Below are 269,894 nucleotides of genomic sequence, written 5' to 3' on the forward strand. Positions count from 1 at the left end.
TGTATTTTTCTTTTACCATCAAGACATTCTGCATAACACCTTGTAATTAATCTTAATTATGATTGAATGTCATATACGCAATATTGTGATTCTTTATGCAGTTCTGATTGTTTTAGTGTAGGATCATTGCAAAAATATAAAATAGCAAAAATATTAATGGGTTTTGTAAATATGAGTCAGGAGGTAGGATTAGCTAGACATGGCCTATAATGTGTAATGATAATAAGGCTTTTCTTAGGACTTAAGTCCAATGTCCTATGCATATTTAATTAAAGTCCCATTAATTTAGGGTTGTTTTTACCTCATTGCCAGTTTATCAGAGAAAACCAATTTGGTTTGTTATTACAATTTTTATTCAAGAGCACTAATAACTACAAAGTTAAAAAATGTCTTGTACTTCCCCAAATTATTAAACAATGTGATCATTATTACTGATATTACAATATAAACTGAGTTAGTCCAATCAAGGAGTTAACAATAATGCAACTTAAAACTGGGAATTATAAAGAGAACAACTTAAGACCAACAAATGCTGAAGTTATTGCATGAACACAACCAGTAATCAAATCACAAAGTTAACCTAACACAAATGATTAAATGACTTATTTAATCTTCCAATATCTATGCAGTTTATACTTTTCCTTGTGGAAAGGATAGGTTAAGTTTAAAATCTTTATGTATCCCAAATGACTCTTAGAGACCTATGATAAGATTTGCTTTGAACCTATGCCAGTGAATACCCAATGGTAGTTTACACTATGGGCTTATATGCACATACGATTACTATTAATGGTCGTGTCATAACTATAAAGGGAAGGGTAACAGCCCTCCTGTGTACAGTACTATAAAATCTCTCCTGGCCAGAGACTCCAAAATCCTTTTCCCTGTAAAGGGTTAAGAAGCTCAGGTAACCTGGCTGACACCTGACCCAAAGGACCAATAAGGGGACAAGATACTTTCAAATCTTGGTGGGGGGAAGGCTTTTGTTTGAGCTCTTTGTTTTGGGGGGAGTTTGCTCTTGGGATTAAGAGGGACGAGACATCAATCCATGCTCTCCAAATCTTTCTGAACAAGTCTCTCATATTTCAAGCTTGTAAGTACAGCCAGGCAAGGCGTGTTAGTTTTATCTTTGTTTTCTCAACTTGTAAATGTACCTTTTGCTAGGTGTTTACCTCTGTTTGCTGCATCTTTGAACCTAAGGCTAGAGGGGGTTCCTCTGGACTCTTTAAGTTTGATTACCCTGTAAAATTATTTTCCATCCTGATTTTGCAGAGATGATTTTTACCTTTTTCTTTAATTAAAAGCCTTCTTTTTAAGAACCTAATTGATTTTTTCCTTGTTCTAAGATCCAAGGGGATTGATCTGGACTCACCAGGAATTGGTGGGGGGAAAGGGAATGGGGGGGGGGATGATTAATTCCTCTTTGTTTTAAGATCCAAGGGGTTTTGGATCAGTGTTCACCAGGGAGTTGGTGGAAGAGTCTCTCAAGGCTACCTAGGGAAGGGAGTTAGCCCATTGGGAGTGGTGGCAGCGGACCAGATCTAAGCTGGTAGTTAAGCTTAGAAGTTTTCATATAGGCCCCCACATCTGTACCCTAAAGTTCAGAGTGGGGAAGGAGCCTTGACAGGCTGCCTGCCCCCTCTCCCCTAAAAGGCTAGGACAGGAGTCTCCTGGTAGGTGTCACTGCATAGGTGTGTTCTATTAAGGACACAAAAAGAATAAAGTTATTTAGAAAAAGTATCTGCTCTTTAGCTTGCTTGTCTTGTAGAGTGTCAAAGTCAGTCAGTAACTGGTTTGGAGAACTAGGCAAAGTCTTCGGGCTTAGATACCATCACGCTAATGGGCCCATCATTCTTGGGTCAGCTGGCTGATCTGTGATATCTTTGTCTCTACTCCCCTTGGCAGAGGAAGGAATATCAGCCAAGTTGTCATTGTGGTGACACTTCTTCCTCATTTACCTGGTCTTGTATGGGTGAAACGCAGGCTGGTATCATCCCACAAGACCTCCCCATAATCTTCTGATAGAATCAGGAGATCACAAGTTTCTCACCCCAACTGCTTTGTCCAGTCCTGGTGGTGTCATTCTGACTCTTGGTCCTCTTTTGGGGTTCTCCTTTTACAGTACTACTTCTTAGTCACCTTCACCACTCTGTTCCAAATAAGCAACACTGAGGGAATAATAGAAGGTGATGATTGTTACTATCCCGTGCTTTAAGGTGAACTACTGAGACTCTTCAATCGCTTCTTGACTATTGAACCTGTTGTCTTCCTGGTCATAACTTATGACCCATTGCCCTTTGAATTACAAAACAACAAAAATACAAAAGTAGTTCCTTACCACTCACACATCTCATGCTTTACTTCCTCAAGATGGAGTGGGGCTCATAGATAAAATAAGAATTGGCAGAACTGTCACCACATCTGGGAGATTCGGTGAAAGTTCAACTCACTCTATCAAGGCTCAAAGTTAGTCTGCTTCAAAGCTACTTATTAAATCCATTAACATACAGTTATTAAAATATAACAAATTAAAGTTTATACTCAGTGTCTACATGACTATAGGCCTATATATCTTGCAAATGGCTAATAGAAGGGACCTCTAAGGGGGACTTGAACAGAAAGTGCAAAAGATATTGAAAACAAAAAGATACTTAATGACTATTTAAACAATTAATGGGATAATTCATTATCACTTCTTCTTTGTCTTTTGAGGCATGAGCCAAAGTCAGTTGAGGTCAATGAAAATATTTCCATTGACTTCAGTGGGATTTGGGTCAGTCCCTTGGTGAAGAGCACGTATCAGCTCCTAAGAGAAGATATCAGTTTAATTGCTTTCAAATCTCATCTATTTCCTAAACTTTCAAGGGATGGATTTGACAATATGATATAACTTTTCTAGCTCTAATGTCATTGATCCTAATTAAGAAGCACAATGGATTCCTGGCATATCAGATATGATTTGTACAGTACGGACTGTATTAATATTGGTCAATTTCATTCTTCGTGTCCTAGAATTATGCTTCATGACAGATATATTTCTGTATTCTGGATTAGGATCTCCAGAAGCTAAGAGCAGGTATCAATTTAATAGCAGATATCTACAATCTATAATCTAAGATTTCAAGGGACAGATTTGACAATCTCATATACCTTTTTGTAGCGGGTCAGTCTAATAGCCAGCTGGCCTAGTGGTCAGGCAGAGGCTCCAAAAGTTCTTTCCGGCCTGGTTATTGTAGAGGAGACTCCGACTGGATCATATGTAGCAGGACTCAATCCATCCTTTAGCTTTTTTCTTAGTGATAACATGTACTGTATTAAGTTGGTGGTTCTCGAATCCTGTCCCTCCTGCATTTGGCAGATCAAGTCTAATATCCCACTGGGCTGTCTCCTATATAGAAATTCAAATGGGGAAAATCCCATGGAGGATTGAGGAACTTCCCGGACAGCGAACAGCTGAGATGGTAGGAGCTGGTCCCAGTAATGAGGCCCCAAATTTCTTTAACATCCCTCTTAAGGTTTTATTAAAATGTTCCACCAACCCATTGTTCTGTGGGTCATAGGCATATGTTCTTAGAGCTTGCACCTTAGTAAGCTGAACCTCTCCGTCATGAATTATGACAAAATTGGTTACTTGGTCAGTGATTATTTCTTTAAGGATCCCTACCTGGGCAAATATTTTCATTAGCTCTGCAGCAATGACTGCTACCTTTGTGGACTGGAGGTATCACCTCAGGCTAGCATTGGGCATAGTTCATGATCACCAAGGGTACGTCTATACTTACCTCCGGATCCGGCGGTAAGCAATCGATCTTCTGGGATCGATCCCGGAAGTGCTCGCCGTCGATGCCGGTACTCCTGCTCAGCGAGAGGAGTACGCGGAGTTGCCTTGGGAGCCTGCCTGCCATGTGTGGACCCGCGGTAAGTTCGAACTAAGATAGTTCGACTTCAGCTACTTGAATAACATAGCTGAAGTTGCGTATCTTAGTTCGAAGTGGGGGGTTAGTGTGGACCAGCCCCAAGATATATTGGTGTCCTGCCATGTTCATTTCCAGTGGGCCTATTAAATCTATTCGTGCCCCTTCAAATGGGGTCCCCACCACAGGGAGGGGCACAAGAGGAGCCTTCGGGATCTTCCTCGGGCTTGTCCATGGACATTCAGGGCATGAATTGCAATAATCCTGCACCAGGTCACACTTTCAAGCATTTTTTGCTGCTTGAGGTATCCTCCACAGGGTGTCGCATGGGCCAGCTTCAGCACCTCCCTTCAGAATGCTTGGGACAAGGAGTTGCATCCTGACCTCCCGTCAATGTTTGGTGTATCTCTTCCCCTTGTAATTTGAAGCGTGGCCATTGTTTTAATAGCTGCGGTTCTTTTACTTCATCACTGATCTGGATGAATTGCTCATAGGCTCAGCTCACTGTCAAATCATTTAATTGTTCCTCAGTGAAGTCAACTTGATTCGACAGCAGATCTATGTTGGGAGGTCTGGTATGCAGGTTTCTAGCTTGAATCCCTGTGGGCCCAGGACATCAGTAAAACCATTAAGTGGGGATGCAGAAGTCTCTTCCTCTGGGTCATTGTTATTGGTGTTGAGATCATTAACTGGGGATGCAGACATTCCATCCCCTTGGTCATCATTCCCCACCCCATCCCCAGCCAGACCATCTCCTCAGGGTCTTCTATTGTTTTGTCCTCAGCCTCCTCCTCTTCTTCCTCTGAGGACACCCATCTCCCTGCTTCTATCACTCTTGGAGAAGTTCCAGTCCTGCCCAATTATCATAGGCTAGGCTAGGTTTAGGGCCACTCCCATACGGGCTGTGTCCAACTGGACTCATCCCCGTGAATGCTCTGAAGGAACAGGGTACCTGAAGGCTCTCCCTTGACCCTTGCCACGTAGTCTCTGACTATCATCTGACTACACAATGAGCCTATTAAGCCTTGGACCCTGACCCCATTAACCTGTACTGAAACCATCAACTTTTCCAGGCCCTTCTTGTGGGCTCTGGATTCTGCTACCCAGACCTGACCCTAATTGGAGTCCACCTACGGGCAATCCCATCAGAAGTGGCACAGTTGCCTGCAAGGGAAGCAGTTGCCAGCAGCTGTTTGTACTCTTTTTTTTTTTTTGTTGCCATGTTTGATGTGGGGAACCATCTTCCTCCTGTCCCATCTCTCAGGGGGCGGGGGGGGGAGGAAATCCTGAGGTCAATCTCTGCTTGATTGGCCACTTTGGATTGGGCAGCCAGCTTCCTTTAGTCCCTCCCTTTCTTGCTCCTCCTTTAGTTGTCTGAGTTGGGCTGGGTTCCCTCTTGGTATTTATCAAAAAGGCCTGGTGGTCAGCATGTAGTTGTTGGTCACTGCTTCTGACAGAGTTCCTAGTTGATATCATATCACCAACTCACAAACTTCAGGCAGGAGGATCTGGAGGAATTATTTCAACTATACCTTCTCTGCCACCTGTATTCCTGTCCTTTTTTCAGTATGGAGCAACTGCAATCAATATTTCTTTAGGACCTGGGCCACCACCCGTAGTTGGAGCTTTGGTTGAAAATCTCTCTCCCTGCAACATGTGACAGGTGAGTCTGGTCAGAGATGCCAAAAGCACCCAAGATGGCCACCTTGAGTAAGGAATAGACCTGTGAGTCTGTCACATCAAGGCTTTGACATATAGCCAGTCATGTGGGGGATGATTAAGATCACCCAGCTCTCTAACCACTGCCAACAGGTCACTGTGGTGGCCCTCTCAAATGTCACCAGGTATGCTTTAGGCTCATTTTCTGGTCCTACTTTTGTCAGTTTCAGGGAGAGGTTTGGAACTGGGTTGGATGGCATGTTTTGGGGTTGCAGCAGTATCACCACCTGTTGCACTAGCTGTTGCTGCTGCTCGCGACGCTGTGTTATGTAGTCAGCGCCCTAATAAGCTGCTGTTGCTACAGAGCTTGTTGTTGCTGTTGTGTCATCAGTTGCTGCAGTAACTGGTTCTGTTGTTGTTGTTGCTGTTAATTCTCCATGAACCATTCTAACAACCTGTTGAGATCCATCTCTATGACCCTCTTCATTATTTTTTTTAAATACCTCCAGTTTCCTTTAGGCCCGAGTGCCTGCTTCCCACACTCTCCTCCAATTTTTGGAGTCAGTCAGTCTGATAGCCAGCTGGCCTAGTGGTCAGGCAGTGGCTCCACTGTTCTTTCCAACCTGGTCATTTTAGAGGGAGCCCTGGTTGGGTCATATGCAGTGGGCCTCAATCCTTCCAGAATGTCGTTTGCAGGGTTCTGTCATGGCAGAGGAGTGGGAGAGCAATGTAGGGGGACATGAGCCAACCCACGTCACTGGGTCCCAACGCAGGGCCTTAGAGGAGTGTTGGTATCCAGACCACTCATTAGTCCAGCCCAAGTTATACTGCCCCTTTGGTTGCTTCCTACCAGGCTGTAGCTTCTCTGTTTTATGCATGGTAGCAGACCTAGGAGTAGCCACTTAGTCTGCCAGTGGGACCATGTCCCATTCTTTGTAGTCTCTTGGGAGTTTCTGACTCGCAAGGTGGTAGGGGGAAGGAGGAGGGAAATCTAGGTCACTGCTCCCAGAGGATCCTTAACAATGCTGTAGCCACTCGTCTCACAGGTCCAGGTAACAGCGTCACTTCCTGGTACAGACTATAGCTTCTTGCCCCCTTTCCCTGGGCTACCTGTGCCTTTTTAAACTATCCCTCCATCTGGAGCACACACTGCAGCTGCTGAGGGATAGGGCCTCCCTAGCCCAGTACTGCTCTATGACTTGCCCTGGTTATCATGGGGTCTTTGGTCCTAATTAAGGAGCATGGTGGATAATATCTAACCTATCAGATATTAACTGTACACTACCTTGTGTAATAATATTGGTCAGTTTCATTCTTACTATTCTAGCTTCATGACAGATGTATTTTGATATCCTGCATTAGGATACCCAAAGGTTCTCTTTCTGTTTGCATGGTAATGAAGCAATGACAAAAGATGTTGAAAACAGTCAATGGGACTGATGAGATTATATGCAAACCACCTACATCAATATGCTGCTCACATTCCACAAGTGAAAGTGCATATTGGGAGTGACAATATCCTTTATATTAAATACACACCATAATCAATATGACCAGCTTCATTAGTTTAGTTTGCCTCCACTCAGTTGCAGAATGGATATAACAGAATGCAGGAGCGTTGTCTGGTCCCTGGTGAAATAGATGATAACTCCAGCTTCACTTTCCCCACTCCTTATGCAGGTGCTTTGAAGAAGGTGTGAGCCAGGGAGAAAGGGCACAGGGGTGCATATGGGTCACAGGGATCTCTGGGGTCTGGTATCTGTTATTCCTTCACCCTCTCCCTTCCTTGGTCCTTCTTGCATGAACAGAGCGCAACACTACTTGAAGACCGAAGGTGCAAACAGTTTGATGTTTATTGGGGTGAACTTCCAGCAAGCTTAAATCCAAGTTCCTTTTTCCTTATTTTCAAATCCCAATTTACTTCCTGTTTGCCTCTAATTTATATAGTAATATTCTCAGCTATACCTTAACCAATCATTTTACTGAAATCTATCTAACCAATCCTAACATATTGTAATATAATTCTCTAACCAATTATATCCCACTAGCCTAATTAACTTACACCTAGCAAAATTAATTGTACAGCAGACAGAAACAATTAGAGAACCAGACAGATTAACAATAGAAAAGTGGGGACCATAAAGATAAAACATACAGAAATGCGGGTTTCACAACCACAACTATTGAGAAGTGATTTCTTGGCAGACAGGATGCTATCAAACTAAATTTTCTTTAACCATCTTTATCTGGTGGTGTTAGGTATTATCAGGACAGGATTGTATTCCCAATAGCACCTTATTTCAGTGTGACTGGTTTGCAATGCAAGGATGTGACCGTACGCTTCCCAGCTTATGGCTGCCCCAGCTGCTTAGTCAAAGGCCTTAGCGTAAGAACAAGGCCTCAGACTATCCTAGTGCGAGAAGGCCCATACACAGGTGGACAGTGATTTTGATTCTTTTATACCTCTATAACTAGCTAAATGATAAACATATACCTACATTCTTAAAGTATAGGCCTTTACAGGCAGGCCTGAATATCTATATCCTAACAGTATCTACACACTGTTCATCAAAGAGTGTTATGTAAGGTCTCTACTGAAAGTCTGTGTCACACTGGTCCTTGTAATCACTGTGAAATGTATGTAAGGAGCTATGTATATATACTGAAAATTATATTCTTAAGGTCTATTACTTGGGGCTTGTCACCAAAGGGTGAGAAGCACATTTCTTTTAGGCAAGCAGTGTTTATCTATCTGCCTGGCTACAGGTAAACTGAGTATTGTATGGTTCACAATGAACACCCATTTACAGTCTGAGCTGAATGCTAATGAAGGGATTATGAGAATGTCCAGAGAGGGAAGAGAATTTACAAGAAGAAGTATACCAGCGGGAGGGAGTTCTGTTTACAAGGGAAAATAATGGCCTTTTGGACTATAACTGTAGATACAGAGCAACACTCAGGAACCTTTATGGAAGAGAAAAGCTGAGAGCGTGGCTTGTTTCATGAAAAAAGGACCACAGCCTACCTCGCTGAAAAACACTGATGAGAAATACTAGATGCTAGAATGAATGTTTATTTTATATGTAACCCTTTGTTTTCAATACTTCCATCTTCTTGCTTCTTCTTGAGTCTCTGTTCTTTGTTAAATAAACTTCTTCTTGTGTTGACTATCAACATATCTAAGTGCCGAGCGTTGAGTGGGGCAGTGATCCTGAGGTGTAACTGATAAGCGGGGCTGTACTATTCCTCTGCAAGTTGAGAATCTGAATTATGTGAGTGTCCAATCTAACAGGGCCTGGAAACTCTGGGGGATGCTTGGAGTGCTCAGAGCTTGGAGTGTGCTTATTGCCAACTGGTAGACAGAGTGGGGCCTGCAGAGGCCTGGAGGGGTATGTTTATATTGCCAGAGGCGGGTGTTGAGAAACTGACCCATGGCAGGTGCAGATAAGGCTTCCTCACACCAAGGGTAGGTGGTAGAAAGGTGCCTCACAAGCCCGAGTACCCCCAGCATGCCTCACAGAAGGGTTATAAACGTGGCTGCCTGTGAGGCAGAGGGAAGAATACTTTTGAAAAGACAGTGTGAAGGGGTTACCTCACCACTGGCACCTCCTTGTGGCCGGGCATGATGTGGCAGCTTTCTCTCCACTGGGGTCTGCTGCCACTGGCTGCTCCACCTCTGCAATGGCCTCACTGTTCCTGTGACTTGGCTCACCAGCCAGATCACTTCATAGCCTCTCCCCTTCCAGGGTAATCTGTCAACAAAAAGCAAAGGGAGTTAACACAAACAAACTGAGTTAGTAGGAGAGGGAGGGGAACACTTCCCTCTCAGGGAGTATCAGGCTCGGGCAATCCCTTCCCTATGGGAGAGTTTTCCAGGCAGCTGTCATCAGGGAAGTTCCTGGGCCTTGGCCTGCCCTCAGGAGCTGAGGGTTACAGGTCTGTTCTCTTCCCTGCTCTGCCCACAGGTGAGTTGTTCTGCTTCCCTTTTTACTCCTTCTCCAGCCTATGCATGTCTTACCGATGTGACGGAGTGGAGCTGGCTGAGCTCAGAGCAACTCCTTAACCCCTGCTTGTCCAGTTTGGGTTTTGTATATCTCATCACAACAGGGGGTCACAGGAATGACCTGAACCCCAAGCTGGGTTGTTTCTCTGGTTAGTTTTGCAGTCTTCCTCCTACCCCAGCCTTGTGCTGCATCCCTTTCCTATGAGAAGTATTGCAAAGGATGAGCTAAGCAGTGAAGCCCTCTGCACCAGTGTGTTAATTGGAACTGGAAATATTTGCTATTATAACCAAGGAGAACTGAGTGGGAAAGCGACCAAGCCAGAACAAACAAAGGAAGAACACAGTGGAACAGATTTTGGGAGGGAACAGAGAGAGGAAGAACATCCCTTATGGCAATGGAGAAAACTTGTGGCCATGCTGATTCCTTTAGATCTGCCAGCTGGTGTTCTTAACATGCCTGCAGACCATTAAGAGGTCTGGATGGAGTTGCTTGAATGACTCTGTGCCTTCCTCTCTGAAAGGTCTTAAAGGGCAGTACTGAGCAATTGCTTTGCTGCGCTGAGATGTCTCTCATGCAGGATGCCCTATGTGCAAAGGTGACCAGCAGGAATTTAGGGAAGGGGCAGGAGCTGGTGAGGGATGTGCATTGTCCCACAACTCATGGCAAATCTGATGAAGAGTTCACATAGCCTCAAGGCATAATAACTTAAATGAGTCCCCTTTGTGCTGGGGAATTCCCCTACAAGAAGGATTGCAGGGGTATCTGTGGGGAGAGGATTCCTTGGCAATGTGAGTTTGAGCAATGCTGCCCAGAAGCCATTCAGAGGGCCTCTGATCCAATGAGGAAGATCAGGTCCTACACACACAGAAGGCTTTAATCTCCTGCAGATCCCCTGGCATCGGCACAGATTAGCAGTGATTTGTGAGTTTCTGGGGAAGAACCCATGTTGGTTGATCTTGGGAAAACTCCACAATGGGAATCTCTCTGTTTTCCTCCATATCCAGGGCCCTTTCCCCAGGGGTTTTCCTACAGGAAGGTATAATCTGGCCCTCTGCAACCTAAGGAAGCATAAGTAAGTCTGTTCCCTCAGTTTGGCCACTGGGGCACCTTAAGGAGGCTAGGAGGGAAGTGTGTCCATGACAGAGCAGGACAGTTATAAAGGAAGGTGCAGACTGCCTAATCCCACTCTGTACTGCAATGCTCCAGGAAGGGCATGGAAGCCCTTCCCCATTCCATATGTCAGCAGTAGTGCTGGAAAGGTCAGCCCTACTCCTAGACCCCTGATTGGTTAGGGCATGGGCACAGAGGAGAAGCTTGACTAGCCGCTCCCTCACAAAGGTTGTGCTACTCTGAGACACACCTCCCTTTCCAAGATTCCCATAGTGGAATACAGCTGTGCTTCACATCTGATGTGATCCACTGGCTAACCACTGGCCCATACTATAGATTAAGGTATCTGTTTAACAGTCTGATTAGTAACCAGCATTACTTCTCTGGTTCATAGTGACCTGGATGCATGCTCCCAAAGTTCATAACCATTTTATTCAAAATTCTGCAGCCCTAATGCAAACCAAACATTGCTGCCTACAGAATGTCCAAAATGCTGCATCTCATGCCTTACTTCTTAAGCAAAAAAAAAAAAAAAAAAAAAAAAAAAAAAGGTAAAACATGAAATGCAGAGTAGTTTTGGATTTTAAAAATAATTAAATGTTGAAAATCATTCATCTGACATGGAGATAATAAAAGATATGAAGAATTTCTAATAAAAATACAATCCCTATAGGATTTGAACTCATTATTTTGGCAATATAAGCTAGACACTTCAGCCATTGTGCTGCCCAGGACTTGCCAATAGAAAGACAGGCATTAAATTAGCCATAGGAGACTTCTCCTAATGTTTCCTGCAATCATTAGAAACCAGTTCAGAATAAAAAAACCCTCCCCCAGAATAAAAAGCTACTAAGTTGAAACAAAGGAACAGCCCATGCTGCTCTTAAGGAGGAAGAGGCCCAAAGCCTGTTCCCAGTTCATGCCATGGTCTATATGCCTTCAGCATTTCATACAAGTTACAGTAGAGTTAATTTGCTAACTATTTTTGCTGGAAGTCATTGCCTATGTACAATATAAAATGACCTGATTTTCAGATGCAGCCGATTGAGCACCTGCAGTTTCCATTGAAGCCATGGGCCTTAAGAATTTCACACTCAGAGCCCAATCCTGGAAGTATTCCTTGCATGGAACTGTCACTGGGCTCCTGAATCAATAATAAGTAAAACTTTAATCAGGAGCTGCAGACACTCAACCAATTGGTTTGAAATTATCTTGAAGCACTTTTTTAGTTTTAATTGTATTTAAACCCACCCTCATTAGATGCACTAGTTTTTAGGCAGGATAAAGGCCCAAGTGCAGCAAAGTACATCTGCATGATCTTGCATCCAACAGTGGGACGTAAGCATGTGTTTAATCACATGCATGAGAACTTTGCTGAATCAAGGCCTAACAGCACAAAAAGATTGAACTGATAAAGCTACCTTTAAATAGTACAGCTACCTTTACCACTTATTTTCTTAAGTGTTTGGTAGGTTAAATCATGATAGTACTATACTGTGCAACACTAATTTTCTCACATCAACTTCAGGTACTGCAAAGGTCAAAAGTATAGCTAGGCTTGGCAGAATTAGATTTTTTTTAAATAATTTTGACAGATAATATCAATGTTTATTTAAAGCACTTTATTTGCATCCGTTTAAATTTTCACAGTTGCAGGAAACTATTGGTGGGTCAGACAATTATTTAATGACAATGGACATTGAGATTTAAAAAGTTTAAAGCTTTTTAACCATGAAAAAGCAAATTGTCAACATCCCATGTCAAAATATACAAGTAACGGTCCTTAATTCAAACTCTAATAACTTCTCAGGCAGCATTTTACTTACTGTGCCTATCTGTAAGTTTTGATTTTTATCAGTGGAAATACTTTTTCGTTGCTTTGCGTGTGTGCAGTAAAATTGACATTAAACTTTTATCAGGAAATGTTGGTTAATCCTTCCAAGCCTGCTTATATAGGAAGCACAGACAATTCAGCTACTAAAAGGCACTTCCATTGTCAGTGGTAGCAATTCACATAAAAAACCCCCCAAACCATAATTAAAACATGTCTCGTTTGTGGAAAGCAATAGAATATCAATTCCAATTGTTACGGAAAGCTCAAGTTTGATCAGGCTAGCTGTGCTGTTACATTTCAGACTAATAACTGTTTCTTGGTGTTTCCTGTCATGGCCGGTTCCAGCTGTTTTGCCGCCCCAAGCAGCGAAGAAAAAACAAAACTAAAAAAACATAAAGCTGATCGGAGGCATTTCGGTGGCAGCTCAACCGCACCGCTTCATCCTTCATTCCCAATCTTCCACTTCGGCGGCAGCTCAAAGAGGAAGAGAAGGACTGAGGGACCCACTGCGGAATTGCCGCCGAAGACCCGGACGTGCCGCCCCTTTTCATTGGCCGCCCCAAGCACCTGCTTCCTTCACTGATGCCTGGAGCCGGCCCTGTTTCCTGTTTAGTTAGGCAGGCTTAAATTCAAGTATATCTGTAAATCTCAGTTAGCTAAGGATGGAATGGCAACATGTTGGATCGTAATTGGCAGGCACATTGCTGAGTGATTTAGATGTTAGCACACAGCCTGCAAACTAAGACTGCAGAGTCTTATTTCTGATTCTGACCCCCAATTCTGCAGCAGTTACTCATGCAGACAGGGCCAGCTCTACCATTTTTGCCACCCCAAGCAAAAAAAAAAAAAAAATAAGCCGCCCGGACTGTGCCACCCCAAGAATGGACGGAATGCCACCCCTTAGCATATGCCGCCCCAGGCACAATGGACGGAATGCCACCCCTTAGCATATGCCGCCCCAGGCACGTGCTTCCTCCACTAGTGCCTGGAGCCAGCCCTGCATGCAGACTAGTGGTAACTCCAGCATGTATTTCTATTTTAGTTAATTGTTGATGGTCATTTGCACTACATGTCTCACTTCCACATCACACTTGTGCATGCTGCCTTTTTAGGCTCTGCAAAAGGGTATTTACCAGTAAGAGCTACAGCAAATCTGCAACTGAAGAGACAGGAGGCAGATATGGACACAGAAAAGAAGAGGAATGGGAGAAAGGTATGGCCTGAACCATATTATTATTGCTTTCTAACCTACCTTTATAAACTAACCATGGCCCCAGAAAAAAAAAGTATTTAAAAATATTTCAGGATGTACTATATAAACAGTCCTGTCAGATAACTGAAATATTTTAAATTGGTCAGCTTAAAAAATAAATAAATAAAATAAAGTTGACAGTGTCTCTTTAAGTTCCAAGACAATATATACTATTTCAGAGCTCTTATCTGCTTTAGCACTCTAGGTATCTTATAACATGGGAGTTGACAGCCATAATTCTAATAGATTTTGATTAATCACAATTAACTCACATGATTAACTAAAACAATTAATCATGATTAATTGCAGTTTTAATCACTCTGTTAAACAATACCAATTGAAATTTATTAAATTTTGAATGTTTTTCTACATTTTCATATATATTGTATTCTGTGTTGTAATTGAAATCAAAGAAGTAGGACTGAGTGGACTTGCAACCTCTAAAATTTTACATTGTTTTATTTTTGAGAGCAGGTTTTTTTGTACATAATTCTGCATTTGTAAGTTGCACCTTCATGACAAAGAGATTGCACTACAGTACTCCTATGAAGTGAATTGAAAAATACTATTTGTCTTTTTACAGTGCAAATACTTGTAATAAAAAATAAATATTAAGTGAGCACTGTACACTTTGTATTCTGTGTTGTAATTGAAATCAATATATTTGAAAATGTAGAAAACATCCAAAAGTATTTAAATAAATGGTATTTTATTATTGCTTAACAGTGCAATTAATCACAATTAATTTTTTAATCGCTTGACAGCCCTAATTAGAATGTATAACAAAATATACACACCTTACCTAAATACTGGTAAAACTTCTGAAAGATATTTCTCTCATTCTGCCATAGCTGTTTTCTACAGTACATACAACTGGTGTCTTCCAGATACATAGAATCATGTTGATTATTTTAATGTCGCTGGTATATAATCCTAATTCTACAGTTCAATCAGTTTTACACGTTATCATGCCATCAAATAAAACCCCCTATTGATTTCAATGGTGAGTTTTGCTTAAAAATAGAGGGCACAATTGATTGGGACCTCTAGGCCGTCCTGAAATACAAATAAATAATAATAAATCCCAGATTTTATCACGGGGTTGAGGTCTCCCCTTTTACTCATTATTTAAATCCGACAACTAAATGAAGTATATTGTCTATTGTGCAAAAGATTTATTTCCAGAGCTCTTTATTAATAAAATAATAGCAGGTACCAGCTTGCCCCTTATGATTCAGCAAAATGGAAGTCTCAAAAGAATCTTTCCATGGCTCTGCCTGGCTGCAGTGTTAGATTAACGTAGTACCATAGCAGCATACCCCATTTGGTTTTATTCATGGACATACTTACACTGTAACAGCTTATTGGGCATGATTCCCCACGCGCTTTCGTTTGCTGTGATAAAATATCAACTAGATTTCCTTTTACATAAGAGGATCTATCTTACCTTATTTCAAGGCATTGTTCAGCCTTATTAATTAATAGCCAGGACAAGTTTACTCAAATTAGAGGCTCTGTCTCCAGCTGAGAAATACAACTCGAACACATTGGTTTTAGAAATCATTCCCATAGTCCCATTTCCGTTATTTCTCATTCTGAGCACGGAGATGGGGTACTGCTTACAGTTGATTTCTGGGAGATTTTGCGTGATAGCATGAGCTACAACACTGTGTGTTGCTGAAATTGTAGTTCATAAGAGAAAATGAAACTCATAGCTACTGTCAGGGGGTTGAAGTCCAAACCTGGCAGCACCGCCTAGTGCTGGTGATCTGGGTGACATTGTTCCGTGGCAAGAGCCAGTGGTAGGGAAACCTGGCTCTCTCTATTCCACTGGGTTCCAATCCAGGACCCTGTGAATAATAGCTCAGATATGTGGCCTAGGGGCAGGCACCTTTATGCCTGTTCCCTGGGCCACTTCCTACCCTGGCTTTGGTTCCTCTGTCAGTGCCACTGGTTTGGTTTCTGCATTCCCCCTGGATCGCACTTCAGCGGGGCAGGGTGTCTTCCTCTATTAGCCATGGACCATCGTTCTCAGCCTTCATGGGGTGAAGGGTCTGTGGTGGCTTGGCCATGCGGCATGGCCTGGCCGGCATAGAGACCCGGTGGCTTCTCTGCAGGAGCTTGCAGCACATGGCTGCTCCTCTAGTCTGTCCACCCAGACTGAGCTGAGATGCTCCCTTTTGAGCCCAGCCTCCTGAAAGTATGTCCAGCAGATGTGACTGGGTGGGGCCTTCTGGTCTCAGAGTGGTTCTTTAACACTTAGTTCACCAATGTGGGGCTCATACACCCCATCACAGCAACTTAATAAAATCAGGGTCCTGCTATCTAGGGGGAATCTTGCCCTGTCACCTATCCTGCCCAACAACCTGTCAGGTGTTTGGGTTTTCTTGGGGCTTACCCAGTATGGGCCACCCCCACCCTTGGATAGTTGGTCAGTTTCCTTTTCCAGTGTATATGGAGTGGGTACTTCTGCATCAGAGGGCCCCCAGATGACTTGAGGAGCCATGTAGTCCTCTAAGGTAAGAGGCGTCTACTAGGGTTACCAGTTGGTGTCTGGAAACCCAGTCTTGACCTTGTCAGTGTGGAAGAATCTGTACAAAACTATTCTAGAAGAATGGATCCTGCTATCTGGGGTCCTGTTCGAGACACTGGCTTTAACCAGCACCTGCAGAAGTCCTTTAGCCTTTGGATAATCACTTGTGGCTGTGCTTTGGGGTTAGAACTTGTGGTAGAAATGCTGATGGTAGGTTTTGTCATCTGGTCCTAGCCAGCCTTCACCTATTTACAGTATTTGGCTGCTCAAGTCCCTGGCATGATGAGTGGGCTTTTCCAGTGAGGAGTGGAGTGAACTGGAAGACCCACTGGGATGGGGGACATTGAGAGGCTGTGGCAACCCTTTCAAAAGTTACCAGGAATTACTCTGGGTCATCATCTATCATTATCTTGGGACAGCAGGTTGGAGTAGTTCCCTGAAGTGTCGGGGAACCATTTCCTGTAGTTTTGGGCTCCAGAAAAGTAGCAGCCGGTACCAGGTCCAACATCTATTGTAACAACTGTTGCTTGTGCGATGCCATGTGTTCAAACAGTTGCTGCTGTGCTTGCAAGTCAGCCAGCCATTGCAGGTGCTGATTCACCTCTGTAGCTCTTTTGCATATATATATATATATATATATATATATATATATATATAATGCCTGTAAACTCTTTGGAGTTTGGACTTTTCATTATATGTATGTTCAATGCATAGCACAAGAGAGTCCTGATTGGAAACTAAGTGCTACTGTAATACAAATAATACAAATTGTAACAGGGTCCACTCACCACTGTGGCACCTCCTGCTGGTCATCTTGGGAATTAGCTCTGCATGGTAATGCGCCCTCTTCAGGTGATGCCTCACCACCATCACTCCTGCGGTAGGATCCATGTCTCTCCAAGGACTGCAGCATCCTCTTAAGCGACACATTCCGCCAGCCATGCCACACTCTATGTCCCCCCTTTCCAGGGGACCTGCAGTCCATTGTTCAGCCACTTCCCTTAATTGCTATTGCAGCGAATTGTCCGGCCATTTCCTCATGGCCCCAGCATCCTCTTTGCCCTTGCCTCAGGGTCTAAGTCTGCAAACCCCAGCAGCCAGCCAGGAGCTGTCTCTCGCGCCCCCGGATCCTGCTCATAGCACTGCTCTGTCCAGGGTGCTGGCAGTTCTCTCAGCCCTCCAGAGACACAGTCCTTCCTCCTTGACCCCCCAGCAGAGAACTGCCTTCCTCTGCCTAGCAGCTCCCTTTTTATATGGCCCTGATTGGCTGCTCCCTTCAGCCCTTCTCTGATTGGCTGCCTTTGGCACAGCTTCCCTAGGGCTCCTTTTAACCCCTTTTCTGCCAGTGAGGGACAGCCTCCCCATCACAAAAATTAATAATAATTGTGCCTATTGTTTTTTAGGTGGTAAAATCTAGGGGTGAAATCTTGGCCCCTTGAAGTTAATGGGAGTTTTGCCACTGATTTCACAGGATTTCACCCTAACAAATACATTCTAAATAGCCTGGGACCTACCTCTCTGAGAGACCATACTTCTCCCCATGCAATATTACTGCTGTAGCTGTAGAGAACAGCAGCACTTGAGCTGGAATTCCCTCAGTATAATAGAAAGGGAACCACCAGCAGAACATTCTCCACAAGATTCCCTTTGTTCATCCCACAACATCCCCAATCTGTTGACTTTCCAATCATACTGCAAAAGCCATCGCTTCTCCCTGGAGTTTGAGAGGGTGAAGTCTCAGGATGGTGAGTAGCTGTAATGGTAGGAATTTGGAAGTGTTTTTTAAAAATATGCATGGTCTCTTTTTTGTTGCCAGGGCTATTGTAGGCTATTAAGGGTAAAAGTTAGTCATTTTAGGACAGTATATTTAAAAATTTATCAGGAGTGCCTAGGGGCCTGGGATAGGTGCTCCTTTTTATTGGTTGTATATATCAAGCAAAATAATAAATGATGAAATTATTATGAGATCCGTAAATCAGCAACTGTATTGGATAAAATGTTAATGGACTCTAAAATTTAGGACACACCAAACTTGTGAAGAAAGAATTGTTTTCCATTTCCCTGTTGTGGAGAACATAAGAACAGCCATACTAGATCAGACCAAAGATCCATCTAGCCCAGTATCCTGTCTTCCGACAGTGACCAGTGCCATGTACCCCAGAGGGAATGAACAGAACAGGTAATCATCAAGTGATCCATCCCATCATCCATTCCCAGCTTCTGGCAAGCAGAGGCTAGGGACACCATCCCTGCCCATCCTGGCTAATAGCCATTGATGGACCTATCCTCCAGGAATTTATCTAGTTCTTTTTTGAACCCTGTTAGAGTCTTTGCCTTTGCAGTGTCCTATGGCAAAGAATTCCACAGGTTGACTGTGCGTTGTGTGAAGAAATACTTCCTTTTTTGTATTAAACTTGCTGATGATTAATTTCATTTGGTGACCCCCAGTTCTTTTGTTATGAGAAGGAGTAACTTCTTTACATTCTCCACACCAGTCATATCCCCCCTTAGTTGTCTCCTTTCCACGCTTAAAAGTCCCAACACTGAAGCATAAATTCATTCAAGAAATTAAACACTTCCATGTTTCATACTGAAGATCTAGTTTAAGTGGGACTGAAAAAGTCTCCTCAAGTCCAATTCTTTTTTATACAGAAGAGCTTTTGATGGCAAAAATACTTCTTTCATAAAGCATTCTTCCTGTAAAGCTCCATAAACATTGAGGGTGAGCTCTAGGCACTGCCCCACATGTTCTGTTAAAAAAAAAAAAACAGAGTTGTTATGCCCTTAAATCCAGACTTTGCCTAATTGTTCTCTTCTGTCATATAACATGCAGTAATATTGTGCTTACAATAGTCACGCTTAGAAGGAAGGGACTGCGGTCTTTGTTCCCCAGAAAAGTTCTAAAAGATATACATAATGTAACTTCATTTCCGCATTTGTTAAATTAAATCAATATTTTAAATATCCTGAGTACAAAACACTTTGTTTCTCTCTATTATTACAAAGCCTGAAGGAAAAAGCCGGACGCTGTCCTTATTTCCTTAGAATAATCAGGTGTGATTTATAATACCATGCCTCCCAACAGCTGTCTCTAGGCAACAAACTGAAAACTGAAAAGCCAACTGTTGTACGCACAGTATGTAGATGTGGTTGAAGAAAGGCAGGTGGCATCAAACTGGAAACAAAAAATCTAAATAACCAAGAGATGAAAATGAAATAATTCAGATAGTATAAACACCTCAGTTTAGTCTGCCAAATGTTCCACCTCTGAAGAAAAAGGCACTCAAAATCAACCAGTCAGGATTTAGTTGACACACACAGATCCGAGTTCCTACTTTCCTAGGCTCTGTCCTAGTTCACCAAGTGAATACTTCTGAACAGTAATTTAGAACATTCATATGAAAAAGGGGAATAGTGTCACATCAGAAAATAATTTCAGTAATGGGTCACCATTAAAAAGTCAGCATTTACCAAGAGTTGCCATACTGCATACTTGAGATATCACAGTTATTTCCAATTCTAAGTGTAGAGTGTTACTTTTGCATCTCATATATCACAGTGTTGCAAATGTTGGTGAATGTTGGGTTTCTAACGGCAACTGTAACATTATTGAGAGTTTCCAGATGGTGCTATTCCAGGTAGTACTAGAATTTTGTTTAAAGGACAGCACAGACAACTAGTTATTGGAGAAATGTTCACTGTTAGTTGTGTTGCAATTCACTTTAGAAGCTGAGCATATCAATGGTTAAGTCTATTCTTTCTGCTTTAGTCTCTCTAAGAGCTTGGCTAAATGGACATTTAGTTCACGGCATGCTGGGGTGTAAATCTATGTGCACTATCATACCACACACTAAGTACTGTATCCATGTGGACTCAGCTACTGCATTTAGTGCACTTTGATCTACCCTGCTTTGAAATGGGAATAGATTAAAGTACATGAGGGAATTTAATTGTGCACCAGAAGGGTCCACATGTACACTTTATGTTCAGCATGCTATGTGAGTTAGCTTTACATCCCAGTTTGCCCTGAACTAAGCATTCATTTAGATATGTCCTAACAGAATCATTTTTAGGTAACGAGCTGCTGCCTGCAGATTATACCAACACAAGCAAACAAAACATTACATGGTGTCAAAATATTACAGGCAACACTAACTTACCCCAGATTCACAAAAGGAATTTAAGTGTTGCAACACTGAGCATTGCAATGTGTAACTTTCAGGCACCCAGAAAAATCACTAGAACAATGGTGAGATCCACCAAGCCTGAATTAGGCACCTAGGCTCCCTATACAATGAATGGACCTTCACTGTCTCTGCCTGATGGCCAGGCTGGTCCAAGAACCAAATACGCATTCCTTTGTCTAGGGCAGACCTGTTTGCCAACTCTCCCTGTTATGCCTGGTTTAAACACACTTCAGTTATTATTCAAGCATACATCCATAACTCTTAATACACTCCATGTAATAATATTAATGATCAGTGAGATATTCATTTTCAAGTGATACCTCCTCACAAAGTATATTTTGAGTTGTAAGATGTGGGGACACAAGGACCTTTGCTCCACTTGGTCCCTCCCTCCCAAGATGTTGGGAGGATTGCTCTCTCCTTTCACCTGTACAGACAGAAATAACCCAGTGGGGTGCAGGAGAGAAGAGGCAGGATCCCATGCTGTCCACATTCCCCAGCCCATGGAGCAGGCCAAGTGCTCTGCAAGGAGCAGGCAGCACCATCCTAAAGGATGGTGTAGTGCTAGGGAGCTCCAGGAGGAAACTCCAGTGTCTACATATCAGAGGGGTAGCCGTGTTAGTCTGGATCTGTAAAATGCAACAAAGAGTCCTGTGGCACCTTATAGACTAACAGACATATTGGAGCATAAGCTTTCATGGGTGAATACCCACTTCATTAGAGGCATGTCCCATGCATCTGACGAAGTGGGTATTCACCCATGAAAGCTTATGCTCCAGTACGTCTGTTAGTCTATAAGGTGCCACAAGACTCTTTGTTGCTTTTTACAGTGTCTACATGGTTCTGTCTGGCTCTGAATGAACTTGCACTACGTGAAACGAATAGTTTGGGGAAGTGTTCTCTCAGCAGCAGCATCACCACACCAAACATATCAATTATTATGGCAGAGTGACTTAAAGCAATTTACCTCAATAATGGGAATTATATTAGTCCAGTATATTCTCTCCCTGTCCTACTGGGATCTTTGCTGCTGAAGTGTCATTTTTAATTTGCAGAATATTTTTCTTTAAGTTCATTGTATTTCAAAGCCAGTAATTTTGAACATTAAAGAGTTGATTGCAGGAGACTTTGACCTTCCTTCTGAAGTATTTCTGCTCTGACAATGCTTCATGTCTGGAGGAAACTTGTCAGCAGCCAGTAGTCACGATGAAACCATTTTTTTAGAACACATAAAAAAAAAAGACAGGGTTCAGTCTATTGTTTAAAGTCAAAGATTCTTTGTCAGAATCTTTATTCAAAATGTGCAAGTCAGAATACATCATTTACCTTAGCTGTCAAATCATTCTTTCCTTCTTTAGACTATTCTTTCCTTTAAGTGGGGATTGGTCTGTGATTTTACTGCAATGCCAATTTAGGTTTTTTGGAGGTCTGCAAAAAGCCAGGTAATTAGAATTACATTTATATCACTGATCCATCTGGCATCTGTCATGGCTTTATTCCATCCCAGCTAACCACTGTACATTTTTGTTAGCACAGCTGTGTTTACCATCACTTTCAAGCTTTCAACTTTTCACTACTATGGGTTCTATTTAAACGGCTTAACTATACAGTGGCGCTTTCTTCGTGGAATATGTCTTTAAATAAATTTGCACAACAGCAGGGCTGTCTCCTCCCACTTCTTTGCAAAGATTTTCAAATCGCTTGGATCTTGTTCTCTTGCTGAGTGGTTGTCCACCTCCGCACCCACTGCAACATCACTGCAGGGTTAGTCCTTGGAAAAATGTATCACTGGGTGCTGATTGGGAAAAATGTCTTGTTTTATTGTGTATTCTCCCTTAAAACGTTTATCACTGTGGGTTTTACCCTAATGAATGTCTCTCATTGCTTCTTTTCTGAGAGAGCCTTCTCATTAAAAAATTTGTAATTCTGCTGCTGGGATTCTCATCCTTTTGATAGCCAACACTTGTTTTTTTTAAAAAACTATTGAAGATGATCCTGAAAGTTTTTTTCACTGTGGTACTTATTTATACATCTCTCTCTTTTTTTTGAAGGGAAAAAAAAACAAGCACAGGGTTGATCCAAAATATTGGAACCAAATACTCCAGATCCAAATTTTTGCAAATGGCCCCTGCCATCTCTGTACTGGGCTGAAACAAAACCTAGAATTTGACATCCCTGAACCATGGGATGTTTGAAGACCAGATTCAGACTCTGAAGCTTGGATCTGAGCATTTGTGAATATCTGAAAGGAAAAGACATCTCCAGAAGTGGTCACCTTACAACTTTTGGCACAAATACAGGGCCTACTGTTGGCTTATTTTCCAAACAAGATTACACACAGAGTTAGGTCCAAACCCAATACCAGATTCTAATCTCTCAAACTCGGAGTATGTTCAGATCTAAGGCCCTGATACAGCAAAGCATCAGTTTCAGTGGGCTTTAAGTATGGGATCAGTTTCGGTAGGCTTTGGATCAGGCCCTATATGTATAACTTTAAGGATGTGAACAGTTCCCTTAAGGTCAGTGGGACTACTTATTTGCTTAAACTTACATCCTTGCTTATGTACCTTGCTAATTCTGAATTCTGATCTGCACTTTGTGACTTGGGCCTGTCTTCAAATACCTGTAGCGATGTATGTTACTTACTGAAGACGGTGTCACAAAGAATTATAATAAAGAAGATAATAAAGGATCACCAGTGCCTTCCTCTACAAGTGAGGGAAATTTTACATGTGCCCACCTGATATTAATGGATGATTGCTGCTTAGCACTTCATGGGAAGTGTTGCAGGGCAGGTACACCTGTCACCCTTTCGGAAGGGCATTATAGCCCTGCAGCTGAGTCCAAATGATTGCCCTTAGCTTCAGGGCTGCATGGCCTAGTGGCCAGAGTCAATATAGTTGTCATCCCTTGCAGGGTTGCATGGTCAATATGGCTGCCTTCCCTTGTAGGGCTGTATGGCCTAGTGGCCAGGGGGGAAATGGCCCTCCCTACCCCATTGGGTCCAGCCCAGGGCCCTGTCAGCAGTGAATGGGTTCGCCAATAGGTCAGCGGGGATCCGTCCAAAACATGCTGCCTTTGTCCCAGTTCTGCAACCAGGTCAATGTCTAGTTTCCCTGGGTGACTGTTTTCCAGTGCTGCCGTCAGCAGGTCTCCTGGGCTCGGGGTCATTAGCAGGTGAAACTCCTGATGGTTCCATCTCCTCTTGGGCTTCCGCGGGAAGCTGGGTATCAGCCTGGGTCTCAGCGCGCCTGGCCTCTGGGGTCTGCAACTCCAGCAGCTCCCAGAAGGGAGCCTGCAGTATGTGTCCTCCTTCCTCAGCAGTCAGGGCAGACTGAGCAAGGCTGCTCCCTTTTATACTGAGGCTCCAGTTAGAGCATGCCCAGCAGTGGTGAGGGGGTGTGGCTTCCTCAGCCCACAATATGAGATTAACCACTTCTTGTCCAGTGTGGGGCAGGTATACCCTGTCACAGGAATATAAAAAAAACAGACTTTTTTTCACCCTTACACCAATGTAGATCAGGATAACTCCACTGAACCAATGGGATAAGAGGGATGGTCTTCTCATGGATTAGTAACTAATTAAAACAGTGGTTCTCAACCAGGGGTACACGGAGTGTACGCAGCGGTCTTCCATGGGGTACCTCAACTCATCTAGCTATTTGCCTAGTTTTACAACAGGCTACATTAAAAAGCACTAGTGAAATCAGTACAAACTAAAATTTCATACAAAGACTTGTTTATACTGCTCTATAAACCACACACTGAAATGTAAGTACAACATTTATATTCCAATTGATTTATTTTATAATTATATGGTTAAAATGAGAAAATAAGCAATTTTTCAGTAATCGTGTACTGTGACACGTTTATATTTTTATGTCTGATTTTGAAAGCAAGTAGTTTTTAAGTGCGGTGAAACTTGGAGGTACATAAGACAAATCAGACTCCTGAAAGAGGTACAGTAGTCTGGAAAGATTAAGAGCCACTGGGTTAAAAGATAGGAAAGAAAGGGTAGGACTAAAAGGTCACTTTTCACAGAGGAGAGAGGTCCACCAAAGATCTGTGCTGGGATCAGTGCTGTTCAACATATTCATAAATGATCTGGAAACAGGGGTAAATAGTGAGGTGGTGAAGTTTTCAGATGCTACACAATTACTCAAAAACAACTAGGAGTCCGGTGGCACCTTGAAGACTAACTAACTGCAGCCAATGGGAGCTGCGGGGGTGGCGCCTGCGGGCAACGGTGCACAGAGACCCCCTGCTCCCCCAGGAACCGCTGCCAGAGGGGTGTGTGTGCCGGTCGTTTTGGGAGCCGTGCTGCCCAAGGCAAGCGCTGCCCACCCTGCACCCCAACCCCATGTCCCAGCCCAGAGCCCGCACCCTGTACCCAAACTCCCTTCCAGAGCCCGACCTCCTCCTGTACCCAAACACCCTGCCTCAATCAAGGTACCTCACTTTATTTTCCTTTATTTCCCATTACTTACAATATAGAAGGAGCATGAAGAAAAAGGAATGAAAAACGGGGGCGGTGGGGTTAAGAGAGAATGTTCTTTTTCTTGGCTGGGTCCTGAGGTGGGGTGGAGGGTGAAAATGAAGCTGCGAACAGGGCCCCACTAACTCTAAATCCGCCACTGACTGTATAAATCCATGGTATGCCCACAGTTTGAATATTGCATGAAGTTCTGGTTGCCAAACCTTAAAAGAGAGATATTAGAATTGGAAAAGATATAAAGAAGGGCAACAAACATGATTAAGGGTTTGGAACAGCTTCCATATGAGGAGAAACTAGAACAGAGGTTCTCAAACTGGGGGTTGGGACCTCTCAGGGTCCCAAGGTCATTACATGGGGGGATTGCAAGCTGTCAATCTACACCCCAAATCCCACTTGCCTCCAGCATTTATAATGTTGTTAAATATATTCAAAAGTGTGTTTAATTTATTAGGGGAGGTCACACTCAGAGGCTTGTGATATGAAAGGGGTCGCCAGTAAAAAAGTTTGAGACCCACTGGACTGGGACTGTTCAGTTTGGAAAAGAGATGACTAAGGGGGGATATGACAGTGTTCTATAAAAACATGAATGGTGTGGAGAAAAAGTGTTATTTACCCCTTCACATAATACATAATACAGGGGTCACCCGGTGAAATTAATAGGCAGCAGGTTTAAAACAAACATAAGGAAGTTCTTTATACAACACACAATCAAGATGTGGCACTCATTGCCTGGGAATGTTATGAAGGCCAAAAGTATAACTGGATTAAAAAAATTAGGTAATTTCATGGAGGATCAGTCCATCAATGGCTATTAGCCAGGATGGTCAGGGACACAACCTCATGCTCTGGATGTCCTTTAGCCTCTGACTGTGAGATGTTGGAACTGGATGACAGGGGATGGATCACTCAATAATTGCCCTGTTCTGTTCATTCCCTCTGAAGCATATGGCCTTGGCCACTGTCAGAAGACAGGATACCAAACTAGATGGACCATTGGTCTGATCCAGTATGGCCATTCTTATGTTTTTATGAGTTGCACTGGTGTAAAACCAATTTAAGAGGAAAATCCGACCCTAGTCACAACTAACAGAAGTAAAGAGTTAATTCTTTCATTGTTTCCTTCAATATTCAGCTCTCCCTGTGAGCAAGTTAGCTTTGTTTTGTCTTAGAGAGAAACATGAGCAGACTTTAACATCTCAAGAGTTATCACCTAAAAGCGGCGCTCTTTTTCTCAATAAGGACTTTTAATAGCATCTAAAGAATTGCCATGCAGAATAAGAGAAAATGTTAAAATGAAGCTTTACTTATAAAGTTTCAAATGCTTTATCTGTTGCCTTCTTTTTGATATATATATTTAATAAAAGGTTCAGATAGTGGTCATTGACAATGGGAATAAGCCAGTGTAATTTATGGAACCCCTGAACCACACTGTTTAGGTCTGGAATAGTAAAATAAGACTTCTAAAACATCTTAACTCTCTCTGGGCCCAAACCCCTTCATTACGATGTTCTCTTCCTTACTGCCTGCATTGAAATTCTTTCATGAAGGTGTTATAAAAAGTATAAAGTGCCATTATATTACTTGGCACAAGTCCCCCCTTTGTTAACAGTATTTCTACAACATAGAGCAAATGTTGCATTTCACTGTGGGGTTTGTGATGAAAAGGGAATAATTTATCCTTTTCCCCCCCAGGGAAATATTGCATGTTATTGTGCTCCATGTAAAGGACAATAATCACTTTCCAAGCATCTCTAGGATTGTGATTTGCATTTTAAACTACTCTACAATGAATTATGTAAATAAAAATAAAATAAAAATCACAACATTCCTTGTCAGGAAAATATACAGTCAGCTTGTGACTGCTTGGGGGTATCACACATGGGAACAACATGTACAAGTTCTTTTTGGAAATGCAGCATGATCTCCTTCACCCCACCAGCACCAGGCTTAGATGGCCAGTCAGTATATGGCAGCAGTGGTGTGTATGTGGGGTGTGTGTGTGTGAGGGAAATAGCCCTGGACTGGATGGGAGACTCCCACTTTTTGTGCCACTCCCAGCCAGGAGCTTTGGTCTCCTGCTTTGGAGCCAAATGGAAAAGCTCCTTTGACTTCAATGGGCTTTGGGTAAGGTCCAGAGGGTGCTGTGGAGTGATGGATAAGTGCTCTAGGTCTCTATGGTTCAGATTTGCTATAGGTAGGTTCTCTGAGATTGGAATCCTCCAGGACCATAGAACAGAGTATATGGCCAAACAATTGTAGATAGGGCAGCAATGGGCAATATGACGTAGGACAATATAATTAGATTTCTGTGGCCCTGGGCTGGTTGGGAACTACTCTCTACATGGGGTCTTAGCACCTCCAGGATACTTATCATAGAGAAGTGGCATAGAGAGGGCCTCCTGCCCAAAGTTGCTGAGCTCCAACAGATCACTAAGGTGAGGGAGATGCTCTCCAGAGTCACTGGGTGGCAGGGCACTTCCCCCAGGCAGGTCAGAATTTAATAGGAGCTGGGTGGTGAAGGCCATAGCTTCAGACTGAAGTGTGAGGCTGCTCTGGGGCCAGGCTCAGAGTATGGGGAACTGGTGGCATAATGTCTCCTTTGGCCCATTGAGTGCAGCCAGCAGTCCACTGCACAGCATGTCCAATGGCTGCACTAGGGAAACAAATCTGCTTGCGGATAATGTTAATGTGCTCCTAATGGAGGCCAACCCTCAGAGTGCCTGTGCTGCTGAGGGGTAAGGGGAGTGGAAGGCCTGAATACCATTAGTGCCCTTAAGCGGTCAGACAGCAGGTGTGTTCTGTCATTTAAAATCTGATATTTAATTGTATGCCAGCTTTCAAAAGAGAAGAGGACAAAATTATGTGCATTGGCAGGACCAAAAAAAATCAACCAATCCAGCAACCGTGCTCCAAAAGGGTCCCAAAGTTTACAGTTCTGCCACATTCCCAACTAGAAATCCACAACTGGGAGGGGAGGGGAGCTCAATAATTAATAGAGCTGAGGTACATTTTTTCATCTGTCCATGAGTATGTTTTAGAACGCTTATTCCTCAGTTAAACCCAGTGTAAAAAGAGCTTAAAAAGCTTGAATTCATTTCACAAATACTGCATATATGATTGCTCCAGATGCTGGGGTTTTTTTTTGTAAACAAAACTTTTTAGCTATAAGTTCTGAAATTAATGTAACTGACCCAACTGTAGTATGTTGCTGCAAGTGGTGTGATACCAGTCCTAATAGTGTCAACCCCCTGCATTCAAAAATCCTGAGTCAAACCCCAAAAGAATCATGACATTGGTTTAAAAATCATATGGTTTTTTTTAAGAATACATTTTTAGATTTTTTGGGGGGCCTCAGGTTGGTGAGCCTTTAGGGTGCACTAACATCATAGTCATGAGTTTTTCTCTGCACACATGATGGCTAGAATCATTCCCTCTCCCTCCCCCCCAAAAAAAGAAAGCTGAAATTCTCAAATAATCAGTTGACTCCTGGAACTGGGACACAGATATCGTGAGACGCATGGTAAAATCCTGAGACTGACAAATCTGCAATCCCTTCGGATAGCTGATAGTGTTTCTCAGCATACCATATGCCCAAAGCCACATGCTGTAGGTGCTCTAGGCACTAGGTACATACACCCCTCTGGCAGTGGCTCCTAGGCGGGGGACAGGGAAGGCAGGGGGTCTCCATGTGCCACTGTCAGCAGCTCCCATTGGCTACAGTTCCCGGCCAATGGGAGCTGCGGAATCAGCGCTTGGGGCGGGGGCAATGCGCGGAGACATTCCCAACCCCATGGGCTTCCAGGAGCGGCATGGAGGGAGGGAGGCAGAGTGGGCAGGGAGCCACCTTAGCCCTCCTGCTGGCACATCTCTGCATGCCACTTTGGGGGACAGGGGCAGCAGGTCTCCGTGCGTTGCCCAGGACGGCGGCTTCCTGGGAGTTTCTGGGAGCCTGCCTGCCTGCCTGAGCCCTGCTGCACCACTGGCCGAGACTCAGGGGCAGGTTGTCAGATGAGATTTGTCCTGCATTTGGAGGGTAGGGGGGCCCTGTCGTTGCGGGCCCCGTGCCACTGCATGGTTTGTTTCATGGTAAATCCACTGCTGGTAGTGAGCTAATGCTTATTAACGCTTTATTTTAAGGGACATTTCCCTTAGTATATCATGTATTTTTCTCTTAAGTGTACATTTCTACTGCTCTCAAGTATACAATGTAATTATCATAAGCTTCATTTTAATGTTTACAAGGGTACTTATGATCAGTTTTAATACATTTCAAGACATCTGAAAATAAAGGGTAAATCAATGAAATAAGGAGCGGTTCCTTAAAACCAGGGATGGGTGGTCACCCTATGATAAACACACTTCAAATAGGAAAAACGATTTCTTTGCCAGGGCTGCCAGAAACAGTGTAAATAGCCTAGGCACAATTTTTGTAAGGTATAAAGGTCAATACAGTCATCCTCCTAAGGGCAGGGGTATGACAGTCAGAATCCCCCTCCATGCCCATGCTCTTGCCGGCTGCTCTGTATCCTCTGGTGCTGCTGACCTCTGTCAGCAATGGCATGTGAGTCAATGCTTGCCAAAAACAGCCATAAGAAAATAGCATAACACCCTGTCCAAAGCTTCAGTTCCCCTCTACAGGATGTGACTACACTGGAGGAGGAAGAGGAGAGAAACAGGAGCTACCAATGGGACCGCAACTGCCAGCGGGAGAGGCCAATAGCTGTTGAAGAGAAAGCTCCTGGTGAGCAGCAGAAAAGAAGGAACTCAGGGGGACTAGCCACTAGCCAGCATTTCCTGGGGAACAGACCAGATGAGAAACAAGCCGCCAAGGAGCAAGTGCAGGGACCAAGTGGTAAGGAACTAGGCAGTGGAAAGGAAGAAGCAGCAGCAGGGGGAGAGGAGGAGGAGGCAGGTGGCCGGGAAGAATGTGATGCAGATCGGGGGACAGAGAGTGGAACAGGACAGATGGGAGGGGGAGATGAAAGGAAGAGCTAGATGAGACAGCATGGTTGGCTTTTTTCCCCCCCCAAAGTAGAAAACACTCCATTGAAGACAGCTTAAAATACAAATAGTGGATTCATTTCCCTGCTCAACACCCATAATACTCCTACAACCAGAATGAACTATTTAAGGGCACCCACTGTATTTTTCATGTAAGCAGCTACTGCAGTTGCCATGGGGATGATGTGCTATCACAAAGGGGACAATACTTGGGAGGGAAGCTCCCTCATGGGAAAGACCCACAGAATGTAAGAAAAAAGTGAGAATCTTTAAGTCATTTTTAAACTATCTTGTAGAATTTAATAGAAGATCATAATTGAATCTAGAGGATAGTTTAAAAAACTCATAGAAAGAATGGATTTCAGAGTACTTTCCATAGAACCTGTTGCTTTCACTTGTACTAAGTTCTATTTGACTTTTTTGTAAGGGGCAGATACATGAAATGGTCCCTCTATTAAGAGGTGATCCACACTATGACCAAGTTTGAGATTCACTGACTTAGTGCTGCATATCAGTTTAAAGCAATGCAATAGAAATACACAAATGAATGAGTCAGCTTGACCCTATCTCTTGGGGTTATGTACATGGCCTCTGTATGCCTGTTTTTGTCCTATGTAGACTTTGCTAGTTTCACTGATGACATCGTTTTCTTTAGATTGTGAGTTCATTCAACCTGAAGACAAACATAACTTCTTGGAGAGAAACATGGGCCAATACGTAGACACTGTGATATCTCCTCCCTCGCTTCTTTAACCTTTTCGAATCTGAGGGATGGGGAAATACCTGATAGAATACATTAGGGTGACCAGACAGCAAATGTGAAAAATTGGGATGGGGGTGTGTGGGGGGTAATAGGACCCTATATAAGAAAAAGACCCCAAAATTGGGACTGTCCCTATAAAATGGCTACGCAGGTGGTGTCGGAGAGAAGGCTTTGGATTCTTTGACCATGGGATGGTGTTCCAAGAAAGAGGAGTGCTAGGCAGAGACAGGCTCCACCTAATGAAGAGAGGGAAGAGCAGCTTCACCAGCAGGCTGGCTAACCTAGTGAGGAGGGCTTTAAACTAGGTTCACCGGGGGAAGGAGACCAAAGCCCTGAGGTAAGTGGGGAAATGAGATCCTGGGAGGAAGCACAAGCAGGAGAGCGCAAGAGGGGAGGACTCCTGTCTCATGCTGAGAAAGAGGGACGATCGATGAGTTATCTTAAGTGCCTATACACAAATGCAAGAAGCCTGGGAAACAAGCAGGGAGAACTGGAAGTCCTGGCACAGTCAGGGAACTATGATGCGATTGGAATAACAGAGACTTGGTGGGATAACTCACATGAGTGGAGTACTGTCATGGATGGATATAAATTGTTCAGGAAGGACAGGCAGGGCAGAAAAGGTGGGGGAGTTGCGTTGTATGTAAGAGAGGAGTATGACTGCTCAGAGCTCCGGTATGAAACTGCAGAAAAACCTGAGAGTCTCTGGATAAAGTTGAGAAGTGTGAGCAACAAGGGTGATGTCATGGTTGGAGTCTGCTATAGACCACCAGACCAGGGGGATGAGGTGGACGAGGCTTTCTTCTGGCAACTAGCAGAAGTTGCTAGATCGCAGGCCCTGGTTCTCATGGGAGACTTTAATCACCCTGATATCTGCTGGGAGAGCAATACAGCGGTGCACAGACAATCCAGGAAGTTTTTGGAAAGTGTAGGGGACAATTTCCTGGTGCAAGTGCTGGAGGAACCAACTAGGGGCAGAGCTTTTCTTGACCTGCTGCTCACAAACAGGGAAGAATTAGTAGGGGAAGCAAAAGTGGATGGGAACCTGGGAGGCAGTGACCATGAGATGGTCGAGTTCAGGATCCTGACACAAGGAAGAAAGGAGAACAGCAGAATACGGACCCTGGACTTCAGAAAAGCAGACTTTGACTCCCTCAGGGAACAGATGGGCAGGATCCCCTGGGAGAACAACATGAAGGGCAAAGGGGTCCAGGAGAGCTGGCTGTATTTTAAAGAATCCTTATTGTGGTTGCAGGAACAAACCATCCCGATGTGTAGAAAGAATAGTAAATATGGCAGGCGACCAGCTTGGCTAAACAGTGAAATCCTTGCTGATCTTAAACGCAAAAAAGAAGCTTACAAGAAGTGGAAGATTGGACAAATGACCAGGGAGGAGTATAAAAATATTGCTCAGGCATGCAGGAGTGAAATCAGGAAGGCCAAATCACACTTGGAGTTGCAGTTAGCAAGAGATGTTAAGAGTAACAAAAAGGGTTTCTTCAGGTATGTTAGCAACAAGAAGAAAATCAAGGAAAGTGTGGGCCCCTTACTGAATGAGGGAGGCAACCTAGTGACCGAGGATGTGGAAAAAGCTAATGTACTCAATGATTTTTTTGCCTCTGTCTTCATGAACAAGGTCAGCTCCCAGATTGCTGCACTGGGCAGTACAGTATGGGGAGGAGGTGACCAGCCCTCTGTGGAGAAAGAAGTGGTTCAGGACTATTTAGAAAAACTGGACGTGCACAAGTCCATGGGGCCGGATGCGCTGCATCCAAGGGTGCTAAAGGAGTTGGCGGGTGAGATTGCAGAGCCATTAGCCATTATTTTTGAAAACTCATGGCGATCGGGGGAGGTCCCGGATGACTGGAAAAAGGCTAATGTAGTGCCCATCTTTAAAAAAGGGAAGAAGGAGGATCCGGGGAACTACAGGCCAGTCAGCCTCACCTCAGTCCCTGGAAAAATCATGGAGCAGGCCCTCAAGAAATCAATTATGAAACACTTAGAGGAAAGGAAAGTGATCAGGAACAGTCAGCATGGATTCACGAAGGGGAAGTCGTGCCTGACTAACCTAATTGCCTTCTATGATGAGATAACTGGCTCTGTGGATGAGGGGAAAGCAGTGGATGTGTTATTCCTTGACTTTAGCAAAGCTTTTGATACGGTCTCCCACAGTATTCTTGCCGCCAACTTAAAGAAGTATGGGCTGGATGAATGGACTGTAAGGTGGATAGTAAGCTGGCTAGATCGTCGGGCTCAACGGGTAGTTATCAATGGCTCCATGTCTAGTTGGCAGCCGGTTTCAAGCGGAGTGCCCCAAGGGTCGGTCCTGGGGCCGGTTTTGTTTAATATCTTTATTAATGATCTGGAGGATGGTGTGGACTGCACTCTCAGCAAGTTTGCAGATGACACTAAACTAGGAGGCGTGGTAGATACACTAGAGGGTAGGGATCGGATACAGAGGGACCTAGACAAATTAGAGGATTGGGCCAAAAAAAACCTGACGAGGTTCAACAAGGACAAGTGCAGAGTCCTGCACTTAGGACAGAAGAATCCCATGCACTGCTACAGACTAGGGACCGAATGGCTAAGTAGCAGTTCTGCAGAAAAGGACCTAGGAGTCACAGTGGACGAGAAGCTGGATATGAGTCAACAGTGTGCTCTTGTTGCCAAGAAGGCTAACGGCATTTTGGGCTGTATAAGTAGGGGCATTGCCAGCAGATCGAGGAACGTGATCGTTCCCCTTTATTTGACATTGGTGAGGCCTCATCTGGAATACTGTGTCCAGTTTTGTGCCCCACACTACAAGAAGGATGTGGAAAAATTGGAAAGAGTCCAACGGAGGGCAACAAAAATGATTAGGGGTCTGGAGCACATGACTTATGAGGAGAGGCTGAGGGAACTGGGATTGTTTAGTCTCCAGAAGAGAAGAATGAGGGGGGATTTGACAGCAGCCTTCAACTACCTGAAGGGGGGTTCCAAAGAGGATGGAGCTCGGCTGTTCTCAGTGGTGGCAGATGACAGAACAAGGAGCAATGGTCTCAAGTTGCAGTGGGGGAGGTCCAGGTTGGATATTAGGAAAAACTATTTCACTAGGAGGGTGGTGAAACACTGGAATGCGTTACCTAGGGAGGTGGTGGAGTCTCCTTCCTTGGAGGTTTTTAAGGCCCGGCTTGACAAAGCCCTGGCTGGGATGATTTAGTTGGGAATTGGTCCTGCTTTGAGCAGGGGTTGGACTAGATGACCTCTTGAGGTCCCTTCCAACCCTGATATTCTATGATTCTATGAAAATCGGGATATCTGGTCACCCTAGAATACATTCTGTAATACACAACATGACTCAGGATCGAATGGATCTTGCATGCCAAGGTGGCAGTTTGTGTGCAGAGTTGTCTCATGAAGGAAACAAGAACAGGATAGCTAAGCAGAAAAATTGCAGGAATCAGTTAAAGTGTAATATTTTGCATGCTAAAATCAAGATCAAGATGCTGTTATGTTTGTAACAATCTACTGCTATAATCTACCCCCTGAAGCACACCACACATCACTGCATAATTTAGAATTAGCAATACTGCACTTGTGTCTTGCATCACAGATTAGCATTTGGTTCTAGAAATCAAAGGACCATGTGGACTGTTTAATGTAAGAGATGCCAGGAAATGCAAAAGATATCTGAACCCATGAGTCATAGCTCTTATTTACTAACCCAATCTTTAGCCATTTTCACTTCAAGGCTCTCTAATATCCCTGGAGGATATTCTGTTTGTAGCTACACCAGTGTGACTTGAGAACCACTGCAGTGAATTCAGTAGAGTTATTCCAGGCAGACATCAGTGAAACTGAGCAGAACCTGGCCCATCATGCTAATTGATAGATTCACAGATTTTGTAAGGCCAGAAGATAGCATTAGATCTTCTAGTCTGACCTGTACAACACAGGCTATGGCCTGTTATTTTTATTCCTGTACTGAGCCCAGCACCTTGTGTCCGACTGGAAGCCAGAGTTGATCTGAAGACGTCAAGAAATGGAAAATCCATCACTTCCTTTGGCAGCTTGTTCAGTGTTTAGAAATGCTCCTCAACTTTGTCTGCATCTTACTGATACACTTGACTGTTACAGTTTTTGTTTTACTGTGGAGAGAGGGATTCATTTATATTATGAAGATTAGGTGGAACACTCCAAGTGAAATATTTTGTCTGGTTTTTTTTTATTGTCAGTTTTCCAAGTTTTGATGCATATCCCTGGTTCTGGTTTGTTTTTTGACTTGCATACATTTTTTTTAAAATGCAGGTCAGTGGGAACAAAGGGGGGGCAGCATTAGGAGAAAGTCATTCTGATTTGTATATAGCATTTCACAGCATCCAGAGGCATGCTGGTTGCTTCACAGAGACAAAGAAAGACACAGTCTCTTCCCTGAAGAGCATACAGGATAAATACTAGTTGTTGCATGATATGTGAAGGTGAAGAACACTAAAGAGATGAAGGGAGACAGGCTAAGGGCTACAACAGCAGGATTCTTCACTTAGATAGAAAAGACCTGTCAGATCAGAGAATTTAAGCTTTATCATTTGGAAATCATCAGTGTGGTTACTTGGCTAAGTAGCCTCTTAATTCTCCATACTTGGTTCAACTGCAGCCTCTTTATGCACCATTCAAGAGTTCGTAAAGCCAGCTGGCATATGGCTCTATGCTACCCCACCCTCATGGATCACCAAGAAAGGTGTGTGTTGGGGGTGGGGCCAAGGGAGGGCATAGCTGGGTGCTAAACTCCAGCTATTATTGGGTGCAAGATTAGCACCATGCGGACATTGCAGTCACTCATTGCTCTAGCTTCATCAGGGGCCCTGCAGGTCCCAGGCAGGGCCAAGAAAACATAAAGATGGCCCCAGTGTTCCTCTGCTGCATGAATCTGGCCCTACCAATTCAACATGCTCACAGTCTAAGATATGATGGTCAGGTATGACGTCTAGGTCTAACGTATGGTGATCAGGACTACACACTGTAGAAGGTCTAACCATCCTCTCATTTCATTAGGATTTAAGTCTTTGCATATATAGAGACTCCAGGCCAAATGTTGAATCCTTATCCTTACTTTTTAACTTAGTCCTTACTCAATCAACCCTCACTTCCCAGTCTCTATAAATGAATAAGGGCTTCACATTTTGGCAAAGCAATCTGAGAACTCCAGCTTACTTGAGTGTGATGAAAAGCATTTAGATCTTATAACTCACAAATATCCCTACAGCACCTCTCTATTTAAAAGTTCATTTCTCTTTTTTTATCCTTCTCTCTGGGATTTACTTTATACATGCACGCTGCTTTTCTTAAATTAATTGTATATTTTATTTATTTGAAAAGCCCCATCTCTTGCTGCCATTCGCTGTCAGTTGTTTAATACGTCTTGCTAGTGCCTTAAGCCCTAGTATTAACCTCATTGCTAAGTAGTAGCTAATCTTTTTGCAACAAAAGAGTTAGCAGAACTTGTCATATGGTAAATCATATTCTACATGACACACTTCAATCTGAAATTTGCATCTTAAAGAAGTAGTTACTCAAACTATTGTATATTTGATTTTTTGGTCCCCAGCTCTAAGTGATCAGACTAAATGGTACTGAATTAACTGTAAGCAACCTTAAAATGGAGAGGATGTATTTTAAAATTTTGGTGTATATGGGTGATGCGGGAAGCCTGTTCACCAGATAGCTGATATCCTCAGGGGCCTCCATGGATGGTTCCCACCCAAATCCTGGGGTGGGGCAGCAGGGTTTTGTATCCTCAAAGTCTGAACTGTACAGTTCAAGAGAAAGAGATAGAAGGGAAATCAGCTAGTCCTCTTCCTTCTGGTGCTGCTTGTAGACACTTCATAGGCCCCCACCTTCTCTTTAATTTCTTTTATGAGTATTATGCTTAAATCAGCTGTTACACTGGATTTACATCATTGTAACTGAGAACAGAATTTGGCCCTTTGTCTTCTCAAGATTCCACAGTACAATGTGGCTCAAGGTATGTCAGGTGGACACAACATCTGTCAGTCTTAAGTACCTATAAAATGTCAATCACTCTGCAGGCACCCCTTTTTAGATGTACATGAGACCCTAACCTTACCTTCCAGTTTTGCAGGCACTCAGATATCATGGTGATGAATATGGTAAGAAGACCTAGATAAGGGTAGCATAGAAATGTATTGCAAAGCTTTTCGTGTGTGAACTTCCAGTACACATACAATAGCGCAGCTGCAAGGGACATTTCTGCTTACCAGAGTTCTATGCAACTTTAATAGGATTTTTAGTTTTAAAGAGTTAAGACAATATTATAACCTCAAGTTCATCCTCCTTTGTACTTTAATACCACATTAATACTTTGGCATTTTCTTGATTTGAAAATGCAAGTGGCGACCTTCCATTTGTGCTTGATACTTGCAAGAGACTCTCAGTGCCAACACACAAATTAAAAAGCTGGATATTCTTAATCACACAGAGAGGGAGTTTAAGACTTCCCAGCAATTCTGTCCATTGACAGTGACAAATGAAGGAGGACTCCACATTCGAATAGACTGTATTACAACAACTGAGCTGGAAAGCAGTTAGCATCAAGAAAGGAAGTGGAGTGTTTTTGTTATCTAGTGTTACTTCGTACTATCAAGCCATGGCCTTTTAAATTCCTGCAAATAGGAAAAAATACAGTTCAGTTCAAACATGTGTAGCGTGCTGTTTTCCATTTGTTTATTTTTTTCTTCTTTTCTTATTTTTTGTTCTGGTTCTGTGAGCATAAATGGTACTGTCGCTATTTTCTTCATTTCTGTTTGTTCAACTCATACTATTCTAATGCACATGCTTCTGAGGGTCACTATGGCAGCTGGGGTTCAGGGGTCATGTCTGGCACATGCTACAACTCCTTTGCACAGCTCCACAAAGGGCATAGAGGTGCCCTAACTAGGCTGAGGGCTTCCCTGGAGTAGGAGAATAGTTTGATGGTGTAAAAGCAGCATTAATCATAGAAATGTAGGGCTGAAAGGGACTTGGAGAGTGTGACGGGTTGGACCCCCCTTCTGGGATGCCACCTGATGTACTGGGATTTCACTGAGCCTCTCCAGCTCAATCAACCTGAGTTCCCTCTCTCTGCTTTTCTGAATTAGGCTCTTCGGCGTCTTGCAGCACACACACACAGGTAGGGTCACACACCCCTGCAGGCACAGACTGACGTCAGCTCTTTGTGAGAGGACCCTTCCAGCATTCACGTGCACACGCCTCTTGGGAGATAAACCCAAAACAATACTGTTGTGCATTGTATAGAAATATCTGCACAGCGCAAACTCAAAAAAATCCACCCTCTTTCTCAATGTGAAGAGAGATGTGCATGACTTCTTGCTCCCTTCCCCCAGTTAGAAATTATATAAACTGGGTTTAATAATAAACAAGAAATAAGTTTATTAGCTACAAAGGGTAGATTTTAAGTGGTTAAAGGGATAGCAAATGAAACAAAGAAGATTACCTTAGTAAATAAACAAAAACCATAAACTGAGTTTAACACACTAGATAGGTAGGATTCAAATTAGCAAATTCTGACCCTGAGTGATAAACAGGCTGGCAGATTCTTGATTAGAAGACATCAAGAGATGGAGAACCCACCACTGTCAGTGGTAGTTTGTTCCAATGGTTAATCACCCTCACTATTAACGTGTGCCTTATTTCCTATTTGAATTTGGCTGGCTTCAGCTTCCTGCCATTGGTTTTTTTTCATCCTTTCTCCACTAGATTAAAAAGCCCTTTAGTACCCAGTATTTTCTCCCCATGAAGGTACTTACGCATTATAATCAGGTATCCTCCTAATCTTCTTTTTGTTAAGATAGAGATTGAGCTCTTTTAGTGTCTCACTGTAAGGCATTTTCTCCAGCCCTTAATTTTTGTGGCTCTTTTCTGCACCACCCTCCAATTTTTCCAACATTCTTTTAAAAATGTAGACACCCGAACTAGATGCAACATTCCACTAGCAGTCTTACCCAATGCCACATACAGAGGTAAAATCCACTTCCCTACCTCTACTCCCCCATTTATACATCCAAGCATTGCATTAGCCCTTTTAGCCACAGCATCACACTGGGAAGTCACGTTGAGTTGATTGTCCACTATGACCTCTACCTACATCTTTTTCAGAGTCACTGCTTGCCTGGATACAGTCCCCCTTTCTGTAGGTACGGCCTGCATTCCTCCTTCCTAAATGTATAACTTTGCATTTGTTATATTAAAAATACATTTTGTTTGAAAGGGTCCCGCTTACCAAGCAATCCAGATTGCTGTGTGTGACTGCCTTGGCCTCCTCATTATTTACTACTGTGTGTGTCATTTGTACATTTTAGCCACAGTGATTTTATAATTACTTCCTGATCACTGATGAAAATGTTGAATAGCACTGGGCCTTGTACCAATCCCTGCAGAACCCCACTAGAAACACCGCTGTTAGACGAGTCCACATTCTGTTTAGGGGTGGCTCTATACCTGGTATCAGATATGGACGACAAAGGAACAAGTGTTGTGATCTCCCTTGGATTTGTTATGTTTCCCTTTTTGCTTGAAGAGAGAGATTTCTAGTATATGAAATAATCTATTCTATAGTCATTGATAACTCAACCATGAGATCTTGAATACATATGTTAGAAAGAACAGAATGAGTTAATTATGCCCTAACCACCTGTTTCAGTAATGTGTAGAAAGAAAAATTGTGTAGTTATGGAGCACTTCAGTTTAGAAGACATATGCTGGAAGTCTCATGGAGTCAGTAGTAAAACATCATTAGAGTTTTAAAAATTATAGCTGATACTAACACAAAAAGGTATTGCACCCAACACAAAATGGTTGCCTAGGGAATCAGTAATCATGAACTAATTACATTCAATACAGGGAAACAGGACAGTCCTGGCCAATAATATATATACACACTTGGTGCTCCAAAAAGGCTAGTTTCCCAAAACTGAGGAAAATTATGAGAGAAATTGATTGGAAGGAAAAATTTAGAAAGAAAAATGTGGACAGTTTATTAGATTGCCAAAAAGCCATGATCCCACACTCAATAAAGTGGACAACTTAGGCTAAAAGCCCATTCTGGTTCAGTGGTGATGTGAAGGCAGTAATTAGAAATAAAAAAGCAAATATATAACAAAAGAAAAAAGAAAAATAGACAGTAATTAGTATAAATTAGAAGTTGTGAAGTGTAGAAATCAATAAGTGATGCCAAATCCATCTGAGGAAAGTCCATGGCTGACATAACTAAAGACAATAAGGAGTTTTTAAAGTATTAGGAAAAAAGACATCCTAGCAATGATATAGTCCCATTACTAGATAGTGATGATAAAATTGTTGATACAGAAAAAGTGGAAGTGTTCTATCAATATTTCCATTCTATCCTGTATTTGGAAAGAAGCAGGATGATATATTTGTATCAAATGAGGATGATGCAGAAGTACTTTTCACTCCATTAGTAACTAGGGGGGTGTAAAAACATCATATATTGGGGATAAACATTGAATCAGGAGACCTGGGTAATTTGTATGCAAGAGTTCTAAAAGAATTGGCTGAGATCTCTGGCCCTGATCTTAACTGTTGTTAGTTCTTTAATAAAATCTTGGAATTCCATGGAAATTCCAGAAGACTGGAAGAGTGTTAATATTGTGCAAATATTCAAAAAGGGCAAGTGAAATTATATGGATAACTATAGGCCTGACATCAGTCGTGGGCAAAATAATGGAAAAACTGGTATCGGATTCAGTTGATAAAGAGTAGGAAAATAAATGATAGTCACCACAGTTTTATGAAAAATAAGTCTTGTCAAACAAACCTGATTTTATTCTTTCAGGACGTTACAACTTTAGTAGACATAATATAAAAGAGAGACAAGGTGTGTGAGGTAGTAACTTCTATTGGATTGAAGGGATAAGCTTTTGAGCTTTCCAGAGCTTGTCTTCAGGTCTGGGAAACTTAACCAGAGTACCTGAGTACATTACAAGCATAAGCACAGGCTGTAGGAGACCACTTTAAATTAAGTGGGCAATTAAGGATTAGCAAGCAGTGTCTTGTGCTACAAATTGTTGAAATGAGCCATAAAACCAGTGTCTCTGTTGAGTCCATGGTTTCTGGTGTCAAGCAGAGTTATGAATTTAAGTTCCTAGGCTTGATTTTTGAAGCTGTTGTGAGGTCAAATATGAGTGATCGCTTTGTGAAAAGTGATATGGTATTATTGTCTTATTTTTCTATGAGAGTTCATTGGAGAGCATAGTGATTGTCTGGTTTCACCCACATAATAGTTGGGGCATTTGATGCACTTGATGAGGTACACAACATGTTGTGGTAGACATGTGTAGAACCCATTAATCTTAAAAGGAGTGCTGTGGGGGGTATTGATGGTTATAAAAATTGAAATTTGTCTTCAGGTTTTGCACCTGTTATGGCAGGGTCTGGTGCAACTTTGAGTTGGTGTCTCCTAATCTGTGGGGAGCTTGCTTCTGATTATGAGCTTGGCAAGATGCAGGGGAGGTTGTTTGAAGGCCAGGAAAGGGTGTTTGGGAAAGATTTCTTTCAGGATGTAGTCTCCATCAAATATGGCTTGTAATTGTTTGATGATACCCCTGTATGGGTTCCACTGTGGGGTGGTAGGTGCAAACAGCTATCAATATAATATACTTAGTACTGTAGGACATGGATTAAGAACTGGCTCACTGAGTGATCTAAAAAAATCAGCTGTCTATGAGGAATGATTATAGAATGGGGGTGTGTTTCTAGTGGAGGTGTTTCAGGGATCAGTATTAGGCCTGATGCTTGATTCTAGCTGGAGATACCGCCACAGGGGTCAGATTATAGTAGGAGAAAGTGGTGGTATTTTCCTACATTTCACCCACAATACCAAACTCCATCACAATACCTAGGCAGCAGAATGTTTCTGCTCAGATAATAAGCAGTGAAATAGTTTCCCTAAGCATTACAAAAGCAACATCGACTATGGCTCCCAGAGAGCCTATGCACATCAGATTGCTCAAAACCTCAACAATCAGATGTGAAAAGAATTCCATTATGCATAGCACAGAGGTAGTGGCAGCTGATGACATCAGCAGAAGCATGTATACAGACAGACATTATGCATGTGGGAGACTAGCAGATAGCAGAAATGCATTGCAGAGTTCTCAGAGACAGAACCAAAAATATTTGAGTTGATTCTGTCATATGAGAAAAAATGCTCACCTGACAGCTGCAAACATGAATATACATGGTTTAAGTGTACCAGTTCTGCATATCCAGTATCAATTCTGTTGTACCTATGCATGCCAATCAACTCTCAAATATTACTCAAGTTGAAACACCTGGATACAAGAAAGAGACTTGTTGGATAAACACAACTTTATAAGAAAACAGCAATGATATATATATATATATATATATATATATATATATATATATATTTTAAAGAGACTGACTAGCTATAAACAAGACAAGAAGCTGTTCATACCTCTTAAATTATAGGAGAAATCTAATTTTTACACTTCAGTAAGAACAGATGACAACTTACCACTATTTTAGATGAACATAGATGAAGAAAAGGTATATGAGCCTGAATCTACACCTCTGAATGGGAGTCTTGCCATTGACTTCAATGAGAGCAAGACCAAGGTGCAAAACCCAGCCCTCAGAGAAAAACATTTCTGTTATACTTAGTCTATGATATTGCTGATCATATAGCTTGTTTAATGCATTTAATTACCATATTGACAGGCTTGAGCGATTGCATTCCTAGATTGTGGTCTCTAAAAGAGAGAAAGCAATGTTAATATTACAAAGTAGCCTTGGATTGAATGATTCCTTTAAAATCTTATATTTACACTTGACGTCACATTCAAATTGATATTCTGGACAAGGAATATTGAAATTGTGAGTAAGTCTCAAAATGGTGTCTTCCCTGATAAAAAACAGTAAAGAGCCCACACTCCGGTCTGAATGCAGGGCTTTCATATTCTTGCTATATGACTTGTTTCAGTTAAAATAGCTTGGAAGGTTTAAAGCTGCTGGTTGAAATCTTGGTGCCAGTGAAATAATAGGATTTTTACCATTGACTGCAATGGGCCAGGATTTAATATTGAAAATGTTTAAAAATACAATAATTTAATATCTTAATATTTGTTATATGATTCAATATTGTTTGGGGGTTTTTTTTGTAAAAAAAGTTAGGCTCTAGTTCAAACAGGAGTTAATGCAGGGAAGTTCTATGGCCTGTGTCATACAGGAGATCAGACTAAATGATCACTATGGTAACTTCTGGCCTTGGAATTTATGTAGCTACCTCATTGATTAACTGCTTTATTACTAAGCCTAACTTAATGTTAAAGCCTCCATTGGCAGCTGGCAAAATGTGATGCTGTGGTGTAATTTAGTCTTGAGACTAGTGTAAATTGTGCTTTGGGGCTGGTCTGATTGCCAGTAAGCCCAGGATTAGGGAGCTGCAAAGGTGTCTTAAACCCAACTTTGTGCCTACTTCCCGGCTCCATCCTCCCACACAGCCATGCTGGGCTGGTATCAAAGATAAAATTTTAGGCAGATTAAGAAGTTAGGAGAAAAACCTATGGGCTGATACCCCTCATAACATACTATTACAGTGTGGTAAAGGAACCATATCAACTCTATGTTAAGGTGGAAATTGCTGGAAATCAGAATACCTGGAAGAAATCACTAGAATATACAAGTAATTTATAGGCCAGTTCTGCACTGCAGTGGTGCCCTTGACTACCATTGAGCTCAGTATCAGCACCCAAACCTAAACTCATCCTTCAGGAAGGGTGAAGGTACAAGTGATCTATTGGATAGCTTGAATGAACAGCACTTCTCAGGTCTATAACTGGAGCTTTCTAACAGTGGGAGAGACTGGAGGGATGCAGAGAGCTGGCCAGATTTCAGATAATAATCTCAAAATGGAAACAAATCCTTACGTTTATAAATTGTATATTTTTATCAGTTGATGGGGTTATAGTTTTTACAGTAAAGAGAATTAATGCTGTGTGTATCAGATTGCTTGGGTATAATCCCTGAACATTCCATTCATTTGATAATTACAGTAGGTTTACTCCCAGTGATGTGACTCTTATTTTGATTTTATAGTCCACCTGCTATTTGTGATGATTTGTAAACACTTGCCTGGAGTTATAACATGTACATTAATATCCAAAACAGTGAAACTTTTGACCAAATTGACTTCCAAACAAATCACAAAAGTTACAATGAATCTGAATTTGAGAAGGAATTGGTTTTATTCCCTTCCTCTGACCAAAAGGGTTGGTTCTCACATAGGTTACATCTACATTGCAAGTGAAGGTGTGATTGTAGCACAGGTAGGTATTCCAGTGCTAGGTTTAATCTAGCTAGAATGGGTAACAATAGTGGGGTAGATGTGGCAACAAGGATTTTAGCACCAGTTGCCACCACATCTACACTACTATTGTTACTAGGGCTGTCAAACGATTAAAAAATTAATCGTGCAATTAAAAAAATTAATCATGATTAAAAAATTAATCATGATTAATCGCACTGTTAAAGAATAATAGAATGCCATTTATTTAAATATTTTTGGAAGTTTTCTACATTTTCAAATATATTGATTTCAATTAGCACACAGAATACAAAGTGTATAGTGCTCACTTTATATTATTGTTTATTACAAATATTTGCACAGTAAAAAAGAAATGCACCTCTACCCTGATATAATGCCGTCCTCCAGAGCCAAAAAATCTTACTGCACTATAGGTGAGACCGCATTATATCGAACTTGCTTTGACCCCCTGCTCCTTGTCCCCTGACCGCCCCCTCCAGAGACCCCCGTCCCTAATCACCCCCAGGAACCCACCCCCTACCCAACCCCCCAGCTCCCTGTCCCCTGACTGCCCTGACCCCTATCCACACACCCCGCTCCCTGACAGGCATTCACTGGCAGTGGCGGGAAGCGGAGCAGCTCGGCCCCAGCCCGCTCAACTCCACCAGCTCCTAGCCGTGGCGCTCCGCTTCCCGTTGCCAGTGAGCACAGGGAACATCCTTTCCCCAACCTCCCCGCACTCACTGGCGGCCAGAAGTGGAGCGCCGCAGTTGGGAGCTGATACGCTGATGCACCAGAGCGCTGCTTTACCGCGTTGTATATGAACCCGTGTTATATCAGGCCACGTTATATTGGGGTAGAGGTGTAGTATTTTTCAATTCACCTAATACAAATAATGTAGTGCAATCTCTTTATCATGAAAGTTGAACTTACAAATGTAGAATTATGTACAAAAATAATTGCACTCAAAAATAAAACAGTGTAAAACTTTAGAGTCTAGAAGTCCACTCAGTCCTACTTCTTGTTCAGCCAATCGCTCAGACAAACAAGTTTGTTTACATTTGCAGGAGATAGTCCTGCCCACTTCTTGTTTACAATGTCACCTGAAAGTGAGAACAGGTGTTGGCATGGCACTGTTATAGCCAGCGTCGCAAGATATTTATGTGCCAGATACACTAAAGATTCATATGTCCCTTCATGTTTTGGCCACCATGTATTCTGCAGACTGAGCAAGAGCTGGCATTGGGCCTGCCAGCGTCAGAAGAGACATACCCAATATGTTCATGTTTTAGCAGCATTTTGTCAGTCAGATCATTTTCCAGGACATAGGAAAGTATATGAGAGATGCACCATTAAAATTACAGCTCGGATAAATAATTTCTTCTGGCATGGGTTGGATAGGAGGGGGAAAAGTTAAACATTCCCCATATTCAAATGATACTGCCAAGGCTGGTAGGCATAAAATTAGACCTAGCAGCTTTGTTTTGGTTCACAGTTATCTGTGTGCAGCCTGATGCAACCGCCCTTGGCTCGGATTCCCTTTTTCATTCCTATGAGTAAGCAAGGTCTGTGTGGGAAAGACCCCCCCTCCCTCAAGTAGTATCCTTGAACATTATTTCAAATACAGTCACAGTTTAAGGCTAGAAGGGACTACCAGATAATCTCTTTGGATTGTCACAGGCCATCAACACTATTCAGCACCCACACACTAAACCCACAAGCAAAATTAGACCAAAGTTTTATAGCTCACAAGAGATTAGACTATTATGTGCCACTGGCAAATGCTCCACAAATGCTGCCTGCTCTGAAGAACTGAGCACTGGAGGGAGGGTACAGTGAGCGTAAGTGTCCCTCTGGTTCAGTCTTATAGTCCTCTCCTCCAAGGTACTAGTTTTGCGGCTCCTCGGCTTCTTTGCACACACCAGGCTATACTCCAAACTGTCCTTATGGTTCCTTTCCTAACGTGGGAGTTTCCCCCAGCTCGCTTCCTGGAGCTCAGGTTATGGTTTGGACCACTAATAACCCTTTCTTTTGGTCACATGTTCCCCTAGTCCTCCTTCACAGAGCTGGGGATGAGGTTCAAGCTGGCAGTGTTGCCTTCCTTTAACTAGGAGTCTCCCTAGCTCTCTTCCATCGAGGTAGGGTTATGGTTCAAGCCAACTGAAGGGCTTTAGTCAGCTTCACCATCAGCTAGGCATCTTTTCCCAATTAGTCCTCAAGCTTAGGGGGTGCAGCAGGCCAGCCTCCTCTTGCTGATATCTATCTTGCTATGAGGGAGGAGAAAGCATACATGTTAGTTGGGAAGACAGCTCAACCCAATTGGTTGGGAGACAGGAGCTTTGCCCCACCCACCCTTCAAGGCTCCAGGTCCATGGCCCCCAAAAGCTACAGTAACAGATTTTTTCCCAAGCACTATTTATTCCTGGGACCATTTCCTCTCTCCCCATATCTCCTTGGACTTTGTACATCAGACCACCCCAACTTTTACTCCGCATCCCGTCCTGAGGTGAGGTGTACCCAGTCAATATGGAGATAGTTGAAATCCCCCATTATTACTGAGTTTTTTATTTTTATAGCCTTTCTAATCTCCCTGAGCATTTCACAGTCACTATCACCATCCTGGTCAGGTGATCGGTAGTATATCCTTATTGCTATATTCTTATTATTCAAGCATGGAATTACTATCCATAGAGATTCTATGGTACAGTTCGGTTAATTTAAGAATTAAGGTCAGGTTAGCTACAGCAGTGCAGGCCTAGTGCTAATAATCTCCCTCAACCTCCTCCCCCCAAGAAACTTTCATCTTTCCTTCTCTTTTTATTCTTGGGACCACTTTTTTCCCCTCAAGACACAGCAGATAGAAGTTTTATTCTTCCATTCTTTTGTGGTTGAGGATTTCATGCTCCATGACTGAAAATTAAATGCAGCATGAAATTTACTTTTCACCCTGACGTTGAACTTGATTAGATAGAAACAATATAGAAATTGCTTTTATTGCGAGCAGGGCTCCCTTTGGTTTTAAAAAAAAATCACAGCTGTACTTTGCTCCCAAGGATTTTATTTCCATCTGATTTAATACAGATATAATATTACCAAAGGATTGCCATATCAGAAATACACATTATGAAAAAAAATTCTTCCACTAATGTATTGCTTAAATCCTGCCTCAGGTGACTCAATAAAAAGAAACTTTGTCTGTGCAGCAGCTGTTTGACTAAGACATTGACTATATTTACAGGAAGTGAGACATAGGTATTATTTTGTTTTCAAGAACAGTGTTCAGAGTCTCACTTAGATAAGAGGCCTTAAGAAAAAGAGGTCATTAATTTTGTTTTCCTTAAAAAAAAAAAAAAATCCATCCCTAAAATATGCCAGGAGGGGGTGAGAAAAGGCTGGGAGGAAACCAGAAGAGAGATTTATTCTGATCTCACAGTAGTTGTCATAACTATAAAGGGAAGGGTAACAACTCTCCTGTACACAATACTATAAAATCCCTCCTGGACAGAGACACCAACATCCTTTTACCTGTAAAGGGTTAAGAAGCTCAGGTAACTTTCAAATCTTGGGGGGAAGGAGAAGCCTTTTGTTTGTGCTCTTTGTTTTGGTGGGGTTCGCTCTTGGGACTAAGAGGGACCGGACATCAATCCATGTTCTCCAGATCTTTCTGAACAAGTCTCTCATATTTCAAACTTGTAAGTAACAACCAGGCAAGGTGTATTAGTTTATCTTTGTTTTCTCAACTTGTGAATTTTACCTTTGCTAGAGGGAAGTTTATCCCTGTTTTGTTGTAACTTTGAAACTAAGGCTAGAGGAGGTTCCTCTGGGCTCTTTGAATCTGATTACTCTGTAAAGTTATTTTCCATCCTGATTTTACAGAGATGATTTTTATATTTTCTTTTTAATAAAATCCTTCTTTTAAGAACCGGACTGATTTTTCCATTGTCCAAAGACCCAGGGGTTTGGGTCTTTGATCACTTTGTAACCAATTGGTTAGGATATTAATCTCAAACCTCCCCAGGAAAGGGGATGTAAGGGCTTGGAGGGATATTTTGGGAGAAGAGGAACTCCAAGTGGTCCTTTCTCTGTTTCTTGTTAAATCACTTGGTGGTGACAGCATACCAGGTTTTAACCTAAGCTGGTAGAAATAAGCTTAGGGGGCTTTCATGCAGGTCCCCACATCTGTACCCTGGAGTTCAGAGTGGGGAAGGAACCCTGACAATAGTGTAAATCAAGGTAACTCCACTGAAGTCAGTGGGGTTACAGCAATGTAAAAATAGTGTGTGAACAGAATCTAGCTCAGTTGATTCAAAGGCAGACATTTTTGGGAGGTAGAGGAGTTAGGGTGTGGCCATGCTGAGAAGAACTTTCCTCTAGGGCCTAGAGGTTCTCAAACTGTGGTCCCCAGACCACCAGTGGTCCGCAAGCACCGTTCAGGTGGTCCGTGATAGTTCCCTCTAAGGTGCATGCCTGGGAGGCCGCAGATGAGAGAATGAAGGGCCACCCACTTAATTAGTGGAGCTGCGCAGGCGTGGCTCCACTAATAAGGTGCCTGGACCCTGGAGAAAACACACATGTAAGGAGAGGTGGTGGCCTTAAGGGGAATAGAGGGTAGATGGTAGAGGGCAGTGGGGTGAGAAGAAGGGGTGGGGAGAATTTGGGATGTGCAGGGCTGCAGCGGCCAGAGAAAGAGGCGACTTTTCCCAGCTCCAGAGCTGCGGCTGCTGGGAAGAGACGGCCCTCCTTCCCAGCCTCAGCTCTGTGGCAGGGGAGAGACCCCACCTCCTTCCCAGCCCCAGCTCGGGGGCTTCCGTGGCGGGGGGGAGAGGGCACATCCATTGCATTAGAAAGGTAAGACTACTGATATTAAAATATGAGTTGTGTGCTTTTATTTGTAGAACAAAAAACTTTAATTATTATTAAGGTTTTTTTTACATAACGCTTTTATCCAAAGCACTTTACAATAGTTAGCTAACAGTACAAACAACATTGGGAAAGATCACTAAATGGCCCGCCGAGACCCTCAGCAATTTTCAAGTGGTCCACAAAAAAAAAAGGTTGAGAACCACTGCTAGACCATATACAGCACCAGGCAGCATGGAGACAACCAAAAACAGAGCAATAGGCAAGTTGAAAGGGAGTGCAGAGTGCTGAAACAAGGCCCAGAGGAGATTGGGTCACAAAGTTACTTCTTGCAGTGTGGAGTGAATGCTATGAATGTTGTTTAACATGTTTGTTTGTAATGAAACCAGTAGCCATACTACCTCAGGACACAATCTCGTCACATCCAAAAAACTGTGAACAGAGCAGCAGAGGAGTGGAGAGGCGAAGGGTCAGAGTGGTACCCAGATCTGACCAAAGTTACTCATTACACTTAGTGTCCTGGGTGAAATGAACTCTCATGTCAGCATGGTTAACAGGTGTCGCTGGCCCATAAGACCATCCTCATAGTAGACAATAATTGGCACTAACTGACACACTCATGGCAATCTGAGCAGAGATTACTGTCCTGTTACAAACCAGTGGTCTCTGCTTGCTAAGGTACATTGCCTGATGGCTAAGTGGGAAGCTTGCACTACTCCTGCCTACATTGTACCAACAGAAGAACTTCGATTTCGAATGCTATCATCTGGTGCATCTTAAAAACTATTCATGTACAAACAAACTGCCATGACATACTGTCAGACTGTCACAATTGTAGTAAATAAATGACTGATTTGTAATTAACATAAAGCAGAAGGATAAAACAATGGAAAGTGAGGCCTTCCACAAAGCATAATGAATCACGTCTGATGCAGTGCTATAGAGGATATAAAAAATTGGCTGTATGCCAGAATAACGCGAAGATGACTTGAACAGCAAGTGGCAAGAGCTTCTTTATGAAGATATATCTACATTTTAATTTAAAAGTGATTCCCATAGAAAATAAAGATTTAGGCTGAGAAAACGTTATTTATTCTCCAACCATCTTGTCTGAAACCATAACAGTTGAAGGACCAATCCTGAAACATTTGTACATTTTTGCACTTCACTTTTCACGTGTGAGCAGTCCTATTGAAGTCAATGGGATGATTCACATGTATAAAGTTACGCATGTGGGTGATTCTTTAGAGAATCAGCGCCCGAATGAGTAATGCTGCTATTATTTGGATGAAAGAGGAATAAAAATGTCACTGGAATATTGTTCCAGAAATCATAACCTAAAGAATACTACTGCTAGCTTTGGGACATCTATGTAAAAAACAAAATAAAAAAAACAGCTGTTCAGTGTTATGCACCAACAAGTGATAGAAACAGTCTGATCTGCTTGTTACTATGAAACATTGTAGCATGTCCTTAGCAAGATCAGTAAATATGACTTTATCCTCCTGGGAGATCTAGATGCCCAGGCTGGGGATAACACTGGATGTGAAAACACTGAAGGCACATGTGCTATCCCAGGATAGACTGATAATGGCGAATGTTCTGCTTAGGCTGCAAAGTTCAGCAATCTTCGCATTGCGGGAACACTATTTCCATACAAGGAAGGACATAAACTGAAATGGAGATCAAATGATGGCTTCACCCCAAAATGGCTAGATTTTATTCCCACTAGTAGGTGCTGGAGAAGATTGTTGGTGTTATTGGGACAATCAAATCAAACTAAAGAAGGTAACAGAATGCAAGGCAGAGGGTATGTATGATGCTAGAAAGTTAATAGATCCAGCAGTGAAGGCACATTTTAAGTTTCAACTTAGCAACTGTCAAAGTTAGACTCAGGACTCATAGTTTGTCAGACCACTCTGTTTTATTAGCACAGCGCTCTGCTAATACATTCAGATAATGTGAGCCTCCATGCAAGATTCAAACAGTCTTATTTATACAGATAAAAGGGTGTAAACTAAACAAAGGGACAGAGAGAGCAAAATTGTAAAATATGCATGGAGCACAATATGCATAACCTGCTTCCTTGTTAACTCTTACTTATCGATCTAAGACTAATGCTTCACCAATTGCCCTTTAGTGGCAAGTTAAGCAGTTAATGTCTGCTTTCCTGCCCCCCTGGCTTGCAGCATTTCTCATTTCTACTTAAAGGTACATACAGCATTCTTTAATTCATTCTATTTCTTTAATATAATTCATTTCACTTTCACAATCCCTCCTTTTGGTCAAGCTTACACAAAGACCAACAATTACTGGGTTCCACATATTAATAGTTCTTTATCTCTTCGTTCATCAGTGATATTTAACACCATCATATTAGCACTCTGTTTTGGGGCAGTCACCTGGGTGGCATACCTTACACAATTCTGGATACAACAGGAGATTAACCGAAAACATACAAAAATCATTAGGATTCCACACAGGATAGTCAGGGCTCCCTGAAACAACCAGTTTCCTATGCCAGAGAAATTGAATAGGTTACTTAGCCACTTCCATAAAAAACTTGGCTCTTCATGGGGAAGATATGCAATTTGTTCTAAGTGACTAGCACGATCTATTACCTCATTGGTGTCGTCAGGTATGAACACACAACATTCTTTTCCAATGAGAGCACTGGTCCCTCCTTTGGCCGCCAGCACTATGTCCAATGCCTGACGGTTTTGGAGGGCCATCTGTCGGATCGCCCCTGTTTCTTTGGCCAGGGTCTTTAAACTCTCTCCAGTTTCATTTGCCATTATTTCAACTACTGCTTGTAACCTTAGGAGCCTTTTTGTATGGTGTATTACTCCCCCAAGTGGGATAAGGGAACCGCCAATGGCCTCTTCCCAGGTCAAGGGGCTTATGTTATTTACATACCATTGGGCATCTGAAAAGTCCCTTCTTCTTTGCCTGAAATTACGAAGGCGTTCTCATGGGAAGGACCCTAGCACTCGGAATGGGAAGAGTCAGGCAGGATAACAGATACCTGACCAGTTAGCTGGTAACACAGTATAAGCTTTGGTCCCACAAACCCAATGATGGCCTATTAAGGCTGGGAAGGGTCGGTTGCACCCATTTGTCACATAGGTGCCTACAAAGGAGGAGTAATATCCTCCAAAGGGCACAGGGTAATTCTCCTTACGAGGAGTGGTGTTATTTGCATGGCATTGAAAGATTGTATTGTTTTCACTAAGGTTACTGTAGGAGGAACATGAGATTGATTTTTCTGTTTGATCCCAGGTCGAGAAAAAATTCATATCCCCATACCCGGCCCACCACTCTTTAGTTTTGTTCGAATAATCCCATACACCATTGGCCACAATATGCTGAAGGCAATGACTTTTTCCCAGATCCAGCCCTGTCCCATTACACACCCAACACCAATGACCTTTTCCCTCCACCACTCTTATCCATTTAGATACATTTATTCCCACTGCTTCCCAAGTGTCATTATTGTTCCATGTTTTGTTAAACAGATGAAGTCCTCCAGTGAGGTCTGGGGAATTGAATAGGATTGCCAGGACAGGAACACCAGCTTGAGAGTGAGCTGGGATGTGGCTGCAGACCCAGCAATTAGAAATATTGAGAGTCTGAGCTATCCACACTTGCTGCTGGATAAAAGAATTGTCATTGTGGACTCCCCAGACCTTAAGACACCAGCAGCCAAGGAACAGGCGCCACCAGAGGCTCATGTTGGAGGCAAGGCCCTTCGGTTCTGACAACCTCAACTGAGGGAACCGCAGTCACGGTTTTACATCCACCAGGCAGCAGGCGCTAGGCTCACTACTGCTTCTTTTTGGGCCTTGCTTTAGGTCCTCGTCTGTTTCTGGCAACCCTTACGAGAGCATAGATGGTAAGGTATTGCAGGCTGTTCCTCTACGTCTTCTTCTGGAGTCAAAATTGACTCTGCGTGGTCCTGAGGTGATTGGTTTGCTGGGGGGTGCCTTCTTACACTGCGAAGCATGTATGCACGCTGTGATGCCAGACAGTTTAACAGCCATCTGGATAGTAAGCAGTACCTGATGATTCTTTGATGTCCTTTAAGTCTCTTTACTTCTTCTTCCTTGACTCTGGCTATAACAATGACCTTCACACCTTATCTTTTCCTGATGCATACATTCCTTATTCACACAGATTGAGAATACAAACAGTAATATTTTATATGGAGCAAAAAGGCATTGCAAATTAAACCTTGCTAAGTTTTACAATCAATAACCAAGACAATTTACATTGAGACCCAGGCCTTCAATGTTCCTCTAATCTACTTAACATAGACACACTAGAGAATCCTGTTTCTTACTTACTAAACCTTAAAACAAAGCAATGTATATTTAACTAGAGGCCTACTCTGTAATACATATAGGAAACCATAGTAGACATTATAACTTATTCTAAAACAAAAGGGTGACCATAATCAGTCATAAGGATTGTTCTGGTCTGTCATTCCTTTCTGCTATTCAAAAAGGGTGGCTGACAGGGATGAAATCAAATCATACATTAATTCTTATGGGACATTATAAAATCCTGCTCCTACATATCCCCCTTTTGACACTAAGATTATTAATCGCCAGTGTCACTTCTTATTTAGTCCACGTAATAGAAAATACTGGGAGGTGATTTGGGCCTGTGGGTCTAGCTTTGCATACATTTGTTTTATCCAACAGCACATTTTAAATGTTACAATTAAACACATACAATTTAAAATCAAAAACAATTAGGGTTAGTAACATTAGTACGCCAGTAGTTGTGGGAGACCATTCAGAAAATATATTATACCAATGGTAAGCTGTTATGTCTTTCTGCAGTGGCAATTCTTAACATGTTGCCATTTGCATGTATAATATGAATGGTTCGGTTTCCCACATTGCCCTTTTGTTTGTTTTAGGAACTATGTTACCTTTTTACCTTTTGTAAACACATTACATTACATTTACATTTGTCTATTGGAAGGTTGCTAACACTTCCATTCTTTTAAAACACTTTTCTCCCCAAGAATTAACACATACACATAGCCCATTATACAGTACTTTGGTCTCATTATTCATTTTATCCCATATACAGGATCCTAGGGAGATGTCTTCACTACAGGGCTTTGGAGCAACAGGCATGGATAAGCATACCCACTTTTATTTGTTTGTTATTAGGTTGTCCTGTAGCTGATATTAGCTTTTTCTGAAAGACAAAAATAACATTTTTCTACCCCTTTTGGGGTGGCATTTATTATTGCTTAAAATATTCCTTTCTTTTACAAATACCCTTGCTGATTGCAGGCAAAACAAGAGGAATTACCTCCATATTTTCCTGTGTTTTTGTTCTATAGGCAGGCCAGGTTTTAATGGCTTCTATCTTTTAAGAGTTATGGGGAAATTATCCCACTGTTCAGTCATTAAATCCATGAGGTGGTGTACCTCAGTGTTCCCTTTACAGCAGACCAAGGTTACAATGTCTTTCCTGCTGTATTAATCTTTAAGTTTGTTCACAGGTAACAGCTGAAAAGCATCATTACCATAAAGGATTTTTTTTTCCCCAAAAATCATACACACTATACATTGTTACAGGGGTACTTATTAACATTAAATTTATTTTAATTAAAGGTATCTTGTTATACCATGCCTTTTATTTAGACAATTTGTTTGCTGACCAGGTATGTTCTTTATCTGCAACTTCTTTGTGCTGGCAGTTCTCTCACTTCCTTTATCAGTTAGATAATTTGCATCCACACAGGCTTGGCTTTTGGATTCAAAACCATTAGCAGAGCTCAGAGACTCTGTCTTAAAAGGAACACAATTAACTTTTACCAGAGTTTTGATTACTTTTAACTCTTGCTTCCAAAACACACACAGATCTGAAAAAGAAAACAGTCTATTGTGGCTCCTTTGGAGCCCTAATAGGATTTTAATTAAGTAGCATGTTTTGTTTGCAATTTTTTACCCCCTCTATAATATACACTGCACACGTCTGCACATTCCTTCTATACTTTTAAAACATTAGCCATATTAATTTTTACATAAGGTGTAACTGTTTCTTTTGTTCTTACAGAGTTTTATGTACCCTTATCAAAGTGACAGTCTGATTACACAGAGCCATTTTAAGGCTCAGTGTTTCTAACATTTCTTCTTTTTGTTTTGTGCACCTCACCCCTGCTTCAGAGGGCCACTGTCTTTATTCTTTTCCTACAGCTTTCATTTGCTATTTTGTTACAAAAACAAACAAACAAACAGAATCCAGAATCTCTCCCTATTTTTCTGATTTTGACTGTCCTGCTGCAGTCATGACTTGGTCTTTATTTGAAAACATTTAAATTTTGTAAAGAATCAAGTTACCCCTTAAGGGTTAAATACCAAATCTCAAAGTCAACCAACACTGATTATCTGTGTCTGGCAAAAAGGTCTGTCAGTTTTGCAACTTTGAATTAAAGAGTCAAATGGATTTTTAGTGGCATTATAAACAAAACCAAACCAATTTATCTTAAACTTACAAAACAGGAGTTTTACAAACCTCACATATTCCCACAGACAGACAGATACATACACATTTTCTCTCCCTTAACATCCCTCTTACACTGCTTTGTTTTTACATAGCTGTACATAGATTACATTACCTTTATACATTTGGGGCAGTTAAGTTCCAATAGAACCCCCCCTATGTTCTTTTAGCAAATTTGACTCAATTGTCCATAGTCAAATGATTTTAATTAGATAGTCTCTTTACCTGGATTATTTACAGACATTCCTCTGGAAAAGGGCCCATTTTTCCTTTAGAATGGCTGCAAAGAAACCAAGAATTCTTTTAACAAGATCCTTTTTAACATTTTCACAAAGTTTAACTGTTTAATTCTCTCCAGCCTCTGTAGAGTTAACTTTTCACTCTCTTTCCTTAAATAACTTGTTTATTTCCCAAAATGACAGCTTTATCAACTAAGATTTCACCATTTTAAGTATTGTTCCAGGGGTTCATACTTGCACTTACTCCTGACACTATGCCCTTAGGGCTTCCAACCTGTTTTTTTTTTTTAGTTTCTTTATCTGTTGCTTGCCTGTGCCCAATCCTGCTTTTTCCAATGAACCATTTTTGTGAGTGATATTGTGGTCATTTCACAATTTTGAAAGAAATGCTTAAGGAAAGGGACCAGGAAGGGTGGGGGCTAGTTAAGGAGCCCACCCTCCTTGCTGAATTGGTAATGGAACACTAAAGAATCAGTTTCTGAGGCAGACAACGAAGGGAAACAGAACAAGGGGCATTTTATCCTTTTTACAATGAGAGGGGAGTATGAAGGGAGTTGGGATCGATCCGGGGTTGTTGTTTTTTGTCAGAGAACAGGGTGAAGGGGAGCGCTCAGACTGGTGGTGGGAGAGGAGGCTTTTAATAAAGCTTTTAATTTATTATTTGAATATTTGAGAGAGGTGAGTTTTGATTTTGTCCACCTACGATTTGCCTCTTCCCACCACTGCATGAAACAATTAACCTCTCCTTTAGCTAATTTAGTTTTAGGCTGGCCGAGTTTGTTTTTTTTTAAGATGTCCACTCGGTCCTTGTTCCAAGGTTTTAACAGTGGCCACTGAGTTTTGGGATCTCCCTGAGTTAGCCTAGACCATTTTTCCAGAAATTTACAGGAGTCCGGACCCTTCCTAAAACTGAGCCGGCATTCCTTTAGGGAACTGTCCCGACTTAGACGTCTGGTTACCAATACAGGAGGACTTTACACACACCAATCACACAAGAAGGAAATTCGGGTTCGTCAGAGCGATGCCCAGTGCAACACACAAAAGGAGCCCACAGGCTACTGACTCAATCACCCTTGCTTTCACACCCAGGGTTTTACCCAAGGTGTGGTGCGGCTGCGATTATGCAGATTTCACTCACTCAGACCGCGGGGACAGGAACCCCTTGGTCGGCCGATCCCCGGATGGAGATGGCACCCAGACTCAAACACTCCACAGGAGGACGGATAGACACAGAGACAGGACAGTCCTCAGTCCGGACAAAACACAGAAATAATTACCTGACCAGATTCCTGATGTCAGATCCCGGGATCCCTACCAGAACAGAGTGGGAACCAACAGGTTCGATGGCGTAGACCTCACTGTGGTCGTGCACCCTTCCGTTCAGGAGGAGGACCGCTCGGGCCAAATGCCCAGGTGCCGGCTACCACGGTCATCCTACAAAAACGGTCAGGAATCACACAGCCCCAGTGAAGACGGTTGCCATCTCGGTGGAACCTCCAAATTGTCAAAGTTAGACTCAGGACTCATAGTTTGTCAGACCACTCTGTTTTATTAGCACAGTCAACTTGTGGAACTCCTTACCTGAGGAGGTTGTGAAGGCTAGGACTATAACAGCGTTTAAAAGAGAACAGCGTTTAAAAGAGAACAGGATAAATTCATGGTGGTTAAGTCCATTAACCCAGGATGGGTAAGGAATGGTGTCCTTAGCCTCTGTTTGTCAGAGGATGGAGATGGTCCACTCCCTCTGGGGCACTTGGCATTGGCCACTGTCGGTAGACAGGATACTGGGCTAGATGGACCTTTGGTCTGACCCGGTACGGCCATTCTTATCATAGAATCATAGAATATCAGGGTTGGAAGGGACCTCAAGAGGTCGTCTAGTCCAACCCCCTGCTCAAAGCAGGACCAATTCCCAACTAAATCATCCCAGCCAGGGCTTTGTCAAGCCGGGCCTTAAAAACCTCCAAGGAAGGAGATTCCACCACCTCCCTAGGTAATGCATTCACCACCCTCTTAGTGAAATAGTATTTCCTAATATTCCTTATGTTCTTATGTAATTAACCCCTTACTAAAACATCTACTAATCACTAACCTTATAAATGGCTTGTAAATAGAACCTTAATATAAAGTGTCACCAAATCAGTTTAAGCTGTACTTTCCCCGTTAAAAATCCTTTCCTGCAGAAAGATTAAGATATCAATAGAAAACAGTATTCCAAACAAGTTGCCACTATTATTCTCCACACACACATTTTATAATATGTTTCAGGCTTTAGAATAATGCAGCTGCCCAAAGGCTGTAGTTCATGGGTTTGTTTCCTTGATATAATAGTTATGGCTCCCTTCAGCTCTGGCCCAGCTGGCATTTCCCAAAAGGCTTCGCTGGCAGCTGGACAAATTTGATCTTTCATCATCTATTAAAAAACACAGATCACTAGTGTTTAATCCTTCCAATTTATCTTTTTTAAATAGAAGCTGAAAGATCTAAGTGGCCCAGCTGCCAGAGAAGCCATGGCAGCCAGGTTGACTGGCTGATAAGATGTTGAATGAGCACTCACAATGCCAAGTTTGCTCACAGCCTGGGCATTTTTGATCTTTCTGCTTTTGTTAAAAAGAGATTGATTGGGAGTACCCAGAACGCCTGGTATATGATGAAAGACCTAAGTGGGCCACGTTGGAAGGAAGCATCACATCTTTCTACATGTGGAAGAGGAGGGTCCCAAAGGGAATTCACTGAGCACATGGAATGGCAGGGTAAGAGGTAAGAAAAAGGATATGCCACTAGATTTAGGTTTCTTCACAGTCTCCAAGATGGTCTTTGCAAACGGAGCAAGATTTGGCTCTCAGTTACACCAGTGTAAATCTGGAGTGACTTCCCTAACAACATTAAGATGAAATTTTGAAATCAAAAAGTAAAATAAAAACCAATGTTATTTTTCCTTGACATGACACAAGGCAGAATAACGTGGCTTTTTACAATAGGTCTCACTATTGGATCACCTTGCATTAGTGCTCTTTCAGGGCCTGATTTTCCACCAATTTGCATCTTCTGTAGTCGTTTTCAACTGTGCAAAATAAGTATAAAATGCTACTTCAATCAGATTTCTCCACTCACAACAGCCGTAGCACTTTATATCTACTTTACACTCTATTGCACACTTTTAAAATGCTTGCAATCTTTTACATTAGACTCCAATATTTAATACCACCTGGGGCCTGACTCAGCTGACAATGGGTACTATGATTTGCAATGGGAGAAGGAACAGTCCCATGATGACTTTTTTTCAAAGTAAGATGGGCACATTTTTTATGTTCAGAAAATGATACAATAAGTCATTTATTTTCAAGCACATGTCACAATTCCCTCCTGATGAAAAGTGCTTCTTATCTTTCAGGCTTCTAGAGTACTGAGCTGAGAAAAAAGTGTGTGCCATTTTCTTTAAGGGTTGCTCTGAGTGGGACAAATTTTTTCCCTCATTTTAATACAATGGTCTTGTGATTTCATATATTAGTGCTTCAGAATAAATATATACAAGCCCCTGAGGATGTATTTAGTCTTGAACCCACTTCACCTAGGACAAACGGATCCAAGTTTTACTTTGCAACCTGAACTAGAATTTTGCATACCAGGAGAGAGAGTACCTTCAGCGCAGGGCATAATACACATGGTACATATGGGAGTGGTGTTTATCTTTAAATAAACACAACTACCAGATGTGCTAAGGAGAGAAAACATAGTGCCAAGAGGACTTCAGCAATAACAATTAATACACGAAGGTACCTGACCTGAAGCTTTTAGCTGGAGAAAATAATTATTTTCATGAATTTATTGTGTTCTACTCCTCTACTCCTGTGCCCCACAAGGAAGGGTTAACGAATGATAGTCCAAAATACATTTTAAAAAATCCCAACAAAAATTGTGTTGTGAACAGAACACATGCACAACAAACCCTAAATAAAAAATAGACAAGGAAAGAGTGGTAGGGAACAATGAAAGTAAGTGGTGATGCTAAGCATGGGTCCTGTTTACAACATGACTTTTCTTGGATATTTTTCATTTCATGCTCTTTCCTTTCCATTTTGTTCAATTCCATGTTTATGGTTTATAGGCTATTGTTAATCAACTCTTCCCTACAGAGAATGGGAGTCAGGGGTTAAAGGCTTTTTGGGAGAGGTACCCAGGAAGCACAGTACACAGTTTTTGTCCAAGTACCATCATGAAAACAGGACATGAAGTATCCTCTTTATTAGTACAAATGTATTCATTGTAGAATTATTACATTCCACAGGGACATATAAATTCAGAAAAATAATTACTTTCTCCAGCTAAAAGCTCCAGGTCAGGTATCTTCATGTATTAATTGTTAGTGCTGAAGTTCTCCTGGTAGTACGTTCTTTCCCTTTTGCACATCTGCTAATATCCCAAGGGATGACTCATGTTAATAGGCACTGCAACCAGTATTAAGTATTTACCCCTAGATTGTAGACCCTTTGTGGCAGAAGAGGTAGGGCCAGATCCTTCACCCCACCTCTGCCCCTTTGCTTATGGAGACAGAAATGAACGGTAAGGCTGGTGGATCAGGCCCCTGGTGGATCAAACCTACCACCCTGTAGTCCCCCAGTGCCAGGAAGTGTGGCCAGGACATTCCTGGTGATCCTGGTTACTGGAAGGGCCTTTGGGAACTAATGATAGTAGACAATGCACAGCAGCCTCAGGGCTTAATGTTCGCTATTCTTCCATATCCCAAACCAGGAATTTTCTTTCCTGGGCTAAGAACATGTTTCAAGCCATTAAAGTGGTTCAGTACTAAAGCCACAGAATACATATCCTCATGTATTGTAGTGCATATATGGGACCTGAACCTGCAAGACTTCTGCCTGCCTAGATCCTACTGAATTCAACAGGAGGGGTATGTGCAAAGGGCTGGGAAGACTGGACCTAAAGACAGCTTTTGATGGAAAAGGAAGCAGTCCCTAATGAAGACACAGTAGAACTGGTTGGGGAAATATAAATATTTCATTCCCTGTGGAAAAATTTCAGCTGTTCATAAAAAAAACAGAAAATTTGCTGAAAACTCAGAATTTTACAAAGAAAACAGATGCTTTTTGTGCAGATGTATTTATCTGAAAATCCAATTTGCCATCCAAAAGTAGTTTTGACAGACTCTTGACTAGCCCTAACAAACATCAAGGTCCCAAGGATCTCTGTGGAAAATCCCCATTTTGTGTTGTTTGATTTACTACTAGGACTATCCAGAAATTTGTCAACAAAACCAGGTAAATTCACCTGGTTTCAGAGTTCTTCACAAACACAAAATTTAGCCCATGCTCTTAAGTTCCTAAACCACACTTCTACGATCTATTGTAAACCTGCGACAAACTCCCCTTTCCCATGGTTGTTAGAGAGGTTTTGGGTGAAACCCATGCAGGGCTCAGTATTTTATGGTTTTGGCCTGGAACCAGGTAAATCTTAATGACGTCAAGTGAATTTCACTTTGAGGTTGGGGGTTAATCAATCACAAAATCAAACTAAAACTTAGGGACGGAAACCAAAATAAAGAAAACAAGTCACCAATCATCTGTCTGTGAACTGAAAGTGCCACATTTCTCAGAGCTTTCCACACTCGCTAGATTTTAAAGGAAGAACCATAGGAGAAACACAGTTGATCCATGATATGTGCTGTACTGTTCTAGCACTGATGAGGCACTTTTTCACTTCTGTCACTTTTACAAGCATAAATCCTCAGCCTGGAAATATCAAAATGCCATATTTGTGAACCTAACCTCTTTCTTTTCTGCGGCAGTTTTCCTGTGGGAAAACACACAGCTCATACAATACTGCTGGATGACCCAGTCATTTTCTACAATGTGTAATTAAGATTTCAAATGATAGAAAAGAATGACAGATCACTTCTTTCTTTGAGCAACTTCATCATGAAATGCCTTTGTTGTTTCACTACAATACCACTAGCAAAAGGGAAGGATTTTTCAGTCTCTTAACACCATTGCACTGGGATTAGTCTTTAGACATGCAGATATCACAGCACCTTAGTATGAAACTCCACAGTTTTCAGGGAAAGCAACCGGGGAACCAGATTTAATGCACACATTTAGGGAGTATCCCTTTAGTGCAAATATTTACTATCAACACTCATAAAGGGGAAGCATAAAGGTGGCATGAAGCCACCTCCCTACTGAGCTAAACAAAGCATTCACAAATGAAGATCTGGGGCTTAAACTGGAAAATAAATTGTTATTATTAGCTATTATTTGTATTATGGTAGCACACAGAGGCCCCATTGTGTTAGGCACTGTACTCACATATAATGAAAAGATGACCTCTGCTCTACAGAGCTTATGCTCTAAATGTATGACCAGAGACAACAAGCAGATGCGGGGAGTGCAAAACTAATAGTTTTAAGGGCAGAAGAGACTATTGTGGTCAATTACTTTGACCTCCTACAGGAGGGAGGCCATAGAATTTCACCCTGTAATTCCTTCAAGGTACCAGCGAGAGGATTATGATCAGAGTAATAAACAGCATATCACAGGGTTCCCTGCTCACCGCTGTGGTGCCTTTTGAGGGCCCATCTGGTGATTGTGCACAGCCAATCTGACACCCCCTCCTTCAGGTCTCACCCCAGGGTCTTGCACTCTCTCTGGAGTTAGGTTACTCCTGCTTAATGGCTTGGCCCTCCAGCTAGGTTAATATGGTTTTCCCTTTCCAGGGCAGTATCAAAATCCTACTGGACAGACCATCTCAGGCAATCTTCTGCTCCACTGCCCAAGCTGTGCCACTTTGTCAGTGGCTGGTAGGAGAATCCTGGACTGCCCACTACTCCACGTTCCAGCCAATGGACCCTATGCTCAGCAACCCTGATCTGCTCAAACTCTGATGTAGTTGCTGTTTTCTTGGGGTCTTTCCTACCTATCTTCTGCCCTCCCTCTCTGGGTTACCCCAGGAGCTTCCTCTGCTCCCTATGGCTATTTCCCCCCATCAAGTTCTTGCCAGAGTCTGAATGCTAACCCCCCTCCTCTCTAGAGAGGGACTGTAGAATTAATTCCTCCCTACAACCCTCTCCTAACCTCTCTTAATGCCTCACCCAGCTCTTCGCACAGCTGGGCTTCATCAGCCTTAGCCCTGACTCTCCTCCAGATGCAGCCTGTCATAGGCTTAATTGGCCCTTTTCACCTAGTTAAACCTTGCATGGGGTAGAGACCCCATGTACAGGGGGTCATAACATACCAAATGCCTATGCTTTGTCAAGAGCATTGTAACAGGGGTGAGTTTTAAGGGTGGATTTGAAGGAGAACTATGTAATGTACTATCATATCTACTATTTTCTACATACTATATCTTGATACAGCCTAAAAAGCCTATTAACACAAATAAATCTTTTACTATAAAATTTTGCTGTAACGTAACTTCTTAATGATGCTTCAAATGAACTAAATATAAGTCAGAAATAAGAAGAGTGAAGGGGGGAAAAAAACCCCAAACCCTAACCTCCTTCCAAATTGTAAGAAAAAAAAACATTTAAAATTATGGTTGTGATTAAATACTGTCATTGCTGTCTGGAGCGGCTCACAACTTTGAGTGCCTACCTCAGGGCAGACTGTCAGAAAACAAGGGCAGACACTTCAAACTGCTGGTATGTTCTTTAATTTGATTTCACCAAGCCAGTAACAAATGTGAACTCCTGAATCATGCCAGTCTTACCGTGAAGTCTTACCGTGGAATCACAGACAGTCTCCTTTAACACCCAAGTCTATCTTGCCATCCAGATAAACTGAACTTTTTGATCAGGTTTCTCCCAGTCCCAAGAGACCAGTCACTTACCCCAGATCAATTGATACTCCAGATCTTACACCAAAGACAATGCTGGCAGCCAATTTTATAGTAAACTGACTTAGGTTTATTAGCTAAGAAAAGGAAATGAGAGTTATTGAGAGGCTAAAGCAGGTAAAATATATGAACAGTTTGTAAGTCCAAATGGTGGCAGTGATGTAATAAACTGCCAGTCTCCCAACAGTCTTTTCTGGGTACCCAGAATAACTCCGCTTTGCATTTGATACACTTCCCTCTAAGAGTCCAAACAGCCAGAGATAAAGGATCTTTGAATCCATATGTAGAGTATCTTCACACAGAAAGCAAGCTGACAATCTCTCTACCAAGTAGTGAAGTGACCTGAATACAGTCTAGCATGACCTGGCCAACCAGTGTCACAAATGTGTTATATAGGGGACGCAGCAGTGACACCTATAATTAATTTTACTTAACACTTTGCATTATGAAGCCCTGTTTGCACTTGCTTATAACTTGTCAAACTTTAACCACTGGGGCTGACATTTTCCCTGCTGGATATCTGCTTCAGGCTTAAATGTTTGGGGGCAAATTTCCATTTTTGAGGTTGTATAAAAATACATTGTTTTGGCCATGTAAACTTTTTTTTTTTATAACAGTTTCATTGAGAAGCCTGCATGTTTTGGCGTAAGAATTTGAAGTTTGGCAGGGGTTTTTCCTGGTATCAGGAATGTGCTGTTTGCTCTTCCCATGAAAGAATGCTCCAATTTGGCCAAATTATAAGCTTCTGATAAATCTGATTCCTAGCACCATTGCTGTTTACTGAGCAGAGAGAGAGAGCACAGGAGAATACAGATCATACAAAACAACAAACATCTGAAACTGCAAATATCCCAAATTTTCTAGCTCACCCTTCCTGTGTGAATCTTTGGGGAACAATCTGGGTCTTAAGGCAGGCAGGCACATGCTGAGTGGTCTCTCTCTCATGAACCAAAGAAAATGGGCCCCTGAGTTGACCATCTTCTTCCCTTTTAAAACCTTCAGCCCCATGTCAGATGACACCTTTGCCAGCTTCCCTAGAGGAGCACAAACCTCTGCCAGGTGACTTGGGTTCCAAAGGCAACATTTCCCCTGCTAAATCAGTTCTTCTCGGCAGGGACCAGTCTTTTGTCTAGAGTGAACAGACTGTCAATGATTGTGGCCTTAAGAGTCAACTACCCTCTCTTGTTATTCTTTTGCCACCAGGCTTTGGAATTTTCAACCCCACATGGAAGCAATCAGACCACAGAGAAGGCAAAAGGTTGCAGGTTCACACTGTAGTTTGCAGCCTGTCACAAGCACAGACACATCTCACACAGAATCCATAACTTGTACAGGCATACTTCCAATTCATCACATTGGTGCTGTACAAACGTAGGATCGAGAGAGAGTCGCTGCCCCCAAAAGCTGACTCCTTATATCCTTATAAGGCTATGACACGGAGTTGAGAGGTTTGATTCTGCTCAGTAGAGAGCAGTGGTACACATAAATAGGAGCTTACTCAGAATATTGCTAGAGAGCAATGTCCACTCACCTGCACAAGAACTCTTTACACAGATGGTAACATTTGCACCTACACCAATCATTTGGTATAATGAAAATATCATTTGTGTCACTTGAATGCTTACTTTCTATGAATGTTTTGGCATTTATATACTGCCAAGAGACATTATCTTATGTCAAAATTCTGTTCCTGTGACATTATCTGTTCTAATTAAATCTGTTCCTACCTTCAATCACGTACTAATGGAACAATGAGCTCATTTAATTCCTGAGTGACGAGAACATAAGAATGGCCCTACTGGGTCAGATCAATGATCTATGTAGCCCAGTATCCTGTCTCTGATAGTGGCGCTTCAGGGGAAGTGTAGGGAACAGAACTATTTTGGAGCGATCCACCCCACCTTTCCCTCCTGTCTTCTTAAAACTTCCTTTTAAGTTGTAACAATTAAGGAGGCAAGAACAGCCATACCAGAACAGACTAGGGGTCCCTGTAGTCCAGTATCCTGTCTCAAAGAGAGGCCAATGTCAGATGCTTCAGAGGATGGTGAAAAGCCCTCGTAGCTTGTATAACACTTCGAAGAGCTGTGAATGGGTTAGCATTGAGAACTGCTTTAATTTGTAATTTAGCTGTTCTATGTCTGCTTTGTGGACTAGCTACCATACTGAAGTCCCTTCCAGCCCTACATTTATATGATTCTACTACAAACAAAAAATCCACATTCAAAGAACATTAAGCCTGCAAAGTCAAGCACTCAAAAGCTGGGAAATGCCAGAATTAAAGGTGTCTTTGCATTTTTAATTCAGCTCCCTTGCACAGGCAACCTCAATTGCCGGAAGCTGGGAATGGACGACAGGGGATGGATCACTTGATGATGACCTGTTCTGTTCTCTGGGGCACCTGGCATATGTTCTGGCATTTCCTAACTTTTGACTGCTTGACTTCACCACCTTAATTTTTGTTTAACACAGGTTTTTTTATGTGATATCTTTAGCTGTCTAAAAACTTAACAGAAAAAACAGAAACTGGTCCCGCACATGGGTCATTTGCAGAGCTGGGACCTTTAGATCTACCTGTATATATACAGCTATCACACGTCACACCTTTGGGGTGGAGTTCTGGGAGAGGGGTGTGTTTAAGCGCCAGGGAGTCAGAAGGGCCAATCCTGCACCTAGAGTGGCGAGGTGACTGAACAACTGGTTCCAGCCCTCAAAGGGGGGATGCCAAATAGAAAGTGTGCACCCCGAGAATGTGCCTAGGGACACAGAGCTTGTAGCAGTGGCTCCAGGAGCTTGCAACACCCCATGGATCTAGATCAATTGAGGATTGGATTCCCCTCACTGCCATTCTAGTGAGTGGTCAGGAGGGGGTGCTCACTAAGATTTGTGACAACCTAGTACAATGGAGCCTCGGCCATGACTGGGGCTCCTAGGTAATACAGATAATAAAATGTTTTATACACACTGTAAATCCAATAAATCCCATATTTAAAGGAATGGAGGATACACATTTTTTTCAATCATAAAACTATTCATCTTAATAGAGCTAAAACAAATTAATGCAATGTTGATGATGGCAACAGAAATGTTTAAATATACCTATAAGAAAACAAAGGCTCCACATTCCTCAGGCTCAGTTCATCTGAGGCTCATCTGAAAAGCAAACAATCCACCAAAGCATCCAGTTTAAGTGATACATGAGTGATTAAAAACATGGTTTTCATTTGTGAAATGGCAGATTAGTCTGGAACACATCATGTCATTTAGAAGTTTTAAAACAGACTCTGAAAGACAGTCAACCGTTCTCTTTCCTTTTAGACATTAATGACATTCATTCCTCTAGCAAAACAATATTTCCAGCAGTGCCTCACACGGTGTGGTAAGTGTACAGCGCATGCATCTATTTTAACAAAGGGATTTAATCGAAGCATAAAAGCAAAACTTAGCTCAGTTGATAGGCATCTCTGCTCTCTAAGAGAGCCAAGGACAATTTTGCTGCCCTGCCAAATTTTAATATTTTGAAAACTGTCTGATACAACACTCTTCAAATAGTACAGCCAGAATTTGGGGTTTTAATACCCTAAAAATAATTGAGTTTTTTTCTGTCCCTCTGCGGTGTTTATATGGGTCTTTTGAGCAGACCAAAGGGCAGCAATGCCATCCCTTTTATCCCCTCCGATGCCACTTTTTCTTTTGGTTCAGACCTACTTCTGTAGGTTCAGCTTTGCTGGGTGTTGTAAACACCTTCTTGCAGTGCCTGAGAATGCGCAGGCCTGAGAGTTCCTCCAGAGTGAGGAATGCAAATGACCATCAATGAAACAGTGAAACTGACTAAACACCAGCAGCTTTCCAATGGACAACTTACATTGGCAAAACAGAGAGAAGTATTTGTTTGTTTCCTGTCTCTTTCAGTTCTAGTAACCACAGAAGTTATCTGTAAACTTTAGGTACAAAATTCTCAGAGGAAAATGTGATTTTTTTTTTTCAAGTTGACCATATCCTTTCAAGCTGATCACAGGAAGACATTCTCATAACATTAAAGAATATGAAGGCCCATGTTTTGATGATGTAGTCATCAGTCCATGTAGGAACTAGACAGACCATCCCAGGGTCATGTGAGGAATTGGCCAACGGGACAATGGGTAAATTAGCTGCATGGGAAAAGGCTTGTCTTCAATAGTTGTCTGTAGGAAGGGGATCAATTTGCTGGAAGTAAGAGATCAATTCATGGAAAATTTTATTTTCAGGTGAGGGAAGAAGAGATGTAGGAGGTAAAAAGAAACCTAAGGATCATATAAGACCCCAGAGCTTTTCAGACCTAATAATTGTTGGTTTCCCTAACCTAAATATTTTGCACTTTCTTGTTTGGCTACATACTGGAAGGTTTACCTCCATGTCTACATTTTAACATTGCTTTTGGCATCTTGGTAAAAAAGGCTAGGTTTGCCAGCTTATCATGTTCTCAATCAAATATATCCCTCAGTAATTTGACTTGCAAAGAAGAGAAAACAAAGCATTTGAAATAAAGGATTTTTCATTACAGCTAATTACTAATTTCTCCAACATGGAAATTCACTGCCTACAGAAGGCAGTTTGTACTCCTAACTAGCCATGTTGAAAATGTATCTTTCTGTTACATTTCAGATTTCTCTGACATTTATATGTAGGTGCACAATAGTTTTGAGGTGTTTACCTTCCCTTGTAAAGTGCCTTGAGATCTGCTGATAAATAGTATTATGGAGGGGAGGAATAGTTCAGTGGTTTAAGCATTGGCCTGCTAAACCCAGGGTTGTGAGTTCAATCCTTGACTGGGCCACTTAGGGATCTGGGACAAAATCAGTACTTGGTCTTGCTAGTGAAGGCAGGGGGCTGGACTCAATGAACTTTCAAGGTCCGTTCTAGGAGATAGGACATCTCCATTAATTTATTTATTTTATTATTATGCTTGAATGAAAACATTCCAGTGCACTCAAGATTGTGTGCACAAGGTCTTATCTTGTGCTAAGCACTCAGAGGTGTCTTTTTGTAAATTTAACCCGGTGTGTTCAGCAAACCAACTCACAGAGACATAAAAAAATATTGATCAGGACATGCTAGTTGTTCCCTAACTCTTTTCAAAGAGTGCCATGGAATCTAACTCCCATCTATGTAGTTACCACAGACAGAAAGAAGAGAGCATATTTTAATGTCCTATCCAAAGGACATACATTAGGCTGATGTCCATTGGCTGGCACTACAGTGAAATACTTAGAACACGATATCCTGAAATGCTACAAACCAAAGTCCAGGGGTCCAATTCTGCCAAATGGCATTTGATCCAAGGCAAATGAGGGAGAAATTTAGAACCTTAAGTTTGAAACTTAAAGCCATAAACTTTTGGTTCTTTACCGAGACGAAGCTGCGGACTCAACCCGGACGCCGGTCATCACAAAGCTCAATCCAGTCTGCCTCTCAACGCCTCACTCCATCCCTAAGCTGACACTGCCAACCAGAGCTGTGCTGTGCACTCCTTTCCCAATCATTCATACCAAAGGATACCAAATCAGCTTTGCAAGCATCCTGAAATCTGCGCAGTAGTCTGCCACTCTTTCCAGATCCTTTGTGAACTTCAGAGTAGAACACACTCTTCAAGATCCTGTAATCCAGCATTCGCTTGACGTGTCCAAGCCACCTGAGTCTTTTCTTACTAATCAACATTCCCATGAATGATGTACCAGCACGATTTAACACTTCCACATTTGTAAATCTATCTTGCCATCTTAGTCAAACAATTTTATGCAAGCATCTGAGATGAAAACTGTTTAGTCATTTGGTATGTTTGGTATAAGTCATTCATGTTTCTGAGCCAGATAGAACAGTGGATAAAATACATGTCTCATTAATACGGATTTTCACTTTAGTTGACAAATTTGTTGTTGTTCCAGGCTCTGTCTTGCAAAAGATTGAAGTTCCTGGCTGCTTTGCCAATTCTACCTGTAAGCTCAGCATCAAGATCTACATTGCTGATAAGAGTAGAGCCAAGGTAGCAAAATTGTTCAACAGCATCTAGATGAATACCATCTAAGGTAATATCTGGAACTGGTTCTGAAGAGTCCTGGTGCATGATAACAGTCTTCTTCAAGCTTATTGCTAGCCTAAAGATTTTGCATGAATCAGAAAACTTGATAAGATATTGTAGGGCATCAACTCTGAGAGCCACAAGGGCTGCATCATCTGCAAAAGAATACAGGTTAAGATTTTTCCCGCAATCTTAAGAAGAGATATACCTCTGTGGTTATTACAATCACTTCTGTCTCCTTTGGTTTTTTAGTGTTGGATGAAATGAGCATCTTTAAAATCTTGCAGAACAGTTTCTTCCTTTGAACAGAGTAGCAATACCTCATGCAATCTTTGCAGCAAGTCTTCATTCGCACATTTGTAGGTTTCAGCAGGTGAACAGTCAGATCATGAAGCTTTGTTGTTGGGAATCTTTTTTATGCTTTTTTTCAAGTTCCTCTAGTGTAGGTTTGGCATCCAGCGAAGTCATAACTTCAAACCCAGGCAATTTGTCTAACACACATTGGTCTTCTACAGACGCCCTTGAGTATATCATTCCATAATGCTGAATCCACCTCTCCAGTTGTTTCCCTTTATCAGTTATAATAATGCCATCCAGAGCTTTCAGTGGAGCTGTCTTGTTCTTTATCAGCCCAATGGCCTTTCTAATACCCTCATACAACCACCTACTGTCACCTGCATTAGCCACCTGTTAGATGTTATCACAGAGACCCAGTCAAAATTCTTGAGCATACCTCCTGAAAGCTATTTGAACAACGTTACAAGCTTCTTTATGTTATTGAGTGAATCAGTAGTAGGAGTAGACCTGTAGGTGATCATTCGGAGATATTGCTGCCACTCATTGAGAGGAAAAAGATCTCCCCTGGTCTATGAACCAGTCAACATTTTTCTTAGTACTCTTTCCAAAACTCTTGATTGCCACATTGTACATACTTGTCTTCAGGACTTCCCATGCATCTGAAGCAGTTTAATTTCTTCCAACTGTCTTTGCTACTTCTTCATTAAAAAGCCATTTCTTGACAAATCATTGATTCAGCACAAGTCAATATAAGGATGTACGGCAATTTTATTACAGTGGATCTTCTTAGCTTGAAATTTCACTTTGCAGCAGACAAGAGTGGCCTATGTCACAGACTGTGCTTTGGAAGAATCATGTATGTAAGATATCTTTCATATATGAATGTCTTGTCAGAACTAAGTCCACCTAGTGTCAGTGCTTAGACCCCGGGTATCTCCACAGTGCTCTTTTTTTCTGATGTTACCAGCAAAGAAGGTGTTGGTCACTGATAAGCCTTGACTGGCACAGAGCTCAAGAGCTCTCCGACCATTGTCATTCATACATCCAATGCCATGCCTACGGAGATCTCAGCATTGGATCCAATTGGCTCTTGCATTGAAGTCTCCAAGTACTAGGATGGGTTCCTTCTGTGAAATCCTGCCAATCAATTCTTCTAACTGTTGGTAAAAGCTATCCTTTTCCTCACCACTAGCCTGCAGAGTTGGAGCATACACACTGATGAGGTTGATGAATCCCTTCTGTAAACTAACTCGAAGTGTCATGATATGTAAGAACACTGCAATCGGAGCTTCACTTGATGACTAAGTTCATTTCTCTCCTTACTCCTTCAGGTTTGCTATGCCAATAAATGGCGGAGTCCTTCTCCCTTCTGAAGCCTGCATCTGAGAGCCAAGTTTCTGAAAGAGCTGCAATATCAATTCTGAAACATGCAAGTTCATTACTCCACACCGCCGTTTTCCTTAAATCCGAATTCAGATCAAAGTCATATCCAGGGGTCAAAGTCCAAATATTCCAGAAAGCAATTCTGTTTATAAAAACAATTGAGCCACGATGTAAAGAATGAGGCAGGGCTTGTTTGACCCACCTTTTCTAGAGCCACCATCAGATAAAGCAAGCAGGCCATCCCAAAACAGGGCTGCTTGGAAATCTTGGAAGCTGTGCCAAGGCCCTTATGCTGCTCTTGGATCTCTGCAACCATCTTGCCAAGACCTTCAGTGCATACGCCTAGGCAAAGTTACTATCTACCATTTTAAAACCGCCTGGTACCTGGTACACACCTACACTGAAGTTATAGCCTGAATATCACTGAGCAGACCCAAAAGGGTTTCTGACTTGATACCTCTGACCTTTCTCTCATCACACCTAATGGACGTCCATGGATAGGTGACTGTCCATTTACAGAATTACAGTTACTGGTTCATAGGTTTGAGCTAAGACCCTGACAGTTATGTGGGTGAAGTCTCAATGTCATGACTGTCAAAGAAAAGTCATTAAATATATGGATTTCCCTAACACTTTGGCTTTGTTTCTCACCATGGGTTGAGTTCAGCAGGGGCGATCTGAGTACAGCAATTCTGTTTTGATGCAACTTTTGAAATTTGTTTTCATTCCATATTTGGAATGAAAACAAAACCTTTTATTATTTTCTGAACTCCCAAAGCCATTAGTTCACTGGCAATTACATTGCATTTGAAGTTCAGAAGCTCACCTACATTATTTAGTGCAATCCCCATAGCAACCACCTCTCTCTAATTTCTAAGGATTATCACTATTGAAAAAATGCAGGTGCTTTGGTTGTTTAGTTGCATAGATCACAGGCTAAAAAACCCAACCCCATTAAAAATGTGCATAACATTTTAATCTGAATTCATTAGAAATTAAAGGATGCTCAATAAAAGCACATTCTCTGTGTTAATACAGTTCTGCGTGTTTGTTCTTGTAGTTTTAGCTTTTGTAACCTAGCCCCCCCCCATCCTCCAAAAATGCAGACATTAAAGTACTTTTAAAGCCCAGCCTATAATTGAGGTTCTATGTTTTTTATCCCTTTTATCAGATAAATGTTTCTTCCCATATTGTGGCTGCAGTAGCTGTACTCATAAGAGATTTACATTCCCCAAAGCACTTTCTGAATTCCTCTTACAGAGTTGCATGCTTAGCAGGAGAAGCCTTGACACATTTTTGTTAAAAACAACAAAAAACTTTCAACAACATGCAATAATCTATAAAAGTCTTGTCCAATTACTAGTCCTGCTGTCGGCCGCTTCTTCCGGTTCTTTTAATTATTGTATCTAGATTTGGAACCTTGTGTCCCAGAAATTTGAAGAGAAATACCAGTCCCACTATCTATGAATGAACTGAGCAATGCAATCCTCTTCTGTCTAAACCTAGCAAAGAAAAAAGAGGGGAATCGTTCAAATCAAACGAGCATCTTTCAGAAAATAGAAATCCAATCCTAGTGAAACCACTAGAAAGAAATGGGTAAACTGTAAAATGGACATTTGGGGGCGGGATTTGAATAGTAGAGCCAAAACAAACAGAAAATCATACAATAAAATTATTTAATTATATTAGAAGCAGGAAACTTACAAGAGAATCTATGGATCCATTGGATTGCCAGACAATAAAGGGCACAATTAAGGAAGATAAGGACATTGCATAGATGCTTCAATGACTTCTTTGCAACAGACTATTACCCTGGACTTATTCTTTTCAGATAGCAAAGTTGAGGTACTGTCAGCTAAGGAGGAAAAAGCTGGAACAAGCAGATACATTAAAGAGTAGTGAGTCACCAGTAGCAGATGGTATTGCAAATTACAGCCAACTAAGCCTTACTTTAGTACCAGGTAAATGGGTTCAAATAATAACTAAAGAATTGCAAAACTAGATTCATTTGATATGATCAAGACTTCAGTAAAGGAAAATCATGCCTCTCTAATCTATTAGAATTCTTTGAGCATGCGAACAAAACCATGGAAAAGGGGGAACAGGGTTGCGATAATTTATTTGCACTTTCAAAAAGTCCTTTGAAAAATTCCCTCAGACTCTATTTGAGCTAAATTACCACCAGAATTTAGAAACTGGCTAAGAGAAAATAAGGAGCAGGACAGAATGGTTAATTATCAATATGATGAATCAGAAACGTGTCCCAAAGCTCTTTAGGACAAGTGTTTAATAACGTTATGAAAGATCCAGAGAAGGGGTGAATAGGGAGGTGGCAAAATTTGCAGATAACACAAAATCATTAATGTACTCTAGATTGGAGAAGGCTGTGAGGAATACCAGAGGTTGTTACAAAGATAGGTGAATAGACAGCTGGAGGGGGGCAGATAAAATTGACTGTTGACATATGCAAGATAACGCACATTGGAAAACATAATTTAAAGTACTCATGCACATAAGCATTCAGAAAAAAGCCCTGATCATCCATATGGGCAGCTCAATGAAAATCTTTGGTCTGTTTGCTGGATAATTTTTAGAAAGGTATATACAATCCTCATGCTTCAGCTTAGAAATAAAAAATGAATGGAGGGAATTAGAAAGTAATTTTCTCTCTAGAACAGGTTATTCTATAATTGTCCCCATGCAAAATTACACAGATTTAAATAAAATCATTTTAGTAACCAATTTTGTTTGGTGCAAAGTCCCCAGACTGCACACTTAAATTGATTTAAAGGTGTCAAATTGATTTAGCTTAAATTGATTCTTTACCAAACAAGAAGTTATAGGCCTGATGCAGGAGTCACTGAAGGCAATGCTATGGTATTTGTTCTGTAGGAGGCCAGACTAGATGACCATAATGGTCTCTTCTGGCATTGAAATCCATGACTCTATTAAGTTGGTATAAGACATTTTAAAACAAGTGCCCACACGGGATGTTGAACCTTTAAATAAAACTGTTTAAAAACACATTTAGTTAAATTTGTACAAGTTTGAATGTAGGCAAGACTAAAGAATCTTGTGACTCCCCCAGAAGCACCTGGTGCTGGCCACTGTCAGAGACAGGATACCAGATTAGATGGACCATGGGTCTGAGCCAATCTGGCAATTCCTATTTTCAGATGACAAAAACAAATGAATGTTTTTAGTTCAATAAATATTTGTGAATACTGTTTTGCAGCACTCATCCGTTCTAATACTACAGTATGTTCAAAAAATTTCAAAACAATAACATTGCAACCATCTCACGAGTATGAAATCTGGTGATTGCTTTGTCACTGCAGAAGTGAATGCCACCATGCTATCTCATCAAAGCACACACTTTCCTATTTTGGCTCTATTACCCCAAATCACAAAAGCTAAAAATTATGGGGGAAGGTTTAAGGAATGTCACCTTTTCAAGTTGCATGTCAGATGACTCAGAGCAACTACTGTATAATCTTCAGAAACATAGCATTTTAAGAAATGGGCTGAAACTGCAATATTCAGATCCTGATTTCGCAGGCCCCTAAATGTGGGAAAGTTCTGAGCAGGGTTTTAGTTTGCATCTCTGAACATTTTTCACTCCCTTTTAGAAACGATTAAGATCTTCCAAATGGTGGCTGAATAATCTAGTGTGGGGATCTGTCTAGTTAAAAGTTGCTATACGAGTGTAATGTATTATTATTTATTATACCTTATCTTTAGTTAACAATGGGCAGGAACGCTCTGACCTCTTGTTACCCGCGTGAGTTGTTACCACTTTCTAATCAATTGGCTACAGTTGCTACCAGCTGTTTTGTAAAACCCAGCTCTCCCAGGTTATATCACAGATGATAGATAAATCAACATCTTTTAATTTTACCTGGAATGGCTTTCGGTTAGGTTTAGCAGATTAGCAAAATGATGTTAACTTTTGTGTACTTTTAAAATGCTATCCAAATAGTATTGCACCTAGTATACAGTGCTGTAGCTAAACTTCAAGGACCAGATGCTCTGTTGGTGTAAATAAGTATTGCTTCATTGACTTGAATACGCTAAACGAAGTTATAGCATCTGAGGATCTAGCCCCTAATAACTAGCTGAAAAATGCATCCTTCATGTGCACTGAAAATTTGCCCCAATGTGCAATTATTAATTTATTATTATTAATCATATACATTACATTAGCGCTCAAAGACCCATCTCATGTTTGAAGTCCCAGTGTGCTAGGTGCTGAGCAAACACAAATACAGAGACAAAGCAGTCCAACTAATGGACTTTTGTGGACTAAGGGGCCAGTTCTGTCACTGGTTATACAGGCACACTGCGTTGGAGTTGTATATGCATGACTGAGCTCAGAATTCAGCTCTTAACATTTCCATGCCACATCCTCAGTATACAAATGAGCATAATTGTACTTAACCAAAAGCATCGTTTTCCTATACTGAACAAAGCCACTACTCCTTTCTGATGAAAATTCAGTTGCCAAACTTCATCTTCCAAACTTCAGCTGTTATGGAACCATGTATAATAAGCCCAACAGGTGGCTTGAATGTTCATAAATGGAGAAAAAGGACTTTTTCTACCTTAGCAGATGGAGAGGTTTTAACAATCTTTTGAAAAGAAAAGAAAAGAAAAGAAAAGAAAAGAAAAGAAAAGAAAAGAAAAGAAAAGAAAAGAAAAAAAGAAGAAATCAGCTATGAATTCAAATCAAGTACAGAAAGTTTCATCTGAAAAGGTAAATTTTTTGGCAGGGACAGCTTGGGCATTTTTGGGTGAATCTGAAACGATTTTTTCTAGCCACTGCCTCCTTTCCATTTTACAGCCTTGAGCAGAGAAGGGGAATACAAAAAATAAAAGCCAACAACAGTAACCTTTCACTATTAAAAAGGGGAACTACATAAGAATGAGGAGGCTTATTAGATGGAAATTAAAAGGTGCTGTCATAGGGATTAACCGCCTGCAAGCAGTATGACGACTTTATAAAGCTTGGTGTTTTTAAACATCATAATAGAGGCTCAGAATAAATGTATGCCCCAAATCAGTAAAGACAATAAGAGGACCAAAAGAATGCCACCATGGCTAAACAGCAGATTAGCAGAGGCTGTTAGAGGCAAAAAGACATCCCTTACAATTTGGAAGTCAAATCTGAATGAAGATAATATGAGGGGTCATGGGATGTCATGATGGCCAAAAGCACAACTGACTTCAGAAAAGAACTAGATAAGTTCAGGGAGGATAGGTCCATCAACAGCTGTTAGCCAAGATAGTTAGGGATGCCATGCTCAGAGTGACCATAAACTACTGATTGCCAGAAACCGGGAGGGGAATATAGAGGTGGATCGTTCCAACTGCCCTATTCTGTATGTTCCCCTGAAGCTTTGGTACTGGCCACTGTCAGAGGCAGGATAAAGGGCTAGATGTACCATTGGTGTGACCCAATTTGGCAGTTTTTATGTTCTTATGAAATTAAGGTTGAGATAATGAACTTTAAATTAAATTATTCTGTCCTATGAGGAAAGGGAAAACGTCTGGCCTTAGCCAAGAAAACATCTTACACCTCAGATGATGCTCAGGTTTTCTGTAAAGCATTTCTTAAAAGACTGTTTTCTGGAGATGACAATTCCACAGAGAACAAGCAACCTTCTCTTTAGAGAAGCTGGGAAATAGTGAACAGACTTGTCTGGATATATTAGATTTGGATTTTAAAATGAATGCATTTCCACTGTACTCAGGTCCTATTTGCGGTGACTTGCCACTACCTCCAAGCTCCCAAGATCCTCAGTTCTTTCAGCTCTCCTAGAGGCAGAGCAAGAATTATGCAGATTATTCTAGACTGTTTGCTTGATTGTTTTAATTAAAATTTCCTTTACTACATGCGAGAGTACTGGCTGCAAAGTGACTTCACTCTTGCTCCTTTTCTTTGTTGACAGCCTGATTGAGTTACTTAGGCTGGGGATTGGGGGAATGCTTGAGGGGAAAAGGAGACTGAATACATTAATAAGATCAGGTTGTTCCTAATTGTCCCTTGTATTAGATCTACTTTTTTAATTTCTTCTTTCAGGAAAGTATATTTTCATCCCAAGTAGCCCAGAGGAAGAAACTTACATCTGAGTTACTGAAATCAGATTTTGTTTTGCTAGGTACTGCAGTTAGAAGACTTCACGCTGCTCCATCAGTTTTAGAGTTGTCTGGAATAGTAATGGGCAACTTTTGTACATTTTGATGATATACAGAACCTTTAGACTCTAAGGTCTGAATGTTTGCCTGCAATTATTTGTGCTCTCATTTTAGGTCACATACATTTAAGTACCCGATTTGCAGACAGCATTGTGTCCATAGATGTCCATGTGATACTACTGGACCCCCAAATAATTGATGGTATAAAATTACACCCATCATTGGTTTGTGGCTACAAAAATGTAAATATCTGGTCACAATTTGATCCCTGGTCTGCTTCCGGGGCAGCACTACTATACCTCTTATTCAGGACTTGTGTTAATGCAATGATCTAGTCCAACAGTTTTTTAATCACTTAAAAACAATGACATTCCTAGTCCCAAAACTTAATATCATTGAGCGGAATGTGACTGACTGCCATTCTATTTATCTCATACATGGCCTTTATCAGTGTATTTTCCAAGTGTCTCCGAAGTAATTCAAAGGGAAAAAAAACAACAAACAAGCAAAAAACAAAAAAACCACCCAACCCTTCATTAGCTATAGGAGAAAAGTTGAAGAGAGAGTTGTTATTTGTTTTATTTCTTGAGCATGGGTGAAGGATTAAGTGTATGTGTGTTAACAGCTAGTGAGGAAAAGTTAAGTCAAAACTAAATCCTCATTGCTGGTTTCTAGGCATCTTGAAATTGAGAGGGTTTGTTTTTTATTTGAAACTATGTTCAATCAATTGGTGTCTTTTATAAAAAATAAAGAGTCCTGTGCTTTGAATAGCATCCCCATCATCGCTTCATTTTATGTTTAAATTCCCCGTACTAGAACACTGATGTTCTATATTTCACTACATTATCATATAGCGTTAAAAAAAAAAATCGATGGCTGCCTTGGATATCCTCATTGTCATGACGCTGAGCGCCATGGTCACTTGGAACTTCACAGCAAGGGGGCAATAAAACTCCGATGCTTGTGTTCCAGAAAGTTAGACACCTTCTACTTGAGCTACAGGAAAGTGTCCATTAGTGGCTGGCAGCATAAGGCCCATGGCATGGTTTGATTCCTCTAGTACAGGGCAATGATGCACACTGCAATATGATGCAGCCTGTTGAGGGATAGTAATTTAAAAAATATATACAGTTTCTTCCTACAATTTTGACAAAGCAGTTGTAGCTAAGCTTAAATATGTGGGCTCACAGATCATGAGTACAATATTATCATAACATGGTGATGCTGAAACCCCAAACTCCTTGGTGCAAAACATACTGCAAACACAGGCCCTGTAGAAACGCGACTCACGTCTCAAAGGAAATCCATACACCAACATCCCTGAGGAGACGCTCAGAATCTTGTCAGCCTCCAGGCAGGGTGGTGGTGAGGACTCCGCTTTTACAAGTTGTGAAAGATGGAGCATAAGCAAACAAACATAGGACCCAGAGGATTCAGGGGGTCTGGGGCAAAGCGGGGGAGTGGACATAAAAAAAGGTGCCACCCGCTGCGGCGCTTGTACTCACCGGGCGGCGCTCTGAGTCTGCGGCAGCGGGTCCTTCACTCGCTCCGCGTCTTTGGCAGCACTGAAGGACCCGCTGCCGAAATGCCGCTGAAGACCCAGAGTGACTGAAGGGCCCTCCATTGCCGAAGTGCCGCTGAAGACCTGGACCGCCGCTGGCTGAGTAGCTAGGGAAGGGATTCTTGGCCTGTGGGGCCCGGGGAAAATTGCCCCACTTCCCTCCTACCCCCCTCAGGCAGCCCTGAACAAACAGGCGCTTTTCCAAGCTCACAATACTCAAGGGGGCAGAATGGTTTTTTGGGTAATATTCTGGACTGGGACTCAAGAGATTGGCACTAACACAGACTCTTGGTGGGTACGTCTACGGTGCAGCTGGGCATAAGCCTCCTACAGTCCAGGTAAACAGACTTGTGCTAGTGCGCTAAAAATAGCTGTGTAGACGTGGTGGCTCTGGCTGCGACTCCGGCTAGCTACCCAAGCTCAAGCCCACCCAACTCCCTCTGCTTGAGCTCAAATGGTGGAGCCACAACAGCCACACAACTATTTTTAGCGTGCTTGCATGAGTCTGTCTACCTGGGTTGGGAGGCTCACTGCCAGCTGCCCTGTAGATGTACCCTGTGTCAGCTCAGGTAAGTCACAATCACTCTGTGTCTCAATTCCCCTTCTTCAAAATGGGGATAAGAAGTCTCCCTCTCTCCCACCCTTTGTCTTGTCTATTTAGAGCGTCAAATTTGCAGGCAGAAGTTATCCCTTATGTGTATGTGAATGACACAATAATTTGGCTTATTGAGTAATCAGTTCCAGTAAGCTTTGCTGTTTACCCAGACTGCTTGTATTATTATTGTATAGTGCCTTGCACAAAGGGGTCTGATCTCACTTGGGACCACTGGGCTCTGCTAGAATACACATAATAAAAATAATTTCATAAGCAGAATGGGTAAACAGTAGAGACTATTAGAACTGATTTACTCAGCAAACCAAGTTATCTTGTAATTCTCCACCTTACAGGTTCAATATAGCTAATGAAAATCAAACCGTATTCATTTCTGCCTTCTATAGCTTCAACAGCAATTAACATTTTAGAATCAGAACTTGTTTTCCATTATCTGGCTCTTGGTAATTATGCAGATGAGAGAATGCTACTATATTTGATTTGCTTGAGCTCTGTAGAATTCTCAAGCACTGGTGAGAAGCTATAAACTGTACTGAATAAGATACAAAAAGCTCAAGGTGAAGTCACTTTCTCCTTATATGTTTACTTTATAAGAAGTTTGCAATTAAACCTAGGTATCTGGTCATTTTAATTTTGTTTTAGCACAACCTGTCCTTGCCCACAAACACACAGTATTAAAGACATTTTGCTGTCCCATGTGTAAATATGTTGATGATCATCTAGTGTCACATGATGTTACAATGCATAAGTGGTGGGCAAAAAATATTCAGAACTGTGTTTCAGAAAAATCAATCTTCTTACTTTTGAGCAAACCCCTCAGCTATTTCTCACATTTAAAATTTTCTTTCATTAGAACATCTATTTGCATCAAAAACTAATACATGTCATACCCCAAAACAGGTGAAACTCAACATCTCATTGAACTTTAATGAAAAAAATGTAATTGCAGGTTATGAAATGGCCTAAAAGAAAATGATAACAATTTCAAATGTTTATCATTTTCTCACAGTTCTACACAGCATCAATTATATGTTGACATGATGATCTACAGCACAGAAATGACTGCACCTTTAGCATTATTGTTTGACAACTATTTCTCATGGAACAGCTTCTTTATTTTTTCAATCTAGAGTTAGTGCTCTACATTAAAAGGAGTTGCAAAACTTGCAAACAAGGGCTGTTCATTCCCCAGATTCTGATTGGCCATAACTATCAATTGCCATGAGTTTGCCCTCTTGATCTGGACTTGTTTATTCACATTGAGTGAAATCCTGGCCCTCTTATAGTCAATGGCAACACTCCCATTGACTTCAGTGGTGTCAGGATTCCATGGATTTGCCTCCATTTTGGGGGCACATTTCACAGATAGCACATTTTTCAAAATGGCACTTTGTACGTGTTTCATCTGGACATCTCTGAGTAGTTTATTGCTTGATAACAGAAGCCATGTGGCTAGAACAGACTTCGTGGCTTCTCAGCATTTCCCCAGTTAAAAACACATGGCAGAGCTGGCTTTAGTATTTTTTCCTGAAGCCTGGGAAACATTTTGCCACGAGGGGTGCTGGAACAATTTGTATAGTGGGGGTGCTGAGAGTCATTGAACCAAACTGTAAACCATGTATATGATGGAAACCACTTCAAGCCACAGGTTGCAGCAGCATCCCCACCATACCTAGTTCCAGCACCTATGTTTGCCACCATTTCCACCTTCCTATTTCCTCCTGACCTCGCCATTTTCCTAAAAGTCTAAGGGTACGTCTTCACTTACCGGAGGGTCCGGTGGCAGGCAATTGAAGTTCTGGGATCGATTTATCGCGTCTGGTTAAGACGCGAGAAATCGATCCCAGATTGATCCCGGAAGTGCTCGCCGTCGATGCTGGTACTCCAGCTCGCCGAGAGGAGTACGCGGCATCGACGGGGGAGCCTCCCTGCCGCGTCTGGACCCGCGGTAAGTTTGGACTAAGGTACTTCGAATTCAGCTACGTTATTAACGTAGCTGAATTTGCGTACCTTAGTCCGAAGTGGGGGCTTAGTGGGGACCAGGCCTATCTCATACCCACATCATCCCCTGCCAAAAAAAAAAAAAAAAAGGTGACTGATCCCACAGTCTTCCCATCTTCAAAATGAGTCAACTCTTGCCCATCATCATTGTGACACCGGCAGACCAGGTGCCAGGTCATGCCAAGACCCCAGGCCTCACTGGACACTGAACTAGTCTGGCTTACCTGTGGGTTAGTGTAGTTAAAATAGATATTAGTGTTACAAGCATTCCATAAAGTCTTATAAGCTGCTGCATGCATTAATCTCATTTATTACCTCTATATCAGGAGTTCTCAAACTGGGGGTTGGGACCCCTCAGGTGGTCACAAGGTTATTACATGCGGGGGTCACAAGCTGCCAGCCTCCAACCCAAACCCTGCTTTGCATCCAGAATTTATAATGGTGTTAAATATATAAAAATGTGTTTTTAATTTATAAGGGGGGCCAGACTCAGGGACTTGCTATGTGAAAGGGGTCACCAGAACAAAAGTTTGAGAATCATAGAAGATTAGAGTTGGAAGAGACCTCAAGGAGGTCATCTAGTCCAACCCCTGCTTAAAGCAGGACCAACTCCAATGAAATCATCCCAGCCAGGGCTTTGTCAAGCCGGGCCTTAGAAACCTCTAAGGATGGAGATTCCATCAGCTCCTGAGGTAACCCATTCCAGATAATATCCAACCTAGACCTCCCCCACTGCAACTTGAGACCATTGCTCCTTGTTCTGTCATCTGCCACCACTGAGAACAGCCAAGCTCCATCCTCTTTGGAACCCGCCTTCAGATAGTTGAAGGCTGCTATCAAATCCCCCCTCACTCTTCTCTTCTTCAGACTAAATAACTCCAATTCCCTCAGCCTCTCCTCGTAAGTCATGTGCCCCAGCCCCTAATCATTTTCATTGCTCTCCACTGGACTCTCTCCAATTTGTCCACATCCTTTCTGTAATGGGCCAAAACTGGACGCAATACTCCAGAGGTGGCCTCACCAGTGCCAAATAGAGGGGAATAATCACTTACCTCGATCTGCTGGCAATGCTCCTACTAATGCAGCCCAATATGCTGTTAGCCTTCTTGGAAACAAGGCCCACTGTTGACTCACATCCAGCTTCTCATCCACTGTAATCGCCAGGTCCTTTACTGCAAAACTGCCGCTTTGTCAGTCCGTCCCCAGCCTGTATCAGTGCATGGGATTCTTCCGTCCTAAGTGCAGGACTCTGCACTTGTCCTTGTTGAACCTCAACATAGAATCATAGAATATTAGGGTTGGAAGAGACCTCAGGAGGTCATCTAGTCCAATCCCCTGCTGAAAGCAGGACCAACACCAACTAAATCATCCCAGCCAGATTTCTTTTGGCCCAATCCTCCAATTTGTCTAGGTCACTCTGGACCTTATCCCTACCCTCTAGCATATCTACCTCTCCCTCCAGCTTAGTGTCATCTGCATACTTGCTGAGGGTGAAATCCATCCCATCATCCAGATCATTAATAAAGATGTTGAACAAAACCAGCCCAGGATCGACCCCTGGGCCACTCTGCTTGATACCGGCTGCCAACTAGACATTGTTGATCAATACGGTTGAGCCTGATGATCTAGCCAACTTTCTATCCATCTTATAGTCCATTCATCCAATCCATACTTCTTGAACTTGCTGGCAAGAATACTGTGGGAGACCATGTCAAAAGCTTTAAATCCCCTGCTATAAGTTAATGCTTAATTTTTTTTCTGTTTTACTGTAAAATGTTTGGTTCTGAATCTATGTCACTCACCAAACCAGAAACAAAAAGCCACATCTAATGCTAGATTTTGGATTCCTACAGAAGGTGCTATCTCCTGCCCATCAGGAAGGACTATTGAATCCAAATGGACCATTGTGGAACAAAGATTTTTTTGATTGCTTCCACCACTGTCCTGAAGAGGTGCCCAAGCCCTCGTCCCATCACAGCTTGAATGCTGGAGGAAGGGAATAAAAATGCCCATTAAGGAGAACTTCCTTTTCTGCTTGAAGGCTTTCTTAGGCTATGTCTACACTACAGAGCTTACAGCAGCAGAGCAGTACTGCTGCAGTGGTGCCACTGTAAGGGCTCCCATGTAGCCTCTCTATGCTGATGGAAGAGAGCTCTCCTATTGGCATAATTAACACCCCCAATGAGCAGTGGTAGCTATATTGGTGAGAGAGCATCTTATGGCCAATGTTTTCAGATTTGGGAGTGGATTAAAGGTATGCATTGAAACTTGTATTTAGAATAGGAAGATTAGTACTTAGAACTATAATCACAGCATCAAGGCACATATTGAGTTTTTCCAACAGAATTTACTGTCCTTACTGGCTTGCCTTAGGGTAGCCAGTTTTAACCACCATCTAAAGGAGCTCTCATATCTGAGTGTGTCGTTGAGGTTGGCTTTAGATTGTACAGTGAGAGAAAACATGGGGATTCCTTAGCTTAGCTGCCAGCTGTAAAATCCCTTCCATGATGCAGCATCTGAAGACAGGAGAAGTGCAGGATTGTCTATTACAGGGTCTACCCTGTGGTCATTACTCTCCAACACCTTTGCTCTTCCTTATGCTACAACTGACTTTCACTGTGCCCAACCATTGCTTGCAAAGAGCACTCTTACCTGAAGGTGCTATGGACTCAACCAGGTCACCCTCTGGAAGGGCACTTGGAGTTGCTCTGGGCTACACTCCTCTCCAGCTCCTGGTCCCTCCTTCATCTCCCTGTCAGCTCTACTGTAGCCAGTGGCTGAAGAGTGTTAGCTTACCAGGGATCAGATCACAGGAATTTTTAACTTAAGACAAATAAAATCTGCCCCAGTTCAATAAGCACATGCTTAAATCCATCTCTATTCAGGAAAGCACTGAAGCACATGCTCAAGTCCCACTAACTTCACAGGGGTTTAAACATATGTTTAAGTCAAATGTGTGCTTAAATGCTTTCCTGAATCAATGATGAGTATAAATGATGTCCCCTTAATGTCATGGTAAGATCCCTTCCTCCCCTCCCTGCAACAGCAATAAAAGAATAGTTTCTCTTTATTTTTACTTAATTGTTCTTAGACTTAATTCAGGACGAGTTAACCTTGTTAGTTGATGTTATGAATACCTTTGTTGCTAGGAGTTAATTCAGAGATCTTTCTGTCTCATTACCTTGATGCTGCACACATTTCCAGATATACAAACTCCTTTTTCTACATCCCTCTGATGTACATGTATTTGGAGGACAGTCACTCATTCAGATGATTTTTCCATTGTGTATCTATTTTGTAATTGCAAGGGTGCTTTGTTGTTTGTATCCACATGTCAAAATCACTCAATACCAGGAGCTATTGAACCCAACCAGTAGCTTTTATGCAGCCTGGAACCTTGTGTCTGTGGTTCTCTGCTGATCATCTGCACACGGTGCTTTCCCTTTTAACACACTACAGTTTTTATGCTCATGGTTCTCTCTCTATTTTATACCTCTTTTTTAAAAAAATAGGTGAGCTAGTTGAAGAAAAAGAAGATGATTACTTTTTGAGTACTGCAGTACTTTTCAAAATGGACCCATTTAAACATTCCTCAGAACTTCTGTATCTTTTTTTAAAACTGGAGTTTCTAAAATGAAATGTTTTTATTTTGAAGTAAAAAAATGCTTGTTTTCAAGAAATCTTATAATGTAACTAAACCAACCAATCAAACTTGGCAATTGAAAACAAACACCCAAATCCAAGAAAACTGAAAATGATAAAGCAAAATATTAATTGAAGTGTAGAGAATTCAGAGAAAAATCTAAATATATTCATTAACATTTTCTTTCTTTTAAAAAAAAGTAAGGCTAAATTACCTTTAAAAAATGAGTTTGACAATTCCAACAAGCTTTCAGAATGAATGGGGTTTTCTGTGAAGAAGGAATTTTGATGCCGTCTTAAAGCAATGTTACCAACTAGAACAAAAATGGAGATTTTATGCTTCGGGAATGCAGGAGCAGTAAGCACACACTTAACTTTAAACAGTGTTTAAATTCCATTATAGTCAATGGATTTTAGCATGTGCTGAAGTGCCCTGTTGAAGAGGAACAGGCTGTTTAATCAGGGATTTAATCATTTGTTTAAAATAAGATATTAATCCCTGTAACAGGACTGCTACTTACTGAGTGCCCCTTCCTGGCCTGGGGTATCTCTGCAGGCTCCCCACCTCTGCTTTTCCTCTCTTCTTGTCCCTTTAAAAACCTCACAGAGGCTTTCTCTGGTTAACAATACCCCTGCTGGGGGCTAGCTGAATACCAGAACCAGCTTCCAACTACCCAGAGACCCAAACTAAAGTCCATTCTAACAACACAAAGAAAAAGTCCCTACTTAGCTCTGGCATTTTCTCTGAACCCCAGGGCTTTTTCTTCTCTCCCAACCAGTCCTCCCAGTTCTCCCTCAGTGGGGCTCAGACATCCAGTCACAAACACAGGCAAGGTAGCCCCTCCTCAGTGGCCTTTGCCCTCCAAGCTCCCTGATATCATGGTCCTACAGGAGCCTTTCACCCCCACACCCTATACTGTCTATCAGCATAGCTATAGTTGCAACTCCCTGCACTCCCCGCACCTTCTGCTCTTAACAGGGAATTGTCTGACTCCACGTAGGTGGGATTCATTCACAGAATCATAGAATATCAGGGTTGGAAGGGACCTCAGGAGGTCATCTAGTCCAACCCCCTGCTCAAAGCAGGACCAATTCCCAACTAAATCATCCCAGCCAGGGCTTTGTCAAGCCGGGCCTTAAAACCCTCTAAGGAAGGAGATTCCACCACCTCCCTAGGTAACACATTCCAGTGCTTCACCACCCTCCTAGTGAAATAGTGTTTCCTAATATCCAACCTAGACCTCCCCCACTGCAACTTGAGACCATTGCTCCTTGTTCTGTCATCTGCCACCACTGAGAACAGCCGAGCTCCATCCTCTTTGGAACCCCCCTTCAGGTAGTTGAAGGCTGCTATCAAATCTCCCCTCATTCTTCTCTTCTGGAGACTAAACAATCCCAGTTCCCTCAGCCTCTCCTCATAAGTCATGTGCTCCAGCCCCCTAATCCTTTTTGTTGCCCTCCGCTGGACTCTTTCCAATTTTTCCACATCCTTCTTGTAGTGTGGGGCCCAAAACTGGACACAGTACTCCAGATGAGGCCTCACCAATGTCGAATGAAGGGGAACGATCATGTTCCTCGATCTGCTGGCAGTGCCCCTACTTATACAGCCCAAAATGCTGTTAACCTTCTTGGCAACAAGAGCACACTGTTGACTCATATCCAGCTTCTCGTCCACTGTGAACCCTAGCTCCTTTTCTGCAGAACTGCTACCTAGACATTCGGTCCCTAGTCTGTAGCTGTGCATGGGATTCTTCCATCCTAAGTGCAGGACTCTGCACTTGTCCTTGTTGAACCTCGTCAGGTTTTTTTTTGCCCAATCCTCTAATTTGTCTAGGTCCCTCTGTATCAGATCCCTACCCTCAGTGTATCTACCACGCCTCCCAGTTTAGTGTCATCTGCAAACTTGCTGAGAGTACAGTCCACACCATCCTCCAGATCATTAATAAAGATATTAAACAAAACCGGCCCCAGGACCGACCCCTGGGGCACTCCGCTCAAAACCAGCTGCCAACTAGACATGGAGCCATTGATTATTACCCGTTGAGCCCGACGATCTAGCCAGCTTTCTATCCACCTTACAGTCCATTCATCCAGCCCATACTTCTTTAACTTGGCGGCAAGAATACTGTGGGAGACCGTATCAAAAGCTCTGCTAAAGTCAAGGAATAACACATCCATTGCTTTCCCCTCATCCACAGAGCCAGTTATCTCATCATAGAAGGCAATTAGGTTAGTCAGGCACGACTTCCCCTTGGTGAATCCATGCTGACTGTTCCTGATCACTTTCCTCTCCTCTAAGTGTTTCATAATTGATTCCTTGAGGGCCTGCTCCATGATTTTTCCAGGGACTGAGGTTAGGCTGACTAGCCTGTAGTTGCCTGGATCCTCCTTCTTCCCTTTTTTAAAGATGGGCACTACATTAGCCTTTTTCCAGTCATCTGGGACCTCCCCCGATCGCCATGAGTTTTCAAAAATAATGGCTAATGGCTCTGCAATCTCATCCGCCAACTCCTTTAGCACCCTCGGATGCAGCGCATCCGGCCCCATGGACTTGTGCACGTCCAGTTTTTCTAAATAGTCCCACCACTTCTTTCTCCACAGAGGGCTGGTCACCTTCGCCCCATACTGTGCTGCCCAGTGCAGCAGTCTGGGAGCTGACCTTGTTCGTGAAGACAGAGGCAAAAAATCATTGAATACATTAGCTTTTTCCACATCCTCGGTCACTAGGTTGCCTCCCTCATTCAGTAAGGGGCCCACACTTTCCTTGACTTTCTTCTTGTTGCTAACATACCTGAAGAAACCCTTCTTGTTACTCTTAACATCTCTTGCTAGCTGCAACTCCAAGTGTGATTTGGCCTTCCTGATTTCACTCCTGCATGCCTGAGCAATATTTTTATACTCCTCCCTGGTCATTTGTCCAATCTTCCACTTCTTGTAAGCTTCTTTTTTGCGTTTAAGATCAGCAGGGATTTCACTGTTTAGCCAAGCTGGTCGCCTGCCATATTTACTATTCTTTCTACACATCGGGATGGTTGGTTCCTGCAACCGCAATAAGGATTCTTTAAAATACAGCCAGCTCTCCTGGACCCCTTTGCCCTTCAATGTTATTCCCAGGGGATCCTGCCCATCTGTTCCCTGAGGGAGTCAAAGTCTGCTTTTCTGAAGTCCAGGGTCCGTATTCTGCAGCTCTCCTTTCTTCCTTGTGTCAGGATCCTAAACTCGACCATCTCATAGTCACTGCCTCCCAGGTTCCCATCCACTTTTGCTTCCCCTACTAATTCTTCCCTGTTTGTGAGCAGCAGGTCAAGAAAAGCTCTGCCCCTAGTTGGTTCCTCCAGCACTTGCACCAGGAAATTGTCCCCAAAAACTTCCTGGATTGTCTGTGCACTGCTGTATTGCTCTCCCAGCAGATATCAGGGTGATTAAAGTCTCCCATGAGAACCAGGGCCTGCGATCTAGCAACTTCTGCTAGTTGCCAGAAGAAAGCCTCGTCCACCTCATCCCCCTGGTCTGGTGGTCTATAGCAGACTCCGACCACAACATCACCCTTGTTGCTCACACTTCTCAACTTTATCCAGAGACTCTCAGGTTTTTCTGCAGTTTCATACCGGAGCTCTGAGCAGTCATACTCCTCTCTTACATACAATGCAACTCACCACCTTTTCTGCCCTGCCTGTACTTCCTGAACAGTTTATATCCATCCATGACAGTACTCCAGTCATGTCAGTTATCCCACCAAGTCTCTGTTATTCCAATCGCATCATAGTTCCCTGACTGTGCCAGGACTTCCAGTTCTTCCTGCTTGTTTCCCAGGCTTCTTGCATTTGTGTATAGGCACTTAAGATAACTCATCGATCGTCCCTCTTTCTCAGTATGAGACAGGAATCCTCCGCTCTTGTGCTCTCCTGCTTGTGCTTCCTCCCAGGATCCCACTTCCCCACTTACCTCAGGCCTTTGGTCTCCTTCCCCCGGTGAACCTAGTTTAAAGCTCTCCTCACTAGGTTAGCCAGCCTGCTTGCGAAGATACTCTTTCCTCTCTTTGTTAGGTGGAGCCCGTCTCTGCCTAGCACTCCTCCTTCTTGGAACACCATCCCATGGTCGAAGAATCCAAAGCCTTCTCTCGGACACCACCTGCGTAGCCATTCGTTGACTTCCATGATTCGACGGTCTCTACCCAGGCCTTTTCCTTGCACAGGGAGGATGGACGAGAACACCACTTGCGCCTCAAGCTCATTTATCCTTCTTCCCAGAGCCACGTAGTCTGCAGTGATCTGCTCAAGGTCATTCTTGGCAGTATCATTGATGCCCACGTGGAGAAGCAGGAAGGGGCAGCGATCCGAAGGCTTGATGAGTCTCGGTAATCTCTCCGTCACATCGTGTATCCTAGCTCCTGGCAAGCAGCAGACCTCTCGGTTTTCCCGGTCAGGGCGGCAGATAGATGACTCAATCCCCCTGAGGAGGGAGTCCCCGACCACCACCACCCTCCTCCCCCTCTTGGGAGTGAGGGTCGTGGAACCCCCATCCCTAGGACAGTGCATCTTTTGTCTTCCAATTGGTGGAGTCTCCTTCTGCTCCCTTCCCTCAGATGGGTCATCTAGTCCACTCTCCGCATTAGTACCTGTAGAGAGAACATGGAAATGATTGCTCACCTGTATCTCCATTGCTGGTAAATGGACGCTCCTTTTTCTCCTTCTGGAGGTAACATACTGCCAAACTTCTTCACCATCCTTCTGTCCCTGCTGCGCCTGCTCTGAATCTTCAGAACATTGTGGCCGTAGAAGCATCTCCTGACGTCTGTCCAGGAAATCTTCATTTTCCCTTATGCAACGCAGACTCGATACTCGTTTCTCCAGACCTCGAACCTTCTCTTCCAATATGGAGACCAGCTTGCACTTTGTACAGACAAAGTCGCTTCTGTCCTGTGGAAGAAAGACAAACATGGCACAACCTGTGCAGGTTACAACAGCTGATCACTCACCTTCCTCTTAAGAGCTTCCTCAGCTGTTGCAGGAACTGCTTAGAGAAACTTGCAGATGGAAGCCTCAGTGAGCTCTCCCCAGGTGAACTCCCACGCAAACTCCTCTGTTAGCCTCTGCTGTTCGCCGCTCAGCTGGTTCGCTGCTGACTGCCCTTATATACCAGTCAGGCCCATTCTGCAATCACAATTGGTTTAACCCCAGGCTCTCCAGCCCACAGGACATGACACCTGTTACAAGTCAATATCCCTCATAAATGCTGAAAAAAGAATGTTTTTTTGCAACCGATGATGATCCTGTGTCATTTGAACTTTGGGTCATGTCTCTATATTGAAATATAATTTCTTGTATTAATTTTCTATTTTTTAAGCCTTTGATTCTGGCTGGCACCAACACTACTGCATACATTAGAAATGTGGAGACCATGAAAAATTCTAGAGGTGGCTTTCCTGGGAGCAAGTCTCTTTCTGGTGTAATAATGTCCAGAAAGAGGGAAGGTGGAGCCGTCAGTCACCTACCTGCCATTTTCCAATGTACCCCTTTGTTCAAAGGCCTCATTCTTTGTGTTGCCTACATTAGCTGTTTTCCGATCATTGAATGATTCTATCATCTCAGAGCAGGCATTAAAATGAACTGCTGAGCAATTAAAATCCCCATAGAAACAAGATCTCTGGGTGATAGTGCATGTCTTCTCAAATTGGTTATTTTGTAAAGAATCAAATAACTTGTTAGCTAAAGGTTTATAAAGCTGATGATTCAGACAATTGTTAGAGTCACCACCTTTTGCAATTTTGAAATAAACACACTGATGATTCCCCGAAGTGTCTACCCAGCACTGTTCAACTGAAGATATTACAGATAATTGCCAGAATTATCTCCTCCTCAACATGTAAAGATTTTCCAAATCAGATTATTTTTGCAGCTATCCACCCAAATCAGTTTGCAGTATTTTCTTCCAAGCTGCTGACCTGGATGTGTATGGTCATTACTGCAGGGGGAGTGCGTTGCAAATTATAAATTGGATTTTGCAAGTCCCTGTTGTTTTTAAATGGATCTGCAACCTCTTTCCCTCATAACAGCAGTTAATGTGTCCTAAAGATGTTGAATTGCCCCTTAACGAGGACTGTGATATGCTGTTGCAGACGGATTTCACCATCTTTCTGTTTTATTGCTAGTGGATTTATGGGGCTGGCTTTTAGTTTCAGGCTGTGGGAGGAGGAGAAGGGTCTAAAAATGTCAGTATTAATCGAAATGGGAGCAAAGAAATCATCGAATATCATTCTAAGAGGGAAACATTAGAAGTATCTTTCCATAGAGCCAAAATCTTAGCAAAGTACCCCCTCCCCCCGCACCCGGGATGTGGCACTTTCACCACAATTTGAGATATTGAATTTCAAAGACAGCCATTTTATGTTCCAGGAATTCTGAGCCAACCTGAAACAAAACCTGATGGTAACAGGGTGCAGCTCTTGCTGCGTTCTGTAGCAGCCTTAGTGCGAGACCACTTACCGATCTTCCTGAGGCACACCCAGGATTTGAGGGGAACAGTGACCCCATCTGATGGCCCTGGCCACACACACCAGAGGAGATGAGATTCTGTCCTTCAGATACCTTGCAGAGTATGGGGGAGCAGGTCTCCAGGCCTTCCCTGTGAGATGAGACCATCACATAGTGATAGTATTTCCATTTTTCAAACAGGTGCAGCTCCAAAATGACCAGCTTCTAACTGAAAATCAAAATCAAGGGGGAGAAAAAAGCACCCACCTTCTCTGGCAGGAGAAGAGCTGGACTGTGAGCTCATTTGCGGAAGTGTGGGCCTTAGAACAGAAAGTTCATCAGTGCTGCAGAACCAGCATTTCTACTCAGGGTTGTGAGCATGGATCTAATGCAATACAATAGTGGCCCACAACCAGGACTTAGAGGGCCCAGCCCATACTGTGTAAGCAGGGCTCTCCTGTAGGTGCCTGAGCCACTAGTGGCTGCTTCTTGTGCTATCCCTTGTAGCTCTCTCCCCCTTGGGCACAAACTATTCCCCTCCTCCTCCTCCTCTCTGCCCTTGTGTTGTGGCTACTCACTGACCCAGGCAGTCAAACACACTCTCACTGACCTTCCTGCCTTTTTCTGAACCCAGGGAGGCAGGAGACTATTGAAGTTTGGAGGAGCCTGAAGCCTGTTGCGTAAGAAGGGGAACTGTCCACCTCCCTACTCTCACAGGGACATCAGGCCAGAAGAGGTGCTATTTCACTGAGTGGGCAATGGGGGAAAGGAGCAGACATGTTTGATGGGTTTTGTTCTAAAGAACGCAAGAAGATTAACCTAGACAGGAATGACTGACAAGCTGAACTGCTTCGTTTTTACTCTAAAGTTTGTATTTTTTAAGGATGTCTATTGACTTGCTTGCTGAGCTTTTCATTATTCTTGGACAGATTTGTGAGAATGTGCTAATTGCCCATAATTGAAGATTGCTTTTAGATTATCCAAGTGTTTCTGCAGCACAAGGACAATGCAAAACAAATTAAAGTCTTGATTCACTCACCATCTAAACAGTACAGGCACAGTTTACCCCTCGCTGTACAAAGCTTTTGATAGAGTCTCCCACAGTATTCTTGCCAGCAAGTTAAAGAAGTATGGATTGGATGAATGGACTATAAGGTGGATAGAAAGCTGGCTAGATTGTCAGGCTCAATGGGTAGTGATCAACAGCTCGATGTCTAGTTGGCAGCCGGTATCAAGTGGAGTGCCCCAGAGGTCGGTTCTGGGGCCGGTTTTCTTCAACATTATTAATGATCTGGATGATGGGATGAATTGCACCCTCAGCAAGTTCACAGATGACACTAAGCTGGGAGGGAAGAGGTAAATACGCTGGAGGGTAGGGATAGGGTCCAGAGTGACCTAGACAAATTGGAGGATTGGGCCAAAAGAAATCTGATGAGGTTCAACAAGGAGGGTAGTGAACCACTGGAATGGGTTACCTAGGGAGGTGATAGAATCTCTATCCTTAGAGGTTTTTAAGGCCTGGCTTGACAAAGCCCTTGCTGGATGATTTAGTTGGCGTTGGTCCTGCTTTGAGCAGGGGATTGGACCAGTTGACCTCCTAAGGTCTCTTCCAACCCTAATATTCTATAATTCTCAGAGTAGGTGAATATATCCCACTACTTCCGTGTGTAACTTATTTGTTCCTTCTGTGATTTGCTCTAACCTAATTGCTTTATCTTGTTGGGCAACATCTGATTTTGCTTTCCATGGTGTTTATACTTCGCTTATTTAAATGTGGGATAGAAGACACTGGGTTTATCACACTTATCAATTTCCTGTTATTCCAAGGACACTGGGCATTGGTGCACCGTGGCTTCAGTGTGTAGTTGGTTGGATGGCGTTGGTGGCCTGTAATATACAAGAGGTTGCAAACTGGATGATCTGATGGTCCCTTTGGCCTTAAACTCTATGATTCTATGAAATGTTCCCATTCTCTTTGTCACAGTCCAGGGCAACTGAACCTGTGGTCCCCCTCTGTGGTCCAGCAAAGGCTCCCACTCAAGGTTCCCGAGCCATTACCTCTCTTGGGTGGAGACCTGTGTCTTACTTGCTCCTGACTGGGGTTTTTCCAGGCTGCACTGTGAGTTCCCCAGCAAGTCAGACTGCCTAAACAGACCTTCTTTGCTTTCTCCTCTGAGGCTATAAACGCCACCCTTATAAGTTACCACATAGCCCTTTCTAAGCAAGCAATGTTTTAAGGTAAACACATTATGGAATAAACATATTGAAGAAAAAAAACAACAACCCTACACTCACAGTAATAAGGTTAGCAGAGATCTCCTGGATTCCATCCGGGTGCTGGTCAGTGTCAATCCACCAAGTTTTTCCCTGAGGTCACAAGTTCACAATAGTCATTCCTTTATACATTTTGAGTCTTTGATTTGGGACCCTGGGAACAGGTAATCAGCAGACTAAGGCTGAAGTCTTGCATAACTGGAGGGGGAACTTTACATACCTCTCCCCCCTAGAGATTTAATGGGAAACACACCTAACTTTGTTTGCCCCATAAGTTCATTCTTGTCTGGCACATTGTTTCAAATAGTCCTTTGAAGCTCATAACACTTCTGTTTTCCCAACTCTAGAAGTTATATACAATTCCACAATAGTACATAAATGTTGCATTTTTAATACAATGGACTCCAAAGCTACTTCATGGATATTGCATGAAATTGCTACATATGTCGCACTCCTCTTGAGCCGATGCTTTGTGCTTCTTAGGGTGGCTTTTGTTTCCTTATATTCTGATTACATTTTTTCCTCCATTTTTCTATCAACCTAGAATCATTCTACTAATAGAGCCAAATTTTCTAAGATGTATTCATGATCTCCATTTTTAGAGCCGTGTACAGGCATCCAAGGGCAGAATTTAGCCTGTTACCAAATCTCACATTAATTTTTCACTGAATACTTTTTCACCAGCTCCAACACCTCATCTCCCATCTTCAACAGGAAAATACATTCAGCCAAATTGTCAAAATGAGACATCTCCCGCCCCATTTGGGCACATGCCACTTTGCATATACAAGACTTGGGTGCACATTTGCTGAGCACTACAGCTTCCATGCTCAGGTGATAGCTTCACAAGCACAGAGATTGAGTTTTGTGCATTTCAATTCTATTACTTGCACACATAAGTGATCTTCTACCATTTGTATTTCACAATGCTCATAATGCACAAAAATGTATGCACCAATGGTTTTATGTGCTGGAGGGCCTTTTGAAAGTTTGGCCTACTTAGTGCACTTGAGAACGGATACCAAAGCTTATAGGATCACATTTTTCTACCGCATTAATAAAGTATGTGAACCAATCTGACACAGTAATCTTCTATTTGGCAAAAACAATCACTAAGTCCTGAAGCCTCAGAATTCCATTTGAACCATAGGTATTCAGGAAGGGATCCTCCCCCACAAGCCCAGCCCTTGTATGCAGGCTAGGGGACTAAAATAGCCCATTAGCCAGCTGGTTGAGAATTCCCTAGTAGAGGCACTGCATCAGACTACCATAGCTGCCTTGCACAGGACCTATCAAGTACCAAGGTACGAGGCATGTTGGGAGGTGAGGCCTTGGGCTAGAGAAACATGTCAAAGATGGGAGTGGGTGGGGCTAGAGCTCATAGTATTGAGGAAGTTCAAAGAGGTGCTGCAGTCCATAGAAGCCATATGGTGCTTACCCTTCAGGAGCTCTGTAAGATATGCTGGGGGCACAAAGGTGCCAGGAATAGCCAAGAATCAGGAGGATTAAAGGTGGTTTAAAGCCATTTAGCCCTTTGTCCCCTGGGCTGTGCCTGTATGCACACAACTGCACCTTCCCTGCCACACTCAATGAAAGTTACCCTGTAGGACAGGTAGATTTTCAGGGTCTAAGACTGTAGCCTACTTGCATATTTCTGATACCTAACCTTTACCTCAATTCATGGACAGGAAGAGGGAATGCTGGAGCATGGACATGCACAGAAATTGTTGCGGGCTCTTATTTCTGAGCCAAACATCCCTTTTGCGCAAAGTCCGAGCATTTTTCTTCCTGTTTTTCATCCAGCTTTTTTGCTGTGGTGGTTGCGATACTGAGGTAAAAGGACACGCTGACATATATGCCTACGAATGACGTTTAAAAGTCTATCATATACAGGCAGCATTTCCATCATTTCAGCAATCACCATGATTGATCATTCACCAGGCAGACACTAGAATTTAACTTCCTAGGCAGGAATGATGCCTTAAAACATTTTCAGGCTACAGATGCACATTAATACCGGAGCTTCAGTCCTTGTATTACTAAATATAAAAAGCTTGTCTCCCACCTTTTGTGCAATAGTCTTCATTCTAGCGGGACAAATCATTCCACTAAGGTGTCCAGCTCACACAAAGTGACTACTGATACATTGCTACATGTAGGTGGGCTCATGGTCTCCTCCCTCCCTGGCATCTCCTTTTCCTTATACTCACATTTGACCAGTGTGAACTGCAAGTCACTTGAAAAACGCATTTACTGTGGATGCTTTTATGAGCTGTCATTCAGACTGGCCAAACATGCAATGCAAATAAGAGGAGATACCATGGAAAGCACTATGACCAATTAGTTGGGCTCAGTTGTTGCTCTCCGATTTTCCATTCCTGTTTATCAAGTTCCTCCATCTCCATCTAATATCACATACATTTTGTGTAATAAGGTGCACTGTCATTATTACAGCACATTCAATATGCCAACACAAAGTCTGCTGATTCTAGTATGTTTCTAACAGACCATTCTTAGGATGCTTCATTATAAAGAGCACTAGCAATATACATGATCAGCTCTTTTAAAATCTTTTAATTTTTATTGATTGTTTTGCAAGTACACGTAAAGGACTTTGACATATAGTTTATAGTACAATAGCCATTTATATCACCTTTTCACATTTTGCTTCTCTAAGGGACAAAATCATGTATTCATTTAAATAATTAGAGAAATAAGTCATAGTGATACGACAGAATCACCACCTTCTTCAACTCAAGGGCATTATGTTATCTCTGTCTTGTGAAGTGCTGCCAGCCAGGTAATGATCTCACTGATATCCCATTGGACCTTCATCATGCTTCCTGGCCTTCATGTTGCCATGGAGGAGAGAAAGGAGAACCTGTCATCACAACTACTACCTAGTTTGTACATTTCAACTATGAACCAGACCTGCTTCTGCTCTTCAACAGGAAAGCTGTCTGGCTGACTAACAAGAATGGCTTTGGCTGCTATGAAAATCAAGTTTATACATTTGCACTCATCATAATACAAGTCTTTCCAAAACATGACCATAGAATTAATACAGTTGGCTTATGGGGGGGGGGGGGTCAATTGACATTTGTCTAAGAATATAAATACCCTATCATAGTATCAAGTTACTGAGGCAAATACAGATAGCATGGTAGTCAGATATTTACACGATAGTTGTATGTTGATAAGTCCTGATTCAACTCCTATCTCCGCTCACTAGTGTAACTCTATTGACTTGAATTCTGCTGAGTGACACTCATACAAGCGTGAGGAGAATCAAGTCCAAAACATTCATCACATGTGGCAGACCTGAAATGCTCTTTTATACTCTTGATCAAGTTTTGAATTTTCACTTAAGGAAAAATATTACTTGCTGTACAGACTTTAGCTAATTAATCCACACAAGGTAAATCTTTCTTTTCAGTTAGGGAAACTGAAGCAGAGCATGTGTGTGTCTTTTCCAAGGCCACAAGTGAACAATCAGAAAAGCGAAGATTATAACTTAAGAGTTCTTGGCTTCCAGTCCTTTACTTAGGGTTTTGAGATATTGAACTTCTAATTACTTAGACCATTCCTCTCTTTCGAACATCAAGTCTAATGATAATCAGAGACTATAAGCGCGTCTGAATGAAGGATTTTAGGGGGAGAAGTAATATATATTTGCTGCTGCTCTCTCGCACCTATCAGATACCACAGTTGTGGTAAATATACTCTGAGGAAAACTTTAGACAGTCTCCACCAAATTAATTGCTATTGAGCTTAATTTAATATGGTTAATCCAATTAGATAACATTCAATTCTCTAGATTTTCTTAAAGATTTCCCTCCTTTATTTAAACATACAGTTTTCTTTATAGACAAATTAAAAGTATTAAAGGAGTGGCAAATCCCCTCCTTACATAATATTCCCTTTGAAAAACAATATACACACTGAGTGTTCTTTAGTAAATCCAAGAGTAATTGCTAGCAGGAACTCATTTATGATCCCATCCATTCCATCAAATGTGGCTCTTAACTGATCCTCAGTAACAGAGATAATGATATGCACTTTTTACTTTCTACATCACCAGGACACTATACTCTCTCAACAGCAAACAGTATCCGTGAAGGGTCTTTGTGGATTAGCTCAGGTTACTTAGCTGCTCCATCATCAACCCCAAATTGTTTTATACAAACCCACAGTGCATTAGTTTCCATTATAGCAGAGCCATTACTGAGCAATCCCATAGAAATCTAGCTATACAAAACCCCTGGGAATAACTTCTTCAATCTGATTTTTTTGGTTTTACTTCAAATGGGTGGAAATGGTCAAACCGTTAATTGACATCTTTTCCCAGAGCTTAGAATATAGGAAACCTCCTGATCTTAGAGCTGGTTGGAAACGAGGGCCAGTGCAGGATTTTTGCTTGCAGCTATTCTGGAGTGCTTTTGCCAGTGTCACTTCAAATCTTTCAAACAAATAAATATCAGACAAAACTCTCTTTGTATGAAACCCGACCTTAACACTACCACTTATGCAACAGCCTTCTTCTTCAAATATTCATTTGTAGGCCTTGGCTACACCCCCAAATTATATACGGGTATAGTTAAAGGAGTACAACCCCCCCAGTATGCACACAGTTATACTGGTGTACAGGTGCTTATGCTAGTATAGCTTATTACTTTAGGGAAAGGAGGAGATGCTATTCTGGTATAATGCACATTTATACAGGTATAACTGCATCCACAGTAGGGGTTGTACCAGTATAGCAATACACATTCACACCCTTAATCAAATTAGTTATATCAGTACAAATGTGTGTGGAGATCAGGCCTACTTTTACAAGAACCCTGTGAAGGAGTATTATTCCCCATTAAAGGGAGGGAAATGAAGGAGGGAAGCCCAAGGATACTGAGGAGCTAGGACATTGGAGGACTATTTCTGGCCCCCAGTGCTGTGTTCAGAACATCCCCCTGCTCTTCCCACAACATGAAGCAAATAGCACTTTATGAAGTGGGAGACTCCCTCATCTGTCTCAAGTTCAGTTTTTTCTTTTCCCTCTGCCTGGGTTGCTTATATTATGTATCGTTTTCTTTTGCATGGCTTCCTGGCATACAGCTGACTCTTACTGCCGAAGTCACATGTATGACAGGACTTCATTTAACCAAAGCATTTTGGGAACTTCTAAATATTTAGAAGAATTGGGAAGGAAGCCATTGCATCTGGAGCTAGTACTAGACTTTGGTTAACATGGACTTTTGTGAATTGGCGTCCCATGTAATGGAGTTACTCTGTACTAGCCTGCGAAGGAAGGACCTGTGTTGTCAGAGTTATACTACATAGAAAAACAATAGTTCTCTTTGTAACTGAGTGGGAAAGGGAAAAGCCTTATCAAGTGGGGAGGGTAGGAAACCTGGGGAAAGGAAACTGCATTTCATCTTGACTGTGGCTTCTATGCATGCGGGTCCTGAAACACTACTGGCTTGCTGGATCAGCAAGAGCTGGGGAAAGAGCTGATAAACAGGGAGCCTATCACTTTAAAACTGTCCTCAATCCGAATTTGAACAGTTGATAACATGTCAGTTCAAAAAAGGAGCTCCTTTCCCTGACTCTTCACAGTCACTAAACCCTTCTCCCCACAGCCCATGCACCTTTCCTCTCTGTGACCCAGGCCCATATCCCTTTGCAAGGCCATCAACTTGTCTGTTTGAGGGAAGAGACCCTTTGTGTTTCCCTCCCAAAGTAGCCCCTTTCTGAGTTACATATTTATGGGTTTCATCATTCAAATAGAAGGGACCAGAGTCATACTCTAGAAGGTGTCCCCTCTCCTCATTAAACACCAGTACATAGCACCATGGGAAATGATCATACATTCAAGGTTAAGGGCCCAATTACTCCCATTGATTTCAATGAGTTTTGCCATTGACTTATTGGTAACAGGTTGAGGACCCAAGTTTTCACAAAAGAGAAGTGGCAGCCAATGTGTCAGATGTACATCTGCGGTTCTACATGTTTGCTACAAGCTCAGCAATCATCCCCCAGAAGAAAATCAACAAGTGCCTCGCCATGCATTAGAATTACCATGACATTTGCAGTATTTCCACTTCCAGTGGTTAACTTGTTGATAAAACTTCAGCAAATGCACAGGCAGTTGGAAGTTGGCATGCACATTGTCTGTTTGCACAATAGGTCTGTACTTTTTAAAAAATGTAGTCCTCAGCAATAAGACTACTTCTACAAGGCATTTCGTTGGGCCAATGCTTATTAACAGTCATGGTTGTAGTATGATGTTATCAAAAAATTAGGTATTAAAACTGGACTGCAATGTCATGTGAGAAACAGCTATACACAGCTATCACAGCCTGAGTCTAACTACTAGGAAACTACTTTAAAAGCCCTTTAAAAAAATATAATTGCAAAACAGACACTGATTTCCCTTCACTGAGCTCCTGTTTGGAAACAAGAACTCTGGCAAGTCCAGACCAGCCTGCTTTTCAGGTTGAAATCTGCCTCATCGGTATGAGATTTGGTGAAACCTAGAAAAAAGGAGAGAGAAAAAAAATAAGTTGGCAAACACACGCAACAGTGCAAACTAGGTTATTGTAAGCATGTCCCCGACCCTTGATTTCCAACTATGAAACATTGCAGCAGCAGAAATCCCATTACCAACTTGCTTTTAATATATAAACATAGTTGAGATTTTCCAATGGTTATTGCACTGCCATTACAATATTAACACAAGACTGCCAAGGAATCCTTAGCTAATAAACCTCATTAACCTAAAATAGCTCCGCTTGTCCATCAATCTGCCTCAAACACCTGACAAAACAGAAGTGTCCTGTCGTGATGGGCCCATGTAGAACAATTCAAAGATTGGGTTTAACAAAAATGATATCCGTGGCTGTGCAGCCAGTTTGAATGGGATGTAGTCAGGAAAGACCGAGTATTTTCAGCTAGCATTAATACAGTGCACGGTTATTTACACTTTCTTACCCTCCACCTCCCAACTTATTCTGTCACAAGGATATTTTTATTTGATTGTTTTCTAAGTCATTCATTCCCAGCATATATGGTACTGTATAAAATTAAAAACCAATTAGTAATATAGACCGAGACAGAGCAGCCATCCTAGCAAAATAGAACGGGCAACAGAAAAATAACCCAAAAGGGAGAGCTGATGAAAAAAAGAATGCATGTGTGGGATGTGAACAGGGGCGGGGGGGAAATTTGCTGGGGGTGGAGAGCTGAAACAGTGCACAAATGACCGATCAAATTAATAAGGCTATAACTAAGCTCTGAGTACAGAGACAGAGGGGCACTGCTGGATAGCCCCAGGAAGGGATCGACCTTCTGCTCCCAGCCCCATGAAGAGCAAAGACAACCTGGATGACATCAGCTGCCTAGGATGACAGAGAATACCTCCAGTACCTCAGGTCTATATGATTAATCAGTCTCCATAAAATCTCACCCACTGCATTTCTTCTGCCTCCTTATCCCACCCATTTCACATTGCTGAACATGCTCACACATTATGTCTTTGCAACCATTAGTGGCCTGTTGCTTTTAGAGGTGCAGATCTTTATTTCCTACAGATAATGCCCAGTTTAATTTCTTGAATTATTCTTCCTTGAACCACAATAAATCATCATTTACATGCAGTCTCTTGTGGAAGTAGCAGCTGATAAACCGGGCTTGGTTCATGCAGAGTGTATTTATTGTGCTGAATGTTAATGAAACATCTTGGTGGAATGAGACACTGTACATTGATTTTTCAAAGCTCACTGTAAAGTGGGATAATAAATCGCTACAAGTGTGTACATTAAGCAGTGGGAGAAACTCCCTCAGTGTATGGACACCTTGGGACTGGTTCCAGGAGGCTTACATTTTCACGCTTAAAATGCATATGCACCGTATTTAGCATGGGGCAATTCTGCCAGCCTTGAGCTGTACTTCACTCCATGAGTGGTTCCACCTAAATAAATAAAAATACTTGAGGAGTAAGGCGCTATTGAAGGTGAGTGAGAATGGCAGACTCTATTCCTGTATTTTCTGACAACAGTGACAAAATCCAATTACAGTAAGTGGATATTGTTTGTCTGTTGTCATGGTTTTCAGTACCGTGTGGCTTGGAGTGTTTTACATTTGAATGAGCACATTATGTTAAATCTCACATTTGTCTCATTTTTATTTGCACATCTGACATTACAGCTGTCCCTTGTGTGCCCAGCATTCGCTCCCTTCAAGGGTCTGATCCACTGAAAGTCAATGGGGTTGCACATTCTTAGCACTCTTCAGAATCAGGCCTAAATATAACTGCTTGCTATGAATAAATAAAATTAAATAAGCAGAAAAATGCTTGAGCAGCCCAAGGATGGTTTATGGTTTAAAATCAGGGAATCATCAAGTTTACAATGCATAGGCTCCTCATGGGTCTAAATCCCAACGGGATCCACTCAGTTCTATAGCCCTTTGAGGCAGATAAATACCTAGGTTACAGAGTGAGTCTTTCTATCTGTGGCGTGTCTCAGAGGTCTGCTCTGCTTGGACATCAAAAATCCCAGGGAATTTTGGCTGAGGCCCTTGTGTCCTCAGCCAAAACTTTCTCCTTCCCACCTCCAAGGGTGTGATGTGAGTTGATTCTATGGTTGGGCATGTGGCTTATATGCCTAAAAAGTCACTATATCATGCTACCTGGAAATTATTTTACTTGCAGATAAAGGCATTAGTTAAAGAGCATACTCTAGCCTCTTTGTACAAAACTCCCTTTGTCAATGTAAGTTCCACGGTGGGAGAGGGGTGACAAGGAGAGAAAACAGGCTTTGCATTTAAAACATTCTCCATCATATAAACAAGCCATTGTTTTTATAAAAAGGAAAGACATCTCTATGAAATAAAACCACAGAGAAGTTGATATCCCATACTTTGTATTATTTTTCATTCATTGGCTTGAACTTTGGTTAAAAAGAAACCGAACTGTCTAACAGTTGCTTGATAGTCAAACATAGGTTGTTTCTCTTGGGCTGAAAGCCACTGTTTTGAGCTCCATGTTAGCTTTTAATGTTTTTTTGTATCCCTGATCTAGAATTGAGCTTTCACAGGAAAAAACAAGAAGATGAATCTTTATGTAGACAGACTTGCCTTATCTATTTTTATAATGAAATACATCTACGAAAGAATTTTTCCTTATTCTGTTCTCTCATGGTCTCATCAAAGCTATAAACTAGTACAAGCCAAAAGAGATTACTCTGCCAAGCTGATCTACAAGCCAGGCGGTAGCAGATGTGATTTAAGTGTACAAGATAAGCCAATACTTTGTCTTCACAGCCTTGTGAAATCCAGGGTGAATTGTTTATTTTTGATACAATGCCAGGTTCCTAATAAAGATTGGTGACTCTAAATCACTTGTCCCTTGGCATGTAGCTGCTGTGGATGTCTTCTAGGAGTGGCTTTTTCAAGCACATAAACTGGCTGTGAAAATAACAATGTACAGCCAAATCTTTCTCAAAGAAACCATAATATTTCTAAATGGCTTTCCTTGTATATTTTTCTTACAAGAAGCAGTATGGAGCCAAAAGCATCTGCATTATGGACAGCACCCTGTATGGCTCAGTATAAAATTAAGTACAAATTGTGCAGTCATGCATTAAACCTTAAATTGTAACAAACCCAAAAGACAGTTATTTTAGCTAACGTTTTCTAAAGCCATTGAAAAATACTATCAACAGGAATGTTCAACTCCATAATCTATTTTCCTTAGTTCTATTCAAAATTGTATTCCTTCACAGGCAAAAATATAAGATGAGAGAATTCTGCTTTTCATTTCTATCTGCACAACGTCATTAAAGTCATTAAAAAACAACAACAAGGAGTCCTCGTGGCACCTTAGAGACTAACACATTTATTAGGGTATAAGCTTTTGTGGGCTAGAACCCACTTCATCAGATGCATGGAGTGGAAAACACAGTAGCAGGTGTTGGACATGAAAAGATGGGAGTTGCCTTACCAAGTCGGGGGTCAGTCTAACGAGACAATTCAATTAACAGTAGAATACCAAGGGAGTAAAATCATTGTTATTGCTCTGGTGTAAACAGCAGCATTTTGGTGTATGAGGAAAAGCATTCACATCACAGCTCTTCAGGTATTATTCTACCACAGAGTTCAGGGCTTGAGCTAGGTGAAATGTTTTTGATAAATAAACTATTCGCTGAAAAACGCAGTTTCAGTCAACCGGAAACTATTCACAAATTTGTGTAAAGTTCTCCAAATAGTTTTGACTGAACCCCAAAACCCGAAATGTTTCAGTAGCATTGAAATGAAAATGCTTCATTTTGACCCAACCCAATACTTTGTTTCAATATTGGACATTTTGACAAAAGTGGACTAAGTTTACAAAACACTGGGTTGAGAGGAGGGAGGCAAGACCCCTCCATTATAACCTTTAGGCCAGTGGTTAGGACATTCACCTAGGATATGGGAGACCCAAGGTTCAAGTCCCTCCTCTGCCTGATGAGAAAGGTCTCCCAAGTTGAAGACAATGCCCCAAGCCACGGGGCTATGGAATATTCTGGGGTGACTCTCTCTCAATCTCTCCTCTTGAAGCTGTTCCAGTTTGTATAAACTATTAAATAGGCTGTATCAACATTGCAAAACAACAACCACCATCACCACCAACCATGGCTGCGAGTTTCTCAGCCCAGGTCAATTGATTTGGGCTCAAATTATGGGTCTAAAAATAGCAATATTGATGTTTCCACCCAGGCTGGAGCCCCCCTCAGAGCCTAGACTCTAGCCTGCGTGGGAATATCTACATTGCTATTTTTAGCCCCACAGCATGATTCCTGTGAGCACGAGTGAGTTGACCCAGGCTCTCTCTGCCATACTTTGGGGTGTTTTTTTTTTTGTTTTTTTTTGCGCACAGTGTTTATGTATCATAGTCATTGGAGTGGGTCTTAAATGTGGGTCTACCCTAATGAGTACCCTAGCCACCAGGCTATCCAGTCACTCTCTTCCCCTGGCCCAATGACTATCAGTGGTCATTATGAATGACTGCCACATGTGCTACTACAGAAGCTTCAGCCATTAGCTCTTTAAATGCCTATCACAAATGGCCCATAAAAATATATTAAATACTTTGTGGCTTAACCCCCTTTTTAAACTTGCAAGATTAAAGCAGAGTGGGTATTGAATGCAAAAAAAGATGAATCTAAAAGGTCAATTTTCATATGCTTTAGCATTGACTTTACTGATTGCATGAGAGGCTCTCTGTGACTGGAGAAGAATAAATTCGGACATTATCAAAGTATGCAAAAAATCAATCCCTTTCCTTAAATCATTACTGGAAGGATGATCAAAACCAGTTCTTTTGTGTAAAGTACTGCTGAATACAGAGGGTTGTTTCAAAAGAGAAATTTTAAAACACAAGGTTAATAAAGTAACTTCAGTAAGGTGTTATGTGGACAATGAATTATGCAGCCAAGTTGTTTTTATAGCAATGTGTTATACTCTGCCAGTTGCAGGTCATTTCAACATTAAAAATAGCTTCAGCTAATTGGGAGGAATTCTATTTTTAGAAGTGACCTGACTATCTGCTTTAAAAAAAATGCAGAACAATAAAACTAACACACAATACTTTGGCGCTGTTTAGCAAAACGTATTCCTACAGATGCAAATGCTGAAGCTTATGAAGTAAAAATATCTGGCCTGCGATCTTACAATTCTCAGCTCTACCTGTCAAGGACTCCACAAGGAGTTGTTGTCCCCATTAGTGTATCCCACTGTAGCACTGGAGTCATTTTTTCTTTATTATTTTGTATTTTACAGAATGCACAGTGTACTAGGTAGCACCTCACCTGAAGGACAGCATCTGTCCTCACTTTCCCTGCCCCGAAAGGTTTTACCAAGTAAGAGGACAAGCACCATATTGTGGATGTGGAAGGAGGATAGTGGCAGGGTGCTTCCCCAGAGCACCCCCGGATGGCACAGCAATGTCCTGTAGGCACACTTTCCTCAGCTCCCTTTAGTGGGGTTCAGAAATCAATTACTTGCCTCCACAGTCTTTAAACAATATTTCCCTTCCCCTGGGATCTAATTCAGGGATTCTCAGACTGGGAGTTGTGAGGTTATTACATGGGGGGGTCGTGAGCTGTCAGCCTCTACCCCAAACTCCACTTTGCCTCTAGCATTTATAATGGTGCTAAATATATAAAAAAGTCTTTTTAATTTATAAAGGGGGGTGTTCACACTCAGAGGCTTGCTCTGTGAAAGGGATCACCAGTACAAAAGTTTGAGAACCACTGATCTAATTTATTTAGCTTATACAACTTCCCTCAAAGAGCTCCCCTTTACGTTCAGGAGGCCTTACCAGCCCTCTCTCTTGGGGACTTGATATTTTTAGTCCTGGTCTATAGATTCTTCCCTTATGTTCAGGGGTCTTCCTAGCCTTCCTCTTTGGAGTGTGGGAGTGGGGGGGGGGGACTTTCTGTCAAACTTCTCCCTCCTTGGCACAGAAGGCCCTTGTTGCACTCTGATCTTTACTTCAGGTCAACTGTGGCTTTCAATCAGCTTCTCCGCCAGTAGACCCCGTTGTCCCTTTTCTACCTGGACTGGGAGAGGTCAGCAAGTATCAACCTTCCACTGCTGGTGTGTCTTGGCTCGGAGAGAAGAGACAGCACATACACAGCCCTCTTTCCCAGAGCCAGTGAGGGTTGGTTGGGAGAGAAGGGAGCCCTGTCCCACCCTCTCTACAAAAGCTCTTGGTCTTGTCCCTTAAGGAAGAGCAGCCCAGGTTGTCCCCAGACACAGACTGTTCCCTAGACCGCTTCTCTCTTCCCATATCTGCCTTTGTCATTTTTCTAGATCCTTGAGTACCCAACCATAAAGGGGCCACAGCATGGCACAGGGGTGGAAGGACGTGTAGGCCCTACTACTACTAAGCGGACAGATTACCTTTGTCCCAAGAATACATTCAAAATATGTACAATCATTTTATGCACAATATACGGCATCTGTTTTATTAAATATTCATCACACATGGGGCAATTTTAAACTGTGTGTTGGAAAATGTAGTAAGAAAAATCAGTACACAAAAGGGGGCTGGGTGAGCTAATTTTTACACCATTGAACAGGCTCAAGTATTCACCCACTATCCTAGTGAAGCTGGCCTATCCCCTTCAATGCATTAGCTCAATTTCACTCCCGAATTGTCCTTGCCAATCCAGTCCCCCTCTCCAGTTCTTCTACTGCTCCCATCCAGTCCCCAATCCCAGGCCTAACACCGTCACTCTCTCTCACCTTAGTCAACCTACAACTTCCCTCCCTGCTCTCATGGCAAGCATCCACGCAATCTAAACTTCAGTACCACCCTCTGCCCCGACACAGTCACCCACACACACTTTGAAAGGTGAAAGCTATTGGATTACAAAAAAAAAAGGTTTATGTGCTTTTCTTATCTGTTAAGATGGCTAGGTCTGGAACATGACGACTACATTTGTTCATACAATGACTTACTGTAAAGTCACAGCCAGTGCTTTTCTTGATTTCATCCACCGACAGTCCTTCCCAGATTTCAATCAAGGTCAGTCCTTTTTTCTTGTCCACATCAAACACAGCCTGTCAGATTCAAATAAAATATGAGTCATTTTTAGTATAAGAAGAGATAATAAGGAAATGACTATTCATATAATAAAAAATGGTGAGCTGAAATATGTACATTTCCAATGGTAACAAATTATGCTATCTACATGTGTCAATTTTCTTACATATAACTGTCCAGTAAATATCAGTGTAATATTCATTAGTACTTGAAAGAATAAAAACAAACAGGGTAGTTTCATACTTTCACAATATTATCTCTTTTTCTTTGCATGAATTCAGCCCTCTTAGACAAATTGGTAGGGATGGGACCTACATCTTACTGGGCAATTCCGGTTGGATTTTATGCTTGCCTGGGAGGTGACAATTGGTGGTGGAAGAAGGGATTGCTTGCTTTCTTTGTTTTTTAGGTTAAGGTCAGAAGTGAAATACATTTGATTGTTTGAAGGGTCCATGGGTGATTTTCTTCTCTGTCAATTGCACCATCCAATTTTGTCCAATTTGATTATTTTGAGTCCAGGGCTGCCAATGAAGCAGAGGGTTTTTTTTGTTTTTAAACCCAGAACACCTGGGATAAAGTGGCAAAGCCTGTGTAAGTGAGCAAGGACAGCACCTTTGGAAGCTTTTTCTGGCACTCTGGCTACTGCTTTGCGCTTCAACAGCTCACAGCACATTTAATAAATAAATAAATAAATAAATAAATAAAGGCTGTTTCTGTATTTCCACAAATGCAAAACACAGGTAATGTGGGATTGAATGGGTGCCTACCAGACAGAGTTATACTGGTTGCATGCTAGTAGCCAATAAAACTCATAATATATCTAGACATTTTCCCAGAGAAAGTCAGTTGAAAAAGGTGAAGGTTTAACCTGGAATCAAAGGGAAGTCACAGATTTGACACAGGAGTGGACTGAAGCTCAGACTGAACGCTTAATTATCCTTCCCTGGGACATATCAGGCTATAAATTTGATTTACGAGATTACAAAGGGATTTACATCCCTAAATCTGAAAACAGAAACTGGGGGTAAGAAACACCTACTTTAGGATGTTGGTTTGGGGATCGTTAGAGTTTCCAATTGAATTTAAGTGATATTCTGGTGTATACATAAGAGCCATTTCTTATAGGAATATATGATAGGTGCATATATGTACATAGGAGGATCTGACCAGGGCTGGTTTTTATAAAAATTTCTATAGGTTACTTGCTTTTTTCCCAATCTTTGTTCAACTTTCCTTTTCAACTAAACATTTGTATATAGCCTGTTACTAGAGTCCGACTATAAATAAGTTTCACCTTTCATTTGTTTTCCTCTACCTTGTGGAGAAAGATTTATTTAAGATAACAGTAATATGCTACTGGGGGAAAATGGCATCTAACATGACTGCCTTTGAAGCACACTACTTGGTAATCTCTGTGGGAGCCCTCTTATCATACTTTTAGCCCTCAAAATGTAAGCACTTATAATAAAATAAAGGTGGTTGCAGCAATAACTTAATTTCCTCAACCTTTATTGGAAAGGTCCACTGAACTACTTTGTGCAGCAAACTGACTGTTTGGGGCTCAGTTCTGCCTCCCTTACTCACACTGAGTAGTAATTTACTTCACAAATAGTCCCATGAGAGGCTGACAGCAGATACTATTCATAATTCTATCACAGGCATTTGAAACCAGAATGTGTTTGAAAACGTGGCCCAGTATGTTTGGGTGCTAAAGGATCACATTTTTCAAAGAAAAACTGGGACCCACCCAAACGCTTGAATCCACCTCCAACGGGATCTATCCTTTTCATTGTTAAGTGATGCTGCATATCATTCATGCTTGCACTAAAGTAAATTTAAATATGATTTGGTGGCACTTTCTAGGGAGAAAAAATGACTGGAAAAGGACTAAAGAAATGTACTTTACCTTCTCCGTAATGATACGGTTTACACATTGTTTCCCAGTAAGTGGCAAATTACATTTTTCCATAATTTTGTGGACGTTGCCCTGCATTTAACAATAGACAGACAAACATTAGCTTTCAAGAACCAATACTTCGTGTTCAGAATTCAGATAAGGATGAGAAAATAAGACTCTCAGACTCAAAGGTCAGAGTCATGATCCAAGACACTTAAAACATCACAGGCATAAGCACCTTGCATGCATGAAACACACACTGTACTCAGACTTCTAACGCTGGAGTCTTTTCCTATGGCAGATTACATCTGATTCCAAACACTTTGTGTTTGTGCTAGAGCATGTCTTGGATCATGCAGAGGAGTAAAAGGGAATAAGAACTTCTTTACATCCTTGTGTGGGCTACACAGACTCTGTGCCCAGTGTATTTCTACTTACTGTTTCCCGCCTCCTGGAGCACATGGGTGGGGAATTGGTGGAGTCTTAGCCAATTAATGCAGCTGAGCTGGTCTGGGGCTGTCATAATTGGCTGCTGGAGTAAGGGGAAGGCAGGAGGGAACTATGCCTCAAAGAAATCTCTCTGGAGAACCATGCCTCCTGGGATGGTGCAATTCATAGAGCTTGTCTTGCTTGGGTCTGTGCCTAAAAGCACAATCTAGCTCTTTATTATTCAGGTGAAAGCCCAAATAGTGGTTACTCACTTGGGAGTTCACGGAAACTGTAGGGAACCTTCCATACCCATTCCTTTGTACACGTTGCAGGGAACCAGCTCACTGACTCATTTTTGAGAGCTCAGACCACCACAAATATGAAACCCAGGCTCAGCAAGCCTCTTAGCTGCAGCTCTTTATTTCTACAGTCTCTGTTTTATTGGAAGGATGAAAGTTTGCAAGTATATCCACCAGTTATGGAGAAATTCTTAGTTCCCATTTCACCCTCCCAGTGATTCAGAGGACTCTATAGTAATGTGACCGTACATCCCCATTTACTCAGGATTTGGCAGTGATCCCCAGACTAAACCAACCAGGGATGCATGAAGTTTCTTTGTGAAAGTGTCATTCTGCCATGTACTTCTGCTGTGGCATTTTTCACCCCAACTCGTAAGGGCAAACCAAAGAGAAATTCCCATCTCCCTCCCATCCTGTTGGCTTCCAGAATCAGCCCTATTGTGGAAAATAATTAAAGAAGGTCATTGAGGGCGTGATATTTCTCTGACATGCTTATCTATGCACAGTACTTATAGAGTCTGATGCACACACGACTGAGTCCAGACCCTAGGAGGCTATACCCACAGCCAAGAATAGCTATTCATATTACCAAGTTCAGCCCCTCTACCCAACAGAGACTTCATGCTCACCTAGCACCCACCCCTTTCCCTGGGGCTACACACAGCAAAGTCAAGAAATGATACTAGCTGGACACAACTGTATCATCCAAAAGCCACATGGTTTCTCTCTTAGACAGAGCATCAGCCTGTAAATATTATCAAAAGGAATCTATTTAATTTCCTTCAGGGACACTATGTGTCAGCTGAACTATGAGACTTCCTGTTAAATGAATGTAGGCAGAAACTGCTCTGAATGAACATAAAATGGACAGATCATTGCCCTTTGATTACTAGTTGTAAGTATTTTACAGATATAGCAGTAAGCATACACTCTGGTAATATACTCTTGCCATTTTATGTCTAATTATCAGTTTACTTTTATAAATTTCAAAGAAGATCTGGAGTGTGGCAAGTCTAAATTAATGAGCTGACCTCTCTGATGAATTTTCTGAGTTTTACCACTGTCAGTTCTCTTTAAGTCTAGTATAGCTTGAGCAGCCATACCTCAGCAAAGTCAATTCCTGGATGCTGACAAAATGAGCAATCTGAGTTGTGAAAGAAATTTTTTCTGTGAGGAACTATTGCTTCATTCTAATTATATCAGCAAGATCCACATCTGGTATCAAGGCAACTACTCAGATAAAACTGACTCAGTCTTAATGAAAATAATGACATGAGACAGACAGCATTACTTTCAAATAATCAACTTAGGTCGTACCTTTCTCAAGGACCTTCTGGCATTCTGTTCTCATAACAGCCAAGATTGATCTGGATTATTTTAAAAGTTTTCAGTAACACAGCAAGTATACCTTTAAGGTCATGTAATATCTCCTCTTGGTATCCTGTGGAGACTGAAATGTACGGGCTTGCAGTAGTGATAGCTTGAAGAGAGCCTCAGTGACCCTGAGAGCAGATGCATTTCAGCTTCTTGAAAAGTTCAGCTGAAGATTACTTTATTGCTGCTTATTATCTGAGCTGGCTTTTGGCTCCCACACACCTCCACCCATATCTGCAGGACCACACCAGATTGAGAACGCAAATGGGACTGTGGGATCGGTTACCGTCTGTGTTTAAGAGGTGTTCATTGGGTAAAAGAGGAGCATAAGTGTGTGTGGGGGGGAAGGGGGACAAAATCCTAAATGTGGTTCAACCTGTGCTAAAAATTGTTTTGTTGAGTAACACATTTTGTTATTTGAGAGTGAAAACATCATTAATCTACCACGATGCATCAAAATTGGAACTGTTCACAACAGGGGAGCAGATCACACAGGGTAATTGGATGAGCTTTTCAGCTCTCGATCACCTGTGTCAGTTCAACCCCCAGCCAAAGGTGGTTGAGATCAGTTACGATCTCTTTGTTCAGTGGTCTGCACTAGAGGTCTCCATCCAACTCTAACTTCACAAAGGCACCATTACAACACTGCTATATACATTTTTTTACCGTTCTTAGCAAAAAAAAGTCCTCATATCCATTCAGTTGTTAACCTAACTTGATTTTTATTACTCCTGGGCAGGGGTAGTGCATGTTTCGCCAAACTGCCTAACGCTGCATGTTCTGTGCCTGTTTGGCGGATAAAAAAAACATCACTCTTTAGCAGTATTGCCTTCCTCGTTTTTACAAGCAAAAAACTCACTTGGAAAAAAAAAGATAAAAGAATTGCTGACAGCAGTTACTACCTAATCCAGGGGAGGGCAAACTACGGCCCGCAGGCCAGATCCAGCCCATCAGGGCTTTCAATCTGGCCCGCAGGATTGCCAGCCCCATGGCGCAGTGGGGCTAAAGCAGGCTCCCTGATTGCCCTGGCCCCACGTCGCTCCTGGAAGTGGCCAGCACCACGTCTCTGCGGCCCCTGGGGGAGGGGCAGAGGGCTCCGTGCGCTGCCCTCGCTTGCAGGCACTGCCCCCCGCAGCTCCCATTGGCTGGGAACAGGGAACAGCGGCCCATGGGAGCTTTGGGGGTGGTACCCACAGGTGAGGGTAGCGTGCGGCAGAGCCGACTGCCCCACCCCACCCCCAGGAGCCACTGCCGGACATGCTGGCCACTTCCGGGAGTGGTGCAGGGCCAGGGCAGGCAGGGAATCTGCCTTAGCCCTGCTGCGCGCTGCTGCCACCCTGGTGCCACTCAAGGTAAGCGGTGCCGGGCCAGAGCCTGCAACCTGAACCCCTCCTGCACCCTGCATCCCAACCCCCTGCCCTGACCCTCTGCCTTGAGCCCATGCCGCACCCCTCCTGCACCCCAATCCCCTGCCCTGAGCCCCGTGATGCACTCCGCACCCCCCCTGCACTCCAACCCCCGCCCTGAGCCCTCTCCCGCACGTTGCACCCCCTCCTTCACCCCAACCCCCTGCCCTGAGCCCCCTTGCACGCCCCGCACCCCAACCCTCTGCTCCAGCCCTACATTCATGATCCCATTTCCCCACCCAGATGTGGCCCTCAGGCCAAAAAGTTTGCCCACCCGTGACCTAATGAAACAACAGTAAAAGAATGTTCTCGGTTTTTTTAATATATACTCTGATACTGTAAATCAGAGCCCATGAGTAGAAAACCCCTAGCATTCAAGCACTTCTCAAAGTTTAAAGGAAGATGCACAAATAAACAATGGAAGTGCTGGTTGCAACTTCATAATTAACATCGAGTTCTATCTTGCACTTAGTGCAGGGATTCAACCTCTTTGTATGAAAAATACAACATATTGTCTTCAAAAGTACAGCACTTACTCTTGAGTACAGAACAAATTTTCTGAGAATTTACAAGTGTATCATAACAACCTGGAAGTTTTGTGAGTCATCACTGTAGCTGAAGATGTAAAAAAAAATTTAAACTGGTTATAAGATGAAAAAGTTTCAAGAGTGGGCTAAATTCATTATCAGGGCTATCTAATGTATCAACCATAAAACATACCTGGTGACTCTGCTTGCAACAGATATTAGCATGGTAATGATGAGCCACCACCACCACACTACATCTAAATCCCCTTGAATTTTGGGAAAGTTCAGACCCAGATGTGAACTCTTGGGCTGATCTCCAGTATTAAATGTTTGCCACTTCTTCTTTCAAATAGAAATAGAAGAGACTATAGAACGAAAAACGATAGCTTCAACTGAAAAATAACTGGATCATCCTGACTCATACCACAATATAAAATGATGGTTTCCCAAATCTCCAGAATAAGTGGTGTGGAAGAACCGAGGTGACGTCCTATTCATCCTAAACTTGCACTTATCACAGAGAGTGCAAACAGCACAGAAGTTATGGTACAGGTAAGTGTGAAGAAAACTACTTTGGTGTTTACAAAGACTGACAATGCCCAAATTCAATAGTCTTTGCCCATGCTGAAGTTACATTGACAATTCTTGACATTGCAGTGAGCTTGGTTGGTATCTAGTTCCTTCACCCTCTAGCTTTTCCCACACATAATATTTCTTCTGTTTTTTCCTCCACTACTGGCATTCACAGACATTTCAGAAGCCTTGGAGGATCTGATGTCAATCATTCCTTTTTGCTGCAGCTAAATGTCATTCCTCTCTCCTCTGTAGCCTCTCACTACACTTCAATGTCTTACATCTTGATTTCTGTTAATCCATCATCAGATCCTAACCCTGTCAGTGAATTATCTTATTACTGTTTATTTGCAGAGCAACAAGTAAGATAAAGCGATATCTGCTCTGAAGATGCTGCAATCTAAACAGATAACATACAAACCAGCGATGTCTTTGGCTGTCTCTAAGGGTACGTCTTCACTACCTGCCGGATCGGCGGGTAGTAATCGATCTATCAGGGATCGATTTATCGTGTCTTGTCTAGACGTGATAAATCAATCCCCGAACGCGCTCCCCGTCAACTCCGGAACTCCACCAGAGTGAGAGGCAGTAGCGGAGTCGACGGGGGAGCCGCGGCCATCGATCCCACGCCGTGAGGACCCAAGGTAAATCGATCTAAGATACTTCGACTTCAGCTACGCTATTCACGTAGCTGAAGTTGCGTATCTTAGATTGATCCCCCACCCCACCCCCAGTATAGACCAGCCCTTAACCATCGACTTCTTATCAGTGCAGGTTGTAATAAAATCCTCTTTTCCAAGAGGATGGCTAATGTGTATTCATATATTTGTTTCAGTTGGCAGAAATGTTGGGTTCTGAGGGGGATGAAGGAGCACTTCTCTGACGAGTTTGAAGTACTTCTTAGATGCAGATGAAACAACAATTTGCTCTCTGAGAGAAACTCTTTTGGGTATAGGAATAAGTAGGATTGAACAGGAAATCTGCTCTGGCAGAAATAGCTATCCCAAGGGAATGCTACTTGCTTCAGAAGTGGTGTTACTGGTGAGGGTTGTGTGCGTTTTTGGCTTTTGACAGAGCATCTAAAAATCATAACAGCAGCTTTCTATTTTTGAGTTTTAGATTTATATATTTGCAATTTCTTCACTCTTGGAGCAGCAAGAGCAAGCAGTATTGAGAACCAAAAGAGAGGGACAAGCTTCTAAAACGTAAGCTCTCCAGGGAGAGCAAAATTCTCAATTTAAAAATAAATTAGTTTGTGGGAATGCCATTATTCCTGCCAGTCTCAAAAAATGACAAGTAGATAACCACACAGTATATTATATGAGCTGCACATCTACCATACATTCCGATTATACAGTACAATAAACCATTCAAAGAGGAGATGATAATTATAGACAACAATCAATGGAAATAAATGTTTTTGGTATCAGTCTTAATGTTTTTTTTCTCAGAGAAGATAAAGAAAGATCTGGAATGGTAGCCCACAAACATCAGCCTCTGAGACCACATATTTGCTGAAAAATGAAGAACGTACTTCCCACAGAAAGCAGAAACTAAATTAATAATTCAGAGATTTCCAAAACAGGCTCCCCAAAAGAAATGCACATAAGGCATTTCTTGTACCTAAAAGCCCAAATTATACATACATGCACCAGGGCCAGCCTTAGGGAAAATGGTGCCCTGGGGGAGCTTGCTGCCTGCCCCCTACAGGAAGCCCTCTATGACACCTTCCCTGAGGAAGAGCTTGTTCTCCGGGTAGGGCAGATCGGCGAAGAGAGCCCAGGTGGCCTGTTCCCTGCCCAGGCTTCTCGAACAGCAGGTGACCATTCAGCAGGCAGAGCTGCAGCAGGTGGAGGGGCAGTGGCACTGCAGGTTCCGTGCTGCCGGGAGGGCGGAGAGGGGTCGTGTGTGAGCACCTGGCTCCCACCCCACACCCCCTTTATCCCCTCTCCCTGCCTCCTGAGTGGGCTTGGCTAATAATCATTACTTAGGAGCTCAGTGTCCTTCTGCAGTTTCTTGACCATGGTGTGCCCCATGACTACGGCGCCCTGGGCGGTCGCCTATGTCACTAACCCATCAGATCAGCACTGCATGCACCCAAGAATGAATAAATAAAACCCCACAATTCATAATAGCACAATTCTTGTGTTTTCATTCTCCTCAGATTTCAGCACTCCCATTGGCTAAAGCAGCATACAAGTCAGCCCCAAGAATTTTACAAAAGGAGATCTTGCTTATACTATTTTAAATAGATAAACAGTGCATGGATGAGTTGTGTATGTAACGTCAGCCTGAGTTGAATTTCCTGACTTCTGGAGGTTAGGTATAAGTGTTCAGGGCCAGTATTTGCACTTCTTTGAGTATCTGTACATGTGGAGCCCACTCTTGGTGTGCGTGCTCTGGAGAGCAGAATCTTTTTCAGCAGTGTCCACTGGGGCCACGCATGCATCTTGCATGCTTTTGTGTCTCCCTGTTCCTGAGGGAGGAGTGACCCCAGCTGCCACTCAGTTCCTTCTTGCTGTCCATGGCAGTGAGACAGAACAACTTCCGTGTTTTCCCCACACTGTAGTGTCTCTATTGTTACATAGTTGTTAGTGAGGTTACTGTACTTGGTTTTTCCTAATTTTTCCAAATACATGTATTTGTTGTTAGCCCACTGGCAACATAATACTAATAATGTAGTTAGAGTGAGACTTTTGTTACTTAGCTGCCTCAGAATCTGGGGCTATCAGGCCTATGGCGGAATGAAAATCTCAAGGTTTAAAAACCTGCCCATTCTGCGATATAGCAATTCCACTGAATGAGGGACAGAGTAAGTGCCTTTTTTGCCTCTGGTAGGGCCTTATCTGTGCAGAGTGTGTGGTCTGCAAGTCTTTTTCAAAATGCACCCTGATAGGAATGATCAGTGAGAGGGGCATTGGACTCTGGAGTCTTCTCAAGGGAAGAACATTTTGCTTTTATATTTAGACTTTAAAAAATATTTTTGCTTATTAATAGTAATAGTGTTATGGTAGTTCCCTGAAGGCCCAGCCAAGACTGATATGCTAAGCAACATATAAACACATAGTAAGAGACTGTCCTGTTCTGAAGAGTTTATACTCTAAGGGCTTGATTCTGCAAGTTTCTGAGTGCTCCAATCAGATCTGTACCTTCAACTGTTTTCAATTTAAACACGTGAAGAGAAGTCTTCTCAGGCAGCCTTGAAGTATCACAAGGAAATGCATGAAGGCAAGTACCAAACTGAGTCTGAGTATGACTACCCTCTATTAATGATCAGGGCTGCCCAGAGGATTGATGGAAGTGCTGGACCCAGACTAAAGGGATTTCTAGCCTGTGTATGTAACACCTGGGGATTCCAAGCTGGAAAGCAAGTGCAGCTTGCCCTTACGAATCTGCAGCCTGCTTGTATCATCTCTTAGGGTGAGAATCTGCTAATTCATATCCAATCTATCTAGTATATTAAGCTTTGTTTGCATTTTTTGTTTATTTGCTGGGTTTACTTGCTTTGTATATTTGCTAGATAACCTGCTTTGATCTGTTTGCCATCCCTTATAATCACTTAAAATCTATCTTTTGTAGTTAATAAACTTGTTTTTGTTTTAATCTAAACCAGTGAGCTTTGACTGGAGTGCTTGGCGAAAATCTCTGCTTGGTTATCACAAGTGTGTATGTTCTCTTCACATTGAGGGAGAGGCAGACTGGGTATTAAACCCATATACTGGCCAGATTTGACCAGCGCAGGACAGTACTGCTCTGGGGTCCCATGCTGGGAAGCTGGTGGTTAGAGAGCCTGTGTGTAACTGCAGCTGGGAGCGTCTCTACCTGTATAAATGCTGGTGAAAGTGCAGGCTGGAGGTCTTTACAGCTTGTCACAGCAGTACAATGCGAGAGGGAGCCCAGGCTGGTGGGTCAGGTGGCTCAGTGATACCCAATTTCAGGTGGCACCCCAGGGGGAACCCGTCACACATGCTACCAATATAAGGTTCAATATTACAAACACTCCCAGCACAGAATGCTCATATGTGAAGTGTTAACAGGTAAAAGCAACTGGGAGAGTTTGGCCCAAATTTTCTGCCGGTATAAATTAACACAGCTCTATTGACTTCAAGGGAGGGGCACCAATTTATACCAGCAGAAAATTTTGTCTTTTATCCCCTGTGACTTGAATAGAGATAATTATCTTAGCATATGTGCAACATGCCTCAGGTGGCACAGGACCAGGATTCATCGCCAAATTTGGTCCACTGGTTGGATCATTAGCTTCCCCAGCCAAGGCTAGGTACTGACAGGGAGCGTGATGTGAATGCTGATCCACCATTCAGCTGCTTATTTTATACTATAATGCCTTTAGAGCTCATATAATAACCCTGTAAAGCTTGCAGGGTTTGATACAATTTATATTTCTTTTAATTAGTGCTTGAGGTGCCAGATTGTCAACTCTATCCTTTATGCAAAGAACAGAGGCAACGTGGGCAATGGCTGTAAACTTCCCCCACAATGCTTCAGCAATCTGCTTCAACCATCTTCTGAGGAACAACCCCTAGTGATGGAGTGAGCGCACCAATTCATTTCACAGAGACCCCGGAACGGCTATGTGGGGGTCATGGTGGTTTTCATTTACTACTGTCCTTTATCACGTATGAACCCGGTGAAAGATTCTGTAAACCATTTTCCAGTGCCTTGTTGGTTTTCATTAAAACTACCATTGTTATTTTGTCATAGAGTTTAATGCCTGAAGGGTATGTGCCATTGGCAGATAGTAGGAGGGACCAAGGTGCACTGGGGCCCAAGGTCACTGCAATGGAAAGGAAATGATTAAGTGAGATATACCCAGATAGTCCTGGCAAGTGACCTGCACTCACACAACTGCAAAGGAAGGTGAAAAACCCCCAAGGTCACTGCGAATCTAACTTGGGAAAAATTCTTTTCTGACTTTGCATATGATGATCAGTTAGCATCTGAGCAAGAACTATCCAGGAAAGCACCTGAGTGAGAGAATGCTCAATGCCACCTCAGAACCTTGGCCAAGACTGTCCAATGCCCCGTCTCCAGCCATCCCTGATGCTTCTGACGAAGGAGATAAAGAAAACCCTTCCAGAATACATTAGAGGATGGGGAGAAATCCCTTTGTTTTACCATACTTTGTTTTTTGTTTTTTTCTTTCTATATTCTACCAGCATCTACAAGTTTAGTTCAACTGTGAATTTAAAAAAGGTAGTTTTTTAGTATTTTAGCAGTTAAAAAACAACACACAACTCTTCTATGCAATCAAAGTGTCCAATCAATATTGTAATGTTTCTCAAAGTGCAGGGGTTGCCACTTAGACCCCTGGATTGTTTACTCTAGCGTCTCAGCATTCATTGTTTACCAAAAATGAAAGTCTCTAACTTTGTATTTCTGTTGTAGCAATATAAAACAGACTGTATGAAATCATGCAGATAAGGTTTCTTTCATTGAGCTGTCACTATTAAATTGGACAGCAATTTCAATGGCAAATTTCTTTTCCTCACAGTGAAACAAATGCCCATGGAAAACTTCATTTTTCCAGTTGGCTGTAAGGTGAAGAACAAGTACCATCGATAGCATCTGCTGTAGATCCAGCACTTTGCATACACATTAAAATTACATAAAATCACTCAAGAATGTGTGTGATTTAAAACACACATCTACTCCGATATAACGCAACATGATATAACATGGAAGAGGAGAAGGACCTAGGGGTTCTTGTAGACCGGAGGATGACTATGAGTCGACAATGTGACGTGGCGGTGAAAAAAGCCAATGCGGTCTTGGGATGCATTAGGCAAGGGATATCTAGTAGGGATAAGGAGGTGCTGCTTCCGTTGTATAAGGCGCTGGTGAGACCTCATTTGGAGTACTGTGTGCAGTTCTGGTCTCCCATGTTTAAAAAAGATGAACTCAAATTGGAACGGGTGCAGAGAAGGGCCACTAGGATGATCAGAGGAATGGAAAACCTGTCGTATGAAAAGAGACTAGAGGAGCTCGGGTTGTTTAGTCTGATGAAACGAAGGCTGAGGGGGGATATGATTGCTCTCTTTAAATATATCAGAGGGATAAATACAAGGGAGGGAGAGGAATTATTCCAGCTTAGTACTAATGTGGACACGAGAACGAATGGATATAAACTGGCCGTGGGGAAGTTTAGGCTTGAAATTAGACGAAGGTTTCTGACCGTCAGAGGGGTGAAATATTGGAACGGCCTTCCGAGGGAAACGGTGAGGGCGAGGGACCTGTCTGGTTTTAAGATTAAGTTAGATAAGTTTATGGAGGGAATGGTTTAATGGTAAAACATATTAGCTGAGGAATACAGAGTTATGGAAGGTAAATAGTATAATGGCTAACAAGGGTCAGGCTGGTGACTCTTGCCTACATGCTCGGGGTCTTGCTGATCGCCATATTTGGGGTCGGGAAGGAATTTTCCTCCAGGGTAGATTGGCTGAGGCCCTGGAGGTTTTTCGCCTTCCTCCGCAGCATGGGGCAGGGATCGCTAGCAGGAGGGTTCTCTGCCAATTGAAGTCACTAAAACACAGGATTTGGGGACTTCATCAGCAGAATCAAGGGAAGGGTAGGGACGGTTTTGTGGCCTGCAGCATGCAGGGGGTCACACCAGATGATCATAATGGTCCCTTCTGACCTTAAAGTCTATGAGTCTATGAATTCGGATATAACGTGGTAAAGCAGTGCTCCAGGGGGGCGGGGCTGCGCACTCCGGCGGATCAAAGCAAGTTCGATATAACACAGTAAGATTTTTTTGGCTTCCGAGGACAGCGTTACATTGGAGTAGAGGTGTACTAAATTTTTTTAAGTCAAAAGATTTGTACCCAAGAAAGAAATAAGTGTCCTAAACACCCGTTAAGTACTTCTATTGCAACTAACAACAACATTCTCAAGAATCTCCACAGGGAAGATAAAGTAACTTTTTGTTACAGTGCAAAATATTGGCTTAGAGCTGAACAGCTAGAAGGAAGAGAGAAAGCTTTACCTTGGCAGAGTGCTCCATGGTGACGACCACTTTGGTTTGTGCACTAGACACCAAGTCCATAGCACCACCCATTCCTTTCACCATCTTACCCTAAAACAGAATTTGGAAAAGGAGAGTCAAATGTCTTGATATATTTACTACAAAAGGAACCAGTTTAAAATTAGACGAACATTTTGCTGCACTGAGATGAAATCATTTCAGAAACACAAGTTTTCTATGCAAGAAAAAAAAAAAAAAAAACGCACCGTATATCGTTATCATTGCCATTGAACAAGGTTGTAAAGAAACATGCAGCCAGTTATATTCTGCTGCCCCATGCTAAGAATCAACTGCACTAATCTAATGTGGTTAGGAAGAAAATCATGAATCAGAACACACGGTCAATGTCATCTTTGGTGTAACTCAACTGAAGACAAAGGAGATGGGCTCCAATTCAGCAAAGGACTTAAGCCAGTGGTGAGCAACCTGCGTCCCATCAGGATAAGCTGATTGCAGGCCGCGAGACATTTTGCGGACGTTGACCATCCACAGGAACAGCCCCCCACAGCTCCCAGTGGCTGCGGTTCACCGTTCCCAGCCAATGGGAGCTGCAGGAAGTGGGGGGCTGCAGGGACGTGCTAGAAGTTTCTTTTTCTTTTGGCAGAAGAAAATTTTGTTGGCTAAAAATTAGCAACAAGAAGATCTGTGCTTGTGCTGATTTGAAAACCATGGGTTTAGCACCATGCCAGCTCAAGCTGCTGTCTCTATTTCACACCAGAACTCTTGTTATGTTGTTTTGGAAATAGGTAAATAAATAAATATGGATCAATATTGATTTCTCTTTGTTCCTCAGCCATGCAATGTTTCCTACTTTTATGATCTGCATTATTCCTTTTAAAGTGTAACAAATTCATAGGCCAGAAGAGACCATGGTGATCATCTAGTCTGTGACTCAGGCCAAAATAATTCCTAGATGGTATCTTTTAGAAAAACAGCCAATCTTGATCTAAAAATTGTCAGTGATGGAGAATCAACCACAACCCTCGGTAAATTGTTCCAATGGTTTATTACTTTCACTATTAAAAATTTACATTCCCAGTCTGAATTTGTCTAGCTTCACCTTGCAGCCATTGGATCATGATATACCTTCCCTGATAGATTGTAGAACCCATTATTAAATATTTGTTCCCCATGTAGATACTTATAAACTGTAATCAAGTCACCCCTTAATCGTCTCTTTCTTGTGCTAAATACATTGAGCTCCTAGAGTTATCATTAAAAGGCATGTTTTCTAATCCTTTAATCGTTCTCACGGCTCTTCTCTGAATCCTCTCCAATTAACCAACATCCTTCTTGAACTGTGGGCACTAGAACTGGACACAGTATTCCAGCAGTGGTCGTACCAGTGCCAAATACAGAGGTAAAATATCTTCTTTACTCCTACTCAAGATTCACGTTTATGCATTCCAGGGTCACATTAGCTCTTTTGTCACAGCAACATACTGGGAGCTCATGTTCAGCTGATTACCCACCAGGACCCCTAATCTTTTTCAGAATCACTCTTTTCCAGAATAGAGTCCCTCTTCCTGTAAGAATGGCCTACATTCTTTGTTCCTAAATGTATACATTTAACCACATTAAAACATACATTGTTTACTTTTTCCCAGTTAACCAAGGGATTCAGATTGCTCTGAATCAGTGACCTGTCCTCTTCATTATTTACAACACCCCCAATTTGTGTGTCACTTGCAAACTTTATCAGAGATGATTTTATGTTTTCTTCCAAATCATTGACAAAAACGGTAAATAGCCCAGGGCAAAGAACCAATTTGTGTAGGACCCCACTGGAAACAGACCCACTTGATTATGACTCTCCATTTGCAATTACATTGTTAGCTGGTTTTTAATCCATTTAAAACTGTGCCATGTTAATTTCATATTGTTCTAGCTTTTAAAAATCAAAATGTTGTGCAGTACCAAGTCAAACACCTTCCAGAAGTCTTAATATATTACGTCAACACTATTACCTTCATCAACGAAACTTGTAATCTCAAAAAAAAAAAAAAAAAAAAAAAAAAGATTTCAAATTTGTTTGACAGGATCTAGTTTTCCATAAATCCATGCTGATTTGCATGAATTCCTTTACCCTCCTTTAGTTCTTTATTAATCGAGTCCCATATCAGCAGCTCCGTTATCTTAGAATCATAGAATATAAGGGTTGGAAGGGACCTCAGGAGGTCATCTAGTCCAACCCCCTGCTCAAAGCAAGACCAATTCCCAACTAAATCATCCCAGCCAGGGCTTTGTCAAGCCGGGCCTTAAAAACCTCCAAGGAAGGAGATTCCACCACCTCCCTAGGTAAAGCATTCCAGTGCTTCACCACCCTCCTAGTGAAATAGTGTTTCCTAATATCCAACCTAGACCTCCCTCATTGCAACTTGAGACCATTGCTCCTTGTTCTGTCATCTGCCACAACTGAGAACAGCCGAGCTCCATCCTCTTTGGAACCCCCCTTCAGGTAGTTGAAAGCTGCTATCAAATCCCCCCCTCATTCTTCTCTTCTGGAGACTAAACAATCCCAGTTCCCTCAGCCTCTCCTCATAAGTCATGTGCTCCAGACCCCTAATCATTTTTGATGCCCTCCGCTGGATTCTTTCCAATATTTCCACATCCTTCTTGTAGTGTGGGGCCCAAAACTGGACACAGTACTCCAGATGAGGCCTCACCAGTGACGCATAAAGGGGAACGATCACATCCCACGATCTGCTGGCAATACCCCTACGTATACAGCCCAAAATGCCATTAGCCTTCTTGGCAACAAGAGCACACTGTTGACTCATATCCAGCTTCTCATCCACTGTGACCCCTAGGTCCTTTTCTGCAGAATTGCTTCCTAGCCATTCGGTCCCTAGTCTGTAGCAGTGCATAGGTTTCTTCCGTCCTAAGTGCAGGACTCTGCACTTGTCCTTGTTGAACCTCATCAGGTTTCTTTTGGCCCAATCCTCCAATTTGTCTAGGTCCCTCTGTATCTGATCCCTACCCTCCAGCGTATCTACCATGCCTCCCAGTTTAGTGTTATCTGCCAACTTGCTGAGAGTGCAGTCCACACCATCCTCCAGATCATTAATAAAGATATTAAACAAAACCGGCCCCAGGACCGACCCTTGGGGCACTCCGCTTGAAACCGGCTGCCAACTAGACATGGAGCCATTGATCACTACCCGTTGAGCCCGATGATCTAGCCAGCTTTCTATCCACCTTACAGTCCATTCATCCAGCCCATACTTCTTTAACTTGGCGGCAAGAATACTGTGGGAGACCGTATCAAAAGCCCAGGATCTATGTCATGTTGACAAACCTATAATTAACACGGTCATTCCATTTACCCTTTCTAAAAACTGGTACATTCGCTTTCTTCCAGTCTTCTGGAACTTCCCCAGTGCTCCAAGACTTCTTGAAAATCAACATTACTGTTCCAGCAAGCTCCTGAACAAGCTCTTTTAGACCTCTCAGATGAAAGTTATCTGGAGCTGCTGATTTTAAAATGTCTAACTTTAGAGGCTTCTGTTTACATTGTCCTGAGATACTAGTGGAAGAAAAGATTATTACCATCACCATATGATGAGCCTATATAATCTGTTTTCCCCCAAATATATAACTGCACACAATGCTGTATTGGATATAAAGTGCTTGTGGAGTATATTTAGCTATGGTTTTCTGTGTGCTGCATCATTAAATTAAATGGCTTGTCAATTTCTGCCTACCTGAGTGCTGTGGGTAAGACTGTCAGGCAAGTTGAAAGTAAGGGTCTAATGAAGTGAGAAGAGACTGCTTTCTGTCATGAAGGTTTTATCATTGTTCTTCCTTTGATTGGCTGTTTTCTTTAATCGAAAATAAGTAATCCTTACTGAAATACATGTTTTTCTTTTTGTATATAGAAAACATAACAGTGTTAGGCCAAGCAACCTGGAAAGAGACATACATATGGGGAACTTCCAAGTGTAAAACTTTTCCTTGATAATTCTTTCTTTTCCATTTATTTCCTGCTGTCCCATATTTCAATAAGGCAACACAGTGCATAACTATGATCCATGACATAAAGCATACAATGTATCAGATCATACCAAAAAAATTCCATCATCAATTTGGCCAGCAACTTCAGTGGAAATTTCTTTACCACAGAGAAACAAATATCCATGGAAAATGGCATTTTCCTGCTTTTTTTCCCAAGGTGAAAAACAACTGCCAACTGTCAAAGCTCTTTCTTCCTACATTAAATCACTTAAAATATGTTCATTGGCCATATTAATAATTTGTAATAAATCAAGAGATTTCCATTCAAATGTAAATAACTTACTAGCACTTGATTATGATTAGCATCTTTAGTAATTATAAGAAACATTTTGAACCCTCTCCAAAATAAAGATAAAAAAATAACTTGGGAGACTTTGCTTTAATGAGTATCAACGTTTACCTTGGGTGAGCACTTCTCTGTGTCAGCCACTCAGATTTGTGCACTGGACACTGACTGACAGCACTACACAAACTTTTCCTTGGAAACCCGGAAATACAGAGTTCTGCAGAGGCTGAACTGTCTTCTCAGCAACCTTGCACGACTCTTATCTAGGGCATGGTGTAGGGATAGCTAAAGATGTGGCATTATTTCCTCATTAACCCTGGTTGAGTTATCATGGATTATGCCAACCTAGTCATTAACATGCTCCCAGGATGATCTTGAGGCCCTCTTATAGGGGCCCTGGGTGGTTTTGCTTCCTTTATCAGAGGGGTAGCCATGTTAGTCTTAAAGGTGTCACAGGACTCTCTGTTGCTTTTTACGGATCCAGACTAACAGATTTATTGGAGCATAAACTTTCGTGCATGCATCCGACGAAGTGGGCATTCACTCACGAAAGTTTATGCTCCAATACATCTGTTAGTCTTAAAGGTGCCACAGGACTCTCTCTTGCTTTTTGCTTCCTTTAGTTATCTGGAGAGCCATGTAGACTAGGACTCAGTCTGTAGACTAGGACTCAGTGAGAAAGGGTGCTGATGGTGCACTATGGCAAGTCTGCAGCTGAAGATATTCTCCTTTATGGCCCGGCAGGAGGATATTGCATCCCTCCATGTAAGCTTTTGGCCCCTTGCATCAAGTCTTCACTGCTAATGGGATGCTCTATTTTATCAATGGTGCATCTGGGGATTTCTTTCCTTGCCTTCATTCACCAGTTTAAGGGCTTGATCCAGCTTAATGTTTAAATTGCATTTTGAGAAGCATATGTTGCCTAAGGACCATATACTGCCCTCGATCCATGTGCAGAACTCCTATTGAGTGGCTTTTCCCCACACATTAGTCATGTGGGAAGGGGAAGAGCAATTGTATTCTAAAGAGGCGGAATAGAAACTGGTTGAAAAAATCATCATACAGCTATTTGAAGTTGGTATGTGCTCTACAAGGGAAATAACTTCATATTACTAAAATTGAGCATCGCTACTTGGGCCAGAAAAATGTTGCTGCCAATAGGAGTGTGGAAATCAAGTTGTGAATTTCCTCTCTCTGTGGTCCCTACTAGTGTCAGATGGCGTCATGCCAGTCTGTATGTGCAAAGTAGGGTTAAGGGCTCCCAAAACCATGATTTCTCAGAAAGTCACTTTTGTTCCTTTATGCTGAAAATGGGCCCTCAGACCAAAGGCCAACAAGCAAATCTTGGTCTGTTCTAAATGAAAACAGAGCTCTAGGTCCCCAGTTATACCTCCTACTATCAGTGCACATTTACAAGGGATTTCTGTTACTTTTAAAGCTCAATGCTAGATTTAATTGCAGTCAACATATACCAGATTGTTCGTTAAATGATTTGAGTGCCTTGTGCGCAAAATGAAGCCTGTCTTAAAAATAAATATTTACTCTTCCTGGAAACTGCCTGCAACAGCAGCCAACAGTTACATGAAATTTCTGCTAAAAGCTAATTAGCTGATAGCAGTGGGCATGGAAGGAGGCATTGGGTTGAGAGGCAGAACTACACTGTTTCACTTAACAGAAGTTAGAATTAATTTCTATCTAATTTTCTCTTAAATAGGATAAAATGCAGTACATACAATAGGTCACTCTCTGCAACTTGATTAAACACTCTTAATAGAAACGTTGTAATTAAATAACCTGGTCTCGTACGTAGAGAGACCAACTGCTTTAGTCAACTCCTTGGAAAAACCAAAATTATTTTAAAATTGGCAACAGATAGAAATACACCCTAAAGGTTATTATACCCCCCCTCCCCTACAAGCTTGTACAGGATTCAGGGTTTGTACTTTTTTGGGTGCTGTTTTTCTTTAAATGAGCATTGTAAGCTTCTAAGTACATTAATGGAACTTGTTTGGGAATCCAGAGAAAAGATTCATTTTAGTGCACTGGTTCAAATTCTCCCTAACCCCATGCATTATAATAAGAACACTATCAATCAGAGTTGGGATTAGGAGGAAAGTTTTTCAAATCAGCTCTGCGCCTTCCCTAAACTAGGAATACTTACAAAAGTTGGGGTAGGAAGAGGCTTACTGTTGCTTTGCTTCTCCTTTGTGCCAGCATAACTGCTACAAAAAGTGCACAGGGATGGAATGAATTCTCCCTTCCTCCTGCCACCTTTTCAGCAGTTCAGGCTGAATTCAAAGATACCTTGGGAAGACACGGACACTGTACAGATACTGTAAAGATGCCCTGCATTTTTTGCTCCCTCTGAGGTTCACGGTGGCTTGCAGCTACCCAAAGAGGCTTTCTAAGAACACCCGCATGGTGCAGAGCAGAATCCTGTGCCAGTCATAGGAATAAAGAATACTCCAGAGGGATCCAATGGAAAGACCTGGGGTAAAGGGGTTATTAAGCAAATGAAGGAAAAGCTTTAATAATTCCCTGTGTGATCAAGAAATGAGGGTTTAAGTGAACACACACCATAAGAGGAAACTGAGACCAATTCCTTAGTCCAGGCTCACTGCTAGTCATATGCCTCAAGTTTAAGCACATTGTAAGTGGTTTATCACCATAGGTGCTGGAACTAGGAACGCTGGGCGTGCGCTTGCATCCCCTGGTTTTGGTTTGAAGTGGTTTCCATCATTTACAGTGTTTACAGTTTAGTTTAATGGCTGTCAGCACCCCCATATAAAAATTGTTCCAGCACCTCTGCTTATCACATCAGTCAGCAGGACACTATCAGGGTATATTAAATCGATATGAGTCTGCCTTTCCTTCGTCAACTAGTGATGAGAAACCGTATGCTTCACTCTGTCTTCTGGATTAATAAAAGGGTTGCTTCAGAAACTCTTCCACGCCGTTATGAATGCTGTTACTTTGAAGCCGTATCAGCTAAACCACAGTGTTCACACCATCTCCACATAATGATGCATGTAGCTATCAAATAACCAGAGTGACTGATTTAACTACTTAGTAGTGTCTACAGTTCAAGTTGACCTTTTAAGTGACTGTCTGGAAAGATCTTGAACAAATGGCCTAGGATGGGGAAAGAAATGGGAATTGGGCATTAATGCAGATTAATTTCCAAGAGTCAGATGTTTCCTTCGCCTTCATGGCATGGAGCTAAGGAAAACCTCATAAAACCAACCAGATGGAGAGGAGAAGAGTCAGCATGACTCCCCTATCTTCCTGAAGGAAGGAGATCCTGGTTTGGACTCAGCTGGCCTAGTGGGACATGTTGGATGGGACAGGGGAGGGGCAGAAATGGGAATCAGTTGTTATTTCCAGCCTCCTTGCTAAACAAAGGGGTTAGATCTTGCAGAAAATTGTGAATGAGGGTAATGGTGATTGGACTAACATAACTCCACTATGGTGCTCTCTCTGCTGGGAGGCTCGGGGCCACAAGGAATGAGGCTTGTGGCGCACTCAAAAGGTGAACTTGAAACCTGTGCGGAGAGTTTTCTGCTCTGCCTGTCTACTCAGTGAGCCTCAGTGGTACTCATAAATCACCAACCTACATTAGCCCTGGAGGCCCCTACATCTTCCATAAAGCTGCTATCACGACTCGTGTATGCGAAGGATTCAAGTGAGACGCACAGCATGTGTAAAGAGATAATCTGAGCCGAATACAACAAGGAACAATAAGAAAATATAATCTGCATTACATGTTTTTGTAGGATTTGAAAAAAAAAAAATCAGTATATCAGCAAACTCCAGGGAAGCCCTGAATTACAATTATAAAGAAAAGATCTCAGAGGATCCAGAATGTTTTGTAAAGAAAATAAGTATGTGCCTATATAAATAGTGTAAGTATAACATTACACATCAATATACTCTGCTCACAAGGGAAACTATGCTTACAGTAGCTTACTTCCAAAAAGGAAAGTCACTCTTCTTCCAGTATTTTATTTTCCATTTCTCCAATGGAGAACAGATTTTACTGGATAGAGCTTGAAGATGAATTGCTCTAGAATATACTTGCTCTCATTTTTTTCAGTGACTGCAGGGCCTCAAATGGCACAATTACAGAATTATTGTAATTATATTGCCATCTCTGACAGCTAGATTAGATTTTACTCAGAGAGACTAACTGAAGGAACATTAGCAAGGAATACTAGGAAGTCATTAATGGTATTTTTGTGGCAGTTGAGTGGGTGAAAGAAATAATGCAGAAGCAAACAGTTAAAGTCCTTAAATGCAATAATTGTATATGTACTATTAGATATACACATGGCAAAGATTTTTTAAAAAGCTGAGGTCTAAATTCAATTTCTAGATACATATTTAGCCATTGAATAGGTGGCCTGATTTTCAAAAATGCTAAACACCGTTTCCCACTGAACTTCCACGACAAAACATGGAATTAAAAGACAATGGATATAATTTTCAAAAGAGCCTTTCAATGGGATTTAGACACTTCTGAAAATGGGATTTAGGCTCCTAAGTAATTTATGAACTTTTGAAAATTTCACCAAATATCTTTTTCCTAAAATTTAGTATGCTTAAAAATTACTGTGCTGGGGATGTTAAATATTTATTTTCTAGAACAGAGAAGTAATTTAAAATATGATATATGCCTAAAGGAAAGTTAGTCAATGTTTATGAAGTTATTTTTCCATAAAACTAATTCAAAATGACTGTTGGCACTGAATTAAAACTGCAAAGTGAAATTCAAATGAATGCACTGAAAGTGCATCTCAAGAGCTACAGTACTTAAACCAATCTCTGAAAAGCTGTGCAGCACTCAAATGCACACACTCTATGAAGATGTAAATTACTATGATAGGGCTAGAGAGCATCAAGTTAAGCTTTCCATTTAGCTGTACATGGCCCTACCAAAATGTAGTGCATGTTGTGCAGTGATTATTAAATGTTAATTCCAAGAACTGCATACATAACGTTCATGCTCACCCAGTGATTATGGCTCCACAGTTAAGGTTGCAAGTGCCATTCCATTCTAGGACTAACCCAGGGATCAAGGATTTTTTGACATATCTTCTGGTCTTTGAAATAGGCAGTGAATATTTTTAGTCTGAAAAAGCTGCCCATTGTAGGAAGCTGTGCAAGTCAGATTTCTCATTTTCCCCAATAAAAAAGTCTAGGAGAGCACCCATAACTATCCCGTTTATGAGCCCTATACTCCCTCTACACTATGAGGTGTGGAGAAGAGCAAATCAAAATAAAATAGGACAGAAAAGCCTCACATGCAGTGGAAAGAGAAATGGAGCTAACGCAACATGCTCTACTCTTCCTTTCACCCTGCAGTAGCCACTTTATGGCAGTAATTATGCGCTATAAGGGCTCTGCAGGATTTCCAGGTGTGTATTTGTTGGGAGTGAGGCAGATGGAACTAGAAAGCTGATCTATATTACATGCTTCACTTAGAAAGCAGATGTCTGCAAGTAAGTTAATGCTGTTGCCTATAATTTAAATAATGTCATCACTTGGAAAATGTATAACTCAGATAAGCGTGAGAATCCAGGTAACTGCAGGTTCCCCAGTCTTGAGTTAACAGATCTACTACCCCCAACATATTTTCTACTACATGCCTAATTTGTTTCCATGCAATCTGGGGTAGCTGCTCAAAATGCACTGGGAATTAGCAGCACAGCTCCCATGGACATTCAGAGATGTACAAATCCAATAAATTTACTTAGCGTGAATATTTTCTGTTTATATAGCACTTAGTTGCTTAATTTGCAGCAGTAGGCAATCATTCCATTACCTACAATAATGATGAAAAAAGAAGTATGCTTCTCATAGAATGTCTTGCATCTTAATGTATAATTTGGAAGCAAGAAATAAATGTGCAATGTTTGATATTCACAGACGGTGGTGGTTAAGATCGGTATAACTATGGATTTTTCACACCCCTGAGTGATGTAGTTATACCAACATAGGTCTGTATTTTAGACCTGGCCTAAGTAACTGTATGATGACTTTTCTTGTATGCTCGTAGTGGTATGGACACATATTGAAAATGAAGTCAGTTCCTGCACTGGAAGCTTACAATCTAAGCTCCTGATCCTACAAAGATCTGAGCAGTCCTGGTAAAGGCAGTGGGACTACATACATGCTTAAAGTGAAGCATGTGCATAAGTCATTGCACGTTCAGGACCTAAGAGACAAACATGGAGAAACTACAACCTACTGGGAAATCCAAAGGAGGGATTCCCTTTATATTATTTTTTTCTATTGTTTACTATTAGTGTATCAGCTCACTCAAGGTCTCATCCAAAGCCCACTGAAATAAATAGGAGTCTCTCCACTGACTTGAGTTAGCTTTGGGTCAGGTGCAAACGTAACAGCTATGTTGTTTTTCTAACGCACTGAAGACCAGATTTTCAACTGGTCTCAAAAAAGGATCCTCACTGAAAGCTGTTCACAAATGTTATTTAAGACTGGGTGAAAAATTACCACTTAACGTATAGCATTACTTTCCTAATGTCCTAGGTTATACTGACCTCTACAGATAGCCAATTAAAATAAAATGTTATTAAATTGGAACTGACCTTCTTCCTAGCTTCCCTGCAAAGTTAATCTTCGGTAAGGGTCAATACTTTTGTACTCTGGTTTTCTTTTCATTAGATGGATTTCATTATTAACCCTTTCATCCGGTCATTCCTGAGGCTGCTCCAAGTTAGATCTGGGATTCGACGTACAGCATTAAGATTTTAGGCTGATATTTCTAAAATTCCAAGCCAATTTTTTCCAAGCGTGACTCATTTTTAGGTGCCTTAGCTGTTGGGTGCCCAACTTGAAACCCCATTGACAAGCCTGATTTTCAAAATGTGCACTCAGCTTTCTGAAAATCAGGCTCCTTTCCGGTGTCTCAAGTTGGAAACCTAAAAATGGAGGCATCCAAAATCGCTAGTCACTTTTGAAAACTTCAATCCAAATATTTCAGATTAAAATCAGTTTTTAAAAAATGAAAGTGACTTTTGATATTGTTCTGATTTTTATTACAACCCCAACCTGCCTTGTCAACTACATCAACGCTGTCACAAGCAGGAGGGGACAGGGACAAGAAGCTCTGCAACATTCTTTGCTATTGCTCCATAAAAAGGAGCAATGTGCATTCCCCCACAGCATCTGTGTCTGAGGGCAGCATGTGTCTAAGACGCCGAAGGTCCGACCCACCACTAAGATGGCTGAGCATGCCACCTTAGAGCCATGGAGGGTCCCTGGGTGCATTAGTCAGGCCTCCTCCCTAGTGCTCAAGGGAGTACAAGGTTTGTATCTTGGCCTGCTTTTGTGCAGGGGGAGTCCAGAGAATAAAAGGTTCTTTATGCCTTTTCCCTACCACGTACACCTGCACAAGATAGCTTGGAATTGCCTACAGCTTGTGAAGCACTTTTGGATCTTTGGGAGTGAAAGGTGCTATGAGCACAATTGAAAATGAATAGCTATTGTGTATGTTTTTGTGTGTGGTAATGTGTTCATTTACATGAGCCTTGTCCTCCTAACCCAGAACCCTAACTGAACAACTACCACAACATCAGACTTTGATTACGGCAGAAGAATATGCAGAGAGAGAGTTAATTCTCTTTGTCATGAGTTGTAATTGTTTGAAGTTGACTATAGGGAAGACAGCTGCACATACAAATATCTTTGATGGTTAGTACACCTAGTGTTCTATCTCCAGAACTTGTGTGATGCTACACAAAAGGAGACACACCACTTTTTAAATGCATTGCATCTAATTATTTGCATTCTTACTTAAAGTACCAGTTGATAAGGTGTACAACTGGGACGCAATATTCTGCATATTTATTAGCCATATTCTGTTGTTCTTATGTAGTACAGATCTTCCAAAAAGGTATTTTATTAAATCAGAACCATTATGTAAGACAGAGCATATTCCCTTCACATTAGTGATGGTAATACAGCAGGAAAAAGTTTGGAGGAAATTTTTATCTATTGACATGGAACCCACAGAAGTTTTACAAAATTTACTCTTTGATATTCATGAACCTTTAGCCACAGGGCATCTCTGTCACTGGTTCAATGGTTTATTTGCTGTTACACCAAATAGGCAGCACCAGTATTTATTATATTAATATTAATGAATCCCTTGGAGGCATTATCCATCACTTTTAATCTTTTTTTTCCTCTCCTCTCTTAAAGCTTGATGTTTAATGGCTTGGGGCTATTTTAGCAATGCAAAAGCATCATTAGTCAAAGAAACCCCACTGGTAGGCAATATCAGATCCCCTGCTACTTTTGTGTGAAAGGTGCTATAGCTTACTCCAAAACTTCACTTCACTATATAGGGAACTTAGAAAAATAGAGAATTAGAGATACTGCAGAAATGTAATGTGTCATTATTTTTAAACATTCGACCGTGGTCTTTAATAAAAAAGTCAATATTTAACAACTATTATCCCACGAAAGCTTATGCTCAAACAAATTTGTTAGTCTCTAAGGTGCCACAAGTACTCCTGTTCTTTTTGCGGATACAGACTAACACGGCTACTCTGAAACAAATAGCATAGCATTACAACTATTGGTAAATGTCAACTTTTAATTTACACCTCTATATATCTCCATTATCTACAACAGTGGTCTCCAAAGTGGGGTACATGCACCCCAGGGGGTGAGCAAGAGGATCCTTGGGGGTGCGCGGCAGGAGGAGCGGTTTTTTTTTTTTTGCGCTTCGGCAGGTCGGGCGTGAGTCCGAGCGGCTTTTTTTTTTTTTTGCTTTGGCAAAAATGGTAGAGCCGGCACGGCAGAGGGTGCATGCTCAAAATTTTTTTTACTGATAGGGGATGCGCAATCAAAAAAGTTTGGAGACCACTGATCTACAAGATGAGGTATTTCGTGTAGCAAGTCTCACCTCATGAAAATTCCCATGGGTGAAGGAACAGAGTGGGACTCACTTCTGTTCACCTCTAAGATACATTTTGGAACAACCCTGATGGACAATGGTGTGTGTAAAATAAATTGGTGGCCATGGTCTAGTGTCTTTAGACAGCCTTGCACATCACCAAAACAATTGGCAGTGTGGTTTAGAGTCAATAGAGGGAGACTGAGCTAACGTCTCACCTCTAAAGGTGGTCCCACCTAGTCAGGGTTGGTGTTCACAGGAGCAACATAGTGAAGCTTTCTCTGCCGAATGCCACTGACAGAGGTGCATTGGACAGTCCTGTTGTCTTGAGCCCAGCACTGATCATGGACTTGAAAGGAGTAACCAACATCAGCACTTTTATGGTATTCTCACACAAGTTGCAACAGGAGGTGTTGGCATGTGTACATCTCTCCTATCTCCCTACCCTTGGGCTTAACTATCAAGCACAGATCAGGTATTTATAGGGGCCAGCAATGAAGGTAAGGTGGCCTGGAGCTTATATGCCATAGGGATGGAAAGGAGAAGAAGCAGTGTAGGGTAGGGTAAGAGCAACAATGATTCTATTAGAATGGGAGAAAATTTCAACTCCTCGGTTCTCTCTCAATCCCTTTCTTTTCTATGGCTAGGAGAGGGGCAGGCACGGACATCTGGGCCCACAGGGAAATGACACCCATCATGGATCCCTCTTTTTCAGGTTGTAGGAAATGGAACACACACAGTTTTTGGAGCAACATACTCCTAGACTGATAGGTACAGTGGATGAGAAAGAGTCAGGGACACACACACACACACACACACACACACACACACACACACACACACACACACACACACACACAGAGAGAGAAAGTGGGTGCTGGGTTGTTGGGGGAGATGGACAGAGTGCTGTGCGGTGCTGGGCAGTGGAAGAGAGATGATTTCTGGAGGGGAGACAAAGACAGGGAAAAAAAGATTAAGAAGAAGGAATGAGATTAAAGCATTGGAAAAGAAAGGGGAGGGATAGGGGGAAAAATATACTGGGCACAAGAAGATTAAGAGTGAGGAAATCAGACACTGAAATAGACAATTGAAAAAGATACACTGGCACAGGTAAAAACATTATGGAGACAAAGTGAAAGGAGACATAGTCCAGTCATTTTTTTATTATTATTTTAACAGAAAATATAATCACAAAAGGTTAACATTTGTGATTGGCGATCTGTCCACCTTCTACTGAGAGGGCAATGAGTTTCAGTGAAATTCAATGAAATTTAAGCCCTAAGCTCCTTAGAGGGAGAGACATTTCCGTTTGTGGACTACAAAAGTAAAAAAAACAATTATAGTGAACAAAGAGGGGATTGCGTCCTAGAGTAGGCTTTAAAGAAAGATAGGTGCCCATCTGTGCCTGGTTTCTTCCCAGATTAATGGAATTCTGAGGCTTGTGTTCCGGGGCAGAGTTGTAAGCTTGCCACCAAGGAAGTGATATAAAGGCAATACATTTTTTTCAAGTGAGAAGCAAGTGCTGGGAGGGTTGCGGTGACCAGGGTCTGAGCAAAGACCTCAGTGAAGGTCCCACCTCTGACACGCTAGGAAAGGAGTCTGGGATGGTGTGAGCTGAAAAAGCTTGAGGAAGGGCTGAGGTGGAACCTTAAGCGGCAAGCAAATATAGTTAATGGCCCTGGGGGAAGAATGAAATGAATGTTCGCATGCAAAGGATATAAACCTTCATGCTTTATGGAGTCAGCCTGTCATCGAGAACCTGTGGTTAGGAACAAGCTCCCGTCCTTCCCATGAGCAGACCAGTACCCCAAGCCTTGCATTTTGTAGTGTGCTTAGAATGACATACAGCTCTTCTTACCCCAAAACTTTCATAGGAGTTCCACCTCCATTAAAAGTTAATGAAGAAGGCAAGGAGGAGAGGGCTACAATTATTTTAACCATCCTTCCCAGTTGACTTCCTCATTATGAATGTATGCAAATACATATATAATTACCAGTGCTTGAGTGATATTAACCTATTTAGGGAGAGCAAGAATAGTTTCACTGTGCTACTTATTCAAAACTTGAAGGCTTAGGATTATTACTTGGCTCCAACTGATGGAAATACCACCAGAGACTTATGACATAAAAAAAAATGATGAAACTATGAAAATAGAAAGTTAAGTGAAAAATGATGCAATAAAATGGAACTTTAAGTTCCCTTGATTGTTAGCTTCTTGCAATAAAAATGTATCTGTATATTATTCAACATAAATCTTGCAACAAAAAAGGATATATAGAGCTCACTGAAGTCACCTAATAACGATGACATATTGTCTTATTTAAAACAGAAGGTGGAATAAGACCGAGAAACACTTATATGCCTACTTTTTAACTTCTTCAGTCATAGCTACTACTGCAATACTTGATAGTGTAATTGAAAAATGCCTGTTTTTCAGAGGGGATGTGCCCATTTTTTGCATGGGTTAACCAATACTTTGTACCGCAGGGAACAGTTTATATTTTATTTATTTTTCCATTTATAAAATGTTCCTCTTTTCAACTCCAAGACATATTTACTATAAAAATAATAAAGCAAACAAAATACCACCTTCTAAACAACCACTTCAAACTCCTTTCTAGCAATCCTCTCAGAAAAATCTTGAGTAAACAAAGGTCTTGCAGTGTGTATGAGCATTAAACTCAGCTTTTTTTGGTCCAAAGGACTGGGGAAGAAGTGAATTCCAGAGAGTCAGGGGACCTCTAACTTGAAGGACATGCCCACAATCCACAGATATGTTAGTATACTGACTGTTCACTTTCCCCCCAACAACATCAGGGTTGGAAGGGACCTCTGGAGGTCATCTAGTCCAACCACCTGCTCAGAGCAGGACCAATCCCCAGACAGATTTTTACCCCAGATCCCTAAATGGCCCCCTCAAAGATTGAACTCACAACCCTGGGTTTATCAGGACAATACTCAAACCACTGAGCTAACCCTCAAATTGCACCTGCAGCAAAAGCACTATAGCTGGAGACATTGTTGGTCTCCTTGTACCATTACAAGACTAGTGTAAGTGAGCAAAGAGAAAAGAATCCTTCCTATGTGGCAATTGTTTGAGTGATCAAACCCAAATATGCTTTAGAGCATTGAGAAATGTTTGTACAGACTTCTGCTGACAGACTAGATGTTGATATAGACTTTTAGCACAATAATAAATAATAAAAATAATAATACCACCACCGAGATGGCATACACTAGTAAAAATACTTGAAATTTGACCCTGATCCTTCATCAGGATTTGCAAGTGCAGACCTCTGTACTCATGGAGTTCTAATATGACTCTGCACAATGTCACAGAATGACACTGGAATCTAATGTAGGATTGCGGACTTCATTTGAATGCCAACTGAAACTGTAGTTTGAAGTGGAAATACTGTACATATGTTGCTATAATTTCTATATGCTACACTTTTAGTGCATTTCCCATTCAAATATATATGACCCATGCAATCTCCCATTCGAGGACTGTTTTTTCTTAAAAATTACACTTAAAAAAAAACACCTTCAAAAATTCAGTTGAGCATATCTCCCCCAAGACAAGAAAAATCCCTAGTGTGTGTAACAAAAAATATTTTTTCAATAATCTACATTGAGGAAAATTATTTAATAAGAAATATAAGTTAGGTTTAAACCCCAGAAATTTAGAATGAAAAATGTTTACGTGTGTCATTTAAACACATTTTGTGATCCAGAATGCAATCATTCAAAATTATTTTTGCAAACCAGTAGGTAAATAGTTAGTTCATTCTGCATTCTGTAATGAATAGTCACATCCTCTACAAAACAAAGATGATGAGGTCTTCTGACAGAACTGTATTAATTCAATATCAAGAGAAAATAAAAGTGGTTCATAAGATGACATAAAGGGAAAGAGATCTTACTCTAAATGCAAGTCTCCTAAGGATTGTGTATCAGACTGATAGTCATTTGCCCATCTAACTGGCATAAGATTTAGATACTAAATTTATTTTAAAAGGAAATCTGAACTCTCTAAAACATAACTGTAAAAAATAAATCACCCATACTCTAATTTTAACTACATTGGGCTTCAGTCCATTAACTCCTTGACTCTTTTTAGAAACATATTTGGTGACCTCATATTAATCTCATTTTGGTGCAGATCATAAACCATATCAGGGACTAAAAATATAATTTGATTCTTTCCCTTTTTTCACAGTATTCTTCTCCTTTCCAAAAGAGGCTGGGTTTATTATTTATTTTGGATTTTTGTAACTCAAGACACATAAAAATACAATATGTTCCAAATTAAGTTCAATGGCAAGTTACATAAAGATCTAGTACTAATTGGCATCTTAAGAAATGCACAGTTTACCAAATGTAAATATTAAGGTCCAAACATGAGAGGTATTGACCCAACAGCATACCTGACCATCCTTCGAGTTCCCTAAACTAGGTTAAGGTATAAAAGATGCCTAACCACCAGTGAAACATCACAGAGAGGGGATATTAATTCTTAATTCCAATTTTTCACAATAATCAAAGGGTTTTCTGCCTGCAAAAATTTCATCAGATTGCTCTGAAAGCTATTCTTTTTATCCATATGGTACCATTGGAAATGGGTAAAACTCATGCTTCCGCCTCATGGATTAGAATTTCATCATTTTAGCTGTGAAAATCCATAGCTTTTATTGACAATGGCATCAAATTCAAGAAAAAAAGTGTGTGAATAAGTAACAGTAAATGAAGGCAAAATTGGTAGTTGTGCCCATCTTTGCTCAGGGGGTTTTACCAATGAGTTCTGAAACCATCTAACTAGCAACATTAGTCCCTCACATGACAAGTGAATGACTGTTAGAAAAAGAAAAATGAGTTTAAAACAATCACAGCACAATCACTAGAATTTAATATTTTGGTTTCACTTATATGCAGCCAGAAGCAGTGACCTTAATATATACTGCTGTAAACCTCCTTATGCCCCTCATAGCCCCTTCCCAAAACATGTCCAACTTTCTTATTTTTTCAGCCAGGAACATCTTAGAATCTCCAGTTTCCCTACAAGAGGAATTTGCTTTGACTGTTGGTTGTAGGGTTGTCTTCTTTCCTACCAACTTCAAGCCCTATATCATCTCTCTTTAGTTAGACATTCTTTGCTCCCTACTGGTATTGATGTTGTGTTGAGAGCTACTGAAAATGTATGCAATAAATCTCTAAACTGCAGGAAACTCAGAGAAGTTTTAAAATGGGAACCCTAACAGCTCAAAAACTAGGAGGCAAATAAAAAGACCACAAATTATTATTTTAAAAATCTCATTCTTTTCAATACAAACTCAATTTTGGAGGCCTGACTCAGGATTTTTGAATGCTTGGAGCTGGCGATATTGAAGGAAAACAGTATCGACCTTAAAGCTGTAAGCGTTCTCTCCTTTTCTCTACCTCACAGCCCAGTTTTTAAACTAAATTGTTTCATGTCTTCTTGCCACAGATTTAAAGAAACAGTACACATCTTTACATTGAAAGTCTCCATGAACTCAAGATGCTGAACAAAAATTGTATGTCTGGTGCAATGGTTCCACTATCAAATGTCTCCAAAGCTCCTTAAATCTTCAGTTTTTGAACACTTATTAAAAATAACTAAATAAAGTTAGGCACCTGCGACTGTTCATTTAAAATCTATTCTCCTTTGTCGCAAACTCTCTCCCTCTCTGCTATCAGTTTAGAAACTGCAGTTTCAAAACACAGTTGTTATGAAAGAAGCTAGGAAAAATACATTTGTATTATTCTAAAGTAAGTGCACTCATGGTACAAGTGTTTACTTACAGGTATCATCCAGTTGGCCAGATCACCATACTTAGACACCTGCATTGCTCCAAGCATTGTCAAATCGACATGACCTCTGGTAAAAGATAGTGTGCAATTAGCATACTGTGTTGAAATAATAGCTCACAAATCCAACCAAGTTATTTGTTCACTGTCTTAATATATCAATATAAAGCTCCTAAAAACGGTAGTAAACAACAGAGGAACTGAGCAGTTTGTCACTTACACATGTACTTTTTCCCCCTACACATAGCACTGATCTGGATTTCCCTCTGCCTTCGGAGCCTCAAAAACATGATTATTTCTGTCTGGCTTTGGTTAATTGCATTCACAGTAAATCAGCTCTGAACTCACATTTTTAAATGCACTCCTTCACATATTTACGTGCACTGATTATCTTTTCAGAGCCATTATGGTTTAGTGTTTGTTTGTATCCAACCTCCTCTCCGAAAAAACAAACAAAAAACAGGTGCAGATGGTGAATTTCCATCAGGGAGGCGGAATCAGGATTGCAGACATAAGCTGAGTAAAGAGAATATACAGTGTGCAAGTACGGATTAGATTCCTCGGAAAGTGACTAAAAAGTAGCTGTTTAAAACACAGCTACAAATGTGTTTATATACAGTCAAGTGGTGTTAGATGCAAACATCCTTATGGCATCAGTCACAGTCAGTTGAATATTTCAGTTTCCACTAGCCTGACCTAATCCTTCTGTAAGTTGTCACTGAACATCCACAATAGTTTTACAGGTTGTTAAATGATAATCACATTTCAGAGCATTACTAATGAGTTTAGTTAGTGACTCATCCTATTCTGTTCAGCATTTTAACAGATTAGGAGTTCTGTTACGTACCCTCTAATCATTGCAAATGATTCATCACTAGAGAAATAGGAGGAACCTGGAAGAACGGTGACTGTCTCTTTACCTGTAAAAGAAACGGGCTGTTATATTTACAGAACTGGTGTTCAGGAAAATCCAATAGGAAGGGATCTTCATCATGACAAACTCCATCAGACACTGTCAATCTTTACTGGTGTAAGCTTTTGGGAATTATGGGAGGGGAAGGTTACTCTGTAAGAATGGCTTGAGGGAGTTGGTCAGGGCTGAATTAGGGAGAGCTTCTCCCACTGACATAACTACCACTGCTCGTTTAGGTGGTTTTATTATGTTGATGGGAGAGCTCTCTCCCATCGGCATAGAGTGGTTACACGAGCGATCTTACAGTGGAACAGCTGTATCCGTACAGCTGTGCCACTGTAAGTGTAGTGTAGACATGGCCTTAGACTGGCACCTGAGTCATACCGATACCAAATCAATCAGAATGTGTCACTGGGTAGTGTGAGTGGCAGGAAGTATTTTATAGGTGATCAGATAATGACCCCATTCAAAGGTATAGGCAGTGGAATCTCATGTTAAGGTCATGAAAACCCCCACTGGACTTAGCTTTTCATTCATTCATTTCATTCATTGTGGGAAAAGTGTGGGGCAATTTTTAGCAGAAAGTGCCTGGAGTAGACAGAAAATGTTACAAAAAGAGGAGGCCAGACTGGGAATTTACTCTAGTGGAAATGTCCTTTCAATGTGTGACAGCATTGGTTCACTCTTGTCTCCAAGGTGCATGTACAAGAAAATGAATGTTTGTGAGCAGCCTCCTTGTGCTATGCAGCCGCTCCCTGAGCTGTTCCTGGTCCTGTGAATGGAGCACACAACACCTTATCCAGCATCCACCTGACAAATCACTTGGAAGACCTGAAGGACCTAACCCTAGACCTAGCACTGGACCGCCTTCCTGCCTCCCAGCACCACTTCTGGTGAGGCACAAGCAGTACTGTTTTTCCTGTCTTACCTAGGAGGTATCTTTAATAGTTAGAGATTGATTTAAAACCTGAAGCATGAGGTTTAATATCCCTTGTAAAATTTGTTATAATTAATTATAACTATGATACCCATATAAATATCCAATCCCATTTTTCATCTTGCAAATTCTTTGCAAGTTCTACCACATGTTTTTGAAAGAATATTTCAAATACGAGATGATGACTGCCAATTTAGGATTCATTATTTTTAAAGAACAATTTTTACCCTGTTTAATTTTTTAAAAAAATTACATTAATCTCAAATCTTAACTTGTGTTAATGCGCACAGACACAGAGAGATTTTCAAAGGTAGGCACTTAACTCCCATTTGTGCCTTGGAAACATATAAAATATTTCCACAGCCAGCTGTTGGTGAAACTTTGTTAGGTGCTGAAATAATACATGAGTAATATTGCAGAGATGGCATTGTTCAAAGTGGGAAAAACAACACTGTGATAAATAAATTTGATCGTCTCTAAGCTGCCACAAGTACTCCTGTTCTTTTTACTGTGATAACAGAATCAATTAGTTAAGCTAGGCGGCAAATATTTTTACAAGTCAGTGAGCAGTTGCTGGAGTGTACAGCTAAATTAAATTATAAATTCGGTTATATATCAGTGCTTTATCTCATTTGGCTATTCAGTTTAGCTGTACTAGCTAACATGATCTGCTAAAGAGGAGATTATATTATTATGAAAAGCCCTTTCTAAAATACCAGATGTATATACCTGATCCTGAACTAGGATCCACTAGTGTGGGCCTGTGGCCAAGCAGAGTCCTGTTAACACTAATGGGAGTCTGTCTGGGTGTAGGTCTCTGCACTAGCTAATCCCAGTGCACAAGCAAGGCCTGTGTTTAAACTGAATGGAATTAACTGCAAGTACTTGCATAACTTTGTATTGTGAAACTAAACTAAAAAAAACCCCCAAACAAACAAAAAACAAACAAACTCTAACAAGCTTGTTTTCCCATTTCAAAGCTGTGTGACCACTTTTTCCTGACAAAAGATGGGGAGAGGTTGTCTGAAGCTGAAATGGATGAATTACAGGGGGAGGTATCCTAAATTCCCTCTAAGCTGCATGGCGGGGCGGCCACCCAGTAAGCTATCAAGTGCCAGACATGCGGCTGCCAGACATGCTGCTCCGAGCGGCATGGTAAGGCGGCTGGGGGAGATCCTGGGGGGCAGTCAGGGGACAGGGAGCAGGGGATGGTTGGATGGGGTGGAGGTTCTGGGGGGCGGTTAGGGGACGATTGGATAAGCATGGGAGTCCCGGGGGAGGGGGGAGAGTGTCAGGGGACAGGGGTGTGGATAGGGGTCAGAGCAGTCAGGGGACTGGGAGCAGGGGGGTTGGATAGGGGGTGAGGTCCCGGGGGCGGTTAGGGGCTGGGGGTCCCGGGAGGGGGTGGTTAGGGGACAAGGAGCAGGGAGGGTTGGATGGGTTGGGAGGTTCTGAGGGGTGCAGTCAGGGGGCAGGAAGTGGGAGGGGTCAGATGGGGGCGGGGGCCAGGCTGTTTGGGGAGGCACAGCCTTCCCTACCCAGCCCTCATTACAGTTTTTGCAACCCCAATGTGGCCTTCGGGCCAAAACGTTTGCACACCCCTGGACTAGAGGATAGCTCATGTGACACCAATTTTTAAAAAGAGCTCCAGAGGTGATCCCAGTGATTACAGGCCAGTAAGCCTGACTTCAGTACCGGGCAAACTGGTTGAAACTATAGTAAAGAACAGAATTGTCAGACACATAGATAAACATAATTTGTTGGGGAAGAGTCAATATGGTTTTTGTAAAGGGAAATCATGCCTCACTAATCTACTAGAATTCTTTGAGGGGGCCCACAAGCATGTGAACAAGGGGGATCCAGTGGATATAGTGTACACCTCTACCCCGATATAATGCTGTCCTCGGGAGCCAAAAAATCTTACCGCGTTATAGGTGAAACCGTGTTATAACGAATTTGCTTTGATCTGCCGGAGCATGCAGCCCTGCCCTCCCCCGGAGCGCTGCTTTACCACATTATATCCGAATTCGTGTTATATTGGGTTGCGTTATATCGGGGTAGAGGTGTACTTAGATTTTCAGAAACCCTTTGACACCGTCCCTCACCATAGGCTCTTAAGCAAAGTAAGCTGCCATCGGATAAGAGGGAAGGTCCTCTCATGGATTTGTAACTGGTTAAAAGATAGGAAAGAAAGGTTAAGAATAAATGGTCAATTTTCAGAATGGAGAGAGGTAAATTGTGGTGCCCCCCCCCAGGGGTCTGTACTGGGCCCAGTCCTATTCAACATATTCATAAATGATCTGGGAAAAGGGGGTAAACAGTGAGGCAGCAAAATTTGCAAATGATACAAAATTGCTCAAGATAGTTAAGTCCCAGGCAGATTGCGAAGAGCTACAAAAGAATCTCTCAAAACTGGGTGACTGGGCAACAAAATGGCAGATGAAATCCAATGTTAATAAATGCAAAGTAATACACATTGGAAAACATAATCCCAAATATATATATAAAATGATGGGATCTAAATTGGCTGTTACCACTCAAGAAAGAGATCTTGGAGTCATTGTGAATTGGTCTCTGAAAACATCCACTCAATGTGCAACAGCAGTCAAAAAAGAAAACAAAATGTTGGGAATCATTAAGAAAGGGATAGATAATAAGACAGACAATATCATACTGCCTCTATATAAGTCCATGCTATGCCCACTTTTTGAATACTGCATGCTGATGTGGTCGCCCTATCTCAAAAAAAAATATATCGGAATTGGAAAAAGTTCAGAAAAGAGTAACAAAAATGAATACTGTCATATGAGAAGACTGGGAATTTTCAGCTTGGAAAAGAGACGACTAAGGGGGGATACGATAAACATCTATAAAACCATGACTGGTGGGGAGAAAATAAATAAGGAAGTGTTATTTACTCCTTCTCATAACACAAGAACTAGGGGTCACCAATTGAAATTAATAGGCACCAGGTTTAAAACAAACAAAAGGAAGTATTTTTTTCACACAATGAACAGTGAACCTGTGGAACTTCTTGTCAGATGATGTTGTGAAGACCAAGACTATAACAGAATTAAAAAAAGAACTAGATAAGTTCATGGAGGATAAGTCCATCAATGGCTACTAGCCAGGATGGACAGGGATGGTGTCCCTAGCCTCTGTTTGCCAGAAGCTTGGAATGGGCGATGGGGGATGGATCACTTGGTGATTACCTATTCTGTTCATTCCCTCTCGGGCACTTGGCATTGGCCACCGTGAGAAGACAGGATAGTTGGCTAGATGGACCTTTGGTCTGACCCAGTATGGCCGTTCTTATCACACTCACCTCCCAACACATACTTGTATTGTTATTGTTGTTACTTGATACTTCTTTCCAAGTGTGTTGTTTTAGTTTTTTGATTGGTCTATGCATTTCATAACTTTTATTTCTCTCTTGTGCTTAAATTTAATTCTTTGAGTAGTGAGTTCTAAAATGCCTAACTTGTTCTGGCTGGAGTAATTATCCCTATGGTAACTTTTAAAAAATATATATTATATCTAGCTTTTGTGTTTCTACTGGTGATGCACATCCGCACATTACCTCGATATGGTGCACATAGCAAAATTCATTCCATATATGGATGGAAAAAATTAGAGGGAACACTGGAAGTGTCTACTCCGAATATTCAAATGAGATCTCTGAAAAGTTGCTTAAGTTGTTCCTCCAAAGATATAATCCCTCAATAGTGAGAAGCGAAGATATTAAACACACAGTGACTGAAGTCCAGCAATTTTGCCAAACATGCCTGGGACATGAGTCAATGGGGCCAATTTCTAGCACTTCCAGACATCCCAGGAAAAACAGTGGGAACAAATGCATGTGCGTATAGACATCACAGTGCAAGTCTACATGCTGAATTGGGGAATAGGTCTAAGAATCGTTTGTTTCAAAAAAGTAAAAACACAAGCCTTCACTGCTTGAGTTAAAAAAGAGACTCCTTTAACTGTCCCTACTAGAAAGCAGTGATGATACATATGCTGACTAGCTAGTATATTAATGGTCACTAATGATCGAAACTCATAGTCACTGAAAATATGTCAGTACTAAAAAAGGCAAAACAACATAAATATTTACAATATTTACAATAACATTGAACCAGTGTTCTGGATTTAGTCTTTAACCAAATGAAGTACGTTAAATCAGTTATGAACAATTTCCAGAAGTTAGGTATGTTAATGATTTTACCTGCATTAATCAGGTCTGGATCTACCTCATTTTCAAGTGGATAAGGACCCTGATAACAAAACACAGTTTCAATATTTATTGACGATCCAGAACAACACAATATTTTCCTTTATTAATTCTAATGTTTGTGATTCAAAATAAATACACCCATACATTTGGATTTTTCTGTGTGGTACACCATTTTTATTTAGCATGTGCACTGAAACGTACACTAGTCCATGAACAGAGACTGTATGGTAACGACATTGCTGAAGGCTATTATAATCATTAAATGTATGTAGTTTTCCTTGAAGCTACAGAATTTCTTAAAGTCACAGGCATCCAGGTTCAATTTAACAAAACATCACTATAGTAAAATATGCATACATATTATGTTAGTTTAAAATTATGTATGATGTCACAACTAAAAACCTCTTAGAGAGCTTGATCCTGCAAGGTGCTGAGCATTCTGGCACCAATCCAGCAAAGCCCTTTACCAAAGTACATGCTTAGCTTTAAGCTTGTAATCAGTCCCATAACTCCAATGGGACTACTGCCATCTCTCTCAAGTAAGTATGTGCTTTAAATACCTACCTGGGCTTAAACAAGAATGCTCAGCACCTTGCAACATGACAGCTCGTTGAGCTCAAAGTATAAACAGCTTGTGAAAAAAAAACAAAAAATCAATTTAAATGCATTACATAAGCCTTCACTGACTCTATACTTACCAAGCCCAGGACTCCATTTTCACTCTGCAGGTGAACTGAAATGTCTGGACTGATGAAGTTGCTGGCCAACAGTGGAATTCCTATGCCCAGATTAGCTGAAGTAAATTGGTCAAGGTACAACTACTGTAAATGAGTAAATTAACAAAATTATATTTGTGCTATGATCAGAATCCCCATCCTTTTTTTTTTAAACACACAAATGGTTCAGCTTTTCATATATATGCCTCAAAGGTTATGCTGAATTATTGTGTCATTTTAACTGCTTAGTTGCTTTCTTTCAGATGCTAACCCATTAATATAACTGTCCAAGCAAGCTTCATTTAATACAGATGGTGCTTACAATTTTCAAGAAATATCAATTAATCACTTGACTCCCAATGAACATTCCAGTCATACCCAGGTAGAACATCTCCTACTGTATGCCTTAACATTCCATCTATTTCAATAGGATGTTAATATAATGACAGAACCACAGGTGCTGTAGTGAACAGTGAAGATGATAACAAACTTGTGCCAGGAGTAACAGCTGCGACTGCTATTTTATCACAGCAAATCCCATTTCTTTAACCTACAACATAGTTGGAGGATACCATACATGCCGTCTTCAAACTCTAAAGCTGCTCGTCTGATGATCCTCTCTCTCACATTATCTCCTTCCTTCTTTTGTTTGGCTTTTGAGTCTTCAGGCTTTCGGATGGATAATCGCTACAGAGTAAGACATTGTCAAAAACAAACTGTGGGTTAAGATTCCTGTTTTGCAAGACATAAAAGTCAGGCTCATGGGTTCAGTGAGACTTTATGCGAAAGTCTTTTAGGATATTATAGAGATGAAACCAATTGGGGTCTGCAGGAAGTACTGCAAAAAAAACCCCAAAACAAACAAAAAAAAACCCCAATAGAATTTAACAACAAATGAAATCCTTTCTATACACATTTTTTCAGTAGCCTACAAAACTTATTAGACAATATTATCCCTGCAATGGAATTCGATACCTTGGCTTTACTATTCTATAAAAGTTATCATGGTTTTAAATTCTATAAGCCTTTTCCACAAGGGATGGTTTGCTGTCAAGAACAGCACTATTCTTCTGAGAAAGTCTGTCAAAAATATATTTTCTGCAATTTTGTCCTTTATCTTTTTCCATATTTCAGGACAGTAGGTTTATGTGGGCAGAAGGGATTTTCCCTGATGGACCAGAGGCCTTTAGTGGGAACAGAGTTGTTAAATAAAATCCATGTTTAAATTAAAACATTTATTTTGAATGTAATTTAATTTCATTTTAAAGAAGCTTTTTTTTTTAATCCATGGCTGCTTCCCCTACAATGGTGGAGCATTTATTGCTGTCTTTGAATCCCAAACTCATTATTTAACTTCCTGCAGGAAATGAAAGTGTTCACAGACTGGCTCCTGCCTTGTGTTGGAGGATTCTTCCATGGAAAAAGGAATGCACGGTACACCAAGGGCATTCCGGCTAGAGAGATCAGGTCGGAATCCAATTAGGCAGGAGCATACATCTAAAGACAGTAAATATATGACAAGCTAGCTTCTATTTATTCCTCTCCTTCCTCCCGCTCTGCACCCCATCACCACCACCACAAAAGGTATAGCAGTATGACTGTCATTTCTGTAACATGATTAGAACAATAACATACCTTCCTTTTCCCAGCACTCTAAATCTGGTTTATATGGGAATCCTTTCCAGACACTCCACTGGAGTAATATGCCTAATCCAATTTATGGTCAAAATGTAGTAAGTAACGCTGGCAGAGCTGGCTCCTACACGAACTACTGTCCACGCTGCCAGTCAAGGTGGCATGTTGGGATGAGGAGGGATCATGATATAGAAGGGGTAGGGTGGAGGTGCCATGCCTCAAATTTTATTTTATAGGCTCTGTGTAAGACAGTAAATTAATAACTTTGCAATTTTATTGCTATATTTCTATTTGATGAGATGCATCACTGCTAGGATTATAAAACTCAATGGACCAAATTTATCCCTGCTGCAACTCTATTGTATAATATATAAAAACTTTTTAAAAGGTGATAAAAAATGGGGTAAGTGCTATGACATGAGGCCTTGTTGTTCTGGCTTAATCTCCTGGTCCTAGGAGGACCCACACTGTAGTGGGCAAATCAGAGAAGAAATCCAAGCAGCATTTGTATGTAGGTGCTACACTGGAAAGAAGGGGCAAGCCCCTGAAGCCAAACTGAAATAACAACAGCATTTTAAGCAAAGCAAAATCAATACATTTTGAGAAAGATAAACGCTTGTGAGCGGATGTAATAGACCATGTCTTAAAAGGAGGGAACGGGGTATTAACTGCTGTCTAATACAAAGTGCCCATAGACTAAGAGCTTTGACACATCTGGCTCCAGTCAGATACCTAGGACATACGAAGTTTGAGCAGAATAAACTGGTGGCGAAGCAAGCTGTGATTTATCATCCTGCTTGCGGTGCGCAAAGAGGTTTACCCCAGGGAGAGTTTACTCAAGTAAAAGGGCCTTATGGTTTTCCAGGCCTTTGTGATTTTATGGTGGTCACAGAAATTTGATTTATAGCAGAACAGTCTCGGGAGGACAACTGTTTAATAACAAAAATGGGCAGAAGTCAGCATAACCTTCCCCCCCCCCTTCATATTTCCCACTCCCACCATAATAACCAACAAATATAGCAAAAAATGTTATTTCTGACTGCAAAGAAATATTACAGGTGTGTCAGAACATACTGCAAGATTGCTGGCCCATGACATTTTTAAGTGTACTTCCAGAGAGCTGCCATGCCACAAAGTTGAACCCAGAGACATTGCTCTTGGGAGGGGACACCACAGAACCAAAGCAGGGACAATTTCCTCCAGATTGGTTTTAAGTGTAGCAATGAAATAGCTGCTTTCTTTGTGGTCAGCTAAAATGCTACCAACATGTTCATTAATATTAAAATAATTTTGTAATTTTGTAAATAGATAATGACAATTAAAGGTCTTCTAGTTCTGTAGAGGAATGCAATTAAGTAACAGTTTCTGTTAAAACCAAAAACACCTCCAGGACACTCTGCCACATAAATATGAATATAGGGCCACGTTTTCTCTCCTGGGCCCAGTCTGTACAACCTGCATAGCACTAAGGGGCTGAAACTGGCTCTAGCTGCCAAACCTCCCAGTGGGAGATAACTCTCACCTGCAGTAAAGCTGGCAGAGCCGGCTTCTACACCAACCACTGCCCATGCTGCCAGTCAAGGAGGCATGTTGGGATGAGGAGGAAGCATGATATAGAAGGGGTAGGGTGGAGTGCCACGCCTCAAATTTTAAGCTGATATAAGGTTCCTTAGGGACCATAACCAGCTGCCCTTAATTAGACAAGCCCAGGGGCTCCTCTAACTTATGCAGTGATTGGAACCAGTTACTGAAGCTTGACAATTGGGGATCCATAACCATTCCCTCCCCCGCCCCCATCTCCTGCACTAGCTGGAACTTGACACAGTAGAGAATCCATCTCATAATATTTTATCATGGCTACAGTTTAATGGTTGAGCAAAAATTCTGTAATTTATAAAATTTATTCTGGGTCAACACACATAGTGGCTAAGAAGCTGAACTACTTACTTCAATTCTCTTTTCATATTTCTCTCCCTTTATGAGACGATGGACATAGATCTTTGGAATGTGAATATCTTCCGGGGCAAATGATCCTATATCAACAATTTCTTCCACCTGCAGAGAGGAAAAAGAAGAGGGAATATACTCTGTTGAACCAGTATATTCTCTCAAGACATGAAAGACTTATGAGAGATTTAGCAATGAAACTTCCAGATACTCAAAGCAGAGTAGCTCAAATCTACCCAAGAAGAGGCAGAGAGTGGGCCAAAATAGTGGAATGGCCTCAAAATAAGTGAGTCTAAAATTGCATGCCTACCTCTTACACATGGAGGGAATGCCAACATTTTTGTGTAAAGGACATTTTCACATGCATTTCTGAATAATTATGTTTCTAGATGCCCAGTTTGCACATACAAATATTTCCTGCACACCCACATGAGAATTCTTTGCACATACAAAATAATAAGCACAAAATGGAGAAAAATAAAATTTTGGTAGCAAAAGAGGTACAAAATGAAAATGTACAATTTTAGGCGTATAAATCTGGAGATCAGGTTCAGACCACTTTGAAAGTACTTCAAGATGTGCTGTTCTGTAGGAAGTCACTAGAATGCAAGGCTGTACAAAAGAAGTCTGAATATTTATGATGACATGCTGTAGTTAAAAAAAGTTAAATTTCAAGTTCTAAGAAAGTAGTTGAATTGATCAAATGTACCTTTGTCACAAAATTTATATCTGTCTACCCCATGTACTTTAAATGTGGCCTCTTTGGAGCACGTTTTCATACTTTGAAAGGAATTCTTAAGTAATCTAATTGTCACTACAGTTATTCATAGAATTTCAGGGAGAGACTATCTCACATTCATTATATTCAGGTTCTCAGTCAGTTACATTTGCATAGTGTTTTCAATGCATGTATACAGGCACAACATTATAATGTCAAGCAATGCAATGTTCATGATGCTAGATATTCTGTATTCAAAAGGAAATGAAATCATAACAGAGCTAGTCTCCCGAGAACACGTTACAATAGCAACATTAAACTCAATATAAAGGTATCTAAAATAAGCCTAAGGATTCCTAAACAATAAAGACTTATGCAACAGGATACATCAAGGGAGTTACATCATTTACCCAGTCTCTATGATGATCAATCTCAGAGCACTGTCATTGCAAATGAAGAAACATTAAAGTACTTTAAATCCAGGTTAGCATGCATAATTCTCAGATGAAAACAAATCCATGTGCTGTATCTGTTGTCTCTATAAAATCTCATCAATAATAAATTTCATATGGCATCTGTCATACAACCTTTACCCTAATATTCCTTATAGGGTGCCAATAAAAGGCTAAACAAGCTAATAATAAAAAGTAGCAAAGGGAAAGAGGAAATCAAAAGGTAACAAGGGAAAGAAGGTATGTTTTCAGATGATCTTTAATTCTTTTCAAAGACCTGTTGAGACAGGAAAACACAAGACTGTTTATATGGCAAGAGCTCTAGGGGAAAAAGGTTCTGGCACAAACAGTAGCAAAACTGTGTGAAGTGACCAGTGCAAGACATTTAGAGGGAGCAATGATAGGAGAAGAGAAAGAAAAGTTCCAAGGTAGGGTGGGCCAAGTCAATTTACTGTTTTAAAAATAAAAAGATTTTATCAGGAACAAAATGGTGCAACAGAATCCATGCACTATCTTGCTAAATCATTGGTCACATTGTCATCTATATTATGAGATGGCAGAATACCTCTGCGATCAAAAATAGGATAAAGTGGAAAAATCCTGAAGAACACAGGTGAAGATTCTCTGTCAGAACAGCAGCTGTTGTAAGAATCCTGGAACAAAATCAAAAAGGAGGAAAAGCAGAAGAAAATTGCACAGACAGTTCAATGCAACTATACATGGAACAGATCATCTGCTACCATCTAGAATCTGAGTCCCATTTTTCTAACTAGTATTTGTCTTTACTTATTAGGTGAAAAAGCAGGCCCAAGAAATATTAATCGCTATTGATTCAAACTCTATTATAAAAGGGCTGCTTTTATTCACTATTATTAAAGGTTAGAATTATTGAACCACATTTTTTGTTGGCATAACTCTCTTGACTTCAATGGCTTCCTCAGAAGACTTCTTCTGACTTCCTCAGAAGACTTAAAGTGATTTCTCTAGAGATACCATCTATTGTTATCTATCTCCCCTCACAATCCCCCTTATTATTTGGCATTTATTTTTATCCCATATTTCTTTTGATGCAGCAGTCAACATAGCACAAGTATCATCAACATTATTTTATGTATGTATTGCCATAAATGTATGTCGCATGTAGACAATAAAATGCACATATTTGCCCTGAAGAACTTAAGATCAAAGACCCCATTTCTTCAAATGGATTCATCCATAGATTCACGCCCATTCTTGTGTTTGTTTGGGAGTCTAGCCCTCACATGTCTACATTAGCCATTTTCTTAAAACTTCCCATTAGTGCAAGCAACGACAGCACAAATGTAGACTAGCTGCCAGTTTTCAACTATCATGCCATCTAACCGCTCAGAGCAACACTACAGTTTATTTTAAGGCTTTACTTCATCAGATATTAGAAATCACAGGAAACTGAGAGGTTATCCATCTTAGCTATACAGTAGAATCTGAGGAGTAACTTCAATCCTGAAGATGGCAGATGGGCTTGGTCCATTTTAGGAGGCCTTCAATTTGTTGTTTAAAGACCCTAAAAGTGGGACATTATCGCATCTCCTTTCTGTTAAATAGGTATCTTTGTGCCTGTTAGATATGACCATACAGACCCTGCTTGGGTTCAGATTGAACAAGAATTGGAATAATCTGTCTCCCTTTCAGGCACTGTAGGATCAAATTATTATAGATTTGATAGCTCCAGAGTGCCCACAATAACAGCTGTGAGATAAGCTTGGTTAAACTTGGCTAGAAAGTTCTGATTCCATTGATTCTTCCAGGTAGAGGCAGTCCTATAGAGCAATCCCATCCTTAAACTCGGTGGCAAAACCATGATGTGGAGGGCTTAGTGGACAGAGGAATGATGACTATGTCACAGCTAACTGACAAGCACAAATTTAAGCCATCTGTAGATCTTCAACAACAATTTGTCTTGCCCTTCTCCGAGCATGAACGTATCTCCAGTTAAAGCATTTACTTACTAATATATTTGGACGGAGTGTATTGGGAGCTCCAGAACCTCCAAAAAAATTATTATTTTGGAGGAAGTTTCTGGCATTTACTCAACCAGTTGGTATCCTTTTATGATTTGCTAGGCCAAAAAACTCTGCCAAAGATTGATAATTTTAAAGTTGCTTGAAACAGAGATTTGGATACACGGCTATCTCTGACCCAATGGAATATAATTGTACCTTATGTTAAAAAAGCTACTATAGACCTGAGGCTATGGATTATTCATCAAAAGACTTTTTTTTCCCCCCAAATATACTTGTCCCCACACAGGCTAACAGTAATGGGCCTCATAAATGCTGACCACTGTTGGAAATTAACTCCCTTGGTGCTATATTATCTCATATGATTTACGAGTGTTCCTGTATCAAGAATTCCTGGTATGACGTGGGTCAAGGGACCAATTTTGCATTGGATGCTAACTTGGAGTTCTCCCCCTTAAGTTTAATTTTTGGATATATTCCTGATACCTGGAGATTACCTGGTAACAAAGAGGCGTAATTCCCATGTGCAACTTTGGTCTTTAAAAAAAATAATCCTGCAAAAATGGAAAAGGTGATCCCCACCAAATATTGATTCCCGGCTCAGTGATATGGCTGACCTTGCCAATAATAAATGCCTGGCATTTCACAGAAAGGAAGTGCCCGAAAAATTCAGAACAATTTGGGCTGCCTTTTTAGAGGCTCATGATTCACATAGACCCAGAAGATAGATATGCTGTGTCCATTTACTTTGTGTGTTATGATTAATCTGGTATTTCACTATATTTGTTGTATTTGAAAAAGTTAATAATAGGGCTGTCAAGCGATTAAAACAATTAATCACAATTAATCACACGATTAAAAAAAATGTGATTAATTGCACTGAAACAATAATAGAATACCATTTATTTAAATATTTTTGGATGTTTTCTAAATTTTTACATATGTTGATTTCAATTACCACACAGAATACAAAGTGTACAGTGGTCACTTTATATTTATTTTTGATTGCAATTATTTGTGCTGTAAAAAACAAAACAATAGTATTTTTCATACAAGTACAGTAATGCAATCTCTATCATGAAAGTTGAACTTACAAATGTAGAATTATGTACAAAAATAAAACAATGTAAAACTTTAGAGCCTATAAGTCCACTCAGTCCCACTTCTTGTTCAGCCAATTGCTCAGACAAACAAGTTTGTTTACATTTACAGGAGATAATGCTGACGGCTTCTTATTTACAACGTCACCTGAAAGTGAGAACAGGCGTTCGCATGGCACTTTTATAGCCGGCATTGCAAGGTATTTACGTGCCAGATATGCTAAACATTTTTATGCCCCTTCATGCTTTGGCTACCGTTCCAGAGGACATGCTTCCATGTTGATGACGCTCGTTAAAATAATAACGTGTTAATTACATTTTGACTGAACTCCTTGGGGGAGAACAGTATGTCTCCTGCTCTGTTTTACCCACATTCTCCCATGTATTTCATATTATAGCAGTCTTGGATGATGACCCAGCACATCATCAAATCATATATTAAATTAATATATTTGAAAATGTAAAAAAAAAAAAAAAAAAGTCCAAAAATAGTTAATAAATTTCAATTGGTATTCTATGGTTTAACAGTGAGATTAAAACTGCGATTAATCGTGATTAATATTTTTAATCACAATTATTTTGAGTTAATCACATGACTTAACTGTGATTAATCAACAGCCCTAATAAAAAATATAAATATAGAATATATAAATTTAAAAAACCCGACAAACCTTTTGTTGTCCACCAAAGGAAAATAAAGCCTCCATAAATCATAGCTTTCTCTTTTCCTTTTTTGAATAATTACCCTCACAGACCTTTACTAAAGCACCAAGATTACCCATTGCTCACAACTAGTGGCAAAATGCTGAATACTGTTTAACTGCACGTGTGCCCAAGATTATAAAGTCTGAAGTGACTCAGTAATGGTTGTAGGACAAATCACAATGTTAACTAATGTCAGAGTATCATTTTCTTCCACATGTTTAATTTTATTTTTGTTACTTTATTTCAGTTTTTAACAAGGGAATTTCAGTTCTTCCCCTGAAAGTGTAGCCATGGCAACCCCAGAATTTCTGCAGGCTTCCAGCGATGGAGGTACACTATAGTTGAAGGGAACACTGGGATGTGTAGTCCTGATACTGTTGAAGTTTGTAAGGCACTGAATAAGATACTTCACTGTAAACTGGCAACCCAATTTTAAAAGCAACATCCACTCATGCCAAGTCATTTTATAAAAAACAGCCTTTAAAACTGAGTATGCCCACTGTATCCTAATCTTGCTGTCTAATTAGTAGGTTCAAGATGTGCAAAGCCTTTTCAAAAGTTGGAGGATTTTTTTAAAAACACATCCATAAACACACACTCATTTGCAGCAGAAACCAGAGCAGGTTTTTTTTTTTTTTTTTAAATGCTTAACACAAAAGCAACCCAAGCATTTTTAATGTAGTTTTAAAATACTGGTCTTATTAAACCCACTTTTTACTCTAAATTGTGGTTTTGGTTTTGTTTTGTTTAAAGACTACCCTGAAATCTTTCAATTAATCAGAGAAAAGATACAAAAAGATCATGAGGGGCCTAAGTAGCATAAGATGTACACTTGGCCAGATGTAAAAAAAAAACCAAAAACAGCATAAAGAATAAAATAAAACTTTAGACTGTAAAGGGACAGTCTCATTGAAGCATTTCTTCAACTTGCACTGTGAGGAGACAGGACTAGTAGTAACATTCTAAAGAAAATCCTGAATCGTAAAGAATTTAATTCTGACTCCTGCCAAACTCCCATTCAAGCCAGTGACAGTCAGTCGGTCCATGGCTGGCCTGAATGAGAAGGGTGTTTAAAAATAAACAAACACCAAAGCAATCAACCATTGAGTAATCATCACTTAAATATTTGGCTCAGCATCAGATGCTAGTTGGTGCATACCTAAAATCCGTAATAAATAAAACTGTTGCTATCTGAATATGCGTATGTGAAAAGTGCAGTGAAACATATACATGTTCACCTTTATTAGTCAACTTTCAATCTTAAGAGACCACCACAGAATATAGACAAATGTAATTCATATAATTCTGTTCCAACTTCATTAGCTTCTGATGAAGCTTTCAACTTCATATAGCTACAGATTTTTGTTGGCTCTTTGGGTGATTATTTAAAGTAGCTTTCAATGTATACACAACAAAACAATAACTAAACATTAAAAGAATATTAAGGTTGCAAAGTCAAACACTCAGAAGTTGGAAATGCCAGAATTAAGGTTGCCTGTACAACAATATGATACATTACGATATAGTCTTTAATCATATGACCACATACTGTTTTGTTCCACAAGAACCCTGACTCATTCAATGTGGGTGTTCCAACTTTACGACTTCTAATCTTCTCTTAATGTCATTTTTTGGATGCAATATCCTGAATTTTTAAAAAAGCCAACAGAACAATATGACATGTGTCATGTCATATGATACCATATTGATCACCACATGGCTCATCAGCAGAAAGACTGTGAGCTTTAGATCTATAGCACAGCCCTCTACCACTTGACCTGAGTAACAGGTTGCAGTGATATGTTGTTATGTCTACATGGATGAGCCACTGAGTGGGAAAAGTGACGAGACATGATCATAGAACTGGAAGGGACCTCAAGAGGTCATCTAATCCATGCCCCTGCACTCAAGGCAGGATTAAGTATTGCCTAGACCATCCCTGACAGTGTTTGTCCAACCTGCTCTTAAAAATCCCCAATGATGGAGATTCCACAACCTCTCCAGGCAATATATTCCAGTGCTTAACCACTCTGACAGTTAGGAAGTTTTTCCAAATGTCCAATCTAAACTGCCCTTGCTGCAATTTAAGCCCTTTGTTTTTGTCCTATCCTCAGAGGTTAAGAAGAACAATTTTTCTCCCTCCTCCTTGTAACAACCTTTTATGTGCTTGAAAACTGTTATGTCCCCTCTCAGTCTTCTCTTCTCCAGACTAAACAAACCCATTTTTTTCAATTTTCCCTCATAGGTTATGTTTTCTAGACCTTTAATCATTTTTGTTGCTCTTCTCTGGACTTTCTCCAATTTGTCCACATCTTTCCTGAAATGTGGCGCCCAGAACTGGACACAATACTCCAGTTAAGGCCTAATCAGCACGGAGTAGAGCGGAAGAATTACTTCTCGTGTCTTGCTTACAATATTCCTGCAAATACCTCCCAGAATGATGTTTGCTTTTCTTGCAACAGCATTACACTGTTGACTCCTATTTAGCTTGTGATCCACTATGACGCCCAGATCCTTTTCCGCAGTACTCTTTCCTAGGCAGTCATTTCCCATTTTGTATGTGTGCAACTGATTGTTCCTTCCTAAGTGGAGTACTTTGCATTTGTCCTTTCTGAACTTCATCGTATTTACGTCAGACGATTTCTCCAGTTTGTCCAGATCATTTTGAATTTTAATCCTATCTTCCAAAGCATTTGCAACCTCTCCCAGCTTGGTATCTCCCACAAGCTTTATAAGTGTACTCTCTATGCCATTATCTAAATCACTGATGAAGATATTGAACAGAACCAGACCCAGAATCGATCCCTGTGGGACCCCACTCGTTATGCCCTACTAGCATGACTTTGAACCACTGATAACTCTCTGGGAATGATTTTGCAATCAGTTTTGCACCCACCTTATAGTAGCTCCATCTAGGTTGTATTTCCCTAATTTGTTTATGAAAAGGTCATGCAAGACCGTATCAAAAGCCTTACTAAAGTCAAGATATACCACATCTACTACTTCCCCCCTATCCACAAGTCTTGTTACTCTGTCAAAGGTGTCAGTGGGTTTCACAGCTAGCCATGAGAGGAATGTTGAGACTTAGGCACTTCAGGGTTCAAGTCTAGGTTCTGCAGGGGAGTATTCTCTAGTGGTTAAAAACTCTTTCCCTTGAGTCCCTGATAAGCCTGATCCCTTCTGCCCTTGTTCCCTCAAGCTGTCCCTGTCCCAACTCTTGTTCCAATCTCCCCATCCTCTCCCCCACTACTCCATAGCTCCTGTCTCAGTCTTTTCCTCTCCCTACCTCCCCAGCTGCTGCCTCAGACCAGGTCCACACTATAGACTCCCGCTGGTATAGCTATGTGGGCTGGGGTGTGAAGTGGTGGCTGACTGACTTAGTTGTGCTGGCATAAGCCCCTAGTGTAGACACAGCTATCCTGACAAAGTTGCTCTTTTACTGCTTTAGCTTGTTTCACGTATGCAGGGAGCTTTTACATATCAGTACAATGTGCAGCTTTATCAGGGTAGTTTTTTCTACACTGGGAGCATTTTGATGGTATAGTATATTGGTAATCCTGGCAAAGCGCTTCTAGTGCCAGGGCCTCAGTTTCCCCTCCACTATTACTGTGCATTCCAGTCAGACTACTTCCTTCTCCATGCTGTATGGGTGCCAGCCCAGGAGAGCATTGAGAGCACAGCAGAGACAAATTACCTGCCCTCAAATTTCATGCTTGGTGCCAAAGCAACTCCTGGCAGCCAGGAGTAGCAACTGCAGGGAAAGTTTTGTTCAGCCCCTGCAGCTACAGGACAACAAATACTCAGTTGCTTTGTGCAAGTGGCCTACATGCAGTCAGGTCGAGCTTTGCGTGAATGCAGCCTGTTCAGTGCAGACCATATGTCTAGATAACTCAGCTGCCAGCTACAGACAGCCCTATACCAAGCATGTGGGAACTGTAATTTTTCAGGACTTTATTACTTGTCCAAATTGGGGCACATCCCTGATACCAAGCCAGCTTCACTGCTAAATTTCAAGTCCCTGATTCAGCGTATGGAGGCATTACATAGTCCTATGAATTTAATGTGGACAAAATTCTAAATTCATTCTTGGAAACGGCTGAACTATTTTTGCTAAAACTGTTTTGCAAAACAAAAAAATTCAGCCTGAGGCTACTCCCAGAATGGAATATTTCAGCCTGAGCCATTACAGTTTGGCAAAATTATAAGCAACTGAAAAGTGGTCTTATAATGGAAAATGTTAGTAACCTTAGAATCATAAAACCATAGGTGCCGCTATCAGCTCTGCCTATAATAACATAATAAAATAACATGTATTATGTATAAGCTGAAGTTTAAGTTTTTTCTTACATTTGCAAAACTACATTATGAACAAAAAAATCAGAAATTTTCACTATTAGTGATTAGCACAGATAAGTTACTCCTTTAAATCAACTGAATTACTTGTGTAAAGACTGTAGGAATAGGTCCTAAATATGTTCAAATATGTGCCAGAAAACAGAATGATAAAAGATAGTTATTGTGTTTCTTGCTTAACTTCCTTTTTTTGTCTGGGTTTAATTATGTTTTTTTTTACTGCAAAATTTTCTTTCAGTTCAATCAATCTATGAGAGATTGTTACAAAATTCAGTAATAGATCAATTCCACTTATAGACCATAAGCAACCAACCCTCAAGTGATATGGAGTTGTACTCCAGCAATAAAAAAAAGAATGATTACTTTATAAATCTTTTTAAAAAATCGGGCTTTATGGATACAAATCACAAATGAACCTAGTCTGGGTGTAATCAGTTAGGTTTTAAAACATGTACTCACTACACACTGTGAAAATGTGTTATTTTGAGACATTTTTCTTATGAAACTCAGTTGGACATTAATCCTGTCATTGGAAATTGGAATGGAATAGGCCATTTCTTGCTAATTATAGAGCACACAAGTTTGAAAAATTACTTTTTAGGTTGCATCAAGTAGTTATTTTGAAAATAAACCCAGACACAGAAAACCAATGTTGAAACAGAATCCAAGGAAAAAGAAGCAGCATTAACCTTTTCTGCAAGAAGACTCCACAGTAAGTGGCACTATGAACATCTGCTGATTAAGTTATCTGAACACAGCCACATATTTCAACTCCTTATCCTCCTAAATAATACAGCTGCTCATTAACATAGATCCCACTGGAGAAATAGCCTTTAACTTGCAAATAAAGTTCTATGTTGTAAAAAAGAACCTTGCCCCCCACTATTAATTTTCAAAATATTCTAAAATGAGAAGACTTTGAGATGATTAGACTGTAAAATAAATAAAGCTGCTAATGATTAAAATGCATCAAGCACTTAATAAAAATCACAAGGACTGGGAAAAATTAGCTTTTAGCTCAGTGAAAGCAACATTTCTCCTAACTGAAATCATGGAAAAGACAAATCAAAATGGATTGAAATTGTTTTATCACCTTTGCACAGACCATACATTAAAAAGAGACATAATTTAACCAAAGATGAGAGTTTAGGCATCATTCTACAAATACATTAGAAGCAAGAGGAAGACCAAGGACAGCATATGCCTGATACTCGGGGTGTGTGGGATATATTATCAGGAGTGTTGAAAGCAAGACATGAGAAGTAATTCTTCTGCCCTACTCCATGCTGATTAGGCCTCTACTAGAGTATTGTGTCCGGATCCAGGCGCCACATTTCGGGGGGGGGGGGGGAAGAGGGGAGGGGAAGTGTACAAATTGGAAAACATCCAGAGAAGAGCAATAAAAATGATTAAAGGTCTAGAAAACATGACTAAATGAGGGAAGATTGAAAAAAATTGGTTTTGTTTAGTCTGGAGAAGAGAAGACTGAGAGGGAACAGTTTTAAAGTACATCAAAGGTTGTTATAGGAAGGATGGAGAAAAATTGTTCTCCTTAACTTTTGAGGATAGGACAAGAAGCAATGGGCTTAAAATTGCAGCAAGGGCGGTTTAGATTGGACATTAGGAAAAATTTTCTGTCAGGGTGGTTAAGCAACTGGAATAAATTGCCCAGGGAGGCTGTGGAATCTCCATCATTGGAGATTTTTAAGAGCATGTTAGACAAACACCTGTCAGGGATGGCCTAGATAATACTTAGTCCTGAGATGAGGTCAGGGGACTGTACCAGATGACCTCTCAAGGTCCCTTCCAGTCCTATGATTCAATGACTTCATTTCTTGACATTAAACAAACAAATGTTAAGAAACACGACAGGAAGAGGCTGAGATTTTTCACAAAACCTCAACCTCCTAGGCTGCTTTGAACCCTCAAAGGAAAGCTCCAGCTGAGTCAAGAAATACAACCAATTAGTGACCCGACTATGCTGAACTTCTGACATGGTAACAGGCAGAGGATTTATTAACTTGTAATGTTACTGATTTTAAACCTTTAAGAAGGGAGAAAAAAAAAATCAGGCATTTGCCAACTTTTACTGAAAGAGACAGAATGCATATGAATGCTGTATGGTGATTTGTGTGTGTTAGTCACTCTTCTTCTTCATTTATATGATGATAGATTTTAAATAATACATCTATCAGTATTTGCATTTTTCAGAAATTGAATAGCTCATACAGCTGATACATCATTGATCAAATGAATGGTCTTACTACATTCTTAAAAGTAATATTTTATATTTAAACATTCTTCCACTGACATGCACAGTAAGAAAGAAGATAGACGGAATTATTTTTTCAAGGTGGAAGTTGGAAAGAAAATAAATAAATTGGGGTGGAGTGAGGGAGAGAAAGGCTGAAATAGTTTCTCAGGGTTCACGACTGAACTGATGAATCTAACCGTAACAATGGAATATTACTAGCAAATATTAAGAAAATGGAAAGTTCATAATGCATCAAAATTCTGTTTCCTGCATGTTGTCAGAGGAGGAGGAAAGGAACAACAACCCACAGGGAAAAATGACAGGAGTCAGGTGTTGTGATAAGCTCACAGCACAAAAGCACAGTAGCCAAAGCTGAAATTGACTTTAAAATATCTTTCTATTTAAAGAAGGAAGTTTTGTTTAGTTGAATCTAATGGAGACACTGCATCCCTTTTGCCTGCAGTAAATGTGAAAAATTATCTTTAGAACATGACATTCAAAAAGTCATAACAAGTAAGAACTCTAATGTTCTGATCATACAAAGTTTTTCTACTTTGTCTCTACTTTAGTTCTATGGGAAATAACAGCTGAACCAAACCATGCTCTTGCTGTCTGGATTTAGTACTGCTAAGTACATCTGCTAGACTGCCTTTGAAAAAAAATTATGATACAATATATATATTGTAGGTGTCACTGCTCTCTCAGTCTAAATTACTAAAAGAGAAATGTAGTTCCTACAGAAATCTTTAGTTTCTTTCAGCACCTTTTGTTTTTATTGTAGTCTGGAAAGTCTAGACTAGGAGAGCAGCTACCTTCATATGTCTCCCCTTTACTGTCAGCTTGCTGGCATGCATCTAAAGTAGATGGAAGTCAGTTGGCCCAAATCCACCTTCAAGGCCTGAAGAAGAGCTCTGTGTAGCTCAAAAGTGCATCTCTCTCACCAACAGAAGTTGACCCAATAAAAGATATTTCCTCCCCCACCTTGGCTCTCTAATATCCTGGGGGTGACCTGGCTACACCACCACTGCATATCTCCTTTCATAGGCACGTGCTAGTGCTGTTCATTTAAATATGTCTCCAGTAGCAAGAAAGTGGGTATAAGAGAGCCCAGCCTAATCTACTTATGGCACAAAAAACAAACCTGCCCCCCAGACCAGCTGATATTCAAGGTATTTATTGAGGAGTCTTTTCCTCTCCTGTTTGGTCAGTCTGTCTATGGTTTCGGATTTTTTTCCATAGCTCTCAACAATCTTTAGCTAGCCACAGTATGATTCTCTCCAGAGTATGTCTCACCCCAGTGCAATAAATTATTACAAATCCTATAGTAGCAGGAGTCTGCTACTTGTCTCAGCTAGTAAGATTTTTTTCCAGGCAGCCTTGTCCTAGTAGGTTATAGAAGAAAGTAAAAAATTGTCATGTAGTCTATAGCTGGTGGGTTGCTCATTAGCACACCTCATTGAATGGGAATGACAGAGCCAAGCAGAGGGGAGAGATGTGAACAGGTTCATTTTAACAGATGTGAAAGTAGCAGGTTGAACTACTGGCCAGTAGAGGTCTTTCTTCAGTTTGCAGGGGCTAGGACTGACAGAAAGTCATCAAATACAATACAAAAGGCCAAGTTTTCAGCCTATCCTAATCAGGCCTCCATTTTTTCATGCCATCAGTTTTGTTGGAGTAAATTATTGTGAGCATAATTTTGTACCTGCAATTATTTTAGTATGAAGTTTAGATCACTTAGACATCTAAGTACCTGCTGTGCTTGTCACTTCATTTGGATCTCTTGGTTCTCAGGATCTCTGAAAAATCAGCCACTTTGAGAGTCTAGCATTAGGCACCCAAGTCTGAAAAGGTCATTTGCTGTTTCCAGATTCTGTGTGTACTAAATATACTCATAAAAATTCAAAATGTAGGTGTGCAAATTACACCTATCAGAGACAGAGCATTTGTAACATGCCACTAAAGAAAAAAAGAAACACAACCTCTAGTCTTTGCTTTTCCTTACTTCAACAAAATAAAATAAAGGAATGTTATCCAATATATTTAAGCTATTGCATGTTAGCCCGGTTTAAAAACAAACAAAAACAAAACAGGGATATGGCTTGATTGTTCTTGGGTCAATGAATTGTTAAACAACTTCTTGAAAAGTGGATGTGTCTCAGTGATTTAATCATAGAAAGTGAACAAAGCAACCCAATATTTGATTCAGAGAAACATATCCATGATTGAAATAAAGTACAATTTCACATTTGGAGGGTGCAGATTTTTCACAGAGACACTCAATGTGGGTTTGAGAAATATAGTGCTAGGTAGTATTTATTTGAAAATAACGTACAAAAATCCATCAAATGGGGTGGATAGAAAAAGAGGAAAGTGAATGGCCTCCTTTCAATCTGAGAATATTACAGTGTTTCTACAGTCTCCTACAACAGCAATAAATAGTCTCACTTCAGAAAACCATAATACAAAGCCAAGATGTCCTTAATATTCTAATCCTCTATTCCTGCCTAAACTGTCATTTTCCTCACTCAGCAATTACATTTTAAAAACATTTTTAGGTGAGGGTGGAGAGACAGAAAGATTAAAACCTAACTGATATAAGTGCTTATATATTTTAAAATGCTATGCAATGTCTCATAAAATAGTTACTTGGCTGCTGCTTTTCAAATCTTAATATTCTGCCTATCTGAGATTTTGTTTGTTTTGTTTCATGCCCAAATGCAGTAATCCACACTATGGACTAATGGTCTGTAGCATTTCAACCCTGAATGCCATGCCTTTCTCCACTTATACTGGGAAACTGATCTGAAAACACAAAAGTTATCATTTATTTTGTCCCCTCATTACTTTAATGCAGGGAAGCTGATTTAAAGCAAAATAGGTTAAGAAACTCTAGGAATGAGTGACCCCTGCAAGCACCTGGCACATTCCTTCCTGGACCATAGTTCTTCGTAATATGTGGTTTTATGATGTAGACACTGGTGGACTACTGCCTACTGCATCTTGCGCCCCCTGCCCTGCTTGTTTGTGACTGTCACCGCTTCATATGTACATGTTAGCACAAATAAACTGGTTAATTACTAACATTTTAACAATCCTTCCTATTTTCAGTGTTTTCCTATAAAAACCACCATGTCTTTTGGCTCATGCACAGCATTGGTAGATTTAAGATAACATATACGATATAAAGTCAATTGTGTAAATGAGCTGTCAGTTCAATTCCCAAGAACAACTGAAATTAGCTTTATAAATAATTAATAATTATAGACTTATCATTATGCACGTCATATTTTGGAGTGTGGAATTGTTTTGACCAGTGTGTATTGATCACCCAAAACTTTCCTGTGCAACTACTTTTTCAGAATCATATTACATCTTGGGAAGTTACACTATAGGACTCTCGGGGCTCTTTTTCCTTAGAAGACTGTGTTCACTAAATCTGCATATGGATCCCAAAATTAAACACCTGGAGCTTAATGCTCAGAAAGCTCATACTCAGTTCAGAAGGAATCAATTTAAAGAAAAAAAAATCAACACACACGGAGAAACAAAACAAAAACTTTGAACTCCACTGTCACGTTAGACACAAATGAGTCTCACTGAGAGATAGCCAGAAAGGATTTGATTCACGATGAATTTTAACCACTTCATATCAAAACATTCAGTGCTCCAGCTGTGAAGTGCTAAATTGGACTCCTGTATTTAAAGGTTACCTTTAAAGAGAGACTGGTTTATTATACCAAACAACAAAACCGCCCTGAATTTCACTATTTCCCCTTTTTTTCCTCACTGCAGATTAGATGTTAAATAAGGTCCCTCTGAAAAATTTACGATTCTAAAGTTCAATTGTTTTACTCTGTAGATAGATTTACTTTATTCATTACATGGCAATTTAGACTTTAGGAACATGGCACTAGGGGCCAGGAATTTTGATTCTAGAAAGTGCGACTACTCATATGAGAATAGTTATATTTGTGCATAAGCTTTTTGCAGGATTGGATCATAAAATAATTTTTTCATCTCTCACTATTATCAATAAAAGCAATGCCATGGTTTGGCACGGACAATATGATATAATGACTTCCTTCAATCAGTCTGTTTCTGTCCCTCAGTGCAATGTGGTTCACTGTACCTGAGATAATAGAGCTCACTGACGTAGGTGGAATATTGTTCCTAAGCAACCAGAGAAACTATGCAGGGTTTAATGATTTTTATTTAATGCATTTTTATGAGAAGAACACTACCTTTTTTTTTTTTTTGTATTGTGATGTTTTAGATGGAAATGCTGTTTACCCTGGGAGCTATATTTAGCAATTCTGCCACAAAACAAACAAAAAGAATTGAGTACTCTGATCTTAGATATTCAGACAGCTAGTTTATAAACATTTTAAATACATCATCTATTATTATTATTTATATTATGGTAGTGCCCAGAGGCCCTAGTATCGAATGGGGCCCAATTGTGCCGGGTATTATAAAAACAAAGAAATAATATAGTTAACTCTTCAGGGCACGTAGAGAAGACAGAGGAGAAAATATTGATATCATTTCTGTGCATATAAATCCTTTGCTGCCAACTCATTCCTGATAAACTTTACTGGCACTGTCAACTAACATTATGATCTTTATATTACAATTAACTTTTAAGGTCAAATAATAGTAATAATAATAGCAAGGTTTTCAAGAGTGGAAGCCTAAAATTAGACTCCCACATCAATATTTGGGAACCTGCCCAATTTTCAGAAGCACCAAGAACCTTAAGTTCCATTGACCTCAAGAGAAGAAAATCTTGGCCTGGAAGCACTAAAACAAAAACTTCATATAAAAACATTAAAGGCTAGAAGAGAAAACTGGAATTGGAGAATGTGGGCCAGATCCTCTGGTGGTGTAAACTGGCAGATGTCTATTGACTTCAGTGGAGCTATTCTAATTTACACCAGCTGAGAGTCTGGCCCAGTATTTAGAATAACTACATGTGAGAAGTTTCCACACTCAGCGCATTTTAACACTCTGAGGCTTCTAATTCAAACACTCTGATTATTCATATTACCACAGTGGCAAGGAGCCTCATGCTAGGTCTACACTGGGGGGGATCGATTTAAGATATGCAAATTCAGCTACGTGAATAGCGTAGCTGAATTCGACATATCCAAGCTGACTTACCCCGCTGTGAGGACGGCAGCAAATCGACCGCTCTGGCTCCCCCATTGACGGCGCTTACTCCTACCTGCGCTGGTGGAGTACGTGCGTCGATTCGGGGATCAATTGTCACGTCCCGATGAGACGCGATAATTCGATCTCCGAGAGATCGATTTCTACCCGCCAATCCAGGCGGGTAGTGAAGACAACCCCTCAGTCATGAGCCAGAACCCCATTGTGGGAGGTGCTGTACAAACACAGAACAAAAAGATTGTTCCTGCCTCAAGGACCTTACAATCTAAGTATAAAACAAGAGACAACAGTTGCGGAAAGGCAAGGGAGGAAACAATGAGACAATATCAGTCAGCATGATAGGCTATGGTCTCCGCACAGCGCCAGCACAGCCACCGTAGGCATCCTGACAAATGAAGAGTTCTGAGGAGGAATCTGAAATCAGATAATGAAATAGCTTTGCGGATGTTTACACGGAGTTCCTCCAAAGCATGAGGGCCAGCACAGGGGAAAGAACAAAGTGATAGTTTGAAAATTTAATACATGGAGGATGGAGGCTGATACTGTAAGTCAATCAAAGGCAGGAACTGACATCTCAATAGCAAATGAGAGAGGTGATAGATAAGGTGAACATAGATAGTGTGGAGATAGGCTGCAAAAAGGTCTTGAAAATGAAGACAGCATCTTACATTTGATATTATAGAGAAGGGAGAGCCAGAGGAGGGATTCAAAGAGAGGTGATGTGGTCAAAGCTACAGGCCGGGAGCATGAACTTTGCAGCAGAATTCTCAATGCATATGAGCAAGGCAAGATTGCAGTTGTCAAGGCCAGAAAACAGAATGTTGCAGTAACTGAGACATGAGAAAAGAGTTTGGACAAGCGAGTTTTGGCTGTGTGTTTGGATAGGAAAGGCTATATTGCCACAATCCCCTAAAAAGTACAGCTTAGAACCCTAGCTCAATTAACAAACTCACAGAACAAACCCCAATCTTCTCTCTCATAATACACATGTACATATGGCATAGTTATTATAATCAATCAGCCCACAACTGCTGATATACAAGTGTATGTTACAGAAACAGGTGAAGATGTTTTGTTTAATACCAAACTCACAAGTGAAAATCTAAGGCAAAGTCCATGTAGTTTCAACTGATACTGCATCAAAAGCATGAATGTCACATTATTATAACAAAGGAATTTATCAACCCCAAAACAAAAAACCTAATGTGAGGAAGGAGTTAAAATTCAGTCAGCAGAAAAGACAGAAACTGCTGAGAAGCAAAGACATAGTTTCTGTCAATACACGATAACTCAGTTATCAGCTTATCAGTAAGAAAGAACAAAGCTTGTGACCACGGAAAGAGAGAGTTCAGCGAGGAAAACAGGATTGGGCCCAGACAAGCAAGCAGGAATATTTCATTAGCATAAATGGCACTGACAATTGTAAACAACTGATAAGATTATATGGTCAATGCCCACCCAGTAACTTAGTTCTTAGTACAGAATAAACCCTCCCTTTACAGCCCACTGGATATCTGTAAGTACTCATCCCTCCCGACCCCCACCCCACACCCCGCCTTCTTCCCCCGCTTTGACGCAATTAGGATGACCTCTATATGTACGTACTGTTCTTATTTTTAATCTTTGTTCTCTCTTGACTTGTAACAATGTCTGTCTCTGTGTGTACAGATAAATGCAAATGAATTGATAAGAGAATGTATATAACTGGCCACTATAGCACCATATCTTTGAAGCTACTTGTCAGTCTTCCTGGTACCATAAATAAACCCCCTTCAGTATTGTCTGTGCTTGTCTGATTCTTGGGGGAAAGAATCTTTTTGCCTAACACTAACAATCAAGAAGTTTCACTAAAAATTTCCTGGTTTTCCATAGCAATTTCCAAAATTATCTCACCAGCTCTAGGTTTGACAAGCCACAAATTGGCTAAGTTTCATTCCCAAACTTTGTGAACACATTAAAGACTGAATTCTGTTTCCAATAAACCTTGTGGGGAATTAGATTTTGTAACAATGTCAGTTTCAGATGGCTTAGGGCTTGATTGGGAACATTCATAGTTTTGACAGCTGACTACTTCCACTCCACTCTAGCTGATATTCTCAAGACAGAAGGCACAAATTGCTGCAGAAGAGTAGGAATTCTTGCATAGAAGCACTCTACCTTGAATGCATGCTGCCGAACACAATCGACTAACATTGGTTTCAAGAAGTCAAACACACTGTGGGGAAAGTGCTTTTAACTATGCACACAATTCTACTCCTTCACTTGCTGCCAGGGTGAACCTTTGAAAAGTTGACCCTCACAGGTATATGAAGAAGAAAAAAAGGAAAAGGAAGCTCAGACAAGTCAGGGGTCTTGGTTTCAAAACATCCTTCGGGTAAAGACAAGTTTTGTTTGTGAATACAGCCATTTTATTGATGTGCAAAGGATAGATAGAACAAATATTTCTAGGTACATAAGGGGGTGACAGGAGTCCAGACTTTTTCCCGTGGAAACTACCTTGAACATCAGGATCCAGCTCTCTCAGCTGGAGTCCAACTACAAGAGCCAGGCCTTCAGTCCAAGAGCTCTTTTCTCCCTGCCAGTCTTCCTACATTTGGCTCAATCTGCCCCTTGACCTACTTCTATGGCACTGCAAGAGAGTTAGTTCTAAGATGAGCTCTCTCCCACAAAAATGCTCCATGCCTAACCGCATCTTGACTTCCCTTTCCCATTTGCTGTCTGGTAACCCAACAGCCAAGAGCTTCCATCCAATAGTACTCTGATTGCTCCACAACCTACCTTCACAAAGTAAATTTATATTCTTACAGTTGAGGAAAAAAGCTAGAATGCCAAACCCTTGCTACTCCATTCCCTTTCAACAATACAGCAAGTTCCTATCACAGAGGCATATGAAGAAGGGAAAATAAGGATAGGCCCTATGAGAGATGAAAGGAGGCAAGTCAGACACTATAAGAATAGGAAAAATAATAGTTATAATCAAAAAGTCTTCCTCAAAATTTGGTATTGCCCACAACTTTATAACCAACACTAACAAGAATCCCCAGAGTTTGGGATTCCGTCCAAGATAGTTTGGGGAACATATCTATGTCAACAATATGCTTGTGACTTAGACCATCCATTTGTAGCAGGGACTTGGCACACAGCGAACAGAAACGGTTTGAGAAGTTGAAACAGAGTAATCAACAACTGAATACCTCTACACTGGTAAAACAATGAGCTTGTTCCTGATCAACCATTGTCTTTTAATGACTCTTTGCACAGCAAAACCCACAGGGATGTTGGAGCATGGGAAAATCACCAGAAGGAAAGACAGAGGAAAGTGTCTCAGCCTATTTTTTAAAAAAAGAGATATGCCCTCTGAGCAAGGGGAGCCATTTCATAGCCAGAAACAGAGAGAGATGGCTGGAGGAGTGGGGAAAAGACTCTCAGGAGTGGTGAGGATTCGGAGGGGTGGGAGGGGAATTGTGTTTGGGTTTTTGTTGTTTTGGCTAGATTCATCATTCTCTTACGTTGTTTAAGAGTAAACTGTGTTTAAAAAGGTCCTGCACAAAACCTGTGTTTCTTACTTTACCTGCCAAAAGTCCCCAGAGAGTTCTACTCTAAACCAGACTGCCCAAAGAAGGGGAGACTCTGACCGAGTACGCATAAGCAACTAGGAGGGCTTGAGCTGTTTCAGCACTGGTCTCGGGAACCTAGGGTAGTTGGACTGTGGAGTCCCCTATCCCAAGGAAGGCTTTCAGACCGGGAGTCTGCATCTGGGAGTGTGCCCTGGAGACCTGGAGGCAGAGACAGTGCTGGGCTCTGCCCAGACCCAGCAGGATCCGATCCTATTAGAACAGCCTGGTGATGATCTGTTAGAGGGACTTGACCTGGATATAACACCATCATTTGCCTTGTAAATGCCCACTAAGCTATGCGAATATCTAGATCTATAAAAACAGGGGAAATGATCCTGACCTCCCTCGTAAAGTTCTTTGAGATCTACTGATGAAATGTGCTATCAGATCTTGGTATTATTATGCATGCACACACGTGTGCACACACACACACAGAGTTACAGAAGGATGAATGGCAATTTTATACTTAAGGTTGTACAGTATTGTGAATTGCACTTAAAGAAGGACTAAAACCCAGTTTCACATTTGAAAGATTAAATTTAGTCTCCAACCTTGGCACAGTAACTCTTCATTTTTTAGTAAAATATTTCCTAACTCATGCAGAGGAGACATTTTAAAATGTTCCCTTTCTCAGAATTAGTGAGGTTTTCTGAGTGGGGAATAGATCCACACACAGAGCTATGTATGTAAATACATTGTTAGAGTGAATGTTTACATGTGAACATAATGAGAAGATAATTTTAAATACAGAATGTAATACTTTAGGTGCAAGCATAGAAACAAATTGAAAGGGAACAGAATAAGCTTTAACTCCTCTGGCATTTTAGTTTCATTTCAAACCAGAAAGAACTGATATTGCCAACACTTTGATCATTTAATGATTTTTCTCTGCTATAGTTTAATGTTCATATGATCTATATAAATTATGCAGTTTAGTTAATACCTTTTTATGACCTTCAATACTGGTCATGTGCAAGCTGAATTAGAAATGATGCAGTCTAACTTTCTGTGCAGGACTGATGAGGGTGTGTCTAAGCAAAGATCCCCATAATCACATATGGTATCAGGTTTTATCCACGGATACTGTTTTACATCAAACTGTTCAGAAGAAATTTGTTCAAGCCAGTAAATACCTTGTGTATTTCCCTAGCAGGGACTTACAGTTAAGACATTTCTGATCCAGTAAAGAAACTGAAATGAAAGGATTGAAGTTGGCCATAGGATATTTTTGGCAAAAAACAATGCTGAAGGACAATATCTGAAAATTTGCCCCAAGGGCTCTCAAGTCAATAGCTCTAGGTTGAGTATGATACCACCTGTTTATATCCGTGATAATTTTAGTTATCCTTCTCCAAAATCCTCTCTGAAAATAGATAGTTTAATTATTTACAGGTCTTCAGCATTAAACAATACCTATGGGTTTTCTTCCCTACACTGCTGCCAAATTCCCTCTCTCCTGAATTTTAAAAAAATAATTAAGGGTCTGTTCCTATTCTAGTTGAAGTCAATGTCAAAACTCCCACTACCTTCAACTGGATGGCAGAAGAACCTACATATTAAGGAATAAATTCTGCTTTCACATATTCATGTACAATGCTCTCTGAAGTCTTCAAAACTCAGCAGGAAATCTTGCAAATATAGGTTCTCATATGCACTGACTGATTGATTCCTCACACATTTCCTTCTTTTGGCCAGGGTGGAAATACCCTGAGAAGAGCATTTCCAGTAGTATGATAGTATTCAGGCTCCTAGGAAGTGCAAAGGAATATGACACCCATCCCTAATTATACCTCAATAAAATGAGAGTTTGTCTTAAAAGTGGATAAAAATCAAACATATAAATATAAATACAGAGGGGAAGAAGCTAAAAATTATCTACAGCGCCACAGACAAAGAACTGTATAAACTTATACAAATGTATAGTCTGTATTAATGAAAAAAATCCCAGTGACTCAAAAAAGAATCTATAAATACACAGAGATGTGCAACTGATTTCTGTCACAGTCACTTGCATTGCTCTTTGGTGATTATGAGTCAGAAGACCAACTTCTGGCATCACATGTCTGGATGCACAGAGGAGACAAAGTATCTAATTGTTCTGACTTTGGTTATGACAGTGGAATCTTTCCCACCCTCCCGTTTATTCTTCTGTAAAATTACTGAAAAATAATGCAGATGTGCTATCTTGCATAGAGCACTGTCAGTAGTTGATGGCAGTGCAAGTGTTGAAGGACCCAAGGCAGCTATAGTTTATGACAGATCTAACAACTAGTCTTAAATGGAATTACAGCAGTGAGAAATTCATATGGTATCTGTTTGTTGAGAAGAAAATTCTTCCCCTTCATCTGTGGATACAGAAATTATCCTGGCAGCAGAAAGAGGGGATGCAATGTGGGAATAGAAGAAACATCTCTGCTCCACAGCCACTCCCTAAATACCAATGCATAACAGGCAGGGACAGAGTAAGCTAGAAGGGACTGAAGAATTCATTGCTACATCCAGCTTCAATTTTGAAATTTAAAAACTTTTGTGAAAACAAATTTTGTTCCGTGCTGTTCATAAACTGTTCACTGTGAGTACTCAATCAAGCAGTATGACTGGCAAGTAACCAAATATTGTTTGCGTTGATTGAATTGCATGACCTTTATCCACTATTTCTGCACAAAACAAAAAAAGTTTCAGTTCCGGTTCCAAAATTTACTTTCCAGAAATGTTCAGACAGCACAAATCTTTGCAAAAATCCAAAGTGGTGCAAACACGGTGTGACATAATGCACCCCTGTATTCACACCCTCCACACAATCACAATAATCTTTGTGCAAAGTATCATTTGAGAACTTATAACTTGCTGATCAGTAATATCTTGGTAAAATGTGTATAGCAGCATTACGTGTGAGGTTTTAAAGTTTTATGATGTTAAAAGTGCACGTTCAAAACTCACGTAGCACCAACTTGGTGAAACAGACCAATCTTGAACAAAGGTGGGTACAAGTTTCAGAGTAACAGCCGTGTTAGTCTGTATCCGCAAAAAGAAGAACAGGAGTACTTGTGGCACCTTAGAGACTAACAAATTTATTAGAGCATAAGCTTTCGTGGACTACAGCCCACTTCTTCGGGTACGTTTACCTTAATTTGCATTTAATGAACATTGGAATTCCACTGCAAATTAGCAAGCAGAACAGAAAGAAAATGTATCACAAAAGCAATCTCTTCACTTATTTTGTCGGTTGTGGACTAATTTGAATTACAACAATACTTTATAGCAGACTAGTAAGCATACTGCATTTTAGTTTGTAAAAGTAATGAAATCTTAGTCACATAGAGCCCACACTATAGCATGCACAATTACACCTTTGCTGAGAGGTAGGGAGAGATCACTATTTTTTTTTCTGCAGACTATGTGGTTTAGCGAAATGTGGATTACGGAAGTTTTAATGTATGTGCAGTCACTGGTTCCTGAGTTTTTCAAATTACTCAAATGTATCAGCTGAGCAGACAGGCCCAGATCCTGCATCAGATCCGTTTGCAGGCATTTTCTTCTGAAGTCAATGTGACTCCACACAGTGGTTCTAAAATGTAAGATCAGGGCCAAAAAGCAAGGTTATATTAGCCATTGCCCACTTGTCTTACATGCATAGATTTATAGATTGCAAGGCTAGAAGGTTCTATTGTGATCATCTAGTCTCACCTCCCATACAACACAGGCTATAAAACTTCCCAAAAATAATTCCTAGAGTATTTCTTTTAGAAAAACATCCAATCTTGATTTTAAAATTGTCAGTGATGGCGAATTCATCATGACTCTTGGTAAATTGTTCCTATGGTTACTTTAAAATTAAAAATGTATGCCTCATTTCCAGTCTGAATTTATCTAGCTTCAACTTCCAGCCATTGAATTGTATTGTGCCTTTCCTTGCTAGACTGAAGAGCTCATTATCAAATATTTGTTCCCCATGTAGATCTTTACAGACTGTTATCAAGTCACCCCTTAACCTTTTGTTTGTTAAGCTAAATCGATAGACTGAAAGAGCTCAAATCACTCTAAGGCATGTTTTCCAATCCTTCAATCATTTGAATGGTCTTCTCTGAACTCTCTCCAATTTATTCACATCCTTCTCAAATTGTGGGCACCAGAGCTGGACATAGTATTACAGAAGTGGTGGCAAGCTTGAACCTGCAATGGATCTTGGTCGGCAGGTTATGCATATATGTTATAGAGTGATCAGAAAAGTTTTCCCAGCAGTGAAGGTAGAAATGCATAAGGCACATATCAAAGCTTACATAACAAAATAGTAGTTACAATGTAACAGTGAATCTTTCTTTGACCCATTGTTTTGTAAATTACTGCATACAATCAAGTGACACATTTCTTAGTTTAGCTTTAGAATTACCTGACAATACAATGATTTCACTCTGGAATAAGCAACAGTTATACAGAAAACATTGCTCATGCTTACCTCTACTACAGTTGTTTTGGCAGCTTTGCACATAGGTTGGTTGAAGTTTCTTGCAGTTTTCCTATCACAGGAAAAGAGGAGAAAATAATTAACAGTAAGAGTAAAATTATAAGCATATCCATTTCAGAATTAGGCTATTACAACATGTTCCTGTAAAATAAATGTTACACTATTTTCTTTCAGATAGCTGTGGATAAAATTGCTAATGGAAGAGGGGAGAAAAGAAAGCCATAACAGCATTTTATAAAAGGCATATGAAAATATGTTGCATTTTGCTAAATCATGTTCTTTACAGCTTTCCATGACTTTTAATGGCCACATTAGTTTTTGCAATTAAATATTCAACTGATAAACTCACTTATTTAATTGTTCAGAGCCAACAGCAGTATGCTCTGTGCAAAATTCCCCCTGATTGCACTAATGCCTGTTGGACGAAATTCACACCTGTGCAGAGGACCAGCAGGAAGCCTATAAACCGCTAAGGTCCCACGCATGACTCCAAAACATCACTTACATCACACCTGGGAATCTCTGCCATGCCAATCCTGGGACTCTCTCAAACCAAGCCTGCCAGCTGTGACAAATTTCCCTATGTATTATTTTTGTAACCTGGAAAAATGGCATCTAGGGAGTAAGACAAACAAATCAAACACTTTCCCTTATGACCTAGCCAGAACTCGAACCCAGATCTTACCAGAAAGAAAGAAAAGTCTATTGAGCCACCTCCACGCCTACATCTGAGATGCTACTTTTTCAGAAAACAACAACACTTCCTTTGCAAAATTTTGGGCCATAATACTAAGTACATGCTACTTTCCAATGCAGTCAATAAAATTCTGCAGAAACTTTTTTCCACCAAAACCAAAGTGTTTCAGTGAACATTTAATCAGGAAAGTTTTTCAGGTCCGGAATTTCTGGCCAAAATCAGACACAGAAAGAGTCAGTCAGTCTCCTTCTCTTTAGCCCAATGTATGTGTCAGACCCAGATTCAAGTCCCTGCTCTGTCCAGTTCAGAGCAGGAACTTGACTCTGAGCATTTCACATCCTAGCTGAGAGCCCTAAATACCAAGCTATTGTCTACTCTGGAGTCTCTCTGTCTCTCTCTTCCCCTCCCGTTTTTGGTGAAATTTTTTGAAAGTTCTTGTTTTTGTTCCACATTGAAATGAAAACAAATTTTGAAACCTTGCAATGTCTGACAAAAATTGAGTTCTTTTCTGGCCAGCCCTATTTTCTAAGTCTTTACTCCTTGCCTCTTCACCCTATTGTTTCATGCACATCACTTGCTTTTACCATGCTGAACTTTGGGCTTCCACTGCCCCCTCCTGGTTCTTTATGTTGTGCCAAATGCCTAGATGTAGCACGCACAACAGTTTCTTTCTGGTTTCTAGTGTAGTACAAAGATAAGTTGTTTTCACTCCAACAGTCCAAGGCCAAATACAGAGATGGAAATTGTTTTATTAATATTACCCAGCAACTATAAAATCTCTGGAGGAGACTAAGGGAGAAAAAAGATATTTCATCTCATAGCATCTGACAGCAGCATGTAAAGTACAGACACTGCATGCTCAGCTAGTATCAATAGTAGCATAGGCAGTGAGGCGGAGTTTAGGTGAATAGAGTGCCCTGTGTTCCGGAACCCTCCGGTATACACCCTACATGGCTCTCTACATGGCAACGCAGTGCCTCCCAGGTCTACACTGCTCTCCAGCTGCTGGAGCCTCTCTCTGGTGCCTCCCCAATGCCAGAACTTTTCACCAACGCAGTGAAATCTGCACACCGAAATGAGTGTAACTGCGTAACTAATGTACTCTACGCACTGCTGTAAGTGTAGACAAAGCTTAAGGAAGTTGCCAAACTCATTTATATCTTTTACAGGACCAACTTCTGTTGCTGAGAGAGACAAGCTCTAATCAAAAGACGCTGGTCCAATCAAAGATATTACCTCACCCATCCTGTCTCTCGAATATACGGGGACCAACATGGCTACAACAACACTGCATACAATCTCATTTATGTAAGTTTTTACACCTGTGAAACTACTGATTTCAATGGCATTACTCCAGATTTATAGCAACATGAAATCAGAATTAGACCAAAAGTTATCTTTCAAAAGGTCCACTCATTGTTCCATTGAAAAACTGAGGTTTTACAATAACTTTCCAAGGAAAAATACCTTGAGATCCTTGGGTTTCCAAGGATTTTCTAGTGATATAGTTGATTCCCCATTAATTTTATTTACTATTTCCAGATTCTGAACAGCATTCCAGTATCAGTGCTTCTATCTGGTTCTAACCATTTGAATAGCACTCTGATAGTAACCTTTGACTCTCCTTGTGATTGGGAGAGATTGATGCCAATAGTTTGGAGACCAAAGAAAGGTTTGTGATGACAGTAAACTAACCCATATTTTCCTAGATATACACAGACCCACCCAGCTTAGAAGGATAACATTTATGTTGCAAGAAGATTCCTTTTATCAGGCTTGCTATTTCAGTCTTTGCCAAACTTTATCCTGTTAATTATGCTAAAAATAATCATAGTCTGATAATGGTGATGTGGTAACATTTTTAAATAGTGAAATTAAGGGAAAAACTTAAATTTGATTTCACCAGAATTTGAATGCTTTTTTGTTTTCAAAATATGATCTGGAAAGTAATATTTTTACATAATAGCATTACATCAATAGGAGTCTGATAACATAGGCATTCTTGTTGATTATTTGGTCTAATTTCATTAGAATCTGACTAATGTAAACAGATCAATTTTCTATTAATCTTCTGTATTAAAGCATTATTATAAACAAACCTTGTATAGCAACACACAACAAATGCACCTCGAGTATTAAGTGTAATTATTGTCCAGGTGGTCCTACTGAAGTCAATGGGAGCTTTGCCATTAACTTAAAATAGGAGCAAACTTTCCAGGAAAACAAAAAACAAGCAATATTAAGCACAGACATGGACAGACAATAAAAGGCATCTTAGTTTTAATATCCAGGTATCACATTTAGCAGGGAAAATGTTTGTGCACTAAAATGTACATTGAATTTTGGGAGTTTTGTCACAAAAAATAAAAAGTGAAAGAGAAATTTGAAAATGGTATCTGAGATGTAAAAATGAGATGCAATTCAAAGGTTTCGCTCCAAGAAATCAAAAGTTTTCCCAATATCACTGTGGAAAAAAAATACATTCACATAAATAGCTGCAGTGTGTTAAAAGCTAACAAAGTCAGGTGTTGCCTATGGGCTTGAACTCTCAACCTCATATCCCCAGTTGCTATGTACATTCAATTACTGCACTTGCATACACATGCATAGTGTCCAATTTTTACTAGTTGTGTGGAAATACACATACATACAGGAGTGCACGAGTGAGCTTTAAAAACGGAATTGATAACATTCTTCTTGTTCAGACAACAGTTTCTGCAGTACATGTTCATTTGCATATCTATACTGGGAGACTCACTGATAATACTAATTTGAAAGTTATGGGTTGGATTGGCAGATTTCGATTTTATATATAATTGTGATAGATAACATCAATGTTTATTTTATCCTTTTTAATTTTTATCAATTTAAATTTCCACAGTTGCAGGAAATTATTGAGAGGGCAGACAATTATTTAACAATAGAAGATACTGAGATTCAAAAAGTTAAAGCTTGATAACCGTTAAAACACAAATTGTCAGCATCACGTGCCAAAATAGACAAAGTCAATATCCTTAAATCAAACTCTAAAATAAGTTCTCAAGAAGAATTGTTCTTATTTTACTGATCTGTAAATTTCAGTTATCATTGGAAAAAAAATTTGTAAGTTTGTGGGAGTGTGTACGGTGAAATCCATACTTCCCAGCAAAAATCTAATCTTTCCAACTCTAGTTAGAGGCTCGTTGTGAGTGACATATTACAATAACTGATCTCTGAAGATGCAGAAGGACCTTAAGGTAGCAGTCTCTAGAGGCTTACTGTTATAGGCACGGACCCAGACGATACAGTGTTTTTTAACCTTCCTGAACTGCCAACTTCCTTAAACTTAAAGATACAAAGCTTCACAAAAGAGGTTAGTAGTGGAAGCATCAACTCCCTCACCCTTGTTTATTGCCCATATATCTAAAGCAAACATTTTTAAATGTCCAAGGTAGAGCATAGCTGTTAAGGCCATTTAGATAACAAGCAGACTCAACAGGCAAGACACGCCAGCCAAACCAATAAGTCCATTCTCCTGGTTTTGGAATGTCAGATTGCTCTTGACATGCACTGAGGCTATCATCATGAATGCAAAAGGTAGCTGAAACCAGTTGCTTGTAGCCTATAATGGCCCTAAACAACTTGCATCCAATCTGTACACAACGGTGTTCAAAGTCATGCCAAAGGCTAAATTCACAAGTAGCAGAGCTCCCTGAGAAATGGGTCCTTGTGCTGGCGCAAAGCATCGCAGCGCCATGTGCAGGGGGGAGGACCAGCAAGGGCCAGAACAGCACCAAAACTAAGTGGTATTGGCTGAACAGGGAGCATGACCGGAGCACCTGGAATATCCACTCATATAGCAGCTCTCTAAGGAAGCTCCAACCAGCAGAGTTCCTGGGATGCACTAGTGAGAACTGAAGTTGTCCTTGCTATCCAGAGGGCACATCTACCTCAAACCAATGAAATTAAATTCTCCTGTGTGCATCCTTGTCGTAGCTAGAACAGAAAGGAGTAATTTACACTCCCCTAGCTTAATCAAAGCCAAAGCTTGGATTAGTTGGTCCTCTTTAAGGCATTAGAATATTTTGGTCATTATCTTGGTTATGTTGCACTGTAATGGACATTGATATCTATTAAGGAGACCAGGCTTGCTAGGCAAAGGCTGTCTAGAAGTGTAGTCTGCTCAGTACATGTTTGGAGACAATGCAGCTACAATTTGCTGTATTGAACAAAAATGCTGAAGGCTACAAAACATTTTTTCAGCAATCCTGTCTCAATCCTTCTTCCTGGAAGACATGCTGCAGTTCAACCACACATTGTTGGGCTAAACACAGGAATCAGTTGGTAAAATATTACAGTTTATATGCAGGAAGTCAGATTAGAAAATCACACTAGTCCTTTCTGGCCTTAAAATCTATTAAATATACCTTAATCCATCCTTTAGAGTGCAAAAGAAGAACACTTTCACTTCTGCCCTTAGCTTCAAGGTGAGCAACTAACTGGGTGGCGGAAAGGTGGCAAAGGCATAGGGGATCCACTGTTAAAATGTGGCAAACCCCACAAGCAAACTGCTCCTGTAGCCACTGAATCACAGTCAATACCAGAAATAGTTCAGTTCATTTAGAGTGGAGGTCATAAAACTCAAGGCAATAATATGGGTGGAACGGACCCTGTTGGTACTGAAAACATGTCAGAATGGAGCATCAGGCCACACAGTAGGTAAAATAAATCTACTATAGTCTATTGCAATTTTCCCGTTGAGGTGTTCCTGGTAGGCCATGGGATAAAAAAATCAGAGTATCTGTAGTAGGACTGCTCTCTACTCTCAGGCTGAGGGATACCATTAGTTTACAATTAGATTACTTGATCTGGCAATCTGCTTGTTGGATATTTGCAGAAAGGAGCAAAGAAGATCAAATCTTGGCTGGAGGTATCCCAGGTCTGATACCGTTTCCTAAACCAGAGATGTTTCCTCCTCTCCTCAGTTGCTGTCAAATGGGGAAGTAGAGCTTTCAGATCTCCTCTCCAAGTGAACTATTCCTGATATTAACTGTGCTTCAGCAATGTGGGAGGTATAGAAGTAGGGTGCAGGGAGCAGGAGGGAAAAAGGAACATACAATGGAAAGTGGGAGACCGATACGATGCAGCAGAATGTGGAAAAGAGAGGGAGAATGGGACAGGTATGTGATTGTGGAGAAAGAGGGAAAATGTGGGGGGCAAGCAAATGCTAGGGGAAAGATATGGGATTGGAGGCTGTGTGAAGCATGGAGGGACAGGTAGAAGAGATAGAATGACAGCTCCCAGTGCCCAAACCCCAGGGGGCAGGAGAAGGTAAGTGAACAGCCAACAGGGTGGCCTACATTTCTTTGTGTGTGCACATTTAAAGTTCAATCATCAACCAGAAACAATCACTCATTTGGAAGTGGGGGAGGGAGGGAAGCTTCCTCCTGGAGGCTCAAAAATCACAAGGCAGGCAAAAAACAATGCCACTGATTTAAATATCATGATTTTTAAGACAGACCAATAACTGCACGTTTCCTTTGGGAATCTGAGTTTGTAAACACTTGGGGTTTTTTGCATTCCTTATTTCCTCTAATATTTAAAAGGGGTGGATTACTTGACTTTGCAGTTTACTGTAAGAAAGTGTGCTCAGCTACCACAACACTTACCTCTTCTTCTGTTAGCAGCAAAATAAACAGACAAACAAAAAACTGTGTTAAACATAAGCAAATCTCTCCTGTTTAAATGGAAGAGGAACCACAGGAGCAATACAGCTGCCTAGTCATACCTTGGTCTCAGACTGTGGCTAAAGTTGTGTTGCACAGTTCTTTAAGGGGACCTAGACATAACTCACCACCATACAGACCCGCAAGTTTTTCCATCATAAAGGATGATATATAATGGCATAAAGTGTCTGATCCTTCACCAGTGAAGTCAATAAGAGTTGAACCACAGACTTCAACAGGTCAGAATTAAGCTTATTGGTTGGACTGCAGACTAAATGCAGCTGACTCTTGTTGTCACCTGTGACCCTACCCAATATACTGTACTTAATTTTTATTTTATTTATTTATTTATTTAAATCTGACACCTTTATTCAAAAGTTTCGATCTGTTCAGAAAGCTACTATGTTTTCCAGGAACCGTTAGTGGCTTTTATCAGCCATGCCATGTTTTTACCACTTTTTTTTTTATTTCACAGCTGTTCTTGTATTCTTGAAAGCCATTAATATATGCAATTATTTTTTGGCCTTTTATAGGATTATAATTTGACAGTAGGGCAAAGCAAAATGAATAAAAGTGAAGTCAGTAAGATATTCATTTGCCATCAAGCAGGAGACAGGATTCCATTTCCTTTTCATATTGTTCCAAACTATTTAAGGATCTTCCTCCACTGGCAAACAGGCCATACCTGAAGATAACGTTTCCTGCACGATCAGCCTTCCATGCCTTCACAAGTGCAAAATCACCTGTAATTGACTTCTCCATAATATAGTGACGACCATCAAACTCCCTCACCTGTAGGGAACAATAGTGCACTGCTGAAATGCAGACATCATCAAACAGACTTCTTATATAATAGTTATTTTGTGTGATTTATTTTACAGACAATTCAACTTAAACCTTCTTTTGTGTCTATGTGTAGTTATGTCTTATAGCTCAAGTGGGTAATAACAAAGGTGCACAGTGAGGGAATAACTTGAATTTATAGTTGCTATAGCTTCCTTGTTTAGGGAAACATAAAACTGGAATTCAGTACCTGTTCCCACTGCACCACCTACTGGAATTCAGCATGCATTATGCTGTACTTCCAGCAGCTCACACAAAGTAACATGCCTTAGTGCTGCAGCAGTGATATTTACAGTTTGTACTCACACAGGGTGAAATTCATCCAGATGCAGAGGACCCACCCAAGGTCTATATGCCTCTTAAATCCAATTTTGAGGGTTTAAGTGATACATAGCCCTCATGCAGACACTTGGTACAGGGGTCAATTTCACCCATTGTTCTCTGAAATTATCTTCTTTTGGTGCTGTGTAATTCGAAAATGTAACTCATAAATGGACCAAGAACCAACTATTTTAATAGCTCCATTAAATTAGATGCAGCTTGTAGTTCGCTACAAAATGAGTTTCTATACTTATCAAGCTAATGATTTTCCTGAATTATGACCTAACAGTGCTCTTAAAACTTGTGCTAAATGAAGCAAAGCAAAACATGGGAGGTTCATTAAGACAGAAACTGAAGTCTGGCTATGACATTCCGGTAAAATTATCTCTAGATTTTATAAAACAGAACTCTGTTCTCTTCATGATTGTTTACTGATGCTCAAAGCAAAACTGTTGTATAGGGATCAGGAAACTAGACAGAACAGGGTGTCAGTGGAAATCAGGTTAGTCACCAGAGGACAGGCAGTATGGGTAAGTCATCCATCAGCATGTTTGTTTTTTTAATTATCCATTACTGAGGCGCAATAGTAAAGGTCATGGGCCTTAGAAGAGGGATCTGGATTATCCATGCTGAACTGTGTTAGAGTGTATAGATGAAGAAAATTAAAAGATCAAAATTTTTAACAGTTTCTTGCGCATTACCATCAAATTCAAAGCCAAACCAAACTGAAATAAATGAGCAAGCCAAGCTCCATGCAGTCTTAAATTATAAAAGCACTATCTAAGAGCCAGGCATTATTATTATTAAATGCAATTTACACCTAAATCTTGCACTAAAAAAAGAGAGCTGTGCTCTCTAATGGTTAGAGAAAAGAATCAAGGAGACCAAGATGATCCTGGATTCTAATCCTACTTCATGGATTGAATGACCACTGGAGAGTGGCATAAATCTATATGAGGGAGAGAAGTCTAAGCTAGTTGACAGTGAAGCTCCCTTACCATTCTCTATCCCAAGTCAACGAATCCTGAATGGCTACATAACCTGAATAAAGGGGGATGCTAACCAGTTTTTTACCTACAGACTTAATATTGGTTTAGGATTGAGTACCTCTGCAGTGTGTTACATAGCTACTGACAGTGCAACAACAGATAAGTCAATAGACTTCCTCTGGCGTCAATTATTTAAGCTTAAAAAAAAAAAAATCTCACTCCGAGTCCTGGGTTAATAGACTGGATTGCTTTTAAGTTTGTAAAAACACAAAATAATAACATTTTTGTTTGTATTTAATTACACTGGCATTCAGCGACACCAATCAGATCAAATAAGTCCATATTCAATTTTAACTAAAACTTCATAGAGGTGAATAAATTTCAAGTGAATGTATCTTATTCCTTTGTTGTCACTTAGCCAAGATACGTACATCTAGCTCATTCAATTTATAAGGAAAGAATAATCCCTCCAGCCTCCTAATCAGTTTTATACGGTTTCTGAACACTAATATTTTCATTAGTTCTTAAACTGAAGCTTCTGTGATAGGTCTGCTTTGCTATGACAGTAAAACACCTAATCATAATCTAATTGAAAAAAATGTTGATTCAGGACCAGCTCAAACAGATATTGTAATTACTGTAATGTTAACAGGAGAAATACCCTAGCTACAAACAAAAATTAATTTTATTAAATATGTCTAAAGCAATTTTGGTGTATTTTAGATTTAAACTTCGTAAACCTTCAAATGAAAAGACAAATTATAGTTTAAGAACTTCCTTGGCAACTTGGTTTTTAATCTTACTGCCTTTTATGCTTACAGTTTTGATCAGCTCAACTTTCCTACCCTCTGAATTCCTTCAAATACTGAGGTTTCCTATTAATGTCTTATTTAAACGAGTAAAAGTATCTTCTCTCCCCTGATTCCCAACCCAATTAAGTTTAGTAGAAATTGTGCACATCCATTGAGAGGTAAACTGTGATAGTAATATATATACACACGCACTTGGTGTTTTAATAGGGCCAGTTCACAAAGCCAAAAACAATTATGAGCCAAATCAGTTGGGAGGAAGAATTTAATTAAAAAAATGTGAATGAGAATTGGGAATCATTTAATAACACTTTACAAGAGGCCCCAAAAGCCAGAATTCCACAACTGAAGAAGAAGATAGGTTAAAAATCTAACCTGGTTTAGAGGAAAGTGAAGGAAGCTATAAAAAAAATAGAAGGGGGAAGTTGATAATAATAAACATAAATCAGAAGCTAGCAATTGTAGAAAATTGATAACAGAAGCAAAAGGACAAAAGGAGAAATCTATAGCCAGCAGAGCTAAGGACAAGAAGAAGGTGTTTTTAAAATATATTAGGAACAAAAAAAATCCTCGCAATGGTATTGGTCCGTTACTAGACGGAAATGGTAGAATGACAAAAATGCAAAAAAACCAGAAATTTTCAATAAATATTTCTGTTCTGTATTTGGGGAAAAAACAGATGATATAGGCTCATCAATGGTGAGAACACTCTTTCATTCCATTAGTATCACAAGAGGATTTTAAACAGCAGCTATTGACGTTAGACATTTTAAATCAGCAGGCCCTGATAACTTGCATACAAGAGTTTTGAAAGAGCTGGTTGAGGAGCTCACTGAACCATTACATGTTGATTTTCAATCAGTCTTGGAGCCCTGGGGAAGTTCCAGACAATTGGAAGAAAGCTAAAATTGTGCCAATTTTTAAAGAGTAAATCGGATGACACGGGCAATTAAAGGCCCATCAAACTGACATCCTGGGCAAGATAATGGAGCAGCTGATACGGGACTCGATTAATAATTAAAGGAGGGTACTATAATTAATGCCAATGAATGAGAGTTAATGGAAAATGTATCTTGTCAACCAATTCTCTTTTTTGGATAAGATTACAAGTTTGGTTGATAAAGGTAATACTGTAAGGTGTTTGTCTTGGTACCACATAACATTTTAATTAAAAAACTAGAATGATATCAAATGAACATGGCATACAGTAAATGGATTAAAAATTGGCTAATGGATACATCTCAAATTGTAAATGGTGAATCATCATCAAGCTGGTGTGTTTCCAGTAAGGACCTGCAGAGATCAGTTCTTGGCCCTACTCTATTTAACATTTTTATCAATGACCTGGAAGAAAACAAAGTCATCACTGATCAAGTTTGTAGATGACACCAAAATTGGGGGAAATGGTAAATAATGAAGAGGACAGGTCACTGATTCAGAGCAATCTGGATTACTTGATAAACTGGGCACAAGCAAACAATATACATTTTAATACAGCTAAATGTATACATCTAGGAATAAGGAGTGCAGGTCATACCTACAGAATGGGGAGGACTCTGTTCTGGGCGTGGGGGGCAGGGAATACACAGCTAAACATGAGCTTTCAATGTGCCTCTGTGGCCAAAAGAGCGAATGCAATCCTGGGATGCATAAACAGGGGAATCTTGAGTAGGAGTGTATTTGCCACCGATGTGACTACTGCTGGAATACTGTCTAGTTCTGGTGTCAAGAAAGACATGGTCAATTGGAGAGGGTTCATAGAAGACACACAAGGATGATTAAAGGATTAGGAAACATGCCTTAAAGTGATTAACCCAAAAAGCCCAATCTATTTATTTTAACAAAGAGAAGGTTAAGGTTGATTATAGTCAATAATTGTCTACTTGGGAACAAATATTTAATCGTGGGCTCTTCAGTCTAACAGAGAAAGGTATAATGGGCCAATGGTACATTCTAGAACAGTAGTCTTGCCCTGGTGTCATGGGCCAAGCTTACCCTCCCGTCTCACTATTGTTCTGTATGCCAGATGGGTGCCATTTTAGTGGTCTGTATGTATATTGTTTGTGATTTATTATACAGGATGATTTATTTCATGAGGGTGAGAATGTGATTCAGAGGCACAGCCCCCCAGCAATGTATGTTTAACAATTTACAGTGGAATCTCCTGGAATCAGCATCAATGATGCAGGTAAAATTCCTCCGGGGATTCTGACGGAATACAAGACAGAACATGACAGGGGCTGCTCTTTGTTTCACAGGGCAGAGATATGCTCTGCCCATGTGGGAACAGCCCAGATGTCTGATGCAGAAGCAGGTAGGGCTATGGCCTTAGCCATCTGCCTCCTTTGGGCAGGACCATCAAGGTATTGTAGCCCTTTCTAATACAGGTACTCCACACGGGTGAAAGGAACCTTGCACCTTCTTCCACATCTTGCTTTAAATAATGACCCACCAGGCCTGTCTGTTCTTACACAGTGTATCCATTATGCTACAGCTCTTGCTTTTAAAGGATTACTTGAAAATTAAATAGAGCTGGAAACCAGACTCACACTTGTTAAGTAGCACCAAGATTTTGGTTATATAATAACCTCTTTCTAACCTCTTTGCCAGGTGATCCAATTCTTAACCATTGTGTTTCTTTAGAAATCATTAGAAAAAAAAGGAAGACTGAACTATGCAAGAAAGAGCAGGGACCAAAACCATCACCATCTGTCTAAAGAACTGTGGTGTCAATATTATTGATTATCATTCATCTGCAGACAGTGAGGACATAAATCCCAGAATAGACATGAGAAATGTAATTTCTCACAACAGTGTGGAAGAAGGCTGGAGCATCTAAAAATACTTATAAGAGCATGACAAAGAATAATTCTTCTGAAAAAGAAAAAAACCCAAGGAGCCAAAAGTTCAGTTATAGGGCTTCACAAGGAGCTATTTAATAAAATGAAACCTATACTGAAAATTGACGTGGAGGGAGGCAACCAAACAAGAATAGTTAGATTGTTTTGTGGGCAGGGTTTGGGGAGACAGGGAGGGAAGCAGGAGAATGAGTTGATTCTTGCAAAAAACACACAAACCACCAAGGAGGATATGAAGGGCTTCTAAAAATACATCAAGAGAAAATAGATATGCTAGAGAGAAAGTGGGCCACTTAATAAATGGAGGAGAAAGCTTAAATTAGATATTAAAAAACCACAGTGACAAGTTCAGTATAAAAATTTAGATTAAGCTGAAGATTACTCAAAGTGTCTTCAGATACAGAATTATTACTATAAAATTAATCTTCTTGTAAAAGAAGAGAAGGAAAGTTGTTTGGACAATTAGGAAATTCTTTTAAAAATAGCTATTGACAAACAGTAGAGATATTTGGAAAAAAGCACTGCTTTAGCCCTAATGATGACGATGTAAACCTTCGCTGAGGTGCAGTACTGATCTTCAGCAGCTGAGAGAACATTCACTAGAAATTATATTATATATAATAAACTAATGGATAATGTTGAGTTATACACAGATGTTTCCCCTTCTCCAGATTCTGTCCCTTTGATTTCCATATGAGAGACCTATTTCTCAATTTGAAGCAGTACCTTTTTCGGCGTCTTTTTAATTTCAAAGCCTTATACCAAATCACATTTCGGCTATCAGTACCCAAGGTCGGGTCTACACAACAGATTTATATTGGTATAACTATATCACTATGGGGTGTAAAAAAAAAAATCCACTCTCCCGAGTGACGTAGTTATACCGCACAGGTGTAGACAGTGCTATGTCGGAGGGAGAGCTTCTCCCATCAACATAGCTACTGCCTCTCACAGAAGTGGATTAACTACACCAATAGGAGAAGCTCTCCCATCGACAAAGAAGCATCTTCATTTAAGTGCTACAGCGGCGCAGCTGCACCAATGCAACGTTTTGTGCGTAGAGCTGCCCTCAGAGTGGTTTCTGAATGTGTTCATGCTAAGTGAGCCTTCTTCTCTTTAACAAGTCAACTTCCTGACCCTTCTGAATTCACATAATTATTAATTTGTAACCTCAAGATTCAGATGGTCTCAGAAGAGGTTACACTGCTGTTTATCCTGTGAACCAGCAAGGAATTCAGATTCTAAACCTGCAGGCTTTGGTACAACAGAATGGCATCTTACCTCTCTTGGCTGACTGGCAATGGCAATGCTGCCATCTTTGTTGTATTTGATAGGTGCTCCTCCTTCTTGTACCAACGTTCCATAGCCCGTGCTTGTGAAAAATGCTGGAATGCCTGCCCCTCCTGCCCGGACTCGCTCAGCAAGCGTACCCTAGAGGAGAACAAGTTCAGAAGCAAACAATGACGACTTGAATTTGATTTTCCTGTAAGAACAGCCACTTCAATAAGAGACATTTTTGTGGGTTTTTTTGTTCCTGTACCTTGGGATTTTTCCTTTTGATCCTATTAGAAACATTGAAAAATAGTCTATTTCCCCCTCTTGTTATTTCTCCTGTGTTGAAGTGGCTCAACATTTGACAATAAAACCCTTCTTCTTGGCCATCAGTTACTAAATAGCACACTGTAGCTGAACTCCCCCATTCACTCAGTTTTCAACTTCCTGCCTCTGTCTTTTATAATCCCCTTTTCTCTAGCTTGTTTACGGGTATATTACTCAAATCCATGCACTCTTTGTTCTCTTCCTATTCCCCACTTGGCTACCAGCATTAGTACAAACAGCCTTTTTTACCAACCTACATATTTGTCTAAATTCTAGTTCTCGTGCTCTGAAGTCTCTAGGGAAACAGAACAATGGATGCAATATTCAAAACTGAGACAGACAGCAATGCCTATTAGTTTCAGCAGGAGGCTGGGAGTCAGTAAAGCCTGGGTTCTCTTCTTGAGTGCCAAATAAGCGGTGGTGATTGTGAGGCTGGCAAGCCAAGGTCCAGCTCTTCCCAAGGCCTCAGCTGAGCACAGACCAGTTCATTGCTGGAAACCAGTTGTTTCACCTGTAGTATGGTTAAGATGGGTATTGTACTTATAACAAAGTGTTTAGTATTTAGACTTTATGGAAAGCTTGTAAGTTGCTGCATGCATTAATCTCACTTATAATATCTTAAATATTACCTTAAAGCATGTAATAAAGTATTTGCTTTATAACTGTAAAACATGCTTGACCTGAAACTGTCAGCCTGTCACCTGCTCATTTAGAAGGCTATCAAAACTAAATGGGCCATTGTAGGACATCACAATGCAAAGACTTTTTTAATTGTCCCTTCAGGCACATAAAGAGGCTATGTGCAAAAGGGATCATCCCATGAGCTTGAATTCTGGAAGAAGGAAATAAAGGTAGTGAGCAAGAAAATTTTTCACCTCTTTGGCTGTTTGAAATCTTACAGTGCTGGAGCTGTGAAACAGAAGCAGAGATCTCCAAGGTCAACCTGGGGTTAGCCCTAAAAGACATTCAGTGCTGACAGACTGCTACAACTCTTGTCACCTTTCAGAACCACTGACTAAGTCATTTGTGTATCTATGTTTGCCTGCTTTAACTTGTAAGTAATTCTTTCATTTCTTTTTCCTAGTTAATAAATCTTTAGTTAGTTTATTACAGGATTGGCTACAAGCATTGTCTTTGGTGAGCGATCTGAGGTACAAACTGACCTGGGGTAAGTGACTGTCTCTTGGGACTGGAAGCAACCTGAATGTGATATGATTTTTGGTGTATAGCAACCAAGTCCAGCTTGCATGGGTGACAACATAGACTGGAATGCCCCAGGGGACTGTCTGTGACTCCACAGGAAGACTGTTATAGTGTGCTTCAGGAGTTCACATTTGTTACTGGGTTGGTGAAATCTAATTATAGAACATACAACCAACTTGGAGTGACTACCTGGTTTTTTGACAGTCTGCCTTGAGGGTGGCACTCCAGGCAGCATGAAAGTGATATCCATACAATCTATTGCATTTAATATGTACCGTTATCTACCTCTTTTGCACTTTGCAGCTAATCCATCTCTACCAGAACTACTAGCATTCAAAAGCCTCTATCAGCTTCAAACGATTGTTTTCAGTTAGTTTGTTTTAAAAGCAACTTGCCAGAGAAATGTATCCTCCTTCCCCCATCATCTCTCCCAAATTATATTAATAGACTTACAGATTTTAAGGCAAGAATGGATCATTGTTGTGATCACTTAGTCTGACCTCCGGTATCACACCAGACATTGAATTTCTCCCAGTAATGCCTGTATCAAGCCCAGTAATTTGTGGTTGAACTACAACATACCTTTTAGAAAGGCATGCAATCTTAATTTAAATATTTCATGTGATGCAGAATCCACTACATCCCCTGGCAAGTTGTTCCAGTGTTAATGAACCTTACTGTTAAAAACTTGCACTGGTATACCCAGTATCACACAACTCTCACATTTGAGAAGTTTGTTAGATCTTCAGGTTGGTGGTACTGGTCACAAAGTGGGGAGGGGAAAGTGGATTGCTTGAGAGTCTGGGTGGGAGGTATTCAACATAGAGGATAAACTAACTTTGGTAGCTGAGGAAGTGATAAGAGCCAGAGCTTTTCTGGGCCAGCCAATTGGGTAGAAAGGAATGCTGGATGCTTCTTCTTCTCTAGTGTTCAGACAAGCAGCGTTCTCAGTAGCATAGAGCCAAGAGCAACTGAGCACTCTGTATGTACCTGGGGTCAGCTCTGCACAACACATAGTTAGGGTGCCTATGCAGCCTTAATTAATAACACCCTTTATTCCATGTGTTATGTCTTATGCTGTGTTATTTCAAAGGATATGTTTTAGTGACTAGCTGCATGTTTTAGAATTATGCAGTCAGTTTTACAATACAGTAACTCCTCATTTAACGTTGTCTCACCTAACGCTGTTTCAGTGTTACATTCCTGCTCAATTAGGGAACATGCTCATTTAAAGTTGTGCAATGCTCCCTTATAACATTGTTTGGCTGCCTGCTTGTAAGATTCTGTGGAAGAGCAGCGATTTTACAAGGGAGCATTGCACAAGTTCTGCTTCTCTGCCTCCTCCCCTTCCCTCCCAGCACTTCCCCCACCGCCAAACAGCTGTTTGGCACTGCTTAGGACTTTCTGGGAGGGAGGGGTACGAGCAGGGAAGCATCCACTCCTCCTTCTCCCTCCCAGAAAATCTTAAGCGCCACTAAACAGCTGTTTGGCGGCACTTAGGACTTTCTGGGAGGGGGGAGAGGAAAGTAGACGCAGGGCTTCCCCGCTCCTGCCCCTCCCTCCCAGAAAGTCCTAAGTGCGAAGTGCTGGGAGGGAGCGGGAGGAGCAGGGAAGCGCCATGTCTCTGCTCCTCCCAGAAAAACCTAAGCGCCGCTAAACAGCTGTTTGGTGGCGTTTAGGACTTTCTGGGAGGGAGGGGCAGGAGTGGGGAAGCCCTGCATCTCCGCTTCTCCCCCTCCCTCCCAGAAAGTCCTAAGCACTGCCAAACAGCTGTTTAGCGGCGCTTAGGAGTTGGGGGGGGGGGGGGGATAGAAAGGGGGGGGTCCCCGGGGGGGGGGTGGAGTGGGGGTGGGGGTGGGAAGAGGTGGGCCTGGAGTGCTGCAGGGACAGGAAGAGGCGGGCCTGGAACATTCCCGGCAAAATCCGAGCCTGTTCTCCGGGGAAGCTGCCACTGCTGCTGCAAAGGTGCTTCCTAGCATCCTTGTACAGTACTGTACAGTATATAAATGCCTTTTGTCTGCCCCAAAAAATTTTCCTTGGAACCTAACCCCCCGCATTTACATTAAATCTTATGGGACAATTGGATTCATTTAACATTGTTTCACTTAAAGTTGCATTTTTCAGGAACATAACTACAACGTTAAGTGAGGAGTTACTATATTAGATCTAGTACAGTGTCTTATTGATACCCACATTGTAAGTTACCTTTGTACCCAACATCCCTGATTATCCTTTAGTGCAAGAACTGCTATAGCTGGGTTGGGCTGAAGAGCTAACTTGTAAGCATTAAATTCTAACACAATATATGCACACTGAGATTTAACACAAAAATATGACTGAATTCAACTAACATGTTATTAATGTTTTAAGTTTCACACTGTGCTACTTAAAACTCCAATTTTAACTCTTTCCCACTAGATAGCAGAAGTTACATATTTACTTCTAATCTAATAAACAAAGATGGAGCAAATACCCCAATTCAGGGGTTCTCTAACTTTTTTTATATCATGAATCACATCCATAGAGAGAGTCTTCTGGACCATCTTCCCACCCATTCATGTTTGCATAATATCCCTGTACATAATTCCTCCACAAAACACCTTCTTCTCCGATTTTGACATCTGGATCTTCTCTTCTTCTTTTCACGGTCTCTTACCCTCATCTTTGATTATTTCATTTGACCCCTTTAGCACTCAACTTCTAGTTTGACTTTCAACTCTGGATCAATGCCAAAATAGCCATTCACTCAACCGTGTCTTCTCAACATACTGTTCTTTCTTGGATCTCTCAATATTTTAAATTTTCCCACCCTCCAACTACCACTTCATCTCTTTCAACTTTGTTCTAGACTTTTACTTTCACCTGACCCTTCTATGACCCCCCAATCCATCAATGTCCCTGACTTTATTCCTTACCCTCTGTCCCCGCTTCCCAGTTCTTTTCCCAATTACTTTCATAGACTCAGCCATCTATTCCCTCCACTTCATTCATTTTTACTCTCAACTGTTGGCCATAAAGTCTGTTCCACTAGCCCTCAATTCCAGCTCACTCCCCAGAGCTGACTCTTCCTCTCCATGCTGCTCAACTTGTCATTGTGGTTTTAAGAATGTAAGTTCTCCTGAGCAAGACCTGTTCCCTCTTGTACGTTTACCTAGCAGACTGCAGGCACTTCTAGAAACAAACAGTGAACAATACAGATATTTAAATTTTTTATTAAGAAGCTTTTTAAGGTGATTTATCATCAAGTGGTAACAAGAGAAGTTTACATTGCATGATCAATCATTTCACAACAGATCACCAGCAGTTCACAGGCCTCAATTTGAGAACAACTGCCATGTGTGTTTACAACACACACCTACCTCTATGGAAAATATTAGTGTTGTAAAACAACAGTAAAAGAGAAAAGACCCCTTAAAAAGAAAACAAGATGAGAATCATCTATTATTACAGACCAAAAAGGAGAATTGACTGATCCCCTTATGGAAAGCAGCTTACCTGAGGTGTAAGCTCAACTTCCAATTCTCCAGATAAGTACTGTCGTTCAAATTCTGCATTTTCTCCAACATAGGATGATACCATCCGTTTTATCTGCTTAGTTTGAAGCAAAAGACCAAGTCCAAAATTGTCAACACTGTGCAGAAAAACACCAATAATAGTCAACATCCAAAATACAGAGCATTGTACCATCTTCAAAATACTTTATAAACATTAATGAATTAACAAGGCACTTGTAAGACAAGGAAGTATTATTCTTCCCATTTTACAGATGGAGAAATGGAGGCAAAAGAGCAAGACCCAGTTTTTAGAGGAAGAAAATGTCAGTGCCAGAATTAGAATTAGAATTGAGGAGTCACTGGCACCTTGTGATCAGACATCACCCTCAGGGTGAGAACACTAAGTAAAGCTAAAACCTTTATTTGAAAGGTGTTTTATTTGTTAAGCTGTCATTTGTAGCTACAAATGACAGCTTAACAAATAAAATAACCCTAGAAAGCTTCTGCTTCAATTGTTGCCTCACCAATAAATACATAAATAGACAATCAGGTCTCTGAAGGGCACAATCAGGTCTCTGATAAACAAAGAGTTAATTTCAGATCATTTTGGATTTCCCCTTGCATAGATGCTCAGGGAAAGGAAAATAAGAGTGGGGGCTTGGAAACAAGGGAGAGGCAGGTCTCCAAGTCCAAGGTCATAGGGTGAGTTGTACTCCAAAGAGGGGTGTTTTTTCCTATTTTATTTTCTGATTACAGTAAATATTTCACTTTCTTGTGAAAGCCACTACTCCTTGAGGAACAGACATGATTGAAACTGAGGTTTTCTTCAGTGCGTCACTCTGCCAGCTTATGTTGTGATTTGCCTTTTGAACCAGCATATGCTATTTTTTCCATAGAAGTATATAATCATGCTAACGTTCCCGATGTCACTATTTCCGTTGCATCCTTTACTCCTTCTGCCACCATCTCACCCTCTCTCCTGGAGGGACAAGGTTATGTGATGAGACTTCCATTACAGAGTAAGCTGACAGAAGGAAGCTGTTTCAGTCTTACAGACACAAAATTAAGATTTAATTTAAAAAATTGAAAATACAGACAGAAAATAGCCAAAGAAAGCTTCCCCTTACAGCACCAATCCTGCATTGTATAGCAGCTGACTGCTCCACCCACCCCAAGCCCCCTGACTTTAAACAGGGCTCTCTGTAGGACGTGGACAGACTATTGCACACGAATGAGGCCCAAACGTTCCCTAAGCCTCAAAGCCCTCCAAGCCCCAGCACTTTCTTCCCACAAAGAAATTATAAGAAGTTCTTTCCGCAGCTGCCCATAAAGACAGCATTAGAATTTTAGTGTTTGTTTACTGAACATTTGTAACAAGGTGCCTCCCTGTAAGCTAACAACAGACAATATTTGCTGTATGCCCTCGGATTTCAGGGATAAGAAACAGAGAAAACCTATAAAAAGACACTTTTTATGGGGCAAATCCAGATATCCAGCACACTATAGTTGAGAATGCAAGTTTCCAATATACAGAGCCTCATGGAAAACACCAGTATATTATACATTTTTAACTCAAACGCAACTTAGGGAAAACTAATTGGAATTATCCATTATTATAGACAAAAAGTAGATTTTTTAAATCCCTCATAAAACAATCTTTCTTTGTCCTTCAGTGATGCGGGCAATCATGTAATGTAAAAAATTAGGGGACCATTTCAAAGGCAATGATTAAAACACCCACAATTTATTCTGGACTCAACTTTGCCACTGGTATACCTGTTGTCTTGAAAATTAAAACAAATTTTTGGTTTTCAGTTACATAAACCTATACCAGTCCCTATCACCGAGTTAGGCTAATTCATTCTCTAACTGACATTAAAAGTGAATTAACTCTACATCAATGATGCCATTAGGAGGCAATATGTTGGATTGCTCTCCCTTCCATTTCTTCCCCTTCTCCTCCCTTCAGATTACAGAAATTACTGTTGTAAATATCCCCAAAGCCAGCTTTAGCTAATGACCATCTGCAAAGAGGTCAAAATGGATGCAAGGGAGATGTTGAACAAAAATCAAATGTCTACTCTACAAAATATATGCTGCAGCTTTCTGAGCTCAGAAAAGAAAACAAATCGTTAAAGTTATGATGCTAGAATGAATGAAGAGATCAAGAGGGACTCACTTGTTTTGTTAGTTCAGATAACATTAATCAAAGGAGGTAATACCAGACCCTGACCAAACTAGGCTTTATCATCTGTTAATACTGTGCAGTATTAGATATCTTATCAAAGAAGATACATAACTGCTCTCATTAATGTTGTCACCTGGACATCATATTAAGGAGCCAAATTCAGCAGTGGGTTAACAAACACAGGATTTTCATTTTTGAATTTTAAAAAGTAAATGCCATCTCTTATTTATTGACTTCTGAAATTTAAACCAACCCTTGTTGTAATTTGTATAATTATAAAACTGATTAATCTTGCTGTGACCTTGCACTCCATATGTTTTATGGAAATATGCTTATGAGTGTAAATATGATGTAACTGGAATATGCTTTATGCAAAAGGTCTCTTGTAAGGTATCATTACAAAGGTTATAACCTACTGAATATATTCATTCTATTTGTATGAATGTATTATTCAAGTATCTAAAACTAGAAATATGAAGTATAACTCTGAAGTCCTATTGTAATTCTGCAAAGTGTGGGCCATTAATGGTGGTTTAGAATCTTGATGGCTCCCATTGACTAGGACAATTGATTGTAAATGGCTCTTTACTTGCAAACCTTCTGGGGTACGTGCAGACCAGCCCTGGAAGAATGGAGGGGGTCTTACAGTGACATGTGACCACATCATAGGATACTGGAATCCATCTTAAGCCTGGTGCTTTTCCATTTAGAAGGAGGGGTGAGGACCCAAAAAGAGACAAGATTTCCACCTTGTGCCAAAGCTATAAAATGGGGTGGAACAGAATAAAGGAGGTCCCAGTCATGATAAGGCCCCTGCTTTTCTTCTAAGATACCTGCTGCAACTAACAAGGACTGTACCAGGGGAAAGGATTAGGCCCAGACTAGGAAAGAGTCTAGTCTGTGAAAGAAGCTTATTGGAACATCTCTGAGGGTGAGACTTACCTGAAATCAGTTTTTTAATGTATTAGGCTTAGACTTGCATGTTTTGTTTTATTTTGCTTGGTAACTTACTTTGTTCTGTCTGTTATTACTTGGAACCACTTAGATCCTACTTTTTATGCATAATAAAAATCACTTTTGTTTATTAATTAACCCAAAGTGATTAATACCTGAGGGAGCAAACACTGTGCATCTCTCTCTATAAGTGTTATAGAGGGCAGACAATTTATGAGTTTACCCTGTTTATACAGAATAAAATGGATTTATTTGGGGTTTGAATCCCATTGGTAGATGGGTGTCTGGGTGCTAGACATAGGTGACGTGCTGAGCAGTTTTTGGTTAAAGTCTACAGCTTTGGTGATGTGGACAAGACCTGGGTCAGTGTTGCAGCAGTCCCAAGCTGGCAGGGAAAACAGGCTCAGAGGTAAATTCAGCACATCAGGTGACAGTCCCAAGGGGGGCTCTGTGACCAAACCCCATCACACTTGCATTATGCCATTTTTCTGTATATAAAACACTTTGTATTACCTTTTGAAAGTAAAAAATGAAAAATCAAGATTATTGTACCATGAAATGTACTTCGTTAATTTATTTTGACAAATTTAGTAGCAAGCATTTATATCACACTTCACACTTTCAGAGAGTTGGGCACATGTGGGCTCATTAATCCACAACACCCTCATATAGAATTGACCCTATTTTACAAATAGGGAAACTGAGGCAGAGACATTCAGTGACTTGCTCAAAGCCAGAGAGCAAGTGGCAGAGCTATACTGTACTGACTTCAAATTTTAGGGCCAAATAATGTCCTATCTTGCACAATTTCTGAAGGGCATAAAAGGGAATACGGTGCTTCCTTACTCTCTATCACCAGCTACTCATAGCATGGTTGCACTGCAATAAAGGGAAGCAGGTTCTACAGAGCCACTCCAGCCCCCTTCTGTGCAGGTAGATAGGAGGAGCAATGACTGAGCACAGCCTTAGCTCCAGCCCCTCTCCTCCTAACACAGCAGCCAGTGTAATTGCACTGCAATGTATCCTACACACATATGGGGCTGCCACAGGATACTGCTCAGAAGGGGAAGGAGCCCAGGAAGCAAAACTGTGATACTCCAAGGGCTTGTTTACACTTGAAATGCTACAGAGGCACAGCTGCAGCAAAATTGCTATAGCGCTTCAAGTGTAGACACTACCTATGCCAACAGCAGGGGTTCTCCCATTTAGCATAGGTAATCCACCTCCCCAAGAGGCAGTAACTAGATCAACAGAAGAATGCTTCCTTCAACCTAGTGCTGTCTACATCAGGGGTTAGGTTGGCTGAACTACTTTTCTCAGGGGTGTGGATTTTGCACATCCCTGGGAAACATAGCTATGCCAGCGTCAATTTCCAATGTTGACCAGCCCAAACCTGCAGTGCTTTCCCAGGGCTATTCTTCACTAGTAAAGAACAGAATTATTAGACACATCAATTAACGTATTTTGCTGGGGAAGAGTCACAGCTGTTGTAAGGGAAATCATGCCTTGCCAATCTATTAAAATTCTTTGAGGGTGTCAACCAACCCGTGGACAAGGATAATCCAATGAATATAGTGTACTTGGACATTCAGAAAGCCTTTGACAAGATCCCTTACCAAAGATTCATAAACAAAGTAAGAAGTCATGGAATAAGAGGGAAGGTCCTCTCATGGATCAGTAAATGGTTAAAAGACAGGAAACAAAGGATAGGAATAAATGGTCCTTTATCATAATGAGAGAGCTGCGTAGTGGTGTCCCCCTGGGATCTGTGCTGGGACCAGTGTTGTTCAACATATTCATAAATGATCTGGAAAAAGGCTAATCAGTGAGACAGCAAAGTTTGCAGATGATCCAAATTTACTCAAGATAGTTAAGTCCAAAGCAGACTTATGAAGAGTTACAAAGGACTCTCACAAAACTGGGTAACTGGGCAACAAAATGGCAGATGCAAATTCAATGATGATAAATACAAAGTGATGAACATTGGAAAACATAATCCCAACTATACATACAAAATAACGAGGTCTAAATTAGCAGTTAACAATCAAGAAAGATCTTGGGGTTATCATGGATAGTTTCCAGAAAACATCCACTCAGTGTTCAGAGGCAGTCAAAAAAGCAAACTGAATGTTAGGAATCTTAAAGAAAGGGATAGATAATTATAGAATCGTAGGACTGGAAGGGACTTCTAGAGGTTTTCTAGTCCAGTCCCCTGCACTCAAGGCAGGACTAAGTATATCTAGACCATCCCTGACAGGTGCTGTCTAACCTGCTCTTAAAAATCTCCAACGATGAAGATTTCACAACCTCCCTAGGCAATTTATTCCAGTGCTTAACTGCCCTGACAACGAGGACATTTTTCCTGAAGTCCAACCTAAACCGCCCTTGCTACAATTTAAGCCCATTGCTTCTTGTCCTGTCCTCAGAGGTAACCAGAACAATTTTGCTCCCTCCCCCTTGTAACAACCTTTTATGAACCTGAAAACTTATCACCCACCCACCCCCCAGTCTTTTCTTCTACAGACTAAACAAACCCAATTTTTTCAAACTTCCCGCACAGGCCATATTTTCAAATCATTTTTGTTGCTCTTCTCTGGATGTTGTCCAATTTGTCCACCTTACCTGAAATATGGTACCGAGAACTGGACAGAATACTCCAGTGGAGGCCTAATCAGGGGCAATGGAACAGAGGGGCCCAAGGGGCCATGGCCCAATCACTTTTTTCCTTAAGAGTGAGCGAGGGGGCAGGGAGAGGAGTGAGCAGTAGGCAGGCCTTCGGGGCGGGAGGAGGCTTTGGGGGGGCAGAGCCACCCTTTGGGCATCAGTGGTCCCACCACTTTTTGGGAGCTTCCTGCGCTTCTGGGCTTAATCAGCACAGAGTAGAGTGGAAGAATTATTTCTTCTGTCTTGCTTATAACACTTGCTAATACATCCGACTGATGTTTCCTTTTTTTGCAATAGTATTACACTGTTCACTCATATTTAGCTTGTGATCGATCCTCTATGACCCCCAGATCCTTTTCCACAGTACTCCTTCCTAGGCAGTCATTTCCCATTTTGTATGCATGCAACTGATTGTTCCTTCCTAAGTGGAGTATTTTGCATTTGTCCTTATTGAATTTCATCCTGTTTACTTCAGGCCATTTCTCCAGTTTGTCTAGATCATTTTGAATTTTAATCCTATCCTCCAAAGCACTTGCAACTCCTCCCAACTTGGTATCATCCACAAACTTTATAAGTGTACTCTCTATGCCATTATCTAAATCATTGATGAAGATATTGAAAAGAACCAGACCTAGAACAGATCCCTGCGGTGCAGCACTCGATATGACTTTCCAACTTGACTGTGAACCACTGATGACTACTCTCTGGGAACGGTTTTCCAACCAGTTATGAACCCACCTTAGAGTAGCTCCATCTAGGTTGTAATTCCCTGATTCGTTTATGAGAAGGTGCGAGACAGTATCAAAAAAGTCAAGGTACGCCAGATCTACTGCTTCTCCCATCCACAAGGCATGTTACCCTGTCAAAGAAAGCTATGATGTTTGACACAATTTGTTCTCAACAAAGCCATGCTGTTACTTATCACCTTATTATCTTCTAGGTGTTTGCAAATTGATTGCTTAATTATTCGCTTCATTATCTTTCAGGGTACTGAAGTTAAGCTGACTGCTTTGAAATTCCCCAGGTTGTCCTTATTTCCCTTTTTATAGATGGGCACTATATTTGCCCTTTGCCAGTCCTCTGGGATCTCTCCCGTCTTCCATGACATTTCAAAAATAAATCACTAATGGCTCCGATACCTCTTCTGCCAGCTCCTTGCGTACTCTAGGATGTATTTCATCAGGCTCTGGTAACTTGAAGACATCTTACTTGTCTAAGTAATTTTTAATTTGTTCTTTTGCTATTTTAGCTTCTGATCCTACCTCATTTTCATTGGCATTCACTATGTCAGATGTCCAATTGCTACTAACCTTTTTGGTGATTACATTCCAAGAACTTGTTGGATAATCTGTGCCTGCTGTATTATTTTCCCACAGATGTCTGGGTGGTGATGGGGGATTTCAATTACCAAGTCCTGTGCTTTGGATGATTTTGTTAGCCTGATCCACCTCTTCTTCCTTGTTAGGTAATCATGGTGGGAATCTAGTACAGACATCACCCTTGTTTTTTACCCCTTTTATCCTTAGCCAGAGACTTTCAACAAGTCTGTCCCCTATTTCCATCTCAACCTCAGTCCAAGTATACATAGTTTTAATATATAGGGCAACACCTGCTCCCTTTTTACCCTGCCTGACCGTCCTGAAAAAGCTGCACCCTTCTATACCAATATTTCAGTCATGTGTATTATCTGTGAGGCCAACTATGTCACAGTTGTGTTTATTAACTAGCATTTCTAGTTCTTCCTGTCTACTCGCCATACTTCTCACATTGATATACAACTAAGATACTGATTTGATTTTTCCCCTATGTTCTCTTTTGTCTCTCCCTTATCCCCACTATAACGGCCCATAGTCCCCCCACATTCCAACCTTTCTTCAAGGCGTCCATGTTTTTGACTACCTGTGGGCTTTTGTCTCCTGCCCCCATTGGGCCTAGTTTAAAGGCTTCCTCACTAGGTTAGCCAGTCTGTATCCAAATATGCTCTTCCCCTTTCTTGATAGGTGGACCCCATCTCCGCTGTGCAGTCCTTCTTCCTGAAACAGCATCCCATGGTCAGCAAATCCATGCCCTCCTGGCAACACCATTCTCACAGCCAGGCATTCACCTCCAGGATGCAGCTGTTTCTTCCCGAGTCCCTCCCCTTGACCAGAAGGATCGAAGAGATCACCACCTGCACTCCCAACATCTTCACCCTTACTTCCAGAGTCCTGTAGTCATTTCCGATCTGCTCAGGGTCATACCTTACAGTATCATTAATGCCCACATGGATGAGTAGCATGGGGTAGTAGTCAGAGGGCCAGATGGTCCTTGACAGCCCCTCCAAAACTTCTTGTATATGGGCCCCTGGCAGGCAGCATACCTCCCAGGATGCTACATCAGGGCGACAGATGGGTGCCACCGTTCCCTTCAGAAGAGAGTCCGCCACCACTACCCTACGTTTCCTACTGGGAGTGGTAGCTGAGATTTCCCCAATCTTGGGGGTACAAAGCTTCTCCTCCTCCACCTTTGGGGGCAATTCCTCATCGCTCATTGCCAGGGCAGCATAAGGTTTCTTCATCACTATGGTGGGTGGGTGGGAGGGAGTATGGGTGAAGCACTGCCTGCTTCCAGAAGTAACCAGCAGGCAGTGTCCTCCCTGTGACAAGAGTCATATCCTCCTCCCCCAGTGGCATAACAGCAGTCCTAGTCAGCTTCCTCAGCCTTGAATGTCTCCATGTAATACTCAATGAATTCCTCGTGTGCACGGATGCTTTTCAGACTGGCCACCTCCTCCTGTAGCTCTCCCACCTGCTTCCTGAGAGATAAGGAACTTCTGCAGGCAGTTACAGAATGCTGACAGAGCACACACACTACAGAACAGTGGCAAATAGAGGGTCAATGGCACCTTACAACAGAGTTCATTGCTGACATGCAATAGCTGTACACCACATTTGCACACAGTGGGTGAAATCTTGGCTCTACTGAACTCAATGGAAAAACTCCCATTGATTTCAGTGAAGCCAAAATTTCACACAATATTTGTTTACGCCTGAGTGCACAATCCAATCACCCAAGGCCACCTTGTTCTGGTTCTTCAGGTATCAATAGTGAGATTAGTGAGATTTTTGCCTCATTATCAAGTGCTGTAATCCCAGGTCTGGCTGCCTCAGAAGCAGCTACTGAAGCATATCATCATCAAGCAGGCTTTTACATCTCTTGCTGCAGGATCAAAGTGTGCACACGTTCCCGCTCTCCATTTACCTCAGGACAGTCTCTGCCAAACAAAAGCCCACAGCCATGAAGGTCATGGGGATGCTGAGTCACATTAAAAGGGTCTCATTTTCATGCAAGCTGTTTAATTATTTTTGAAGTAGTTTCTTTCCCTTACTTCCAAAACAGTTTATATTTCTTTTAAAAGGGGTGATCATTTGCATTCTAGGTCATATAGCCCCATTTCCTCAATACACAGGACACTAAGCATTTGCGATGTTGCCAAGAGGGATAATACCTCAGTTGGTCAGTTTACAGCAGATGCTGTTAATTATGTGTCACATTGCCATGGACTCCTATTTTCAGTTAATATAAAATTTTGCTTTCACTGTATGGTAGTTTTTGTTTGGTCCCCGACACCGATAGCTTTGGATACTTTATTCTAACCCTTGGGCAAGGGTTTCCTATAATTGCCCTGTGACTGAATTTCTTGAAAGACCCTCTTCTATGCAATAGCCACAAAGTCTGTTCACGTACACCTTCTATTTTTTGCTTTCTCATTTAAACCTCCATCCTGAAATATTGGGTCACTGAGATTTGTGGCTGGAGGGAGTTGTTATTATAATTTTTATTATGACAATTCATTTCTTGTTTTCTCCTTCCTCTGCCCCCCTTTTTCTGTTTGGTGAAGGGGGCAGTCATAGGAAATTTCTTAACGCTTCCAGCAGAAACATAATTCAGCACTGAAATTAAAGTTCCTCCTGTCATATAGTAAGAGCAGAGAAGTCATGTCAGCACCTGGTGACTAGGGCAGGGCAAGCTAATTCCCTCAAACATTTTGGAGAGAGCTATGGTAATGGGACAGAAGGGGCATGATACGCCTATGCAAGCTGTTGCCCCCAATGTAAAATGCTCTGACAGCCTTGGTGGTGCCACGAGAACTGGAAAAGCAGTCAGGGCTCAATCCAACTCCCACTGAAGTCCCATTGATTTTATTGGGAAATGAATCAGACTCTTAGGCCCAAACTGTTAAAGCTATTTAGGCTGCACTCAGCGTTGCAATGCCTAACTGATTTAGGAGCCTAAATCTCATTTTGAAAAGGAATTTAGGCACTTAAGACTAAACACTTGTCACTAGCCACTTATGAACACTTGCCCATCAAGACATTGGACCATCAAATCCAGTACCCTGTTTCTGAGGGTGACCAATAAAAGGCAAACAGTGCTCTTGAAGTTTGAAAAGGGCAAGTGACAAACCCTCTGAAAAGAATCCCACATGGAAGTGCACACTCTTACTACTACTTCTATGAAATGAACTAAATAAATAAATGGGAAATCCAGTCTTATGTACTTTACTTATATACAAAATACCTTATGAAATGTATTGAAAACACATTTTTTTAGACTCAGAAGGTTAAAGCTGCTCAGACTTGTGCTAAGTTCCACAGTTATGCTTCCTTGCCTTTAGGCTAGCAGGAAAGCCAGTCAGCCTCCTCCCATTTTACTCTCCACTGTGAAATACTATTCAACATATCTACTTACAACAAATGAATGGGTTCATTCTCCTCTTTCATTTCTTGTCCCTCCATATACACCCCAATAGAATGCTGTCCTCAGGAGCCAAAAAAATCTTACCGCGTTATAGGTGAAACCGCGTTATATCGAACTTGCTTTGATCCGCCAGAGTGCGCAGCCCCCCCCCCCCCCCCCCGGAGCACTGCTTTACCGCGTTATATCAGAATTCGTGTTATATCGGGTCGCATTATATCAGGGTAGAGGTGTACCATATTCTCCTACTGATGAAGATATTTGCTGAATCTGTACTAATCATGTTTGAATCTGCAGTATATGCAACATACTTCAAAGGCCTAGTGAATGAAATACAAGAGTGACTGAAGGCTAAGGTTAACTTCTGTTGCATGGTGTTAGAGTGACAATATACAGATACGGTACTACAGTTAAGCTTAGATCAACTCCTGTATTTCCACTCGTCATCTGGAGTCAAAATCTGGAAGTCAAGCTGCTCAATGCTGTATTTGATTTCTTAATGGCTCCATACTTTAGTGACCTTAGGACAATGCGTTCTTCCAGAATCCTGAAATAACTCTTATGATAAAATTGGAAACATGAGTTGTGCAGTCTCCTTCTGGGGTTACAGTTTACAAAGTGTTAGCTCAGTAAACTGTAATAAACAGTAATAATAAAGAACCTTACAAGTTAAAAACATATAGACCAAAACAACTTAACTGATGATATTTTATGGATTTATTTATTGACATTATTATTTTGGCAACCTACTAAGAGCAAGGTTTGCCTAACTCAACTCACTGCAGTGCAAGGTTAGCTTGTAACTTCACTTCTTGGAGAGGCAATGTAGTTAACTTCATATATTCTGTCTAGGTATGCATACACACATCTGTATACATGACACAGAAGCGGCACCCTCCTCTCACACTCTCTCTCTCTCTCTCACACACGCGCACACACACACACGCGCACACACACACACGCGCACAGTAGAAATCAGACTCAACATGACACAGCCCTTTCCCCCTCCCTCAGCTGTTATTTTCTCTATTTAAATTATAAACTCTTTGTCTAATTATGTGTCTGTAAAATCAGAATGAATTAAAGCCTCTCAACACTTCTGAGGCATACTGGATGCAAGGGTTCTCTCAGTTTTACGGAGTATTTCTGAAATGTTAAAAACACGCAAACATGTTTCCACTCCTTGTGTGTTCAGAAAGCACCTACCACACAGTGGGACTTCCATAAATAAATAATAATGAGGAAATTAAGACAAGGATCTGGGACACTGGATAAGTTACTTCACAGAGGAAGTCTGTGGCACATCAGGAAATATGACCCAAATTATAGTGGCCTGGCAGGACCACTACAGTTAACTAAGGTCACAACTCCCATTTAAAGGTGGACAATTTTAAGTCCTCTAAAATCAATACGCTTAAACAGACTCCTATGAAAGTTGGTGTGCCTCACTAGGGTGAAGGGTAGGGTTAGACACACACATTTGGGGTCATTTGGAACTGCAAGGGTTGCAGAGATAAATCCTGAAAAAAAATGACTATTTTTCAAAAAGTTCCTGGGTTGATTCATAGATTCATAGATTATAGGACTGGAAGGGACCTTGAGAGGTCATCGAGTCCAGTCCCCTGCCCGCATGGCAGGACCAAATACTGCCTAGACCATCCCTAATAGACATTTATCTAACCTACTCTTAAATAGACGGAGATTCCACAACCTCCCTAGGCAATTTGTTCCAGTGTTTAACCACCCTGACAGTTAGGAACTTTTTCCTAATGTCCAACCTAGACCTCCCTTGCTGCAGTTTAAACCCATTGTTTCTGGTTCTATCCTTAGAGGCTAAGGTGAACAAGTTCTCTCCCTCCTCCTTATGACACCCTTTTAGATACCTGAAAACTGCTATCATGTCCCCTCTCAGTCTTCTCTTTTCCAAACTAAACAAACCCAGTTCTTTCAGCCTTCCTTCATAGGTCATATTCTCAAGACCTTTAATCATTCTTGTTGCTCTTCTTTGGACCCTTTCCAGTTTCTCCACATCTTTTTTAAGATGCGGCGCCCAGAACTGGACACAATACTCCAGCTGAGGCCTAACCAGAGCAGAGTAGAGCGGAAGAATGACTTCTCGTGTCTTGCTCACAACACACCTGTTAATGCATCCCAGAATCATGTTTGCTTTTTTTGCAACAGCATCACACTGTTGACTCATATTTAGCTTGTGGTCCACTATAACCCCTAGATCCCTTTCTGCCGTACTCCTTCCTAGACAGTCTTTTCCCATTCTGTATGTGTGAAATTGATTTTTCCTTCCTAAGTGGAGCACTTTGCATTTGTCTTTGTTAAACTTCATCCTGTTTAACTCAGACCATTTCTCCAATTTGTCCAGATCATTTTGAATTATGACCCTGTCCTCCAAAGTAGTTGCAATCCCTCCCAGTTTGGTATCATCCGCAAACTTAATAAGCGTACTTTCTATGCCAATATCTAAGTCGTTGATGAAGATATTGAACAGAGCCGGTCCCAAAACAGACCCCTGCGGTACCCCACTCGTTACGCCTTTCCAGCAGGATTGGGAACCATTAATAACAACTCTCTGAGTACGGTTATCCAGCCAGTTATGCACCCACCTTATAGTAGCCCCATCTAATTTGTATTTGCCTAGTTTATCGATAAGAATATCATGCGAGACCGTATCAAATGCCTTACTAAAGTCTAGGTATACCACATCCACCGCTTCACCCTTATCCACAAGGCTCGTTATCCTATCAAAGAAAGCTATCAGATTGGTTTGACATGATTTGTTCTTCACAAATCCATGTGGCTATTCCCTATCACCTTACCACCTTCCAAGTGTTGGCAGATGATTTCCTTAATTACTTGCTCCATTATCTTCCCTGGCACAGAAGTTAAACTAAATGGTCTGTAGTTACCTGGGTTGTTTTTATTTCCCTTTTTATAGATGGGCACTATATTTGCCCTTTTCCAGTCTTCTGGAATCTCTCCCGTCTCCCATGATTTTCCAAAGATAATAGCTAGAGGCTCAGATACCTCCTCTATTAGCTCCTTGAGTATTCTAGGATGCATTTCATCAGGCCCGGGTGACTTGCAGGCATCTAACTTTTCTAAGTGATTTTTAACTTGTTCTTTTTTTATTTTATCCGCTAAACCTACCCCCTTCCCATTAGTATTCACTATGTTAGGCATTCCTTCAGACTTCTCGGTGAAGACCGAAACAAAGAAGTCATTAAGCATCTCTGCCATTTCCAAGTTTCCTGTTACTGTTTCTCCCTCTTCACTAAGCAGTGGGCCTACCCTGTCTTTGGTCTTCCTCTTGCTTCTAATGTATTGATAAAAAGTCTTCTTGTTTCCTTTTATTCCCGTAGCTAGTTTGAGCTCATTTTGTGCCTTTGCCTTTCTAATCTTGCCCCTGCATTCCTGTGTTGTTTGCCTATATTCATCCTTTGTAATCTGTCCTAGTTTCCATTTTTTATATGACTCCTTTTTATTTTTTAGATCGTGCAAGATCTCGTGGTTAAGCCAAGGTGGTCTTTTGCCACATTTTCTATCTTTCCTAACCAGTGGAATAGCTTGCTTTTGGGCCCTTAATAGTGTCCCTTTGAAAAACTGCCAACTCTCTTCAGTTGTTTTTCCCCTCAGTCTTGATTCCCATGGGACCTTACCTATCAGCTCTCTGAGCTTCCCAAAATCTGCCTTCCTGAAATCCATTGTCTCTATTTTGCTGTTCTCCCTTCTACCCTTCCTTAGAATTGCAAACTCTATGATTTCATGATCACTTTCACCCAGGCTGCCTTCTACTTTCACATTCTCAACGAGTTCCTCCCTATTTGTTAAAATCAAGTCTAGAACAGCTTCCCCCCTAGTAGCTTTTTCAACCTTCTGAAATAAAAAGTTGTCTCCAATGCAGTCCAAGAATTTGTTGGATAGTCTGTGCCCTGCTGTGTTATTTTCCCAACATATATCCGGATAGTTGAAGTCCCCCATCACCACCAAATCTTGGGCTTTGGATGATTTTGTTAGTTGCTTGAAAAAAGCCTCATCCACCTCTTCCACCTGGTTAGGTGGCCTGTAGTAGACGCCTAGCATGACATCTCCCTTGTTTTTTGCCCCTTTAAGCCTAACCCAGAGACTCTCAACACTTCCGTCTCCTATGTCCATCTCTACCTCAGTCCAAGTGTGTACATTTTTAATATATAAGGCAACACCTCCTCCCTTTTTCCCCTGTCTATCCTTCCTGAGCAAGCTGTACCCATCCACACCAACATTCCAATCATGTGTATTATCCCACCAAGTTTCAGTGATGCCAACAATGTCATAGTTGTATTTATTTATTAGCACTTCCAGTTCTTCCTGCTTATTCCCCATACTTCTCGCATTTGTATATAGGCATCTAAGATACTGGTTTGATCTTTCCTCCCAGTTTTGTCCTGACTCTCCTTTCTGTCTGCCAATATAGCCCACACTCCCTCTTGTTTCCGACTCATCTCCCCGGTCTCCATGTTCCCCACTTACCTGTGGGCTTTGCTCACCTGTCCCCGTTGAACCTAGTTTAAAGCCCTCCTCACTAGGTTAGCCAGTCTGTGTCCGAACAGGGTCTTTCCTCTCCTCGAAAGGTGAACGCCATCTCTGCCTAGCAGTCCTGATGTTTGGTTTTTGGTTCTTTTTTGCACACAGAGCCAGAGATCAAACTACTGATGTGATATGGGTCAAAAATGGTCTCAATCTGTTGAGTTTTACCCAAGGCAGCGCAGGACCCCCACTAAGTCTTTGGGGGACCCAAACTGAGAATGGTATACAAGACAAAATGGCTAGAGGACTTCCATTCCCATCATTTTATATGCTTTAAAACTTGACTCTGCTTTAATGCTCTAAAAACCAAACAGTAAATCAGACTGCTTTGAAATTTGGTGGGTCTCATGGTGGCATGGGGTAGCATTCATGATCCAAAATTTAACTGAGAAGTTCTTAAGTTACAGTCCTGTCCCCTTCCCCTCCTCCCAAATGGTCTCTTTCCATTGCCTTGTACTGTTAAACGGAGAGGTATTAATGACTGGATGAAACCACAGATCTCGTTGAGATTGATGGCTGTGAACTCACCATTCAATTAACAAAGAAAAGTTCATGACAACCCCCCACCTAAGACAAATGGAGCTTTGGACTGAGTGACTGGTGGTTGCTACAATTTGCGAGTGATAAGTGGCAATTTTATTTGGGGGAATATAATCAAAACATTTGGAGAAAAATAAACACGAGAATGCTTTCCAGGAGGAATAAAGGGGATGGAGGAGTGCAGGAATAAGGGTAGAGGAGTTATGGGGAAAGAATGAAGGGTTGGGGGCTCAGGTGAGGGAAGCATTACACTCCTTAGCTCTGCCAGTGCCCCCCAACTGTCTTACACCCCCAGCTCTACTGGAGCAACCCAACACTACAGCCTAACTCCCCTACACCCCTCAGCTCTGCCAATGCACCAAACTCTGCCTGTCCGCCAATTCACTGTGAGCTCGGTGGGGTAGGGAATGTCTCTTACTTTAGCGGCACAGCAGCACCACTATAGTTAAGGTTGCATCATGATTTCTCTTTAAAGACTGATCCCTATAAATCCTCTGAAATTGATATACTTAGTCAGATTCCTCTGAAATTTGGTGTGCCTCAGGCGGATTGGTTTCTCAGGAGGTGCAGGGTAGGGCTAGTGACCCAAATGGGGGCAGTCATTGGAGCTAAGGGTTGTGGACATATAAGTCCCAAAGAAAAGAAAAAAAGCTATTTTTCAAAAAAGTTTCTAGGAGTTTGTTTTGTTCTTTTGCACAGAACTAGAGATCAAACAATTCATGTGATGTGGGGAAAAAATGGCTTGAGTGCCTCAAGGTAAGGTAGTTGGGGGACCCAAATTGGGAACCGTATTTAGGAACATGTTCACTTCTACGCTTGCACAGATGCATAGTCTGGAAAGATTACAGGGGGCTGGAGGGAGGGGGCAGAGGGCAGTGGCTACTTTGTGCTCTCGGGGAAAATTAATGTGGTGTGTCTAAATCTTTGCACTGTGTCTTTGAAATATATAGATAGATATACCTATCTCATAGAACTGGATAGGACCCTGAAAGGTCATCAAGTCCAGCCCCCTGCCTTCACTAGCAGGACCAAGTACTGATTTTTGCCCCAGATCCCTAAGTGGCCCACTCAAGGACTGAACTCACAGCCCTGGGTTTAGCAGGCCAATGCTCAAACCACTGAGCTATCCCTCTTCCCTGGAACTGACAGCACAGGTACCTTGGCTGTTGAGGGCAAAGAAATGTGCACGCTGCAAGGGTTGCCAACAGGTGTATTCTGGGCGATTCCTGGATCACAAGGTTGCAGAAGTTTGCAGGACAGCAAGCAGTACACCATGACATGGGGATTGCTGGCTACCAGCCGATCTGGGTGGAGAGAGGTGGCCTGCAATGGCATCATGTTTGAGGATGTAGTGATTCACTAGGCGGAAATGATCTGGGCCTTAAACCTGGTGTGCACCTCATACAATGTATGAGAGCTGATTTGGAGGGTGTAAGAGATTTGTATCCAGGAGGTGTGATAGTTTTCTCGGATTTGGCTGAGCATCTGTATAATTGCTACAAAGTCAATATGAAAGCTGTTAAGTGCTGGAAAAACATTAATTGGGAAAGTGGAGGATTCATGGTTGACCAGAAAATGTACACAGTATGGCACAAACATTGTAAGCTCTGACACTTCACTGTTTCTCGGAGACAGGGTTCATCGACTGGACAGAAGCTACTGCCAACTCCAGGGAAATAGAGGGAAGACAACATGAGTAATCACCTCCCTATCTTTTTGTCCATCAGTATTGTTAGATAGAATCCTCTTGGTAAGAATGAACTAGTTGTAGAAAGATGTGAAGTGCTTGTATATTTCAGCAACTGTGTGTTGGCAGAGTCAACGTATGACCCTGTATTGGTGTATTGCTGGGAGAGGACAGAGACAAGGCTGCATAGGCAACATTAACTGTTTCTTTCCTGGTTTTCAGAAGTTTGAGTTTTGTTCAACTCAACAACATTCTGCAATAGGACAACATACCACCAAGCAACAGTAACTCTTCATTAACTTTTTTTTTTTGCCACTGACTTTTAGCTTCAGGTCCCATGCATCCATAGAAGCTACATGGCAGATAAAATAGGAAAAGCACAATCTATTTTAGTAAACATAATGTAATGTATATTACTAATGTTTTTAGTCCACTATAAATTAGTTATTTGTCAAGAGCTGACACTGTGTTTGGTGTTGTATAAAGTACAATTGTAAACACAGTCCCAGACCAAAGAAGCTTGGAATCTAAATTAGAATGCAACATAGTAACAGATGGCTTATCTACCTTGGCTCTCAGCAACAGTAATTAAAGCCGTAATAAATACTTCCCCATTACATTCAATAACCTTTTCCCACTTCTGTAGCATTTTTGTCTACTCCATTCAGTCCCAAGCCTGCTGTTAAAACAAGCAGGTCAAATGCTTACCACAGTGGCACGGTTCAACATACTAGAGCAAGTTTACCTCCAAAATCAAAGGGATTCCTTCAGAAAGCACACAAATGATGGAATGCAGTGCGGGTAACAGGTTGGTTATGCCTTTAAGCAGACAGTTTGAATCAGTGGTAATCTGACAGTATGCCACCAATCTCTTTTTAGAAGATCATCTCAGGGGATTAGGAAGTTTAAGTAGTAAACTAGAAATCTTCAATAATATTTCACTATAAATAATACAATAGAACTTCCAGAACCCAGAATCATGTCCTTGAAAATAAGATAATGTATATTTAAGTGCCACCAATGGAAACTAATGTCAGGAAAAAAAATGGTTTGTGATGTTGGACATCGGGCTACATTTCTCCCTGGTATAACTGATGATTTCAGTGGAGTTACAACCGGCATGAATTTGGCCCACTGAGAAGGCACAGGGATATCAAGGAGACCTTGATCCTGTGACTTGGTTTAACTAAATTATTTTTTCCACTTTTCCTTTTCCACCATATGCATCACAATGACTTAGTCATTTTAAGCCTAGATCTGCAGTCCTGATTTTAAGTAGTTCCTTACGTCACAAGTAAAACTACTGAAATTAATTGTTGAAATGAACGGAACTCCTCAAACTGAGTAAGGGTAGCAGAAACAGACCCTTTATGAAACTGGCATTATGAAAAGAAGAAATTAAACTGGCTGTATGTTTTTTTTTAAAACCTTCATATGGTATTTAGGAGTATATCCCTGCTATATAATTTTATAGAATCATTCCAAAACCTATAAAAAGATTAGACTGAATTAAAACTCTATAGAGTTTTTAAGAGTAGCTGCAATTACAGGCGGATGACCGTGCTCTAGGAGGATAATTGCTTGGTATTCTGTGTTAACATGGGCTTCAGTTCTGCAGACTCTTCACCTACTGAAAATCCAGGCATGCATGGGCTAAAGGCTTCTACTGCCGGGCTAAAGGGAGGGGCTACCGGAACCAGATCCAAAGTAATTCGGGGGCACAATTAATGAAAAACAGGGACTGGAGTGAGGGTCTGCAGACACTTCAGGACAAAAGTAACTTTACTCCTATTAGTAAACATTACACTGTTGCTTAAATGATTACAGAATTATAGCCCTGGGGTCTCCCAAATAGTTCAAAGGATCAGACAATGTACTTCTTTTAATAGACCTACGCATTCACAACAGTTTTCTAATGTGATGGCTTGGCTGGCTGAAATGTCTAACTTCCTCCACTTTTATATCAGTGAATAGTGGTCAGCAGTCTCATTAGTTGGAAGAGATCCCTCTTGTTTCAGTGAAAGGACGTTGTCAAGGTTTTGTGTGGCTAAATACTGACATACTTTGAAAATTAGCTGTCCTGTGTTGATAACCTTTTCCTTAGGATTTCAGGAAGCATTTTTATGCAAATGGCCTGTGGTACTATTAGGAAAAAAATATTAAAAGTAGGCATGGCTTACTATTAATACTGGAGTCAAAATAAGCTAGTGCATTAATATGCACCATAGGTGGAGGATCACAAGCCTAAAATTCATCCTGAATGCAAGTCTTTCAATATGCAGTCATTCAAATTTGATCAATTATATCTTTGTCCTAAAACAGACACCGCCCATTTAAATAAAGTACACAGGGTTACACGCTCATGTCCTACAGAAAAAGGGAAAATGTTTTATGATCTTGGCAAGGAGTGTTATGGGATTACAGCTGCATTCTTCCTTCAGGGATAGTGGCTGTTTGTAGCGCTACAGAATGGGATAGAGAGACAGCCTTCCAACCATTCAGAGCCCAAGAATCTGCAGCATCATGGATTTCTGGGCATTCCTAAGGAAAGCATGCCCCAGCACACTGCTCTCTAGGGACCCTATCTGACTCCCATTAGTGTCAGTGGAAAGCCTGGTTTCAATGGGAGCTGAATATGGTCTTGGGTTCCTATTGACAGCCAAGCTCTTTCCAGGACTCCAACCAGCAGAAGTTACAAAGGAGAGTTAATGTTGTTTGGAGCTCAGTTAACTCCTTACTAGAACTCCCCTGGGGGCATGGAACAAAATGGCTGCTTCTCAGTTCCACCCCACAGCAAAAAGTCAATTATTCAGCTATGATGACGATGTTCTGCTCATCTGGGAATGGCAAGTGAGGACGCATACGATAGAGCTATCCCTCTCCTCTCCTTTAAATGGTTTCAGGCCTCATTTCCCTTTCTTTGCTTCATCCCATGGAAACTGGCATTTGGCCCACAGAGCCAAATTCTACCTCAATTCCTTCTGTTCAAATCAATCTAAACCAAATCTGTGAAGTTGCACAGGTGTAACTGAGGGTATGATGTGGTCCAAACAACATATGAAAGTAACATTAAGTGTTGGATTTCAATCCAACAAGAAGTATGGACATTTATACACAGACCCAATCTCTATACTCAAAAACATATATCACCTTTCATTAAAAGCAAAGAATACATAAAGTTAATAAAATGTCAGTCTGGAGGCATCTTTCAAAGAAGGGAAAGGAAGAGGAGCAGGATGACAGGGCAATGGAGAGAAGCATAACAGGATTAAACAGGAGGGTGGAAAGGTGAAAGATATTTGCAAAGGTTCCATCAAGAGCCAAATGACCTTATATCAGAAGCAGGAAACTTTCTGAGGAAACAGAAGTGCAATGGACTCTGTCAAATTAGCCTAAACTACACAGTGTCTCCTAAACATTTACGAATTCTCATACTCATTGCTAAAAAGGAACGGCAGTATTCTGAAATTACCTATGTCAGAATAAATGTAAAAATGTGAAGACAGATACTAAACAGATATTTTGTTGTGAAGAAAAGTACTTTCAGTTTATGATGTCACGCTTTCAACAATTTCACTCAAATATGGCAATGATAGAGGCTAAAAGTGTTTTAATGATGAATGGATCAGCATTATCTTATCATCCAGTTACACTGTCAATAGAGCAGCAGATTAAAAGAAATTTTGTTAATGTTTAAGCTGCACTTGTAAAATTAGAGGAAAGAAAGTTAAAGAGTAAAAGCCTGGATCTGGTCTTTCACACTATCAAGTTGCACCCAGCTTCATTATGTATTTTAACTCAAGGAAGCATCCAACTTCAGCTTGTATTTTCACTCAGATGATAGATTTTTTTAAAACTGGCTAAAATTTTGTTAAATGAGAACTCAAGTGTTATACATTAATATTCTGAACCTTTTATAACAGGAAACCTTACTGGAAGAGGACAGTCACTTTTCAAACAGCTTTTTATTTATTTTTAATATGCTAATGTCTGCACTGCGGTGCGGAAAATACTTAGAATGACATTCTGTTCTTAACTCACATTAACCCCCTCTGGTAAAATAATGTTAAGAACCAACCTGCAGGGGAAAGGACATTTCAGGTCATCTTTTCTAACTACACTCCTATGTTCTCTCACTGCCCCCAACCAACAAGATGCAAGGTCCCGGATTCATCATCACCCTTCCCTTGGAAGGTGTGGATAGGGTCCCACAAACTTCCTTTCCAAGGAAATGGTCCATAAAAACCACTAATATTAATCCAGTTCTACTGAAACAATGTAATATTTTGTCATTGCCTTGATGTGAATTCAGAGTATAGAAGAAACAAAGTAAGTACAAGTCTGCAAAAATGATAGCACGCTGGCATTACTTTATTTGCTTGACATTACAAGCGACACTGTGCCAAAAAAGAGGTGTGGGGGGGTGGGAAAATGGTGAAACAGGGGATTTAAGAAGCAAGCCTACACTACAATAATGACCTGTAAACACAGCACCTTGGACTGCGATCACAGATTTCACAAGAAAAGGAAGTTTAGGTCAAGTCAGCAAGTCCTGGGAAAACTCCCAGGAGAAAGCATAAATGCTACAAGAAGATGCATTCATGATTTCACATTCTTCCCTCTAAGTCAATAACAAAACATTGTTCTTCAGAGTTACTATGGGTATGTCTATACTACCCGCTGGATTGGCAGGGGTCGATATCGACCCAGCGGGAGTCGATATCGACCCCCAAGCGGTCTCCTGTCGACTCCTGTACTCGACAGCCGCGAGAGGCATAGGCAATGTCAATGGGGGAGTGGCAGCAGTCGACACACCGCAGTGAGTAGATCTAAGTAAGTCAACTTCAGCTACCTTATTCATGTGGCTGAAGTTGCTTAACTTAGATCGATTCCCCCTCGTGTAGACCAGGCCTAAGTTGCTGACAGTGTCATTTTATCAGATGAGTTATTAAACAAAAGTTATCACCACTTTTGGTTACTAACCATCCCTTGAGATATTGCAAAGGAGATGGGGTGCTAGCCCCAATGGGCTGGGCAAATTCAAATATAATTAAATATACTCTGCACATCAGCATCCTCCCTGCAGTTTCACTCTGTATTCTAACAGTATTGCCATGCACTGTTAAATAGCTATTATGTTCCATCCTAGAAGTAGATACACTTCAGTGGGTGAAATTATTTCTATATACGAAGATTACTAAATGCTCTGGAAATCATCATCAAAGAGTTCTAAAAATACACAAGATAAATTGTGCAAAGGCTGAGGGATAATATCCATACTCAGGAGTCATTCTCTCTTCCCACTTAAAAAAATGCTTAACAGTTAAGAAATTCATGTAAGAAGACACACAAGGATGTCTACATTGCCATAAGAGACCCACAGCATGATTGCAGCTGGCCTGGGTCAGCTAGCTCGGGCTTGCGGGTCTCAGGTTGTGGAACTACAAAACTGCATTGTTAATGTTTGGGCTTGGGCTGGAACCCAGCTCTGATACACTGTGAGGGGGAGGGTCTCATTGCCAGGCTTCAGCCCCAGCCCAAAAGTCAACACTACAATTTTTAGACCCACAGCCCAAGACCAAGTCAGCTGACCTGGCCTCTGAGACTTGGTGCTGTAGGTTTTTATTGCAGTGTAGACATACCCCAAAACTCACTGAGGAGAATCCCTTCTGCAGTCTTTTGTTGTAACAAAGTTACTATGTGAGTAACAAACGGAATGTTCAAAAATTCCCTACGACTTAAAAAAGGAAGTAGAGTTGAAATCATGGCTTTTAAAACAGTTTAGCCGAAATATGTAGAACCAGGTTTTGTGGTGGCATTCAACAGAATAAATAACTCACCATGTGCCACAGCAGTGACAACAGCTCTCGATGACAAAGCTTGGAAGTCTACTGTACTTCTATAGTCATGCCCAAATAACTGTTCCAAAAATAGCTTAATGAGCAGCCATGGGAATTTGTCCAAATCATAACAAGATCTTGGCAGCTCAAAGCACATGCACCTCGCATCACCCTTTTGGGATAATTTTGGCCATAGAATGTCAAGTCACAAGGATGGCTCTTCCCAGGGAAAATATAACCTCATTTCCAATGGAAGACTTATCATAGCTCTGTTAAAATATAATTTATGTAAGCAGGTTTATTAATTCTTTATATACAATATTCCAAGGGTGTATGAACACCTACCCTGCATTGTTACTGACTGCAGTTATCCCTTTTACTCCAGTCTTCAGTAAGCCTCCTATGAGGTTCTCTGGAATTCCACACAATCCAAAACCTATGTAAAACAAATATAAACAAAGAATGTAACAAACATTCTAGAGGGAACAATTTCATCATAAGAAATAAATCTGTGCAGCAGATGATAAAAACCACATACATTCTGCACAGAAGAGAATAATCTGGTTATAGATGAATAGGCAGCTCAACACTTGGAGAAAATGTTTCTCAGAATAGGGAATAGGACTTTAATCATGCAATTGCCATTACTATGAATGTTGGTTTGGGAGGGTACAATCTCCTTTCCTTTCAGTTCATCCAAAAGTCATCTTCCCTTCCCATTATGTTGGCTATATTTATCTCCATACTGGACTTCTACTGTGGCTTCCCCGCTTCTGCAATATTAAGTTTAAGCTTCTTCTCTTCAGTTTCGCACAATCCATAGTTTGCCTCCAGCTACATCTCTGCCTTCATTTCCTCTGATATACTCTCCCTACTTCAATCCAGTCCAGCTTCAGTCCTGAAGACTCTAATTCAGATCTCTGCTACCAAACTGTAGAACTAGAGTAACTGTGATTAGAGTTCTCTCTTTCTGTATTCTCATCTTTGTGAGAACACAGAAAGCCCCATAGGCCTGGGGCAGCCCCTCTTTTGCCTTAAAACCCCCCACCAGCAACTTGTAAAAACCCAACTACTCCATAAAACATTCCAAATAAGAAGAGCACATGCTTTTCTGTATTTGCTAGATGGCAACTACCCATCATTGTATTTAGACACTTGTATATTTGTATAGGACCCATGTGATTTTTTATTATAAACTCTGCAAGACAAGAATTATGTTCTTTGTTTGGATCAAAAACTAATACTTCCTCATGTAAATAAAAAAACCTCTGCACTAAGTGTGTATTTCCCTTCAGCCTTACCGTTATGAATTTGTGATAACTATCAAGAGAGCCCATATGATACATTTTAAAAAATGTGATTACATTGATATCTTTAAAAAAAATCCAGCTTTCTGTTTACAAACCATATTGATATTTCACAGTAAAAATTACAAATTTTAACTTCTGAATAGGAGACATACAGGACACTTTTACAATGTAGATATAAAAAGTGTTACCAATTGGCCAATAAAAGGAAACTGTAGCAGAAATATAACCTAAATCAGTCTTTGCAGCATTTTTCCATTAGGGAATTTCAAAGTTTTTGTGGGTGTGTGCATGTGTGTGGGTAAAAGTTTTTCCTAAGCACCTTAGTGACTCAGGCCTGGTCTACATTACCAAGTTAGGTTGATGCAAGATGCCTTGCATCAATCTATTTGTGCATGTGTCTACTTTTAAATGCGTCTCCCACTGATGTAAATGCCCCACTGTGGCAACACAGTAATACCAGCTCCCCAAGCAGCACTGAGCCACAGTCGACGTACTGAGGTTGATGCAGCAAGAGCAAAAACACTGGTTACTTCTGTTGACACTAACAGTCCACCAGCAGCTGTCCCACAATGCCTGATACTGACTGCTCTGGTCACAGTTTTAACTCCACTGCCCAGGGGTCAGAGACTGGAAGGCCTCCCTCCCCTTTAAAGCCACACAAATTTTTTAAATGTCTTTTCCGGTCTTGCTTGGTGAGCACACCTAGCAGCTCTCCATTGCTGAGTTCAACTGCCCAGTTGACCATGCTGTCTACACACTCCAGATGGGCTCCTGCTTGGAGAAGACAGAAAATTCTGGCTCTCCTGGGCCTGTGGGAAGAGGCTGTGGAAGCACAGCTATTGACCAGCCGTAGAAACATGGACATTACAAGCAGATCACACAGGGGATGTGGGACACGAGGTACAACAGGGATCAGCAGCAGACATGCCAAACCCATGGGGGTGGAGGGGGAAGAGAGGAACAAAACACAGAAATTGGGCTTGTTTTTGGCTTAATTGGCTTGTGAGTTGCTTGTTGGCTAGTTTTTGGCTTGTAGGCTTTTTTTTTTTTTAAATCGGCTCCCAGCAAGCAGGGGCAAGAGGCAAGCAGAGGTAAGGGGGGGGAGGGGGAGAGTCAGGGGTGCACAGCGGGCCCACCACACTCCCAGACTGCATGCCGGGGGGGATCCAGTCACAGAGTGTTGGGGTTGGCTTCTTTTGGCCTTGTTTTGAAGTGGGATTAGCTTGATTTTTGGCTTATTGTGAAAGTCGGGGTGCTTATTTACCACGTGAAAGCTTGCAACTGTGATCAGCAGCAGTGAAAGCCAAAGAACTGTGGCAGGCATATCAGAAGACCAACAGTCAATCCACTGCTGAGATGCAGACCTGCCTCTTTTGCAAAGAGCTGCATGCCATACTTGGCAGACACCTCACCACCACCCTGCACACCACTGTGGATACTTCCAAGGAGCCCAAGCCACAGGCCTCTGGCATGAACAGCGAGGAAGAGGAAGACGTGGCGTAACTGGACTCCCCGTTTGCAAGCCAGGACCTATTTAAGACTCCACTACAGTTCAGTCAATCCCAGCAGTCAAGCACAGGTGAGCCCATTGCAGGGGAAGGAACCTCGGGTAAACATGTGATGGTATTTCAATGACATACTGGTGGCACCCCCAATTTAACACTGATACCAATTTTTCATTAATTTACTCATACTAGAAGAGGTAGCAGTACAATAAAGAGAGGTAGAATTGTTTATCTGCTTTTCACTCCCCTGTACAGTTTGGGGTGAGGAGGCATGGAGAACAGTTTGTTTATGAACACAGGGATGTCCTTTGAATCCTCCTGAGAGGTCTCAATGAAAACTTCATGGAGATACTCTGCAGTCCACTCCTGAAGATTTCTAGGAATAGCAGCCTTTTCTTCCTCTGTTTTAGGACACTTTCCCATGTCAGTCAGCAATAAACATTGGCAGGCACAGGCTAGCAGCATATTGGCCTGGGCAGCTTTAGGATACCAGCAGCAGCAGTGTTTTCTGTGCCTTTATTACCCTGAGAAGTGAGATACAAGCTAAAAATCACCACCTGTGGAAATGGTGCCAGTATTCATTGCCATTGCCCTAATCATAGTTCCATGCAACCAAGAAATTCCCTCCTCATTTCTCTCACCTTGGAGGGCCATGGCTGGTGCTGCGAGTGGCACTGTGCACAATCACTCTGAAGCAGAAGTGCAAATAAGCACGTCCTGCTTAAAACTTTAGGGGGGCAAGAGAAGGAAGTGCCAAATCTTAACTTTCACTTTCCATTGCGACTATATTGACAAAGGCAGCTCAGTGTTTAATCTGCAGCTTCTGCCTTTGCGGCATTGTGGGGTCCCCCCCACCCCCGCACACACACACACGCACAGAATGCCTGAGCCAGATAAGGAGGGGAGAAAAGACAATTCAGGACAATATGTTCAATGGGATCCTGCAAGCCAGTGCTGCGTCAGACCATGAGCAAAGGACCTGGAGGGTGAGCAGTGCAGACAGCCTGGAGAAAGAAAGAGCAGATGTGGGTGGCATATACAGATTCTGCAAACTCTTGTGAGCCTACAAGTTCAATATAACAGGCTTGCCTCCCTTTGCAGTCCACAGACAACTCCATTACAGCACTTCCCTATACCAGCCCCTCAATATTTCACACGGCATCAGGGGCTGCATCTCAACCCTTGCCACTCCACCCGGGAACATTATGGACAACTACAGCTTCACATGCAGCAACTGTGGCATTCACAGGTCAGTATGTGTAGGTAAAATAGATATGAATGTTCTTTCCCTTTTTAACTTCTGGTGCATTAATTTATTGAGTTTTAAATGTATTTGATTTTAAATTGCAGAGATTTTTCTTTGCACTGACTTTGTTACTGAATAAAATTTTATTACTTGGGAAATAATTCATCTTTACTCTGAAAACACCTACATACTTGCTACTGTGCGGTGTGACCAACTCATAGGATCAGTGACAGTGTAATAATCAAATATACAGGAAGCACCACAGAATGAACAGGTGCATTGGCAGGGTTATATTCATAGATATGTGCCAAGCACCCACAATTCCTAACAGGCCCCGAAACTGCAGGGCCAGGTAGAGCACAGTTCATCACAATGCATTACTGAGACTTAAGTGTTAGAGTACTCTCAAATCCTCCCTGAGCCAGATAGCTCGGTGCTGAGCTCTTCTAATAGCTCTTGTGTCTGGCTGTTCAAACTCAGCAGACAGTCACTCCACCTCCACCCCGGCAGCAATTCGCCCCCCCCCCCCCCCTTGCTTCACAGATATTACACAGGACACAACAGACAGCTTTAACTATTGGGATATCCCCCTCCCCCCCCCACCACACACACACACTGAAATCCATTCTTGTGAGTAAACACCAGCATCCCTTGCATCTACCAAAAGTATATTCAACTGTCATTCTGCACCTGCTGAGCCTGTAATTGAATCTTTCCTTGGTACAGTGGAGGTGGCCAGCGAACAGCTTCATAAGTGTGGGGAGCCAGGATAGGCTGGATTCCCCAGGGTCACTATTGGCATTTCATCACCACCAATTGTAATCACCTATCGGGAAAATAAGTCCCTGTTTGCAGCTTTCTGAACAGTGCTGTGTCCATGCAAACATCATGCACCTTCCCTGACCAGTCAACACTGATGTTGGTGAAGCATCCTGGTGATCCACCAATGCTTGCATAACCATAGAAAAGTAGCCCTTTCTGTTGACGGTTATGACAACTGACAGAGGCATGGAGACTGCACAGTTCTGCACTGAGATGGCAGAAAGCAAGGAGGACTATGCAGGTTCATGGGATTTTAAAGAAGGCTTGAAAATTAAGGGACATAGATGCCATTGTGGGATGGAGAGTTGCATGCTGGGAAGTTAACCCTATGCTCCCAGTCATCCCCGTCGCAACTCATTTCTGCCCTACCAGGCATTGCCAAAACTTCATGAAAGACAGTGTGCTGGAGGGTGATGGGCTGCACCCTGGGATACCTACCCACAAGCACTCCCCGTGAATACATGCAGTGCCGATGCAAGGAGCCAAATGTGCACTCAGACAAGCGATGTACTAATTGCAACGGCTTTTATGCCAATGAAATTTGCATCAACCAAAATTTTTAATGTAGACATGGCCTTTGGTGCTTGAGTCCCAAGTTACCCATATTCATTAAGCACGATATAACTAGGGGGCCACACTCTATGGTGCTTCTTTAGACCACAAATAAGGGGCTCCTTGCATTCCTCCATTCCACGCACAAGCTCCCTGTGTTCCACTCTCCCATGCCCCTCTATTTCAGAGACTTCCTTCGGTCTCCCCACCCCCCTCCCTAATGACAGAGACTTTGTGTGCACCCTCATTTTTCCATTCCCCACAAACAGGGTCCCCCAATCTCTCCATCTGCCAGCGATTCTGTGTGCCCCCATTCCCAGGTTGTGCTATATCAGGGATCTGTGTACACCATCATTCCCCCTTTATCTCCTTCTTCCATAACAGGGTTCCCCATTCCCCTTTGCTATGAGTTCTGTGTTCCTCCTCACTCCCCCATGCCATGTGTATGCGCCCCCATTCCCACCTTCCACCTCATGTCAAAGGCTCGGTTTGCCTTCCATCTCCCTCCCCCATACCAAGCTCGCCCATTCTCCCGCTCCCCCATGTCAGGGGCAGTCAGCACCCATTCCTCACCCACTGCTAGCATGTCTCATCTTTCTGCCTGGGAGATAAATCAGCATGTTAAGCTCTATTGGGAGAGTGGGCAGAGATGAAATAGGGTATTAAATTGGTGCCATCAGCCAGTTCATTTATATAGAGACACTTGCAGAGGTGCTTGAAGATGTGTGCCAAACAGATGGCAAGAGCTCTGCATTCCCCAGCCCCCAATTTTTCCATCATCCACTTTTCACCAAAATCCATATTAAATTTTACCAAACTGCAAATTTTTGTCTCACCATTTAAAGGGATACTAGTGACCTGAAAAGGCCATCCACCTGAAAACATTCCACACCTAAGTAACATCTAAGTTTTCTGTTGCTGATGGTTAGTTGGGGAGGGGGAGTTTTCTGTGTCCCCCCCCCACATTTTTCTGCTAAGACTCAGACAGTTTCTTACTTACTGAAAAGGCCCTTGTAATCATCAATAGGAGAATAGGAAATGCTATATTAAAAAGAAATATTTTCCTCAGTACAGGATATTTAAAAGGTGTTCTAACCACTTTTTTAAATTAGTCAATTAAAAAATTCAAGTTGAAAGTGTCCTACTTAGAAGATGAGAGGTTCTCGTTAATTAATACTTACCACCAACAAGTATAGTTGCCCCATCAGGTATGTCTTTTACTGCTTCCACAGCATCAGTATAGAATTTGGTGTTGCGATGACTGCTAGTAGAGAAATAGCAGCCACAAATCTGGAACAACATTAAAGGAAATCAGCATGCATGAACAAAACAGTTTGTATTACAGCTTTATGATGGGAAGTATCCCATGAACTGTGTAGGAGGGAGACTGCATCTACAAAGTTTGGAGTTTGAATAGCACAAAGTCTTTCAGTGTTTGGAGGGAAGGGGGATTGAGTTCCAACACCTTTTTGCGAACCAGTGCCCTTCCTGGACCTCCAAAAGATCAGCTCTGGTTGCTCTGCTTCTCCTGGCGTTCATGACATATATATTATGCTACTATGTTTATATGCAATATTGATTCCACTTAGGTGTCTCTTTAGACAAAAAAATAGTCTCATAAAATAATCTTGTCTACAGAAAGAACAGGAGTACTTGTGGCACCTTAGAGACTAACAAATTTATTAGAGCATAAGCTTTCGTGGACTACAGCCCACTTCTTCAGATGCATATAGAATGGAACATATATTGAGGAGATATATATACACACATACAGAGAGCATAAACAGGTGGGAGTTGTCTTACCAACTCTCAGAGGCCAATTAATTAAGAGAAAAAAAACTTTTGAAGTGATAATCAAGATAGCCCAGTACAGACAGTTTGATAAGAAGTGTGAGAATACTTACCAGGGGAGATAGATTCAATGTTTGTAATGTAACTTGTCTACAGAGGTCAGTGTATTTTATAAATATGTCCATAGTTAAATATCAGTATTTGTTCATTTCTTCCAATAACAGATTGTAAATGCAACTCACTTAACCCAATGTACTGATTTTAAAATGTCTGGCACTAAAATTAATTATGGGGTTGCAGCTCTAAATAGTACAGCGGGAATATGCTTCTCACTTCCCCGATATTGTTTGGTGGGTGTGTACACACACACACTTATATAAAAGGAGATATATAAATATGTGAATATAAAGCCTTAGCTTAGGAAGCCTTGTCAAGGTGAAATTAACTATGTTTTCAGTTGTTAATTGCCATTTGTGATTTGTTACACAGAATCATCATCTGTTGTTTGCACTGTAAACAACCATGTGGGGTAAGATTATAGGTCAACCACCCCCACCTGTGAAAATGTTGAAGCAATACAATTAATAGCATATTTTAAATTGAATGAATCTTACAAATTCATCAATATTCCAAATGTTGAAAAAAAAAAAAGATTTCAAAGTATGAACTACAGGCCCCATCCTGCAAGGTCACTACATGCAAAGCTCCAAATCCGAGTTTCAAGCTTGCAGGAGATGGAATTCTAGATCTAGAATTCTAGCCCCAGAAACTTTCTTGCCCTTTTACTTTTCTAACTGACCCCAAGACCAGACCCCAGCCTTCATGTCCTGTTGTGTGAGGCACACTATTTATGAGTAATTTAAAAGCCACCAAAGGGCACGGTGAAAGTAGTTCATTTTCCCGTTAATACATTTTAGCTAGCAATATAAAGAGACTAGTGTTTTCATCTATACTGCTTAGTAAGAAGCCTCTGACAGCAGAACAGGCCATTCTGGGGCTGAGGAAATCTCCAAGAATGTGTTCACAGGTATATTAAAAGTCACTTCTTGTCTTATCCAAAGACAACAGCGCAAGTCCTGAACAACTAGCTCATTATCAGCAAATCATAACACCTGATGACTCCGTGGTTTTTCCGTTCTTTTCTGATCCAGTACAGAGACCCAGCTGGAGGGAGGACTCTGCATCTTCCAAAGCGGATCTTATAAATCGTTGTCATTGTGCACATTACACACCAAAGCAGGCACCCAATTAACGCACGAACGGCTGTGATAAAGAAACGGGAAGGCCTGAATTCTGGCTATGAAGACTAAAGAGGGCAGGATCCTAAAGTCAGTTATTTCCCTCCCCAAGGTCAACCCCACACGCCGCCGTCGGGATGTGCTGAAGGACTCTCTAGATCCCCTTTCTACGCCGGGCGGAGACGAAACGTGCCATTTTGTAGCCGAATCTGACAGCAGCTACAGTGTAGCCGGGGCAGGGAGGCGGCGGCGCGGGGCCCGCGGGTAGGCAGCGAGGCGCAAAGCGGGGAAACAGGCCATCGATTAAGGCAATTCACAAGGTCGCTGCAGGGCTCGTCAACGGGACGCGCTGTGGGAAGCCAGCACAACCCGGACTCGCTCTGAACCGGGGGAAACTCTCTCTGCGCCCCCCCGCTTACCTTGGCTTGGGCTGCCAGCAGCGCCGGGGCGCTCCCCCTGCGGGCCCCCCGAGCGGCGGGAGGGGAGATGCCGGGGCTCAGCCTGCAGAGGAGTTTATACGCCGCCATCTTCGGGCTTCGCAGCGCGCGGGGCGGGAGAGTCCGGACTCCGGGGGAGCGGCAGGGAGCTGCCCTCGGCCGAGCAGAGTACGCGGGGGTGGAGGCAGCAGCTGCCCAGCCAGTGCAGGACGGGAACGCGAGGCGGCTGCAGCGGGCGTTGCAATCACATGGGAGCGGGTGGGGCAGGGGCTCGGCGCTGGCTGCCCTTGACGTCTTGCTTGTAACCCTTGCGGGGGAGGCGCGAGCAGCTGGGGGTGGGGGGTGATCGGGGGCGCCCTGAGCGGTGTGTGCTGGGGGGAAGGGGCTCAGCCCAGCACCCACCAGCCTGGGCAGGGCCGGTAGGGCGCGGGGCACCCAGCCTCCCTTCCCGGGCTCTGAAACGCGCTGCAGGAGCAAGCCCGCAGCCCGGCACTGAAGTCGGGAGCAGAGCAGGGGGACCACACAGGTCAGCGGTGGAAGCAGCGCGGCGTTAGAGCCGCCCCATGGGCGATGTAATTACATGATGACAGCTGAAGCCAAAGGGGCATAGAACTGGGCATGGGGCATTGAACTGCACCCCCCTGGCCTCCCTCCCGCCCAGCAGCTCCCCTGATCCTGCTCTCCTATGAAATCTTACTTTACTGAGGGGCAGCCTAGGGCCCCTAGCCCACAAGGGATTATCTGACCTTCAGAACTAGGTCTAATCAGTGACCAGTTTCCTTTCCTGGCCCTACAGAGCCAGCTGTTGTGTCCCAAACACTCAGCATTGGCAAGGAGAGGGTGAGTGGGTGACCTGACAGAATTCCAAACGATAGAAAAGCTCTAAGTAGAAAGGCCCCAATTCTGCAAACAGCTGTCTGATAACTTTATTCCTGCAGGAAGTCCCCCTAAATTCACTGGAATTACTCATGTGCATAAATGATGGCTAGATCTGGCCCTAAGGGACCTACTGGTAATATTTTGGAGTAAGCTGATGATTTCTAGCAATGTACAAGTGTCCATGTTGCTGAGGTATTGGGAAAAAAAGACAATGCCTTTCTTTTCCTAAAAGTACTGTTAATAACTACAAATTCTCTAAAAATAATCGATGGTGGCCTGGGAGCTACTTTGACATTTGAAATAGGATGCCAGGAGTTGCCACTGGAAGTGAATTACCTGATTGTGTGAGCTATTTCTGCTTCAGCCTCACTTCTGAATATGTTCAGACTGCACACTGTGCAGTTCCTCATCCTTGCTATTGCCTCTGCAATGGATGAACTCTGCACAGGTTCATTTTTAGCATCCAATATTCTCAGATTCTATGACCATCCATGACAATCTGACAAACAACCGGCCTTACTCTTGCTGCACCCAGCACTGATATCAAACACCTATCTTAATGTTGGGTAGATAGTGCTTATTAATATTTTAGCTTTTAGCTCTTTAAAAAAAATTAAGAAAACAAATGGGGAGAGAGAACATCTTCAGGAAGAGAATCACAAAATGAAACACTGAAAGCAAACCACACAATGGTGAACATGAAACAAAAGCCATGTTTTCTACAGTGAATGTTAAAATAACTACTATTGTAATATTTATTTCTGTTACAATTGCTGCCCACATTTTAGAGAGGGGATGCAGCTTTGAATTATCCCTCAAGAGAGACATCTGTTCTCATACATTTCTCATCTGAAACTTTGAACAATGTGTCACATTTGCTATGTTTAAATTTATACTTGTTTCCCTTTTCTTCTGGACTGCTATTTATGTATATAATATTTCTATTATGTATACCTGCTTGCATACAACTGTAATTTTAAAAAATCTAAAATATTGTAATATAAAATGTTAGGATTTTAAATGGTTAAATTTCAGCTCTCTCAGCTTAGCCACTACCCATGTACCACATGATCACTACCAGGCTTTTAGATACTTCAGCTGGGAAGAACATCACTAGCACAGATGATAGCTTGTTTAAATGATCACATGATACAATGCTTTTGCTGTTGGCATTTCTGTTGCTGAAAGAAGAAGAAAAATACAAACCATCCCTCCACCATTATATGTTTTCTACAAATAACATGAGGGAGGTTAGTGCTCATGAAAGTAGAAAATCCCCTTACAGATTTGTCATTACACCACAGTTCTGAGCAGTGTCACCCCTTTGTTCCAGTTCCAAACCACTGTCAACCAAAGACTGCTCAGCATGCTTTATTGAACTATATGTAGATGTAGAAGAGAATAATTTTGACCTACTGCGTCAATTTTTAAAGGAGTATAAAGTGAATGTTATTTATTATTTGTATTACTGGAGCACCTCGTGGCCCCAGTCATGGACCAAGACCCCACTGTGTGAGGTGCTGTACAAACACAGAACAAAAAGACGGTCTTCACCCCAGCAGGCTTACTGTACCCATGAAGTCATGTGTGTGCAAACTGGATGATTGTAAGTGCAAACAGGCACAAAGGGATACATTTGTCAAATGTTCAGACTTATAGGAGGGTCTTGGGAGTGCAAAAGGTATTGTGCTCTCCTTTGAAAAGTTAGCTCTAAGCCCAGCATCTCATCTTTTAAGGTTAAGAAGTTTACTACATAAATGACAGCATGGCAAATATGCAGTATTATTTAGTAGCTGAAGCACAGGACTAAAAATTAGGCAACTTACCTACCCTTTACAACATGTTCATCATTCCTTTATCTCACATTTTGTCCATCTTACCTATTTAAATCATAAGCTCCTCAGGGCAGGAATCATCTTTTATTATGTGTATATGTGCAGTGCCCAGCACAATGGTACTGCAAATTATTATCAACCACCATTTTTATCTATATAAGGGGGTTCGAGCGGATGATGGAGCAAAGACATGAGGAGACTGAAGGGAAAAGCTCAGACTTGCAGGTGGAAGCAGGACCAAAGAATTCTGAGGGGAGACTGCTGGGTGAGGAAAGTGGACAGTGGAAGCATGTGACTAAGAGAACCAGGCAGAGGAAAAGATGGGCCAGTGAAGGAGAAATAGAACTCAGGAACAGGTTTGCAGAGTTGGAAGATGAAGAAGGGGCACAACAGGTGGTCACTGAAGGTGGGAGGGCAAGGAAGAAGAGAAGAGCAGCTAGTCCTATAGGAAGAGGCGAAGAGTCAATGGAGACAACACCAAATATGAGCCCCAGGAGGATACGGGATGGGTTGTGGAGGATTGCAAGGGACAATAGAAATCGAGAGGACTTGAAGCCAGAGGGAACGGGATAGACCGGAGAGTCGCACTGTCACCAGGAAAAGGCAGGTCTACATGATTGGGGACTTCTTACTGAGAAGAATAGACAGGCCTGTAACTAGAGCTTATCCGGAGAACAGAAGGGTGTGCTGTCTGCCAGGTGCTAAGATACGGGATGTGGGCCTGAAGCTGAAAAGGATCCTAATGGGAGCAGGAAAGAATCCGCTGATTGTCCTTCATGTGGGAACGAATGATACAGCTAGATTCTCGCTGGAACGTATCAAGGGAGACTATGCCAGACTGGGGAAGACGCTTAAGAAAATCAAGGCTCAGGTGATCTTCAGTGGGATTCTGCCTGTTCCTAGGGAAGGGCGACAAAGGTGTGACAAGATTATGGCGGTCAACAGATGGCTGAGACAGTGGTGCTATAAGGAGGGCTTTGGGATGTATGGCCACTGGGAAGCATTCATGGACAGAGGACTGTTCTCTCGGGATGGACTTCACCTGAGTAAGGAGGGAAATAGACTTCTAGGATAGAGGCTGGCACAACTGATTAAGAGAGCTTTAAACTAGGAATTTGGGGGAGATGGTTGGGAGATGTCCAAGTAATCTCCATGCCGGAATTTAACATTGAGAGGGAAGAAAACAAAGCAAGAAAGGATACAGTCGTGTGTAGGAGAATGGACATAAGGAAGAAGGGTAGTGTGGATCCCAATCTAATAGGTGATACTGGTGGTAGAATGTCTGTGCCTAATTGGGTAAATGTCAGTGAAGCCAAACGGCAAAAATTAAGATGTTTGTACACTAATGCGAGGAGCCTAGGAAACAAAATGGAGGAACTAGAGCTACTGGTGCAGGAAGTGAAACCGGATATTATAGGGATAACAGAAACATGGTGGAATAGCAGTCATGACTGGAGTACAGGTATTGAAGGCTATGTGCTGTTTAGGAAAGACAGAAATAAAGGCAAAGGTGGTGGAGTAGCATTGTATATCAATGATGAAGTAGACTGTAAAGAAATAAGAAGTAATGGAATGGATAAGACAGAGTCTGTCTGGGCAAAAATCACATTGGGAAAGAAAGCTACTAGAGCCTCCCCTGAGATAGTGCTTGGGGTGTGCTATAGACCACCGGGATCTGATCTGGATATGGATAGAGACCTCTTTAATGTTTTTAATGAAGTAAACACTAATGGGAATTGTGTGACCATGGGAGACTTTAACTTCCCAGATATAGACTGGAGAACAAGTGCTAGTAATAATAATAGGGCTCAGATTTTTCTGGATGCGATAGCTGATGGATTCCTTCACCAAGTAGTTGAAGAACCAACAAGAGGGGATGCCATTTTAGATTTAGTTTTGGTGAGCAGTGAGAATCTCATAGAAGACATGGTTGTGGGGGACAACATTGGTTCGAGTGATCATGAGTTAATTCAGTTCAAACTAGATGGAAGGATAAACAAAAATAGATCTGGGACTAGGGTTTTTGATTTCAAAAGAGCTAACTTTAAAGAATTAAGGAAGTTAGTTAGGGAAGTGGATTGGACTGAAGAACTTGTGGATCTAAAGGCAGAGGAGGCCTGGAATTACTTCAAGTCAAAGTTGCAGAAACTATCAGAAGCCTGCATCCCAAGAAAGGGGAAAAAAAAATCATAGGCAGGAATTGTAGACCAAGCTGGATGAGCACGCATTTCAGAGAGGTGATTAAGAAAAAGCAGAAAGCCTACAAGGAGTGGAAGATGGGAGGGATTAGCAAGGAAAGCTACCTTATTGAGGTCAGAACATGTAGGGATAAAGTGAGAAAGGCCAAAAGCCATGTAGAGTTGGACCTTGCAAAGGGAATTAAAACCAGTAGTAAAAGGTTCTATAGCCATATAAATAAGAAAACAAAGAAAGAAGTGGGACCGCTAAACAGTGAGGATGGAGTGGAGGTTAAGGATAATCTAGGTATGGCCCAATATCTAAACAAATACTTTGCCTCAGTCTTTAATGAGGCTAATGAGGAGCTTAGGGATAATGGTAGGATGACAAATGGGAATGAGGATATGGAGGTAGATATTACCACATCCGAGGTAGAAGCCAAACTCAAACAGCTTAATGGGACGAAATCGGAGGGCCCAGATAATCTTCATCCAAGAATATTAAAGGAACTGGCACATGAAATTGCAAGCCAATTAGCAAGAATTTTTAATGAATCAGTAAACTCAGGGGCTGTACCATACGACTGGAGAATTGCTAACATAGTTCCTATTTTTAAGAAAGGGAAAAAAAGTGATCCGAGTAACAATAGGCCTGTTAGTTTAACATCTGTAGTATGCAAGGTCCTGGAAAAATTTTTGAAGGAGAAAGTAGTTAAGGACATTGAGGTCAATGGTAACTGGGATAAAATACAACATGGTTTTACAAATCCAACAGATCGTGCCAAACCAACCTGATCTCCTTTTTTAGAAAGTAACAGATTTTTTAGACAAAGGAAATGCAGTGGATCTAATTTACCTCGATTTCAGTAAGGCATTTGATACAGTTCCACATGCGGAATTATTAGTTAAATTGGAAAAGATGGGGATCAATATGAAAATTGAAAGGTGGATAAGGAACTGGTTAAAGGGGAGACTACAACGGGTCATACTAAAAGGTGAACTGTCAGGCTGGAAGGAGATTACTAGTGGAGTTCCTCAGGGATCGGTTTTGGGACCAATCTTATTTAATCTTTTTATTACTGACCTTGGCACAAAAAGTGGGAATGTGCTAATAAAGTTTGCAGATGACATGAAGCTGGGAGGTATTGCTAACACAGAGAAGGATCAGGATATCATACAGGAAGATCTGGATGACCTTGTAAACTGGAGTAATAGTAATAGGATGAAATTTAATAGTGAAAAGTGCAAGGTCATGCATTTGGGGATTAATAACAAGAATTTTGGTTATAAATTGGGGACACATCAGTTGGAAGTAACAGAGGAGGAGAAGGACCTTGGAGTATTGGTTGATCACAGGATGACTATGAGCCGCCAATGTGATATGGCCATGAAAAAAGCTAATGCGGTCTTGGATGCATCAGGCGAGGTATTTCCAGTAGAGATAAGGAGGTGTTAGTACCATTATACAATGCACTGTCGAGACCTCATCTGGAATATTGTGTGCAGTTCTGGTGTCCCATGCTTAAGAAGGATGAATTCAAACTGGAACAGGTACAGAGAAGGGCTACTAGGATGATCCAAGGAATGAAAAACCTGTCTTATGAAAGGAGACTCAAAGAGCTTGGCTTGTTCAGCCTAACCAAAAGAAGGCTGAGGGGAGATATGATTGCTCTCTATAAATATATCAGAGGAATAAATATCAGGGAGAGAGAAGAATTATTTAAGCTCAGTACCAATGTGGACACAAGAATAAATGGATATAAACTGGCCATCAGGAAGTTTAGACTTGAAATTAGATGAAGGTTTTTAACCATCAGAGGAGTGAAGTTCTGAAACAGCCTTCCAAGGGGAGTAGTAGGGGCAAAAGACATATCTGGCTTCAAGACTAAGCTTGATAAGTTTATGGAGGGGATGGTATGATGGGATAGCCTAATTTTGGCAATTAATTGATCTTTGATTATTTGCAGGTAATTAGGCCCAATGGTCTGTGATTGGATGTTAGATGGGGTGGGATCTGAGTTGCTACAGAGAATTCTTTCCTGGATGCTGGCTGGTGAGTCTTGCCCACATGCTCAGGGTTTAACTGATCGCCATATTTGGGGTCGGGAAGGAATTTTCCTCCAGGGAAGATTGGCAGAGGCCCTGGAGGTTTTTCGCCTTCCTCTGCAGCATGGGGCACAGGTCACTTGCTGGAGGATTCTCTGCACCTTGAGGTCTTTAAACCACGATTTGAGGACTTCAATAACTCAGACATAGGTTAGGGGTTTTGTTACAGGACTGGGTGGGTGAGATTCTGTGGCCTGCGTTGTGCAGGAGGTCAGACTAGATGATCATAATGGTCCCTTCTGACCTTAAGTCTATGAGTCTGTAGTACCTAGCACAATTGGTCATCAGCTCAGTCAGGACCTGTAGGTATTATTGTAACATAAATAAAACTGTGTAGGGCACGTCTTTCTCCATCTGTTTGTACTGGCTGTTACAGAAGTGACACTTAAAATCTACATGTACATTTCATCAATGTGTCTGATTTTCAGAAGGTCTGAGCACCCACAATTGAAACTATGGTTAATCGGAGTTGTGGGTACTCAGCATCTGTGAAAATCAGGCCCAGGGCCTCTAAAACAGGGGTGGGCAAACTTTTTGGCTTGAGGGCCACATCTGGGCGAGGAGATTGCACGCAGGGCTATGTAGGGCTGGGGCAGGGAGTTGGGGTGCAGGGTGTGGGAGGGGGTGTGGTGTGTGTCGTCAGACGCTACCAGTGTGGTGCTCTGCTCTGTTCAATGTTGATATCAGTCAGCTGCGTGCATGTGTACCCTCTGTGTGCTGCCCCAGCTCTGTGCAGATAGCTGACACAGCAGACCCCGAGAGAACCCCCAATGACCACAGACTCTAGTAAGGTACGAAGGCACCCAGGCCAGGTTTATTGTCAAAGAGAAACAGTTTCCAGCTCCCCGAATCAGAGATCCAAGGTGCTGCTAAGGTGCTGCCAGCTAGTACTTATGTGCTCCCTGACAATGGACCAGCTCAGTCAGTGGCGGGACTTTCCACTGCCTCCTAGGCCAGACAAAGACATTGCCCCAGGGATCTACTCTTATACACAGGTACAAACAAGTTACACCTCACTCCTGACGTATTGAGGTGCAACCCCTCTACGTAGCAAGGTACCGCCTCTCACCTTGTACATGTTGGTTTGAACAAAACAACTCTATCCATCATATTACCCTTTTGACCCTGTCTTTAGGGTGGGTCAAGTTGTTCCTTGTTATCTGTGTGGAATGTTCCAGTATCAGAGTGTCCTGGTACTGTGTTTATATCTGTAGTATCCAATACACTATAGGTATATGTTTATGCAAGATCAGCCTTAGCATTGCCAACTTCTGTGAGCAGGGCCTGCCTCTGGCTCACAGCTTAACTTTGCTTTATGTTAGCAAAGTCTCGACCATTACTTTAGTTCAGGCCTTAGGCCTCATACCAGGCCTCTGACACAAGGGTTTATGTTTCAGGCCCTCCTCTTACTACGTCCCCCCACTTTTTGTCTTTTTAGGGGGAGGATGTTTACCCATTGTCCTGGAAAAGCATAATGCATGGACTAAAGATAACCCAGTGGGCTAAACACTGTTATGTGGTTACCTTATTTGACCATCCATACACTCATGCCCCATCTGTCGGTTTAGTCTGCACATTCCCTCGTACGACTGGCAGACAGATTTTATTATCCAATTCTGTTAGGCCCCTTATGGTGGGCCTGGGAATGTCAGGCCCGGGACCTTAAGTAGAAGTTTGCGATCTATAAATGGTATGAGATGGCCTGTCTGCTATTTCACTGAGGGCGTCGTGAGGGTAAAACAAGTACTCCAAGTACATAAATGTCTAAATATATGGATATAAGTAATGGAATATATGTATGATATATAAGTGATATAAATAAGGAAATATATGTATGCTATATGTGTGACTATTTGCTGGTTATTGGAGGGATGCCTCTGCATTTTGCCTTAACTCCTCACTCCTTAAAATGATTGTTTGGGTGACGGAGACAAGGATGAAAATACATTCACTAATTCAATCTGATTAGAGTATAGGGCCATGTCTACACTACAAAATTAAGTTGACCTAATTTATATCGTCATACAGCCACTGTAGTAATTACATCACTTGTGCATGTCTGCACTTTGCTGCTTGTGTCAGCGGTACACATCCTCACCAGGAGCACTTGTATCGATTGTACTGTCAGTGTGAGGTATTGTGGGATTGCTTCTGAAAGCCAGTAACAGTCGATGTAAGCAACACAGTATCTCCATCGACACTGCATCAACCTAACTACATCGATATTGACTCTACGCCTCTCATGGAGGTGGAGTTATTAAGTTGGTGTAGTGCAGCAGTTATGTTGGTGGGAGCGAAATTTAACTGTAGACACATACATAGTTAGGTTGATGTAAACAGCCTTGCATTGACCTAACTCTGTAGAGTAGAGCAGGCCAAAGGCTACCAGTTAGTGGAGAAGCTTGATATCACAGTGTTAACCAACATCAACATTTTAATCATACTCCATGCTGTCATTTTTCAGACAACAGGCAAAAATGAATTCAGGCAGCTACAAGTAGTGCAAAGAATATTAGGACCACATTTTTAAACATACAAGTTCAAATGTCCAGCTAAATGAGTAACTGGCCATTTGCATGTACAACATTGCAGATATGCACATACTTATGGTAATTTCACAAACACACACCAGATGTATTTTTGTGCATAGTTATACAAATCTGGATGTCTATAGGATAGAAAAGACTTAAACAACGTAATTCATAATTCTTTGGCAATAGAAAGAGCAAAATTTAAATTTTGCATAAACCAAATATTTAAAGTAGTCATTTTCCTTCCCCACTTCTCAGCTAAACTACTCTTGATTTTGATCTCATTCTACACTGCAAACTTCAGTATTGATAATGTGACAGCCCAGGAGATATCAGTAGTTCCACAGGAATTTTCAGGTGCTTTCCATGTCTCCACCTCTAAAGATGGAGACATGGAAAGTGTCTGGAAATGCTGACGAAGTCTCTGACTAGAATTGTATATTGATTGCATAGTGGCAATCCAAATACAGTACAATTTAAGTACAAATTGTGCACTGAAGTTTAGAAAAACATCCCATTAAGAAGAGACCCAGACACTAAGGGCCTGATCCAAAGTCACGTCTTTCCTCTGCCTTCAATGGAAACTGGATCCTACTAGCTCTTCTTTCAGTGATTGTGCACATACCTATTCCACTGCAGGTGGATATAGGCCCAATGCACTCGAGTTGGAGACTTTTGCCAGCAGCACCACTACATGGTGCATGCGCCCCTGCTCTCCTCATGCTCCGTGGCAGGGGTATGTAAAAGGAGTGGTCTGCAGCCTCCTTCTCATTTTTCTCACTGTGCATAGTGAGTGCTGGTGCTCCTGATAACATTTGCTTTGGTTAGCCAGTATTTCAAAACTCCTTAGTATACACAGTTATCATATTTAATGCAGTGTAGTTACTTATGGTTTTAGTAGTTACCTGGAGGATATTATGAAAAAATCCCCAGGCTTTAAGCAGTGTGCCACAGGCAAGGCTGCTATCCCTGTCACGGATAGGCATAAGAGCTGCTTGGGTTTGTCTCACTGAGGGCCATGTGAAGGATAATGCTCTATTTGTACCTTTTTCCCCACTAGGACTAAAAAACAGAGTACAAGTCAGTACATATATCATACATATACAAGTAAGTAACCATTTTTTACACCCCATGAAATCTTGTTGAAGTCAGTGTGGCATGAAAAAAATCTCCTTCATCCTATGTCATTGACAAGGTGGAACCTAAACATATATATATTACTAGCAGAACATTGATTTACATAAGAGCTAGTAAGTATGGCTCTTTCACTCATGCAAAAATATATCAAGCTAAGTTGCTTAAGAATAGGGACTTTACTTTTCTTTGTATTGTCTAATACAGTAGAAATTCAGAATAAAAATAAGTCACATTTCACCACTTCATCTGGCAATACTGGACTTCAAATGAACTAACTCTTCTTGCCCTTTTTGTTTATTTTCAAATGCTCCGTTTGAAACTTTGAACAAATGCATAAAACACTGTTTAATCTGTAACAGCAAGAAGTGAGGCCAATCAACCAGTATAAACGTAAGAATAATGCCTCACACCCTTGCACAGCATCAGTTAAGTGGATGCCACCCATATAACTCAGTAATTAAAGTTTACTAGTTTTGATATTATAACCCACCCTATACCATAGATCAAAGGTCTGCCCAAGCATTAAAGTTAGAATACAAACTCTCGGTTTAGGAGCAATATTTTTAAAACATGGTAAAAATCAGTATGAGCTTTTAAAAAGTTTACAAATGTGAAAAATGAGAGGAATGGGCTCAGTTTAGCAGATATTTTGATTTTACATTCACTTTCCTCAAAACCAGTTAGGTTTTAAGCAATTTAGCATGTTATGATTAGGTCCATTAACTAATCATGATTTCTCAGAGTACTCCTGTGTACTGTGGCCTTTATCCTGCAAGTTGATGAGCTCCCTCAACTCCCACTGAAGTCTGCAGCAGAAGCACCTCACAGGAGTGCTCAGAACTTCTCAGGAGCAAGCCCCTAGTTAATAAAGTTCTAGTTCTCTCTTAGATGCCTATATACACCCCTATTTTCGGCATCTATGTCCCAGTTTTGGCTCCACTGCAATCCACAAAACTCACATTTTTCAGAGTAAAAGTTCCCTGGGGACCTAAGTTTCAGCCTCTGGGCATGTACACTGCTGCCTCTCTCTAGGAGTCCAGATGCCTATCTCCTGACTAAGCCCCAGAGCAATCCATGAACCAGGGGGAAGACAGGCATTTGGCTGCCTAAACTGTGTATGAGGCCTCATCCTGTAAGTGTGCTTTGAAGGACCGTCTGGATTGGGTCCCATTCAAGTATCTGGTTGGAGGAGGAGTTGCCCACCTTGTAATTTTTGGCCCAGTGGTTAGAGCACTTGCCTGTGATGTGGGACACTGGATTTAATTCCCCCATCTCTGTCAGAGGGGGAGAAAAGATTTGAACAGGGGTCTCCCACATTTCAGGAAAGTTCTCTAGCCCCTCAGCTCTGGGATATTCTGATGTGGGGCTTCCTGAGTCTCTCCCATTGAAACTGTTCTGTTGTGGATAAATAGTGAAAAAGAGGTTGGTGCAGGGGTCTGGACCCAAGGTCTCCCCCAACGTCCCAGGTAGTGGCTCTAACCACTGGGCTTAGGACTGCCAGGCGTCCAGTTTTCGACCGGAACGCCTGGTCGAAAAGGGACCCTGGCATGCCGACAGGGCCGTTAAAAGTCCGGTCGGTGGTGCAGGCGGGCCGGGGGCTAAGGCAGGCTCCCTGCCTGCCCTAGTTCCACATGGCTCCCGGAAGCGACTGCCAGGTCTTTGTGCCCCTAGCCACATGGGCAGCCAGGGATGCTCCGCGCACTGCCCCCACCCTGAGGGCTGGCTTTGTAGCTCCCATTGTCTGGGAACCATGCACCCCAAATCCCTCATCCGCAGCCCCATCCCAGAGCCTGCACCCCTAGCTGGAGTCTTCACCCCCCCGACACACACACGCCAACCCCCTTCCCCAGCCTGGAACTCCCTCCTGCACCTCAAACCCCTCATCCCCAGCCCCAGCCCAGAGCCTGCACTCCCAGCCAGAGCCCTCTCCCCAAACCCCTGCCCCAGCCTAGTGAAAGTGAGTGAGGGTGAGGGAAAGCAAGCGACGGAGGGAGGAGGGGATGGAGTGAGTGGGGGTGGGGCCTCAGAGAAGGGGAGCGGAAGGTGTGTTTGGTTTTTTTGCGATTAGAAAGTTGGCAACCCGAACTGGGCTATGGAGTCATTCCTGCTCTATTCAACCTGACCCCAACTTGCTCTCCCATCAAAAGTTAGCCCAAAGCAAATATGTGACCTTTTCACCACTGTCTACTATTCCTTGCCCCCAGATGCCCTACATCTAACAAGCTTGCGCGGTCACCCCTACTGGTTCTTAACCCAAATAAATTTTAGCATCTCTGCAACTTCCACTACTGCCTACTCTTTACCAAACTGCTACTCTAGCAAGTGATCTCTCTCTCTCTCTCTCTCTCCTCAGTTCTGTGACATACAATAGTCCAGTCTCCTAGGGGCTATAATACTTTGATTTAATTGTGGTTTTGGGGCTTAGTGTGTGGTTGCTGGGGGTGTGATATACAGGAGGTCAGACAAGATGATCTGGTAGTCCCTTCTGGCCTTAAACTCTATGATGAAGGATATCTGGATTAATTGGTTCCCCATGTCAACAAGCTCTTGTCTCAGTTCTGCTGCTGTTTTCTCTCAGTTTCCCTTGTGCAAGCTAAGTACTGCACCAGCATTCAATGAATGCATAATATGGGCATAGTACCATGGAGTACTGAAGAGAGGCATTGGGGTCTAGTGAATAATGCATATATGAGTCTGTGACACAGGAACTCTAGTTCAATTGCAGCTCTAGAATTGTCTGACTTTGTGCCCTTGGGCAAGTTACTTTGCTGTGCATCTGTTTCCTGCAGATATAACAGAGATAATACTTAATTCTTCAGAGGAGTGTTGTGAGACTGAACTGGTAATTGTAAAGCTCCCCAAACAGTAAATGCTACTGCTAGCCAGCCACCGTATGAGGTTCTACTAGAGAAATCAACGTCGACATACTACAGATCAACCTCAGTAATTCTCTGGAACACGTACCCCATTTTAAACGTGTTCCTATTTTTCTTTTCATAAACTATGACCAGCCACTGTGACATTAGTAGCATGAAAGTCAAACATTATTCACAATTAACAACATTTGCGAGTGAATAGTAGCTGAATTGTGAAACTCTGAGGACAAATAGAAGTCACTAGCTACAGTTAATGTGAGTAAGGTAACTATTTTAGAGCTGCTTTAGGTTAATCATTACACTTACTAGTTATCGCATGTAATCAAAACTTAACTGAAGAGTTTATATTACATGGCATAAAGCTACCTTAGTTACACTGTTCAGGGAAATTTGTCAAAGACAGCAGTATGTCAAAGTGCCTACAGTGGTACACGTTCATAAAATTGCCCTCCAGAATAATTCTGTCACAAATCCATCGAGGGTTAGTTACACAAGCATTGTCCATATAGCAGCACTGCTTTTACCTTACAGGAGGACTCAAATCACATGCCTTCTCTAGGCTTAGCTGCAGTGGGGAAAGGCTCTGGCAGCTCCCTGCTGCCCTCTGGCTACTAGAGCCTTTCCCCACTGCATAGGGGGCTCTGGCAGCTCCCTGCTGCCCTCTGGCTACTAGCCCTTTCCCCACTGCATAGGGGAAAGGGCTCTGGCAGTGGGACACTACTGATAAAAATAGCAATGTAGAAGTGGGATGCGCTGCTTGAGCATATAGAGAATTGTGTAGTGTATATTCTTTAAGGTTCTGATGTGTCTGTATTCTACTCACCCAAGCAGTGCCTTGCCTTCTACATTGCTATTTGTACCTATGCTAGCTGGGAGTGTAGTGCCTGTACTCTACACGCCACTGTAAGTGTAGACTTAGCAAAGCTATTTATTTCTAGACAAATGTATAACATTTTATCCAGTCCTGAGAGAACTAGAACTGTATCATTCTGAAACCATTTTTTCAGGTCCACCTGAATTTGACGAGCAAATTCAATACTTGAAGCATGGTTTGGACAGTGGTAGATTCATTGGCTCGTGGGTACATTCATGCACTGCACTTAGCTACAAACATATTTGACAGGTATATAGTGAGTAACTATTTAACTAATAGGATATTGTTTTCTTGTGACATCATATAATCAGTCTTTGGAGAAAATGAATCCACTTGAATCCCTTTGGTTTAGTATGCAATTTGGTAGAAAACTGGAGGAAATGATTGCAGAGCTTCCCTATTTCCCCTTCCCTCCCCCCAAAAAAATTATATTATAGAGAAATCAGGAGAGGATGAAATCTTACACACTACTGCATGTTGCAGGCACTGGAAATCTACAAATAAATTCCTGTGGGAGCATGTAGAGGACTGGAAACTGCTGTACAAAGTCATTAAAATTTTTGAGAATACTGTGAACGACACAAGCTATTTATGGAAGGTAAATTTTCTTTATAAAAAATGAACTGCTGGATGTTATGCTAACCATTACATTACAGATCTAAGTAATAAAGGTAAGTCATGTGAATCTGAATATTTAACAGATTGGTACTACAACAAGAAATTGACTTGACTTTTAAAGAACAGTGGATATTTGCAGGACTAGTAAAAATTGTGCTTGCTAAATGAAGCAGTTGACAAGCAGTGTAAGAACTGAAGTTCATCTAATTAAAAATGCATACAAAAAGATGTGAAGCTAAAATACAAGGGTAAAAAAATGGCAGAAACCAGAGCTGTTTGAAATAAATGTAGGGTTAATCAGAACATGGCACAAATGTATCCAGCACATGAGTTGCAGTGTCATGATACAATAAAAACAGCCATTTTGCATAAGTGTGCCCCATGCAGTACAAATTGCAGAAACACAAAAGCAAAAGACATTCACATGTATACTGCTGCTGGACAAAGATCTGATGATGATGCAGAAGCAGAGTATTTTGTTCGAGTCTGTTAATAAATTTACAAGGTTCTACAACAGATTGGTTTGTGGCACAAATAAATTAACAGAATGTGAGTCCCAAAATAGACAATAAAAGTGAGTGCAAAGTAATTAGAGCAAGCGTATACAAAATGAATAGTGATCATTTGATGTTAAAATTAAAAAACTAAGTTTGTTTAAAATAGCTCAAACAAGTCCATCTGGCAAAGCCATCATGGGATGTCTAGATCAGGGGTTCTCAACCTTTTTCTTTCTGAGGCCCCCTTAACATGCTATCAAAACTCCACGGCCCAGATATGCCACAGCAACTGTTTTTCTGCATATAAAAACCAGGGCCGGTGTTAGGGGGTAGCAAGGAGGGCAACCGCCTGGGACCCCTCACATTATAGGGAGCACTGTGAAGCTAAGTGTGGTGGGACTTCTGCTTTCTGCCCTGGGCCCTAGCGAGTCTAATGCCAGCCATACTTGGTGGACCCCCTGAAACCTGCTCATGGCCCCCCAGGGGGCCCTGGACCCCTGGTTGAGAACCACTAGTCTAGATAATGACAGATACCATTCAGAAGAGTTTGAAACTGTGAATAGGAAGTTGCATGTGTGCTAAACTGAAGATCCATCTACAAATGCATATGACAAAAATGGGTGTATGACTTGGCTACTTAACAAGATGCAAAACAAATTATTTAAAGATGTGATCAAGTGTTTAACAGATTTGGATGCAGTAAGGTTATAATATATCTCTTTGGTCGGTGTGACACCAAAAATACATATACCAGGTAGAGTCCCATTAACTCTGAGAAATAAGTTAAAAGCTGGCAAAATTCAATGTTATTGAGCAAATACAGAAGCCAGCTGCCAGGGTTAGCACTATAGTCACTACAATAAAACCAAACAAATGAAGGATTTGTATAGATCCAAAAGATGCAAAGAAGGTCATCAAAAATTAGCACTACACTATAAAAAGAGTTGAAATCATTTCTAGACTCCAGAATGCAGGATTATGTTTAGTTCTGAATGCAAGTCAAAGGTTTGGGCAGGGCCAACTCAATGGTAATGTATTGCCTAGCCTCTTGTGTCAATAACCGTGAACGATTGTTATATTGCACGTCACGATAAACCGCTTTCAGGTTTCAGTTAGACAAATGCTACATAATTGCCATTTCTACCCATTTGACATTTTAAAAGTATTGACAATTTCAAAAAGTTAAGAAAAAACTGGAAGGTCATATTTGTTTCCCCTTGAAGTTTACTTTTCTTACATATTTAGTTCTTTTTGCAGAAAAACTAAAGTTCAGACTATCTGGCTCACTCTGTCCCTTTACACTGCTTCAATGGTGCAAAGGACCACAGCACCACTAGATCTCCCTAGCTGAGCATTCTTCTGGTACAGGAAGTCCCAGGGGGCATAGCCACCTTCTACACCACCCAATCTGCATACACTGGCATAGGAGGTGTACTGAGAACAGAGAGAGTAAAGAAGGGATGCGGCCAAAGGACATTGATAAGGGGCCATAACCAGCTGACATATTTTAGAGCAGCATGGCTCTAAACTAGAGTCAATGTACAGCCAGCCCAAGAATCAGGGACCTGCGCTGGCTCCCTTGCACAGCTGAGAAATTGGGCCTGAGTCTCCAGCATGATTGATGTATCCCAACACAAGTCATCTGAAGAGCTGCCACTGCAGCTTTCACTGATGTCTGGTGAGGTCTTAGTCCTCTGTCATTATAGATTCACATAGACAAGATGTTGATATTGTAAGTGTGCTTCATTAGACTTTATATTGAACGTTCTGTGACAGTTTGAAAATCTACTGTTTCATGCAGTTCAGGTCTCACTGGTTCCCCTGAATAGCACATTGGAAATAACTGGTTTTGTTCAAGTTCTGCTCCTAAATAGGAGTTGCTCCTTTGCTCTTATCATGGATGTTAATTAATGAAGCAAGATAAAACTGAACTATCAGTCTATTTTTAATATCAGAGTCTCATTAGTTTCCCTATGTCCCTATTTGTGCATGCATTTTGTAAAGCACCTGCTCTTTAATTATAGGACCTTTCATTGATGGTAGAAATCATGGTAGTGGTCCTCTAACAGTTTGTGACAACTATTATGATTGTCTTTGGAGTATTGATACAAGTACAAGTTACAAAATATCTGTTCAGCCAAGTAGATAGGTGCATACAATGCTGCTGCAATGAAACTAGACAACCTGTCTTTCCATTTATTACAGCACTTGGACTTGTTTCAAAACAGGCAAAGCAACAACACTGATAAAAGAAAATCAATTATATCAAGAGCATTTCAATAAATGCAAATTTAAATCACTGCAAATTCAGTCATCACAATGGACCAAATTCATCTCCGGTGTAACTCCCCTGGAGGTCAGTGGAGAAACACTATAGACTAATTTGGCTCAGTAACTCATTTCTCTCCCCCTCCCACCTCAACCAATTGTTTTAAGATGCTGTTGAGTTAAAATAATAGAATTACCCTACATATAAAAAAAGGCCTATAAATAAAGACTCTAGCAAGCCAAGAATACAATCCCACACAATTTTTTCCAGTGGAGAGGAGGTGGAGCTAGTGCAATCCAGTTTAACCTTTTTCAGTATATGAACCCAGTAAAGCCCAAATTCTTCTTGCAAAATTTGTTAACATACTTAAATTCAGCATTAGATCATAGTCTCTGCTCTGGAGAAGCTGCTTGCAGAGTAGACCCAGAAGAAAGGAGGGACGGGAGGGAGAGAGCAGTGGCTTTGTGCCACCTTTGCAGTTCCCCGGTCCTTGGCTGGCCTCTGGACTGGTATAAATTACAACTGGCTGCCTATGGTAACATTCCAACAGTTATGAAGTCACTGGAGAACTGCAGCAGTTTAGCCATGGTGCCAGCCAGTTTGAGTTGAGGGGCTAGAACCAGTCCCTGGGGATTCTGGGGGGGGCAGGTTGAGCTAACTTTCTAGCTACTTTGCACCTCTGGGCACAGGATAAAGCAGCTGAAGCAAAGGAATGAACCAGGGCTGTTCCCTTTTTGTACAGCATGAAAATATTTCCATACATGTGATTTAGCTAGGAGAATATCTTCATTTTAATTGCCAAGATTCAGAAGGTAAATTCCTGAATTGATCTTGAAAATCAAATGATTTTTGAACAATTAGCAAGACACTGAGAATTTTCATTATGATAAAAGTATCTCAGTAGAATTAGGAACAAGTCCCTGCTTATTTAATGGAGAAACTATGGTGTATAACAGAATGAGCAGATCCATATAAAAAGAGAGAACATTTAATTGTTTTTTAGTATTTTAATTTCCAGTGCCCTCCTTTTTTAGGGGTATGATGTCTATGGGAACCTGTTGCCATACAACAGAATATAGAACCAAAGTTTTTCAGTTCCATGTCAGATACTGAACAGCCTATCAGCAAGGCTGAGGAACCACAAAGAGAAAATCCAAGAGCCACAGATTTTATACAAACTATATATAAAAATCTTATATAAGGTAAAATTTATAGGTAGGAAATTGTTGCAGTAATTCTTCCAGTTAAGCTCTATTGCAAGGGTGGCCAACATGAGCCTGAGAAGGCACCAGAATTTACCAAGGTACATTGCCAAAGAGCCACAGTAATATGTCAGCAACCCCCCTCTCAGCTCCACCCCACTCCCAGTGCCTCCCACCCATCCGCAGCCCCGCTCATCAGCGCCTCCCCCTCCCTCCCCGCACCTCCCGATCAGCTGTTTTGTGGCGTGCAGGAAGTTCTGGGGTGGGGCGGGAGGAACGAGGGCATGGCAGGCTCAGGGAAGGGGCGGGAAGGGGTGGAGTGGAAGCAGGGCCTGTGGCAGAGCCAGGGGTTGAGCAGTGAGCCCCCCCCCCGGCACATTGGAATGTTGGCGCCTGTAGCTCCAGCCCCGGAGTTGGTGCCTATACAAGGAGCCACATATTAACTTCTGAAGAGCCGCACGTGGCTCCAGAGCCACAGGTTGGCCACCCCTGTTTTACTGCATCTACAGCCAGTGCCATTAACATTTTAACATTTAACCACAGTTACTGCCTAGTGTAACTGTGGTTAAAAGTAGATTTTTTTTTAAAATGTGACCACTGCATATACTGTACCTTGATCTAATGCCTACATCATTACAACATATAGTTATATTGCACCTATAAACTAAGCCAACAGCCAATTTTGATTAAACAACATGCAGTATGTTACATAGCACAACCTGAGGAAACTCTACAGAAAGTGCTTTAATAGAGAAAAAGCGAAATTAACGTGTTTGGTAAATTTCACTAGCCTAGGCTGTGTTGATGGAAGTTAACCTCCAACAGAGACAGATTGTTCCAACTAATCTTGGAATAAGGATAAAAAGGAATTTATTATTTCTTAATGTTTGGAATATTCTCTTAAAGAAACAAATTGCCTAATTAGCTGATTTCTACAGATGCCAGCTGCAACCGTGCCATAGTTGGTATAGTTTGGAACCTACTGAGACTGCTCTTAATTCTGATTCAGGAAGTAAGAGAACTAGTTTCATCTGCTGTGAATCTCTTACTCTTGGGTTTTGGCCAAACCCTTCAGAATGCCACAAGAGAGGAAAACTTTGTCCAAATAGAGAAGAGACAGATGATATTTTACCATGCAAACTGATCGTAATCTATGTGAATAGTAAGAGATACACCAGGAAAGGCTTGAAAGAACCTGTCCAACAGTAGTACTATTAAAACAGATGCCCTTAAAAGGAAAAATACTGCATGCCAGATCATGGCCAGTAGTGCTACAAAAACAGGCTTTTCCAGACTCTGTAATGTAACATTCACATCAAATAGCTAAGCAGGGTACTTCCAAACATGCCTTGGCAGGGAAGAGAGAGAACTGCATTTTAAACTCCAGTTCTTTACAAGGCAATACTAATGTATTTCATACACTAAGTTCCTTACCAAGCAAACTGGTAGTATTGTGACTGGTTAGGCAAACCCAGTAACCATTTTGCAGGTAGCAATAGTTTATGTCCAGTATTGGACATTAAAATTCATTTAATTGAGAGAGAGGGAGCGCTCGCAAAATGCTATGATGATTTCCTGCTTTTTTCAATTCCACCTGAACAGACATCCCACTGATTTCAGAGGGGTTGCATAGCTGAAAATGAGAGTATAGTTTGCCCTACATTTCTTATTATATAGTACTTTGCCGTTCTCAAAATCCAGAAAGGTTGACCCACTGGTGGTGTTTTCCTCCCGCTCTCTCTCTCTCTATATTCAGATTTAATATGCATGCAATCAGCTTACTGCATACCATTTTTATTTTCTGTACATGTTTAAAAAAGGCAAAAGAAAACATGCAAAACCCAACCAACGCAAATAATCAAACAACACCCACATGTACATCATCCCTGGCCGGGATGAATAGTGCTCAAAAAACAAAATGAGAAACCATATCTGATTCCCCTATGCCCACAGATACTACAAATGAATGGACCCTAAAAGGATCAGCTGATGTGGGTTTATATTCATGTAACCTTCAATATTCAGTTCACATGGATGAGCACAGGGCCTTCTGCTAAGAAATTCTATAAAATCTGACCTCCAAAAGATAAGCTTAATCTCCCAGGGCACTTCATCCACTGTTTCACATTTTCTGTCTTTGGAGGAGGAAGGCAGTAAGCCTATACATCCCTGTGCTTGGGCCAGGTGACCTGCTTCCAAGACTTCTCAGGGTGACATGTGGCTGCATGGATGCAGAAGTGGAGAGCATCAAATACAGACTTCAATACCCTGAAACTAGTCACAGATCTGGGCTGATTGTTGGCAATTTTGGCTAGAATTTTTAAGCTGTCAACTCTTTGGGGCAGGGCCAGCTGTACAGCACGATGAGCCCCAATCAGGTTGAGCCTCTATATATTGTGATAACAATATAAATAATAACTGTGTGCGCCCACTCAGGGGTCCCTTGGTTCAGTCCTAGTAAACATCTGGTTCCTCTGTGGCCACTACCTGTTTCAGCGATTGTAGCATCATAATTTTCTGGAAACCTAAAGAAGATACTTAAGGACAACTCAGAGTTTACAGTTATGTGCAGTTCCCTACCTTTTCTTCAGCATCAAATCAGTTAATAGGATTACCTGGTAAAGCAGAAACATCTATGAAACAGAAACTCCTATGCAGAACATAATGAAGTGTGATATTTTGGTGCCCTTTATAACACAGATGAACTGAAAACACACTCTGCTGCCTACAGTCAACAACTATTGAGGGACCCTGAAAATATTAAAGCAGGGCCCCTCACAGCCTCCAAAAGATTGTGAAGACAACAACCTGTTTAACCTGCTTCCACTGAGGCTTCTTAATACTGAAGTTTCCCAGCAGTTTTGGGGTCTCTAGGTGCCTCTGGCAAGCCTCAGTTAAACACTGCAAGGAATCAACAGCACCAGCCACATAATTAATATTGAGAGACCTGAAAGAAAAGTGAAACAAACAAAACCGAGCTCTGTGAAAAGGAGTTTATATTGGCAACAACTAGAGCAGAAGTCTCAAACACGCGGCCCGCGGGGTTATTTCCTGCGGCCTGACGAGCTCCCCTCCCCTGCACCTCAGCATGCCGCATCCCCACTCCTCTGCCTACCTCCAGGCGCTTCCCGCCGCCAAACAGCTTAGCGCTTTCCAGGAGGGAGCGGGGAGGAGTGGGGAGCCGCGCGCTGGGGGGGAGGTGGAGAAGAGGCGGGGCAGGGGCGGGGATTTGGGGAAGGGGTTGGAATAGGGGCAGGGAGGGGGCAGAGTTGGGATGGGGACTTTGGGGAAGGATTGGAATGGGGGCGGGGAAGGAGTGGGAAGGGGCGGAGTGGGGGTAGGGCCGGGGCTGTTGTACCTTTATATAAAAAGGTGTTAGTGATGCGGCCCTCGGGCCAACGTACTAGTCTTCACGTAGCCCTCGTGGTGATTCGAGTTTCAGATCCCTGAATTAGAGCAACACCACTGAGCATTCTTTCCCATGTTTTCCACTATAGACTTGTCTGACCAAAATCCCATTAGCTAGCAAGAAGCCCATTGGGGCCAAACAGACCTGACATTTGGATTTATGTGATTTTCATAGATTCATGTTTAATTTCTGCTGAATAAACCCTCACATACTTAATTTCATTATTCTGTGGGCATTGTCTGCCTTCTCCCCCTGCACTGGGAGGGGGATTTTCCCCAGAAAATCTATACATATTTTTAAAATGTTACCCAGGATGCTAACATGAACACTTCACTAACAAGTGCCATTTTAACTCTAGTACTGTATTTTCCCTCTTCACTTTCCAAATCCAAACCATAGTCATATGTTAATTATTACCTGACTTGCTCACTAATTACAGACACTTGCACATAGATTATGATCTGAAGGCATTTATGAGAAATGTGGCTTTTGGAAGGTACACAAAAACTATAACTTCATGCCAATCATCCTCAGACTTTGATCTGAAGACTATTAAACTTTAGGACAAAATGTTCAATAATCCAAACAGTCATAAATGGCATTGTGTGTTTATAGTTACATTTTCCCCCAATAGGTATGTCAGTTTTAATTCAAATACAATAATGTAATTGTAGAGATCATTATTCAAGTTCTACTCTGAAAAGTTAAAATAGCAACTTCTTGCTCAACAGGTCTGCTCCTTGTGTATATGCTATTCAAAGTCACACTACTTACTTTGGTGACTAAAATTATTTACTGTTTGTTCCAACACAGGTACAAAAGACTGAGTTAGATTATATTCCTTCTGGTACACTGACAACAGAATTGTTTACAAGTCCGCTATACCTCTGTAAATCCACTGAAGAAAATGAGGCTGCACAAGTAATGTTCAATGCATGATCTAGACTGCAGAAGCTTAATGACAAATGATTGTGAGAAGGAAGGAAACTAGCTTGATCATCATATCTTAGGTAAATTTGCAAACCTGGCAGCCAGAAATATCGTCTTTTTACTTGTAAACTGAACATATTTGATATGCAAATCACTGGCAGAACTAATTGGTAGTGCATTCTACCCAGAATTGTGTACTATCCATAAAGTATTCTGCCCATTATCTCTCGTCTGGTCCACTCTCTCAGAATTGCCTTACTTTGCAATAGGCAATCTTTTTGTTTTTATAAGCTGAATGACTGTTAACAGATGAGTCTTCCCTGCGACCTTGATAAAAATATTTAGGAGTCATGCCTGGAACAGACTGTGACCAAAAACCAATACCACTGGCATAGTTGAAGGACTCGTTGCAACTGAGACAACAAGGAAAGCAGCAGACATTGTAGGTCTCTCAAATGGCAAAAATCCCATAGCAAGGTGTTGACAGAGTGGTTATAGCACACTTTGAAAATGTGACAATTTTTAATTCCACTGTGGAAACACTGCCTAAATTAATCCGTCCTCTGTTCTTTTGGCTAATGATGATAGTGCTCAGCTGAGGACTCTCAAGGTTGCCTTGAAATACCATTGATATCTCAGTTTATGTTCCCCGCTCTACACTTGATCTGAAAAATATAAATTGATAAAGCAGCTGGCCAATAATGTCCTGTTGTATCTCATTTTGCAGTGGTTATTGCCAGTGAAGATACTAAATTGACTACTATAAGCAATTGTGAAAGTTTCCCCACAACAGCCCATTTTAAAGATAATGATTCTAGCTAATAATCAAGATAATGTTTTCACTTTTCATTAATCCCTTGCTCACCTATGTCATAACTCATAGTTGTCCATCTCACTCTTGATAGAGAGCTACTCCCCATCCTGGAAGAATTCCAGTAGAGGATATATGGCAGTTTTGGATTAGTGGGTACACCTCTACCCTGATAGAACGCTGTCCCCGGGAGCCAAAAAATCTTACCGCACTATAGGTGAAACCGCGTTATATCGAACTTGCTTTGATCCACCGAAGTGCACAGCCCCGCCCTCCCAGAGCACTGCTTTATCACGTTATATCCAAATTCGTGTTATATCGGGTCGCGTTATATTGGAGTAGAGGTGTACCAAGACAGGTCTTGTGGTTAACTTCTGTTAGGCATTCAAAGCCTTCCAGATATTCCTTTGTCCATCACTTTTCAAGAGGCCTGTTACAGTCACTTGGGGCTACCTTTTGAGGCCTCTTGTAGTTCTTTCCCTCCATTTTTGGTGGAAGATAGCCCTCTATCTACTGGTTTAATGGTCAGGTTATCTTTGATATACCCTCAGTAAAATGGTGATGGCAGCCTGTGAAACCTAAGCAGCATTTCAGTTCTGTACATTTATAGCAGATGGCAATTCTGTCATGGCACTGATCTTATCTATCCAGTAACTATATCCCATCAGGACCCATAATAGGCATAGGTCTGATTCTTCTGGAGACAGTTTCAAGCTATACACTTTCAGTTTATTTAAGACCTTCAATAGCCTGCTGTTGTATTTCTGTAACGTTTTGGAAAACATAAGCCAGTAGCCCGGTATAAGAGTATTTCACTGAAATGCACGTCTCCAGGCATTTCTCTATTAAATGCTGGAATGTGTTGGGTGCATTGGTGACACTCTGTAGCAATTTGCTGAACTCTCAAAAACCCAAGGGCAGACAAGAATAGTTCTGTTTATCTTTCTCCCTCGCAGTCTGACAATATCTGTTTTAGGACAACAATTGAAAGCCATTGGGCTCCATTTAGAGAATAAATTGATTCTTCTGTACCAAGTTTAATATAAGCACCTCTGATAGTCCTTATATTCAACTTGCAATAATTGACAAGTCTGACTTGACTATTCTCACCTAAGATGCAGAGGGCCTCTCAGATTCCCTTATAATTGAAAATTCCAACAGTATGTGAAGATACTGCCAGCCAGCTTTCCTATCACAAGGGTGCATGGTTCTAGATCATTGTTTTGAAAGTGTCCAATCAGTGAGTCAAATACAGTGCTTAACAGCTGTATTGTGTCTAAACAAGGGAAATGCTTTCAGAATTACATAGAGCTTGCAAGTTATTCACTACTTTTATTCCACAGGACTCAGATTCTTCAGTCATAAAGTAAGGTTAGCATTCTTAAATCTTCCCTTATCCCTCTTTCTTTTATCACATGCTGTAACTGAAAGCTTGGCTTCCAAACGCAGGGCATAGTCAGGGACTGACACCTCAGTCATTATGCACCATGGTTGAAGAATTATCCTGTGGCATGAACTGTTTGTCTGAATCATTATAGTCTTGTTTACTTACAGCTTAGAAACACTCAAAAGGGCACTCTCAACAGTCTTGATGCTAGGTAACAGACCTACAACACGCAGTTCTTGTAGAAGGGATGGATTGTGGAAATCCTGAATGATCTCCAATGTACCAGAAACATGGACTCTTTGACCCACTCTCACAGACTTGTTTCTTTGTCTTATATCTACAATATGTAACAGCTCAGTGCAGTTCTCATACAGTTTCCCTTAAAATAAAAATTGATCTTTTTTGTGGTTGTTGCATCTCATAATTCACTGACAATTATATTGATGGCCTATGTGACTCAATTAGATTGGCCCAAGTTTCATAACTCCATATGCAAAAATGCATTTTTACATTTGTGCACAAAATTATCAGGTTTGTGTGTGCAATCACAATAACTGTGAGTGATGATTATACTCATGCATTTTTGAGCATAGAACTGCTTGTTCACAATTCTGAAAGTCTGGGCCTTAATTTTCTTCTTTGGGTAAAGGACAGGTACTATTTTTATGGACCCATTACAGAAATTTGTAAAGTTTATGAATTGTTTTTAAATCTCTACCAGATATATAGAGACAACGTAGACAGTGTTCTGCAATCACATCCATATTTGTTTATCAGAGACACAGACAGAAAAGCCACAAAACCCAAAAGTTTCATAGAAATATAGAGTATCTGACCTTAAGTGACAAGTGAAAGTCTCTTGTCTGGGCTAATCCTCTTGATTTGGCAGGGTAGTCTCTTGGCTAGCTGTAAGCACCCCTGCTGAGTTTTACTCTCCCCCCTCCCGCAAAATGCACTGCATTGGCTCATACTAGCAAATGCTTTAGAAAAATCAGTGAGGAAGGACTTGTGCTATTCTGGTTGATAATTAATTGACCAGATTCAGCTTTGTGCATTTTCCTTAGTAACTCTGACTTAATGTTCTCCCTAATGTAATGTGCAGACCACTCCCAGTAAGAGATATCACATATCTCCCTTCATTGTACAGATATAAATGAAAATGTTTTTGATAAATGATGCTGTGATGCCTCCATCCATACATTAATGACAGTAATCATTATACACACACACACACACGGCTCATCTGCAGTCTAAATATATGCTTACTGTCACTTGCCTAACTGCTATGCACTGAACTTCAAAACTGCCCTTGTCATAATCTTATTAAGTCAAAATGTTGGCTCCTAAGAACACAACAATAAGGATAATGCAAGATATCAAAACAGATTTTTAAACACCCCCCCCCCGCAACACACATTTTCACAAATAAAATGATCTCTGTACCTCTCTTAGGTTTTTACATAACACATCTTGCATTTAACAATTTACATAGCTATCATTACAATTATGAGACCCCAGGACTAAGGCCCAGATCCACAAAGGCACTTGGGTGTTGTAACACTGAGCATCATGGTGCCTAGAAAATCCCTCGAACACTTCTATTTTTAGCCCCATAAAGGAAGCCGCATGAGCCCAAGTCATTTGTCCAGACCTCTGAGACCCACCCTCCTCACCAGGTTTCAGAGCCCAGATTCTAGCTCATGCCCAAATGTTTACACTGCTATTTTTAGCCCCATAGTGTGAGTTTGACTCAGTTGATTCGAGCTCTGAGACCTGCTGCTGTGGGACTTTTTTTGCAATGTAGACATACCCTAAGTGTACCATCTTTCTTCAGATGTGAATGTATAAGATAGAACTTTGTATGTAATGGCATAACTATTTTATGGCTATTAACCCTTCCTTCTTGACATCTAACTATTCTGTATTCCATTCATAGACTAAATTGGAAGATGCTCAAATACTACAGTGATGGGGACAATATAGAAACCTATGCAGAATACAATTTTAATCACTACTAAGCAGCCGTAGAAGGATCTGAATGAGCTCTCTCCTGACATCTAGTGATGAGCTGGGGGAAAAGACTTCAGGAACTTTATGTATGGAGAGAAAACCAAGATTCCACACCTGGCTAGACTCAAAATCCACAGAAGGATAATTTTAAAGACAGGAACAAGGACAAGTAATAAACACCAGAGAATCTGGTATCTTTGCTGAAATTTAAATCTATTGGCCCAAATTCAACCTAAGTGGATGCAGCTCCCACTGACATCAATGAGAGTTTTCCTGCTTAGTTAAGAGCTGAAATTTTTCCATTGTTTTTAAACTGTTAAAAGCTTGTTGGCCAAAAGATTAATCTGGTGACATATTTCTTCATTCTGCTCTGGTCCAGTCCTGTCTCTCTCTCTCTGATCTGTTCTAGGCTGCCTGAGATCCAATCTCTCCAGTCAGAGGCGGCAGGTTTGTATAATTTTTGGTGGTGCCCAGAACGGGTCCAAGTCCTGCCGCTCCACACACCTGCCTAAGGCTCTGGGAGGGAGTTTGGGTGCAGGAGGGGTGCGGGCGCTGGGATGGAGTTTGGGTGTTGGGTGCAGGTTCTGGGCTGGGACAAGGAGTTAGAGTGCAGGAGGGGGTGAGAGATGCGGGCTCTAGGAGGGAGTTTGGGTATGGGAGGGGTGCAGGCTCTACGCTGGGGCAGGGGGTTGGGGTGTGGGAGAGGATGAGGCACTTACCTTGGGCAACTCCCAAAAATGACTTGCACACCCCTTTGGCAACAGCTCCTAGGTGGGAGGGTTGGGGGGTCTCTGCGCCTTGCTGCCCACAGGCACCACCCCCGCAGCTCCCATTGGCCACAGTTCCCGGCCAATGGGAGCTGTGGCGTTAGCGCTATGGGCAGGGGCAGCACGCAGAGACACCCCTCCCCCCCCCAGGGCAGCAGGAACATGCCAGCTGCTTCCAGGAGCAATGCAGAACAAGGGTGGGCAGAAAGCCGCCTTAGCCCCACTGCGCTGCTGGTGGTGGCAGCAGCGGCCTGGGGTCCCCAGGCCCTTTTAAAATCACCCGAGGGCGGCAGGCGGGGAGACACTCCGGGGCAGGTATGCAGGGGCAGCAGATGGGGTCAGGGGAGAGTATTCCTGTAGCATGGGCACCATGGGCCCATATAACTCGCTGCCCCATCTCCACTTACTTGAACGATGGTCTCCCATTTCAACTTTTTTTTTTTTTTTGAAGATACAGTTTATAACTGAAAATTGTGGGTGGCCCCATGTTGCCTTCGCAGCCCTGATTTTTAACCTCTTAACCACAACAGTTAGTAGCGAAGAAAGCCGGTAAGTCTCTCTCTCCACTTACTTTCTACACAACAATTATTAGCACATAATTAAGTTTTTCAGTTTGCTCTGACCTGACAAAAACTTTCTTCCACACTGTAACACAATTCTAATTTTTCCCTGAAGCTATGATTTCATTACTACCAACTTCATTAATGCCCACTTCCCCTAGTGCAAGAAAGGTGGCATAGGCCATTTTAAATATGTGAAAAGATTAAAGTTCCTGAAAGTGCTAGGAATAGCAACACTACGATTTTCTTCTCTTATATGCAGTTGTCTTTACTTCGTATTTCTGTATTTTTAAATCGGGGAAGGAGAGAGTTCTTCAGCTATTTCTTAGGATGTTCCTGTTCCCCTATTAAATTAGCCTTTCATTACCAAGTAAAGCTATATATTTTCATACACAAAGAGGAGCAATATATTTTCAGTCTAAAATGATTTGTTTTAGATAAAAGAAAACAAGAAACAAAAATAAAGTCTTCATGAGAGAGCATAGTGTGTATGTCTCCTCTAGAACAGACTACATTCAATTACTGGAACAAAATAGCTCCTGCCTTGTACACACCAGTAGAGTCCTAAAACATTTGAAGGTGTAGGGGAAAAACAACAACAGTATCACAGTTCCATAGCTGCATGCACCACAATAACCGAAATGTATTTTGATCTGACTAACAGAAGGAAGATCATTAATTACAACAATAGTTTCAGTTAATCTGTTCTCTGAGTCTACATATATGTGCATGTGTATTTACACACAAACCTCCAGCAGGGTGAAAAGCACATGTGGTTTTGAAGGAAAGAAGTTGCAGGGTCTGCTATCTAATGAAGTGCTTAGTTCCAATACAGGTGGAAACTGGTGTGTATCCTAGAAGCAAACATATAAAGCAACAAAAACCATGAGCCAAATTCATTCTTTGTGTAATTCCATAGATGTTACACCAGGAATAAATTTATTTGCATGATTTTACTTCAGAGCATAGGGACTCATTGTTACGCTGTCTGGAGTGTCTCACAACTGAGAGTGCCTACCTCAGGGCAGACTGTCAAAAAACAAGGTCAGACACCCCAAACTGGTGATATGTTCTATAATTAGATTTCACCAAGCCAGTAACAAAAGTGAACTCCTGGATCACTATACCATGGAGTCACAGATAGTCCTCTTAGACTCTCTAACCCAGAGGTGGGCAAACTACAGCCCGGGAACTGCATCCGGCCCTTCAGATGTTTAAATCTGGCCCTCAAGTTCCTGCCAGGTAGCGGGGTGCGGGGCTTGCCCTGCTCTGGTGCTCCAGCCAGAGCACGAGGTCGGAAGCTTGTCCCACTCTGCATGTGCCGTGGCTCCATGCGGCTCCTGCAAGCAGCAGCATGTCCCCCCTCCAGCTCCGACACATAGGGGAAGCCAGGGGGCTCTGCACGCTGCCCCTATCCCAAGCGCCGCCCCTGCAGCTCCCATTAGCTGGGAACTGAGGCCAATGGGAGCTGCAAGGGCGGCGCCTGCTACGGGGCAGCGTGCAGAGATGCCTGGCTGCACCTCCGCATAGGAGCCAGACGGGGGACATGCCGTTGCTTCCAGGAGCTGCTTGAGGCAAGCGCCACCCAGAACCTGCACCCCGACCCCCTCTGCAAATCCCTGCCCCAGCCCTGATCCCCACCAACCCTCCGAACCCCTCCGTCTCAGCCCAGAGCACCCTCCTGCACCCCCAATCCCTTATACCCAGCTCCAATCCAAAGCCCGCACCCCTAGCCGGAGCCCTCCCCCTCACCCCAAGTTCCTACCCCAGCCTGGAACCTCTCCCACACCCTGAACTCTTCATTTCTGGCCCCACCCCAGAGCCCACACCCCAAGCCAGAGCCCTCACCCCCTCTCACACCCCAACCCCCAATTTTGTGAGCATTTGTGGCCCGCCACACAATTTCCATACCCATATGTGGCCCTCAGGCCAAAAAGTTTGCCCATCCCTGCTCTAGCCTATCTTGCCACCCAGACAAACTGAACTTTGTGATAATGGTCACTTAAACCCCAAATCACACCACATCAGGTTTCTCCTAGTCCCACAGGATCAGTCACTTACCCCAGATAAGTTGGTACTCCGGATCTTACACCAAAGACAATGCTGGCAGCCAATTCCATAGTAAACTAACTAAAGGTTTTATTAGCTAAGAAAAAAAGAATGAGAGTTATTGAGAGGCTAAGCAAGTAAAACATACGTACCGGTGAACCACAGTTTGTAATTCCAAATGGTGGCGGTGATGTAATAAACTATCAGTTTCCCAAAAGTCTTTCAGGACTATCCAGCATAACTCTGGGGAGCTCTGTCTTCTCGTTCAGTTATTCTGCCCTGTTAGAATCCAAACAGTCCGGAGATAAAGGATCTGTCTTTGAATCCATATTTATAGTATCGTCACATAGAAAGCAAGTTGATAGTCTCTCTACCCACATGGGCTTTTCCTTTGATGAGGATGAGAGAGGAATCCACTTTGAGTCTCTGATCTCAGGTCATCACCACAATGGCCATTTGCTTTGGAATTAGCCTTTTCTGTTAAAGCCCTGAAGTTCTTCATTAGCATTCCACAAGATTTATTTGATGGGTTATTTAGTCAAGCAGGTATACATCATGTAAATATTTGCTGTTACATTATAACAGGAACAGATACGTGAAAACAATACAAGTTACATTACACTAGTTTTAATGATGCTTAAACATCTGAATACACACTTATATATTTAACTCTTTGATCTATACTAACACACAAGTGAATTGGTCTGGGGTTCTGACCTGAGCTGGCACCTGGTTTGCCAGCAACGCACTCACATTCCAAATATTTCCTAACTCCCATTTTTCTGATTCAACAGAGCAAAAAGCCAAACATGTAAATAAGAAACTAACCCAATTAAAAAGTAAACCAGAAAGAAGCAATCTTCTGAGCATAGACAGTTCCTCCTTCTCCTAATCAACTTCTAGGAACCCCTTTTGGCATATAAAACTCTAATCTAAACAAGCCCAATCTTTAGTACATGATTTGGTGGTGAAAGCCTTTCAGTTTACAGACTAGGCGAAAGTCTCTCTAAGTAAAGAGAGACAGGAATATACAATTGTGGCAATGCCATATTTTTGGCTCTTCTATTTGATGGCAGAAGCAAAGCTGACCTGTTATAATCTCAACCGCAGGTACTTACATGCTGGTATGTGTGTTTTCTTCCACCTATTCAGAAAAACAGCCAGTCTTAAAAATGAGTAAATAAAGCGACTGTGCATTTCTTGCCCTATTTATATCCTCAGTTTTGTAAACAGGAAATACTGGACAGACAACTGTCATCTAATTCCCACAAACAGTAACACCTGCATAGGACACAACTATTATTAAACAAACAATCTCCTTCTTTATTAAATCATCTTAAATGAGCTCTTTTTTCCCCACCTTTAATAAAAAGCCTTAGAAATATCAGGAAGTCAGGTTTTCTCTGGTTTTCTCAAAGGTTTGTTTGGAGGGCTCACAGTGTTTGGACTGTGAGCTTTCCAAGCCTTGAAATTAATGGGCAGTTGTGGTAGGTCTTTAAACAACATATTTTCTTCCAAATGTTTGTAGTGAATTTGAATTAAATGGGTCTAAGCAAAATCAAACAAATCAAAAATTTTAGCAATTTGATAAAAATCACTTCCCCTCTCAATTAACCAGATGTCACTTGCTTTATATTTATTATGTCATAAGCTTATTAGTTTCCCAGTTATCCATACAGGCCTTCAGGAAAACAGGATAGACAAGACTTGAACTTTTAATATGAAAACACCAGTAGAACTACCCCACTGCAATTAAATGAAAACCTTTCAGGCTCTCTTTTTATATAATAAAAATGGGCACAAATCCATTTCCCTCCCATGTGCAGAATAGCAAGTATAATTTTGCCTCATCTTTATCAGATGACCATTTCTATCAAAGCTGTCAGTCCCTTGAGTGGTCATTTAGGCCAGGTTTCATTGTGACATAGTAAGTAAGGGTTTACATAAAGTCTCAATACACATGGATGTGTGTGTCAAGTTTTCAGAGAAGGCACAGTACAAACAGGCCGGAATGTTTGAGAGGCTGGCATGGTGCTCAAAAGTCAGGCTTGCAGACTAAGCAAAGGTACAGTTCTCTTTGTCAGACAAGGCAAAACAAATGATGGCTGTGGGCAATAACTATGTTTATTGCTACCATACACTTTCTGAAAGGTTAGATGCCGTACTTAATTTCTAACGAAAGAGGTGCTGGTACTCAAGCAATTAGCTGCTGGAGCTCAAGCAATTTTTTTTACATTAAAAACTGATGCAGCAAACCCAGAGGTGCTGGGGCTATGAACTGCCAAGCCTAGAGGTGCCAGGGCTTAGCTCTGGCACAAATTAAGCACTGGACGGTTAGATGTAATCTCATTCACTATTGAGAGTTGATGGTGTTCACTGATCAGTGAGGAAGATACTGAGACAATACAGTCACAATTTGGGGTTAAAATCAACAAATGTGGGCACAAACAACCAAGAAAAAGATCTAAATCAGAAATGGTAGCAGATCTCTTACCACCTCCACAGGTTTTCTCTTCTCCCCATCCCAAATTTGACTACCTACGCTCAGAAAGGGGTCCTGAAGAGCTCCCTCAGCAGAATAATGGAGGGGTGCCTTAAAGGTACAAGACACAAACTATTATATTTCATTACAAAGACAATATTCTCTGTATATATATGGCTATATATATGGCTATGATGTCATGAAAATTCTGGTATTAATATACCTGTTTCTTGAATGCTGACCTCCACTAGATGTGGTTTATAGATGGAGTAACCAGGCCTTACTTTGGGGAGGAAATAGTTTAAAAACATATTTATAAAACTTAACATAAAAGAGATAAATGTCAATACATACACAACTAAAATATTAAAGGTTACTTCAAAGTACCCAGACCTCCAAAAGTGGCTTAACAGGGGTTTGTCTTGTAGATTTTGCTTTTTTGTTTTGTTTTGAATTTAAAATTCAGAATTTGTAAGCAAAGCAGATAGTGCACATGATTAACAGTTTAAAAAAAAGGTGTCTGTGAGAGGAGTGCCTGTTTTCTGATTTTAAGATAACAATAAATCAAATTTCTGCTTTTTTAAAAAATATCCTAATGGAGCACTGATTGGTTGATAAAATAAACATATTAGTAGGCTCTAGAAAGTAGACCTTTCTGATGTCAAGGTAAGATGATGGTTTTAGTTCAACTGCTCCTTGAAACATGTGACTTAAAAAAAAAAAAAAAAGAAAGACAGAACACCCAGTTAGTTCATCCCATATTAGACATAAAATATAAATCTGTGCATTATCTTGTTTATGCAAATTCTAAACCCAAATTTTTAAAAACATGATTTAAAAGATAACCCACTTCAGATATAAAAAGTGATATTTTCTCCCTGAACGTTGTATGTAGTGACAATCCCGCCTTCCTAGCAGCTTTGCTATACTCCAGAGGGAAAACTGTGCTTCCAAAAGCGGATTCTTGCAAATTTCATTCTAAAGAGTTTACAGAAAACTCAATAAGAGGATATCCATTACCTTCTGGGCTACGTAACTCCTGTAGGATACAGATGCTGCTTCAGAGTAGGGAGTTGTAAATCAGCTGAACAAGCAAATGAAATAGGGTCTGCATTTTCTTACTCTAGTACAGGCTACCTCTGCCCCAGCAAGGGTTGCCAACATTGTATTTCAAAAATAAGGGACTGTTTTCTTAGCACCCCCACCTCACCTTCCTCCGATATTACTATTCTTAATAATAATTAATAAGCAACACTCACATTTGCTGGGGGTATTTCTTGAAGCTTTCTGCAGCACTCAGCAACTCCCAATCTTTCTGTACATAGATAAAAAATAAGGGGCATCCCTTGTAATGAGGGACTGTGAGTTTTGCTACTTTCAGGGTACCTTCCAGGACTCCCTTTTTAGAGCTGGTATTCTCCTTCGAGAGGACCAAAGTCTCTAACTCCATCTGGAAACTGATCTTGCTAATACAATTTAGAAGAAAAGGATAGAGTGCTATGATCCCTTAGCTCCTTGTACTAAATCAATTTATGTTAGGATACTTGTATTATAGTTAAAGGCACAACAAAAAAACATAGAAAACAGACTTCAACAAGAAACTGCAAAACTAGAATTAATTTGCAAACTGGACACCATCAAATTAGGCCTGAATAAAGACCGGGAGTGGCTAGGTCACTACAAAAAGTAATTTCCCCACTGTTGATATTCACCCCTTCTTGTCAGCTGTTGAGAATAGGCCACTTCCACTTTGATTGAATTGGCTCGTTAGCCCTGCCCCTCTCCCCGGCTTGGTATGCAACTCCCATCTTTTCACGTGCTGTAATATATATTCTGCTTATTGTATTTTTCACTCTATGCATCTGATGAAATGGGTTTTAGCCCATGAAAGCTTATGCCCAAATACATTTGTTAGTCTCTAAGGTGCCACAAGGATTCCTTGTTGTTGTTGGGGTTTTTTTAGAAATACAGTTGTTATACCAATGAAACATGATGGTAACAATCTATGGTGTGCTAGCAGCTTGTTGTTGGAGGCAACCTCTGCAGAGCTTCTGAGGGTCATCACCTGCAGGTGTATTTTAGGCTGGATAGGAACCAAGACATGGAAAAGCAGCAGCATGTATCCAAAACAAGTATACATGTAGATTTATTTTTATCTAATTTTCAGTTTTATCAAGTGGGCCCCAATATTAAAAGGTTATCCCTTGGAATCAGCAGTGAAGCGGTTGGAATTGGGGCAATGCTCAGTTTAAAATCTGAAAAATTCTTACTTTTAGTCATTCTGCCTTCAATTTAAGTCAATGTTGCTTACGATTATTTTAATGCCAAGAACCATTTTACACCAGGTCTGAACTGCATCCTGATTTATAAACAATTAACTGATTCTAGTGGAGATGTTCCTCAAAGGCTTTGAAGCTGCATAGTAGGAAGGAGAACAGTATTTAAGTATGGATTGTAAGAGTCAGTGGAAGATATTCATCCACCTTCTCAGCATCCCTGTTCCTTTCTGAGGGATTTTTGTTTGTTTACATTCTATCTCCTCTGGTGAATAAAAACTTTCCAAATGTGACCCAGATGCTGTGCCACCTCTGAGACACGAGCGGCCTCCTTTGGGCTCACGTGTTAACTCTGAAGCCTAATGGTGACAACTTCTGTTTTACTATGAAACATTTTGCCTTTGACCCCAGAGAAACGAGACAATTCTACCAAGCGGGGTACGACTCTGCCACTCACACCCACCCCCAGCCCTGGCCCAAGCCTTAACCCTACCTCCTAGGGCCAGCCCCTTCTGGGGGTGAACGTGGGATACACCTAGCAACGATTTGACCCCACCCCAGCTGCTAAGGGGGGGACTAAGGAACTACAGGGATCAGTCCTGCCGTGGATAAGAAGGGTAGCGGCGGGATGAAGAACAAGGGGTTAACCCCGTAGGCGTTCTGCCCAGAGAGCGACCAAAGAGACTCGCAAAGGAGGAAGACTGAAAGTGACGACATGACATACGCTCTCCCTATGGCGCATGCGCAGAGACTGTTTCCCTCCTTTCCCGCACCTAGTTGGCTGGTCCCGTCACTCCCATGACAGCGCATGCGTGTCCACCCGCTGGGACCCCCCCCGCGTCACGTGATTTTGGCGGCGGGTCGGTGTTGAGGTCAGGTGAGAAGGCAGGTTGAGTCACGTGATCCGGGCGGCGGTTGTAGTGGTTGCTACTATGGCTGGGGCGGCGGTGGTTGCGCTGCGCCAGCGGTTGCCGGGGCTGGGGCGGAGGCTGGAACGGCTGAGAGGAGCGGGCGGAGAAGGTGAGCGGGGGTTACCCCAGCGCCGCCGGCTCTGCCCGCTGGAGGCAGCTGGCGTGAAGGCGCTCGGTCTCTGGCCTCCTGCCCCATGTACAGCCGAGCCCTGCGGAGACGGCAGCTCCGTGCCATGGGGCAGCCTAGCAAGAGCTCTGTGCCGGGTTCCTCACGGGGACTTGTTCCCACCGAGCCTCTGCCGGGCACTGCGGCAGGGGCCCCTCTAGGCCAAAGAGAACCGCTTTCAAATAGAAGTAGACTTCTAGTGTGGAGCCTTTTCGTAAAGCACCAGACTGTGAACGTAAAAAATAGGGGGTTCAGACGTTGGTCCAAAAGCAGTAGGCTGTCAAGGAAACGCGCCTCTGGCTTGTTTCAGTATTTTACTACTCGGCTGTTTGAGAGAATTAAAACTAAACATTTAGAGGGTAGGTTTTCCCTGTTACTGAGCCGGTGTTTCTGTCATTGCAGATATTGTTATGACGGATGCAAACGTGTAATGATAAAATCAGGCAAGTCAGGCTGCTGAAAGACACCGAGGCTGATTGTAGGTTATTGCCAGACATTTTTCTTTCTTTCTAAGGTCTTTTCCCCCCACCCTCTTACAGATGCTTTTTTAGTGAAGGGTGCTATTTCTCTGGAGAAGTTGAAAAATCTTTGTAAAGAAGATAAAGAAACTGTAAATCCTTCAAATCTTTTGCAGCTTTATACACAGGTATGGTTTTTAAATGAGACATGCTTTAAGAAACAGTCACATTTATAATTAAAATTAAAGAAAAAGTGGCATAGCATGAAAAGATTCCTCAATGTTCTTCGATACCTGTAGTGTATCCGAAGAAGTGAGGTTTTTACCCATGAAAGCTTATGCCCAAATAAATCTGTTAGTCTTTAAGGTGCCACCAGACTCCTTGTTGTTTTTGTAGTGTATTTTGTGGTGGTTGCAAGCATTTTCAGAAAATTCAGGTCATCTTATGCTCTGGATCCGAGACAAGCCAGAATTAATGGGAGTTGCACCAGTGTTAGAGGAGGACAACACCATGTCCTGTGTCTATTATGTAGACTGAAATTATTGTAAGAATTTTAACTTTGTGATTTGTGAACTCTAGAGTGAGTTTTTCTAAATTAAATGTTATTACAAAATAATTAACTTTAAAATCATAATATTAACAAGCTCATATTTTACTAAATATAATTTTTAATGAATTTGTTCAATGTTTTGTTTATAGTATGTTTTTACGCCTTATGTGTTTTCCCTTTTTATAGATAGTCTTGGACATCACATATTTTGAGGAGAACCAACTTGTAGATGAAGATTTTCCAGAAGATTCTTCCTTACAGAAAGTTAAAGAACTTATCAGTATTCTTTCAGAACCAGAGGTTCTAGTTAAAGAAAGCAACATGCATCAAGATGTGAGTACTGAATTATGGCAAATGACCTTATTTCAAATGGTTGGGGGTTTTAATAGAGAATGACGCTTATTTTTAATTTTGATGGGTAAACCACAAAATATTCTGAGGTCTCTTTAAAAGGTTCTGAATCTTATCTGTCTATAAGCACTGATTCTTGAATGATGGTCCACAGACCATTTTTAGAAGCAGCTCACTAGACTCTCACAGTGGTAGTTCTTGCTAGTTGTAGTCTGGTCCAGAACTCACTTAGTTTCAAGATGACAGGTTTCAGATTAGCAGCCCTGTTAGTCTGTATCCCCTTGTAAGTACTCTCACACTTCTTATCAAACTGTCTGTACTGGGCTATCTTGATTATCACTTCAAAAGTTTTTTTTCTCTTACTTAATTGGCCTCTCAGAGTTGGTAAGACAACTCCCACCTGTTTATGCTCTCTGTATGTGTGTATATATATTTCCTCAATATTTATTCCACTCTATATGCATCCGAAGAAGTGGGCTGTAGTCCACGAAAGCTTATGCTCTAATAAATTTGTTAGTCTCTAAGGTGCCACAAGTACTCCTGTTAGTTTCAAGAGACCTTTTGGCTGCTTAACCTAAAAACAATAAACTCTGTGCCCGTCACAGTTCTTATGTATTTCTTTGATTTCCTAGGGCTAAAACAACAGTTTTGGTTCAGCTTTTGAATTTTATTTCAGCTAATTGGTGTTCTTGGTACAGAGTTGTTAGAATGTCTGTCCTGGAGACGAGGAGCTCTACTCTACATGTATTGTCACACTGTAAAAGAGAGAGGATGCTGGCTAACAAAAAACACTGACTTGTTTAAAAAGGTAAAGCCCCTTTTCTTCACAAGCAGACATTTTAAAATTTGTTGTAATTCTAACAAGCTGATGATCATGGGATAACTGTGATCCTCAGACAAGCTGTTTGAGTTAGATTGGAGTTGTTGACAAAATCACAACAGCCACGAAATACATTAGATTTTTTAATCTAGCCACAGTTTTCTCTTCTGTCATTTGGACTGGCTCAGTTTGGATCACAGTTGGAAACTTGGAGTAAAATTTTCAGAAGCACCTAAGTGACTTAGGACTTGTCTACATGGGAAAATTTGACTAGCTATGCTGCTATAGCTAAACAGATATAGTTATACTGATATAAACCCCCTGGTGGATATTCTTTTTCAGTTTTCTTGAATCTCTTCCAAAGATTTTTCTTTCTTTCTTTTTTTTAATATAAAAAAGCGCTCTTAAATGTAATAACTGTTGTTGAAATTTAAACTTTAATTTATAATGATATAACTTTCCCATGTAGACAGACCCTTAGGATACCAAATCCTATTGATTTTTTGAGACTTAAGGACATAAATGCGTATATCGCACTTGAAAATAGGATTTAGGCTCCTAAATCACTTAAGCACTTTTGAAAATTTTGCCCTTCAACACTGTCTATTTTAAAAGTTAAATTATTTTATCTGTTCAGCAGCCATTTGAAAAGTTACTTGAAAATACTTCTGTTATGTTACCAATTAGTACATTAAAAATTCAGCTCAAATTAAATTTAAACATAATCTCCTTAAAATAGCAATTTTAAAATAGTCTTAACTAAAATCATAAATATAGCAATCTAATATGGCTTATGTTGCATAACTGAACACAGGAAGATGAAAAAAGTTAATTTCATGGATTTGTGACTAAATTAAAAAATGACTTTTGCCTTCAAAATTATATTCATCTTATTGTTTTTCCTTCACATAAGTACTTGGGAAATATTTTAATTTAAAATAATTCTGACTAGAATTGATTACATTGTAGTTGATCTAATTTGTTGTTTGCTGTTCTAACACTTCTCTGTTTTCTGTGTAATTTATATTCAGTGTCTTAATGATGGAATCCATTACTTACTGAAGATGCTAAGGTTTAGATACCCTACTCAGCTAAATGATGTCTCATTTCAGGATACAGACACAGCTAGACTGCTCAGTGAAGGTAAATTGTTCTTCTCCTGTTCCCTCTCCTTTGTAAGATCCTCTACCACCTAATTTGAACTTCACTCACATTCGAATTCTGTCCCCTTTTAAGAACAATAAATCATAGAAACAGGCAAGACTTGTGGACCCAACAAATTGTCCTCTTTTCCTGTTCTGAATTGTGGATATGGGGGAAGGGGGGAAGGGAAGAGAGAAAATAAGACAATTAGCTGAACTATAAATTCATCTCAGGAAAATGGACAGCTGAATGATCTAGTTATGGGATACAAAGCCTTTGACATCTAGGTCATTGGTTCAAATTCAGGTCCAGATCATCAGTGCCCAAAAGTTATTAGCATCTGAAGACAGTTTGGTGTTGTATGATCTGTCCAGTTCTCAATAGGCAAGTGTCAACAGCACAAAACCCACTATACATGGTACTAAGTGGTACCTTGCTGGCAGTCTCTGCAGTCATGCCTAGGATTAAATGGACATGGTAGATTAACTGTGTTCACAGTGTTAGGCTTGGTCTACACTAAACCCCCAAATCGAACTAAGGTACGCAACTTCAGCTACGTGAATAACGTAGCTGAAGTCAACGTACCTTAGTTCGAACTTACCGCGGTCCAGACCCGGCAGGCAGGCTCCCCCGTCGACTCCGCGTACTCCTCGCGGCGAGCAGGATTACCGGAGTCGACGGGGAGCACTTCTGAGTTCGATTTATCGCGTCCAGACAAGACTCGATAAATCGAACCCAGAAGTTCGATTGCCTGCCGCCGAACCAGCGCGTAAGTATAGACAAGCCCTTAGCGATAGTACTTCCAGAACTGGGTTGAGTCACATTAGGTAGAGTTGGGACATTTTTACTGTCACTGCCTATGCTGTACCTGTTCTATGGCTATATATATCACTATTGCTATTAATGCTTTTCATCTGAGGATCTTAAAGTACTTTAAAAAAACTGAGTTTAGCTTCACCCCCCCACCCAAAGGGGGGGGGGGGTCACTATTCAACAAATTCTTTTGAGGTGGCACTGTACATTTATATAAATTATGAAAATTGAAGCACCCGCTGGTTAAATGAATTAAACAAATTAAAATAGGAAGTGTTTTGGAGCTGGGATTAAGACAATCACCGGGGCTTTCAATCTAGCCTTGTCATAAGTCATCACTTTTTATAAAGTAAGAAGAATTAATAGGACTTTTTTTTTTTTATCTTCACTTTAGTAATGTTTTTTCTTTGTAAAACGCCTTGGGTATCTTCAGTATGGCACTGTCCAAATACTAAAGCTACTAATACTACTGGGGAGCTGCTTTTTAAATACAGTGCTGCTGAGGAAGTGCAGAAAAGTTGTTTACCTACAGTATTTTAAAAAAATCCTTTGCCCCTGTAGTGACATTCTGTATTTTTATAAACCATTGCAATAAACACTGATATTTGTCAGAAAATTGTACATGGCAAAGTCCGTATTAAAACCCCACTTCTACTGGAAGACAGAGTGGACAAAGTAATGAATTAGGACTTAGACTTGGAGTCTTTTTTGCTGCTTTGCCACTGGCCTACTGGATGACCTTGTGCAAGTTGCTTCACTTCTCTGTACTCTCTTGTATTCTTCTGTAAAATGAGGATAATTATATTTACTGCCTTTTGTAAAATTCTTGAGATCTATTGAAAAGCACTAAGTTAATGATTATTAATTTGTTAAAATAAGAGGGGGGAAATAGGTGTCATGTCCGCTGGAGTCTTGAATTCTGAACTGTTTTTGCAGGTGTATTTAGTGATACCCATGTTCTGGCCATGATGTATATTGGAGAAATGTGTTACTGGGGACTGAAGCACTGTGGAGAAGAAAAGCCTGGAACCCATGAAATGGATTCTGAATCTAATACTGAACTGTATTGTAGCTTACATAGTGCAGTGCTGGATTTCCGAGAAGTAGGAGAAAATATGTTAATGAAATATGTAGCTGTGTGCGAGGGACTCTTAAAAGGACAAGACTGGAATACGGCAAATGCAAAACTAATCTTGGACTACTTCAAGACATTCCATAGCTAGCTTAATTAACCAGTTGCTGTTATCTATTCTTTACAAGAAAGTTGCAGTATATGAAGAACACAAGTAGAAAGGTCAACATTAAACTGAGATAAAACACTATTAAAAGCTCAGTAGGGTGACTGTTTTTCTTATGCTATTGGAAATTTTACCCCTACAATTCTGAAAGCTAGGGGCGAGAATTACTATTTATTTGGTTAAAAACAACTTACAATCTAGTGAGCCTCCAATCAGGCAAACTGCTTGCCTTCTCAGTATTAAATTTTGAAGAGGGTGGATGTGTACATACACACGCTCACTTTTGGTAGTGAATGGTGCAGTAGTCATAAAACTGCTGGTTGTATAAAGTGCTGAGGATAACACAGCTGCTCTACAGTCATGGATAACTATGATAGCGGAGAAATACTGTTTGTTTATGGGGGATTTTGTCATATGTTATAGCTATGACTCACTACCACATCAGAGGTGAAAGTGAGAGTCTATTATAGCTTTAGGTACTGTGGTTAAAATTTATATATCCTCCCTCTCCTGGTACAGAGGGTAGGTAAAAGCCCTGTCCAGTGCTGGGAAGCAGGTTTGAGGTTGTTTCTAAAGAAGCCCTGAGCTCAGTTCCAGCCTTTCCTGCTGTAGGGCTGCCTCATCCACCTGCTCCAATTCTTAAGCCTAGTTAACAGCGCAGCAGCTCTCACCGTTGCACCAGGGACGCATGCAGCTAAGCTGCGGCTGGGGTCCGATTATCGTTCCGTGGGTGCAGGGCTCCCGCCAGGGATGGGTCCAGACACGCTGCACCGGCTGGGCTGAGCCCAGGGCTGGCTGCCGTGCTACCGCGGGAGGCCGGGGTTTCCTCCTGCCCTGAACGGCAGGGGTGCGTGGGGCCCCCGGCACCGGGGTGGCCTCTACCGGGAGCGCCGTGCGGAGCAGCCCGGCACCGCAGCTGAGAGGCGGCCGGGGCGAGGCGTGGGTTTTCGGTGACCCGGTAGCGCTCCCCTCGCCACGCCCGCTCCCTGCCGGCCGGACAGTCAGCCAGCGAGCTGGAGGCCGGGATCTCCGAGCCTCCAGGGGCTGGCAGCGAGCGCCTGCCGAGAGCGAGCAGCGCCCCGGGGGCTCTCTCGGCCGCAGCCGGTGGGCGAGGCAATGGCAGCGGACAACGCCGGGCACTGGGGCCGCCTGGAGTCCGCCCTGCGCAGCAGCCTCCGCCTCCTCCGGGACAGGTGGGCCCGGGGGCCGAGTCAACGCGGCGGGCAGGCGGCGGCCACAGCCACAAAGCGGTCGAGCAGCGGCATCGAGGAGGCCGGCGAAGAGGTTTGCGCCCTGCAGACGCTGCCGGTGAGTGAGTCACCCGGTTCCTGCCACCCCTCCGCCCAGACCAGCCATCTGCCTTCCTTTCGTCTGTAACCCACCCACCCCTCCTCAAAAAGCAACAGAGGGTCCTGTGGCACCTTTGAGACTAACAGAAGTACTGGGAGCATAAGCTTTCGTGGGTCAGAACCTCACTTCTTCAGATGCATCTTGTTCTGACCCACGAAAGCTTATGCTCCCAGTACTTCTGTTAGTCTCAAAGGTGCCACAGGACCCTCTGTTGCTTTTTGAGGAGGGGTGGGTGGGTTACAGACGAAAGGAAGGCAGATGGCTGGTCTGGGCGGAGGGGTGGCAGGAACCGGGTGACTCACTCACCGGCAGCGTCTGCAGGGCGCAAACCTCTTCGCCGGCCTCCTCGTCGGGCGA

At 41.5% G+C, this 269,894-nt stretch overlaps 3 protein-coding genes across 4 annotated transcripts in view; 2 read left to right on the plus strand and 1 right to left on the minus strand.

The window, feature by feature from the left end:
• Window positions 1-96,610: 96,610 nt before the first annotated feature.
• OXCT1 (3-oxoacid CoA-transferase 1) lies at window positions 96,611-226,345 on the minus strand. The gene is made up of 17 exons (XM_034774748.1): window positions 226,038-226,345; window positions 223,771-223,879; window positions 217,500-217,590; window positions 193,968-194,103; window positions 188,952-189,101; window positions 182,536-182,642; window positions 175,440-175,500; window positions 150,616-150,723; window positions 147,606-147,720; window positions 147,016-147,110; window positions 146,309-146,357; window positions 141,081-141,153; window positions 140,228-140,303; window positions 121,145-121,234; window positions 109,543-109,623; window positions 107,552-107,653; window positions 96,611-100,581 (listed from the first exon to the last, which is right to left on the minus strand). The coding sequence occupies exons 1-17, from the start codon at window positions 226,143-226,145 to the stop codon at window positions 100,540-100,542; spliced, it is 1,593 nt and encodes a 530-aa protein (XP_034630639.1). The 5' UTR covers window positions 226,146-226,345; the 3' UTR covers window positions 96,611-100,539.
• A 36,286-nt stretch (window positions 226,346-262,631) lies between these two features.
• Window positions 262,632-268,299, plus strand: C6H5orf51 (chromosome 6 C5orf51 homolog). 2 transcript variants are annotated; one of them, XM_034774109.1, is made up of 6 exons: window positions 262,632-262,757; window positions 263,354-263,460; window positions 264,009-264,155; window positions 264,850-264,981; window positions 266,025-266,136; window positions 267,886-268,295. In XM_034774109.1, the coding sequence occupies exons 1-6, from the start codon at window positions 262,670-262,672 to the stop codon at window positions 268,170-268,172; spliced, it is 873 nt and encodes a 290-aa protein (XP_034630000.1). In that variant the 5' UTR covers window positions 262,632-262,669; the 3' UTR covers window positions 268,173-268,295. The 2 variants fall into 2 exon arrangements, with proteins under 2 accessions (XP_034630000.1, XP_034630001.1); XM_034774110.1 differs by lacking the exon at window positions 264,850-264,981 and having other exon boundaries at window positions 267,886-268,299.
• An 850-nt stretch (window positions 268,300-269,149) lies between these two features.
• Window positions 269,150-269,894, plus strand: part of FBXO4 (F-box protein 4) — a 19,318-nt gene continuing 18,573 nt past the window's right edge. The window contains exon 1 of the mRNA XM_034774108.1: window positions 269,150-269,495. Within this exon, the coding sequence (XP_034629999.1) occupies window positions 269,304-269,495 (192 nt within the window). The 5' untranslated portion in view covers window positions 269,150-269,303. The remainder of the gene's footprint in view (window positions 269,496-269,894) is intronic.

This window comes from Trachemys scripta, chromosome 6 (genome assembly GCF_013100865.1).
Source record: "Trachemys scripta elegans isolate TJP31775 chromosome 6, CAS_Tse_1.0, whole genome shotgun sequence".
NCBI classification, from domain to species: domain Eukaryota; kingdom Metazoa; phylum Chordata; order Testudines; family Emydidae; genus Trachemys; species Trachemys scripta.

Coding starts and splice junctions, on each gene's coding strand:
- OXCT1 (XM_034774748.1), bottom strand. CDS start 226,145: ATGGCGGCGTATAAACTCCTCTGCAGGCTGAGCCCCGGCATCTCCCCT. Junction 150,724..175,439: donor CCAAAACAACTGTAGTAGAG/GTAAGCATGAGC, acceptor TCCTCTCTGCAG/GTGGAAGAAATTGTTGATAT. Junction 146,358..147,015: donor AAAATGGAGTCCTGGGCTTG/GTAAGTATAGAG, acceptor TTTTGTTATCAG/GGTCCTTATCCACTTGAAAA.
- C6H5orf51 (XM_034774109.1), top strand. CDS start 262,670: ATGGCTGGGGCGGCGGTGGTTGCGCTGCGCCAGCGGTTGCCGGGGCTG. Junction 264,156..264,849: donor AAAGCAACATGCATCAAGAT/GTGAGTACTGAA, acceptor ATTTTATTTCAG/CTAATTGGTGTTCTTGGTAC. Junction 264,982..266,024: donor ACACTGACTTGTTTAAAAAG/GTAAAGCCCCTT, acceptor ATTTATATTCAG/TGTCTTAATGATGGAATCCA.